Raw genomic sequence first — 243150 nt, 5'->3', positions numbered from 1 at the left:
CCGTCTCTGGTTCCTGTAGTACTGGGTTGGCCAAAAAAAGTTCCTACAGGTTTTTCCATTTGATGGTACAGAAAAACCTGAGTGAACCTTTTGGCCAACCCAGTATCTATTGTCTAGACTATAGTCCAGTCCTGGTTGTTATCTTCTAGAAATTGCTTTGTGTGTTAACAGTGAATTCCCTGAGACTACAGACTACCTCTTGTTGTTTTTTCCTGGCCAGTTTTCAATACAATTTAACCCAGTATGGGCATGAGAAGAGTCTCAACAATAAGTGTTGATGAATTTGTTTCAGGAAATGCAAATTCATTAAAAAAAAAAAAGTGGTTTCACAGAGGAAAATTAGAAAACCTAGTTCTTCTCTTTTTTTTGGATGCCACGGCATGTGGGATCTTAGTTCTCCAACTAGAGATTGAACCCACATCCCCTGCATTGGAAGCATGGAGTCTTAACCACTGGACCCCCAAGTCCTGACCTGTTTTTTTTTTATAGTGGTGGGCGTTGGAGTCCTGTCACTGTTGGTGCCATTGTCAGCGGCAGCCTCCTTTCACAGGTAGGGAGTCAGGACGGTACAGGCAGGACACAAGTTTTTAGTGCTTTCCCAGTTAGGAGAGAAAGATGCTCCCCCTGCCCCCCTAGTGCCTGAGACCCCTTCCTGATCACCCTTTCCCTTCCCAACCATGAAGGTCATACAGTGAGAAGGGGGACGGGCATCAGAGACTGGCTGGCTCAGATCCTTTATTTTGCAGATGAGAAATCTTGGGGCTCAGGAAGAGCAGTTGAGGGTGGTGAAGAGAGGATGTGTAAACTCTGGAGGCAGGCAGAACTGGATTTAAATCCCAGTGCTGTCCCTCTTTAGCTGTGACTGTGAGTGTCTCCTCACATCTTAGAGACTCAATTCCTCATCTTTAAAATGGGGATAACAATGCCCCCCTATGGTGTGAGAATTAAGTGAGATAGTGTACGTAAACACAGTGCTTGGGAATAGAGATGCTCAGGACTTATAGGCACTCTCTTGAATGTCCTGTCCAAAGTCATCAAACAATTCAGTGCTGGCCTCTTCTGATATTCAAGCTAAATATCCTTTTGGTTACATACTAAGACTAGCCTCTTCGCCCCTAGAAAATTAAGATCAATTATTAAAATTTTTAAAAATTACTTTCACTGGAGATTTGGACCTGTTTATTCTGAGCTCATTTATATGCCGACAATACTTTGGTCACCTTACTCACTGGAAAAGATCCTGATGCTGGGAAAAATTGAAGGGAGGAGGAGAAGGGGGCGACAGAGGACGAGATGGTTGGATGTCATCACCGACTTGATGGATAAGAGTTTGAGCAAGCTATGGGAGTTGGTGATGGACAGGGAAGCCTGGCGTGCTGCAGTCCACGGGGTCCCAAAGAGTCGGACATAAATGATAGACTGAACTGAAATGATAAGCCCACAAAGGTCCATATAGTCACAGCTATGGTTTTTCTAGTAGTCACATATGGATGTGAGAGTTGGACCATAAAGAAGGATGAGCATCAAAGAATTAATACTTTCGAACTGTGATGCTGGAGAAGACTCTTGAGAGTCCCTTGGACAGTGGAGAGATCAAACCAGTCCATCCTAAAGGAAATCAGTCTGAATATTCATTTAAAGGACTGATGCTGAAGCTCCAATACTTTGGCCACCTAACGCAAAGAGCCGACTCATTTGAAAAGACCCTGATGCTGGGAAAGATTGAGGGCCTAAGGAGAAGGGGCTGACAGAGGACAAGATGGTTGGATGATATCACCGACTCAATGGATATGAATTTGAGCAAACTCTGGGAGATAGTGAAGGACAGGGAAGTGTGGCATGCTGCAGTCCATGGGGTCACAAAGAGTGGGACAAGACTTAGCAAATGAACAACAACAACATATACATTACAGACAGAAGAACTTAAAAGACAGGAATACTCAATTTCAGAGTGAAATTCAAAGGTATTGAGGTTTTAGCCATTTACAACTATAGTGTTTGAACTCCTGGTGCTCCTAAAATAGGACTGATGGCCTTTTACCCCTTTAAACAAAAAAATTCCAGTCTCTGATATATTTACATGCTTTGCTTTGCAACTTGATATTTTTCACCTGTCTTTCTTAAGCCATAGTCTGCTGTCCATTCATCATCAATTGAAGCTAAAGTGAAAACACTGCTGTTGAAGTTCTTCTAGAGAAATAAAAAAATGTGTCGGAAATGAAATGGATATCACTTATGAAAATTAAAGATTGGGACTTCCCTGGTGGTCCAATGGTTGAGACCTCACCTTCCAATGCAAGTGGTGTGGGTTTGATCCCTGGTCGGGGAGTTAAGATCCCACTTGCCTCATGGCCAAAAAAACCAAGACATAAAACAGAAGCAGTATTGTAGCAAATTCAATAAAGACTTTTAAAAAATGATCCACATTAAAAAAAATTTCCAAAAAATTAAAGATTGAGGATAAACCTTTTTTTCCATGCTGGAGAATATTCCCTGGGATTATTATTTCTTTGAAAATTTTTAGTTAGCTACTATTTATTGTGTTTGCATGAAAATATATCTTTCAGTATGGAGCTGAGTCAGGAGTAGACCAGAAGAAAAATCTTAGTGTGAAATATCTCCTAACTGTGACTATTACAATCTCCAGTTGTGGTTGCCAGCCCATCATTTGATGAATCAATTAGGTCCTGCAAGGCAGAGGGAAAAAGCAGGGGCAAACCTCCCTGAAGTTTCCTTTCTGTAGTCAGCAGCATAATGGCCTCTCAAAGTCGTGTCCTAATGCTCAGAACCTGTGAATATCAGGCCACATGCTGCTGCTGCTGCCAAGTCACTTCAGTCGTGTCCGACTCTGTGCGACCCCGTAGACGGCAGCCCACCAGGCTCTGCCATCCCTGAGATTCTCCAGGCAAGAACATTGGAGTGGGTTGCCATTTCCTTCTCCAATGCATGAAAATGAAAAGTGAAAGTGAAGTCGCTCAGTCGTGTCCGATTCTTAGCGACCCCATGGACTGCAGCCTACCAGGCTCCTCCATCCATGGGATTCTCCAGACAAGAATACTGGAGTGGGATGCCATTGCCTTCTCCTATCAGGCCACATAGCAAGGGAGAATTCCAGTTGCTAATGAGCAGATTTAATAATGCAGGAGTATGCCGGGTTGTCCTGGTGAGCCCAATGTAATCATGAGGCTCCTTAGTAGGGGAAGAGCGGGAAGAGGAGAACCAGGGGAAAAGGCTGGGGATGTGAGAGGAACTCAATCTACTGCTGCTGGTTTTAAAGATGGAAGAAGGGACCAGGAGCCAAGGAACACAGGCACCTCCAGGAGCTGGAAAGGACAAGAAAATGCATTTCCTCTGGAATCTCCAGATGGGAACACAGCCCTGCCGACACCTTGACTTTGGCGTACTGACACCCACTTTAGAATTCCAGCACTATAAGATAATAAAAAGCCTTCCCTCGCAGTTCAGTTGGTAAAGAGTCTGCCTGCAATGCAGGAGACCTGGGTTTGATCCCTGGGTGGGGAAGTCCCCTGGAGAAGGGAATGGCAACCCACTCCAGTTTTCTTATCTGGAGAATCCCATGGACAGAGGAGCCTGGCAGGCTACAGTCCATGGGGTCACAAGAGTCGGACTTCACTGAGAGACTGAGCAAGCAAAGATATTAAATCTGTGTTGTTTTCAGACATTGTTTGTGGTCATTTGTTTACAACAGCAATAGAAAACTAACAGTCTCTCTGAACAAAGGCTAACCGACCATCTTGCCCCAAAGATCCTGCCTTGTGCTCAGTCGCAAAGTCGTGTCTGACTCTTTGTGACCCCGTGGACTGCAGCACTCCAGGCTTCCCCGTCCTCCAGTCTCCCGGAGTTTGCTCAAGTTCATGTCAGATCCTGCCTGGCATTCTGGAATTTCTCACAATCATGGGCAACAAAATTCCAAAGAGACTGAGACAGAGGGAGAGGCCGAAGACGAAGGTCAAGGGGGCAACGGGGTCAGCAGTTGGTAGAGCGTGCTTCTCGTGTTTGGCATCATACAGGAAGAAGATGTATAAATACAACTTATAACCTACAGGAAAGACAGGACTAAGAGCCATACTTGGTATTTCTGTCACATCTTATAATGTGTAAGAGTTTCACTTAATATTTCCATTTAATCCTCCCATCAGTTCTAAGAGGTGGAAATTTTTATTTTCTGTTTTGTAAACAAAGCTGAAGCTTAGAAAACTAAGTTTTTCTTTTTTTGGCCACACCACATGGCTTCTGTAATCTTAGTTCCCCAACCAGGGGTCGAACCCGGGCCCTTGGCAGTGGAAGTATGGAGTCCTAACCACTGTACTGCCAGGGAATTTCCTAGAGTTAATTTTTATACAATCAGATAATAGTTAAGTAGAAGAGTCAAGAGTCACAGATTTGATTCCAAAATCCAGGTGCGTCACTACTTTGACATGTCTTACCTGGAGACCCATTCAACAAGGAAGTCAATTCTTACAGAGATTGCTCATTAGTCAAGGTAATTTCTCTAATAAATGGAGGCCATGGGGAGAGGGGCAGATAATACTTTGCAGTGGGTATCCACTTTTCATAGCTCTACTTCTTATGAATGTAATCTTCCTAGAATGTACCTGTTATCAAAAACATCACTGGGCAGTGATGGCTACTTGCTGAATATTTTTGATTCACAGTCCACCATGAACCTAAATTTCACATGTCTGGATTATATCTTAACTCCACCTCCCCCACCTCAATCCAACCTCCACCCTGACTTTCCTATTTCTTTTAAGAGTTTCATCATTAACCCAGTCATCTAGATTCAACAGCTATAAAAACAATAACAGCTAACCCTTACTGGGAATACATTCCAGTGATTGTGCTAAGCATTTTAGATGTCATCCATTGAATCCTCCCAACAATCCTATGAGGAAGGTACAATTGTTAACCCTATTTTACAGACGAGGAAATTGAAGTTTATATAAATTGCCCAAGGTGACACCTTAACATCATCTTTAATTACTTATCTTCTTCACCCTCCAGAGCTCATGAGTCACCAAGTCCTCTCAATCCTCCCTCTGTTCTATTGTATTTGTTGCTTTCTTTTCATGTCCATTGCCACAGTACCAGCCTTGGCTCTTTTTGACTTATGTCTGACTTGTCACTCTAGCTCAATATGGTCTCTCTTGTTCTATGGTCCCCTTGCTCAAATTTTTCTGATATGCTTTGGTCAAATTGCTCCTACTGCTACTGCTAAGTCACTTCAGTCGTGTCTGACTCTGTGCGACCGCATAGACGGCAGCCCACCAGGCTCCCCCGTCCCTGGGATTCTCCAGGCAAGAACACTGGAGTGGGTTGCCATTTCCTTCTCCAGTGCTTGAAAGTGAAAAGTGAAAGTAAAGTCGCTCAGTCGTGTCCGACTCTTAGCGACCCCATGGACCGCAGCCTACCAGGTTCCTCCATCCATGGGATTTTCCAGGCAAGAGTACTGGAGTGGGGTCAAATTAAGCCACCTAAAATCCAACTTTTATCCTGTCCATTTCTGAGTTTAAACTTTTAAATTGGAGAAGATACATCCAAATGTTCCCAAAGGTTATCCTTGAACAGTGTGATGGTGGCAATATTTTTTTTGAAAAATTAAATAACTTCATTGTATTAAAGTTAAAAGAAAAAATGGCTAAAAATTATAGGTTGAAATCATAGGGCAAGATACATAATAAAGAGAAGCAAACATTGTACCCTGTAAATGTGTAGGTCAGACTTCATTTGTTCCAGCATTGAAGAGTTCTCACTGATCATCTAACCATTCCAAATACACAATTCCAATTTTTACAGGCAAATCTTTGCAATTAAAAAAGTTACTGAAATCTACTTACTGTTTCCATAATTTATAAACTTCATTTCTACTGGCAAAACAACAAATGGATATGGTAAAAGAAAATCTGAACCAAAATACCAACAAAGGATATAACAATAAAAAACTGAGACTAAATGAGTAGAATGAGATGTTTATAAACATTAACTAGTACAATGACTAGGCTGAGCAGGCACTCAGTAAATATTTGTTACCACTCCCTGGTAAAGGGAGCAAATGAGTACTCCTTAACTAGTAGTTTTAAGATGAGTTAACTAGTTCGATAACCAAGGAGCAGTGAAAGGTACTTCAGATTATTACTTATATATGTTTGCAACTCATCTTCTTTATTAAGTGGCAATCTGTGTCATAACTTATAATGCCATTATAAGCTTTGAGGGAAATTTTTCAAGGAATCAGAGACCTTTAATGCTTTGTTTTTTAAAATAAAATTATGACATTTGTACTGTTGTTAATAATGAAAAGTGAGAAATCTAACAACTTGTGTGTGCGTGCATGCTCAGTCATGTCTGACTCTTTGTGACTCCACGGACAGTAGCCTGCCAGCCCCCTCTGTCCATGTGATTTTCCAGGCAAGAATGCTGGAGATCCTCCACCAGCGGATCTTCCCAAGCCAGGAATCGAACTTGACTCATCCATGTCTCCTGCACTGGCAGGCGGATTCTTCACCACTGCTCCACCTGGGAAGCCCAACATAGTTGACCTGAGAATATTTTAGCATTCTATATAATAAAAAGAAAAAAGCTTAGAAAATGCTAAAATTGTATGTCAACATGTTGAGCAGTGTTTTCTCAAGTTCCATACTTGAAGTAAAATCTTAAGGATCAAATTCTCCAAATGGTAAGGCACATAATGTGACCCAACCCACAGCAGTGAATATATTTTTCTATGTCAGTTAAATGGTTCTCAGGTAAATGTCAACCCCCCCACCGAAAAAACAAAAAACCACCACCAACAACAACTTTTGTCTCTCTCCCACGCATAGCCATTGAATAAGGTAACTTACATTTTCTTCTTTACACTTTTCTGTAATTGACAGACTTTTAGCAATGGACATATATTGCTTTACAATAGAAAATAAGGCCAATAAAGCACAATTTTGACTCTTGAGAGTCCCTTGGACAGCAAGGAGGAGATCAAACCAGTTAATCTTAAAGGAAGTCAACCTTGAATATTCATTGGAAGGACTGATGCTGAGGCTGAAGCTCCAATATTTTGGCCACCTGATGTGAACAACCAACTCACTGGAAAAGACCCTGATGCTGGGAAAGATTGAGGGTATGAGGAGTTTGGGGCGACAGGATGAGATGGTTGGATGACATCACTGATTCAATGGACATGAGCTTTGGCAAACTCCAGGAGATGGTGAGGGATGGGAAGCCTGGTGTGCTCTATTCCGTGGGGTGGCAAAGAGTCAGACACGACTTGGCAATCAAACAACGACAATGAAGCATAGTTTTAGAAAAGGAACCAAATTACTGATCATTCCCTGCTACTTATTTTTTTTTTCCATGCTACTTAAAATAGAAAAGCTAATTTTTTTGACCGAGGCCCGGTGTAATCTAGCCCCCAAATGCTTCCCAGGCTTATTATTTATGTACTGTTGAATACAAATGTTCTGCTTCAGTTAAACTATTTTAAACACCTTTTCCCTGCTGTGTCTCCAACTGTGTTTTCTCTTCCTGGAATGGGTTTCCCCTCCCTTTTAATATCCCAATTAACACTACTGTTCAAGATTTAAGTCTGTTCAATGTGCAGCCTTTCCTAAAAAGGAAGGAGTCGGTATGTAGTGAGTATCTACCCTGTGAATTATGCAATATCCTTGGTGCCTTCCTTGGTATTCATTTGAACCTCACAATAGCTCTGGAGAGTTGGTGTGAATAACCGATGGTACCTGAATGAGCGATTTTTAGATGGGTTTTTCCATTTTCCAAGTAAGTCAGCATAGGTTTCAATGTGCTCCCTGGTTTTCTGGACTAAAAAACGACAACGTTCAATTAATAATTCATTTTTATAAACGTAAGCAATACCTTTAGGGACAGCCTTTAGTAATTTAGTAATTGAACCTCTTGTTCAACAGTGGTTAAATAGCAAGATAGAATATTCTGCTTGTGTTGTTATGTCCAACTCTTTTGTGACCCCATGGACTGCAGCCCACCAGACTCCTCTGTCCATGGGACTTCCCAGGCAAGAATACCGGAGTGGGTTCCCATTTCCTCCTCTAGGGGATCTTCCCCACCAGCGGTCGAACCCACATGTCCTGTGTCTCCCGCGTTGGTAGGTAGATTCTTTATCACTGAGCTACCTGGGAAGCCCAAGGATATTCTGATCAAATAGCCAAATACCATTTTGATTAAAAAGTACTTTTAAAAATTTGTGTAAAGCCAGTGTTTGAAGTATTGAAGAAGCCAGTATTGAAGAAAAAGTTCTAGTTCTCTTTAGATCACTGAGTTTTAGGACCATCTCAAATCACGACTATAAAGAAACTAGAAATTAAATGGAATGTGAAAATAAACTAGCATCACCATGTTAATCCAATATGGAAACGACCAGCTCCTTTGTACAAGGTGTATACTGGGTTTTTAACCCTCATAACAACAGTGGAGGAAATGAGGAGGTCAGTAGGACCTTTGTGGGGTTGAAATGTTCTCCATCTGCCTGAAGCTGGATAGGATGCTTTTCACTTCCTTTTAACAGTTTCTATTGCCCAAGAATCCACAGCTAGTTAGGGACGAAACTGGGATTAGAAGTTTCTGAAAGAATAATTTCTATTTCACTGTTTCCACTTCCTCCCTTCCTTCTCATTCCCTGGTGAACTCACTGCCATCTTGCCTTTGCAGATCATCTTTGGTGAAACCACCCTCTTCAGAGTCACTTAGTTGCTAAGTCCAAGGAAGACTTTTTTTTTTAACCTTATCTTCCTTAAGTATTAACTCACTGGAAACACACTCTTTCCTTTCTTGAAATGCTCTCTTCTCAGCTTTCTGTAACAGCCACATCCACTGCTTTTCTTTCTACTTTTCTGTGTCTCCACACTCTTGACTCAATCCTGGGGTTACTAATTTTAAAAATCCTTGCCAAATTGATAAATGAAAAATCATCCAGTGTTTGTAACTTGCTGTGTCTGTTTACATATCTGCTACACAAAGATCAGATATACACTGATAACAGTATTGTTGCTATTTGTCGGTTGGACATCTTAATTTGACATTGAGGTTTTTCATCTCTTTCAGAGCTGGGACTGTATGATTTTGAACTCTTTCACCTCCCTCCTTTCTTCCATTTCCTTATGAATGAGCATGTATTGGGTTGGCCAAACAGTTCACTCAGGTTTTTCTGTAGCCTCTTGTTTAATTTAATTGAGTGAGACTGAACACTTAATTCCCATTAGACTTTTTTAAGTATGATATGTGGCCTAGATTTTTCTGACGAGGAGCACAGAACGTTGTATGGAATGACAGTAAACCTGTTTTTAATCCCAGTTTCGTTCCTAACTAGCTGTGCATTCTTGGGCAAGCCACTTAATCTCTCTGGACCTTCGATTTCTTATATATAAAGTGAGTGGGATGGTATCAGGTAATGACCTAGGTATCTACTAGCTTTCACATCACATAGGTACAATTTTCTTCCCAGAACTTCCTTCAGAGGGAAACTCAGAATTTTCTCTCCTAATTCTGACAGAATAGTGTCTCCTCCAACATAGTATCACCTCTTTGAGGCAGAACCTGCTTCCTTCCAGAACTGTAGTTCGTTTGTGCGGAGCCACAAGCCCTAGGACAATAGCAGTAGCTCCGTAGCTCAGACGACAAAGAATCTGCCTGCAGTGCAGGAGACCCGGGTTTGATCCCTGGGTTGGAAAGATCCTCTGGAGAAGGGAATGGCAATCCACTCCAGTATTCTTGCCTGGAGAATCCCATGGACAGAGGAGCCTGGCAGGCCACAGTCCATGGGGTCGCAAAGAGTCGGACACAACTGAGTGACTAACACACTGTCCAAAAAGACACAGCCAAGATTTAAAGTAGCTCTTATTTGTATGTATACTGATAAAACACTTTGAAAATCTGTTGAAAGTTAGGGACCACAGGAAAACACACATAAGCATATAGTACACAATTTTAGGGGGCTCCTAGACCTTCTGAAGTCCATCCATGTGCTCCGTAAGAATCCATGAACCCTAAGCTAAGAATATTTGATTTGGGACATTAAAGGGATCCCTGGAGATTAACGAAATTATCAAAAATGCTTACTTCCCATTGGAAAAGGGGGCTGTAAAATGAAAAAATACATGCAGAATATTATTGAAACTCTTTTCAAAACTAAACTATTATGTTTACTTGTAAATACCTTCTTCATAAATCAGGTCATGTGCTAACCTGCTTAAATCTCCCACAGCAGAATGCAAATTCCTTTCTGTGCGTTATAAAGGCCTATGTGGTCTGGGTCCTAGTTTTGTACTTTTGAGATCCACTGGCCTTGCTTTTGCTCTGGCAACATTACTGGCTCTGTACAAGTCACACTGCTTTTGCTGAACAGTCTCAGAATGACCTGCTGCGTCTCCTCAGACCATGTCCCTGGCGGCTATCCTTCAGGCTTCAGTTCAAGTGTCCCCTCCTCCTAAATGCCTCTCCCAACCACCTTAACTCCTCTTCAACATGCGCTATCACAACACCCAATTTCTCCTGTAGAACTGATCTTGTTACAGCTCTGGCTGTAATTGTCTTCTTTTCCCACTAGAATGTTAGTTCCTTGCGAGATGGGACCTTGCCTCTCTTATTTATCCCCAGAGCTAGGGACAGATTAAAACCTTCAGGGGGTCTAAGCACTAAAGATTATGGTGCTCCTCTTCCATCTTTAATTCTAGCTAAAATATTTGGTGCACCTCCCTCATATTAAACTCTAACTAGAACCAGTACTAAACTGTACATTTACATGTACTGTAACAAAGACAGCTTCTTCCCAAATGATCTGATTCTAAGACCTCAGAGCCTCTGCCTTGCTGGTGTCCTAAGTACATGAGACCTTTGCCTGCCTTTGGGAAATCTAGCACTTACTCAATCCTTTAAAGATACTGGACGCAGTTTTTACGTTAAGTTGGCTATGCCTACCAAAAAAACCTTGCTGGGATTCTGATAGAAACTGTGTGAAATCTATAAGTCAATTTTGGAAGAACTGACATATTTACTCTATTGGGTCTTCCAAGCCATGAATATAGCAAGTCACTCCAATTATTTAGGTCTTCTTTAATGTCTTTCATCAATATTTTATAATTTTCAGCACACAGACCCTGCACATGGTTTGTTAGATTTAAACCTAAGTAGTTCACATTCTTTGGAGCAATTGTAAATGGTACTATTTAAAATATGTTTGTCGTTGGCATGCATAGAAGCTCTCTTAGTAGAACAAGAAGGCAAATAGCCTTTAGTGAAGTAAACTTGTTCAGTGCTTATTTGCTGGATTAGTAACAAGCTATGTATTGAACCATTCATGTACCTCTTTAATGTGCTTCTACATTTCAAATTTGGCCTAATTCTTAATTGCTACACCCCAATCCCTACTATTATTAGAGGGGTCTACTCATCCCTCACCTGAATGCCCTTTATATGCAATCCATCTCCATGTCTGCTCTGCCATTTCCTATCTATAATAGTCCCTCTGCTGAACCCTCTTACACCAAACTAAATCTTAACTATCCTTCAAGCAAGAAGTCAAAGATCTTCAGAAGATGCTTTCCCTGACAATGCAGCCAACATCACTCCTTTTCTCTTCTGGACTCTACCTTTTTTTTTTTTTTTTTACTTAAAAATTTTTTAAAATTTATTTTGAGGATAATATCTTTACAATATTGTGGTAGTTTTTTGCCATACAATGACATGAAGAGTTCGCTGGACTCTTTAAACCAATATTGTATGCCACTCAATCATTAATTTGGTTTTTAATTGGTTTTAATTTGTGTTGTTTCCCTAATTAGATGATATACAGTGGGAGACTCCCATAATAGCACACAAATGGAAGGTGCTCCAATTTAATTGTGTCAATGAAGAAAGAGGAGAGAGAGAGGTTTCAAGTTGTGTCAGAATAAGGTGACTGGAGCTGCAGCATGTAAAGAGGTCTTTCATCCAGGCAGGATCCATCTTTTCATCCAATAGATCCAGGATCTAGTCTAGGACAAGGATTCTCTCTCTTTTCCTTCCTTCTTCCGAATCTCAACTCCTCCAACTAAGCAGACTGGAGATGCAGATCCTCTCCAACTCTCTCTTCGGTAACTGTTCTGAAGACAGCAGGTCTATAGGCAGTCCGTTTTTAGAGGTTACCTGTTGGAGCGTAGATAGTAATCCCTTTGGAGCTGCAGTAACGTCCCCCGGCCACCAGAGGACAGCGTGCCGCGGAAGAGACCGTCTCGCCCCTGCAGAAGGCTTAACGAGGTCAAAGGCAGAGGCAGAAAGTCGGCTCTGCATCTATGGCCTTCAGCTTCTTTAACTGCCTCAAGGGCTCCCTCGCGCTCCCCTCTTCAGATGGACTCCTTTTCCTCCTAAAAAAGATGGGCCGGAAGTTCCTAGAGGCTTACTCTAATACTGACCTTAAATGATTATAGTAACGAATGGGCTTTAGCTGCAGGATTTAAAGGCAAAAAAGTATAGACAAGTTTCACTTTTCTAACCGCCCGCCCCCCCCACACCGCCAAACATGCTTCTGTTATTTTGGCAATCAAAAAAAAAAAAAAAAAAAAAAAAAAAACACCCACAGAAAACAAGACGACAAAAAAACCTCAGGCAATGTCCAAACGGACATTTCCCAACAAAGATGTCTTCGGGGAACCAACGTCCCAAATCTAATACATTGCAAATGGAATATTTTATTCCTACACACAAATTCTGGCTCATGGAGCAGTGCACTCGGAGTGTGCTTTTCCGTCATTAATCACATCTCTGTTATGTGATATCCACGTGAGTACTTCTCAGTAGAAGCAGCTTCATGCTCAAATGCTCAAAGAACACTAGAATAAAGCTCCGATTGTCCTACTCACTGATTCCAAGTCCTGGTGTGTCACCAGCTCAGGTCTCTATTTCCCAAAGTGTGTAATGCCGTTTCAAAACAAAGCTATTTCAATCCAAATTTTAAAATGCACGAAGTGTGTGAAGGAAACTCAACGGGGGTCTTGCACCTCCCAAAAGGTGGTGAACCTCTGGTCTAATTTACAGACGATTCTGTGCTGCCCGAGCACCGGGCACACCGCTTGAAAAGGACACACTTTTCAAGAGCATGTTAGGCTTCGTGCTCGTTACATTTACAAATGTAAATAGAAATAAGTAAATAGAAGCACAATAAAATCATAAATGTTAGGAACATTCAAGTGGGGGCTTTCTCTGACAAACAGGGAGAGCTGACTGCCTGAGCCACCTGAGCGTGATTTTTCTTAAATTACCTGTAACTTCTCTCTCCTAAGAGCCGGCAGTGCCCTGCATTTTGGATTCCTCACTTTTAAAAGAGCGATTGTAATTCTCTCAAATCATTGTTTGCGTTTCTTCACCCTGGGGAGGCAGCTGGAAACCGCCCAAAGAGGAGGAAAAGGCTCTGCGCCTCGCTGGGGCGGGGAGAGGGGAGAAACCCTGAAATACCTGTTGGGGCGCAGCCCTACGCGGCCGAGACCCGGCCCGAGGGTCGGGGATCGGGGGCCCCGGGGGCAGCCGGCGCGCGGGCGCGGAAGGAGGAGGCCGCGGGGCCGCCTCCCCCGGCCACCCGGCTCCTCCCAGCGGCGCCCGCGGAACCTGCCCCGGAGTCGCCGGGCCCCGGAACGGAACGTGACCCGACCCCTCCCCGAGCGGCCGCGACCAGGCGCCGAGCCGCGCTCCGCGTTCGGGCGGGCGCACGGCCCCGCCCGTCGCCCACCGCCCTGCCCTGCCTGTCTCCTCCTTTCCCCGGGGCTCCGCTGAGTTCATTCACTGGGATTGGTTTCAAGTGACGCCATCTCTTTATTTTTAAACCAATGACCTCATCCGCGCTTGAAGTTTCCTGACCAGCGACTCTTTCTCTTTCCCCCCAACCCCCCACCCCACCCCACCCCCCGCCTTTCCCCCTCTTTCTGGGTATCTCTGTTTGGGGCGGGGGGGCTCTGATCAGTTTTCCAAACGACTATCATCACCTCTCCCGACCCCCTCCGCGTCCCCCCCCCCGCCACCTCCACAGGTTCCTCGCCCCTTTCAACAGTGTTTTTCAAGGCTGATCGGGGGTTGGTGGGGGGGAGAGAAAGAGTGAAGAAAAGTTGCAAACGTCTCCTCGCTTCCTAAGCCTCCCGCCCCCACCCGCCCCTCCGAGCAGGAGAAGATAATATAGTGAAAAGAAGAGGAGGCGGAGGAGAGCGCGACGGGACGGACGCGGGCGGGAGCGCAGCAAGCCCTCCCGGCTCCGCCGCGGCGCCTCGCGGGTCCGGGAGGCGAGGGGGCCCCGCGGGGAGACGCCGTGACAACTTTCGTTTCCCCCCCGCCCCCCCGAGGGAGCCGCGAGGTCGGCGGCCCCGAAAGTAAGTGGGCGCGCGGACGGCGGGGCGGGTGGGCGCGGGGCCGGGCTCCCGCCGCGCCGGCAGCATGGACGCCGGTCCGCGCGCCCCGCCGGCGCTGCCCTCCCGGCGGCCGGGCCCGGGGTCGAGGGCGGGGTGGGGGCGATCGCGGCCCCGAGCGGCGAGCGCGTGGGAAGCAGAGGCGCGAGGGGGGTGTGTGTGGCGGGGGCCCGGCCCGACCCGGCCCGGCCCGCGCGGGGTCGGGGCGGCGGCGGCGGCGGGCGCGCGGGCTCGGGCCGAGCGGGCCGGGCGGCCGGGTGCCGCCGCCAGGAGCCGCCGCCGGACGCGGTCCCTTCGCGGGCCAAGCTGCTCACTTCCAGGCGCGACTGTTACACAACACGCCTGCCAAGAGGGGCCCCGGCCTGACTGTCCCCATTATCCCCAGCTCGCCTTCCGTGTGAGCGGCGGGGCCACCTGAGTGGTGACCGGGCTGCGCTTTTCAACACACTGGCTTTTCCTCCGGGGACCCCCCCTCTCCCCCCGAGGCCGGGTGTTGGGGGGCCCGGTGCGCCAGAGACGATTTCTTTATCTGCACCAACCGTAAAACGTGAGAAAGGAAGAAGCCCCGGGAGACGAGTGAAGGTCTGTGTATATCATGTGCAGTTTCATGGAATGAAACACAGGGGAGGAAAATATTTGTGCAAAACGGAAGTTTTCAGGTGCAGCTGCGTTTATTTCCTTGAAATTACAACAGCAACTACACTGTTACTGTGTTTTCTCACTTGAGAAAAATACAAATAGATATTTAAATGAATGGATCCTGCAAAATCCTAAGGAAATGTATCAAACCTCAACTTCAGCCGTCCTAAATAAAGTCCTAGGAGTCTCAACTCGTTTGGAGAAAGCACACCTCCAATCAGCCCGTGATGAATAAAGTGGAGAGAGGAAAAACCTGTTACATAATCTCATTTGCCGTGGGCTTTGCAGTACCGGCCCCTGAAATCAAGGGGAAGTGAGTTAAGATGCAGGGTTTTTAAACCTCTCTGAAGGTTTTATTTACCCACTCTCCTGGCTGCCCCTTGTGCTTTAAAAGATTATAAGTAAATACTCTACTCTTACAAGGGAACCAAACCTATCAAACCTGTTTAGAAAATGACCAGGTATGTTTCTTTCCTTTCTTTTGTGTGTGTGTGTGTGTTTCTTTTGTGTGTGTGTGTGAAATTTACCATCCATGAAAGACCTTATGACTAGTATTTGGGGAACTTAGACTGTCAGAAAATGCCTCTTTAAGCCACTCATGTTTTGAGCGCACATAGGTGACAACTGTTTTCCTCAGAGGATTTATACTCGTGAACTCCATCAAGAAAAGAGATTTTTGAAGTTAAGGTAAATTTTTAAAAGAAGGAAAGAATTCTTACCAGTTGAATCAGTCACTTGGGAATTATTTTTCCTTGAGAAATGATGTGTACGGTGGACAAACAGCTTGGGAGGCTGTAGTTAATTGAGACTTGTGCTGCAGTCTGGAGAAGGTACATTGAAAAACTGAGAATTTGGGGCTTTGTCTGGGTATATTAGTCAAAGTGTGACTGGGCATCCTAAGTTTGTTTTTATTTTTTAAGTAAAGTTCTGGAACTTAACTGAGTTTGATGACTGTGAAATCTTGTTTAAAAAAGTTTTGGGGATTAACATTTAACATCCTATATAAAAACTTGGCCTAAAAGACACCAGCCCAAAAGTTGGTTTTTAGGTAAAATAATTTGTACTTCCCAAAGTTCTTTTTGAGGGGGAACCGCAAAAATGAGTTTATTCCCAATTCTGCTGGTAATATGGTGATTAACATGAAAAAGAGTAGGTTCAAGTGCTTTGTAAGTGTCCATTTGAATTTAAAATAATTGAATACCTGTAAAGTGAAAACAGTCATGTAAAATTGAGGATTAGGGATCTCTTTGGCCAAGAGCTCAATGACAGAAGCTGAAAAGGGGGCAAAAGAGAAGAACTTGTTAACCTAGTTCTTTTCCTTTTTCTTAAACATTAAAAACTCATTTGTGGAAGTGAGGCAGCAGCAATCAAGTGTGAGATTGTGCAGGGTTTAGGCTGGGGTCAGGAAAAGGGGCCAGGGTTGATGTATTAGTTTGTTTTGATGCTCTTTTCTATAAATGCCTGTATTGAGAATTTAATTTCATAGTTTTTGGCCTATGGGATTATATATTGACAAAGCTGACTTGCATAGCTGTTTAAAGTTAATGTTTTTCTATTTTTCAGCCAATCATAGTAACCCACTAAATATAAATTTGCTAGAATTACCAGTGTCATTTATCCTAGAAACCCAACTTTTCCTGCAGTAGCTTTAAAAAAAAAAAAAAGTCTTCTATCCAGTGTTATTGGGACTGAAAATTTCATTAGACATTTAGTGTTATTAGAATGCTTTTCATTCTCAAGCAAATGGTACTTTAAATTAAAGAAGTAAATTAATATAGGGTAAGCTGATTTGGATCAGAAGCCCAGGAACAGGGAGGAAATAAATCAGGGGAAACAGAAACCAGATTTTATGATAGTTTTCAACAGATTGAAAAAACGAGTTAAAGACTTATAGGAAAAACCTCAGCTGATATTTGATTGGCTTTTTGAAAAAACTGCATCAAAATTTAAAATTGAGACAGATATTTCACTATGGTAAAAGACATTGTTACTAACGGTGATGGCTTAAGCAAAAACTTTAAGAAAGTAAATCTTGCCCAAAGCCACATGGTATATTCCAAAGCCAGATGTCAATTTTTTTCTGATTTTCTTGTGTTGTGGATAATCTGATATTTTTGTACATTTCATTTAGCCCAGATGACCGGGGTTTGGTTGCCTTTGTGAAGGAATGGCCAGATTTAAAGAAGCAGGCTCAAGCTTTAAGAAGAGGCCAGTCTCATTTGAAAAGTTTGAAATCTGATCAAATAAGTGACTAGAGGAAACAGGAGTGGCTCAGAAGGGAGGATCTAAGGCAGATTACCAAGGACAGGTACAAAGCAATAAGAAAAACTTGCCAGGGCTATGATCAGGAAAGGGAAATGGGATCCATCTTGACATGAAAGGAAAAAGGCATAAAAAGAAAAAAATATCCTCCAGTACCTCAGCAACAGGAAGAAAGTAATGAAACTCCAACTTCCTTCTTGATTGGGGTTAGATACTTCATTTGAAGGTATCACCAAAAAAGTCACAAGGTTTTTTTTTTTTTTAAATTATATACAAAAATTAATCTTGGGGGAGGGATGGATAAAGTGAATTATGAGCAGTTACAGTTACATGTATGAGAATGTAAAGCTTGAAGTTGCCAAAAATAAGTTTAAACTAGAGGGGACCCACTGCAATTTCAGTTGAGTTATTGGAAAGGAAGGGTTAGGTTATAAAAAGGTGAAACTATTAACTCATTTGATTTCTGGATTAACTATAGGTATGAGTCAGTCAAGCAGAGCATTTATTAGTGGTAGACTATGTATGGGTCCTTAGGTGGATACTGAAACGAAGGGGCATGGGTCCATGCCCTTAATGAGGATTATGAGAATTTTAAGGGAGCTATATACAAATGCAAAGATAAACAGTTATCAGACAGCAGGCAGGGGTGGCGTTCATGGTATGATTGGAGCAATGGGAGATGTTTTTCATAGAGGTAGTAGAATTTGACCCTGACCTCAAAGGATGGTTAACCAGTGTAAGGAGGAAAGGAAGGGGAGGGGCAGGGGGCAGCCATTCAACCACCCCTTCATTCAGCAGATCTGTTTGGAACCTCTGCTGTGTGCTTGGCACTGTTCTCTGAACCCGGCAAAGAGTGGAAAGTAAGATAAGGTTTTTGCCCTTATGGAATTTACATTCTAGTGGGAGAAGGGCAATAAACAAGTAAACACTTCATGGAAAATCTGATGTCAGAGAGTGATGTCTTGTGAAAATAGGAATGATCAGAAACAAGGAAATTACAGAGTGCTCATTACAGCCCGACTCACTTTGTGAATGACCTGTTTTGCCTGTGATATGCCTGGTGAATAATGTTAATGATTTAACTTTTTAATATTTATTTGCAGCCCAAACCAATTTGAATACACATCTACACAGTCATCGACTCCATCTTTAACCAATTTTTTGAAAGAAACCTACATAATATTTTGTAGATGGAAGCATGCAGGCTTTGAGTTTTCAACTCCTCGTTAACAATTTTTATGCAGTTCTGCTGCTGTTGTCTGCTAAAAACCTCATGTTTTTGCAGTGAGGTTAATGTCATTCTTTCCAGTTTACTTAGAGTTGTGATGTATTGGGCTGTATACTTAGGTATATTCTCCATTAGGAACAGTAATAACAGAGCTATAAAGGGAAGCTAAACTCCAAGGACAGTTTGTTTTGATGATACCTTGTATGAGGGCACACAAAACTGAAGGTGGGCAGAAAGTATAAGTCGGCTCTTCAGCTTAGTTACCAGAAAATGAGGTCAAGGGTGACATTCCCTCCAGGCCTTGTCTCAGGGTACATTTGGGCTGCGTTGTGCTCTGTGAACTTAATCATTCTCCTTACAGGTTGGTAGGGGACTTAGTGGTCTCACTGGAAATATTATCTTAAACTTAGGACTTTTACTGTCTTTCTGCAGATAGTAGACCTGATACAAGAGTGTCAGTTCTGAAGTGGGGAAGTCTGGACTCTGCAGCTGTCTGACTGCCAGCTTTTGTTGTTATTGACAAGATGTCCTTTATAGCGTCAGCTAAAACATTCGTTAGTGACTGTTTCATATTTTGGAACACATTCATGAAGTACTTCTTAAGCATTCTTTAAGAAATGTGTTCTCTCCTTCTCCACTTTTTCTGTAGTTTTAAACTTAAAAAAGACACACACAAACAACAACAAAAAAAACCTGATAAGTAGAATTGAGGTAAAGGATTCCTAAAAGGATTTATGTGCCTTTAGAACCACATCTCTTAAAATTTTCTATATGCATATGACCAGTTTTCATTTACAATTCATTCTGACACACTTGGGATAAGCCTATGGAAAAGAAAACGATTTTCAGAGGAGGTGGGAGATTCTTTAGCCTTTCCTTGATTTCCTTCTCAATACTCCATTTATTTATTTATTTTTTAACTTTTTATTTTATGTTGGAGTATAGCTGACTAACAGTGTTGTGATAGTTTTAAGTGAACCCTGGAAGGACTCAGCCACACATATACATGTATCCATTCTCCCCCAAACTTCCCTCCCATCCAGGTTGCCACATAACATTGAGCAGAGTTCTCTGTGCGCTACACTAGGTCATTGTTGATTATCCATTTTAAATATAGCAGTGTGTACATGTCAATCTTCAACTAAATACTCCATTTAGAAAAGAAATTGTAGATGTAAATGCTCGGAGTCTGTGATGTATATGATAAAAGCTAATGTGATGTGTAATCTTGAAAAGTATTTGGGAAGGACAGTAGAATTCATATGTTTTAATGTCTGGGTGAGGGGTGGGCCAAATTGCAGGTTTTGCACTATAAATTGTCATGTATGTGGCAAGGTATTAATATTAAATTTGTTCTTCCCCTTAAAATTAATGGGGAAAGTAATATGTAGAGAAGTATATGTTGCTTATTGTTTCACTGAATAATTATACACAAAACTACTGTAGCTCATATCCTAAGATGTGCCTAGTAGAATTGACTTTTTTGACAGATGTTTGTTGAATAAATTGAATTGTCACAGGTAGTTTATTTTGATGATATTTGCATTCTATTTCTAGCTTAGAACACTGTTGTTGTTGTTTTGTAACAATTAACTTTTCATATTTAATTAATTTATTTTGGATGTACCATGTGACATGTGGGATCTTAGTTCCCTGACCAGGGATCGAACCTGTGCCCCCAGTGTTGGGAGCACAGAGTCTTAAAACCACTGGACCACCAGGGAAGTCCCAGAGTACTGATTTTTGAGCTCTGGGTTGAAACTGCAGGTGGTTGCCATCCAGCCTTTTGGATAGTGGGCTTGTTTGAGCCGTACTGTCACTCTGGAACCCAGACCCTGACCTTCCCTCCAGCCTGCCTGACCATGGGGCTGGTCCGACCCCATCTTTTCCAAAAGGGCAGGTGGTGGCTTCCTACAGTCCCTGCCCTTCCTGATCAGCTGAGTGTGTCCTCTTCTGGTCATTTCTCAGAGTACTGACGTGTCCCCAGTTTGGCCTTTTTTGTGGTGGGTGTCTCTTGTTATTTTTGTCCGTTGTTTTGTTGGAGAAGAAGCACATTTCCCTGGAGAATAGTTCTTGACTTGATTTTGTAAACCGTACATGTATATAGAGCATGGTGTTATTTCTGCTTCGTTCTTGTCTTTAGCTGAAAATCTTGTATTACTTGTAACTGAATTGTTGAGAACATTTTGATCCTACAGAACAACTGAAAACTAATGAAGACTTTTTTTGGGGAGACAATCAGGAAACTAGAACATAGAGTATGTTTTAGGTTGAAGAGGGGCATGACAACCCTCTCCAGTATTCTTTTTTTGAGTGTTTTATTTATTTATTTTTTTACATTTATTTTTATTAGTTGGAAGCTAATTACTTTACAATATCCTCTCCAGTATTCTTGCCTGGAGAATCCCATGGACAGAGGAGCCTGATGGGCTACCGTCCATGGGGTCGCAAAGAGTCAGACACGACTGAAGTGACTTAGCATTGCATGTTTTAGGTGATATTTAAGAATAAAACTATAGAGTTCATTTCTATGTTAATGGTATTGGGGTTATGTTAAATTCTCATCTGTTAAAAAGATACATATGGGAGTATTTATAGACAAAATGAAATGATGCCTAATCCTTGTTTTTAAAAACATCAGAATAGGCATACACACATTTCCTATGAACTGAAATAATATTGGAAATTTTTTGGTAATTTTTAAGAGTACATGGGAGTTTGTTACAATTTTCTGTACTTCTGTGTGTATTTGGAAATATCTGTAATAATTAGAATATACACATTACCAATTATAACTGTCAAGGGCTAAATTTAATACAGTAAAGTTATGTGGTTGGACATTTGAACTAATTGACTAATCAAAAAATCTCCACTTTGCATTTTCTGTAAGTTCTGCATTTAGCAAAGTAATTTAAGAATAGAGAATTATTTAGAAATATGGTCACAAGGTTAAAACTCTTAACTTTGAGATCTTGTAACAAAAACAGTATACCTGTACTGTATCAACTGTTCTGACATATTTTGTCTTTAATCCTCAGAACAAGACATGAATAATCCATTTCACAGATGAAGAAACTAAGACCTTAGGTTAATTTATCCAAATCCTGAAGCAAGTGGACCTGGAGCCTAGACCTTCTGACTCCTTCTCAGGTGCCTGTTCTCTTATATACACATGCATATAAGCACTCTTTTTTTGTGGTGTTGAAAACCAAAGGCTTTCTAACATTTTGGTGTTGGGACACTTTTGCATTCTTTACAAATTATTAACGCCCCAAAGATCTTTTGTTTATGTGGACTGTATCAATATTTAACATATTAGAAATTAAAAGTCTGAAATGTTTTAAAATACTTATTCACTTAAAAACAACAAACTCATGAAAGGTTAACATGAATAACATATTTTATTGAAAAAATATTCCCAAAACAAAAATACAGTGATAAGTGTGAGATGGTTTTATGTTTTGCCACTCTTTAATGCATTGCTTAATAGAAGACCACTGGTGTTTTTCATAGCTGCTTTTGCATTCAGCCTATTGTGATATGTTGCTTTGTTTGAAATATATGAAGAAACCCCACTTAAACACAGATACATAGTAGAGAAAAGGTGGGGTATTTTAGTGTCTTTTTCATGTAATTGTATATATTTTTTAATATGTCAAGACTCAGCAAATGGTAGATTCTTTTTTTTTCCCCTTTGCCTCTTTTTTTTTTTTTTTTTTAGAAAGATGTTCTTAAGAGTTAGTTGTGATGTTGAATCTGAACATTGTCAATGAATTTTTTGTGCTACTCGGTAACGGAAAAATCTATTGGTCCATCTTGCACTTTGGATGGATCTTTGACCAGCTTGTGATTTTATAACATTGTACACTGGTCATTTTAAAAATAATTGTTGAGTTCTGCAGATCTTTCAAATGTTGACACATTTGTTTACATAGTATTCATCAATACAACCATTAATCTCATCCAAAAAGTCTTTAGAATTGAGGAGCAGTCAAGATTTTGGTATCCAGTTCAAGTTTTCCAAAATTCTAATTTTTTCTTGAAAACTCAAATTTTATCATCAGCAACAGGTATTGTCAGTTCTTTCCTTGAAGTGTCAGGCTCACTGTATCTACTTTAGAGAAAATGTCTGCCAAGTACCTAAGTCTGAATAACTATACATAATAATAACTTCTCTGCCAGCCATTCTTTCAGCAGAAATGGTATTCTATGGAAAAGTGTATAGTTCAGCTCACAACTCAATTGCATAAATGCTTTTCCTTAAGATGGCCATTGTATTAGGTATGTAGAAATGCTTTTTGTACATATTAGATATGATGAAATGCTCCCATTTCATTACACGGATTATTAAAAAGATCAAGTTCTCAAGAGTGAGATTTAATAATTAATAACTTTTACTATTTTATCAAGGACATTGTTAAGTGAAACTGGCTTTTTAAAAATGATTGATAGGAGAAGGAGTAACATGGAAACATATTACCATATATAAAATAAATAGCCAATGGGTATTTGCTATTTGGCTCAGGAAACTCAAATAGGGGCTCTGTATCAACCTAGAGGGGTGGGATGGAGAGGGATGGGAGGGAGGTTCAAAAGGGAGGGGATATATGTATACCTAGGGCTGATCAGGTTGAAGTTTAACAGAAAACAACAAAATTCTTTAAAGCAATCATCCTTCAATAAAAAATAAATTATTTAAAAAAAAAAAAGATTGATAGGGACTTTGCTGGTGGTCCAGTGACTCAGATTCCATGCTTCCAATTCAGGGAGCCCAGGTTTGATCCCTGGTCAGAGAACTAGATCCCATATGCCTTTCCTGCATGCTGCAACTAAGACCCTGGCACAGCCAAATAAATAATATAAAATCAATATTTAAAAAAGTGATTGACAGACTGTGAAGAATGTAATTCCTGCTAGTACAGTTTGGACCCTTGCCACAATTGATGCTACAGTGCCAGCAGTTTTGCCTTTCATTGCTTTTGTGCCATCAGAGGAGATATCAGCATGGTAGTTTCAAGGGTAAATCATGAGAATTTGATATTGCTGATATAAACTGATGCCGTGTTCTAACATATTTTTAGAGTAGTCTAACATAGACAATCTGTACCAAAAAAACAATGTTTCCATCTTAGCTGATTAACTTGTTGGGAAGAAGGAAATGTGCTGTTGTGTGGGATGAGCCATGTGGTCCTGAATCCACAAGGGGAGAAGATTAAGTAACCTCGGAGAGTGGTGGATGAAGGGTAGACACAAAGGAGTCGTCAATAAAAGCGCTTTTGTGTGTGTGTGCGCTCAGTTGTGTCTGACTCTTTGCAGCCTTGTGGACTGTAGCCTGCCAGACTCCTCTGTCCATGGGATTCTCCAGGCGAGAATACTGGAATGTGTTGCCATTTCCTCCTCCAGGAATCTCCTAGCCCAGGGTTCGAACCAGCGTCTCCTGTGTCTCCTGCATTGGCAGGCAGATTCTTTACTTCTGAGCCACCTGGGAAGCCCAAAAGTGCTTTATAGCCTACAAAAAAAAGGAAAAAAGCCTCGGTTCTGTTTTGTTTTTTAAGTTAAGAACGCACTGAGCCCACATACATCATTCATATAAATCTATATATTCATACTCCTTTTTATCTGTGCTCAAAACCAGGGTCCTCAGCCGTTTCATTCCTTGAATGACAGCAGGGAAAAGATGGTAGCATCCTTGAGAGAAGAGATGTTTGTGGCTGTTGTCTGTTCTTTCAACCAGGGAGGCTGTGAGTGGAGTAGATGTTAGTGATCACAGAGCTGGTGTAGGCAGAACTGAACTGGCTGTGGGCAGCGTGGAGATGAGTGTTGGGAGCCAGAGGAATATTGTGGGGTGAACACAGAAAAATGGGACCTAGGAAAGTACAGAGGTGGGTGCAACTGGGGTCATGGAGGTGAACATATATTTGACAGAGTTCCATCAAAATACAGTTAAAGTTACTATTGAAATAGCTGTACTGGGTAGTCTGACTTTTAATGTCTTATCAGTATTCAAATTCTATTATTATAACCTGTAAAGGAGAAAACAGCAATGCCATGAATTTGGTGTAGTACTGGTAAGTCTCCAGGCTTCCATTACAAGCATCCATATGTGAAAATATTGACTCGGCCACTTTGGGGGCTGTAAATTCAAGAATGAAATTTTAATATTTAATCACTTACTAACAGTTATGATTAAGGGCTTTCCGGTGGCTCAGTGGTAAAGAATCTGCCTGTAATGCATGAGACCTGGGTTCCATTGCTGGGGTGGGAAGATTCCCTGGAGGAAGGCATGGCAACCCACACCAGTATTCTTGCCTGGAGAATCCCATGGATAGAGGAGCCTGGCAGGCTACAGTCCATGGGGTCACAAACAGTTGGATACAACTGAAGCAACTGAAGCAGCAATTATGATTAAAGGAGCAGAAGAGTTTAGTTCAAATAAATCTTATTCATCAGTTTGTTATTTATGTGATACTCATTTCCAAAAAGGGTTTGAGATGGCAGAGGGAAGGATCAAAGTCATAATCAAGAAAAAATGATTCAGTCATGTTTCTTTCCCTTACGTCTTGTCTACTGATGACATTTATTTTAATAGGGTCATAGTTGAGATGTTTTGTAACTATAAAGTAATTGAACTGGTCTCTATTAATTATGTGTGGCTTCTCAGGTGGTGCTAGTGGTAAAGAACCCTTTTGCCAATGCAGGAGACAAATGAGACTCGAGTTCGATCCCTGAGTCAGGAAGATCCCCTGGAGAGACCACTGGCAACCCATTCCAGTATTGCCTGGAGAATCCCATGGACAGAAGAGCCTGGGGGTCTGCAGTTCATAGGGCCGCAAGGAGTTGGACATGTCTGAAGTGACTTAGTATGCACGCATGCTGTTAATTATGCAGGAGAAATATAACACTTTTTTTAGTGGCATGTATATGAGCAGAATAAACACTTTTAATGGTAGTGATGTGGCAGGAAGATTACAACAGGGCACACAAGATTTTATCTTTTTTTGGCTGTGCCATGCTGCTTGTTGGATCTTTGTTGCCTGACTGGGGATCGAACCCAGGGCCCCTGGCAGTGAAAGCGCTCATCCTAACCCCTGGAACGTCAGGGAACTGCCCAGAAAAAAAATTTTTTTAAATTCAGTACTGCTTTCAGCAGTAGTTAATAGAAAGCCAAAGAAGAGGCTTAAACCGTAAGCCGTTTATTACTATGTGTTTCAGAAAACTTCAGGGAACTTAAGAAGTAGGTGGTCTCGGGCGATCCACCTGCTCCGCAGAGTCCTCCGCCAGGTTCTCAGCCGCCTTTTGCGTGTTTCCATACTTCCACCAGGCCACAAAATGGCCGCCTCAGTGGTCGCATCATATCTCTTTCGAAGGCACGAAGGAGGAAGTAGGCAAGAGCAAGTAGTTCCTACTCCAGTGCTTGCCTGACGGAAAACAAAATCTCTCCCAGAAGCTTCCATCCCCTTTTTGTCTGACGTCGCGTTTGCTTGAATTGTTGTCTGTGACTGTCCCACAGGAGTGGGTGCCGGGGTTGGTGTAACGCACACCGTGTTTCATTTCCTAGGCTTGGACACTGCTTGCTGTCCGGTAGGAACCGGGACTCTTCGCAAGTTTGAGGGGAGGAGGTGTCTCTTGGGCCATTGGCTGTGTGTCTGCCACAGATAAGCAGAAGAGAAAGCACAGAGGGTAGTCGGCAGCCTGCCCCAGCTACTTTCCTGGAGCCCACAGATTATTCTGTGTGTGTTTCCTTCTTTCTCACAGATTGCCTTTTCTTTCTTATTCTAGTGGAAGGTTACACAGACCTGGATCCCAGTTCGTCGTGAACCTAATTTAGAGATAGTTAGGTCTCAGCTTCCTTAGTTGTGAAATAAGAATATCGTATTCGATAATCTTGGAGGTGCCTTCTGGTTCAGACATTCTTGTCTCCTTGTGTTCCTGTCTTTTGATCATTTCACATTTATATCTTTTTTTTTTTAATCAAAAAAGTGGACAGGATTAGAGGATATAAAAGTGTATGGTGTTTTATAGTCCTCTTGATAGCTGGCCAGTGTCTTTAATAACAATCTTGATGATATAGAAGGTTAAAGCTAAAATTAGGTTTTGGCTTTTTGGCAGTTAAGTAATGTGATAGTACTTATGCCCCAAATTTCCCTGAAGGTGAAGAACTAATTGCATTTTTATTTTAATAGGGGACATAGCCATATATGTACAGAACCTGTACTCACCATAGCCTCAGTACCATGTCCTAAATTTAAGCACTAGTGGTTAAAACCTGGTCGAATACCCCCTTTTGCTTGTTGGGCATTTGTTCTTATTTGTTAATCATGTTTGCACTGCATATTTGCCTTAGATAAAATTAGAGGACAACTAAAGGAGCATGATTCCCTTCATTCATGGTAGCAGCTCGACTTGACTTGAATGAGGCCAAAACTTTTGTCTCATCTTGAGATAGATTCTACTGTGTTTCTGAGAGAATGACAGTCTGGCTCCTCCTATAGAATTCCGTCAAGATTATATGAATTTGGATATACTGTGAGTTGAAAATCACATTCTCAGCTCTAGAAACTTGCAAAGCAATTAAACACTGCTTATAGAATAGGCTCTTGAAATGTTAACCTAAAAATGTATTAATCTTCTGTCCAACAGAAGTCTTATAGAAAGATCGCAATGCAGTTTATTGTGGTTTATCAGTATTGGGAGACCCTGAAGATAAACATTATTAACTCTGGCGTTTAAAGGGGCCAGAAGTCATTTGCAGTTTGGAATGTATTTTTAAGAATAAAATGGGTGTGTGTGTATATGTATTTAACAGCTGCTTTAAACAACTTTAGGGACAGACAGCATCTAATTTCATTACTCTAGAATATACACATATCAGAAACTTTTCCTTCCATTGAAACCCTTTTAACTATGTAATTAAAGTGATTGTTTTCATTTTTCATTTTGTGGATGACTAAGAGCCTCGTTAATGTAAATATTCAGGAAGCTTGATTTTATAGCTTCTTGGCTTTACAACCAACAATAAAAGTCACGTACAGTGGAAAACCCCTTCTTCTTTTGAGTACAATCCCAACTGAAAGACAAACCCAAGCAATTTGTTCTGGCAGTGGAGTGACCTGTGTGGCTGGCTCCTAAATGTTGCCAGTGGCCATCTCATTAGAGGATGTAATTAACAGGATGTTAATTTAAGGCAATACAGTATTTGCTGGTGGGGTGGATTTCTAGTTACCAAGTGTTAATCAGTGTGGTATCCACTACCAGGAGGTAGTAGTTTTATACAAGTTCTTAATAAAAATTATTGTGAAGTCAGTGGAGGTATTTTATTATACAAATGACCTTGGTTCATGTATGGAAATGAGCACTTTGACTTCTGAGTCCAGTAGGCTTTTTTGGTGGACAAAAGATTCATTCTTTTTGCCAGTGGTTGTTGGCATGTCTTTGTCATTGGCATGAACAAGTCTTACTGAGTGTCTTCCAAAAGTGAGGTATTAGAAGAGACGCAAAGAAGTGTATGTGGCCTATGACCTTGGTCATCAAGGAGTTTATAGCAATACTTGTTACCAGCATCTCTTGAAAAGAAAAACAGCCATTTTATTTTTTTCTTTGTTTGTTTTCTTTTGTAAAAAATTGTAGTAAAGGCAATGTAAAATTTATCATCGTAACCATTTTCAGGTGTATAGTTCAATATTGTTTTGTATATACACATTGTGGTGAAACAATTCTTTAGTACTTTTTACATCTTCAAAATGTGAAACTCTGCACAGTGTAGAGTATTTGAAATCTCCTTTCTCCCTCCCTCAGCCTCTGGTGAGCCCCATTCTGTGCTCTGTTTCCATGAATTTGACTACTTTGGATAACTTCATATAAATGGAATCATAAGCATTTTATCTTTTTGTGACATATTTTACTTAGTGTAGTGTCATCAGGGTTCATCCATGTTGTTGTGTGTGACAGGATCCCCTTCCTTTTTAAAGCTGAATCGTATTGTGTTATCATTGTATGCATGATCATGTTTTGTTTACTCATCTGTTGATAGACATTTGGGTTACTCTTGGCTATTGTGAATAAGGCTGCTGGGAACACATGTGTACAAATATCTCCTGGAGACTGTTTCCAGTTCTGTTGGATAAATACCCAGAAGTGGAGTTCCTGGGTCATATGGTAATTCTGTTTTTTAATTATTTGAATAAGTACCATGCTGTTTTATATAACATTTATACCATTTCATGGGCTTGCCTGATGGCTCAGTTGGTAAAGGATCCACCTGCAGTGTGGGAGACCTGGGTTCAGTCCCTGGATTGGGAAGATCCCCTGGAGAAGGGAACGGCTACCCACTCCAGTATTCTGGCCTGGAGAATTCCATGGACTGTATATCCATGGGGTCACGAAGAGTCAGACATGACTGAGCGACTTTCACTATACCATTTCATAATCCCACTAACAGTGCACAAAGGTGGTACTTTCTCTACATCCTTGTCAGCACTTATTTTCTGTTTTTATTTTTTTTAAATAATGTCTGTTCTAAATGTGTGAGGTGATATCTTATTGTGGTTTTGATTTGCATTTCTTAGTTGATTAGTAGTTATGGACATCTTTTCATCTACTTGTTGACCATTTGTGTATTATGTTTGGGGTAATGTCTCAGTCCTTTGCCCATTTTTTGGTCAGTTATTTAATTTTTTATTGTTGACTTGTAAGGTGCCATTTTCTTTTTCAAATATGAATTAGTGGAGTCGAACTACTCATAGATCAGGTGGTAATTAGTGCAGGGTGCAGAAATGCAGTGAGTGGAGTGGGGTAACAGCAGAGAGATTCATCCATCTCTAACCATTATTAGTGCCGTCCGTTCTTTTTTTTTAATATTTAGCTTTTGCTTGGCTGCACCAGTTCTTAGTTGTGGCACATGGAATGTGGCATGTGGGATCTAGTTCCCTGATTAGGGATCGAACCCAGGCTCCCTGCATTGGGAGCAAGGAGTCTTAGCCACTGAACCACCAGGGAAGTCCCAGTGCAGCTTCTTTAATTGAGAACTTTTACTCCCAAAGAGGATTTGAGGCCTCAGATTCATCCTCTTCCTCTCCATCCTCCTCCTCACTACCTGTAAAACCAGTGGATGGACAAGATGATAACTAAGGTGTCTTCCAGCTCTAAAATACTGAGTTTTGCGAGTACCGCCTTTTACCAACTGACCTCTAGGTAGAGATCTGAAATCTCCTTGGAACCTCATTAACATCTGACTTCTAGACTAAGAAATCTTTGATGGCTAGTAAGAAGCTCTCCTCTAAAGGCCCGTTGGATCTTTGCTAACTTTTAATCTTATTCCTTTGGGTCCTTGTAGTGCGGTGTCACCCCTAGATTCTGGGCCTACAGGTCAGTTCGTTACCTGCTGCCGCACATAAGTCCTTCCTTGGCATGTGGCAGGGTGCTCAGACTTGGACTTTGCCCTGAAATATACGGCGTTGTTGTTTTTTAAGCCTATTCACAGGCATGAGGAAATAGAAGCCAAAGTTCATTGGACAGTGTATTTGTTGTTGTTTTGAACACATAGAGCAGGCAGAACTAGTCCAAATCTGGTGAATTCTCATTTTGGTAAAACTAGCAATATTTCTGTGTTAAGTGCTAGGTTTAAAGAAATATTACCCAACCGATATGTTTATTCTTTGTCCGTGGTTTTCACAGTGATACTTTGGTAATAGTTTAAAAAAAAAAAGAGGCAATGTTGATTGTGGTGGTTGAAATTGAAGATTACCGTAGACTCTGATATGACTTGCTTAGGATTACTTTTAGATTTCAAGTGCTTGGTAGTTTAAAAATATTTTGTATCTAATAGATACTGTCTGATAGATATCCAGTCTTCAGGGAGCCGATCTTAGTTATTAGTGTATGGAGTTAGGTTATTGCCACCAGACACTGTGACTTAAAATACTAATGGCAACGGTATCCTATGAGGTAAGAAGGTAAACAGGCAGAGTTCAGTAAACCACACAGGGACGGGTGAGGAACACGCGTGGTGACTCAGGAAGAGTGAGGTGCCGACAGTGCTTGTAGTGGAACCCAAGATATCTAGCCCAGCAGTGTCTTTGTCCTCGAACCCCTGTGGCATCTCCTTTGACTTCTGGCTTGTTGTCAAGGCTTGGTGGAACATTACCAGCCCCTTCTTTTGCCCAAAATACTAAATATAGGTGTGTGAGCTGGGGAGGTAACACAGGGACTGAGTTAGTGTCAGAGAGCTATGTTGCGAGAAGCTACAGAAGTGTTCAGAGCCACCCAGTGTCATTCTTCTTTTTTTTTAATGTTTATTATTTATTTATTTGGCTGCATCGGGCTTTAGTTTTGGCGTGTGTGCTAAGTTGCTTCAGTTGTGTCTGACTCTTCCCGACCCTATGGACTGTAGCCGTAGATTCTCCAGGCAAGAATAAAGAGTGGGTTGTCATGCCTTCCTCCAGGGGATCTTCCCGGCCCATGGATTGAACTCACGTCTCTTATGTCTCCTTCATGGGCAGGCGGGTTCTTTACCGCCAGCGCCATCTGGAAAGCCCTTATTTGTGGCACGTGGCATCTTTAGTTGTGGCATTCAAGCTCTTAGTTGAGACATGTGGAATCCAGTTCCCTGACCAGGGATCAAACCTAGACTCTCTGCATTGGGGGCACAGAGTTTAGCCTCTGGACCACCAGGGAAATATGCTGGTGTGATTCTTAATCCTGATAATACAGTCCGCTCAAGGGTTGAAAATGCATTTTGTAACATTATGATGATTTCATGGCAAAAATTTATTGAGGCCCTGAGGGGCTTGTCATCACCATGCCTCTGATCATGTCATTTAATTATGAAAAAACATAACCACCAGAAAACAGGTAAAGTGAACAGACAAAACTAATGTGGTTTTTAATTAGTAGGCCAGAATCCATTAACATCATTATTATCAAACGGGTGTAAGGCTTTCCCTCCAAATAGTAGCATTTCATGAATTTCATAATATATAAAACATCACATGTTCATACACTTAGTTCTGTTGCATGGGAAATGTAGCTTATTTCTATATACTGTGGTTTCTGGTTTCTTAAAGTATAAAATGTTACTGTTACTACCACATCAATATCATTTATTTAAAAAAAGTTTGATGGTAAATCTGTTTATTTTTTTTATTTGGAGTATAGTTGCTTTACAGTGTTATTAGTTTCTGCCGTGCACTGAAGTGAGTCAGCCTCAGGTGTACATATAACTCCTCTTTTTTGGATTTCCTTCCCATTTAGGCCACCACAGAGCCTTGAGTTCCCTGAGCTAGGCAGTCAGTTCTCATCAATATCTTTTGTAATGAAAGTTCTTTTTCCTTCTAGATGCTTCAGTATCCGTATACTAAACATCAGAGTGATGCATGTGGCTCTAGGACTGTGATTTGGCCTCCATTTCTCTGATCTGCTTTGTATTTGGTGGGGAAAGACTTACTAGGAAGTGTGACCGAAGGGAGCATACAGTTTTGGCTAGATGGTAGCATTTAGACTATCATCAGACTTCATTTAGCCATGTAACTTCTAATCTATTATTAGAGTAACGATTTGATCATTAAGTAAACTTTTCTAATTAAATAGGGAATATATGTATAAAAATGTTTTGATAGCTTTAAATCAGTTAATATAACTCGTCTCATTAACTGTAAAAAGGTAGAAAAATCTTGACTATGTCAGTCAATTCAGGTAAACCATTTGTTAAAACCTATTTCATCATGAAAGAACTCTTAACAAACAAGAATAGGGAATTCCTAAATATGAGCCAAATTCTGTTGAGAATGCAGAATGAATTTTCCTATGTTTCTGGTTGGGGGTACAAAATGGTAGGCTTCTCTGGTGGCTCAGTAGGGTAAAGAGTCTGCCTGAAATGTGGGAAATCTGGGTTCAATCCCTGGGTGGGGAAAATTCCCTGGGAAAAGGAAATGGCTACTCATATCAGTATTTTTGCCTGGAAAATCCCATGGACAGAGGAGCCTGGTGGGCTGTGAGGTTGTAAGAGTCGGACAAGACTTAGTGACTAAACCACCACCACCACAAATGGTCCACTATAGCAGAAAGGAGTTCAGCAATTTCTCATAAAGATAAGCACACACTTACCGTGCGACTCATCAGTTCTTCTCCCAGGTATTTACTTAAGAAAAATGAAAACTTAGGTTCACACAAAAACCTGTACTCAAATGTTTATGCAGCTTTAGGAGTAATCACCCCAAACTAGAAAGCACCCAAATATCCTACAACTAGCAAATGAACATATACTTGGTGGTACATTCCTGCAAACAAACTATTGATAAATGGAACAACAGGCATGAATTTTAAAGGCAGCATGTTGAGTAAGAGAAGCTACCGTTAAAAGGTGATAAGCTATATGATTCAATTTAAGTCATATTCTAGAAAGGAAAGCTTATAGGCATTGGAGAACAGGTTAGTTGTGGCCAGGGTTTAGGGTGGGGAGAGGGTGCTGATTACAAAGGAGTGGCATGAGATTTTCTGGGCAAATGGAAGCATTGTGTCTTGGTTGTGGTGAGGGTTATGTTATATATCTGGTCAAAAACTCATAGAACTATACACCAAAAAAACATGAATTTTGCTTTTTATAAATTAAAAGTAATATTTTTTAAAAAAGTAAGTTTAGATACTAGGTCAATCTATGAAATCTGTATTTCTGTATAACAGTAGTAACCAGAAAATGAAATTTTAAGAAAGATGACATGTATAGTAAGAGCAAAAAAATATCAAAACCTAGGACTAAATCTAATGAAAGATGTCTAAAATTATTATATAAGCTGATTCTAAAATTAATATGGAAACACAAATGGCAGGAATAGTCGAAGTAATAATATTGACGATAAACAAAACTGCCAAATTTATACTGTTGGATATGCAGAGTAGAATAAACAAATGGATCAATGGAATAGAACAGAAACCAGAAGCAGATCCACGTGTGTTTTTGTTTTTTTTTTTTTTTTTTTTTCACATGTATATAAAAGTATGTGTGTGCATTTGTGAAACTGAAAGTGATAGTTGCTCAGTCGTGTCCAACTCTTTGCAACCCAATGGACTGTTAGCCCACCAGGCTCCTCTGTCCATGGAATTCTCTAGGCGAGAATACTGGATTGGGTTGCCTTTTCCTCCTCCAGGGGATGTTCCCAACCCAGGGGTCAAACCCTGGGTCTCCTGCATTGCAGGCAGATTCTTTACCGTCTGAGCCACCAGGGGAGCCGTTGTAAGTAATAACGTGTGTGTGTGTGTGTGTGTGTGTGTGTGTGTGTGTACACATATACATGCACATAGACACAATTTATGATTAAGATGATATTATACAGCAATGTGGAGAGAAAAAATCTTTTCAGTAAATGATCCTAAACTGCTTATCCATATTAAGAACAACTGATTTTAACCCCTACCTCGTATCATACACACAGAAAAACTCCAACTGAATTGTAGATCTAAATACAGGAGGTCAAATAAAAAGGTTCTCAAGGTGCTCAACACGATAGTCACCAAAGAATGCTGAATAAAACTATAGTTACTACTACACAGCGACCAAAATAGCTAAAATTTAAAGACAAATAACCAACACAATATTGTAAGGCAATTATTCTTCAATTAAAAATAAATAAATTAAAAAAAACAAGTATAGCAACAAAAAGCTTGAAAATATCCAGTGTCAGCAAGGATATGGAGCAAGAACTCTGAAACACTGATGGTGGGAATCATGAATTAGTACAACTGTTTTGAAAATTGGTGGTACTGTGTTACAGCTGAAACTTGCACTAGGCCTCTGACCCAACAAGTCCAGTCCTAGTTGTATATCCAACAAACATGTGCTTTTGTTCACCAAAAGCCATGTACAAGAATGTTCATAGCATAATTCATAATTACTCCAAACTGGAAACAACCCAAATAGTCCATCAGTATAAGAATGGAGAAATACATTGTTGTATATTCAATGAAATAACATAAAATAGGAAAAGCTATTGCTATTGACAACACCATGGGCTCAAATACAATGTTGAAGAAAACAGTTCAGACACAAAAGAGTTCAAAAACAAGCAAAACTAATGTATTGATAGGGGTCAGGATAGTGGTTACTTAGGATGGGAGGTTAGTTGATCGGATGGGATATGAGGCCAACTTCTAGAGTTTTCTACTTGATCAGGATGGTAGTTCCATGAGTATGCTATCTTTTTAAAAGTTCTTTGTACATTCATGATTTTTATGCTTTATGGAAATATATTCTATTTGAACTTAAAAAGTTTATGAAAAGAAATATTTTGAGTTAACCATAGGAGTGAATGGCATCTGAGATTATATTAGGTTTTTTTTTGCATTGGTAAAGTTCATATCATCAGTGTTGTAAGATAGAAAATTATGTGGATCTACAGATACAAATAAATAGAGCTCCATAAATAAATACAGAGAACAGGCTTAAATTCTTTCCTAACTAAATCAAGACATTCCTAGGCTTCTTGAGTTTTTTTTGTTGCTTTTGTTGCTAGGGATAAATCCATTCTTCCTGTATCCCTGCTCTTTTTTTCTCTTCACAAAAGAATACACTGTTGGAAACTATTCTATATCAGTAGCTATAGATAGACATTATTCTTTTTCAGAGCCCTGTGGAATATAATATATTTAGCCTATCTGTCACTTATTGAGGTTGTTTCTGACTTTTTATAATCACAAACATGTTTCTGTGAACAATATTTCACATAAAATGTACTCAAGTAAGTATATTTATATAGGATAATTTATTGAAAGGAGTAGTTTTGGGTCTTACAGTATGTATGTGTGCATGCTCAGTTGCTTCAGTCATGTCCGACTCTTTGCAGCCCTGTGGACTGTAGCCCGCCAGGCTCATCTGTCCGTGGGATTCTCCCCACAGGAATACTGGAGTGGGCTGCCATGTCCTCCTCCAGGGGATCTTCCCAACCCAGGGATTGAACCCGAGTCTCTTGTGTCTCCTGCATTGGCAGGTGGGTTTTTCACCACTAGTGCTGCCTAAATTATTTTAAACTTTTTTTGGAAATAATTTTACACTTAAAAGGTCAGCATCTACTGGTAACAGTTTGCTCTCTCTGCTTTATCACTTGCTGTCTCTCTTTACACATATACGTGATACATTTTTCCACTTGCAAATAACTTGCACACTTCTTGGCCCTCTGTCCCCAAGCACTTCCCTGGGTCTCCAAAGAACAAGAACATTCTTCTACACCCAGTAGAGCCGTCAAGCCCAGTAAGCTAGCGTGGACTTCATACCTCTGTTCAGTCCATTTCTGTTCCCGTCGTGTCCATCAATCCAGCAAGATTCTTCATAGCACGGTCTCCCTCTAGTACAGGATGCAGTTGAGCATCAGATGCTGTGTTTACTTGTCACTTATCTTTTTAGTTTCCTTTTATTTGGTATAGTCCCTTGGCCTTTCTTTGTCTTTTTAAAAAAATAACTTTATTGGAATATAATTCACATGCCATAAAATTTATGTTTCCAAAGAACTTGAGATAAAACTCACAACTATAAAATTTATACTTTTAAAGTATACAAATCAGTGTTTTAGTATATTGACAGAACTGTGTGACCGTCACCACTATGTAACCCTAGAATGTTTTTATCATCCTCAAATAATCCCTTCCCATCTTAGCAGTCACTCCCCATCACCTTCCTCCCCACCTTTTATGTCTGGTTCCCTTCTCTTAGCTTAATGTTTTCCAAGTTTACCCATGTTGCAGTTGGTATCAAATCCGTTCCTTTCAATGACCAAGTCATATTCCATCATATGGATATAGACTATATTTTGCATATCCATTCTAGTCCATGGGGTCGCAGGGAGTTAGACGTGATGGAGTGACTAAAACACACACACATTGATCAGCTGAAGCACTTTGGGGCCATTATAAATAATGCTGCCATAAACATTCTTGTACAGGTTTGTGTCTAAATGTTTTCTGTACTCTCATATCCAAATTCTGACCTAGGTTTCTTGTGTCACTGTAGACTCTCTAGATCTTTCTTGGCCATTGTTTCCTCTAGAGTTTGAGATGGATTACGAGTAGTTTCCACATCCAAAACCCACCGATAAGGAGGGCTGACTGTATCTGTTGTACAACGTCATTTTATTTAAGGAACTTGAGCATCCTAGGATTTTGGTATCCACAGGGGCTTCTGGGACCACTCCTTGTGTTTACCGAGGGATACCTATAGTCAGAGAAGCAATTCCTAGGGGGACGTGGACTGGGCAGTTTTGTTTTTTCAAGTGTTCTATAGACTGAAAAGCCTGAGGACCACAGGTCTAGACAGCCAACTTCTCTTGTCTGTGACTATTTAGGTTGCCCAGCTCCTGAGTGCTTAGGGCCTTTCGTCTCCCTTACTGGACCTTCCAGTAAAATGGACGAATTTTAATGAATTCCTCTTTTTTATTCTTCCTGCTTACACTTTGCGGGTGGACAGAATGCTACTGGACAGAAGTCGAGGCAGTGTAATCTTGTCAGATAACTGTCAGAGTTTATAGTGGGTACCTCCCATTCATTCTTCTCTGTTTTGTGTTTGTGTTGGGGAAGGGGACTGTTCCCACCTGGGGTCTGAAGGAAGAGGAACCACCTCTTCCCTCCCCACTTCCCCTCTGCTAGCTCAGTACCACAGTGAGAACCAGCAGCCTGTCTTGCCTCCTGAAGATGAGTTTGTTTGTATATCCTGGCAGGAAGCAGCCAGTCTCAGGGACCGGCTGAAAAGTGGTTGCCTCCAGAATTTGTAGAAGCGTCTTCTGGCTAGTGACGTCCCTGCTCCCCCTAGACTTCCCGGGGCCACAGGTTGTTCATGAATACAGCTTGTGTAGCATCATCAGAACTGGGGTAGGAGAGCGTCCAGAGTAAATATGTCTGGTGGGATCCATCGCCGCCTCCTCGCTGACCCCCAGACATCATCCCTGCAAGTCCTCCCATCTCCTCTTGAAGCATCCCCATCCTGCTGAGCCTGGCAGATATTAATACCTGTGTACAAATTTTCTTTCTTTGGTGTTGCCTTTAATTGTGTCCTCCCAAAGTACCTGAGCAAAGAGGCTCACACAGACTGGCTGTTCAAAAACTTGTTCCATGAATGAGCCCTGGGGCGACCCGCTGTTCAAAGGAGACAGCCTGTGAGCACTTCCTCTCTAGTTTCTTCTATTGTTTGTTAATCAGCTATATCATGAATAAAAACTCTGGACTCTTGGTTGAATGCCACTTTTTTTTTTTTAAAAGAAACTGCTGGCAAACCTTGAGATGGGTGGGGATATCCTTTATTTACTGTAATATGGATGGTTTGGCTGGAGACCCAATTCTTGGTGTCCATCATCAGCTTATTTAATGAAGTTTTGCAGGATTGGACTAGAGGGAGGAGTTACAAAAGACTGTCTCCGCTTGGTGACTTGCCCTTAGTAACGGGAAATTCCCGGGCAGCGGTGTTTAACCTGCACTCACTCGTTCACAGGTGAACACTGAATTTACCTTGTCTCCTCCCAAACTTTAAAAACATGTTTGGGATATATCTACATCTGAAAAAAACAGGGGAAAAGAATGGAAACTGGGTTGCTTCAGCCGTAAGCTGTTTGATTAAGCAAGCGGTAGGATTCTGTGTCTTAGCACATCCTCAGGGCCTTTTGTTGGGAGTCATAGTGAAGTGTGCTCCTTTATTATTACTGGAATTCAAGACTCCGTGGCACTGACAGCTTGATCTATTACTGATAATATATCCAGAACATCAGGCCTCCAGCAGATGTTATAAAACACATACCTGAAGAAATAGGTCAGATGAATGACAGCACTGTGTATATCACCATGTTTCTCCTTTGTTCCCTTTTAAACTCTGCCTTCCAAGTGGCCTGTCTTTTGTGATCCCTGGGAGGAGATCAAGAATCCACCTTTAAGTGTTTGTGTAAAAAATACTGATGCTTACACCCTTCTCCCTAGAGGTTCTGATTTACTGGTCTGAGGTACTTCGGGATAATTAAGAGTTGCCCAGGTGGCTAGGAGAAAAAAGTGGCAGCCCACTCCAGTATTCTTGCCAGAAGAATCCCATGGACAGAGAAGCCTGGTGGGCTGCAGTTCATGGGGTTGCAGAGTACACGACTGACCACGCACACACACACACAGGTGACTTCATGTGCCGCCAAGGTTCAGAACTATTGTATTAACCAAAATACTCCTCCCATGATCCTGTTTTAAGTTATTAGCTTTTTAACGAATGTTCCAGTGTACAAATATGGTTCTTCTGCATACGGTGTTCTCGCAGTGACTCTATGACGCAGACACACTTCTGCTTCCAGGCTTCCTCATTCTTCCCTAGTGTTTTCTGAGGGCTTGCTGCCTCACCGTCTTGTTCTCCACTCTACACGGCTGTTTGTGTGACGGGCTGGCCTTGTGGTGAGACCACTTCTCTTTACAGCCACACATATCAAGCGTTTAAACGGGGCATGTTGTTCTTCATCTTTTGAAATCTGTTGCTCCCTTTCTTCTTTCTTTTGGTTGCACCGTGAGGCACTCAGGATTTTAGTTCCCTGACCAGGGATCAAACCCATGTCCCCCTGCACTGGGAGTGTGGAATCTTAACCACTGGACCACAAGGGAAGTCTCTGAATCTGTTGTTTTCTGTGCCTTTCAGGAGCCCATTAAATTTTGCAAAATGTTTGGTAAGCTCTGTAGTGTTGTGGAAGGCTCTGTCATAGAAATTCAAGTTTCTCTTCTACCATTGATGAATTGTGTGACTTTGGGCAAATACTTCACATTTTGTAAAAGGGATATTATTAATCTACTGGAAGTCCCACATCAGATTAAATGGAGGTCCTGCTTCATCTGTGAGAGTGGAATGGTTTGGCTGACTGCTTGTTCCTCCTTTATCAGCTGCTACTGTTGCCATTATGTACACTTCGAACACAGATTTCACACCTTTATGCCATCCAGGTGAGAGAGACTGAAAATCAATTCAGTTGATTTCACTCTTGTCCAGCTCTTTGTAACCCCATGGATTGCAGGATGCCAGGCTTCCCTGTCGATCACCACCTCCCGGAGCTTGTTCAAACTGATGTCCATCAAGTCAGTAATGCCATCCAACCATCTCATCCTCTGTTGTCCCCTTCTCCTCCTGCCTTCAATCTTCTCCAGCATCAGGGTCTTTTCCAATGAGTCAGTTCTTTGCATCAGATGGCCAAAGTATTGGAGTTTCAGCTTCAGCATCAGTCCTTCCAATGAATATTCAGGACTGATTTCCTTTAGGATGGACTGGTTAGATCTTCTTGCAGTCCAAGGGACTCTCAAGAGTCTTCTCCAACACCACAGTTCAAAACCATCAATTCTTTGGCACTCAGTAAGTCTTAACAACTCATTGAATGTGAACATTGAGAGACACAAATGTGTCTTGAGCTCAATGTTTTTCAAACTTAATAATGTATTTAAAAACAATCCTAAGAATCTTCTGGGGCATTTGTCAAAAAGGCAGATTCCCAGTCTCCACTCCAGGGCTGGGGTCTGAGTGATTATTTTTATCTTTTTTTAAAAAAAATCAAACTCCTAAGTAATTCTTGTGATAAAACAGAAGTGAGCAGTTACTCTCTAGGAAATTGAATATGGTAGGCACTCAGTAAATGAACACATCTATTCCACTAACCCATTTAATTTTTCTTCCTATAGTTTTACAGATTAGTCCTCAATCCTAGAATTTGAAACAAGCACTTTTTGCAGGAGAAAAAAATGAACGTTGCACTGTACTTAGTGCTCTGTGATGCTTACATGTGTTAATAGCAATTGTGATAGGTTTGTTTTAAACTCATTTAGGAATCTGGACAATGGGATAAAACAGTAGAGCTTTATGAGCATTAGCCTTAGGGTATATGCCATGGACTGCATTTTAGAGGAGATGATGAAATTGGATATTTTGGTTTTTAAGTCATTGAACTACTTAATAGAGAATCCTGTGGTCTGCTTTATATTAAAATCACTTGTGGCAAGTCTACTATATTTGTAGTCATTTTGCTTTTAATTTTAGTTCTGAATATGTGGTCTTTGATACTGAAGGTCACTTGGAAAAGGAACATGGCCCCGTACTAAAACATACATACTTAGGTTGCTTTGTCTGCAATACATTTGAATGCTGTTTGCCTTGGAACACAGTTGTCATAGAGATAGGTAATTACATTTTGAAAACCTCTTTCATTTTTTCATACTAATAAGTTGCTGTTGGATATATCTCCTGATTCTGTTAATTATTTTGGTTAATGATGCCTACAAAATAATTTTCACTTAGTTAATATAGAGAATGGCTTCCCTGGTGGCTGAGTGGTAAAGATTCAGGATCCCTGGGTCAGGAAAATCCCCTGGAGAAGGAAATGGCAACCCACTCCAGTATTCTTGCCTGGAGAATCCCATAGACAGAGAAGCCTGGTGAGCTACAGTTCATGGGGTCAGAGAGTCAGACATGACTTAGTAACTGAACAACAACAGTCCAAATCACCAGGGCATTTAAGGGCTTATGAAAATGTAAGATCCCAGAGTAATCATCTCTACTCAAGATGACCACATATGGAACACCACACTGGAAATGATTTACCTCTCTCCTCCAAAATGAAACTAGTTTACAGTAGTAAATAATCAAAAGATTTTAAAGGTTGACCAGACACCTGAGTCCACGGGTGACTACCTCAAAGCACTTACAATTACTCATTATAACAACAACACACAGGGCCTTGGCAGATCATCCCCCCCCAAAAAGGATTAATGATAACGGATAAACCTTAGAAAGGGGTAGAGGCTTTGTTTTAATCAGAAAGGAGAAATGAAGGTGACTATGAAGAAGAGAGGGTGAGAGGGAAACGTCAAGGCTTCTGAGAACATATAAGGGCAAAGACGATGCCGTGAGGTGATGATGTAAGAGTCAAATCATGGGGAAGAGCTGGAAGGAGGAAAGGACAAAGTGGAGAACGGAACTCTGGGATGAGGACAGGCTCAGTCTGATTCCCATCTGGGGAGCATCTGGGCTGCTCTTTGGTCTCCTTCTGGGCTGTGATTCTTCAGCCCAGGTCCTGGCCCTGTCACCTGCTTTGTCCTGGAGACATGAGCTCAATGCGTGGGTCAGGAAGATCCCTTGGAGGAGGAAATGACAACCCACTCCAGTAGTCTTGCTTGGGAAATCCCATGGACAGAGGAGTCTGGCAGGCTACAGTCCATGGGGTCGCAGAGAGCTGGACTTGACTGAGGAACTCAGCACGAGCAGCTTCCTGATACTGTGACTCCCCGGCCTCAGGAGGGGAAGTGAGAAGACAGATTGGGTGACTCAAATTAGCCCAGGAGCCTGGTGGGATGCTGCTGCCCCTTCCTGGCCTCCTTCCTTCTCATTCTTCCTTACCTGGTGGCCTAACGGCCCCAGAGGGGGATCTTGCAAACTCCGGTGCTGGCAGAGAAGCAGCAGTCGTTGTCTCAGAACCAACCTTGGAAATCCCCCACCACAGGGGAAGTTCTCTGCTCGCCATGCTGTTTGTGGAGCCGCTGTCCAGGGGTTACCGGCTGTAACTTCTGTGTTGTGCGGTGTAAAGCAGCTCCTCAGCTTAGTGATCGCATCAGCCCTGACGCTGTGAGCTTGTCAGGCCCGAGATGCACTCATGGTGAGCTCATCATTTTGTTGTTCAGTAGCTCGGTCGTGTCGGACTCTTTGCCACCCAATGAACTATAGCCCGACAGGCTCCTCTATCCATGGGATTTCCCAGGCAAGAATACTGGAGCAGGTTGCCATTCTCTTCAGGGGATCTTCCTGACGCAGGGATTGAACCCACATCTCCTGCTTTGGCAGGCGGATTCTTTACCACTGAGCCATTTGGGAATCCTCAATCTTATCATGTTCTTAGTGAAATAATCCTTCGATGTTACATGATCACAGATGAGGAAACAATAGGCTGGAGGATCTCTCTCTCTTTTTTTTGGAGGATATATCTCTTGTTATGACATTTTTGCATCTATGTAAAGGAGCTGAAGTTAGGAACAAAGTCTCCTGAGTTCTGGTCCACAGGTTTGTTGTTGTTTTTTTTTTAAATAAAAAAAAAATCAGTGCACCCTAAAGCCCACTTGTTTCTGAGCTCCTAGGGTTAGTTTTGGCATCCAGGGGAAAAGAAATCGAGCTGGCCTAGAATGGAGATGGTTGGCATGGAGAGACAGGCAGGAGCCTGTGATGGAGGGTCTTGTGATTGTCCAGCTTTGCAGCTCCGGCTCTCACTGTCGGTGGAGCTGAGCCTGGGGGCCGGCAGCTCCCCCCGGCCTGGCCAGTGTCCCGTTTTTGAGGCCCCACGGTTATTTTTAGCATTGGGGCCTTGGAAGCAGGTGTGGTCCAGGCTTGAAGGCCACGTCTGGAATCTGTTCAAGTCTTGTGCACGTCTGTTTTGGAGCTGAGGACAGTGACGGGGCTGCTCAGAGACTTTGTTAGAAGAATTTGTGCTTTTCCACCAAGAGGAGTAAAAGTCACATTGTGTTTCATTTGTGGTGCTTTAAGTAGGTTTGTTTTGGAAACTTTATAAATTAAAATACAGGTTAAGAGTGTTAGGGAAGATATTAATTTTAAAGAGAAAGCTAGCGAAAGCTAGCTATGAGTCCTTTGTATACAGAAAAAACCTTCTGTATTGAAAGAGTCACACCGCAGCTGACTTCTTTTTTTTTTGTATTGTTGGTCTTTTGAAAAACTCTTTGTATTGGAGTATAGCTGATTATACTCCAATAATATTTATACATTATGTTACAACAATGTTGTGATAGTTTCGAGTGGACAGCAAAGGGATTCAGCCATTGATATGTTGCTTTTGTTCAGTCGTAAATTCATGTCCGACTCTTTGTGACCCCGTGGATTGCAGCATGGAAGGCTCATCTGTCCTTCACTGTCTCTCAGGGTTTGCTCAAATTCATGTCCATTGAGTTGGTGATGCCATCCAGCCATCTCGTCCTCTGTTGCCCCCTTCTCCTCTTGCCCTGTCTTTCCCAGCATCAGGGTCTTTTCCAGTGAGTTGGCTTTTTGCATCAGGTGGCCAAAGTATTGACACTTCAGCATCAGCCCTTCTAATTGAATATGCAGGGTTGATTTCCTTTAGGATTGACTGCTTTGATTTCCTTGCTGTCCAGGGGACTCTCAAGAGTCTTCTCCAGCACCACAGTTCAAAAGCACAGCCATACATCTGTGCGTATCCATTCTCCCCCAGACTTCCCTCCCATCCAGGCTGCCGCATAATGTTGAGCAGAGTACCGTGTGCTCTGCAGTGGGACCTTTTTGGTTATCCATTTTAAATATATCAGCTGACCTCTTTTAAAAGTCCAGTTTTATAGTCACAAGTGTGTAATTTAAAATTTAATTTTATTCACCCCCCACAATTATTATTATTAAATAATCCTTTGTAAGTTCTTTTGTGAAGTAAAGATTCAGCCTTTTACCTTGAGGGTAAACCTCAGTTTTCCTGTATCGTTTATTCATCTTCTGTTTCTCCCAGACTGCCAGTTTTCTTGACAGCGCTATTCAGGAGGACTAGATCCACTGAGGACCCAGGTCTACATGGATGTCTTGCCTTTTTTCTAATTTTTTCATGCATTTTCCAGAAAGAAAGAATGGTAAAGAAAAGAATTATACATATTACATTTATTTCACTCAAGCAAAACTATTATGACGTTTTCAATATATATGTTTGTATGTTTGTATGTATATGGGTGTTTGAGGTTCTGCTTTATGTACTGTTCTGTACTTTGATTTTACTCTCTTTACATGTCATGATCTTCTCTCGTTGTTGGTTGTTTACTTTGATCATAATGGTGGTAGTTTAGTCACTAAGCCATGCCTGACTCTTGCAATCCTATGGACTGTAGTCCACCAGGCTCCTCTGTCCATGAGATTTCCCAGGCAAGAATACTGGAGTGGGTTGCCATTTCCTTCTCCAGGGATTGTCCCAGCCCAGGAATCGAACATGGGTCTCCTGCATCACAGATAGATTCTTTACTGACTGAGCTACGAGGGCACTTTGTCAGGAAAGTACATCTTTTATGTAGTGGAATTTTGTTGTTGAGGGGAGGGTGAGCTAACTGCTGCATGAATAAAGATGATAAGTTTGTATTAGTATCACGAACCCCCTGCCTACAGCAGTCTGGCTTACAAAGGTCTTGTGGTGCATATTTGATACACCTTCTGACAAGGAGAGCTCCTTGAAAATGTTTTTCTTTATTTTAATGTGAAGCTCCTTTAAATGATTTCCTTGTTGTATAGCTGTATTCAAATGCATCTTGTTTAATATGTCTTTGATGTTTCTACTACATTCTGTGCTATAAAGCCAAGATTCTCTTACTAGATACTACACATTTGTGGAGCTGGAGAATTGTATTAAATTAGCATTAAGAGTAATCTTTCTTGTTTAGTTTAGTCACTCAGTTGTGTCCGACTCTTTGTGACCCTGTGGACTGCAGCACGCCAGGCTTCCCTGTCCATCACCAACTCCCGGAGCTTGCTCAGACTCATGTTCATAGAGTCGGTGATGCCATCCAGCCATCTTATCTTCTGTTGTCCCCTTGTCCTGTTGCTTTCAATCTTTCCCAGCATTAGGGTCTTTTCCAATGAGTCAGTTCTTCACATCGCGTGGCCAAAGTATTGGAGTTTCAGCTTCAGCATCAGTCCTTCCAGTGACTGTTCAGGGTTGATTTCCTTTAGGATGGACTGGTTGGATCTCCCTGCAGTCCAAGGGCCTCTCAAGAGTCTTCTCCAACACCACAGTTGGAAGCATCAATTCTTTAGTGCTCAGCTTTTTTTTTTTTTTTTTTTTTTTTCAGCTTTCTTTATAGTCCAACTCTCACATCCATACATGACTACTAGAAAAACCATAGCTTTGACTAGATGGATGTACGACAAAGTAATGTCTCTGCTTTTTAACATGCTGTCTAGGTTGGTCATAGCTTTTCTTCCAAGGAGCAAGTGTCTTTTAATTTCATGGTTGCAGTCACCATCTGCAATGATTTTGGAGCCCAAGAAAATAAAATCTGTCACTGTTTCCATTGTTTCCCCATCTGTTTGCCATGAAGTGATGGGACTGGGTGCCATGATCTTTCTTATTACAGTGTTTCTTTCATTTCTTTGCCATATAATGCACTAATATAGGAACCACAGCTTCTTCCTTTGTAGTTTTAAAGAAGGAACTATACTAAACTTTTTGTGTAGAAACTTTATATATATATGTCTTATATACATATATATTTTATATATGTGTGTCTTATATATCTGTGTATATATATCTTCTTGTGTGTATATCTTTTTTTTTTAATGCTTAAGTTAGAAGTTCAAGTGGCTAAAAATGCTTCATTTCTAAAAGATATAACATAGTTCTGAATAAAGACTGAACACCTGCCACATCTTTTCCTGGCATTTGCCCCATTCAGCATTACCCTGATCAACATATTCATTGGCCTCAAGCCCTGACATAGAGAACTAGTCTCCCAGGCATCCATGTAGCCATCACTCACCCCCTCACGGTCTTTACTCAACCATCGGAGCAAGGCCTTCTCTGACTACTCTGTTTAAACTTTAACTGCACCCCCCACTCTCCTTCCTTCCCTACTTGATTTTTTCTCCATAGCATTGATCACCATCTTTCATATGATGTTTTGTTGTTGTTGTTGTTTATGCATTTCTCATAATTAAATTAGAAGCTCCAGGAGGATAAGAGTTTTTGCCTCATTCATTTTTCCTGCATTTCCACACCAGTGCCTGGCACCTATTAGTTGCCCGGTAACCATTTGTGAATTGACTGAATGAGTTGCAGTAGGCCTGACACATGCTCAGGAAAACCAGGATGTACTCATTATTCCTTATCTGATGTTCTGAGTCTCCTTTCCTGGCTGCAGCCCACCTTTATTGCAAATATCCTTCCAAAATGAGTTCTCCATAGCTCTCAGATTAAATCAGCCTCTGGGGGCTTCCCTGGTGGCTCAGTGGTAAAGCATCTGCCTGCTAGTGCTAGGGCCATGGGTTCTATCCCTGGTCCGGGAGGATCCCACATGCCTCAGGGCAGCTAAGCCCCTGGGCCACAACTATTGAGCCTGTGCTCTAGAGCCCAGGAGCTGCAACTGCTGAGTCCTGCAACTCTAGAGCTTGTGCTCTGCAAAAGCAGAAGCCACCACAATGAGAGGCCAGCACACCGCAACTGGAGAGTAGCCTCCACTCACTGCAACTAGAGAGAAGCCCGAGAGCAGCAATGAAGACCCAGCACAGCCAAAAATAAATAAACAATAAAGCAGCCTCTGGCCACATTTCTCTTGCCCAGCCAGGCCATCCCGGCATCCTTCATTCTCACTCCCTCAGGACCATCACTTTCAGTGGAGGAGAGTCCTCGTTTTCAGGCAGGGCCCCGGCAGGAAGCATTAAATGCAGAGGGTGAATGAGGGAGCCCTGTGGCAGGAGTGTGTCTGGGACGGATACCTGGCATGGCCGCAGGAGAGAGGAGGGGAGCTCAGGTGGGTCAGGGAGTGGGGAGGCTGGTGGAACAGGTGATCGTCAACAGGAGGCTTCCGTTGAGCCAGTGCCAAGAGCACAGTGGTCTTGATCAGTAGGACCACTCTCACAGATCTGGAGTCTGCCTGGGGGTGGCCTGCATCTGAAGCACAGGCCTTGGATTTAGTCTTGGCAGGATGGCTATTCTTCCAGCCTTTATCTGTGGATCCTTGTTGTTCAGTTGCTCAGTCATGTTCAGCTTTCTGCGACCTCATGGACTGCAGCACACCAGGCTTCTCTGTCGTCCCCTGTCTCCTGGGGTTTGCTCAAACTCATGTCCATTGAGTCGGTGATGCCTGTAAATGTCCTTGAGATGCGGGTAGACAGCCTGAGCCTCTCCAAGCATGGGTTCTTCCTTCTGCGCCGGGAATTGCTGCAAGGTGGTTGGATTTTACAGTGCTGACAAGTGTGGTCTCCATGCCTAGTTCTGTCTAGACAGTGATTCAGGCGACCTCTAACCCGTTACAGCCACCGCTAGTCAGGTTGCGACCTCTGCCTTGGGGTAAGAAAATATGGTCAAGGCAGGAATAGGTGACTGAAAGACACATTAAGCTCATACTGCCTTCTTGGCTTTGCTGAGCACAGTTTTTTGGTTTGTTTTTGTTTCCCTGTTGAATATATTTTACTAAATACTGGACCTCAGAATTTCTGTCAGGGTTAATCCACAGCACATGAGGCAGAGTAGCTTTAACCAATGTAGAACTAAGGTGGTTGGAGTCCAAGATGGTTTTGCTTCCAGACACCATGGGCTGCTCCCCTTTTGAGTTTTTTCACTTTTTTCTTTTTTTTTAATGAGGGATGGGATGGCATGGGAGGTAGGAGGGAGGCTCCAGAGGGAGGGGACATATGTATGCCTATGGCTGATTCATGTTGATGTTTGGAGAAGCCAACAATATTGTAAAGCAATTATCTTCCTATTAAAAATAAACAAATTTTAAAGAAAGGTCTGTGTGAGGACTTTCCTGGCAGTTTGTTGGCTAAGACTCCGAGCTTCCAATGTGGGGGGCCGGAGTTCAATCCCTGGTTAGGGAACTAGATCCTCCATGCTGCAAGAACCCACATACCACAACGAAGACCCAGTGCAGCCAAATGAATAAATATGTAAAAATATTTTTTTTTTTAAAAGAGGAAGGTGAAATTCTTTTAAAAAGATTCTATTTGTAGACCGCTGCTGAAAGCCTATTTGGTATATCTTGTTGCCAATTTCTTTAGTTTTATTGGAGGGGAAAAAAAATTAAGACCAGTTTGTAGTTTAATAACAGTAAACTTCTGACCTGATTTTATCCTTTCCATAAATTCTCTGAGAATCTGAACTTGAGCACAAGTCCACTGGGCAAGGCTCAGTCTGGGGTTTGCTATACACACTTGGACCCCTGTGTTCCATTTGAAAAGTTTTATTCCTGTTGACTTCTTGAAGAGATTTAGGATAAGATGAGCTTTTTGGTGTTGCAACAATCAAATACTGTCTTATCATCTTTTATTTTATTCATTTTTTAAAGAGGTTTTCCTTCTTAGTGATGTATTTTCCTTTTTAAAAATATTATTTGACTGCATCCGGTCTTAGTTGGGCACATGGGATCTTTGATCTTCACGCGGGATCTTTCAGCTGTGGCATGTGGGATCCAGTTCCCTGACCAGGGATCAAACTCGAGCCCCCTGCATTGGGAGCACAGAGTCTTAGCCACTGGACCACCAGAGAAGTCCCATGTGGCATCTTTTAAATCCTCAGTCGCTTAGTGCTTAGTTGCTCAGTCTTGTCCAACTCTTTGCAGCCCTTTGGACTGTAGCCCGCCAGGCTCCTCCGTCCATAGTATTTCCCAGGCAAGAATACTGGAGTGGGTTGCCATTTCCTTCTCCAGGGGATCTTCCCGACCCAGGGATCTAATTAGTGTCTCCAGAGTCTCTTCATTGCAGGTGGATTCTTTACCTGCTGAACCATCAGGGAAGCCCTTTTAAATCCTACTTGATGGCAAAGATTTTGAGAGCAAACCTGTCGCAGATACGTTCCTGATCTCAGAGTGTTGACATTCTTCAGAAAGAGCGGCAAACGCAATACTGTTGGTTTCTGCCAGACCTCAACATGAATTAGCCTTAGGTATACATATGTCCCCTCCCTCCTGAATGTCCCTCCCATCTCCCACCCCTCATAAAATTTTGCTTAGAGCTGTAGCACAGGGTGAAGACTTGCCCAGGATCCTCTAGCTGCGAGTAAACGAGGTTGTCAGCTATTGTTACCCCTCCCTCCACACCCCCTTGGCAGCCTCAGCCTCTCCTTAGTCACCTGGGATCACAGGAAATCAGACGTGCCCGTAAAGGTGCCGTCAGAGAGCTCCAACTGGCTGCGGTACAACATAAAAGGTGTATTTTATCCTCAGTTCACCTCCGTTATTTGTTTCAGTTACATCCTCGTGTCAGGGCCACTTTGACCAGACCTCTTCCTGGTAAGGAAAAGGGTCTTTTTCTATCTGGGACTACAGACTTTAGTCATTGTATCTGGAATGACTGTTTTCTTCCTGGTGGACCAGTTGGCTGCAGGCTGCCTTCAGCTTCAGTGATTTGGGCTTTTGGCTGCTGCCGCTTCTGCTGCTAAGTCACTTAAGTCGTGTCCGACTCTGTGCGACCCCATAGACGGCAGCCCACCAGGCTCCTCTGTCCCTGGGATTCTCCAGGCAAGGACACTGGAGTGGATTGCCATTTCCTTCTCCAGGGGTTTGCTGGAGGGAAGCAAAGATAAGAGATTTCTAACTCAGCTTTCGCATGTTTGCCATCTTCTCCCACCCTCGTGCCTGGATCTGCTAACCCAGATACTGCTTTGTCCCCAGAGGACATTGTACCATTGAGAGAAGCCAGTGCAGCTCCAAGGCTCGGCCCATTGTCAGCGTCCGTTTGCTCCCTTTCTCGGGTTTCCAGCTTCTGTGCTGCCCGGGCTCCCGCATGGACCAGACGCGTCACTGTCTCAGTGCAGCTTCGTTGCGGGAATGGATTCTTAGAAAATAGGGTGACCCAGGAGTAGGAGCCCTGGGGAGGGCGGGAGTCGGGCTGTCTCAGCAGAGGACCTGGCATGGCTGTGAACTGTGTCCCCTGCCAGTCAGGACGTGATTCAGAAACTCCCTGAGTAGGTGCTTTGCAAACAGACGTTAGTTGATCAACGAGGACAAATGCTCTGCTCTGATTTCTTCAGTTGTAGTAGAGATGACTTTTGTGCTTGACTGCCATTTAGGCTGGACTAAAAGCAATACTTTGCTGTAATGAAGATGAGAAACGGAGAAACCGCGTTTTACATGGAGCTGATTTGTAAGATGTGAGGGTGGACAAGGTGGTTCCTCAGGTGCCTTCTAACTCCTTGTGTCTCTGGCTCTTAAAAGAAGGGGCACAGCCTGGCTGAAGCTGGACGAAAGGAGGATGGAGTTTCTGTCTTTATCTGCTGAGGGATGTCTTTCAGATTCCAGCTGCAAGGCAGCTTTGTTCACCATGGGCATCTTTGCAGCATTCTCCCTCCTTCCTCCTATGTGATGATGGGTTGCTTTCTGACTTACTCACTTGAGATAACTGAGATAATTTCATCCTCAAAACAAACTCCGTGGGGTGACAGAGCCCATGTTATATATCAATATTTTGTATATGAGGAGAATGTGATTGAGAGGTTAGTATGATTTGTCCAAAGTTAAGGGCAAGGCCACTCCTCTCTCTATCCCACCTCTTCCTGTTTCTCCAGGCTTCAGTTCCTATTGGGTTGGCCAAAAAGTTTGTCAATCTTTTTAAGAAAAACCCAATCTTTTATGGAAAAACCCGAACGAACCTTCTGGCCAACCCAATAATTTGTAAGTCTGAGATTGGGAAGCAGGACTCAGTGATGATTGAGGAGTGATCAGTGCTCTTGGGACCCTTCATCATGTCCTACTCTTTGCAACCGTGTGGACTGTAGCCTGCCAGGCTCCTTGTCCATGGAATTCTCCAGGCAAGAATACTGGAGTGGGTTACCATTTCTTCTTCCAGGGGATCTTTGCAACCTAGGGATTGAACCCATGTCTGTTAAGTCTCCAGCATTGGCAGGTGGATTCCTTACCATTAGCCCCACCTGGGAAGCTGAGGGGTTCTATTATCAGTTAATCAAATATGAATTATTCAGTATCTTAAGTCATTTTCGGAACAGAATTTTACTTACTTGTAACAGTGCTAATTGAATACCTTATGTGCACAGCACTGTGGAGGTGAGAAATAGAATACAAAACATCTGCTCTCAGATAGTTTATCCTCCAGCAGTTGAATGCCAACAGTGGATATCTCATTTAAAGTAGCAGAGCATTTCCTATAAGCAGAGATGGACTGGGGAGATAGGAACATGAGAATAGTGAAGGTCAGGGTGAGATCTAAGCGGTGGGCACAAAACTCCAATTAGTGTTAATAGGAAAAGGTCTGTCTTAGGAATTTAGGAAGGGTAGGAAGATAGTGAAGGTCAGGGAAGCCTGGCATACTGCAGTCCATGGGCTCACAGAGTCGGACACGACTGAGTCACTGAGCAATGCCTAAAGGATGGGAAGTGTCAAGGCCACTATTTAGAGCCCTGTCTGCCTGGGTTGTTAGGTTTAGAGTCCACAGTGAAGGTGTGAAGTTTCCTGAGACTGGGAGTCCATGAAACTCTTAAAAACGAGGTACAAGAAAAGTGGGAGGGCACCGGGCCAGGGTCTTAGCTGTGGGTCTGCCGGGAGAGGAGTGAGAACATCACAGACCCCCAGCAACAAGTTCGGCACTTGGTGTGACAAGCATGTCGGTCATTCTGTCCCCCGTCTTCCTTAAAAGGTGCCTGAGATTTACAGAACCTCCCGGGTTACTGCCTCTTCTCCCAGAGGGCAGTTTAAAGGAATCTTCACAGCACACACACACACCCATTATCAGAAAAGACTTTTTGTCCTGATAGCCTGATCCCTGGCTGCTCTTCTTTGTGCTGTTTTCAAGAAATAAGCAAATAAAATGAAGGAAACCCATCTGGAATAAAGATACCCGAAGTGGCTTTTTATAGCTCTTTTTAATTTCGTACCATAAGTCCATCAGTTCTGGGCCCCCAGGTGGTTATAATTCATGACTATGTCTTCTTTTGTCATCTCTTGAGTTTTTATATTTTGAGGTGAAAGTGAATGTTTGTTGGTATGTTTTCTGAAGCCATACCTACTTGTCCTTTGTTTGTGTGTTCACATGAAACAGTGCATCAAGTATGGAATTAGATTAATGGAGTAAATATTATGAATCATACAGTCCCTCTAATCCGCTGCTCTTTCTTTCTCTGACCTCCGTGTTTTGTTTTCCGTCTGTCATTCTCTCTCGGTATAGGCTTTTCAGCCCCGTGGCAAGCTGTTGGAGCGAGAGAACAGAGGTAAAGAATGATGTAATGCACTGGCCGCCCCAAAGCATCTTTTGTTGGAATGGTTATTCCAGTCATCTCTTTATGAATCAAATGTGAGGGGCTGCTCTGTGGACGCAGGCCTTTGCGAGAACACATCAACGGGAAAGAGAAAGACACATTCACTTGGAGGGCTCTCGCCGAAAATGGGTTTAACTCTGCTCTTGCCAGTCACCACCAGCCTGACCTCATACACTTCAGTACAATGGAGTGGCTGAGCCTTTGAGCACACCACCATTACATCATCGTGGCAAATTAAAGGAAGAGGTGGGAAAAGAGGACTTATTGTTGTCATGGCCCATGAGATGATTGGAACTCAAATTGTTACTGAGAGGCTGGTGGCTCTGCTGGAAAGTGGAACGGAAAAAGTGCTGCTAATTGATAGCCGGCCATTTGTGGAATACAATACGTCCCACATTTTGGAAGCCATTAATATCAACTGCTCCAAGCTTATGAAGCGCAGGTTGCAGCAGGACAAAGTGTTAATTACGGAGCTCATCCAGCACTCGGCCAAACATAAGGTACATGCTTGCTGGTTTTTTTTTTTCCTCTTGAAAATAAATGGACATATTGAATGGGGAACTATTTTAAATGAAGCCCCCTTTTTAAGGGGAGAAAGTAATTTGGGGAAGTTTTGGTTGCTTTTTTTAAACTTTGGTACCTTATGATATCTTGAAATAATTCACTAATTCTAAATAGTGTCCCTGCTCAGAATTTTTCTGAACTGTACACAAAGGTATAACCTGTTTTAATTTGATCACGTGCTATGTTTTCCTGTTAATGCTAAAAAATTATTTTATTAATTCAGTCATCAATAAGTTATGTTTAATACAATATTTTATTAATACTCAATTAGTAATTATGTATAAATATAATATTACACATGTGTTATTAATAATTAATACCTGAGCAATTTAGCACACACAGCACATTGTTTTTTGTTGTTTACAAACATAATGAAAGGGAGTCATTGTTTTCAAGTGCCCTGGGAAAAGAAGTGGAAACTAATTATTTTAGAAGTACTTTTCTTTTGTGGGAAGGTAATGATCAAAAGTTAAGGATCTTCAAGGCAAGTTTTCCTTAGGATACCAAAATTTCATGTTTGTGGTTGGTAAGGTAATTTCTTTTGTTCAGGAATAAAAATGAGTTCATGCTTTAGTTTTACTAAACACTGGTATGTTACTATGTAGAAATCACTTTTAAGTGTTTTTTCAGCTCAAAAATCACTATGTTTATGTTGCATACTATTGTGTTGTGCATGCTTTTCATACCCTTTTTATAGTGTTATGGATTTAAAACTAAGGAGTTGTGAGTACAGTTACACAGAAACAGCATCAAGTTTGCCATATAAAAGTTGATTTTCACAAGCATTTAAACCATTTGTATGCCTGATTTATCCAGTACATTGACCAGGTCTCATTTTTATTCAAATATTTTTTAATGTATTTAAAAAACTTTTTTTAATTGGAGGATAATTGCTTTACAATGTTGTGTTTCTGCCATACACCAACATGAATCAGCTATAGTATACCTATATCCCCTCCCTCTGATATTCAGATTATGAATAAAAACAGGAAGTAGTTCACTTGCCCCAGCAGCAGCGGTTTGGAGACTGAGTTCCTCGCCTTCCTTCCTCACAGCCTCACGTTTACGTTGTAGGTCGACCTTGACTGCAGTCAGAAGGTTGTGGTTTACGATCAGAGCTCCCAGGATGTGGCCTCTCTGGCTTCAGACTGTTTTCTCACTGTCCTCCTGGGGAAACTGGAGAAGAGCTTCAGCTCTGTGCACCTGCTCGCAGGTGAGTCTGGGGTAGGAGTGGGCGGACTCAGGAGCTCATGAATCCTGCAAGCGGGCAGGATTCCACCGCGAACTCAAAGCACTGCCCTTGATGGGTGAAGCTTTAAGGTCATATTAAATGATTTATTTGTAGCTTTTGACTGATGAGACTGTTCTACCTAACTTGAATACGACTGTTCTTCCCTATTGACCAGTGTATTTTTTATTTCACTCAAATGCCTCTTCATTTGGTATTTATTAGCCAGAAAGCCACATAGATCTGTATGCCCGTACAGATGGCTCAAACCCAGCTATTTCTATCTGGGACTTTTCCTTTCACCTGCAATCTGTGAACACAGCGTAATCTGCATCTCAGCTCTCACCCCAAGGCAAGAACCCGGCCAGTGCTCAATGTGAACCCTGGTTAAACTGGACTCTTGGTGATAAGATCGCCTGTCCTGGACATTTTGTACAACAAGATAGGAAGAGAATGTGCGTAGAATATTTCTTCTAATAATTAGGGGGAATATTTTTAAACTAACTTACGTATTTTTGCATGGTTTGTTTTCACAACTAAGTCTCAACTTGCAAATGCTAGGCAACCAGATGACTTTATAAAGTGCATGGTAAATGCTGTTTTATATCTACCCTCAAGGAGGGTGGTGTGGGAGTTCTGTCTCATTGAATTCCAAAGCCGACTGTTCATCCTTGGCTTCCCCTGGTTGGCAGATGGTCCCAAAGCCCTTCCACTCACATGGCCTCCCAGAGCGGGCAATACAGTTTGACAGTGCATGGTAACCTCTGCCACAAAGCTGCTATGTGTCCAGCGGGTTCTTCCACAATGATCGGCAAGCGTACCTTCAAAAATCTGACCCAAGGAAAACAAAATATTGACGGAAATGATCACTTTCACACCTTTTGTCTTTTGTTGCAAGGAGGTTCTGTTGACCTTGATGCTGTTGGCAATTATGTGTTATACGTACAGGTATTTCAGTTGTCAGAGGAATCATCAGTTACTGGTGTGTCATCACTTTTAAACTCTCTGAAGTCTTAAATAAGATTTCCGTGTCTCCAGTTCTCTCACCAGCTTTTGCTGCTGTTCTTAAGAACAAGCGTAGTTTACCTGTCACTTTCAGGTCATCTGTTGCCACGTGTTTCCTCTATGCTGTGATTCTTTCCTTAAGTGAAGCCAGTTTGTCTCAGGATGTAGCTCTCAGAACTCTGTAATGGAGAATTCATAGCACTATGAATGGTAGGCGTGCTCTTTTACTGGGAGTCTAACTGTTAAATCTGACAACTGTTACTTGTCGTTCAGTCACTAAGTCATGTCCAACTCTGCAACCCCCAGGAACTGCAGCACACCAGGCTTCCGGGTCCTTCATTATCTCCCAGAGTTTTCACAAACTCATATCCATTGAGTCAGTGATGCCATGCAACCATCTCATCCTCTGTCATCCCCTTCTCCTCCTGCCTTCAATCTTTCCCAGCATCAGGGTCTTTGCCAGTGAGTCGGCTCTTCACATCAAGTGGCCAAATTATTGGAGCTTCAGCTTCAGCATCAGTCCTTCCAGTGACTATTCAGGGTTGATTTCCTTTAGGATTGACTGGTTTGATCGCCTTGCTGTCCAAGGGCCTCTCAAGAGTGTTCTCTAGCACTATAGTTGGAAAGCATCAGTTCTTCAGCGCTCAGCCTATGTACTGTTACTAGAGTTCCACTGACCTCAGTTGCTGAGTTTAAGACTGCAGTTCATGCTTCTTGGGGCCACAGTGTGGGACTTTACCTCAGAATCATATCATCAGTACCAAGGTTTTTCTTAAACAGGGCACACATGGAAAGTGATTACCCCACCTGGCTCTTGTTTCAGATGTTCTTCCCTGCGGGCCTCTGACCTGACAACTTGGCTGGGAGATGCTCCTGGAGGAATGAGCTCATGTCGAGTTTTAGTTACTCAAGTAACTTCCTCCCCTTTCTCCAGGAACATGCCCTTATTACCTGGAAGGTTCTTATGAACCACGTTCTTACCAGCTTTGGGAGGGGCATTCGTTGGAAAGCAAAGAAGTAAAAGGACTCATTCTGATCATCTAGATCAGCCCTAGGGGCCTGTGGGCTGGTGCTGGGTCAGAACCCTCAGCGTCTCCACTTTGCACAGGAGATGTGTCCTAGGCCTAAATGGAGGCTCACTGAGGCAGCTCCAGGAACCACACATGGGTAGCTCTGTCTCACCATCCACATCCTAGAATCCGGTATTTCTCTTAGCTTCAGAGGTGGCTTCAAGGCCTAAATGGCCTTGTCTGGAAGTTTCTGAGCAGCCAGATTTCTTAGGACACCTCAGAGAGGCTTCTGGATGATTAAAGGCCTCCCCAGCCATCCACAAGCCTCTGGCCAATTGGACACTTGGAGTAGACAGAAGAATGTAGTTAGTGGAAGAGTGCTGGGGAAGGCCGGACTCTCAGTTCTTGGCTCATTTTTTTTTTTTTTTTTTTTTGCCAAGGTCCAGATGGTCAGAGGGACATCCCAGGGATACGGGGTAGAAGGACACATCGACACGTGCTTCTTAAATAATTTTGTTTGGAGGGGAGATAACTGACAAGCACACTAGCACCCCACAGGTGCTGCGGGAAATGACAGGGTCACTGGAGACAGTTTTCACTACAAACTGCCCCTTGATGCTTTCAGCAGTTAGATATGCTTGTTGGCTCCATGGCGACTTGATCATGGAAAGACCAAGTGGCTTCTTGTAGTAATCTCTCCATCACGTTAGAGCTTTTAGCTATTCTGAGATTGTTGAGGAAGAAAGTTTCAGACACGTGAGATGGCTTTTTATAGTCATTATATATGAGGAGAGGAGTTGTGGCCATTCACAATTGCTCCATCCTCCTTTTTGGGGCCACCTTACCCAGAGAGTCATGGCTCTGGAGAAAGGGAACAAGAGGACCTCTCCAAGGAGCTGGTAGAAGTAGTATCTTAACAAGCTCTTTCCCTCAAGCAAGAGGAGACCCAGACTTACCTATGGGACCTAGTTACGTGGACATTAACAGTGAGGGCTTCCTGACAGTGGAAGCTGTATTGCAGCTCTGGGCTTAATTTTTCCGTATGGAACAGAGGTCTGGCCCTGGGATGGGCTAGCTGGGTAAACTTTAGCTTCTCTGCCAGGGAAAGGGGTTCTGTTAAGCCACTTTGACAGCTGATTAGCAGTAAGACTTTCCAGTCTGAAACTTTGACCTGATTCTGCAATGAACTCAGCCTGTGTTGACTACATCTGTGGGCCTGCTTGGCCAGGGACCTTGACCCTGGCCTGATCAACTTTCCCTCTTTTTAAGCCCAGCCAGTGTTCTAAACCAAGTGATTAATATTTGATAGACATCCACCACATGCACATCTTTGATTATTACCTTAAAACCTTATTTAAACCTATGTTGTCACATATCTTTTTCATTTGTTGGCCTAACTCCCCTACTGGATTCTCTTTTTCAAGCTAAGGACATTGTCCTTATTAATCTTGTGTTCCCTACAGGCCAAGCACTTTTTCAGTTTTCAATAAATATCTGATATATAAATTAGCTCACAGCTTACAGGTAGGTTTAGACTGTATTTCATATGACTTATTTTTTTAGTTTAGAATAAGTGATTATGTTAAACAATGATGAAACTAATCAGAAAGTGTAGCAAGAGCTTGAAGTATTTTGAAATAAATGATGTGCAAGTTGTCTTTGTTCAGGTAAAGCAAAAACATAGTTTCCCTGGTGGCCCAGTAGTTAAGGATCCACCTGCCAACACAGGGAACACAGGTCTGATCCCTTATCCGGGAAGATCCCACTTGCCACGGGGCAGCTAAGCCCACACGCCGCAGCTATTGAGCCTGTGCTCTAGAGTCCACGTGCATCAGCTGCTGGAGTCTCTGCACCCTGGAACCGTGCTCCACGACGGAAGAAGCCACAGCAATGAGAAGCCCGCACACCACACCTGGAGAGTAGCCCCCACTCTCTGCAATTAGAGAAAGCCCGCGTGCGGCAACAGAGACTCAGTGCAGCCAAATAATAATTAATAAATAAGTCTTTTAAAATATACAGCTGTTATGGGAAAAGTATCTTAATACAAAAATGTTTCCATCTATTGAAGTAGATTTCAGCATGATTTTAAGATCTAATAAAAACCCTGGTACAATTAAGCAGTGCTTAAATACTGAACTTTGGTAAGGAACTGACAGCTCTAGAAAACCTAACGCCACTCATAGGAAGAGACACGGCCTTGAATCCATATGAACTGAGACTGGTTGAAGTAAATTTTTATATTAAGTAAATTCATTATTTAGCCACTAGTAAGTTTCCCAATGGGCTTCTCTAGTGGCTTAGTGGTAGAGAATCCACCTGCCAATGCAGGAGACATGGGTTCAATCCCTGGGTCGGGAAGATCCCCTGGAGAAGGAATAGCAACCCACTCCAGTGCTCTTGCCTGGGAAATCCATGGACAGAGGAGCCTGGCTGGCTACAGCCCATGAGGTCGAAAAAGAGTCGGACACAACTTAGCGACTAAACAACAACAAAGTCTTCCAGTAACGAAGCCGGATTAAACTATAGCATTGTTTCACTCCTCAGAGGATTAAAGCATTTTACTGTGAATTGTAGCCTCATCCTAGCCAAAAAGAATGAACTTGGATCCCTTTGGAAAGTTCTCCCTCATCAATGATGGATATAAACAGTTGCCAATATTGACTTATTGATCAACATTTTTGGTCTTGTTAACTTCCAAGAAACTCTCTAAAAGCTAATCTTGTTTCTTGGCCTTTAATTATTCATCATATTACTTAATTCTACTTGCCTTTGTCTATTATATTTCTAAGAGTGCCAGATTGAAAATAAATATATTAGGGAAAAAAAGAAAAGCCTCTGAATTTGAACTTTTTTGTGTATGCTAACATAATGGAGAATAAATGGGTTAATTTACTAGAAATAAAGGTCAAGCTACAGATAAAAATGCTCTTCTGTTATTTTCTTCTCTTTCTTCACTGTTGTAACTCTGGGTAAAAGCAAAAGGGACCCACGGCAGTTGGTTAATTCTCTAGCACTCATTTCTTTTTTTCCCCCCAAACTTTAAACTTTTAATTTTTGAATTGGGGTATAACTGATTAACAATGTTGTGGTAGTCTCAGGTGAACAGTGAAGGGACTCAGCTATACATATGCATGTATCCATTCTTCCCCAATGGAGACGGGCTTGGCAACCCACTCCAGTACTCTTGCATGGAGAACTCCATGGACAGAGGAGCCTGTACAGTCCATGGGGTCGCAAAGAGTCAGACACGACTGAGCGACACACACACACCCATCTCCCCTAAACCCCCTCCCATCGATGCTGCCACATGACGTTGAGCAGAGGTCCATGCAGCCCTCATTTCTGTCCTGCGATGAGGCACAGCATTAGTCCTGAAGCAAAAAACCCTGAATCACTGACCTCAGCCCTTTCATTTATAAATGAGGAATGACTCTCCCTGGGCTTCTCAGGTGGTGCTAGAAGTAAAGAATCTGCCTGCCAGTGCAGGAGATGCGAGTTCGATCCCTAAGTCAGGAAGACCCCCTGGAGAAGGGAATGGCAACCCACTCCAGTATTCTTGCCTAGAGAACCCCATGGACAGAGGAGCCTGGTGGGCTGCAGTCCACTGGTTTGCAAAAGAGCCGGACACAACTGCGCGACTGGCACCACTACTGACTCTCTGCAGCTCTCCGCAGGCGCGGTGTGCCCAGCTTTCTGGGATTCCTTGAGAAGGCCTGGCTGAGAGTCAGGGGTGCCCACTTCAGGTCAGGTCTGTGCCTGCTTTTCATGGTACCCTCTCCCAGCCTCTTTGTGGACTTCAGAGTCAAATTCTCACTTCACATTGTATGGAAGAAGCAACATATAAAAATATACTGGATATAACATTTTTAAGCATTAATTTTTTTCAGTCGGGAGGAAATCATCAAATAAAAGTCTGTTCTGTTCTGAGCTGAATTACGACTCTGTGTAATGACAAGATACTCACCGTTGGGGTCGGTGTCAGGTGCAGTGCTAAGAGTTCTTAGAAACATTTCGTCTCTGAACGCAGCTGAGGTCTTAGATGAATGTCTGCTAAAGGCCAAGTATGTATTTCTTTGTTCTGATTCAGAGTTGCTAGTGTAGTTAGAGTTGGGAGTGAATAAAAATGTGCTTGACTCTTCACTCACTTCCAGTTTAACAGGGACCTCGACTCCGTCAGCAGTTCTGTGTACAAAACGTGCAGCTTTCTACTGCCATACCACTCCGAACGTGCCCGATCTCATCTGATTCGGGAAGCTAAGCAGGGTCAAGCCTGGTTAGGACTTTGATGGGAGAAATGTGCAGCTTTGGTTTAGTGGAACCCATTACCATCCTTCCACTGTAGGACCCTCCCACTTAGACATTAGCTGTGTGTGCTGTTGTCACCAACTGTTGTCTTATCCCGTGTGGCGTTTCTTCTGTCCCCGTGTCTAGAGAGGGGAAGTCGTCAATCATTGCATTTTAGATCCTGCAGTAGCTGGTGAAACAGATTGGTGTTAATGGGTTCTAGTCAAAGTAGCGCAGTTAGTCAGGAATTGGCTCTTCTCATGTTTAAGAAGCTGTGGTGACCAAGAGCCACTGAAAACAGACTAAAACCCGGTGCCATTTTGCCCTGGTCGCCGTGTATTTGCTGGCTCCACTTCTCAATTTGCATGCGATTATCCAGACGGGACCCCCGTTTCTCCCGTTGCTACCTGCCAGTATGGAAACAAGACAGCTATGTCACTCCCTAAGTGACCAGTACCTCAGACGTCATGCCCGGGGCTGCTTCTGTTCAACAGCTGGACTGCAGACCATGCTAGAGATGGTTCTTGACCGTGACACCTTGCACAAGCTACCCAGAGGCCCTGTGGGCGACAGCGGTGACATCAGTCTTCCTCCGACCCAATCATGTCACTTGTGTCCTATCCACTCAGCCAATCTCTCAGTGTCTGAGGGCTTCCTTGGGCGGCCCTGGGCTGCGCCTGGGGGACGGGTTACTGGGAAAGCATGCAGCTCGCCCCTGCACCTGAGAGCGCGCAGCTAATTTGGAGTCCCACATTCGAAGTGGATGAAACAGGTGCGGTTGACACTGTGCCAGGTGGTGAAGGGCGTGACTGGGTGTCGCCTGCCGGGGTTGGGGAAGATTTGCTGACGGGGGTGGAATTTTGATCAGACCTTGAAAGATGAGTAAGATTTGGAGGGGGAGGGTCCTCAGTGGACTAACTGAAAGGAAGGGAAACGTGATTACAGATACTATGAGTGAACATTGATTTTAGGAGTAGTGAGGAGACAGAATAGACTTTTTGTGACGGGGAGGAAGGGGAATTGAGTGGAAATACAGTCAGGCTGGGGTGGCCTGGGATGCCTTGGAGACTCGGTGACACCTGTGACCTCTCGGCCACCAGAGCTTGCTTCTGGCCTCTCTGCTCTGTACTTCCGCTACCAACTCCAGCCAACACCAGCCCCCCAGACTTGCTGCTCACACACCCTGTCCACATTCTCCTCCCACCCCATTACTCACACTCTTCACCAGCGTTACGTCTCTATTTTATATTTTTAACGTAACCCTGATTTTACCACCCCCTGGTTTAATACGCGTCAGCACTTTGGGGGTAGATTCAGTAATCTTTCCCTGACTCCGAGGCCCTGCAGTGGCAGCTTCTGCCCGCCTCCACACCTTCATCTCAGGCCCTAGTCTGTCCTCGGGTTGCTCTGTCTGTGTATTTTAGCTCTTTCGGTCTGAGGTACCCTAGCCCTGCAACCCTGAGGCGCCTCCTCTGCCCTGAGGTGTCCCCCTCTCCCCCATATCTGGCTATCTCCCACTTGATTCACGGCACCCCTCCAACCTCCCCTGGTCCCCAGATAGAGGTGCGTGTCCTCTGTCACACACATTCCTCTGGCCACACACTGTAGTCAGCTAATTGCTCATCTAATTGTTTGGCTGAAGTTTGTCCCGCTAAAGTGTCCATTCCAGAGACGGCCCCTGTCATGGTCACCAGGGTCCCATCACCCAGCCCCGAGTCCAGCCCCCAGCACGTGTTCAGGGCGCGTCTCTGAACCACGTGCAGATGCCAGTGGCCTCTGGTGCTGTCTGGCTGACAGTCGGGGGCCTCTTCCTTCCCCGATGCTCCACCACATCCTTGGGGAGGCAGCACACTTGGCCCTGGAGGAGGACAGCTGCCAGAGTGGACACATCGAATGGGTACACGGGAGGGCTGTCGGGGTGGGCTGCTCAGGATTAGAAGCCTGAGCTTCATGGGAGAAAGCCCATTTGGGCTCCGAGGAGCCTGGAGACCAGACTCCTGCTCCCCTTTCCCTGTGACTCAGAGCATTGTCTCCTAGTGGGGGTGAGGGGTCTCAGGAGGCCCTGCCCACAGATGGTCACCCTGGGCGCAGACAGCAGCTGCTTCGTCCTCAGCCGGGGTCAGTCTGTCGTTGGTCCAGCTTGTCTCCTGAGAGCTGCTGCCCCTGGTCCCCTGAGCCCTGGAGGTCAGCCTGGAGTCTGAAGGCCTGAGCCTGTCTCTTGAAGGAAGTTCCCTAGACATGACAGAAGCACCTGAGGACGCACTGGGGATTCTGGATGATGCAGGTAGCATTTACCAGATCTCCATTTTTTTTTTTTTTTGACATCAGAGAAATGTCCTGCTTGCTCTCAGCTGCCTCACTCACCCTGAGGATCCTCTGGGGTCTCAGAGGAGGAGTAGGAAGAGGTTCTGGCTCCCACCCAGGCCCACAGAGCTCTCGGCGCTGAGTGGAATCAGGAAATCCTTTTGAACACCAAGCATACACAAGATTTATGTCCATCAACAGCTATTCATTGTAACAAGAAAGGATTCAGTAAACATTTAGTTATATGCTAAGCACTGTGCTAAATGCAGAGATGATTGCAAACAAGTGTGAGACACAGTTCTTACACACAGACAGTTCACAGTGTGTTACACCTGGATAGATAGGAGGTCAGCACAAACATGGAATGAGAATTTGCAGTGACCAGGTCCGTGGAAAATACTGCCATGGGATGGCTGTATATACATTCATATATATATGTATGTCTGTGCTTCCTAGTAGTAAAGAATCTGCCTGCCAAGCAGAAGAGCGAGTTCAATCCTTAGGTCAGGAATCCCCTGGAGGAGGGCATGGCAACACACTCCAGTATTTTTGCCTGGAGAATCCCATGGACAGAGGAGCCTGGTGGGCTACAGTCCATTGGGTCACAAAAGAGTCGGATATGACTGAGCAGCTAAACAACAACAAACAATGTATGTATGTATTTTTTATCACACTGTACGGCTTGCGGGATCTTAGATCCCCGATCAGGGATGGAACCCGTGCTCCCCGAGGTGGAAGCATGGGGCTGTAAGCACCAGCTTGTCAGGGTAGTACTGTGGCTAAGTTCTAAGTTGGCAAGACCATATTTAGATACACTAGTCAGGGAAGATTGTTCTTTGTTTTTTTAATACAGCAGAATTTTAAGAGTTCATCACAGTATTAGAATTGAAACTAGAGAGCAGCTCCATAGTAAGAGAGGATTGTCTCATGAAACTTGTTTTGGTGGTGAGTGAATGTGGGTGATGAGAAGGTAAAATGTGTATCTGTTGGTCATAGTAAGAAAACCGTGGCGTATGCATCTGGAGAAGAGCTGTGAGTCACGTTTGCCTCTGGTTCATGAGGACTGAATGGTCAGAGGCTGCCAGTGAGACCACAGAGGTGTGTTGGGAAAACAGGAGGATGATGGGTGGACCTGTGATGTGGTGGGCGGAGTAGGGACAGTGAAGGTGGACAGTGGAGTGGGGTCAGATGATGAAGGAGCTGGCATGTCAGGAATTTGGGGTTGTATTCTATGGGCATTTGGGAGCATAGGATACATCAAAACTATTAGGAGCTTAATCTGGCAACAGAGTGGAAGCCAGTTGGGGAAAGGACAGGCAGATCAAAGAGAGCTGTTCCTGAATTTATCCAATGGTGCAGTTCGGACCTCATGAGCAGGGGTGTGGGGGGAGAGTCGGGAGGCAGGGACAGACAGGCAGATGTTGCAAAGGCAAATCCGAGTGTTGCCATGCCAGGAGGATGCTGCTAAGGCGACTGGGAGAACGGGGCCGACAGGTACAGGGATAGAGTGAAAGAGAACAAGATATTGGCTTGGAATTTATTTTTAAAATGTCAATAAGTCTTTCGAGTGCAAATGCTCCAAAGAGGGTTGAAAATGTTAGATTGGAATTTGGGACCTCAAGTTCCCAAATGCAACCTTGGAAGTGTTTAACTTCCAGGTGAACTAAAGCGTGGCCCATTCGGTAAGGAATCTGTCTGCAATGATGGAGATCCGGATTTGATCCCTGGGTCAAGAAAAGCCCCTGAAGAAGGAAATAGCAACCCACTCCAGTATTCTTGCCTGGAGAATCCCAGGGACAGAGGAGCCTGGCGGGCTACAGTCCATGGGTTCGCAAAGAGTCAGACCCAACTGAGTGACTAAACCACCACCACCAGAGCAGAAGTGATCTCCTGAACCATCTCAGAGGCCTTTTACATCCTGCCTCCTCAGGAGCCCCCGGCTGCTGTTTGCTTGGCTGTGTCTTCAGGTCACCGGAGGATCCAAGGGGTGGCCTCTTTGACCCTCTCTCCTGCTTACAGTGCTCACTGCCTTCACTCAGCCAAGGGTGGGTTCTGGCCATGATTCCTTTTGATTGGTTGTTCTGGCTGTACTCTTCAGAACAATCTTTGTGTGAAGGGATTTATTAAGAGGACTGCCTAGCTCTGTGTGTATGTGTTTTAAGAGAAAGAGTCTCTGGGCATCATTAAGTATTACCAATTTGAAAGCTCAGAGACTTCCCTGGTGGTCCAGTGATTAAGACTTTGTGCTTCCAATACAGAGGGTGCAGGTTCAAGCCCTGGTTTGGGAACTAAGATGCCACATGCTGCTCTGCATGGCCGAAACATAAAGAAATAAGAAATTTTAAAACATCAGTAAAAGAGTTAAAAAAAAGTCATTCGACATCTTCTGAGAACTCTTTTACTAAACAACACTTCTGGATTTTGCCAGTTGAATCGATCTAGATAACACCATCTTGAGGAATGTAAAATTTAGAAATTATGAATCATAAGAACTCTGATAAGTTACATTCTTTTAGTATTTAGTGATTTTTTTTTTATGCTAGTATTTTGAAAATTTTAAATTTGTTTATTGTGTTGGGTAACGATGTTAATCCAAAACTTAGCTGGAACGGCCCATCCCCGCTGTGCCGGGTGATTGGTGGCTTCATACAGAGGGAGCTTGTTGGAAGTGTCATTTATGGAGCAGGTTTCATGAGATGGAGGCTTCTTCTCAGGCTTCCTGGAGGGAGGGTCTTCACAGAAATGCACGTCTGCCCCCTTCCTCTCGAGGGAAGTGGAGGGTTGGAATAAGAGTTTAAAATGAATGCACCACGTCATTTGGGATTTTTTTTTCTCTTCTGTGCTGCTCAGCAGACAGTTGACTGGGTAGAACATAGTTGCTGCTGATGCTGCTAAGAAAAGTGTACCAGGCTTTCTGTCCGATGTGTCTGGGCTTCCCTACACCAACCTTTGTACACTGGAAAAGTAAACAGTTACTTTTTTTCCCCCTTCGCCCACGCAGCTTAGTTCCCTGACCAGGGATCAAACCCATGCCCCCTCCAATGGAAGCCTGGAGTCCTAACTCCTGGACTACCAGGGTATTCCCACAGTTACATGTTTTTGCTTGCTTTCTTTGCAGGTATAAAATTACATTGCGCTTCTTTTTCTTTTTCTTTTATGTAACTAGTTTCAACTCTCCATATATACAGTCTGCAGACCTCAGGAGAAATGTGACCCTGCGTGAATATTTTTAAATGGTTAGAGAATAAACTTGGCTGAATCAGACACTTCAGACTAAAAGTGCAAAGTAATTACTCTTGAGAGCAGTTAACATGCTGGGTCGGCCAAAAACGTCATTTGGGTTTTTCCATGACAGTATACAGAAAAGCCCGAACAAACTTTTTGGCCAACCTAGTACTTCCAAAATACACATTTCAACATTTCAGTGTTTGATATTAGGGTTGTCTCCTTTGTGCAGTAGCAAAGTCCAGATTTTACTTTCTGTATGGAAAGAGCTGTTCTATACAGACAAAGGAATACTCCATTTCAGTCCTTCACATACTTTCTAGAATAAGTAGATGAATGGGTCATATTTATGTCACAGAAAAGGGGACTTCGGATTTTACAAAAGGATTGAACTCCATGAAAACTATATTGAAAAACTATGAGACTATGTAAACTGTGAAAATGATTTAATGAGTGGAAGTTAAATTTGCATGTGACTTTTTAGAAGAATGTGTTTCATGAAGTGGAGTTTTGTGTAAAACGATTTCTGTACATAACCATGGACTCCATCCCCAGTGTGGGAAGGGGTTGCCTTGAATCCGGCTTCGCAGTTTGGGCAGCTGTCAGAGGGTTAAGAATCTGCATGCAGTGCTGGAGCTGCAGGAGATAACGGGTTCGATCCCTGGGTCAGGAAGATCCCTTGCAGGAGGACATGGCAACCCACTCCAGTATTCTTGCTGGAGAAACCCATGGACAGAGGAGTCTGGTGGGCTATAGTCCATGGGGTTGCAAGGAGTCGGACATGACTGAAGTGACTTAGTGCACACACAGCTGATAAAGCTCTTAGACCTGCTGCCTGTTTGAACTGAAGCATAAGTGAACAGCCCTCTATTTCTGCCTGCAGGGAAATGTCTTCAGAATCATGGAGTTGATGTTTATCTCTGGTTTGACTTCAAGGATAGGGATACATTTTTAGAACTTGAAACTTAAAATTAACATCACTCATCTATAGTACAGTGCTACTTTTGTTGATTATGGAAATATACTTTTAAGAAACACCGCTATGATTTATAACTGCCAGGGTCAGAAGGAAGAGAAAGATGACCAATTAGAATTGTTTAGTGGTGTTTCTTTATGTATATTTTCTTTTACTTGGCAGTTTTTCTCCTTATGAAAATGGGATGGTGGTTAACATTGGCTGTTACAGAAAATTATGTTTATGGTTGGAATTATGAAGGAGGTGTTCTTAAGAAGTGTTTTCTTGCTTGAGCGAGAAGAAAGCAACATACAAATCATGAATGCCTTTAAGCTATACCAAATGTTTTCTCTCTCCAAAGTAATATGTATGTTTTTATTTATAAACATGCATTCTCCTGGTGAATTTGTGGACAACAGACAGAATATGGATTTTTAACATTGCAGTCTGTTTGGCTGTCTATCCAGAGCTGTAGAGACCAGTGATGTCTGTCTGTCTGCTGGTCTCCCTACCCCCATTTCTCTACAGGCCAGGGTGTCTGCATATGGGTTTTCCTTCCTCTTAAAAACAAGCATTCCTAGCACAAGAAGCCTTAGTGGGTGCAACGTTCTGAGACTCAGGTCTGTCTTAGGGAAGAACGTATGGGTTGTCCGACTTTCTTTTTTCTCCGTTCCTAGACAATAAGCAGCATAAAATCCAGGGATGGGGGAAATTTGGCCAGATTGGATGGTTGAGTCAAATCCTTGACAACTTTAAGAATTATTTTAAAACTGTTTTCAAGAAGCATGACAGTTTTCCAGTGCCGCTCTCACAGTAAACAAAGGGGGATCCTGAGCCGACATCGTGTCTTCTTGTCGTGATAGACTCTAACTTGGGATCCAGGGACCACAGAGCCAGAAGCGAGAGCCGAGACGTCTCTCTATTCTGTGTCTGTCATCCCCTTGTCACAGAAAGTTCACGTAGATGAGTTGTACTGTTCTTCTTGTGTGGGTCTAGTTAATAGAGGAAAAGGGATATTTTAGACATATTTCAAAACTGAGTTGCTGATGAGGCCACAGATAGTTTCTTGAGGGTTTGGGTAGATAGGCGGTGTCTCATCTGTGATTAATTAATGAAATGAAACCAGGGTCACTGGAGTCCAGCGATGAATGAAAGGTCAGCGAATGGAAAAAACTGTCAATAGAAGCGGATGTCAGCAGAGTGGAACATTGTCAGAGATAAAGATCAGGGGAAATGCACTTTTTGGCCAAGATAGACTCCTGTGGAAGTGACCAGGAGTCCTGGTTTGGGACATTTCAAGCCAGACTAAGCACTGATTTCAGTGAAATTTGTTAAATATTTTAAGGCTGTTTGGGTTTGTGCTGCTAGAGATTAGTTGGAAAAATTTGTTTAAAAAAAGGGGGGGGTGTTTCTGTTTGCTTTATAATGTGTTTTACTACGTGTTACTGCTGTTTTGTTTGGTTCTGGGGGGTTGTTTTGATGCTGAATAGTGGTTTGTTTTCTTTCTGTTTTCTGTATTAGAATCTTCTAGTGCCGCACTCACATTTTACTTTTTTAGACCCACTAAAGTTAGAAGTGATTTAGGATAGCATGAATGATAGAGCTGGACTTGGAACAGCCCAGGCTGGCCAGCTCTCACTTTACGTTGTTGGAGACCCTGTCACCTCTGAACCTGGTTTGTTGACGGGAACAGTCTGAAAGTCACCAAGACGCAGTGACAGCCTCACCACCAGTTCACAGACTGTGATCATGAGCCAGCGGTGAGCCCCTGGTCCAGCCTCAGTTTTGTTACTGGACTCATGCGACTCGAGCATGTGTCTCTGCTCAGGTCTCCTTCTCTTTTCTCTGCCTCATCAAAGCTTCTGAACCATGTGGCTTAGGGGGAAGCAAGGCTCTTTTGTCTGTTTGGGAGAGGCCATAGCCATTTCCAGCCTAGTGAAATGAGGCTAAAATGAGGGCAGGACCCCAGAGATGTCAGCAGGCTGTCCCCACATTCTAGGCAACATGGCAGTTAATTCCATGGCACTTTCGAGATGTGGTGTGGTCTAATGCAACCATTGAGAGTACAGTCTGAAGCTGGGCTGCCAGGACTCACATCCCAGCCCTGTTGGTTATCATTCTGTGTCTTTCTGAACCTCAGTTTCCTTATCTGTGAAATGGGAATAACCCAGGTACCTCCTTCAGGGGGTTGTAATGATCAAACAAAACTTGTGAAGTGCTTAGAGCAATGCTTGTCACATAGTACATGTTCAGTAACTCTAGGATGACTTATTTGTAAATACGATGACTTATAAGTTTAAAATGGAATTCCTTGGATGGTCTGGTTTCTCTGTTTTCTGAGAATATTTCCTAGACTCCCGTTTTATTGGATTTAAATGAGAGAGACCATCCCCTGAATTGTTTTGGAGCCAGAATAGGAAAAAAAAATATGACAGCAGTTTCTTAGAGAAACACCAGAACCACAAAAGTTACTGGAAGTTAAAATTTAAACCCATTCAATTAAATTGTAATCAGAATTGTGGCTGTCAGTTACTGTGTTGGGTAAGCAAGCGTAAGATAGGCCAAGAATGTTCAGATTCTTTAATGTTTGTTTTTATAAGAATTACTTGAGGGAAAAATAACTCACCTTAAATGATTGTATTATGCCATTAAGAGACTGAAAAGGATAAAATATTAATAGAAGCCAAATTATAAATCCTAAATCATGACAGGCATATACATATGCCTGTATTAAAGGGAAAAAAGTGAACTTGTTAGTTGCTCAAGTTGTGTCCAACTCTTTGCGACCCTAAGGACTGTAGCCCACCAGGCTCCTCTGTCCATGAGATTGTCCAGGCAGGAATACTGGAGTGGATAGTCATTCTCTCCTCCAGGAGATCTTCTGGACCTGGAGGTGGAACCTGGGTCTCCAGCATTGCAAGCAGATTCCTTACCATCTTAGCCACCAGGAAATGCCTGTATTAACTGATCCTTTTTTGAGATAGCTGGTGGGTTATACTTTAAGTGTGGAAATTCCAATTTACTCTATTTCAGTGGTTGCAATGGCCTTATCTTGATGTTTCCTTAAGTGTGAGTTCCTCCAGCTATTAAAAGATATTAGGGGGAAAATGGGAGGGGAAATTCCTTGGTCAAGTAAGTTTGGGAACCTTGAATTAAATGAAAGTAAACCAGTTTCCTTAGAGGGTTTTGGCTCCTCAGAGAGCTTTTACTGTGTGAGCTGTAAGTCTCCTAGGGAGAAATGACATGTAGTGTTTCATGTTCCATTTGCCGGCTTCCGGCAGGAGGTCAGTGCCCCAGAGCCGACTCTGGGAGATGCAGACTTCGAAGCACTGCCGCTTTCGCTGTGTTTCAGGTGAATCCTGCAGAGCTGTAGCTGCAGACTAGCCATGGAGGAAGGCCACAGACGAGGCTGGGAACTGGATGTCCGATGCCTGTGCCGTGGGGGGCTTCCTCTGAAGGCACTAGCTCTCAGGCATCATGACTGACCCCATCCTTTCTGTCCTCTGGCAGCTCTGGGAGGGGATCTGATCACTGCTCCCAGTTTAGGAACAGGAAAACCAACAGCCAGAGGGCGTCATTCACTTGTGCAAACCTGACAACTAGAACGTGGTGAAGCCAGGATGTGAACTCAGTACAGGGGCCTGTGTTCTTCTTCCCTCGGATGTTTGGTCATGTGTGTATGTGGTTTGTACGCTGTGTGTGTGTGTGTGTGTGTGTGTGTGGTTTGTATGCTCTGTGTGTGTGTGTGGTTTGTATGCTCTGTGTGTGTGTGGTTTGTATGTCGTGTGTGTGTATGTGGTTTGTATGCTGTGTGTGTGTGTGTTTGTATGGCGTGTGTGTGTGTGTGTGGTTTGTATGCTGTGTGTGTGTGTGTGTGGTTCGTATGCCCTGTGTATGTGGCTTGTATGCCCTGTGTGTGTGGTTTGTATGCTGTGTGTGTGTGTGTGTGTGTGTGGTTTGTATGTCGTGTGTGTGTGTGTGGTTTGTATGCTGTGTGTGTGTGGTTTGTATGTCGTGTGTGTGTATGTGGTTTGTATGCTGTGTGTGTGTGGGTGGTTTGTATGCCCTTGGTGTGTGTGTGTGTGTGGTTTGTATGCCCTGTGTGTGTGTGTGGTTTGTATGCTGTGTGTGTGTGTGGTTTGTATGCCCTGTGTGTGTGGTTTGTATGCTGTGTGTGTGTGTGTTTGTATGCCGTGTGTGTGTGTGTGTGTGTGGTTTGTATGCTGTGTGTGTGTGTGTGGTTTGTATGCTGTGTGTGTGTGTGGTTTGTAGACCCTGTGTGTGTGAGTGTGTGTGTGTGTGTGATTTGTATTCCCTGTGTGTGTGGTTTGTATGCTGTGTGTGTGTGTGGTTTGTATGCTGTGTGTGTGTGTGGTTTGTATGCCTTGTGTGTGTGTGGTTTGTATGCTGTGTGTGTGTGTGGTTTGTATGCCCTGTGTGTGTGGTTTGTATGCTGTGTGTGTGTGTGGTTTGTATGCTGTGTGTGTGTGTGTGGTTTGTATGCCGTGTGTGTGTGTGTGGTTTGTATGCCGTGTGTGTGTGTGTGGTTTGTATGCTGTGTGTGTGTGTGGTTTGTAGACCCTGTGTGTGTGAGTGTGTGTGTGTGTGGTTCGTATGCCCTGTGTGTGTGGTTTGTATGCTGTGTGTGTGTGTGTGGTTTGTATGCCATGTATGTGTGCATGTGTGTGGTTTGTAGGCCCTGTGTGTGTGAGAGTGTGTGTGTGTGTGTGTGTGTGTGTGTGGTTTGTATGCCCTGTGTGTGTGGTTTGTATGCTGTGTGTGTGTGTGGTTTGTATGCCATGTATGTGTGCATGTGTGTGGTTTGTAGGCCCTGTGTGTGTGAGTGTGTGTGTGTGTGTGTGTCTGATTTGTATGCCCTGTGTGTGTACATGCCCAGGATAGGCTGGTGATAGTGAGAGAGCAGCATGTACAGTTGACCGTGAGTTTTGTGTGGCTGGAAGGATGTTTGGAAAGGGCGAGACATGAAATCCGCACTCTGAGTAGGTGCAGACCCTGAGGATCCCGTCGATTCCACAGAGGAAGTGGGATTCCTGTAATGGAACCTTCTACTCTGTCTCCCATGTTCCCGTAAGAACTTTACAAGCAACCTGCTTATGGGTAAAAACAGTCCAGACCCCTGGGTTGGAGGCTAGTGACGGACACTTACGTTTTGCAAGTGGACTGGTTATTGTCACTAACTTGCTGCAGTGTGCATGCCACCCAAACACAGTTGATGCACACAGGTGTCCGGAGGGTCCTGCTGACACGTGCCCTGAACAACACAGGGGATAAAAAAGGGCGATACTTCTCCTGCAGGTGCAGGTGCAGCTCCCTGCACTTGTGCAGCTGATGAGGGTGTGTTTCGTATGTATCCAGAAGGGAGGGAAAGGTGTGTAGAATGTAGCTCAAGGAGATGGAGCTAAATATTTAATGAGCTTCTAGGGTCCCTTTTAAGGCTTAAAGAGGTACGAGTGGGACTGCTCTATCTTCTCAACAAGTGAATTGTTTTTTAATTTAATAGTATTAAAAATGTACACAGTGCTATAGTTAAAATAAATCACCAACAAGGACCTACTGTATAGCACAGGGAACGCTGCTCAATGTCATGTGGCAGCCTGGATGGGAGGGGAGTTTGGGGGAGAATATATACGTGTGTACATATGGCTGAGTGCCTTTGCTGGCTACCTAAAACTATCACAACATTGTTAATCTGCTATACTCCTATACAAAATAGAAAATTTTAAAACATACACACACAGACATTTACATATTCTGAGTCTCTCTGGTTCCTGAGTTTGTACCTAGTAAGTGAGGGCTGGATAGGGAGGGATTTATCTGAAAATGTATCAAAATATGTTCAGTTCCTGGGTTTGGATTTGCATCACAAGGAGTATTTAGGTTGGAAAAACCAGTGAAGACCTTATTCATCTTTTCTTTTCCCAGAGAAGGTGAGTGTCTCCTTAGCCAATGGGCTTCTCATCATTAACAGTAGCAAGATTGTGACCTAATAAAGGTCATGAAGTGGGTCATTATAAGGACAGGACTAGAAAAAAGTGAATTCCTCTGAGTCCAGCAGTCTTGCCGCAAGGCCTCCTATGTACCCTGAGCAGTTACAGTCTGTCGGCCCTTGCTTATAGTAAGTGCTCAGCAAAGGAGCAAGAGACCCCGGAATCACGAGTTATTATGAAACCCTCAATACCGAGAATAAGAGTAGAGGGTGTATGTGGGTATCTTTGAAATTAAAAATTTATATAGTAGGAAGATTTAAAAAGTTCATTCTGAAAGAAACTTAAGTTGATCGACTGTGTTTTGAAGAAATAACACCTGGCCTCAGTTGAGGATTTGTTTTATCCCCATTTAACTTCTGCTTGGTTATTTGCCGCTTACTTTCCGTTCTCTTTAAGTTACACAGAAAAGGACGGGGGCCTTTCAGGGCCTGGGACCCCTTTCGAGGCCCTGTAAGCCAGGGCTGTTGCTGGCCTGTACCCCAGAGCAAGCAGCTGTGGCCAGGGTTCCGTGTATGGCAGGATCCACTTGCGTTTGTGGGATTTGCTTTTTCTTTTCAGACAGCTTTATTTGACTGGTTACCAGAAGGCTGATTTTCATCTCTGTGCACGGCGTAACTTTACCATGTCTATCCTTAGGTGGGTTTGCCGAGTTCTCCCGCTGTTTCCCTGGCCTCTGTGAAGGAAAGTCCACCCTAGTCCCCACCTGCATCTCTCAGCCTTGCTTACCTGTTGCCAACATCGGGCCAACCCGAATTCTGCCCAATCTCTATCTTGGCTGCCAGCGAGATGTCCTCAACAAGGTGGGTGCTTTGAAAATATCCTTCATTGCAGGATTTCTTGACAGCAGCCGGAGAGGCACCAGTGGGCCATCCTTTCAGATACAAATGTCCTCAAAGCAACTCCCCAGCCAGCAGCCTTACCTTCTCCCCCATGCTGTCAGCTATGATGTTCTGTTCGCTGTCAGAGACCTAAGCCATTGTCAGATGTGCTGTTCTTACAGGTCCAAGAGACCTGTGACAGGACAGGGATTTTCAGAAGTTTCACCCCCTTTTCTTAGATGTTCTGTTACAGTAACTGGGCACACTCAGGAAGGCTAATACCATCTAGACTAGCTCACACTTAGAAATGTGTGCATTTGCTGCATCAACTAGGAAAGAACTCAGAGTGGCTTGGATTGAGGAAGATTTCATGATGACTTCCCCCTTCCAGAGGGGTGGGGGAGGGGGGTCAAAAGATGGTGAGGACCAGCGCTAAGAGGATGCAGTGCAGATGCCCTGCCTGAGGTTTCTTGAAGCAGTCTGGTGGAGATAGGAGAGGGAAGAACACGAATCCTGGATGTAAAGGATGTGAGCCATCCTGAGCCAGGTGTGTCCGACAGAGGAGCCATGTTGAACTAAGGTCTGTCTGTCTCCACAACTTTTATGCTCTTAACCAGTGTTACTAGAACACACCTCTAACTGCCTGCAAAGTGATGTCTCCAAACCTCTTATTTGGTGGTGCTTTAGTCGCTAAGTCATGTTCGACTCTTGTGATCCTATGGACTGTAGCCCGCCAGGCTCCTCTGTCCATGGGATTTTTCGAGGCAAGGATGCTGGAGTGGGTTGCCATTTCCTTCTCCAGGGGATCTTCCCAACCCAGGGATTGAACCCTGGTCTCCTACATTGCAAGGAGATTCTTTACCGACTGAGCTACCAGGGAGGCCCTAAATGTATTATTTACATCACCTCTAATTAAAAAAGCAATCAGAGATCTTAATTCAGCTGCTGGTGATTTACAAGTGCTGCTTTCTCATGTGAAAAGGACTGCCTGAATATTTCTCCTTGAGTAGCTGAAAGAATTGGACTGGCTATAAAAATAAACTTCCAAACGGGCTTGCTTTAGCACATGGAAAGCAAAAACACCCTATCATTGGGCAGCAAGGAGGCATTCTTTTTACTACTTCTTTTATTCTTTTTTTGCTCTTAAAACCCCTGCATCTTCAAAATTTTGCCTGGACATTGTTAGTATGTCTGCTGTTACCGTGAGGCATTTGAAATTTGATAGTGCATGCTTGCACTGAGACTTTCTGGTGGGGTCATGATGTCTTTGAGCACGTGATTCTTATTAGTCCTCTGAGAAATAAGCAAACTGTGTCACAGCGTGCGTGCTAAGTCACTTCAGTTGTGTCCTACTCTTTGCGGCCCCATGGACTGTAGCCAGCCAGGCTTCTCTGTTCATGGGCTTCTCCAGGCAAGAAGACTGGAGTGGGTTGCCATTTCCTACTCCAGGGGATCTTCCCAACCCTGCATCTCTTATGTCTTCTGCATTGGCAGGTTCTTTACCACTAGCGCCCCCTGGGAAGCCCTTTGTCACAGCAAGCAAAGTTAATTTCCTACAGTCAGACACATCCCTAGGGCAAAGCTGGAGATGCTTTATGTAATCCTCAAATCAGAAAATAAAATAAAATGAAGTAAAATTCCTGGTTGTGGATCCTGTCCAGGATTGCCCCCCGTAAAACTTCACCAGTCAGCTGGCAAGCAGATGATTTTTACCAATAATTGCATTACAGGTCATTTTTGTTACTTTTGATATTCAATGAAACGGTACCATGATTATGTTTTGTACCTTCTCCAGGTTTAACAGATGCATCAGTTAACAGCTAAGTGAGCACCCACAGGGTGAGAGCAGTGAAACTGGAACTTGAAGTTGAGGTGGGAGGGGGAGATAGTTTTCTATTTTTAATTGGCTTCTAAATGTCTGTATGGGAAACAGGATACACCCATCTATGCCTTGAGAGGAAATGGAGACTGGGCTTATAGAAGCTGTGGGAAACAGCTTGAGCAGGGTCGTTCTGCAAGACCCTGAGAAAGTGGCCTTAGAACCTACGTACATGCAGATGTGTGAGACGTAAGGGTGTTTTCAACTGGTGAATGGAAATGCCTATGTACGTAACCTCTGGATTCATAGTTGAGAAAACTCTTAGTTCTGGAGGCAGTCTTACAGACCACTTAGCCTCCTTCATTCAATAGCGAGGAAACTGCTATTCCAGAAATGTTACACGAATTCCACACCATCACCGTCATTGAGTTTTGGAACCACACTTGCTTCTCTTTCTCAGGCAGCATAAACTCACCTTCCTGCTCCACTGTGTGGTTTAAACTTTCCAGGAGAAATAGTGTGCTAATTTCCAGAGCTCTCCAAAGATGGAGATTTTATCATCTTCGCTAACAGTGTATTCCTTTTTAGTCAAACTTAGAAGATGAAGTTTTTGAGAACAAACACCACAAAACCTCTAATTTTATTAGTCGTATTATTTATTTATTTTTAACAGAGTACCACCGAAGTATCTTAAAAGCATGTCATAGAAATTTTCTTAAGAGGATAATAGTGTTTAACATTTAAAATGCTAGGCTCAAAAAAAAAGAAAATAAAGTGCTGCACTCTTTATGTTACTGCATTTAACCCTCATAATAGGATTTAGAGGCAGGTTGGCCCTGAGTTGTATGACTTGCTTACCCACAATTTTGGACTAAAACGCCATTGACTTCAGAGTTAGTCAGTGGGAGAGATCATTCTCAAACCTAGTCTACTCTGGCTCTGAGTCCTGTGTTTATAGAACACCAGAAATCCTCATTTCCTGGAAAATGGAAATCTCCATAAGAGGCTGTTAACAAAGGAATGAGATTCTAATGGTCTATGGAATCTAATTGAAATTGTTTCCCTGCTTTTTCTACAGCGTAGTCTATACCAGAACCATCCCATAGAAATAGAATGCAAGCCACACATATAATCCAAAATGTTCCAATAGCCTTGTTTTTTTAAAGAAGTTAAAAAAAAAAGTGCTAATTTTTAAAATATATTTATCTATTTTTTATTTTATGACTGCACCACTTGACATGCAGGATCTCAGTTCCTCCAGCCAGGGATTGAACCCATGCCCCCTGCATTGGAAGCGCAGAGTCTTAACCACTCGACCACCAGGGAAGTCCCGTGAAATCAATTTTAATAACATTTATCACCCCATATCAAGAGTATTATTTCAACTGGCAATCAATGTAAAACTTACTGGCACTTTACATATTTCGGTACTAGGTCTTGGAAACCTCGTGTGTGTGTGTGTGTGTGTGTGTGTGTGTGTGTGTGTTGTGGTCACTGCTCCTCTGGCTGTGGATGAGCCACATGCGCCGGCTTCCACCTCAGACCTTGCAGCTCATGTGATTGTTTTTACGTCTGTCTCAGAGACGTGACTGTTCTGTAGGAGACTGTAGGAAGGCATCGGTAGTGAAAAGAACACCCTTCCCCTCACATGTTCGTTTCGTTCCTACACTCTGTCCTCCTCTGGTCTTTGTACTGGAGTCCGAACAGGAATAGCAGTTGTACTAAAGCAGTTTGCAGGTGCCGGTTCACATCTGACTGCGCTTGGAACCAGAGCCTTGTGGTTAAAATGTTCAAGACAAAAGTTCTTGATGTTTTCTCCTCTCTTATCAGTTAAAATTCCAAGTGGACTTTGGTTTCACCCTTACACACAGGATGTGTGATGGAATTACCTACCGCGCATCATTCTTGAGCCTGAACCTGTTCAGCTTCTTCACCCAACTCAACTCTACCCCTCTCTCCCCATTTTAAACAGGCTGCTGTCAGCCTTCTTTGGGTAGCCTCTTTTTTGTTAGTATTTATTTGTTTATTTGGCTGCACCAGGCGTTAGTTGCAGCATGCAGGATCTAGTTCCCTGACCAGGGATCGAACCCAGGGCCCCTCACTTGGAGTCTTAGCCACTGGACCACCAGGGAAATCCCTGGGTAGCTTCTTTTTTCAGTCTTCCAATGTGCAAAGTTGGCTTTCCTGTGCTGCCTTGCTGTTCTGCCCATCACCAGGACTACTGCCACTTTCTCTGGTATTTTCATTTGAGAGTTAGGCAGGAGCCTAGATACCGTATAGCCAAATACTGCTTTCAGTTTTCTCTGTGATCTAGGAAGACAAAGGGTCATGTTGTCAAAATGGTAAAAATATTTACTCAGTGTCCACTGTGTGTAGAACACCACATAGAGTGCAGGTTGGTTAGACAAGACCTGTTCATGAGACAGGTGACTTAGGGCTTGAGTGACGGTTGGCTTTGCATGGGGTGGATTTGCATCCCAGCTGGCTGGCCTCCCCAGGCAGAGCACCTGAGCCAGGTGACGGAATCCGCTTCTTCACCTGCAAACTGAAATGACTCCTGCCTCCTAGTGTTCACTTGAGGCTCCAGTGACAAGGCATTATGCCAGGCACTGAGCACATTTCATGGTTTATAGGGGACTCTGTTATTGTCACCATGGGTGGAGTATACCAAGGTCTAGGATGAGTGGTAGATACAGTGGGTGTGGCTGGTTAAGAAGGGCTAGCTGGAGGAGGTAGGTCAATTCTGAAGGCAAAAGGAGTGGCGAATACAAACTTATTCAGTTGACTTCAGAAAGAAAGATTACAATCCCTTTAGAGTCCCTTTAGAGTTGGAGTGCCTGTGTGATTTAATGAGACCTCTGTCCTCAGCCTAAGTGAACATAGGAAACTGGACCAAATAGAGCAGTTTAATTAAGGCTATATATTAAATCTACATTCCATATGTTACTCTACTCAGAAGACCACAGAGCCCACATTTAGAAATTAGTCCCACTATTGCGGAAAGTTTATTTCACGGTTTAAGAGAAACAAACTTAAATGGGAAGAGACTAGTGACTGCAAACCATAGTAGTAAAATGAAGATTTATTTTTGGATTCACAAAAATTATTTTTTAACATTTTCTTAATTGTGTTTTGAAACTAGAATCTTTTTATTTTATTTTTTCTTTCTTTCTTTTTTTAGAATCTTAAAAAAAAATTATTAGGGGGTCATCTTTTCTGCTTTACAACTGAACCCTTTTTTTATACCCAACCTGCTATATTCAATGCAGTTTCCCTTTGTTATTGTTTAGTCACTACGTCATGTCCAACGGTTTTTGTGACCCTATGGACTGTAGCCGGCCAGGCTCCTTTGTCCTTGGGACTTCCCAGGCAAGAATACTGGAGTGGGCTGCTATTTCCTTCTCTAGGGGATCTCCCCCACACAGGGATCAAACCCACGTCTCCTACATTGGCAGGTGGGTTCTTTACTACTGAGAAAACAGGTAAGCCCATAATTTCCCTAGTTAAGGCCAATTAGGAGGAGGGGCAGTTTGAATTACTGAAAAATATACATTACAAGCTTTGGGGGTTGAGGGGTAGGCAACAACTTTATTGAGATATAGTTCATACACCATATGATTTACAGGCTATTTTTTATTGAGATATAACTGACATATAACATTATATTAGTTTCAACTATACAGCATAATGATTAAATTCTTGTATATACTGCTAAATGATCACAGTAAATCTAGCTAACATATACCACCATACATAGTTACACATTTCTTCACTCTCTTAACCACTTTCAAATATATAATACAGTATTATTATCTATATCAGTGTGCTGTACATTACTTCTCCATCACTTATTTATTTTATAACTGGAAGTTTGTACCTTTTGACCACCTTTCACCCTCCCCTCCACTGCCTCTGGTGTCCACCAATTTCTTGTCTGTATCTATGAATTTGATATTTGTTTGTTTTTTAGATTCTGCATGTAATGAGAACATATGGTGTATTCGTGTTTCTCTGACTGACTTTCTTCCCTTAGCATAATGCCCTCAAGGTTCATCTGTGCTGCCGCAAATAGCAAGATTTCCTTCTGTTTTAAGGCTGAATAATATTCCATTGTATAATAATACCATGTCTTCTTTATCCCTTCATCTGTCAGTGGCCACTTGAGTTGTTTCCATGTCTTGACTTTTGTGAATTGTGCTGCAGTGAATACACGGTTGCATATGTCTTTTGGAGTTAGTATTTTTGTTTCCTTTGGGTAAAGACCCAGAAGTGGAATTGCTGGATCATATGGTAGTTCTAGACTTCCCTGGTGCTCAGATGGTAAAAAATCAACCTGCAATGCAGAAAACCCAGATTTGATCTCTATGTCAGGAAAATCCCCTGAAGAAGGGAGGAATATCTACCTACCCACTCCAGTGTTCTTGTCTGGAGAACCCCACAGACAGAGGAGCCTGGTGGGCTACAGTCCATAGGGTTGAAAAGAATCAGACATGACTGAGTGACTAAGCATGTGGTAGTTCTATTTTTAATTTTTTAAGGAACCTCCATACCATGTTCCATAGTAGCTACACAAGTTTACATTCCCACTAACTGTTTTAGAAATAAGATTAGGTGGGACTTCCTAGTGGTCCAGTGGTTAAGACACCATACTTCCACTGCAGGGGGCCCAGGTTTGATCCCTGGTTGGGGAACCAAGATCCTGCATGTCATGTGGTACAGCCAAAAAGAAAATTTTTCTAAATTAAAAAAATAAGAGAAAGTAAGGGAACTAACATTTAATGAGACTTGTATATTGTGCATAAGGCACTTCATCCTCATAATAGCTTTACAAAATAGTCTTCATCAGCTCTATTTTACAGGTAAGGAAACTAAAGCTGAGGGAGGTTAGTGAGATTATTCGGGTAATGAGCAGTCCCGCGCTGAGCCGTGCTCTCAGTTTCCTGGGACTGGTACCTGTGTGCTGACAGAAGGGATGGTGGTAGAGGAAATTTATTAAAGTTTGTTTCTGGTGGTTTCTATCTTCTCAGAGTAGTAGGAAGCAAGATCATCCATGAGCAGAGAGAGAGGGTGAGGGAGGGCATGTGGAGAGTTGGAAGAGAAAGGGGAAGGGGTGGAATGGCATCCAGAGAGGCCAGGAGAAGACTGAGGGAATACGGTGCCTGCCGATGCGTGGGACCTGAAGGGGCCCCTTGGCAGCGTGGTGGTGTGTTTCTCTCGGGCCCATCCAGCTGCCTAGTGCAGATGCAGGCTCAGGGGCGAGCCAGATTTATCCAGAGTTATTGTGATCTTACCAAGCGAGTGCAAAGAAGTGACAGAGGGACACAGGAATTGAGGATGAGGGACTTCCCTGGCAGCCCAGCAGTTAAGACTCTGTGCTTCCACTGCAGGGGGCACGGGTGCCATCCCTGATCAGAGAACTTAAGATCCTGCACTTGGTGGGGCTAAAAAAATATATATTAAAAAGTTCAGGTTAAAAGTGAGGGAGGGATTCTAACTGTCCCTTGAGCAGTGCAGGGGTTAGTCCTCTTATTGTTTATGGCCAGCCTTCCCCATCTGCAGGGTCTCTGCATCCTCCAGTTCAGCACCGGTGGATTCTGTAATTCTGCAGTGCCTGTGTGCATGCTAAGTCACTTCAGTCATGTCTGACTCTTTGCACCCCCATGGACTGTAGCCTGCCAGGCTTCTCTGTCCATGGGATTCTCCAGGCAAGAATACAGGAGTGGGTTACCATGCCCTTCTCCAGGGTATCTTCCCCACCCAGGGATCGAACCCATGTCTCTTAGGTCTCCTGCATTGGCAGGTGGGTTCTTTACCACTGAGCCACCTGGGGAGCCCAGTACTGTAGCAGTTACTGTTGAGAAATGCCCATGCATTTCTGCCCATTCATTGAACTGCGCAGTTCAAGCCTGAGTTGTTCAAGGGTCAACTGTGTCATGACTGACCACAGAATTTAAGTTGGGCCCAGAAGGAACGATAGACATTGTAAGGAGGAAGGACAGAGGAGAGATGGTAGGAGCAACAGATTGTAGGTCCTGAGGGGACTGAGGGACTCTAGCCATGGTGGTGGTGGAGAGTAAGCTGGCGGGAAGGAGGCACAGTCCTGCAGTGGGTTGTGTGTGGTTGTGGTTACTGGTAACAGCAGAGACCAGACCAGGCCCCGGGAAGGGAGTGGTCAAGGTGAGGTGCTCAGAGAACTCAGAGGCCAGGGTGTCAGAAGGGCATCTGAAAGGCCAGAGAAGACAGATTACGTTATCCATAGGAAACATGTATTAGCTAACTGAGCGCAAAGTTGAGCTAAATATTAAACAGAGTAAGATGACTGCTCTCTGGAAGCCTGTGTTTAATTAGGGGACAAAGGACTGTTGAGTTGTGTATGCTTGCCACAACACACGGAAACAAAACTGAGTGAATGACATAAATTCCTCATCAGTTCAGTTCAGTTTAGTCACTCAGTTGTGTCTGATTCTTTGCAACTCATGGACTGCAGCATGCCAGGCTTCCCTGTCCTTCACCAACTCCTGGAGCTTGATCAAACTCATGTCCATCGAGTTGATGATGCCATCCAACCATCCTCTATTGTCCCCTTAGGAAGTCAAATTTATCCGTGAGTAAAAATAATCATTAGTCTGTAATACACATGCACTCTTCACACTTGTGGTTCCATCCCTGTTCTGCTATCAGGCACTGTGACATTAGACACACTCTTGGGCACTTACACACCTGGCCATAAATAAAATCAGGAGAGAAGGGAACAGAACAGTCATGTGACACCTCAGCTGACAGCAGCTGCTGACCCTTTGCTTGGCTGCCCAGGTGGAGACAGGTGGAAGTCCCCCTCTTGGCCACCGTGGGCCCTGGGCAGCAGTGGGCCCTGGGCTGTCGCTGGGCTAGTTGCCCCGTTTGAATAGTCTGCTCACCAGGAGGCAATTGTGTTTGTTCTCAGACTATTTAGGCCAGTGTACTTGTTATTATAGTGATGTACATTCATGAAAATATCACATATATGAATGAAATATGAATGGGGGGAAAGGGTTGTTTTTCTATGCTCTCAGCTAAATGTTTTCAAAAGATTCAGGAAAGACAAATTGCTCTATGTTTTTTTTTCTGTCTTAAGAGGTGGGGAAAGGCACCTGTAAATCTAGAACATTCTGTCCTGATTTATTAGTTTACTAGTTCTTGCTCTTTAAAGAATGGAAACTATAAATGGTAGATGCATTTGGTTGTAATTTTCTAAAGAACTCCAGTCAGCTAAGCTGTTGAAAAAACAACAAAAAAACCCTAAACACGAAGGTCCTACATCAGAAATTAGTTAATTAATGTATATTTATTTGAATTAAAATGTTTTACGTATATATGTAACATCTTTAGTGATTTCCTCCTTTAACTCAGTCTTACTGATGCAGTAACTGCCACTTTTTTTTTCTCATTTCATTTTGTGTTTAAGTTGTTATCACTCCATTTCAACACAATAATGTCCCCTTCCCCCTTAGAAAGTGTTAGTCACTCAGTCGTGTCTGACTCTCTGTGACCCATGGATTGTAGCCCCTTCTCCAGGGGATCTTCCTGACCCAGGAATTGAACTTGGGTCTCCTGCATTGCAGGCGGTTTCTTTACTGTCTGAGCCACCATGGAAACGTGTCTCCCTTATATCAGTTATAAATAAAACCACTACTTATACGCCTCTTTTATGGCATGCTGTCTTCTACGTGGAGAATATTGTTGAGATATAAACTATTGTGGCCTTGGATGACTCTTTCTTACATGAGGTCAGAACTGCCCCCTTTTCATGTTTCAGCCACGGCCATTGGGCGCCCGGCAGCAGCCTGCTTGAGGCCAGGAAACATGCATGCTGGCAGCAGGGCCAGCATGTGATGCCAGCTGTGATGCCTGTGTCTGCAACCGAGGCGACAATTGGGAAAAAAGAGGCAAAGTACAACTGATGAGTGTCCTGAGGTACTCCGAGAGTCTGTTCAGAGAGAACCATGCCCAGAGGGGTGTTCCTGTACTTTATAACTGGTTACAGTTTAAAAGGGTGAAAAGGGATGAAGCTATATTACTTCATTTGGTTAAACAATAAAAATCTGTGTGTAGGCTAGTTACTTTACTTTATTGCTCCATCTTTGTTGTTTAGTCACTCAGTCGTGTCTGACTCTTTGTGACCCCATGGACTGCAGCATGCCAGGCTTTCCTGTCCTTCACCATCTCCTGTAGCTTGCCCATTGAATCAGTGATGCGATCCAACTATCTCATCCTCTGTCAACCCCTTCTCCTCCTGCCTTCAGTCTTTCCCAGCATCAGGGTCTTTTCTAATGAGTCAGCTCTTCACATCAGCTGGCCAAAGTATTGAAGCTTCAGCCTCAGCATCAGTCCATCTAATTTGTTTTAAAAAGAACTTCAGTGGAGTGCAGCAATAAAGAAGACATATTCTAGGGATGAATATATTTGGATTTGACTTTTGACACTGGACCACTTGGTAGCTGTGTAACTTTGGAAACGTAAGCTTGCTAAGTCTTAGTGTCCTCATTTTTAAAATGAGGATAATAATAGTACCAGTGTCAAAGAGTGGTTGTGAGGATTCAGTGAGACAGTCCATTTAAAAGTTTAGCACAGGGGCTTCCCTGGTGGTCTAATGGTTAGGAATCTGCCTGCCAATTCAGGGAACCCAGATTCGATCCCTGGTCCGGGAATATCCTACATATCAGCTGCGGAGCAGCTGAGCCCGTGCATCACAACTACTGAGCCAGTGCTCTGGAGCCCGCGAGCTGCAACTGCTGACGCCCATGTCTGAGCCAGTGCTCTGGAGCCCGCGAGCCGCAACTGCGGACGCCCAGGTGCCTAGAGCCTGTGCTTTGCAACAAGAGAAGCCACCGCAGGGAGAAGCCCGCACGCTGCAAGGAAGAGTAGCCTCTGCTCACCACCACTGGAGAAAGCCTGTGCAGCAACAAAGTCCCAGGGCAGCCGAAAATAAGTAAATCAAAAAAACAAAAAAGTTTAGCACAGTACCAGGTACATAGTAGGCATTCAACATGTTGGATGTTGTTGTATATGTACCATGCACCATAATAGTATATTGTTAATAGGCCTATAGCAAAGGTGCCCTACAGATTTTTTTTTTTTTTAATTTAGGTTAAGTGATCATTTCTATAGAGTGTGAAAGTCGCTCAGTCGTTGTCTGATGCGTTGTGACCCCATGGACTAGACTATACAGTCCATGAAATTCTCCAGGCCAGAATACTGGAGTGGGTAGCCTTTCCCTTCTCCAGAGGATCTTCCCAACCCAGGGATTGAATCCACATTGCAGGTGGATTCGTTAACAGCTGAGCCACAAGGAAGTCCTGTGGCTGCTTGTCAGAAGGGTACATGGTTCCCGTCTTTCTGTGGGGAAATTGTACATGACGCTGACTATGACTCGTTTCACCTCAGTCTTGTCCTCAGTGAGCTGTGATCTTGTGATTGTATAGAACGGGTGACATTGCCTGCATCAGCCTCTCTCCTCAGAAACGCCTGTGTCTTTACTGTTGGACCACTTTTCATTTAATAAAGCTTTGTAGTACTGTTGGCAGAAAGGAGAAGGATATGTAAAAAGGTTCCTTTCTTTAAGGAGCATTGGTGAGAAAGGCCCAAAAGGCTTTTATCTCCAGCTCCTTGGTCAGGAACACTGTGGCGATCAGGTGGTGGTAGAAAACCTTCGCTCATGTACAGATGTTGCTATAGTAAGCACCAAGATCTTCACAGCCTGACTGTTAGCCTCGCGGGAGCCCCTGAGACCTTCAGAAGATGAGGGTCGATCACTTTGAGCTCACTTAGCTCCAAGAACTACTTCTTGACATTGTTATCTCCCAGTTGAGAGGGCTTCATATGGATTTGCTCAGTCTACCTTTTATGTAAAGCAGAATATATTCATTGTGCCAAATATATTCATTGTGCCAATTCATTGTGTAAATGAAGGGATTACGGAGTTGGCGGGAGGCTAAAATAGGAAGAAAATTAACAAATTCAAGACCATGGTTGAAAATGATCTAACAAAAAGATTTGTAGAGGAGGCAGCATTCCTAGAAAAGAAGTGACCATGGTTGCTGAGAGAGAATGATTTCAGGCTGAAGACATTTCCTGAGAGGCAGCAGTGGATGACTAAATGAAGCGGGTCATGTAGGTTTGACTGGAAAATGGCAGACAGGATGTTAGTTGAACAAACACATACCGACCACAACTACATACCTGGTGCTAAAGGTAAAAAAACAAGCAAGATTTAGTCCAAGATCTCAGTACTTAATAGGAGAGACAAGAATTATCTGCTAGTGATAACACAGTATGCTCTGTGTTTTCTAATAGCATGTCCAAAGTCCTCTGGACAAGCAGAGAACGGAATGGTTAATTATGCACCAGTGGAAGGGGTTCATAGGAAGGTTAAAGTAGAAAAGTGGTAGAGTCATCATGGAAGCATAGGGCCTGCTCAGAAATGGTGTGAACAGCATTGAGGAAGGCGGGATGCACATGTGATGTTGGGTATTCAAAGGTCGTGTGGGACAGGAGAGGGCAGTGAGACATGATGAAGTGTGCATAAACCCATAGCCCCTGTTTAATTACAAGAAAGGATACTGTAGTTGTTGTTCAGTTCAGGTTTGGAGAGAACACTGCAAATTTAAGAGGGCTTTTCTGCCCTCATGGTGTGGGCTGCTGGCTGGGCAGCAGCTGAGAACAGAGAGAAGGGGTGCTGGGAGGCGTTGATGCTGCAAGGGTTTGACGGCATTTGGAGGGGAGTGTTGAGGAAGAGAAACGGGACGAAAGGATCCCATTTTTTAGCTCAAGTGTCTGGGTGGATATTATTACCAAAACCCAATTTTGGATTACAGAGAGGAAGCAAGAATTTGAAGCAGAGAAGGGAGAAAGAGAATGTGCTGTTTCTGAGTTTGAAAGTTTTGAGGAACATCCGAATAGAGATATCTAGGAAGCAGCTGGAAATATGGATCAAAATTGAAGTGTGTGTGTGTGTGTGTGTGTGTGTGTGTGTGTGTGTGTATTTATTTAAGAGTCATCAGCATGTAGAGCCATGGAAATAGTCAGCCTTCAGAGAGTATTTAGAGCCAGGAGATGGCCCAGGACTGTTTCTTAGAGAACAGCTACCATGTTCAGTTCGGGAAGAAAATGTTCTTGTTGTGTGCGCGTATGTTCTGAAGTCACAGTACAAAATAAACAAAAGTATTCTAGTATACTCCCAAATCTTGTAAACCAATGCAGTTATTCATGCATTTTGGGGATTACATCTAACATGGTCATAATAAATCTACATAGTTGCCAAGGAGGGGGAAGTCATAGTAAACTGTTGGTGGTTTCACTTTGTATTTTTTGTTCCACTTCTCTCTCTAGTAATGAAGATAATAGAGAGTTGACCATATTAGTGATGTGTGATTTTTTTAAACAGCCTTTTATGCCCTTAAAAAGTTCTGCTTTAAAGCCTCGATTTAAAAAAAAAAGCCTTGATAAATGTAAAGAAACTTAAATCATATCAAACATCTTTAATGACCACAGTGCTATAAGGCTAGAAATCAACTACAAGAAAAAGCTATAAAATCAAACATCTGGAGGCTAAACAATATGCTGCTAAACAACCAATGCATCATTGAAGAAGTCAGAGAAAAGTAAAAAGAACCCAGAGATAAGTGAAAATGAAAACACAGCGATCCAAAACCTATGGAATACAACAAAAGCAGCTCTAAGAGAGAAGTGTATAGTGATGCAAGCTTACCTCAGGAAACAAAAAAGTCTCAGATAGCAACCTTATGCCTAGAGAAAGTAGAACAAACAAAACCCAAAGTTAGGAGGAGGAAATAAATCATAAGGATCAGAGAGGAAATAAATGAAAGTGAAAGTCGATCAGTCGTGTCCGACTCTTTGTGACCTCATGGGCTATACAGTCCATGGAATTTTCTAGGCCAGAATACTGGAGTGGATAGCCTTTCCCTTCTCCAGGGGATCTTCCTAACCCAGGCATCGAACCCAGGTCTCCCACATTGCAGGCGGATTCTTTGCCAGCTGAGCCACACTGGAAGCCCAATGAATGAAATAGAGGCTAAAAAAACAATAGAAAAGATGAATGAAAGCTGGTTCTTTGAAAAGATAAACAAAATTGATAAACTTTTAGCTAGACTCACCAAGAAAAAAAGGAAGCGAGTTCAAACCAATAAAATCAGAGGTGACAAAGGAGAAGTTACAACTGATGCCACAGAAGTAAGATCATGAGAGACTAGTGTGAGCAAGTGTATGCCAACGAAGTGGGCAACCTGGAAGAAATGGACCAATTCTTAGAAAGGTACAATCTCCCAAGACTGAACCAGAAAGAAATAGAAAATATAAACAAATCAATGACCAGTACTAAAATTGAATCAGTAAAAACTCCCAACAAGCAAAAGTCTAGGACCAGGTAACTTCATAGGTGAATTCTAACAAACATTTAGAGAAGAGTTAACACCTATTCTGAAACTGTTTCAGAAACTGCAGAGGAAGGAACACTTCTGAACTCATTCTATGAGCCCACCACCATCACCCTGATACCAAAACCAGAAAAGATATCACACACAAAAACTTACAGTTTTTGTGTAAATTATCACTGATGAACATGGATGCAAAAATCCTCAACAAAATACTAGCAAACCAACTCCAGCAATATATTAAAAGGTTCAGACACCATGATCAAGTGGGGTTTTTCACAAGGATGCAAAGATTTTTCAGTATCTGCAGATATCATATCTATCACATTCACAAACTGAAGAATAAAAATCATATGAGTGTCTCATATACAGAAAAAGCTTTTGATAAAATTCAGCATCCATTTATGGTTAAAAAAACTCTTCTGAAAGTAGCCATACAAAAAAATTGAAAAATGAAATGAATTCCCTAGCAGTCTAGTGGTTAGGACTCTGCAATTCCATTTCAGGGGGCACAGGTTTGATCCCTGGTCAAGAAATGTGGGATCCACTCCCCACATGCCACAGCACAACCCAAAAAAAGGTGGGGGGGTTGAAAGTGGGCATAGAGGGACAATATCTCAATAAAGGCCATATATGACAACCCCCCCTGACCTAACATTATAGTCAACAGTGAAAGGCTGAAAGCATGTCCTCCAAGATCAGGAATAAGACAAGAATGCCCAGTCTTGCCATTTTTATTCAACATAGTTTTGGAAGTCCTAGCCACAGAAATCAAAGAAGAAAAATAAAAGGAATTCAAATAGGAAAATAAGTAAAACTGTCATTGTTTGTAGATGACATGATGCTATAGTTAGAAAATCCTAAAGATGCTACTAGTGAACTACTAGAGCTCATCAATGAATTCAGTAAAGTTTCTGGATACAAAGTTAATATACAGACAGGTTGCATTTCTATACTCTAACAACAGAATATCAGAAAGAGAAATTAAGGAAACAGTACCACTAACCATTGCATTAAAAAGAATAAAAGACCCAGGAATAAATCTACCTAAGGAGGGAAAAGACCTGTATTCTGAAAACTGTAAAATCCTTATGAAAAAAATCACACAGCAAAAATAAAAAGATACACCATGTTCTTGGATTGGAAGAATCAGTATCGTTAAAATGAACATACTACCCAAGGCAATCTATAGACGCAGTGCAATTTCTGTCAAATTACCAATGGCATTTTTCTCAGAACTCGGACAAAAAGCATTAAATTTGTATAGAGACACAGAAGACCCAGAATAACCAAGACAATCTTGTGAAAGAAGAATGAAGCTGGAGGAATCATACACCCTTACTTCAGACTATACTACAAATTAACAGTAATCAGAACAGTAGGGCACAAAAACAGATATGTACATCAATGGAATGGGGTAGAAAGCCCAGAAATAAACCCACACACTTATGGTCAATTAATCTATGACCAAGGAGACAAGAATATACAATGGAGAAAAGATAGTCTCTTCAACAAATGGTGCTGGGAAAACTAGACAGCTTCACGTACAAGAATGAAATCAATATTTTCTAACACCATATACAAAAATAACTCAAAATGGGTTAAAGAACTAAAACTGAAAACCATAAAACTCCTAGAGGAAAACATAGGCAGAACACAGACATAAATTGCAGCAGTGCTTTTTTGGAAACATCTTCTAGAGTAATGGAAAATAAAACCAAAAACCAACAAATGGGACCTAATTAAACTTTTAAAAGCTTCTGCACAGCAAAGGAAACCATAAACAAAATGAAAAGACAGCCTACATACTGGAGAAAATATTTGCAAATGATGCTACAGACAGGGGATTAATTTCTAAAATATACAAACAGCTCATATAGCTTAATATCAAAAAAGCAACCCAATAAAAAAATGGGTGTAAGACCTAAATAGACATTTCTCTAAAGAAGACCTACAGATGGCCAACAAGTATATGGAAATATGTTCATATTGCTAATCATTGTGAAAGTGAAGTTGCTCAGTTGTGTCTGACTCTTTGCGACCCCATGGACTGTAGCCTACCAGGCTTCTCCGAGTCCATGGTATTTTCCAGGCAAGTATACTGGAGTGGGTTGCCATTGCCTTCTCCAGGGGATCTTCCCATCCCAGGGATCGAACCCAGGTCTCCCGCATTGTAGGCAGACACTTTACCCTCTGAGCCAGCAGGGAAGCCCATTCCTGCTAATCATTAGAGAAACACAAATCAAAACGAGGTATCACCTCACAGCAGTCAGGATGGACATCATTAAGGAGTCTACAAATAATACCTGCTGGAGAGGGTGTGGAGAAAAGAGAACTCTCTTAACACTGTTGCTGAGAAGGTAAATTGTTACAGCCAGTATGGAGAACAGTATTGCAGTTCCTTAAAAAAACTAACCATATGATCCTGCAGTCCCACTTCTGGGGATATATCTGGAGAAAACTATAAATAGAAAAGATAGATTCACACTAATGTTCACTGTAGCACTATTGACAATAGCCAAAACATGGAAGCACCTAACTGCCCGTCAACAGATGAGTGGATAAAGAAGATGTGATATATATATATATATAGTGCTTGTGTATGTATACACATATACATACACACAACCATACTACTCAACCATAAAAAAGAATGAAATAATGCCATTTGTAGCAATATGGATGGACCTAGTCATTATCATACTAAGTGAAGTCAGAGAAAGACATATCATCTGATATCACTTATATGTAGAATCTAAGAAAAATGATAGAGATGAACCTATATGCAAAACAGAAACAGACTCACAGATGAAGAAAAACAAACTTTTGGTTACCAGAGGCGAAAGCTGGGAGGGAGAGGATAAATTAGGAATTTGGGTTTAACATGTAAATATGTAAAATAGATAAACAACAAGGGCTTGCTGTATAGCACAGGGAACTAAATTCAGTATTCTGTAAATATATAACTATATATTTAACTACATAAAAAATATATAAATGTATTTTAAAAAGAATATGTAATATGTATAACTGAGTCCCTTTGCTGTACACTTGAAATTAACAGAACATTATAAATTAACTATACTTCAGTTTTTAAAAATTCTGCTTTAAACTTGTCTTCACACGTCATTGTGCTAGGTTTTTGGCTTTTACCGACTGAATGAAATGTGATCGCTTCAAGGAAACTAGTCATTTTAGTCATCATGTTACGTTTTTCTCTTCAAAAATGATCGTGCTATTACGTTATGTCACTTTAATTGTTCTTTCCTTCCCTAGGAGCTGATGCAACAGAATGGGATTGGTTATGTTTTAAATGCCAGCAATACCTGCCCCAAGCCTGACTTTATCCCCGAATCTCATTTCCTGCGAGTGCCTGTGAATGATAGCTTTTGTGAGAAAATTTTGCCGTGGTTGGACAAATCAGTGGATTTTATTGGTAAGTAGCTCAAGTGATATTGCAAATCCTTTGGGTTATAGTCTCGTGTATGAGTATACCCCGCCCTCCCCTTTTCTCTCAGTAGAGAAAGGGAACCTACTTCCCAGATTTCACAAGTCTGCAAACAAACATGAGCCGCTCGTCTCATTCCGTGGCCAGGTGACGTGTGTGCCGCATGGGCCATGATGTCCCTGCGGGACTGGCCTTGTGACATCTTAGCTCACTCCAACATTCCCAGGGTTAAGCCTGATGGGACCTGCGATTACAGATTTGCTAGTGTTTGAAAGTGGGTTAAACTTTCTGGGATTAAACTTGCCAGCCACTTCATCAGATCCTCTAAAAGACTTCTGGAAACTCTGGTGGCATTCCTTAACCTCTTTCTGCCTTGCTGCTGTGCTTTCCCCAGAGAACAGCCAAGTCCTGTGGAAACTAATCCCATTACATTTAAAGTTTTTATGTCACAAGATTCCTAAGCCTCCATTTGTGTGCCAGCAATTTCAAGTATTAGTAGTATTGGGTCTAATGAAATTCCAACACACACACTCACATTCGTGTGGTCATTCCTTGGCGATGACTGTGACAGGGTCTGGTCTGGATGGCACTTTGTTCTGCTCACTGGGCCCGTCAGCCCTGGAGCCGCCCCAGCCCCAGCTCCCAGCTTCTGGCACTGCTGTGACATTTTTGGTGCCTTGAAATCAGGTCTGCTGGTAGGAAATCAATGACATTTACTTGAAATGTGGTTTTGGTGGAAAATGGTTAAACCAACAACATGGGTTCATTGCTCCTGGGCAGCATGACTAGGTGTGACTCTTGATGTCCATGTGAGTTTTCGTTGGTTTTCCCCCAGTCATGAGCTGGAGGACCCTCATCCATAATTAAATACTCTCGAATTGATTACTGAAAGTGTTTTTTTTAAAAAGAACTGATTCCTTTTAAACAATGTAACTATGTAAATTAAGCCCCTCACTCTATCCTTTCATCTGTGAGAGGAATTTTCTAGACAGTGCTTTTGGAACTTTGGGTAATTTTGAAACAGATCCCCCTTTTCTCAAGATTTCAGATTGCGAAGACCTCTCTTTAATAGGCATGCATCCTGTGAAACACCAGAAGATAAATGGCTTAGATAATTCTCATGAAAATCATCACAAACTAAACTCCCGTAATTAATTTTTCCCGCCATTCTACTTCTAGGAAGTATTCAGCATATCATTCAGTGTTTGCCTGTTTGAAAGACGACGGTTATAGTTAATGTTCCCATTAAATGTCACATTGATCCAGAGGTAATTGGCTCTGATTTCAGCTAAAAGTACGGTTTCAGAGTCTAAATTCAGAAGAAAACCTGATTTTGTTGAGTCATGACAGTGTCTAAGCTTTAGGAGGGTTGGTAGGAAAGAGGGAACTTTGCCTCCAGCTAACTTTTCTTCGATTTCATGGGAGCTATTGGCTGCTTTTAATTCATACAAAAGAAACTTTACCATGTTCCAAGTTGGTGAGATACATACCCAAATATATATTATAATTGTATATCTGAAGATATTTTTACTCACCAGTAGTTGACTTGCTTGGCCCTGTTTGCTGTTAGGGCCACCACCCTTTTCCCACCCAGACCATCCAGATGCAATACCTCCAGCCCACTGTGGAATTCAGCCTGTGTTCACTAGAGGTGCTGGTCTTCTCCAGGCCATTTAAAGCCTTGGTTAGGTAAATCCATGGCTAATTCATATCAATGTATAACAAAAACTACTGTAATGATGTAAAGTAATTAGCCTCCAACTAATAAAAATTAAAAAAAAAAAAAAACATGGTAGATATTAATCTAAAAAAAAAAAATAAATAAATAAAGCCTTGGTTAGTCATGGCGGAGAACACAAAGATGTACCCTCGTACCAGGACTTACTGACTTACAGGCTTGTACTTTTTATCATTCAGGTTAAATTTCAGTAAGTTCCTGGGTTTGTTGGAAAGGCTCAGGTTTGAGTGTTGCCTTTGCTTTTAGGAGAGGGAGGCAGAGGTGAGCACAATTGCCTGTCTGTGCTTGGGACCCTGACCAGGCCCCCAGCCCAGCTGACTGTACAGGCTCCTGCCCCACCTCCCCCACAGCAAACTCAGGGCTTTTGTAGGCAACACAGGGAGGTAATGAAGAGGATATACTTTGAAGCCAAACTGTATTTGAGTCCTGCCTCCCTTGGTTATCAGTTAAGTGATTCTGGGTGAGTTACTAAAAATTCTCTATTCCTTAGTCTACTGATCTGATGACTGAAGATAATGTATTTATCTTATATACTTATATACTTATATATATATTATATATAATATATATATATACTTATATACTTATACTGTATACCTGTATATACCTTATAAGGATATTGTATGGATTAAAATAGATAATACATATAAACATTTGCACGGTGCTCGACTTGTAACTGGCTCTTAATAAATAGTAGCTGAATTAAAAAATTATCTGAGAAGCCTTTTTCTTAGAGGTGTACTCTGCCACTTCAGTTATTACTTCCTCCATTTTCACCTTTGTAACTTCTCCCCTTCATCCATTTCATTTGTTATCTTCTTTTTTTTTAATTAATTCATTTTTCAGTTGAAGGGTAATTCCTTTACTGAATTGCATAGGTTTCTGCCAGATATCAACATGAATCAGCCATAGGTATATACATATGTCCCCTCCCTCTTAAACTTCCCCCCACCTCTTTTTTAACCTAGAATTGATAAAAGAAAAATATAGGCAAAAATGAAAAATATATATATCCTTTTCTTATCCTTGGATTGTTGTAGTAGCAACCTGCTTTTGTTTTAATTTCCAGTTTTCCCCATCCATGCCTTCCTGTTGCCCCTATTCAGCACCTGCAGAGGCTACTTAAGTGTCTCGGGTCCTTTGCCCGAGTTTCCCAGACTCTCCAGCAGCCGCTCCCCACCTCTGAACCTCCTGTTCAGTCCCTTCCCACCCAGCACGCACCAGGCAAGCCTCTTTTCTGAGCAGTGGTCCAGCCCCACTATGGGTCTTTGTTGAATGTTTCCCTTCTCTCCTCCAGGTCTATGGGCATTCCTTCCTTTGCCTTAAGAGACTCAGTTTAGCACACAGTTCTGACACGAAATGTATTCTAATGAGCTCCACTTCCATATAATCACTTTTTAATTAGATTTTTAAAATATATCATCCAAACAGTTGTAAAAGCAGTATAAGTACCACACAGAAAATTTGAAAAACAGAGAAAAGGAAACCTATACCCTCAACATCCTAACACATCTGTTATCATCATAGCTTTATTTCCTTCCAGCCTTTTTCAATTTTTTTTATAAAGATTACCTTTTAAAATATGTATCGGCCAGCTGGCCTGTGTATACAGGGTTTATACTGTGTGCTCAGTGTTCAATACTTTGGGAGAGCGTTAGAAGCAAAACCCTTCTCGGCCCTTCGAGTCTAGTTCTGAGATAATTACTAAAAATGAGAGGATACTGTCAACATTAAAAAAATATTTCAAGCCAGCCTATTTCCAGTAAGAATTTGAAGCAGCTTACAGGAAGAGGTTGGGATCAGAAGGTAATACACATTCATCCATATTACCATTAAAATGGGATAGAAGATCAAGAACCAAGTAGTATGTGGCTAGCAAAGGTACAGTGAAATCCGAATCACAGTTCCCTGTTGAAACTGAGTGAAAACCTCGGCTTTGAGCTTCTCAGTAGCCAAGGTTAAAAGGAAGTACTAAGAGCAGTCCAGGCTAAATACTGACTAGTAAAGGGGGAAGAGAGCTGCGGAGGCCCAGGAAGTCATGGGCTTTGTGGACATGAGTTTATGTACTATTATGTTGTATAGTGTGTCCTTATTTCTTTGTTTCAATGTTGTCTTGTATTCCTTTGTTATTGTTTTATTGTGTTTGATTTCCCTATTTAAAGGGAAACTGCTTGATTGTTCATGTACTACCTCAAAGCCCTTCAGTGCTCTGTATATAACAAATAATACATCACGTACATTAGATGTTTGTAATATGTAAACAGAGGTGGCGAGACTGGAGCCTTGTATTATTCAGCTGCCAGAGCAGAGTCCCTGGGATAGCTGTTATTTACAAGAATATTAACATAAGGCTTGGTAAACTTTTGATAGTTAATCAGTGAAAACAAGAACGAAAAGGGAAGTTGATGGCAGCAGGTCAGCACACAGGTTAACTGTTTAGAATTGAGGCAGTCATAGTACCGACTGAAGTGGTGGTTGCTTCCAGGCTCTGGGGTAACTTCATCCTTACTCACGAGAAAGCTTTTAAAGCTCATCTACAGTGAGAGGTGGCAGGACTGTGATTGAATTTCCCTGGTTCTTGGTTCTAGCAGAGTCCTGCCATGTTATGGGCAGTGAGCATGATGCAGTGTGATAGTATGATCTCAGGGAAGAGGTCAGAGTTCCCTTGGTCCTCATTCAAGGACCTACTAAACCTGATTCATGGTGCACACATGGTTTCTCCTTGAGTTCAGCAAATAAAGTTCAGTGAGCCATTTTATGTCATAGCAGAAAGTCTCCTGGAGAAAAATGGGGAAACTATTTTTCTATGAGGAAGAAGGGTTCTGTGAGTTGACATTTAGGATTCTTGATTTGGCATCTTTTTATGTTGTAATGTAGTGTCATTGTGACTAGGTCCCCCCTCCCCACCTCCCTGCTGTTTACACAGTAATGTGTCACATATGTTTAAAAGGAAAAAGTGCTTTTAAAATTTAATCTCACATATTTAAATCATTATGTCATACACCTAAAATATGTTATATGTAAGTTGTTTCTTAAAACTGGAAAAAGGTCTCTTATGTAATTAGCAAAAAGCTGAAGTGTCAGACAACGTGGGTAAACAAAATATTAGCTAAAATCTTAGGATTTTGGATGTTATTTTCTTGTATACTATTCTGTATTTTTGAAGTTTTCTATGCCAAGCAAGTAGAATCATGTGATCACAATCTATGATTTATACTCAGGGAGAGTAATAAAAATAATACATAATGTAAAAAATGCAGTGAAATGTATTGAATGAGAGGCAACCTGGATTAGGGACAAGTTGCTTATTAACACATGTGGGGACCTTCACTGTTCTCTATGAAAATGGTGGGGAAATCGTGTTCCCTACCTCCTTAAAAGAGTATTGAAAGGAAAAATAGATAAGTATCAAGAGAGGGACATTACTTTGCGTCGGCAGGTGAAGGACACTGTGTGAGTATATGGAAACATGACTTTACTGCTGAACAAAGTTGTTAATGATCTTTTCTGAATTTGACTCCTACAGAGAAAGCAAAAGCCTCCAATGGATGTGTCCTTGTGCACTGCTTGGCAGGGATCTCCCGCTCCGCCACCATCGCCATCGCCTACATCATGAAGAGGATGGATATGTCCTTGGATGAAGCTTACAGGTGAGGACAGGAACATGCCCTGTGTGAGTGGCTTCTCCTTTGACCTGAATCATGAGGAGATATGAGAGTGGGTGACCACGATTATTTTAGTTAACACTCTTTACAGGTGACAAATGTTTCAAGGTTGGAGAAAAATGTATTTTTATAATTTAGCACTAATTCTACCCTCCCATGAATCAAGTTCATCCTCAGCTGCTTTATTAAGTTTGAAAAAAGTGAAAGTATTAGACACAGTCATGTCCAACTCTTTGCGACCCCATGGACTGTAGCCTGCCAGGATCCTCTGCCCATGGGGTTCTCCATGCAAGAATACTGGAGTGGGTTGCCATTCCCTTCTCCAGAGGATCTTCATGACCCAGGGATCGAACCTGGGTCTCCTGCACTGCAGGCAGATTCTTTACCATCTGAGCCACCAGGGAAGTCCTGAGTTTTTTTAAGTTTAAGAAACAGCAAAGCTAGAGATCTTTCCCTAATTGGAGAAATATCATTTGTTCTAATTTACACATGAGAAAAAATGCTCCAGGAGAATACTCATTATAGAATTCGTACTGTACTTCAGACTCTCTCTCGCTTTCACTGAGGATAAAGTCCAGTATATGTAAGTATAAAACCAAATAATTGTCAAACTCCATTCACAATCTAGACTTGCCCAGTTTTTTTTTTTTTTAATATTTATTGAAGCATAATTGATTTACAATGTTGGCAATTTCTGCTGTGTGGCAAAGTGATTCAGCTATACAGACACATATTCTTTTTTATATTCTTTTCCATTATGGTTTGTCACAGGATATTGAATATAGTAGGACCTTGTTATTTATCCAGCCTATATATAATAGTTGGCACCGGCTAATCCCAAGCGCCCAATCTCCCCCCCACCCCCGCTTTCCTCCACCTTAGCAATCACAGGTTTGTTCTTATGTCTGTTTCTGTTTCGTAGATATGTTCATTTGTGTTGTGTTTTAGATCCCACATAGAAGTGACAGCATATGGTATTTCTCTTTCTGACTGCACTTAGTATGATAATCTCTAGGACCACCCATGTTGTTGCTACTGGCATTATTTCATTCTTCTTCATGTCTGAGTAATATTCATGTGTGTGTGTGTACACACACATCTTCTTTATCCATTCATCTGTTGGTGAACGTTGGTGTTAATGTATTTTTTGAAATTATACTTTTGTCTGAGTTTATGCCCAAGAGTGGGATTGCTGGATCATATGGCAACTCTATTTTGTTTTTTGAGGAACTTCTGTACTGTTTTCCATAGTGGCTGCACTAATTTACCTTCCCAGCAATGGTGTAAGAAGGTTCCCTTTTTCCCATAACCTCTCCAACATGTATTATTTGTAGACTTTTCAGTGATGGCCATTCTGATTGTGGGAGGTGATATCTCACTGTAGTTTTGATTTGCATGTCTCTAATTAGCAATGACAAACATCTTTTTCATGTCCCCATTGGCCATCTGTATGTCTTCTTTGGTGAAATATCTATTTAGGTCTTCTGCCCATTTTTTTATTGGATTGTTTGTATATTTTAGAAATTAAGCCCTTGTCAGTCACATCATTTGCAAATATTTTCTCTCATTCCTTGGTTGTCTTTTTGTTTTATGGTTTCCTTTGCTGTACAAAAAGCTCCTAAGATTGATTGGGTCCCATTTGTTTATTTTGGTTTTTATTTCTATTACCTTGGGAGACGGTCTTAAGAAAACATCAGTACAATTTATGTCAGAGAATGTTTTGCCTGTGTTTTAGGAGTTTTATGGTGTCATGTCTTATATTTAAGTCTTTAAGCCATTTTGAGTTTATTTTTTATGTATGGTGTGAGGGTGTGTTCTAACCTCATTGATTTGCATGTGGCCGTCCATAGACTTGCCCAGATTTTGCAGTGTATAATTTTGACTGGTTGCCCCCAATCTCATTCTCCAGACAGAAGGCAGCCAGTGACGGCAGCACCAAGGACTGGGGTTGTGTTGAGGGACATATGAAGCAGAGCCCTCTATGTATCTTGTTGGATAGAGGTGCTTAGTCTCCATGGGATAACGGATCAATAAATATATGCACACAGAACCAGACCTGTTGTAACAATAGGATTTTTTTTCTCAAATTGGAAAATTTGGAACAAAGAAATGAGCTACTCGAACAGTCTCTCACTGGAGGAAGGAAGTGGGAAGGCAGGTCCTCCTGAACCCCACACAAACCAGCAGGAAAGGCACCCTCATATCCTCACAGGGGATCTTAGCATGAAGACCCTGTATTTACACTTGTCACAGTGAACCAGTTATTTCTGGCTTTGTTAATTTTTGCTTTAGGTTACGTATTTCTAAGGAGTTTATTTTTGAGTTTTCTCTTTCCTTCCTTATTCAAATTCTTAGGGTAGTTTCACTCCTTCATCTTCTGAGGCGTGTCCGTGAGAGTCAGCGGCCACTAAAGAACATATCTACTATTTCTGAATCTTTGTTTCTGCAATAAAATGGAAAAGCTGTTTACTACTAGTTTTGACTAGTTGGTGACTCTTTTAACAAGGTGGTTACAGGAATGAATCCAGATGTTAGACCTGGTTTTGAATCCCAGCCCCATCCTTTAATAACTGTGTGACTGGGGCAAGTCACATAAGGACTGTGTGTACCTCCGTGATGGAGGGTAGTTTTGAGGGCTGAATGAGCTAATACTCTTGTTAGTGCATTAACATCATGCTTAGCAGACAGTCCACTGTGTGACTGGTTATTCTGTCCCATTAAATACAAAGAGCAGGGAACTGAGAAGTGTGTGCTTTGAAGCTCTGGCCATCTGATACCCTCTCTCTTTTGGTCATTAATTATAGATGTGAAATTTCTCGAAGTCACTGTGGGGACTCTCACATTGGAAAGTTGAAGGTGGTGTGCCTGTTAAGCTATACTTCTGATGGGAACACCAGTGCAGGGGCGGGGGTGGGGGTGTCCCAGGTGGTGAGGAAAGAATCATCTCTTACCAGCTGCACGGGAAACATTGTGCACATGCTGAAGTCGCTCAGTCATGTCTGACTCTTTGCGACCCCATGGACTGGAGCCCACCAGGCGCCTCTGTCCATGGGGATCCTCCAGGCAAGAATACTGGAGTGGGTTGCCATGCCCTCCTCCAGGGGATTGTACGCAGGTCTCCTGCCTTGCAGGCGGATTCTTTACCATCTAAGCCACCAGGGAAGCCCAAGAATACTGTAGGGGTTAGCCTATCCCTTCTCCAAGAAAACTTGCCAGCCCAGGAATCGAACTGGGGTCTCCTGCATTGAGGTGGATTCTTAACCAACTGAACTAACCAGGGAAACCCACTGGAAGGCTTAAGTCCTTGAAAATAAGGAGGATGAACCTAGAACTTTGGGGGCTGGGCTCCCTGCTTTCTAGCATTCTCAGGGTCCTCCTGTAAGGCAGAGACCCGTACCTCCTCCTCCACCCGCTCCCTGAACTTTTAATCCAGCCGTCTTCCAAAGGTCTTGGGAAGACCTCTCTGATAATTCAGCCTCACCTCTTCACTTACTGTACCTGAATATCTTTAACAGGTCAGCTGTCCGATTCAAACCTTTTTGGTTTTTCCCACTCCTCACAGATTTGTGAAAGAAAAAAGACCTACTATATCTCCCAACTTCAATTTCCTGGGCCAGCTCCTGGACTACGAGAAGAGGATAAAGAGCCAGACCGGGGCCGCTGGGCCCAAGAGCAAACTGAAGCTGCTGCCCCTGGAGAAGCCAAGCGAGTCGGTTGCCGGGCCTGGCCCCGTGGAGGGCGCACAGGGGAGCCAGCTGCCCCCAGGGCCGCCCCGCGCCCGCCCGGCTCCCGCTCCCTCCGAGGGGGCAGGGCCAAGGCCTGCGACCCCCAGCACGGCCGCCGACGACGGCCCCCTGATCCAGGCGCTCAACGGGCTCCACCTGCCCTCGGACAGGCTGGAGGACAGTGGCCGCCTCAAGCGCTCCTTCTCACTGGACATCAAGTCAGTGTCCCCGACTCCCGGCGGGCTCTCATCGCCCGAGGCCGCCCTGGAGCTCTACAAGCCCGCCACCTCCGGCCTGGAAGGCGCAGGCAAGCCCTGCCAGCCCTGCCAGTTCTCTCCGGTGCAGGAGGTGTCAGAGCAGACGCCGGAGGCCAGCCCGGACCGCGAGGAGGCCCCGCCGCCCCGGCCCTCCGACGGCAGCGGCCAGGGTGCACGGCCCCGGCCGGGGCGGCCCCTGTGGTCACCCCTGCACCGCAGCGGGAGCGTGGAGGACCGCGGGCAGCCCCGCTTCCTCTTCGGCCTCTCGGCCAGCCAGCAGCACCTGGCCACGTCGGCCACGGGGCTGGGCCTGGAGGGCTGGCACTCGGACCTCCTGGCCCCCCAGACCTCCGCCCCGGCCCTGACCAAGAGCTGGTATTTCACACCAGAGCCCCCGCACTTCTACTCAGCCTCGGCCGTCTATGGGGGCCGCGCGGGCCACCCTGCCTTCAGCTGCAGCCAGCTGCCCACGTGCGGCGGGGACCCCGGGCACTCGGTGCGCCGGCGCCACAAGCCCGGCGACAGGGCCGACTCCCGGCGCAGCTGGCACGAGGAGAGCCCCTTCGAGAAGCAGTTCAAGCGTCGAAGCTGCCAGATGGAGTTCGGTGAGAGCATCAGGTCCGAGAACCGGTCGCGGGAGGAACTGGGCAAGGTGGGCAGCCAGTCAAGCTTTTCAGGCAGCATGGAAATCATCGAGGTCTCCTGAGCAGGAGGACACTTGTGACTCCCGTGGACAGGACTTGTCTTGTTCACGAAAACTAATTCCCTGTAAATCTGAAATATGTATATGTACATATATATTTTTGGAAAATGGAGCTATGGTGTAAAAACAACACATGGATCCACACCGTTCTTTTTTAACATCTGCAGTTGAGAGAGCAGCTAATACTTCTCTCAACACAAATGGAAGGGTCCAGGCCAGCTTTCCCCCAGACACGTGACACAGTTCTATGCAATGGATTGCACATCCTCACATTCTTACTAGACTGAGTTCTGCTTGGAGTTAGAGGACGGAAGCCCCCACCGTTCTCTTGTTGTGCTACAAAGAGATCTCAGATCCTAGTCCTGTCTGGTCCCTTCCGTAGTGCACCTTAGCGCTGAGACTGAGCCAGCCTGTGGGTCGGGCGGGGAGACCCCGTTAGGAACAAAACCTAATGGTAAATCCACAAAGAACCATCATGTCCAAAGCCGATGCACAGATCCAAGCGCACCCGCCAGCCGCTGCGCTGGCTGCCAGCGTCATTCTGCTGACCGACCATTAGGGGGCCTTGCTAAGACCTACTTTAGAGCAACCCCAGTACCTCAGACAGAAAGTCGGGGCTTTCACCACTACCAGGTCTGGTGGCCCGGTTTCTAGGCATTGTGAACAGGTAGGTAGCTAGTCACACCTTGCGACCAATTTAGACGATCTCTGCAGGCATTTCCAGTTAGGCCTGGATGGAAGTGGTCTGGCTCCTCTTCTTCTCGGCTTTGTGAAGAAGGAAGGTGAAGCTATCCGAGATCAACTGAACAGCCAGGAATCTGGCAGCATCATGATTTAAGCTAATGTTGGGAGGCTAAATGAGTCTACCTCCCTCTTTCTAAATCAAAAGAACTGTTCAAGATGGGCTTGTTAATCTTGGGAAGTAAAGGTTAACCTGGTTTCAAGCCAGATGTGAATTTATTTGGTAGCAGAGCAGCACCCCCTTCAAAGTCTCAGCCAAACTAGGTATTTTCTATTTTGGTTTCACTGCACAGAGGTATTTTGTGAAAATGGAACAATAAGGTGGAATTTTATTGGAAACTACCAAGAGGCAGAAAACTGTGGAAGGATAAGAGAAGATAAAATTACTGAGGAGCAGCAGGGGGCTGTTATTTTCTCAGTGGGTTTTTTTTTCCCCCTTAGCATGTGACGAAGGTGGTATTTTCTGTGATTTCCTTAGGCTTTCATACTGTTAGGGCTGAGAGGCTTTCGTAAGCCTGGAGTGCTCAGAACTAAAGGGTATAGAAAGGTGAGGAGGAGGCGGACAAATTTTGTTTCATCACAAACAAGAGTGGAAAGACACACCCACGCTATTCTCAAACTACCCCCAGCATTTTTTAGTAGAAGGGACACCAAAATGGAGAGGGACCAAGTGGTCTCAGTCCGTACCTACAATCACTGTATGGAATCAACCCTGGCAGCTGAAACTAGGTGATTAGAACAAGTAAACAAGTGATAGTACTTACCTGCTTTTAAACTTCCTGGCTTGAGTTTTGTCAGCTACAGTCTGGTCCTGTTTTGAAGCCTTAATTCACGTCAGCAGCTTTTTTTTTTTTTTTTAAGGGTGGTGGGTGGGTGTTTGTGTTGTTCTTTACTGTAAGTGTAGCTAGTTGCTGACTCATATCTCAGGTTTTTCTACGTGTGAGAAATGGACAGTCCTTTGAGTCGGATGTGACTTCATGTTTCTTATGGTGACTGCTAAAACCAGCATAGAGTGAAATGATTCAAAACTGACTTGATTGTGACAATTCTGAGCTTCGTAGAACATAACTGGTTATGCACAAACAATGGGCTGTGATATGGGTGTAAAATGAGAGTAAACTGTGTAGGGAGTGCATTGTTACCATACTGGAAAGGTTCTGTTAAGTGATTTAGCTTTTCTCTATACATGCAAATTCTGGGTGTAATCAGACCCAATTATCAAGGTTTCACATATTGATTTTTGATGTGTTACATACACACGCACCAACTGTGTAACAGCTCCCAGCTTCCAGAGTCTGGTCACAACTGTGGAACATTTTTGAGAAGTGAAAGCAATGGCTCCAATGCTGTATGTTTCAGGAAGGTTGTGGGATTTGGTTTTAATGAGGTATTAGGGCTGAACTGGCCTTCCAACCTTCGGAATTTCTCTTGGCCATGGTCCCCTTCCTTCCTGTGACCGATGTGGTCCTATGTTACAGCTTTTAGTTCTTGATCGCTAATGTCAAATAATCAGCCCTCGGAATGGAGACTTCCCAGCTGAGGGGCCAGCCTCTCGGGCCAGCCCTGGAGCCACATGGGTGGCCATGGGCCCCAGGTGGCTGGTTCTCTGCACCGTGAATCAGAGGGGGAGTGCTGGAGCCTACCAGATGATACAGAATGGTAATATTAAACAGCAGAACTAGACTTCGATGTGAGAAATGCTGGAAAATGGTTTAGGACATTTGTAAAGTTGGGTGGGAAGACTGTATAAATGTGTAATATGAATATAGTGTTCTTTTGGAGTAAGGCAAGCTGTTGAATGGTTACAATTGTGCATTTCTCATTCTGATGTGTCATGAATGTTAATATGATGAAATAAAATCAAAACTGGTACCTGTTTATACATAAATATGAGAAGGGACCTCTCTCTGCAGCACGTCCAAGGGGTTAGGGAGGCCGTGGTGGGGCCTGGCCTGCTGGCCTCCCATCAGAGGGTTCAGCTCAAGGTGAAACGCTGAGTCCTCAGCCTGTGTCACAGGCTCCATCTTGCACACACGTGGGAGCTAAGTCTACTGCCGTCATCGTCATCCTTTCACGGGTACATCAGATGCACACTATGGCATAGAAACCTCAAAGGTAAACATTTGCTGATTGGCTGAATCCAGAATGGTTCAGGGTAGGAAGAAAAAAGACAAACATTCATGGTGCATTTTGTAAAGTTTTAGAATTCTTGTAGGAAAAACTGAGGGAGAGTAGTTATTTCAAGATCTGTTCTCCATCCTTGTCATCCACGTCCTGATGACCTCTGCTTCTAAGTGATGACAGTGGGCACGACGACTCATGAGACTAGAAGCTCAACCTCATCAGGTTGTTAGTGAAAAAAAAAGATGATGCATTAAAGGAATAAAGCATTTACCTTCAGTGCAAGCAGACAGGATACTGATGACACTGATAGTCACAGGTGACATCATTTCAGTTGGTTGTGAAAGGCTTCTGAGCTGAAGTTAGATTTAAGGAAATTTAAAAGAAGGAAGAATTGGACAGAGTGAGTGAAGACCAGAAAGAGCTGTCTTGGCTAGGACCTTGCCAAAAAGTGGACATGGGTATGGGACAGAGGAACAGAAAGACAAAATGTTAGTTGCTCAGTTGTGTCTCTCTGTGACCCCATGGACTGTAGCCTGCCAGGCTCCTCTGTCCATGGGAGTCTCCAGGCAAAAATACTGGAGTGGTTGCCATGCCTTCCCTACCCCAGGATCAAACCCAGGTCTCCTACATAGATTCTTTACTGCCTGAGCCACCAGGGAAGGCGTAGGAATAAATCTGCCTCAAGATGTAAAGTGGCAGGAGGGAGCACGTGCCTCGGTGAGGCTTTGGATGAGAACTTGTAGGTGTTGGAAGGCCCGGAGGTCAAGCCAGTTGTGACTTAGACAGACTTAAGGGCCTCTAGGGGATCACCAGCTGTAGCAGGCTGGCATCGAAGGGCTAGTTTGGGTGTGACATGACCAGACCAGGGCTCAGGCTAAAGGGAAGCAGGGTAGGTGCAGATGTGAAGGGTCAGGCATACACAATGGGACACGTGGACACGAACTTCATCATCAGGATGAAGTTCACCATCATTTTATCTTAGATACTCCTGTCTGGTGGTTTTCCTTTTCTGACACTAAGCAGAAATGTTTTTGGTCTAGTAAACAAAATTTAGGTCTAGGGGCTTTTTCTCTATAAATATTAGTCTTCTGCTTCTATCAGTGAAAGAGGAATGTGAGTTATTTCTTGCATTGTGTGTGGCTCATTCATCCTTGTACAGCAAAATTATACTTGGTTATTATCTTTGAAACATTGCAAAAATCAACCATGAGAATTACCACAGCACCAACTTGGAAGAAGTTGCAAGTCAATCATACTGTTGCAGTTTACGTACACAGATACCAAGCTGGTTATCTATATCAAAGGAATAAAAACAAGTTTCATTCCTTTGCTTCTGGCTAACACACTGGAGTTGGTTCAAAATGCTTTCTTGTAGGACATGCAGAATATGACTTTGGAGGACGGTGTCACAAGCAAACAGGATAACTGGAAGAGGGTTATTAGCTCAGCGGTGGCCTAGCTTCTCTGGTCAGGGGAAGTATGACAGTTTCAAAGACTGTATTAAAAGTTTTTAGCATAAATCTTGCTTCACTATATAATAAAAGGTAGCAACAAGAATTTGCCTTGATTGGTGAAGAAAATTAATCGAATCATCAATAAGTTCCATCCTGTCTTTATGTTGACACTGATGACCCTGAACAAACTCCTTAGAGTAATAGACACACACACACAGACAGCCCACCACATCAGTACTGCTTATACTAATAAGCAACTAGATTTAGTTGCCAAAAAAGTTCTAACATTATGGTTTGAAGCATGGGAATAATTAGGTTTTCTGGTTACCCTTTCCTTCTGTAGTCCCAAAATCTGCATGGGAGGTACATGCCTCGTGTGAGTGCAAGAAATTAAGTGTTACCGACCACAAACCAGAAAACAAGGATGACATCTCTTAGGCACTGTGTAGCTCTTAACAAAGGAATGAAAGTCAGGGTGAAGGGAAAGCAAAATTACTTCTCTCACAATTAAAAAACCTACACCTAAAAATTCCACAAGAAGATATTTCCCTTCTCTCTATTCTGCCCTTCAGTTTTTAGCATCAACATTTCAAATTTCGAACTGAGTACTACATATCTGGGTTTAGCTGAGGGGTAAACAAAATAGGAAGATAAAATTTTTAATTACTCTAGGAAACAGCAAACCCATCACATTCACAAAATCTGTTCAAAAAAGTAAAGTATTGAGGAGAAAAAAGTAAAATGTTACCAGTCAGGGTTCAATCCCTGAAGAACCATTAGGAATGATATAGAATAAGGAGGTTGTTCAAGAGACTTACCTTACACAATTAATTAGAGGAGCTGGTCAGAGTCCTGGTTTGGCTATTTCTTCTCCACCGGAAGTTGCTAGGCAGGTGGTCAGGAAAGCAGCTGGATGGGCGGTGGGGGATGGATGGATGGATGGGGTGATGGGGATGGATGGGCGATGGAGGATGGAGGGATAGGCGGTAGAGGACAGAGGGATAGGCGGTGAGGACAGATGGATGGATGGGCGGTGGAGGATGGATGGATGGGCAGTGGGGGACAGTGGGATGGAGGGGCAATGGGGGATGGAGGGACAGGCGGTGGACACCTGAAGCCTGCAACAAGCTAGAACCAGCATCTGTCTCCACCAGAACCCATGCTGGCCTCGTCTGTTTTCTAAGCCCTCATCCTCTGTGCTGCCGAAGACCTAAGGAGATGCTGGTGCTCATTCATACCTAACCCAAGATGCTGAAAAGCTGAAGGCAGAGTTCTGGGGAGCTGGCCTAGCTTCTGCCCACACCATAGGTGCAACAGATCCCTGAAAATGTGCAAGAGATGCAACAGGGCCTGACTGACAGGGACTTTCATCAAACATGCATATATGTTGCTTTACTTCCACTAACAAATCTCATGCAAATTTCTCTTGTGGCCAACCCTAATTGAAAAGGGACAGGGAAGGGGATTCCAGGAAATGTAATCCAATTTGGCCAAAGTTGACAACACTGCAAAACCACCACATACCAGAGATATTAAATTAACTAGAATTATTTCAAAACACATCAGATCTGCCTATTGTTCTTATTGCCCTGCCTCTTCCCAGTATAAGTAGCCTGTGGACCCAAATCTAAGTTAATACCATGTTTTGTCTAACATCTTTATAAGAAGGAAAAGAACTGGATGGAGAGCTGGCTGGCAGAGTTGTTTTGCACGCTGTGCTAGGTTGCCTTTCTGCACGTACAAACCAGAGGAAAGCTCTGTCCTCATAGGCTTAGTCGTGTGTCACTGTGTTATGTGCTTTTATTTATAAATTGCATTAACTGCAGTGAGGATAATGCGACCTGACCCCTGAGCTGTTCCTACAGCTCGGTGGACAACCAGCCCTTCCTTCTTTGAAGGCTATAAGCTACTTGGTGTTCAGAACCAGGTTCTGATATCACAGGAACTCAAAAGACAATGATGGTGAGGGCTGAAAAATGCCACATTCTGTCAGTCTAGCGGAAGGGAAGATGCGAACGCCTCGTATTATTTTTTTCAGCTTTTCTGCCAGTTTGAAGTTAAAAAAAAAAGTGAAGTTAGGGAAAAGGGGGTGTTTATGTAGCCACAGCAGATATTAAAATGTATTATGAAATTTTAATATTAAAAGTGTGAAAAAAAAAGAAAAACAGCATGAAACAGTATGAAGACAAAGATCAATGGATTCAAATAAAGTCCAACACCAGATTCTCAATTACATGAAAATTTAATACACAAGAGGAACACTGCAATGTGGCAGTGGGTGGGGGGCATTATTTAACAAACATTGTGGCCTTCCCATCCGTGACATTTCCTAGAGTAACCTTAGCTACTCAACAGGTTTCTAAAATTACAGAACATCTTTCCTGATGTGAACTCTGATGAATTGCTCCAGAAATGGTTCAAAGCCCCACTGAAATCCCGACCATCAAAGGCATTTATAAAGACAAGCTTCTCAGGACACCCAGAGATGGTGCTCTGGGACAACCTAGAGGGACAGGGTGAGGAGGGAGGTGGGAAGGGGGTTCAGGAGGCGGGGAGACCACAAGTATAGTTGTGGCTGATTCACATTAACGTATGGCAAAAACCACCACAATACTGTGAAGTAATTACCCTCCAATTAAAATAAATAATTTAAAAAAAAAACAGGAGGGAATACAACTTGGAAAAAAAAAGAAAAGAAGAGCTTCTTTCACCAGAATGGCCCCCAAACCTCTGAAAGTCTAGCTCCCCACTCCCAGTGCAGAGCTTCCAACCCCTCCCTGGCTCCCTCAGGCCACTTCACCTTCCTGGACTGGGTGTCTACCCACTTTCCTCATGGTGCAAAGAAGCGGTTCCCAGAAGGGTGCCCTCTGAGGAAGGCAGACACCATCTTGGCCTCTGCATTTGGCTCTGGGTTCCAACCTGTCTTTCCGGCTCCGAGAGAGTGACATCTTGATATGTCTTGGTCCCTAGAGAATTCTAGAAGCTGTTGATTTTTATACCATGTCTAAATTTTAGAAAATTATATTTTCCATTGAGCTTCGAATGTTTATACTTGAGCCATCATGCAGTTGTTTTATGCTCTACATTTTACTCTGGGTTCTAAGAACCTTACAGGATAGTGTTCGATCAAATTTGATCAAAATCTGATTAGAAGAATCAGATGACGTTTACCTGAGAGATGCTACATTAAGTGGGATCAATTTTAACCTTATAAATATACCGAAGGCTGTTTGGACACGTAAAAAGTCACCCTCTGAGGTCTGGAGAAACCTCGGGAGCCCCGTGGGCCCCAGTGACCTCCGTCTATCCCCAGCTCCTGGTCTCCGTCTTCCGGCCTGGGTCAGTCCTGCATTCCATTTCTTGGCTTCTGCAGTCTTCTAGTCCGCTAGAACCTTTATGACGTGCAAAGTACTGTGCTAAGAACTTCTGTGGTTCCTCAAATTGCTTCATTTCCTAAACTCCCAGAGAAATTCAGCAGTGCTTGGAGAAAGTGCTTTCTTCAGAAAAGAAGGGCAGGGACTACACACCCCTTTCTGCATGCAGACACAGTGTCTGGCCCAGGCAGTGGGCCCCGTGGATGCCTCTGGGTGTGCACTTTTCCTCTCCGCTCCACGCATCTGTGAAACTGCTAAAGCGATGCTGGCTAAAACCTGCTTCAGAAACTGGAGTCCTGCCAACGCTGATGTAACAAGAGGAAACCTAAACTATGTCTGCATCAAGGAAACCCATTATCAGTGGGAGACGGACCCAACCAGGCTGTGGAAAGGGAGGCTTCAGTTTCCAATGATGACACGGCAGGGACACCCTAAGCTGTCACAGGAGCAATGCCAGCTCCCTGCCAGGCCAGATCGAGACTGGCTGCAATGGAAACATGACACGCACACCTGGATTAAGTTAGTTCTTTATCTTTACAACCCGGACAGCCTATGGAGAAAAATGTCACAAAGGCATCAGGGACACAGGGCTTCCTCAAATCCTCTTCCCCCTTCTCTTCATAGTTTCAGTCTGCAAGCTAGATTAGATAATATACATTGTCAATTTTAAAAAAAGCAAACTAAATTAAAAAATAATAATTCCCAAGGCAGGGTTCTGTAGAGAATTCCTAAGAGTTCAAATATTCCCACTTCAGAGACCAGGGAGGGCAGGTTGGTTGGCTTTGCAGGGGAAAGTGCGTCAAGGGGAGAGCTGGGGCATCACAGGTCTCCAGGGCAACGGACTGCCTCCCGTGCCCTCAGGGAGCACCACACTCCCCTGACCTAGGTCACCTCCTGTGTCTCTGATTCCCAAGGCCCGGAGCCCTGGCGGTGCTGGGGGACGTGGCTACAGCCTGAGCTCGCGGTCGGGCTTCACGCTGAAGGGCTCCAGGCGCTCGGCCTCGGGCAGCAGGCTGTTGAGCCGCTCCAGCAGTGGTACCGTTTGGTCTATGCCCATCTGGATGCGACGCAGGATGGCTGACATCTCGTTGACCTTTTGGATCTGCTCGGCGTATTTGGCGTACCTTTTCTGGCGCTCCTGCATGAAGCTAAAGAGGGTTTCTACAGACAGATCCATCTGCAGGGGCGAGAAAAGTGAGACACGTTCAATCCAGTGGAAACAAGTCGGTGAGAGGATGGGGCCGGGCTCCGTGAGCAACAGGTGTGGAGCACGGGCCACGTGGGGGAGGACTAGCATTCCTGGAAGTGGACTCATGGGGGACGAAAACCTTCCTGAATGTGGCTGGAACCCTCCGCAGGGGGAGTGAGGTGAAGGCCTCCAGCTCCAGTTCTGGGTGTGTGAGCCACTTAGTCCTGGGTGAGGCCCAGGGAGTTTCTAGCTTTTTTCCTCTAAAGAAAGAATCCTGGGCTGGGAAATCAGGCAGATGGGGTTTGACTCTGGTTCCACCCTTGTATAGATGGAGAAGCTCTATAAATCAGCAAAAACAAGACTGGAAGCTGACTGTGGCTCAGATCATGGACTCCTTATTGCAAAATTCAGACTTAAATTGAAGAAAGTAGGGAAAAGCACTAGGCTGTTCAGGTATGACCTAAACCAAATCCCTTACGATTATACACTGGAAGTGAGAAATAGATTCAAGGGATTAGATCTGATAGAGTGCCTGAAGAACTATGGACAGAGGTTTGTGACACTGTACAGGAGGCGGTGATCAAAACCATCCTCAAGAAAAAGAAATGCAAAAAGGCAAAATGGTTGTCTGAAGAGGCCTTACAAATAGTTGAGAAGAGAAGTGAAAGGCAAAGGAGAAAAGATATATCCATCTGAATGCAGAGTCCCAAAGAAAAGCAAAGAGAAGTAAGAAAACCTTCCTAAGTGAACAATGCAAGGTAACAGAGGAAAACAACAGAATGGGAAAGATTATAGAGATCTCTTCAAGAAAATTAGAGATACCAAGAGAACATTTCATGCACAGATGGGCACAAAAAGGACACAAACAGTATGGACCTAAGAGAAGCAGAAGATATTAAGAAGAGGTGGCAAGAATACACAGAAGAACTATACAAAAAAGATCTTAATGACCCAGATAACCACGATGGTGTTATCACTCACCTAGAGCCAGACATCTAGGAGTGTGAAGTCAAGTGGGCCTTAGGAAGCATCACTACGAACAAAGCTAGTGAAGGTGATGGAATTCCATCTGAGCTACTTCAAATCCTAAAAGATGATGCTGTGAAAAGTGCTGCACTCAATATTCCAGCTAATATGGAAAACTCAGCAGTGGCCAGAGGACAAGAAAAGATCAGTTTTCCTTCCATCCCAAAGAAGGGCAATGCCGAATAATGTTCAAACTACCACACAAATGCACTCATTTCACATGCTAGCAAAGTAATGCTCAAAATTCTCCAAGCCAGGCTTCAACAGTATGTGAACCAACAAGCTGGATTTAGAAAAGAGAGAGGAAGCAGAGATCAAATTGCCAACATCCACTGGATCATAGAAAAAGCAAGAGAATTCCAGAAAAACATCTGCTTCATTGACTATGCTAAAGCCTTTGACTATGTGGATCACAATAAACTGTGAAAAATCATTCAAGAGATGGGAATACCAGACCACCTTACCTGCCTCCTGTGAAACCTGTATGCAGGTCAAGAAGCAACAGTCAGAACCACACATGGAACAATGGACTGGTTCAAAATTGGGAAAGGAGTATGTCAAGGCTGTATACTGTCACCCTGCTTATTTAACTTTTATGCAGAGTACATCATGTGAAATGCTGGGCTGGAGGAAGCACAAGCTAGAATCAAGACTGCCAGGAAAAATATCGATAACCTCAGATATCCAGATGATACCACCCTTATGGCAGAAAGTGAAGAGGAAGTAAAGAGCCTCTTAATGAGGGTGAAAGACGACAGCTAAAAAGTTGGCTTAAAACTCAACATTCAAAAAACAAAGATCATGGCATCCGGTCCCATCACTTTATGGCAAATAGATGGGAAAACAATGAAAATGTGACAGATTTTATTTTCTTGGGCTCCAAAATCACTGCAGATGGTGACTGCAGCTATGAAATTAAAAGATGCTTGCTCCTTGAAAGAAAAGCTATGACATACCTAGATAGTGTATTAAAAAAGACATTAGTTTGCCAATAAAGGTCCTCTAGTCAAAGCTATGGTTTTTCCAGTAGTCATGTATGGATGTGAGAGTCGGACCATAAAGAAGGCTGAGCACCTCAGAATTGATGCTTTTGAACTGTGGTGTTGGAAAAGACTCTTGAGAGTCCTTGGACTGCAAGGAGATCCAACCAGTCCATCCTAAAGCAGATCAGTCCTGGGTGTTCACTGGAAGGACTGATGCTGAAGCTGAAGCTCCAATATTTTGGCCACTTGATGCAAAGAGCTGACTCATTAGAAAAGACCCTGATGCTGGGAAAGACTGAAAGCATGATGAGAAGGGGACGACAGAGGACAAGATGGTTGGATGGCATCACTGACTCAATGGACATGAGTTTGAGCAAGCTCCGGGAGATGGTGAAGGACAGAAAAGTCTGGCGTGCTGCAGTCTGTGGGGTAGCAAAGAGTGAGACATGACTGAGCGACTCAACAACTGCCACTTGAGTTGCTAATACTCATCCTTCCTGTCTCAGGTTTCTCATCTGCAAAAATCCAGGGACTGATGGCAGATTTGTAGGGTTGTTGGGAGGACAAAATGAGATGAGGTGTGCTAACACACCATCTCCAATACTTTGGCCACCTGCTGTGAAGAGCTGACACATTGGAAAGGACCCTGATGCTGGGAAAGATTGAAGGCAAAAGGAGAAGGGGGTGGCAGAGGATAAGATGATTAGATAGCATCACCGACTCAATGGATATGAATTTGAACAAACTCTGGGAGATAGTGGGGGCTTCCCAGGTGGCGTAGTGGTAAAGAACTTGCCTGCTAATGCAGAAGACGTAAGAAACATGGGTTTGATCCCTGGGTCGGGAAGATTCCCTGGAGGGTTACAGTCCACAGGATTGCAGGGAGTCAGACATGACTGAAGCAACTTAGCAGACACACACGCATGCATGGGAGATAGTGGCAGATAGGGGAACCTGGCGGGCTGCAGTCCATGGGGTCACAAGGATTCAGACATAACTTAGGGTCTGAACAACACCACCGCCCCAGCTCAGGACTCGGCCTGGCACCGAGGAGTTTTAAAACTCGCTTGGTCCTCCATCCTTGCTGCGGAGCACAATCTACATGAGCTGCCTGGAGGGAGTGGCACTCTGTGCCAGAACCACAAATGTCAACCAAGTCAAGTCAGCACCACAAGAGGTAAATACAGGACTGTTTCATGCACCCTCCCTCCAGTCAAACAAACTTGGGGGTCTGGGCTCCCCTTCTGGGATGTCTTTTCCTCCCCTGATGGGGCTCTTTGGAACCGATCACCTGGATAAGAGCAGGGAGAAGACACCACCAGAGTGTCAGATGCCCGTACCCTTCCTCTGCGTGGACCCACATCCACTCCCTCTCTGCCTGCTGCTGTTCCCTGACCAGGGAGAAAACAATCACACCACCAAGACTCAAGTTTCTGTCTCAAAGTTCAGATGCTCCCTCAGTCCTTCCTTCTTGTGGCTCCCAGAAGCACAGTCCTTCCTAGCCCCGGCATCAGGCAAAGTGCTGGCAGGCGCTCAACACCTGTTTCTGCGAAGCCCGTGAGCATGATGTGATAAAGACAAACACAAAACCCTCTAACCTCTGAGAGAGCCTGCCCTTCATTCTCTTACCACTGCTCCTGACCACTGAGCCCTAATCCCTACTGTAGTATGTACCCATGAGCCCCAGGCACAGACTCACTCCAGCGTATCTGACACAACTTTAGGCACTGTCAGTATCTAATACAGTTCGGAACCTTTTACCATTTTTTAAAACCTTTTTATTCTGTATTGGAGTAGAGCAATGTAGACAATGTTGTGATGGTTTCAGGCGCACAGCAAAGAGACCCTGCCCTGAATCTTACCATTTGGACAAACTGGAACATGTTTACCTTTCCCATTTTTATTCTGGCACCGGGATTCCAACAAGGAAGCATAAATACAATATACAGAGACAGCAGACATTTACTGCCATGCATCATGTGGGGTCCCAGCGATACGGATATTGAGAATGAGCTGTTTACACCCACACGGCAGACTGTGAACTAACATGACTTTCTCTTCCACTCTCTTTGTTAACATGACTTTACTATTCTAGGAAACTCAGGCCTGGAAGGAGAATGTTGCAAATAACCCTGTTTCAGGAACTTCCAACAAAACCATTTAAGTTCAAGAAAAAAACTATTAGATTTTTCCAATAGAGAATGACCAGTCCCCATGACTCTTGCCTCAAAACCCTGGCCTTGGTGTGACCACGTGACTAAGGACCAGTCAACGGCACGTACAGGAGGAAGTCTCTCATGGAGCTTCCAGGCGTCTTCTTTAAAAGTTAGCAGGCCTGTTCCTCCTCTTCTCCTTCATCCCTTCCCTCCCTCTGCTGATGCTCAAAGGCAGATGCAGTCCTCATGGGTCACAAGAATAATGAAGGTCACAATCCTTGGGTTGGCACAGCGGCGAACCACATGAAGTCTGGGCCTATGAGGACTTTTGCCCAATGCAACTTGTACCAGGAGTGGGAGAGAACAACAAATTTCCATTCTGTATGAGCCACCGTAATTTCAGGTCTTGGTAAACCAGTGGGATTTAATCTTACACTGATAGAATGAATGTGATAGAGTCCCTACCCTTACCAACTTGCTGTTTACTCCTAAATTCATACTTTAAACCTTGCCCCACATATTCACACATTGTCACTGGTGGCAGTATATTTCAAAGGGCAGGTGAAAAAGGAGATAAGATTATTTGTACAAGTACAAGCTTTACTAAGGCATGAGACATCTGCAGAAGGGGCTCAGACTCGTTCCAAATACCTGATGTGGATTTGCCCATCTGGCTGGTCCACTGCCCAGCAATGGGTCCAAAAGATAAGCAAATCAAAGCAGCAATATGCAAAAAGGATTACCAAGTGGGTTTATCTAAAGGATGTAAGCTTTCTCAGCATTTGAAAATGAAAGTTTGTCATTTTGATATAATAAAGATTAAAAATCACAATCATTTAAAATCAATGCAGAAAAAGCACTTGACAAATTCAATTATAAAACATTTCAGCAAATTAGGGACAGAAGGAAACTCCCTCAGTCTGATAAAGGTGTCTATGAAAAACCAATACTTAACATCATAGTTAGTGGCAGACAACACTTTTCTCCCTAAGAGCAGGAATAAGGCAAGGATTCTTGATTCTTGCCCACTCTCACCACTTCTCTTCAACATTGTACTAGGGATCCTAGTCAGTGCAGTAAGACAACCAAAGGAAATAAAAGGCACAGGAACTGGAAAGGAATAAATAAAATGGTCTTAATCTACAGATGGCATGATAGTGTGCCTAGAAAATCCTACGGAAACTTAGACCCCAAACCTAATAAAACCAACAAGTGAATTTAGCAGGGTTGCAAGATACACAGTCAATATACAAAAATCAATTGCATTTCTACATATTTGCAGTGAACAACCCAACAATGGAATGAAAAAAATATATATAAAACCTAACAACTGCATGAACATCAACTTAGAGAAAATGTCAAAAAAATATGTATAAGACCTGAACACTGATATTACAAAACCCTGCTAGGAAAAATTAAAGATCTCAAAAAATGGAGAGGTATATACTATGTTCACGGAAGATTAAATATCAAGATGTCAATTTTTACCAAATCGATTTATAAATTCATTTGCAATCTAAATAAAAATTCTAGATGGCTTTTGGTGAGGGGGGGGTAGGGATTTGATTGGCTGACGGTCACTAAATAGAATGGTCAAAGGAACTATGAAAAAGAACCAAGTTTGGGAAGCTCCCTGATGTACCGTGGTTAGGATTCCAGGCTTTCACTGCAGTGGCTCGTGGGGGACTGAGATTCCACAAGCTGTGCAAGGTGTGCCCAGGAAAAAAAAGCACAAAAGAACAAAGTTTGAAAGACTTATAGTACTTGTTTCAAGACCTAATATAAACCTATAGTAATCAGAATAGTGTGGTAGTGGCATAGAGACAGACATATAAAGACCAGTGTAACTGAACAGAGTACAGACACAGATCTAAACATATGTGGTCAATTGACTTTTTTTAACCAAAATTTCCAAGGTAATATATTAAAGAAAATTTTTCAACAACTTGCAGAACTAAATATCTATACAGAAAAAAAACCAAAACCCTGAACCCCCTGAACCCCCACATCTCACTCCCTTCACAAAGATTAGCATGAAACAAATCACAGACCTAAACACAGAATCTAAAACTATAAAACTTTTAGAAGAAAACACAGGAGAAAAACCTTTGCTACCCTGTAGAAAGCAAAGATTTCTTAGGTCCGTAAAACATTAACCATAAAACAAAAAATGGTTTAACTGATCATCGAAATTTAAAACTTCTCTTTGAAAGATATCATTAAGAAAATGATAAGGCAAGACACAGACTAAGGTATTTTATATATATGTATATATATACACACACATATATTCAGAATATATAAAGACCTCTTACAACTCAATGTTAAGGAAAAAAATTCAAGTTTTTTGTTTTTTTTTTTTTTCCCCCAGGAGAACTGACCTGGGCCTCTGTCTCATTAAAACATTCACTGAATTTCTAAAGAAAATCTGTTTTTAAGATCTTTATGCATGCAGGCTTAATAACCTAGTTGTATCCGACTCTGAGACCCTTTGGACTGTAGCCTGCCAGGCTCCTCTGTCCATGGGATTGTTCAAGCAAGAATACTGGAGTGGGTGGCCATTTCCTCCTCCAGGGGATTTTCCCAACCCAAAGATCAAACTCACATCTCCTGCGTCTCCTACATTGCAGGCAGATCCTTTAGACCCGCTAAGCCATCAGGGAAGCCCTGAAAAGGAGAATCAAGATCCCTTCCAGGAAAGTGAGCCTCCAGCTCATCAGCTGAATGTCAACTGAATTTATTATGAAGGAAAGGAGGGGAGCCACTGGAAATGGTCTGGGAGCCCAGGGAAAAGTTCTGCTGGAGGTGAAATTGAAGTCGAATCTGGATCTCTTGGGTAAAAAAGTAAAACTTGCCTGAAGACTGAACCCATGGGCACTGCTAAGTAAGCTGGACTACAGATCAGGAAAAAGAGTAGCTAGATATTAACCAGACAGCATTTTCCACAGAACTCCCAGGGGGATGCCCCGACACGGTGTGGAAAGGAAGACATCATGGTCAACGGCCATATCACTGTGAGGACACTGGAGGCTTTTCGTCCATGATCAAGATGACCACGGATGCCATCCCAGTCTCTAGATAGCTACTGCTCCCAGATGAGAAGGGGCTATTCCTGACACCTGCGCCCACGGGGCTGAGCACGTCACCGGGGAGGGACCCGTTTCACAGATGCTCCCGTCTTTGCTGAGCTGGGGTGGCAGAAAAGCACTCAGTGGTTTTCAGATCCACGGGCTTAAACTCTCAATAGCTTACCTCCTAAGGTTTTGCCAGAGCTTCCACCTAAGGTGTGAACTGACCATCCAGACCCTGCAAAATGACCTGCTCAAACATCTGAGGCATTTCTGAGCTTGAGCTGAGTGACTCATGAGTTGCTCTCAGAGCGGTGGGCTGCTCTCAGAAGTGGGGCAGGGGCTTCAGTAGAAGCAACAAAATAAACAAAGGATTACTGTGAGCATGTCACCATTCTAGATTTACGGCTGACTGTATATAGCTTGCACCTGAAGACAGTGCTATCAGACAAAACTGGGTTAAAATCTCGGTTGTGCATATGATTGATCATCTTTGTGACCTTGAACCAATTACTTAACCTCTTTGAGCTTCAGTTTCTTCACCGTTAAACTAGGCATAATGGTAGGACTTACCTCATGTGATTAATGTGAGGAATAATGAGATAACATGCACAAAACACAAAGAAGAGCCCCAGATAAACACATTACCAGATACATGTGAACTGAAAGAGAAACTATGTCTAGAAACCTCTTTTACATGAGAAATGGAAAAACAAGATGAAGTAAATATGGGCAGAAAAAATTATGACCTTTGAAGATATCCACATAGGCACATGTATCTTGTTTTATAAAGGCCCTGGTGGTGCAGTGGCTAAGACTCAGGAGGCCTGAGTTTGATCCCTCGTCAGGGAACTGATCCCACATGTTGCAACTAAGAGTTCTCATGCTGCAGCTAAGACCCAGTACAGCCAAATACATAAAGAAATAAAAACATTTAAAAAAGGAATTTTAAAGGCGGGTGAGCAATTTTTACGGCTCATCACTATTACACTATCTTCAAGGTTTACACAATCACTCAGAGGACAATCTACTATTGTGTGTTTTGCTGGTAAGTTTTATTTTTGTTCTGAACTTCTGCTGCTGAAAATCTTACAACACAGTCACATTACTTACCCCCAAGTTCCCTTACAGAAACATTTCACGCTATGTAATAACTGAAATCATTACTTACCTACAAATCCTTCCATATGTTTTTGATTTATGTGTTCAGCCATGAGAATGAGTTACTATTACCACTGTTTGGTGCTACCAACATGGTAAAATAAAAATACAAACATATACTTGCATGTATATATACATTTTTCAAAAGATATTTTGAAAGCAAGCAGAAGAGCTTCAATAAACGATATCCTCTCTAGCAAGAGTACACAGTTTCAAAAATTATTTTTTAAAATTTCCTGATAGAATAAGCTTTGATGCTGGTTTGGGAAAGGTAGGTCATCCTATGGAGGATGTCTAAATGCTTTATGGAACTTCCCTTTCAAAGTAAAGGTAACCCTGTCAAAGTAGTGATACATACTTCAAGAGTAAATAGCTCTAAGTTAGAAAAAAGATGCATGACAACAGTAAGAGCTTCAGAAAGAAGAGTGTACATCTTCTAAATTCTAAAACCCCAAGCTGTAGATAGGTTCAAGATGGTGAAAAGCAAATTTAACTTTTTCACAGATCAAAAGAAAATGAGTAGACAAGCTGTGTTTCACAGTTAACAAAATTCAACTCTATACAATCAACAGATTATTGCTCTTCCTCCTCTTCTTAAGTTACTTAAGTCTTTTTTAAAAAAACTTAAAAAAAAAAAAGACTGCTTAAGGTCTTGGGACTCACCTGGTGGTCCTGTGGTTAGGAATCCACCTTGCAATGCAGGGGCCACAGGTTCAATCCCTGGTCGGGAAACTAAGATCCCACATGCCTCGGAGCAAGTAAGCCCACACATGGCAACTAGTGAGTCTGTGCACCCCCAACACAAGATCACACATGATGCAACTAAGACCCAATGCAGCCTTAATAAATTTTTTTTTTAAAAGATTGCTCAAGAACTTGAGACTCTATTTTAAAAAGTCACTCATTTTTTCCATCCTTTAAAAGTAATGTTCAGCTTTTAATGTGATGTCTCAGTTAACTTAAGCTTCAAGGTCAATTTTTATTTGGTCTCAACTAGTCCACTTTTTCTGCATTCATTCTGCCTTTAAATTCTGGTTTCCCAAGTTGGTCAATTTAGGAATATGGGGGTTGGGAGCTGGAGGCCACGATGGGCTGAGGCCAACGAACCAAGGGCTTTCTGCCCTTTCCTCACATTTCAAATCCAGCCCCAGCTTTGTTCCTTTGTATAGATATCCTTCAGTGCCCCCAAGTGTAATGAATACACAGGGGTACACAACTCTCTTTTATTATGATTTTTTTTATTATAATTTTTTTTCTAGCTAGAGGGATTAAATGGAAAACTGAGAATTCATTCTAGTTTACATATATCCAAATAATGAATTCTCAGGTCTATAAAAAAAAAAATCTATAGGGATGTGGCCAAGCCTTGAACGTCTTTTTGGAGATGGGTATATCACTGATTTTCAGCAATGCAGGCTCAACCCCCAATCCTTGACTTGGCTAATAATTCACTGCCATAGAAAGATAGAAATCAAAAGGCTTGAATTTAAATCCTACTATTTGTGTGAGCCTGAGTTTCTCCTTCTTAAAAATGGGAATGATAATACCCATCCATCATCCACCTATTATTTTACAGTAGTGTTATAAAGATTACAAATGAGATGATATATTGAAAATGACCTAAAAAGAGACCAGAGCTATAAAAATGTAAAGTTATATTATTACAAGAAATATCATCGGATGGCCAAATCTGTTTGGAGATCTGTTTTTCTTAAGTACTAACGTAAAACTAAGAAATTCCCCAATTATATGATCACATTCAAAAGAAACTGCTTCAGTGCTTTATAAAAAGCTTCACTCTTTCTCCCATTCTGAATCTCAGAACTACCAATTGTGATTAGAGAGCAGTTGACATAACTAAGTAAAGTAGTACTGTCCCAAGGGCAAAATCTGGGGCTGCAAATACAGCTTGAAATTCTGTCCAGTGGGCACACGGAAAGGCGCTCAACATCTTCAGTCATTAGGAAAATGAAAATCAAAACCACAAACAGCTACAACTTGACACTCACTAGGATGGCTGAAATAAAAAGCCAGGCAGTAAGTGTTGGTGAGGACGTGGAGAAACTGGAATCCTCATGCACAGCTGGTGGGAATGGTACGGCACACTTTAGTTTCTCCAAGAATTAAATACAGGGTGACCATTAAATACCACATGACCCAGAACTTTTACTCTTCAATATATATACTCAAGAGAATTGAAATGGCTATTCACAGAAAAACCTGTAAACACATGTTCATGACAACATTATTTTGTCAGGCGAGCATATGCTCCTCGGTTTTTGTCTCATCACAACAAAGATCTGGAGTGACGGACATTAAAGCCCCCCTCGGCATGTCATAGCTCTCGGGTCTTGGACACACCGTGTTATAGCTCTCAGGTGTCCAACGGACCGTGTTATAGCTCTTAGATAAATCAGTGTCACAGCTCTATTTTATTTCGATAATAGCAGGAAAATCCATCTTCAAGGCGCAAGGGCATGTAGACCCAAAGACGTGAAGAGAAAAGCGCCGCAGCGCGCGGGAGAGAGGGGGAGCTAGCTTTGGCTCCTCTTTTTATACATTTCTCTCTCCCTGGGCCTGTCCTATGTAAACTGGGCCAGCCAGGAGTGCTGTTTGTTTTACCTGAGGTTCTCACTCTGGTCCTCGGACCTTCCTTTGTTCTATTTTCACGGGCTTTTCCCTTCCAGGTCTTTTAGCAAACGCCATTCTGGACTCCTTTTCCCTATTTAACTACCTAACAATTTCATAATAGTCACAATGTAGTAACAACGCAAATGCCCATCAACTGGGAAATGGATAAACCAAATTGTGATATATTCATACAACAGAATAGTGCTCAGCCATAAAAAGGGAAGCGATACTGATAAAAGCCACACCATGGATGAACTCTGAAAACACTATGCTAAGTGAAAAAGCCAGACACAACAGGCCACATCTTATGATTCCAAGTATGTGAAATGCCCAGAACAGGCAACTCACAGAGACAGGAGATTAGTGGTTGTCAGGGTTGGGAGAATGGGGCGTGAGGAGTGACGGCTAATTTATACAGGGCTTATTTTGGGGGATGATAAAATGTTCTGGAATTAGATAGTGATATTGGCTGCACAAGTTTGTGAATACACCAAAAACCACTGAAATGTATCCTATAAAACAATGAGAGGTACCTCAAACTCAAGTTCTTAATCATTGCCTGCAAACTTCCTTCAGTTCAGTTCAGTCACTCAGTAGTGTCTTACTCTGCGACCCCATGAACTGCAGCACGCCAGGCTTCCCTGTCCATCACCAACTCCTGGAGATTGCTCAAACTCATGTCCATTGGGTCGGTGACGTCATCTAACCATCTCATCCTCTGCCGTCCCCTTCTACTCCCGCCTTCAATCTTTCCCAGCATCAGGGTCTTTTCCAGTGAGTCAGCTCTTCACATCAGGTGGCCAAAGTATTGGAGTTTCAGCTTCAACATCAGTCCTTTCAATGAACACTCAGGACTGATTTCCTTTAGGATTTGTTCTTTAAAAAAATTTTTTTGTTTTATTTATTTTTTAGCCATGCCACATGGCATGCAGGATGTCAGTTCCGCAACCAGGGGTGGGACCCACATCCCCCGAAGTGTCAGTGCTGAGTCTCTAACTACCAAGCCACCAGGGAAGTCGCATTCCTGAGTTGTTCCTGCATTGACCCTGTAATGGCCACCTTCCTAAAGTCACTCTGACTGGAAGCATCTTCCGGAGGTCTTTCTTCAGCTCTAAGAACCTGACGCTGTGGCTTCGTTGCTCGAGCTTTAACACATCTGCTACCTCCTGATTTTGCCTGTGACCTGTATGATCAGCTGTCTCCGCTTCAGACAGTGGACTGCCCCTTGCTGTCAACCAAAGTCTGGCCCGTTGTAGCCCACCACCATCCATCCATTCTCATGGGGATTCACACAGATTATAAAGGTGAGGGTTTCCTAGGTTGCAACAAAAACTCTTCCAAGTCAACTCTGTGGTTTCTGGCTTTCTGCCCCTTCTCCAGACGACCATCCCCGAAGAGGACCAGGAACTCTCTGTGGGAATCTTCTCCGGGGTGCCGCCCTCTTGCACAACGGACAGATGACAAGCAGGTGTTTTCATCAATTACACCACAGGCTCGATGACATCAATTACTACACACTGGATGTTTTGAAGTGACTGTTTTCAAAAGCAATCATTTATGGTGACAGCTTATAAGAGTAAATTCTTGCCACTTATTCTCATATCACACCTTTGATCTGTAAGTCAGACAAGCAGGGAAATCCTTCCCTGGGAAATCTCAGTCTACAAGGTCTACCGAAAACAGAAACTGAAATCCATGCTAGTTGGACTGTCTCTATTAGTAATCTTATACATCATATTAGGATAACTAGGAAAGCAGAACACAATATATAATTTAGTAATTCCCTAGATATTTTAATGAATGTAATAAGATCATGTAAGAACAGGGACTTCCCTGGTTCCAGTGTTGCAGCAACCACCTTGCAGTCAAGGGAACATGGGTTCGATCCCTGGTTGGGGAACTAAGGTTCCACATGCCGCAGAGCAGCTAAGCCCACACTCCACAACGATGGAGTCTGAGCACCACAATTAGAGAATCCACGCGCCGCAAGGAAAGATCCTACATGATGCAACTAAGACCTGATGCCACCAAATAAATAAAAGTATTTTCTAAAATAATGTTTAACAGTTACAACTACTATCCACTGTGCATGCATGCTCCGTCCGACTCTTTGCGACCCCATGGTCTGTAGCCCCCTAGGCTCCTCTGTCCATGGGATTCTCCAGGCAAGAATACTGGAGTGGGCTGCCATGCCCTCCTCCAGGGGATCTTCCAGACACAGGGATTTAACTCACATCTCTTAAGTCTCCTGAAGTGGCAGGTGGGTTCTTTACCACTAGCGCCACCTGGGTGAGTATCAATTAACTGTCAGGCACTGTACTATGTACCACAGATACAGTATCTTTATTTCTCACAAGGGGCCTATAGGGAAAATACTCTTCTACTAGAGCTGCAGAATCAGGGGTCAGAGATCATAAAATGTGTCCAGGGTCAGACAGCTCATACTAGCAGTGAAGTCAGAATTCAAACCTATGCTTTCTAGTCTAATCTCCCCCTATCTTTTCTTCAGAGCCCATTAATTCAAGTATCGATTTACTTTATACCATGTTGGGCCATGTGTTCGGGACCTTTTTGATATCCTTGACAGATGCATTAATATGGCAATTTTCACAGTCTTCCAGTAGAGTGAAAGGACACTTTTGTTTCTAATTTAAGCACCACCATTTCTTTTTTTAAAAACAAGGAGAACAAGCTGCCAGACATAACACGAACATTCACAAAACAAAAACCAAGAGGAGACCAAGGGGAATACACTATTTATTAGCAGATAAACTTGAGTGACATTTTCTCTGGCAAAGTCTGTTTGTACATTTTGTACTCTGACATTTCACTTATACAAGCATTTCACAATCTTGACTTCACCGAGGGGGCTCAGAACATGGCGTTTTAGCACAGCAAGGGGCCTCAGAGATCATTTCATCCCACCCCTCCTCACTTTACAGGAGGAGGCCACCCTGGAGAGGGTCAGTCCACACGGCAGGGACCGCCGGCGCCAGGGCTGGGCTCCAGATCTGATCGAAGGGCTGATCCACTACACTACCACCAGCTTTTCAACAGCGAGCTCTACCTGGTCAAACCGACTGTCAGTGTGTGTCACAACCGTGACCTAAAACAAAAGTTTTCTAGACTCACAGACACAGAGGACAGACTTCGGTGGCCAGGAAGGCGAGGGATGGATTGGGAGTTTGGGGTTAGCATATGCAAACTAGTACATACAGGATGGATAAGCACATGGTGCTACTGTATAGCACTGCGGGCTCTATTTAATATCCTGGCATAAACCATGATGGAAAAGAATACAGAAAGAGAGAGTATGTGTAGAACTGAATCACTCTGCTGCAGAGATTAACACAAGACTGCAAACTAACTATGATGATGCGCGTGCTTGGTCTATACTTCAATCATAAAGAAATACATATATGAATAAACAAAAGTTTCTCAAGACACTATTTCTGGCCAAAAGGAAAATAAAAGCCTATCATGAATTGATGTTAAAATCAAAGGACAGGGTCCATCAGTCAAGCGTCTCCATGCCGTTAGGAACAGGAACCTGGTCAGGTGGCCTCGACCTGCAGCTAGGAGGCTATCATTCACAGTGGTGCGCAGTTTCTGCATCCTTCTGGAATTACATAAGCCTCCTCCAGCTCCTGGGTAGTGGGCCATTTCCTGTTGCGCAAGGGACAAACAATGGGCAGACTGTCGCCAGTGTTCTCATTAATTAAACCACAGGCTGAATGGCATCGATTACCACATAATGGACATTTCACAGTGACCCTGCTTCCTTTGTTCAAACAATGTATCTAAATGTCTCAGCAAAAGAACCCATTCTATTTGGGTCTTTAAGAGAATGAAAAGACACCAGGATCTCAGGAATAATTGCATCACTTTGCCTCAGTAATGATTTTATGACTTGTCCAACTTCCCTTGTGCCTCCTTACCTTTGGAGGCCTTAGGTCCAGGCAGGATGGGAGGGAAGAAATCTCAAAACCTTTAAGTGAGTCTCAAAGCTCAATACATCAATGTCAGGCGGATCACCCCCACCCCGATGCCCTGCCCTGGAAATGGGCTAGAGAGTGACACTGAAAGGCAGCCAAAAAGGAAGAGAAACACATCAGGGGCAAAATCAAAGCTCAAGGGCAGAAATTCCATTCCTCCTTCCCCCCGGGAGACTCTTCCTGGACTCTGCAAAAGATACTAGTTCAGGGCCCATAAACATCCTAGAACAGGGGTCCCCAACCCCTGGGCCCCAGAACGGTATTGGTCCATGGCCTGTTAGGGACAGGGCCTCACAGCAGGAGATGAGCAGTGGGCAGGCGGGCGAGCCAGCAAAGCTTCATATGTATTAACAGCTGCTCCCCATCACTCACATTACTGCCTGAGCTCCACCTCCTATCAGATCAGCGGTGGCATAATAAACATAATGAACTTGAATCATCCTGAAACCATCTCGCTCTCCCCTGCACCCCTGGTCCACGGAAAAACTGTCTTCCACAAAAGCAGTCCCTGATGCCAAAAAGGTTGGGAACCATAGTCCCAGAGGATCTTCTGCCTCCCTGTGAAGTCCCTGTTCTGCTTTCTCTTTCATTAAAGCCCCACTTTCTGCAGCCTTCCTGAGTGGGAGAGGGGACAGCACGAAACCACTGTCTGGCGTCCCTCTGTCCACCTTCATTTCTGCCACAGTCCTCTGAGATACTGGCAAAAGCCCCTTTCCCAAAAAAAGTGGCTGATCAGGAGCATGGAAAAGTTAGCCTTAAATCGACAGAGCTGGCATCTTCGAGATGGATACGTGGGGTCTTCAGGGTTATTTTCTTAAGTGTGGCTGCATCCCATAAGGACTGCGTTTGAAATTTTAAAAAGTGTGCTGTGAAACCACGGAGGGAATACTAGAAAGAAATATGGGATCGGGGAAAGAGAGCATTAAGTGTGATCAAGGAGAGGAGTTGGGGAGTAAAAAGCCTTTGGATAAAGAAGTAAAGAGAGGGACTTCCCTGGCGGCCCAGTAGTTAAGCCTTCATTTTCCAACGCAGGGGGTGTGGGTTCAATCTCTGGTCGGGGAGCTAAGATTCCACTTGCCTAGCGGTAAAAAAATCACAATAGTGTAACAAATAAAGACTTTAAAATGGTCCATATAAAAAAAAATTCTTAAAAAAAAAAAAAAAAGACAGTAGAAAAAGGGTTCTGGAGTCTTCCATGTGGGTTTCAGATTTGGACTTGAATGTCCGGCTCCACCGTTTAACAACCACATGCCCTTGAATGGTTTGCCTTTCAGGTCTCTGAACCCTGGTTTGTATCTGTCAGAAGTCTATGACAAGGTACATCAAATGTCTGCTCTAGACCTGGCACGTGGTAAACACGTAAAAGAAATTACAGTGGTCGTATTATTACTATTCTCACTCCACACTAGGGGAAGAGCTGAAGGGGCCGTGGTGATAGATGGAAGGGGGCGGGTGTGCAGAAAATCTGGCAGGCACACAGTAACCTGGACTCCCCTTCCCTATGTCCAGGGTTACAGGGAAACAAAAGTAAGTTTGTATGACCTAAGCGACACATTCACGATTTTAAAACCTGAGCCAATGTAAAACTGGGTTAATAATGTGCTCTATAATCCCCTCACTTATGCAATTTGGACATGAATATAACCCTTTCTCTGACTGAGAGAACAGACTTTGGAGGTAGTGTGCAGGTACATATTTTACACCTAACATCCTCTATGCTGTGCATGAGGAAAGAACCAGAGATACCCAAGATGGGACTGTGACGATGCTGATGATAAAGTTTATACTAACATAATCGTCTGGTAGACCTCAAATGACACCGGAGTCAGTGCTCTTAAACACTGTGCCAGGTGACCCCCCCTGACATGCGAGCAGCGCCTGGCATAGAGTCCGGAGGCCCATGTCATTGACACCTCGACTCCCCTCGACACAGCCTCATGCACTGAACACCTCCCTCGGCACGAAGGGAGAAATGAGGCAGAGACCCCTTGACCGGGCAGAGCAGGAGTGCTTTCAGACAGGCTGCTGGCATATCCGGAGGGGGATGGCAATGCACCGGGCAGAAACGGGGGCAGAGCCCAGCAGAAGGGGGCACACGGGGGCACACGGGGGCATGGGGTGAGAATGGAGGCCAGAGGAACACCCGAGGCGAGTGGGTCCTGTGGCCACAACTGTGACAGCTACAGGACGCAGAGGCAGGTATGCGGTGACAGGGGGTCTTGGTCTCAGCAAGGGTGAGAGAGAAAATGGCTGATAAAAGACGGAAATAATGCCATTTGCAGGACCTAGAGGTTATCAAACTAAGTGAAGTCAGTCAAAGATTAAATATACACACTACAGTATATAAAATAGATATATCTACTGTATAGCACTGGGGACTATACTCAATATTTTGTAATAACCTATTAGGGAAAAGAATCGGAAAAAGAATATATATATGTATGTATAACTGAATCACTTTGCTGTACACTTGAAATTACAACATTGTTATCAACTATATTTTGATAAAAAAAGTAAGAAAAAAAAAAAAAGAAAACCACTGAGGTGTGCTAGGAAACTTCCCTGATAGCTCAGTTGGTAAAGAATCCGCCTGCAATGCAGGAGACCTGGGTTTGTTCCCTAGGTTGGGAAGATCCCCTGGAGAAGGGGAAGGCTACCTAATCCAGTATTCTGGCCTAGAGAATTCCACAGACTGTATAGTCCATGGGGTTGCAAAGAGTCAGACACGACTCAACAACTTTCACTTTCACTTTGACTTTGTGCTAGGATGCGGGAAGAAATCCCTACTAAACGCTATTTTAATTGTGCCACTAACGCTCCTTCTTCTACAGTAATATACTGGTGGGTGGTCTTGCTGCATTTTAAAGAAATAACTTTTACTCACTAAAAGAATCCTTTCATTTACACAGCTCCTTAGAGTCCTGGCAGAGAGCTTGCATCTTCACTGTCCCATTTGCTCTGGAATGCAAGTTGGCTGTCGCCTTAATTTTCTGCAAGAGCAGCTCTCGCAATGGTTGGATACATCCCTGGACAAGTTTCAAGCTCTTTCCTCATGTGCAGAATGAACCCTGGAGAGTGAGGCCAGGACGGCATCTAAAATCTCATGATACCAGGATTACCCTGGTGTGCCAGTGGTTAAGACTCGGCACTCCTACTACAGGGGATGTGGGTTCGATCCCTGGTCGGGGAACTAAGATCCCACGTGCCACATGGTGAGGCCAAAAGAAAATAAAATGATGGAGCATTTTAAAAAATAAATTAAAAAATATAAAAATCTCACAATACCAAAATACAGTCTATCAACAAAGGCAGAAAAAAGTTAACTGTTGTCTCAAGCTCTAGGGATACTTCCTCAAGAAAACCTTCAGGAATCCTTGAGAAGAATCCTTGAAAGAATGAGAGATGTTTTTAAAAGGAGTTTGGCTCTGGAAGTGTCCTTCCAAGAAACAACAGAGACAGCAAATGAGCCTCTGGTTCAAGACATCCCAACAAGTGTGATAAAGAACAGACTGTTAATAGTGGATAGGCAGGTACTGTGATTGTCACTGGTCGAAACATTTTTGATAACTTCTACGTGTAGAAGTTGTGAGGAACAGCCCTCCTGGCTTGCTCTGTACTAGCCAAGAGGTCACTGTATCTTTTCTAATAAGACCTTCTGGGCCTACTCTACCTAAAATTTACACCCCACTGACACTTCAAATCCTTTTTCTTGCTTTCTATTTTGATTCTTGGCATTTTTCTTACATGTGGTATGTAAAACTACTTTTTTCATCTTGTTTATTACCTGTTTCCTCAATAGAACGTTAAGGTCTATGAGGAAGGGAGTCCGTCTCTTTTGTTCAGTGATACATCCTTACCACCTGGAGCAGAGCCTGGCCCAGAGCTGAATGAGTTCAGGAATGAAGCAAACATGAAGACGTACAAGCACAGAACATTCTGAAAAGCGTATTCTTATCTCAGAGAGTCAAAAAGCAGCAGCCAAGGAGACAGAACCCTAATAAGGCTCATATAAATGAGAAAAAGAGAACAGAATTATTCCAAGTTGGGGAAAAAAATGCACATTCAAGATAGAGATTCATTAAAAAGGAAAACAGAACAAACCAGGCTAAAAGCAAATACTGATCATCTCATCACTAAAGTTAGCAACCATGACTAACTGTCATATTTCCTTCTAATCTTTAAAAAAGAGATTTAACATATCTAAAATCCTATTAACTATATAATATGTATTAATTTTTTCCACTTAATATTAATGATTTAACTGTTTGCTTAATGTCACTTGATTTTCACTGACAGGAGGACCTAAATCAAGTGAAATTCACTTGGGACCTCGGGGCCTTGCACCAACCCCTGTGAATCTCAAAGTCAGAATGAAGATGCATTTTAGAACTGTAAGTTCAAAGACAGCACACAGGGGCTTCCCTGGTAGCTCAGTGGTAAAGAATCCACCTGCCAATGCAGGAGACACGGGTTCAATCCCTGGTCTGGAAAGATCCCACATGCCACAGAGCAACTAAGCCCGTGCACCACAACTATTAAGCCTGTGCTGCAGAGCCCAGGAGCTGCAGCCACTCAAGCCCGAGCACTCTAGAGCCCGCCCTCTGGAAGAAGGGAAGCCACTGCATTGAGAAGCCCGCACACTGCAAAGAAGAGTAGCCCCCGCTCACTGCAACCAGAGAAAAGCCCACACAGCAACAAAGACCTAGCACAGTCAAAAATAAAGTGACCAACAACAACAAAAAAAGACTAGAAGGAAATTAAAAAAAAAACAAACGATAATGAGATGTTCAAAATGTAGCCCCAAACCACCCTGGGCACACGACAGACTACATTTCCCAGCCTCCTCTGGAGTTAGCTATGGCCATGTGACCGAGTTCCAGCCAAAGTGACCGGCACCATTTATAGGTCTGATCCAGGAGAATCTCACATCTGTGCTACTCCACTGTTTTCCCCTCCTGCCAACTGGAATGCTATCAGCAATGTGGCCGCTGGATATGGCAGGGCCATAAAATGGGAGGAGCCCTGAATTCCTAACTCAATGGAGGAGTCACCTGCTAATCAGAAACATCCACCCTGAACATGAGCAAGAAGTAAACTTCAGTGGCATTTGAGCCGTTACACATTCTTGAGTCTATTTATAGGTGCAGTCTAGCCTACATTTACCTAATGTGTATGCCGTGTGCTTAATCACTCAGTCCTGACCGCCTCGTTGTGACCCTTTGGACTGCAGCCTTCCAGGCTCATCTCTCCATGGGATTTTCCAGGCAAGAATACTGGAGTAGGCTGCCACTCCCTCCTCCGGGGGATCTTCCTGACCCAGGGATCGAATTCACATCTCCCATGTCTCCGGCACTGGCAGGCAGATTCTTTACCCCACTGAGCTATCAGGACATTTACCTAACAGAACACTCATAACTTTTATTTTCTGTAATAGAATAAGAAAGCTTATCAGTCACTATGCCAAAGACATTGACACATGTGAAGAATATATTAACTTGTTCATTTAACAAGCATTTATCAAATGTCTACTATGTGCCAGGTATGTGCTGAGCATCACAGCAACATTCAAATGTATTAACACATTATTGATTAGGAGATTTTTGCAGAAGCTAATGCCTGTGGTGGGCAATTTATTTTGCAATTGAAGACTGAAAGTCTCCAGTCAGTAATGTCTGGGTAACAAAAGACCTATTTATACATCTCTGGCCAATAATGTGTTACACTTCCTTATTTTTCTTCATGAAAGAGACACAGGACAGGAACTGTCTTTCCCCGGTCCTACTTCCAGTTCTGTTACCATGTGCCCGGAATACTGCTCACCTGCTGGCTTACAGACTGCAGTTCCTCTGGCTTTCCTCACAAGAGAGGTGGCTGAGGGGCCTCCAACATCACCCATCCTCGCAGGCTGGAAAACGAGCTGGGGGAGAGAGTGGAGTGGGGCTCCAGCGCCTGGCCCGTGGGGCCTGTACTAGGAAAGCTGGCCGAGCTGGCTGTCCAGGGGCACGACTAGGGCAGGTGACCTGGAGGCAAACGGGGCTGCTGCTCACACATGCTTCACATCAGTATCCAGAGCCTGCATGGAGGGGGATCTCAAAGCAGTCGCATAACTGGGTTTTGCTCGGGCCTCGCCAAAACACACAGGCCCACATTTCCAACAGGCGAGTAATAAACTTGATTGGGCCTTTGTCCAGGATTTCTGCCTTTTGGCAGGCCAGCGCTAGTGCAGAGGAAGTGAGGGGCCAGGTCTGAGGAAGTGCTGGACGGCGTCCCTTACAGCCAGATACACCAGAATGTGCCCAGTCCCTTAGCTGGATTTCCTGCCATGCAGGGGACCAGCTGTGTTTCTTACTGGAGAGAAGGGCTGCCCAAAGGACAAGAAGGGGGCACAACTCTGTCCCAAAGACTCAACCTGAAATTTACACCAGGGGAGCTTGTCAGACAGAAAGGAAATCTGGAACGTTCCAGAAATGCCTCACCCTCAGCCTTTCAGCAAAAAGAAACCCAACATTTCAATGCTCTTGTCAAAATTTATAGCTTTAACCAGTGCTGCCAAACCCATTTTATAATGTGAAGTCGAGCAAGCAGTGGCCAATGCCAGGATATATTTAAAAGCAGCATCAGGAATCTAACAGTGTTATCATTTGGAGGACATTTGGTTCAAGGTGGCATGCAAAGGGTAACAGCCTCACCTGGCCAGCGGCTCACACAAAGCAGGCTTCTCGCTGAAGGGGCTCAGAGTGAATACTAACGCCAATTCAGACACGGATTCTCTGTGCAAACTGTGAGAAACTCACTTAACCTTGGTCAGCCTCTCCCCCAGCCCCATGGGAGGAAACATGGTACAGGAAGTCAGGTCAAATCCTTGGAAAATGGCTCCAGCTGGGTCCCAAACATTACACTATTGTCAACTGAAAGAAATCCCTGCCCGAGAATGGGAGCTCACTCCTTCCAACACTAGTTGAGAGCCTACAGCACGAAAAAGGAATAAAAACCCGATGATAAGGTTCTGTGGAAGTGGAATGTAAGTAGTAAGGTATAGCAAAAAAAAAAGAGGACGGGAAATCAGAAAGATTCATCCTCTACTGACTTAGTTATTAACTAGGAGAAAAAGCCTGGACAAATCCCCAGTAAACTCAAGGACCCTTGGTTTTCAATGTGCCGTGAAATGGCTGAATTAGAGAAATTTGAGGGTGTCTTCATAATCCCACATAATCATGTGGCTCTCTAAGGGTTTTGACTCTTAACGTGTCCATCTGAAAATGCTTCATTTGGATTAACGTTAAGAGAGCGTGCTTTCAACACAGGTAACAATGAAACACACAGACGCTACCAGAATCACTCATGAATTTAGTTTTAAGGCCTTTAAGCAAGCACACAGAAACTGTAACGAAGTTAACCTAGTGGCTTCAGCTCAGCTAAGAAGGTACTCGAATCCATGAACACATTCCCCCACTGACAGCAGCAAGAGTGGGGCAGAAACGAGATCCAGGTTAGTGACTGTGAGCCACGCAGCTGTCTCAACCATGTCTTCCTTGGGCCTCCTTCCAGGTCTCTGCCACTAACCTTCCTCCCCACATCCTCTGCCCCTGTGGAAGCCCTTACGTTAGGAGGATGCATGCTCCTTTCTTCCTTACCTTTCAGTAACCCCAATTTCAATGGAAGATGTGACCTAAAACTGAAAGTGTCTGCCTGCCAACCTGAATCCTTAACTAGAAACGACGAGATACCAACAGAAATCACTGCAACAATCAGAGGCGAGACATTCACAGCTTAAAGGCCGAGGACCACTCACGTGCCATGTCCACCATCACATTCCTCATGGTCCACGCACCCCAGGCACCAGTTTGCTTTTCACAGAGCAGAATAAACAGTTAAATTAACTACAAAAACTCCAGACCGCACATAGGTGTGGCATGAAGGAAATCAGGCAGGGCTTGCAGACTGGGTTAAAAATGATCAGTCGTGCCTCTGTGTAGTTCTTTGAGATACTCAGATTGTTGATAGTACTTAAGATGAGTCAATATTTAGGCTGCTGCTGGTATCAGGAAAGTTCACACAGGCCAATTCAGAGCAGTAAGGATAGGCTTTTCTCTCTCAGTCATTATTTTCTGTTGTTATTTTTTTTCTATTAGTCATTATTTTTATTCAAAACAATAACAAGAGCTAATACCACAGTGTTTATTATATGGCAGACATGGTCCCGTATTTTACACAGAATAACTCATTTAACCCTCACCAGAACCTTTCTGAGGCGAACTACTATTTTTTATCCTCATGTAACAGAAGAGGAAACAGGCTTAGAAGAATCAAGTCGCGGGACTTCCCTGGCGGTCCAGTGGCCAAGATTCTGCACTCGCAATGCAAGGGGAAAACCATCCCTGGTCGGGGAACTAGATCTCACGCACGTGTCACAACTGAGGGCTTGCATGTCACAACTAAAGATATCACAAGTCTCAACTAAGAGACATGTCTCAACTGGGCACAGCCAGATTTAAAAATAAGAAGAATCAAGTAACTCGCTCGAGGTCACACAGCTCATTAAAGGCAGTGGCAGGGTTTGAACTCGGGAATGAGGCTCTGGAGTTCACACTTAGAACCACCACACAGAACAGCTCACAAAATCAAGGCCCGAGTTCTTTCCACCTCCGCTGAGCCCTCAAAACTCCTGGACTCACAAGTTTGCTACTATCCAACAGTCACTCTCAACAAAGCCTCTCCTTCAGAGAGAATTCACAGGCTCCTCAGGTGTGGCTGGTCTGTGCCAGGCACCCTCTTTTTAAAAACCTGCTTAGTTCCCCCCTGTTCTTTCAAAATAAATGCCCCCAGGGCTCTTGCTACCTCAGGGGCCTCACTCTCAGAATTCACCTTGTCTCTTTTATCCACCACCTCTTCTCTTCTCTCTCTTCACCCTCAACCCATTAGCCTGTTCTAATATACTACCCGCAAAAAAAAAAAAAAGACCCAAATCTCATTTGATCTTCATCCACTTTCAATTCCATAGTTTCAATTTCTGCATCTGTGTAACGAGGACCTTGGACCAGAAGCTCTCTCGGGTCCTTCCAGTTCTGACATCTGCTTCTTACCGGAGAGATTTCCTGGAACAAGTTTAGTTTCTCCACTGTCCCCTGAAGCCCCGAGGTTAATTTTCTTCTGAGACTCAGCTGATCCCACAGCCAGCAATACTCTCCTCTCCGTTGATTTCCCAAATCCCAGTTTTCCTAGAAGACACGACTCTAGCCTCACCCAACCCAGAATATTCGAGCTTGAACTCTCCCGGCCTTCGGTTGTGAACCACAGCTGAGTGGTCCACACTGATGGCACCAATCTTTCATCTTACTCTTCCGTGTATCTTCGCTCCCTCGCCTAGATGAAGCTCTCAGCGATCAGGGACCACATCACGCTTCTCTATAACCCTTAAAGACCCTCACTCTAGGTCAGTCGACAATAGCTGCTCAGCCATGCTGGCTGGCTGGCTGAGGGTCATCCTGAAGCTACTAGGGAAACTAGTGGTCAATGGACAAGACTCTCTGGTGTGAAGGAAGACACCCCTAGCGTCCACTCCTCTCTGATAAAACAAATTCCCATCAATTTGTTATTCAAGAGCATCATCCACATTTAGCAATAGGAAAGCCCAGCTAACTTCTTGGTTTTCTTCTGTCTGAATCAGCAATGGTTACAGCCACATTTCCCTCTCAGCCAAACGGAAGTGATCCCAAGCGCTGCAGCTTTCAGGGCTTCTGGCTGATCCGGGTTCTACTTCCACTAACACACATTCTCCATGGTTATTAAGTTCCTTGACGTTTCCACACATATAGCATTATGTTACTTCCTTACACTTGCAACCCAACTTCCAGGAAACATCTGGAATAATATAAGCGAGCTGGTGTTTGATCAAAACGACATCCTCTGCTTTATTCCTTTGGAAGTGACTAATTTCAACCCTGGGGTTTGAAGTGAGCGCACACAGACACGTGTGTTTCAGGAGTTTGCACCAAGACAGATGACACGTCTCCAATGAAAACCTGCAACTATGCTGACCTCCTTGGCCGTAAGAAAGCTAACGAGGCACGGCTCAGACCGGGCCTGCTGTCTCTGCTTGGCAACAATCCTGGCCAGTACTGACAGCTCAAAGCGAATTCCAAGGCTCCTCAAACACAGAATTTTAAACTCAGTTTAACTGTCTTTAATGAATGCTCCACAGCACTGGTGCTCAACCCTGGTCACTCATGAGAATTATCCCGAGTGTGCTCACGAACACCTTTGGCCCGGCTTCCTTCACCCGCCACCCACCTCCCTTCAAAAATTTCCATCTAACTGGTTTGCAGTGAAATCAACACATCACTTAAAAGCATCTCAGCTATACTGCATGAATGAAGGCGATATTTTAAGTATGATAATGGCACTCTGGCTGTGTTTTCAAAAAGGAGTCTTTGTCAATGGAAAAACTGGTTTTAAAAAAAAAAAAGATCTCCATTTAGTGAATGGTATTGTACCAATGTGAATTTCCTGGTTTTGTCATTGTGCTAAGGCTCTGTAAGATGCTCACTTTAGAAAAAGTAATGAGAGGCATATAAGGAATTCTCTAAATTGTGCTTTGAACTGTTCTCTAAGTCTGAAAGTAATTCAAATTAAAAAGTTTTTAAAGGGGTCTTCTATTTTTAAAGATACATATGCTTAAATATTCATGAATGAAATAATATGTCTGATATTTCCTGCAAAAGAGACCAGTTGGGGAGGTGGCAGGGAGTGAGTGGGGGGTGTGGATGAAACAGGGGTCTTCAAGTTGATGTTTGCAGTAGCCAGACCGGACAGTAGCAGTGAGGACAGGAAAGGTCTCAGTATTTGCCTACTTCAGTGTGTGTGTAAAGTTTTCCACCATCTATACTGGAGTAAAAATTCCCAGGTGATTCTAACACTTACTCAGGCCCAAGAAACCACTCTGGAGTTGAAAGTGTGGTATAATGAATTCTGTCTGTCTGGCACTATCAACTACAAAATACTTTACCCAGATCTTTGACAGTGAGCTAGTCACTTAATCTTTCTTTACCACAATTTCCTAAACTGTGAAGTGACAGGTATGGAGTAGAAGACCCTATCAAAAAGAAGAGAGAAAACAATAAAATGTTGATTTATTCTAAAATCTGAAAATTAATGACACAGTTAATGTCTAACACAGTCAAATATGGTAAGGTCTTACGTCTACAGAAGCATTTCCCAAAGAAAGCTCTAAAAAAATACCACTCCTGGGACTTCCCTGGTGGTCCAGTGGTTAGGAATCTGCCTTCCAATAGAGACTCAGGTTCAATCCTTGGTCAAGGTACTAAAATCCCATATTATGCAGGGCAATTGGGCCCACATGCTGCAGTGAGGAGCCTGCATGCCGGAATAAAGATCCTGCATGATGCAACTAAGACCCAACGCAACAAAATAAATACTGTTGTTTTTAGAGAGAGAGAGAGAGGTCAGAGGGTATGTGTACTGTGAAGATGCTAAAGATCAACTTTTAAAAAAGACTATTTATATAAGATGTTAACAGATGTTACCCAAGATAAGGGTTCCAAAATCAAATAAGTTTGAAAAGTGCTTATGTTCTTTATTGTAACATTGCTAAGAACTTTTAATAAGATAATATGCATTGGGACTTTCTGAGGATGGTAATAAAATATGCAAAAAGTCTGGCCTTCTTTGCATGGAACCAGTTTTACAGAGCTTATCTTGGAAAATAATGCTCTAGATCAGTGGTTCCTAAATCCCACGTAATGGAGAATCGCATTTGTATCATTCAATAAGTTCATTAAAATAATGATTCACACCACATGCTAGGCCTACCGGAGAGGAGAGAAGAATTCAACACTAAAACTAACAAAAAAACACAAGTGATTCTAATGCATAATCATGTTTGGAACTTCAAGTTCTGCAGACCATAATGTAGCAAAATAAGTCTAATATCGAAAAGGCCACATGCATGCTGACCAACAAAAAAGGTCATATTTAATACTTTTCCATATAAGAGTAGTTAGTCCATAAGAAAAGCATATATGCACACAACATCCTAGGGAGAGTAAATAGTAAAATAATGGAGGTGTTGGCACATTTACATCTATCAGTAGAGCTAACGACTACTTTGTCATCTCAAGGATGTAGTACTTCTATTACTCACTGATCATTAATTTGCAGTGATTCTCCACTTTTCCCCTGTGTGTTTCCTCATGTCCATCTTCTCTTGCCAGAGTCAATGACCAGGACTAATTTGTTAAACTTCAGGAAATGCCATTCACATAGGTAGTTTCTCCAAGTTACAGCTCCTGACCTTTTCTTTATATGACATCACTTCAAGGTATCAGAAGAGAAATTCCTTCTTGACTGAAAATTTTCGACAACATACTTACTTATACCTTGGTGCTCCCAGAGCTGTGCGATGCGCTGGCCCAGTCAATGATATATTTAAATGCTTAAAAGAAGTACCCACTTATTGTTATTCATAATTATTTAACAAGTGTACCATACACTCTTTCATTTACTAAGTACTTTCATGTGAATTATCTTGTGTCTTCACAAAAACCCTGTGGGTTACGTAGGCACAAATTGTTTTTATCTAACCAATAAGAATCTGAGCTCTTCCTGCTAACACAGTGAAAAATATAATTGAGGAAGATGTCAGATGTTTTGCTCTCAGAGAAGTGATACTCGATTGGAAAACAAAATATAAGTTACACACAGGAAAGAGCTGAAGTATCAGTCAAAGCAAATTAGTATGGCAGGACTTCACACATACCAACAACAGTTAACATTTACTGAGCAATTTAATCTTCACTCAACCCTTCGGAAAGGTTACTACTGTTAGACCCATTTTTCATATGAGGAAACTGAGATCAAGAGAAGGGAGGTAACCTTCCCAAGCAAATAAACGGGGAACCAGGATTCAAACTCCAGATTAGCCCACTCCACAGACCACTCTTCTCCATCACCACATTTTACTGCTGGGAAAGACGATGTTCCCAAAGTCATGGGGACAAATGTCAAGACATTGAAACAGAAAATGACTACTTCCCAGAAAAGTGGGGTCAGTGGTGCTAAACCCCAGGAGAAGAGGACTCAGGAGACATAGACAATCACAAGACTGAGTCAGCCATGCTACTTTCTCGCGATCCATTACCTCTTTGATTCGTTTCACCAAAGCGTTCTGATCAAAAGCAACGGCCTCGGCGCACTGATGGAGGTGGTCCTGATAGCGGAGACAGAGCTGCAGCACTTGCTGAGAATCCAGTTTCTCCAGTTTGGTGTTTGTTGGGGAAGTCTGGCCACTCAACAGCCCTTCAAAGCAGAAAAAAAGAAAAAAAAAAAAAAAAAAAAAAAACCCAAATGAAATGAAAAATTACTAGTAAACTTGTGAATAAAGTAGTTTAATAACAAGTTTACTGAAGACAGAGTAAGAGAATTAAATTTAACTTTGCATCTTTTGTCGTGTGCTAGTGACAAACTATCATTTATGGAGCGTCTAGTATGTACCAAGCACTTGGCAAAGAGCCTCTGGGCATTGTTTTTCAGACTTATAATTGCCCAGGAAAGTAAATGATCATTAGCTGCATTTTACAAGTAAGGAACCCAAGATGCAGAGAGGTTAAGTAACTTTCCTAAAGTCACACAGTAAGTGGTTTCTACAAGACACAGCACCTGACCTTATGGCACTACTTTAAGATATTAAGAATACAAATCCCTTCTTGACTAAAAGAACTGTAAAATGGTTGTCTGAGAAACAGAAGAAAAAATATATACAAGGAAACTGTTAGGAGGAAATACAAACGTGAAGACTTTTTTTTTTTTCATGAAGACGTTTAAAGGCTGAGCAGGATGTCCACTAACATGCCATGAGCCTCATCCTTTACGTTTTCTTCCAATATCAGTTTACCTGGATAACTATTAAATTCCCTTAAATTTGAACGGGACATTTTTTTTTTTTTTGGACATAATTTTTCAAAGCCTTTCACAAAGAATTACCTTACCTTTCTTTAAGATGTGTAGACCAGGATAATTATTAGCAGTTACAAAAGATGAAATACCAGTTAAAGAGCTTAAATGACATGCTAAGGGTCACACAACAAAGTCCTGACCAGAACTAAAGTCCCCTGATTTCTGATCAAGGGCTTCCTTCCAACTCAAAGGTTCACAAACTTTTTTGTGTCAGACACTTTGATCCTCCCAGAAATTATTGAGGACCCCCAAGCACTTGTGTATGTAGTTTAAAGCAATATTCAAAGCTGTTAAAAAATTAAAACTGAGCAGGGGGAGGAGAAGGTGAGACGAATTCAGAGTAGCACTGAAACAGGTGCATTACCATATGCAAAACAGATAGCCAGTTAGAAGTTGCTGGTGTAACTCAGGGAGCTCAATCTGGTGCTCTGTGATAACCCAGAGGGGTGGGATGGGGTGGAAGAGAGGGAGGGGACATGTGTATACCTATGGCTGCTTCATGTTGATGAACAGCAGAAACCAACACAACACTGTCCTCCAATTAAAAATGAAAAAAAAAATTCTTGAACATTTATCATTTTTAAAAATATTACTCAGCTATTAAAAAGAACACGTTTGAATCAGTTCTAATGAGGTGGATGAAACTGGAGCCTATTATACAGAGTGAAGTAAGTCAGAAAGAAAAACACCAATACAGTATATTAACACATATATATGGAATTTAGAAAGACGGTAATGATGACCCTATATGTAAGACAGCAAAAGAGACACAGATGTAAAGAACAGACTTTTGGACTCTGTGGGAGAAGGTGAGGGTGGGATGATTTGAGAGAATAGCATTGAAACATGTATATTACACCATATGTGAAACAGATCACCAGTCCAAGTTTGATGCATGAAACAGGGCACTCAAAGCGGTGTACTGGGACAACCCAGAGGGATGGGCAGGCAGGTGGAAGGGGGCATCAGGATGAGGACACATGTACACCCATGGCTCATTCACATCAATGTATGGCAAAAACCACTACAATATTGTAAAGTAATTAGCCTCCAATTAAAATTAATTAATAATAATAACCCCATTATGTGCTAATGTAAATAACATATTTTAAAGGATATCACTATTTTCCCAAACAAAGGAGTGAGAAGAGTGGCATTCATTTCCGTTTTTGTAAGTCTTTTCACTGTCTTGGCTTCATAGCAAACAGCTAGAGTCTCAGACCGGCTTCTGCATTTAATATGTTGCTATTTTACATCATGAAGCCTCTGAAAAACTCCACTGTACACTTTTGTTAAGAGGATGAGAATAATTAACAATCGTCTAAGTATTACTGTGAAGATAGTTTTGACCTCTGAGAATCCCTACTGGGAGCCTGGGGATCTCGGGGACCCCCTTCCACACCCAGAGCAGTACACTCACACCAGAGCCAATGGCACAGCGCGGGTCTGAAATAAACACGACGATGGCACATGCACTGGGCACCATCAGGATGGACTCACACGCATCCGAGCTTGTCTTGGGAAGCCTTCCCCACTCCTGCCTCCCAACCGCCAATGTCAAACCTCCACTGGTTCTGAGGAACTGGGGCGTAAGCCAAGTGCTTCATCCCCTCAAGAAGTTGGAGGCTGACTGACCCGATAGAGCTGTTCCAGAGAATTCTCTCAGCTCCTCCTCTGGCCTGACAGCAGGGTTCAGGCTGCACCCCGCAGGGCCCTGCTCCCCCACCTCCACTGCCGACCCTGGCACGGGACAGCCTGGAGCTCCTCGAAGTCTGCCTCCCCACAGGAGCTTTTGACAGGGTTGACTTTGACAGAAATAAGGATTTATTTTTCAGATCTGACATTTTTATTGAGATCCTGTGTATACGATCTTGTGTATTCCTTTACCTAGCTTCTCCCAAAGGCAACATCTTGTAAACCTATAATACAATATCACAGTCAGGACACTGGCATGGATACAACCCACTGATCTGCTCAGATATCCCCACTGTACTTGGATGTGTGTGTTGAGCTCTGTGCAGTTTTTTCACATGCGCAGGTCTGTGTATTACTACCACAGTCAGATAGTGAGCCATTCCAACCACAAGAAGTTCTTCTGTTGCTTTTTATAACCACAACTACCCCTCATCCATCCTCAGCCCTAACCACCACTAATCTGTTCACCATTTCTAAAATTTTGCCATTTTCAAAAATGTTCAAAAAGGGAAAAATCCAAAATGCAACCTTTTGGGACTGGCTTTTTTCACTCAACATAATCCCTCAGATTCATTTACTTGTTGCATGTATCAGTAGTTTGTTCATCTTTCTTTCTGAGTAGTACTCCATGGTATGCATCACCCAGAGTCTGGTTAACTATTCACCTGTTGAAGGACATTTGGGTTTTTTCCAGTTTGGGGCAATGACAAACAAAGCTGCTAGGGACAGTTGCCACGCTGGCTTTTCTGTAAACACAGATTTTCATTTCTCTGGGATGAATGCCCAAGAGTACAACTGCAAGACAAAACCAAGAGCACAGTCAGCAAAGACAAGACCGGGAGCTGACTGTGGCCCAGATCATGAGCTCCTTATTGCCAAATTCAGACATAAACTGAAGAAAGGAGGGAAAACCACTAGACCATTCAGGTATGACCTAAATCAAATCCCTTACGATTATATAGTAGAAGTGAGAAACAGATTCAAGGGATTAGATCTAATAGACAGAGTGCCTGAAGAACTATAGATGGAGGTTCATAACACTGTATAAGAGGTGGTGAGCAAAACCATCTGCAAGAAGAAGAAATGCAAAAAGGCTAAACGGTTGTCTGAAGAGGCCTTACAAATAGCTGAGAAAAGAAGAGAAGCAAAATGAAAAGGAGAAAAGAAAAGATATACCCATGTGAATGCAGCATCCCAAAGAATAGCAAGGAGACATAAGAAAGCCTGCCTAAGTGAACAATGTAAAGAAATAGAGGAAAACAATAGAATGGGAAAGACTAGAGATCTCTTCAAGAAAATCAGAGATACCAAGGGAACATTTCATCCAAAGATGGGCACAATAAAGGACAGAAATGGTGTGGACCTAACAGAAGCAGAAGATGTTAAGAAGAGGTGGCAAGAATACACAGAGGAACTATACCAGAAAAATGTTAACGACCCAGATAACCACGATGGTGTGGTCACTCACCTAGCTTAGTCATTCCAGAGTGAGAAGTCAAGTGGGCCTTAGGAAGCATCACTACAAACAAAGCTAGTGGAGGTGATGGAATTCCAACTGAGCTGTTTCAAATCCTACAAGATGATGCTGTGAAAGTGCTGCACTCAATATGCCAGCAAATATGGAAAACTTAGCAGTGGCCACAGGACTGGAAAAGATGTTTTCATTTCAACCCCAAAGAAAGGCAATGCCAAAGAATGTTCAAACTACCGCACAATTGCACTCACTTCACATGCTAGCAAAATTCTCCAAGTCAGGCTTTAACAGTTTGTGAACCAAGAACTCCCAGGTGTTCAAGGTACATTTAGAAAAAGCAGTGGAACCAGAGGTCAAATTGCCAACAACCGCTGGATCGTCGAAAAAGCAAGAGAATTCCAGAAAAACATCTATGTCTGCTTCACTTATTACGCTAATGCCTTTGACTGTGTGGATCACAAACTGTGGAAAACTCTTTAAAGAGATGGGAATACCAGATCACTTTACCTGCCTCCTGCAAAACCTGTACGCAGGTCAAGAAGCAACAGACAGAACTAGACATGGAAGAAAAAAAAAAAGAGTCTTATCCAGGACCACAGTTCAGAAGCATCAATTCCTTTGCACTCAGCCTTCTTTATGGTCCAATTTTTATATGTGTACATGACTACTGGAAAAACCATAGCTTTGATAATATGGACCTTTGTTAGCAAACTGATGTCTGCTTTTTAATATGCTGTCTAGGTTTGTCATAGCTTTTCTTGCAAATTCTCAACACTGAATCACCAGGGAAGTCCAGATATGTGTATACATTTAGCTGATTCACTTTTCTGTATGGCAGAAACTAACAATATTTTAAAGCAACTATACTGTAATAAAAATTTTTAGAAAAAAAGAAAGAACTGGACATGGAACAATGGACTTGTTCAAAATTGGGAAAGGAGTATGTCAAGGCTGTATACTGTCACCCTGATTATTTAACTTCTATGCAGAGTACATCACGTGAAATGCCAGGCTGGATGAAGCACAAAATGGAATCAAGATTCCCAGGAGATATATCAATAACCTCTGATATGCAAATTATCCACCCTTATGGCAGAAAGTGAAGAGGAACTAAAGAGCCTCTTGATGAAAATGAAAGAGCAGAATGAAAAAGCTGGCTTAAAACTCAACATTCAAAATACAAAGATCATGGCATCCAGTCCCATCACTTCATGGCAAATAGATGGGAAAACAGTGGAAACAGTGACAGACTTTATTTTCTGGGGCTCCAAATTCACAGCAGATGCCACTACAGCCATGACATTAAAAGACACTTACTCCTTGGAAGAAAAGCCATGACAAAACCAGACAGTGTATTTAAAAGCAGAGACATTACTTTACCAACAAAGGTCCGTTTAGTCAAAGCTATGGTTTTTCTAGTAGTCATGTATGGATGTGAGATTTGGACCATAATGAAGGCCGAGCACTGCAGAATTGATGCTTTTGAACTGTGGTGTTGGAGAAGACTCTTGAGAGGCCCTTGGACTGCGAGGAGATCCAACCAGTCAATCCTAAAGTAAATCAGTCCTGAATATTCATGGGAAGGACTGATGCTGAAGCTGAAGCTCCAATACTTTGGCCATCTGATGCAAAGAGCCAACTCATTAGAAAAGACCCTGATGCTGGGAAAGGCAGGAGGAGAAGGGGACGACAGAGGATGAGAAAGTTGGATGGCATCACCGACTCAATGGACATGAGTTTGAGCAAGCTCCTAGACATGGTGAAGGACAGGGATGCCTGGCGAACTACAGTCCATGGGGTCCCAAAGAGTCAGACACGACTAAGCGACTGGACAACAACAATTGCTGGGTTGCATGACAACTGCATGTTCAGTATTATAAGTAACTGCAAAACATTTTTCTAGAGTGTCCATACTGAGAAAATGTGGGGTTTTTCAGACCACTAAAATCTCCTAACAAAGTTATCAACAGTCACGCTACTACTGACAAAGAATATAGTTCCAGGAATGTAGACTTGGGAAGAAAGGCACCTAGAGTATTTTGTTGTCAATCCAGGACTGAAGTAGTAAAAGACTGAAGAAGAACTGTGAGAAAAGGAATTAAACAATTTTGTGCCATCAAAAGTGGGCCAGGATTAAAAAAAAAAAAAAAAGTGGGCCAGGATAACACAGAGACCATAAAGGAAACATTGATATATCCAAGAAGATAAAAATCAAGACTCTCATGGCAAAAAGCACTGTAAGCTAAAACAAAATAAAAAATCTGCAAGAAATATTTGCTACATGTATCATAAAGGGTAAGCTTCCTATTAGATAAAGAGCTCCTAGAAAGTGGCAGGCAAAAAATCAGCAAAAGCAAGACGGACAAAGGATATGAATGGCATTTCACAGAAAAGTAAACACCAATGCCACAACCTAAGATGCAGAAGTTCACTCATAATAAGAAAAATAGAAAAGAAGACTTCACTGGAAGTGCATTCTTCTCTCAAATTGGTAAAAGTCCAAAAGTGTGATAAAAACTCTGCAGGTAGAACTATGAGGAAACAGGTATTGCTGATTTGTATGTAAGCTGCTAATGATGTCATAGAGGGTGATTTGGAAAAGATATCAATTTATGCAGTTACAAATGCATACAGCCACTAATGCAGCAATTTCTCTACTAGGAATTCACATGTTAGCACACACGCTAAATGACGTATCATTATTTAAATGATTATTCATTGTAGCAGTGCTATAATAATAAAAGGAGAGCCAACACCTCAATGTCCATCAAGGGAGATTGCTCTCAATATCAATCAAGGTACATCCATAAATGGTATTCCATGACCACGGAAAAGAATGAAGACGGTCTGTATATGTATGTGTGTGTGTGTGTGTGTGTGTGTGTGTGTGTGTGTTAGTCACTCAGTCATGTCCAACTCTTTGCCACCTCAGGGACTATAGTCCACCAGGCTCCTCTGTCCACGGAATTCTCCAGGCAAGAATTTTGGAGTGGGTAGCCTCTCCTTCTCCAGGGGATCTTCCCAACCCAGGCATCAAAACCAGATCTCCTGCATTGCAGGCAGATTCTGTACCATCTGAGTCACTAGGGAAACCCAAGGTTTGTACATGCTCACATGGAAAAATCTCCCAAGGATATGAAATAATAAAAGAAAGGTATATGTAAAATGAAGAAAATACATTGCCTTGGTGAATTTATCATGTTCAAATTATCTTATTAATAAAGTTTTTCTAGCGTATCTTGGCTTTTTCAGGTGCTATCTTTAAAAAGACTTTTTTAATTTATGTATAATGTCTATAGTACTTATTTTATACCCTTATTGTATTTATAAGCTTCTCTTAGACAGTTAAATGTAAGTGGTAATTGCCAGAATCTCAGTCAAGTTCTTGAATTTAAATGTAAGGATTTAAGTATTTTGCTGTTTATTGTGTAATTGCTATTGGTAGTTATTAAATAGTCTTTACCATATTTAAATAGTTTATTTTAATTATCAAGAATGGGGAACTTCCCTGGTGGCCCAGTGGTTATGATTCCAGGCTTACAGCTCAAGGAGCCTGGGTTCAATCCCTGGTCAGGGATACCTAGATCCCACATGCTGCAACTAAGATCCGGTGCAGCCAAATTAATTAATTAAAAAAAAAAAGAGCACGAGCTGAGGAAATCTTCAGGAGGAGAAAGGCTTCTCAGGGTCCCTGCTCTGCCTTCCCATATATACTTAAGAGTGAGGCCTGCTCTCAGCCTGCACCTGCTCCTCCAAGGTGAGTCAGGAAGATTCCAGAGCCTGCCCTGAAGAGTGGCGGGGAGGAGAGCTCCAGGGCTGGCCTATGGCACCAGAGGCTGAAGCAGAGGGCCTCCAAACCAGCGACAGATCTTCAATCAAAACCCTGACCCTTCTTCCCACAAAAATGGGGGAGGTGGGGGGAAAGTTTGCTAGGTCTATTAGGCACCCTAAGGTGTTCAAATGAAGCCGCTCAGCAACTCCAAGGTCAGAGAAATTACACTTGAAGGGACTTCCTGGGGGTCCAGGGGTTTAGACTCCATTCTAAAGCAGGGGGCATGGCCTCTCTCCCTGGTTGGGGTACTAAGATCCCACATGCTGTGTAGCCAAAATAAATAAATAAAATTAAATTTAAAAAAGAAAAAGAAATCACCCTTATAAACTGCAATTGTACCCTCCCCTAAACACCTATAAACAAAGCCCAGGTACACAGGTCTATTATCAGAATGTGCTTCTTAGACTCACAGGAATCTGAAAATCGGCCCACAAATCCAGCTCCAGGACACAAGAAGGAGCAAGACAGAAAGAGGAAAAAAAAAAGATGGGCCACTTTTTCTACTCCTAAAGTTAAGAGCTCCAACAATCAGGCTGGTCCTGCAGGCAAAGAGAACAAAGTTTCCCAGGTTCTCAAGTGTCAGGAACTCGGCTCCCCCATTCTGATGCCTGAAGCACCCCTATATCACCCCTATACCTTCTGGTGAAAGGGGGAGAGCAGACAGAAAAGCTGGGTACATTCAGAGATGGTAAGTTTTTTCATTTGCAGGAGACCATATACTGCCGCCCTCCAAAAGGCTTTTATTTGGAATACACGTTCATCTTTAAAAAACTGTTGATGCTTTAACTGTGTGCTCTTCTGCTCTGTCAGCCTCTACCTGAACACAGCCAGCCAGCATCCCTCATTCACATTACCTGCATGGCCTCTGCGGGCCTCTAGGCTTATACCTCTATTTTGAGTCTTACTTACCAACTCTAGTGATAACCTAAACCTTTAGCTTAGGTAACAGACAATGAACCCTACATACCCTTGAAATGATCTTTTGTATAGTTTTATAAGTGCGCTTTATGACTAAGTCTTTTTTCCCTTTTTTACATTTTATTACATAAATTTTCAAATTTACAGAAAAGAAAAACTATATACCCAAATACCATCTAGAATCAGCCACTGACATTTTATCACATCTATTAATACTTCATGCTTTTGTTGTCTTTTCCTAAGCCATTAAAAAATCAGCAGTCATGACACTTCATCCCTGATAGTCTATTCTTCTATGGATTTATGGTTAGTTTTTCATGTTAAACCAAAGTTTCTAAATTATGTCTTCTTTACTGTGTTAGGGAAGAGGGCCATTACCCTCAGCTTTCTAACTCTTCTTTAGCTTAACACAGTGATATATACAAAGTAGATGTTTATTGAGTTAAAGACATGATTTAATAGATTCCATATTTGCAAATGGTAAATACTGAGACATATCCTAAGATCCTGCTGAAACCACTGTTTACACAGGAATGAAGAGTGGGCTCTGGGGAATGGGTGAGAACCACGCCTGAATATTACACAGACACAGCAACTTGCCATTTGCACCTACCTCTCTGTGTAAAGTGTTGAGTGGAAAAACCATCAGGGTTAGAAATTTGGAAAAGATTTTTGCTGAGAAATCTTTTTCTTTCTGAAATGTCAGGTAGGAAAAAAAAGTTTTTCTTAAGTATAGTACAGAGCCATATGGCTATTAACCTATGCTATTACCAAGCTGAATTCCTTAACTTTTAAAAACTTAGTTACTTCCAGGAGTAGAAATCAGTATTATGAGTAATGGCACTCAAATTTGGTAAATAGTATAACAAGCGTCATTTTCTTCTGCAGAATCCAGAAAGCACAAGCTATGTATGTAACTTTGACAACAGCTATTGTGAAGGTACAACTAAGCAACAGATTATAAAAAAAAGAAATCACCTCCCCACAAAATCAAGGATTTTTAACTCTATTGGTCACAGAATATTTCAAAGTCAAAAGTACATTAACCATGTGTATTATTTACCTAAACTATAGATCCCAAAGGCACTCAGGTCTACAAACACCTGCCCATTTAAACAGGACCTTACGATGTATGTTAGTGATCGATTCTTTTGCGGTATTCAGAGAAGGGTGCCCTCTATGACTGGTTCCCTGAGGAACTTTTATGTCCACCTCAGAGGCACACCAATCTCACTCAGGAGAAGCAATCACCCAGAATAGCTACCATTATTGTTCTGGTTAATCCATGTGGCAGAAGAGACTGCAAGTGTAGACAGCCCCAGTGTAACAGCCAATCGATCACAGTGTGGAGAGAATGCTCCCTCCTAATAATTTCTACCAGAGGTTCTAACTACCAGAGGGCCAAGAAAGAACTTCCTCATTGAGGTAGTGCTACGTACACACTAAATGTCTGTATCTCCCCAAAATACATGTGCTGAAACCTAATGTGAGAGTATGAGGAGGGGGGCCTTTGGGGTGATTAGGTCATGAGGGTGGAGCCATCACGAATGCGATTAGTGCCCTCATAAAAGAAACCCCAGAGGGTGAAATTGATTCATTCACCATGTAGGACTCAGTAAAAAGACTGCCGTTTGTGAATCAGGAAGTGGTCCCTCACCAACACTGAATCTGCCAGCACTTTGATTGCGGACTTCTCGGCCCCCAGAACTGGGAGAGATAATTTTCTGCTGATTGAAGCCATCCAGTCCATGATATTTTGTTATAGAAGCCCAAATGGACCAAGACAGGGAACATGGGGAAAGCTGATTTGAGTCCCGTTATGAACTGTATAAACTTGGACAATTTACCTTACACGTCTGAGTCTCAGTTTTCTCATGTTAAAACTGGGATAATAATCACTTCCCTTTCGGGATTTACTTAGCATACAGTAGGATCCTGGTAAATATCTGTCCCCTTTCATCTTCCCTGCCTTAAGACTCGGGCAGTAAAGGGGTACTCAGGCTTGGGGGGAGTCAGCGGTAGGGCAGAGAAAGCATTTCACCCCTCCAGGTTCAGGCACCCATTTGTCCATGGTCAATGCCCTGGTTTATGGTTCTAAAGAAACAAGAACAGAGGATGTCAACAACCCAAAGCAGATACAGCTTTTCCAAGCATGATCAGTTCCCACAAATGAGATACCTCACTATCTTCAAGGAATCCTATCCACTAGTATGAACTTAACTTAGCTTTTTACAATCTCCTCCACTTTTTCCTCCTAAAGAGTTAAGTAAAGGTTCAACTCACTGTCCTTCTTCAATAGTCTCCAGGTTCAAAGCCTTGTGCTCTTGTTGAACTTACAGGGCAAGGAAGGGAGGCAGCTTGACATAATGAAGAAAGTATAAGTTTTAGAATCAGGCTGGGAATTTGAGTCCAGGAATTGCTGTTTACCACCTGTGTCATGGGAGGGTGGATGCTTAACTTCCCTCAACTCAAACCCTTCATCTGCAAATTAAATACTGTCTGCATTAAAGGAGTGCTGAGAGAATTATACCAAGGTATGCCTGCCATAATTCATGTTAATTTTGTCAATGTCCTCAATGTCCCCAAATCACCAACTACCAACTGTTGCTGTAATCAAATAAGCAGGGCCAACCCTACCGTATACGAATATCTGCTAGCACCGCCTTCTATGTATATTATACAATCAGCACTGTGGAAAATAACAAAAAAGTGATCCACCTCCTCAGGCAGATTACCAGAAGCAGCAGGGGTTAAATACAAAGAACACGGAGGTGAACAGGGACTCAAATTAAAAGTAACAACAAAAGCCAGTTCAAAAATGGGCAAAGGACTTAAGTAGACATTTCGCCAAAGATACAAGGATGTCACTAAGCACATTAAAGATGCTCAATATCACTACTCATTAGGGAAATGCAAAAAAACAAAAAACAAAAAAACCCACAGTGAGATCCACTTTTAACTGACATAGTAGCTATTATCCAAATAATAGAAAATAATAAGTTCTGATGAGGATACAAAATGTTTCAAAAACAACGTTTCAAAACATTGCTGAAACTGAAACCCTTAGGCATTGCTGGTAAGAATATACAATGGTGCATCCATTGTGGAAGACAATATGGTAATTCCTTTAAAAATCAAACAGAGAGGATTCTGGGAAGATGGTAGAATGGGTCACACCAGGAATCCGTCTCTCCACCTAGACAACAATTACTGGCAGAATCTGTCTGATATAACTGTTTTGGAACCCTGGAGTCTACTGAAGGCTTCAACTTCCAGGGGAGGGTCTGGAAGGTAAACTGTGCTTGATTGCAGTCACTTTCAGCCTTTCAGCACAGCAGCATCTTACCATCCCCCAAACCCTGTGGCACGCAGCAGTGAACAACTTACACAGCTTGTAGGAGCCAGGGTGGGCAGTAAGGAGCCTGTCCCTCCAAACACCAGGGGTCCCTGTCCTGATCACAGGGGCAGACAAGGAGCAGTGGCCACTGTTGCAAGGCCTCTCACCCTCCAGCTGAAGTGACTTCCGGGGACTTAAAGTATTGGCACCTTTTTTCTTCCCTTTCAGTTTTCTGTTTTTTCCCCTTTTGGAGCTAGACACTGAACATGAGAACATCTGGTGCTAGACACTGGCCATGAGAACAATCAAAAGCAACCACATATATGGGGGAAATCAGAAATTCACTGTGTATGCCCAGGAAAGGTACAGGCTTAGGAAAGGTCTGGGAAGCCCTGATCCTCGGCAGAGAAACAGCATGGTAGCAGGATACAAAGTTAACACACAAAAATCAGTTGCGTTTCTATATACGAACAATGAACAATCCAAAAGGGAAATTAAGAAAACAATTGCATTTACTGAAGCATGCAAAAAGTATACTTAGGAATTAACCAAGGAGACAAAGGATCTGTATGATGAACACTGCAAAAACACTGCTGAAAGAAGTTGAAAAAGACATAAATAAGTAGAAAGACAACTCATCTTTCATGATCTAAAAGACAAGATTATTAAGATATCAATACTACTTAAAGAGATCTACAGAGTCAATGCAATGTCTACTGAAGTTCCAACAGTTTTTGCAGAAATAGACAAGCACATGCTAAAAGTTATACGGAATCTCAAAGAAACCTCAATAAGCAAAACAATCCTAAATAAGAAGAGCAAAGCTGGAAGACTCATACTCAAAACTTACTACAAAGCTAAAATAATCAAAACAATGTGCTACTGGCATAAACAAGACATATAAATCCATGGAATAGAATAAGAGTGAAAGTGCTAGTCAGTCACTCAGTCGTGTCTGACTCTGTGACCCCATGGACTGTAGCCCACCAGGCCTTCTGTCCATGGAATTCTCCAGGCAAGAATACTGAAATGGGTTGCCAGTTCCTTCTCCAGGGGATCTTCCTGACCCAGGGATTAAACCTGAGTCTCCCGCATTGCAGGCAGACTCTTCACCAACTAAGCCACCAAGGAAGACCTATGGAATAGAATAGAGAGCCCAGAAACAAACCCTCATGTATATGGTCAAATGATTTCCTATAATGGTGTCAAGACCATTGATGGGGAAAAGAACAGTCTTTTCAGGAAACGGTGCTGAGAAAACTGGATATTCACGTGCAAAAGAATGAAGCTGAACTCTTATCTAACACCACATACAAAAATTAATTCAAAATGGGTCAGACTTAACTACAAAACTCTGAGGAAATGGCAGAAGCTTCACAACATTGGATTTGGCAATGATTTCTTGGCTATGACATGAAAGATACAGACAACAAAAGAGAAAAGAGACAAGTTGGATTTCATGGAAATTTAAAAATTTTATGCAACAAAAGGCACTAACAACAGAGTAAAAAGGCAGCCCACAGAATGGGAGACAATATACGCTAACCATATATCTGATAAGGGGTTAAAATTTAGAATACATTAAAAAAAGACTCCTAAAACTCACATTAAAAACCAAACATCTTGGTTCAAAAATGGTCAAAGGACTTGAATAGATATTTCTCCAAAGAAGATATATATAAATAGCCAATAAACACATGAAAAGATGGTCAAAATCACTAATCATATGGGAAATGCAAATCAAAACTACAATAAGATACTACCTCCCAGTCATTAGTAAGGCTACTATCAAAAAAGCAGAAAACAGTAAGAACTGGTGAGAATGTGGAGGAATTGGGACCCTCCAAAGTGTTTTTTGCATTGCTGATGGGAACATAAAATGTGTAGTACAGCCACTGTGGAAAATAGCATGGTAGTTCTTAAAAAAAATAAAAATTACTGTATGTAAATTTACTGTGTGTAAAAATTACTATATGTAAAAGTACTGTATTTAAATTTTACTGTATGTATTAAAAATTACTGTATCAGCAATTCCATTTCTGGGTATATACCTCAAATTGAAAGCCAGGACTGAAAGTGCTATTTGTACACTCATGTTCATAGCAGCATTATTCATCAGAGTTAAGAAGTGGAAGGAACTCAAGCATCCATCAATAGGCTAATAGATATGTAGAAAGTGGTATATACATACAATGTTATATTATTCAGCCTAAAAAGGAAGGAAATTCTGATGTATGCTACAACATGGATGAACCCTGAGAACATTATGCTAAGTGAAATAAGCCAGACACAAAAGGGCCAATATTGTATGATTCTACTTACATGAGGTACAAAGAACAGTCAAATTCATAGAGACACAAAGAAGAATGGTTGTCAGGGGCTGAGAGGAGAAAATAGGAAGTTACTCTTTAAAGGGTACAGAATTTCAATTCTGGATGATGGAGAAGTTCTAGAGATGGATGGTAGTGATGCTGCACAATAATATGAATGTACTGACTGCCACTGAAATGCACATCCAAAAAAGGTTAAGATGGTAAATTTTGTTCCTGTATACTCTACACAACAAAAGAAGTCAAGTAGGTTGATTTTCATTTTTGCTCAACAAAAATATTTCACAATACCTAATAAAGTGGCCAAAAATGTGTGGCCAATAGGGGAATAAAAGGAAAACTATAAAAGGATAAACCAAGGGAAAACATCTAAGTCTCATTTCCTTCTCTGAAATTTGAGTGAGTTGAACCATGTTTGCTTCCAAGTCTAAACTTCAAAAATTCCAAATTTCTCTGCAGAGAGAGACTAAGTATTATTCTAGATGGCCATACCATGTTTTTTTTTTTTTAAAACAAAGTCAAGACTAATTTAGAATTATCTGCAGAAAGGAACATATTTAAATTCAGAAGACTCTTGACTCTGAGTATGAAAATAAAAGATATGAAGGAAGAGAATGGACACATGTGTATATGTGGCTGAGTCCCATTGCTGTCCACTTGAAACTATCACAACACTGCTGATCGATTATACTCCAATATAAAATTAAAAGTTAAAAAAATAATCAGAGAAATGCAGTCTACTACGAACATACCTAGTTCGGAAGCCACAGGTTTTCAGTATCTCTCACTGAATGAACGCGGAAAGCCCATTCTGTCTCCCTCCTCTCAAGAATGGATGCCAGCCTGTGAACTGGGTACCTGGGTCCTCCGTGCAACTTGGCAGCAAGCATCCACCACACCCAGGTGTTCTCACTTACTGAAATATCAATACCCTCAAAAATGTAGCTTTCCAGACAAAGTAAGGATGGTTTTCGTGGAGCACCAAAGGCTTCTCCCCTTTCTAAAAGAGTCTGCTTTAAGGAACAAAGTGTTCTTTTAAACACTAGCATCTAACACTCGATTCCACTGACATTTAGTTTGAGGTGTGTGCACACAGCTCCTTACAACACAGACTCTGCAAGGGTCTTTACAGAGTCAACAGCAAGCACATTGGGGACCTGATTTTTTTTTTTTTAAGGTTTTCAGAAACATGAATCACAGATTTGCCTTATACAAAAACAAATGAAGTACTAAGAAAAGGATGCAACGAAAAAGATATCGGAAATATTAATGTCAGGACTTCTTTATTCAGAGGAGTCACCCTTCTTGTTGGTGTTAACTCATGGCTTCCTTGAAGGATTACATACTCTGTCCCATGGATTAGGGGACACATTGAATAAATTGTTTACACTGAACAAAACACCCTGAACGGACAGAATGTTCTCACACTCACTAGTAGCTTAAAATGCTCAGGCAATACTGTTATAAATTAACAGCTAATATCTAAGAACAAGATGGATTTTAGAGAAAAACTGATTTTTTCCCACACATGAGGCCTACTAATAAGGAAAACAATCTTGATTTCTACTCAGCTTATATACAATTAACAGGAAATAAAAGAGTATTTTTTTTCTCAACACAGAGAGTTCGGACCCAAGGAGCTGGCAATAAGGCAGTTTCACACGTGAAAGCCTAGTCACCTATTACACCCAAATTGAAGAGCCAAAAAGCCTTTTTTTCCCACCTGCCCTGCAGCCAGAACACAAGCTCAATGGCTGAAGTTCCATCCATCTATCCACCCGCCTCAGCTTCTAAATAGGGAGCAAATGTTGTAAAATAGCGGCCTTCCAAGAGGTACATTCTCCGGTTTCTGGACAGCCAGTGTTTCTGAGGAAGCAACAGAAGCAGAAAGAGTGGTAAAGTCCAGTCTCCGTGGCCAGCCGGCACTGTTTGTGGTACAAGGCGTGTCAAGGGCTTGGTCATGACAGCCAGTGACCTCACCGGGTCAGTTCTGTGGCCTGCTTTTGGCCATTTGCTTGAGTAGGTTGTCCAAAACCTCATTCTAGACTTCTTCAGGAGATTCTGTAAACCAGTCACTGCCCTTTTGGCGAATTCTTTCTCAGCTTAAATCAGAGGGAAAATCTGACTGATACACTTCACTTCAATTTCTCTATCAGTAGAAGAGGGGTAAAACTATGTACCTTGAAGGCAGCTGAGAGGATTAAACGAGATATGTGAAAGCCCTTTATAACCACGCAGTATCAAAATTTACTAAAACTTAAACTATATGACAGGCACTGTATAAAGCATTAAATTTCAAGAAAAACAACAGTTAACATTAATGATGTCACTCTCTTAGCCAAGCACTGTGCTAAACATATTATATGTTTTATTTTAATTGTCAGGCGACCTTAGAAGACAGATTTTAGTACCTTCTCTACTAAGAAAGTAAATAAACAGTAATAATAATCATGACAACAAACCACAGCAATGGGATTAACAAAGAAGAAATACTGTAAATTAATTATTTTTGGTGACAGAAATACTCCTGTAATTTAAGGGAGATAATACCCAAACCATGAGAGCTGTAGAGCTGCCAATTCTTGAAATTCTAGTGTCCTAAATTTGGCAACTCACTTGAGGAATTAATTTAAAATACCATTTTCCTTCTGATTTATGCTTATGGCAGTTTTGCTTATTTGAAACTTGGTTATACTTTGGAGTCAAAATGTTTTCAGCTGCAACATAGCTCATTTATAACTAAATCTTACTCTTCAAGGGGCTGGAGCTCTGGAAAACACCTGGTTGAAGATTCCCTTTTTGGCAGTTATCACAGCATCCTTTTTGTATATTTTATTGACCTCCTTGCTTTCTTTCCAGTTACTGGGTAAGGTCCTTGAAGAAGGAATCATGTACTTTTGTCTCTGAAATTCAGACCCAAGGCACGTAAGTAGCTCACAGATATATACAAAGTAGTACTCCATAGATGTCTGCTGTTTCATATACCTAGGAATGCTCACTTTTGTATGAATTCTGCAAACACACAACTGGTACCCCCCTGGGCCTTGGTTGAAGCTCCCAAATTCTAGAGGCTTGAGGGCTCGGTCACTTCATTCCATTTCCTCAAAGCAAAGTTCTGATTTGAATTTATTTTTCCCAGGAGGGGTGGGATGGGAGGGGGGAGGGAAGCTCAAGAGGGAGAGGATGTATATATATATATATATATATATATAGTTATGACTGATTTATGTTGTACAGCAGAAACCCACAGAACACTGTAAAGCAATTATCCTCCAATTAAAAATAAATAAAATTTTAAAACCAATACACTATTCAGTTAAAAAAAAACTTTCAAGTGTGCTTGCCAAAAAAAAAAAAAAAAATTATTTCTCATGAGAGCAAGAGACGCACATTCTGTTCATATCTCTCCAAAGAAATGAACTCATTCCTGCCTCTAAAATAAACTTACGTCACCCGTATTGAAAGATATAGGCTCCTCTTATGCAAGCAGTACATGAGACCTTAATCTGTAAATCACTTGACTGCAGTCTTTTGAAAATTCGGCAAAGGCAGGTCTATGGAACTACAGATAAAAGTGATACCAAAGGTCAACAAAACCGCAGATTAAACTCTGTTCTCCTCCCCTGACAACTACTGAAACACACACACACCCTCCGTCCTGTCTCCACTCAGTCAAAGCGTGATTGATCTAGTGTAATTAAACCATATACTCAACAAGTCCCCTCCATGGTCTCCCGACCCTTGGTCTCAAGTTCACCAAGGTGACATACCTGGATCCCAATGTGACCACAAATGCAAGGTCACTATGACAGGGCTGAGAGTATGGGTTCCCACATTCCAAGTTCATCAAACCATGTGCGTCACTCCCTTTGTGGTAGAAGACACCCAAGTTATAAAAATTCAGACTTTCCCCACTAACCCTAAAGCACACAGCTGTGAAAACATCCTTCTTTATGGAACATATCAGCTGACAGCTTTCAGAAAAGAAAAAAAAAAATGTAATTATTTGTGACTTTTTCTCACCCTGTGCTTCAGTTTCCCCAGAGACAGGAAGGAGCCCTGTAGGGCACTAGGGAGAGATGGGCTATCATAGGAAGGAAATCCTTGGTGTGTCCAAACCACGGATCGAGGAGCTGGGGTTATCAAATGGGAAGCAAGCAGAAGCAACACACCTCTGATAATCATGCCACCCTAGCAATACGATATCCCAACTGAGTAAGCCAAGGATGCGAACATCTCTGAACAGAAATACATCTGATTTTATGATGAAACTAATGAAATATGATGGCAAAATTAATAGAAATAAGTTACTGAGACAGACTTATAAACTGGTTTAAATATACAGGTTTGGGAATTAGACCCAAGTTTAAAACTGGCACTACCTTTAATAGCTATGTGACAGAAAAAGTCTTTAAACCTCTCTGAGCCTCAGCATTCTCATTTGTCAAATAAGGAAAATGCCCACTAGAAGAGGTTAGACAGGTTTTAAAGGAAGTAATACATGTAACACCTTTATGGGAAAGAAAGAGAGGGAAAAATAAAAGTTGCTATTATTATTAGTGGAAAAGTGAGACTATATAAACCAAAACCTCTGCTCATATGCAACTTAGAAATAATAAAACAAATAGTCCCGATAGACACTTGAACTTTTCTATGAAGTAAAAAATATGTGGAAGGTTTTTCTAGCCTACCTGTGTTCACATATGTAATTTTCACTACAAAGTCAAGATAAAGCTAAATTATATCTTGGAAAGAAACAAGACGAAAAGTAGGTCAAACATACGTTTGTTTCATATTAGTTATAGTAGAAGCTAACAAATATATAAAGGTGAAGAATTTCCAGCAATACTTTTAGGGAGCCTTTCATTAAAAAAACAAATGAAATGGTAAGTGAAAGTTATAGAAAATCAAGCTTGGGCTTAAGTGACAGAACCACATTTAACTAACTAATCAAAGTTGAGCAATAAGGGGACAGATCCCGTGTGTTGCAACAATCTGCTTGGAATCAGATGTTTAGCGAGTCAAACCTGTAAGTCTACTTCAATGAGATAGTCTACAAAATACACTCAATTTAAGGACTCTGCAAGTAGAAGATTGGGCAATAAAATTTTAAAAGTCCCTCCCAATTCTAAAATTCTATAAACCTTGACACTACAATACACAAGAAACTCTCTGGTGTCCATGGTCAGGTAGAGTTCACCTCTAAAAGTGAAAGTCATTCAGTCTTGTCTGACTCTTTGTGACCCCATGGACTGTAGCCCACCAGGCCTTCTGTCCATGGAATTCTCCAGGCAAGAATGGATTGCCATTTCCTTCTCCAGGGAGTTCACCTCTAAAATCATCCCTATTAAGAGAAAGATTCAGATTCAATTAAAGATTTGCCACTCAATTCAAGGGGCTTCTCTGGTGGCTCAGTGGTGAAGAATCCACCTGCCAATGGAGACAGAGTTCGATCCCTAGGTCAGGAAGATCCCCTGGAGAAGGAAATGGCAACCCACTCCAGTGTTCTTGGGGTTGCAAAGAGTCACACACAGTGACTTAACTCAATTCTAATATAAGAGAAGCTAAATTAATAGATCTCATGACCCCCCTCTGTTTCCTCTCTCATCTGATTTTTTTCTTCTGTATGGATGCTTTTATTTATAAAATCTTTCTTCAATCTAACTCCACACACATGTACTGACCTTTTCTAGAAGTCTATCCCAAAGAAACAACCTGAAATGCATAAGATTTATATACCAAGACTGTTTACTGCTGTATTATTTTAACATCAAAGATGTCCTCTAAGGGTAGAATGCTTAATTTATAACATTAATACAAAGAAACATTATGCAGCTGCTAAAATAGTGTTTTAAAATAACAGTCAATGACAGGAAATGCCACAATATAATCTTAAGTGAAACTATGGTATAAAATAAATTTAGCATGATTCCAATTGTAGAGTAAATGTATATCACATATATGTTTACAATACAAGGAAATACATAATAAAATGTTAACAATGGCTATGTCTAGGTGGTGGAATTTTTCATCTTATTTTTTGTAACTTCTGTTTTCTGAACTATCCAAAATAACTATGTATTCACTTTGTGATCATAAAAAGAAACATTAATTGTTAAAAATAAATGTGAGCAAAGTAACCTGTTATAGTTACCTTGATTCTATAACTCTGAGAGTGAAAACAATTCCTTTAAAAGGAGGAAGGCTGATATAAAAAAATAAGTTTGCATCTGTTGACCCATGTTTGAGCTGGTTGCTAAGCACAAAGCTGTCTTTAAATGAATCTGTAAACAAGGAACAGCTGGGACAATATCTAGTGTGACTGAGGATGCAGAAAAACAGGAACTCTCATACACAGTAAGGCTATAGATCAGCACCATCTTTGAAGAGTTGACTATATCTAGTAAAGTTGAAAAATACCTGTGCCCTTCAGTTCAGCCCAGTCACTAAGCTGTGTCTGACTCTTTGTAACTCCATGGACTGCAGCACGCCAGGCTTCCCTGTCCATCACCAACTCCCGGAACTTACTCAAACTCATGTTCATCGAGTCAGTGATGCCATCCAACCATCTCATCCTCTGTCTTCCCCTTCTCCTGACTTCAATCTTTCCTAGCATCAGGGTCTTTTCAAATGAGCCAGTTCTTCCCATCAGGTGGCCAAAGTATTGGAGCTTCAACTTCAGCATCAGTCTTTCCAATGAACACCCAGGACTGATCTCCTTTAGGATAGACTGGTTGGATCTCCTTGCAGTCCAAGGGACTCTCAAGAGTCTTCTCCAACACCACAGTTCAAAAACATCAATTCTTTGGCACTCAGCTTTCTTTATAGTCCAACTCTCACATCCACACTTGACTACTGGAAAAACCATAGCCTTGATTAGATGGACCTTTGTTGGCAAAATAATGTCTCTGCTTTTAATATGCTGCCTAGGTTGGTCAGAACTTTTTTTCCAAAGAGTAAGTGTTATTTTAACTTCATGACTGCAGTCACCACCTGCAGTGATTCTGGAGCTCCCAAAAATGAAGTCTGCCACTGTTTCCACTGTTTCCCCATTTATTTGCCATGAAGTGATGGGGCCAGAAGCCATGATCTTAGTTTTCTGAATGTTGAGCTTTAAGCCAACTTTTTCACTCTCCTCTTTCACTTTCATCAAGAGGATCTTTAGTTCATCTTCACTTTCTGCCATAAGGGTGGTGTCATCTGCATATCTGAAGTTATTGATATTTCTCCCGGCAATCTTGATTTCAGCTTGTGCTTCATCCAGCCCGGCATTTCACATGATGTACTCTGCAGATAAGTTAAATAAGCAGGGTGACAATATACAGCCTTGACGTACTCCTTTCCTGATTTGGAACCAGTCTGTTGTTCCATGTCCAGTTCTAACTGCTGCTTCCTGACCTACACACAGATTTCTAAGGAGACAGGTAAGGTAGTCTGGTATTCCCATCTCTTTCAGAACTTTCCACAGTTTGTTGTGATCCACACAGTCAAAGGCTTTGGCATAGTCAATAAAGCAGAAATAGATGTTTTTCTGGAACTCTCTTGCTTTTTCGATGATCCAATCAATGTTGACAATTTGATCCCTGGTTCCTCTGCCTTTTTTAAATCCAGCTTGAACAACTGGAAGTTCACGGTTCATGTACTGTTGAAGCCTGGCTTGGAGGATTTTGAGCATTACTTTGCTAGCGTGTGAGATGAGTGCAACTGTGCAGTAGTTTGAGCATTCTTTGGCATTGCCTTTCTTTGGGATTGGAATGAAAACTGACCTTTTCCAGTCCTGTGGCCACTGCTGAGTTTTCCAAATTGAGTGCAGCACTTTCACATTATCATCTTTTAGGATTTGAAATAGCTCAACTGGAATTCCATCACTTCCATTAACTTTGTTTGTAGTGATGCTTCCTAAGGCCCACTTGACTTTGCATTCCAGGATGTCTGGCTCTAGGTGAGTGATCACACCATCGTGATTATCTGGGTCATGAAGATCTTTTTTGTACAGTTCTTCTGTGTCTTCTTGCCACGTCTTCTTAATATCTTCTGCTTCTGTTAGGTCCATACCATTTCTGTCCTTTATTGTGCCCATCTTTGCATGAAATGTTCCCTTGGTATCTCTAATTTTCTTAAAGAGATCTCTAGTCTTCCCATTCAATCATGTTCCTCTATTTCTTTGCATTAATCTCTGAGGAAGGCTTTTTTCTCTCTCCTTGCTATTATCTGGAACTCTGCATTCAAACAAGCATATCTTTCCTTTTCTCCTTTATTTTTCACTTCTCTTCTTGTCACAGCTATTTGTAAAGCCTCCTCAGACAACCATTTTGCCTTTTTGCATTTCTTTTCCTTGGGGATGGTCTTGATCTCTGCCTCCTGTACAATGTCACAAACCTCCCTCCACAGTGCTTTAGGCACTCTGTCTATCAGATCTAATCCCTTGAATCTGTTTGTCACTTCCACTGTATAGTCATAAGGGATTTGATTTAGGTCATACCTGAATGGTCTAGTGGTCTTCCCTACTTTCTTCAATTTAAGTCTGAATTTAGCAATAAGGAGTTCATGATCTACTAGACAGCAATTTATTCCTAGCTACATACCCGAGAGAAAACTCTTGGACTTTCCTGGTGGTCCAGGTGATTAAGAATCTGCCTGCCAAAGCAGGGGTAGAGGTTCAATCCCTGATCCAAGGAAGATTCCACATACCTCAGGGTAACTAAGCCCATGTACCCCAACTACTAGGACCAAGCTCTAGAGCCCACAAGCCGCAATTACTGAGCCTGCATGCCACAACTATGGAAGCCTGAGCACCCTCGAGCCCACGCTCTGCAACGAGAAGCTGCCACGGTGAGAGGCCTGAGCACCGCAACTAGAAAGCAGTGCCCTGCCCACTTGCTGCAGCTAGAGAAAGCCCCTGCACAGCAATGAAGACCCAGTGCAGCCAAAAATAAGATAAATTTTTTTAAAAAAGAAGACTCTCACACATGTGCACAAAGAGACATACAAGGTGTCCTCAGAAAAATAGTTAAAAAAAAGTCTGAAACTCCAACATTAACAGGACAATGGATAAACTGTGAAATATTGGAATACTATGCAGTAGTGTAAAAAATAAGGTATATCGACAAATATCAAAAATATAAACCAAAAAAAGTTATAAAAGTATATGAAAACACATGATACAATGCACTTCATATAGACATAACACATTAAAGAATAAATTAGATACTGTCTAGAGACACACAATATTTGGTAAAAAGTAAAGCAATGAAAAAAATGCATGGGTATGATAAACACCAGTCAGATCAATGATTCCTTGCAAAGAGAGAATATTAAGGAAGGTTACAAGTGACAGTGAGGGAGGCTTTAACTTCATTTGAAATATTTTTCTCCTGGGGGCAAAAAAAAAAGAGATCTGAAGCAAATACATTAAAATATTAAAGTCTGACAAAATTGGTAAATAAAGACTCGGGTGTTTGCTATTTTTCCTACATGCTAAGATATTTCAAATGAAAAAAAATTTTTTTAGGTAGCAGCTGGCAATCTCTGTTGAGGGCAAGGCCTCTATCCACATCCTTAAACTCTTTTGGGTGTGAAAAATAATAAAGGGAAACCTCACTAATGAGTTGCGAGGGGGAATTCTCATGTGGTACCCACTTGACATCAATCACCGAAAGAACTGTCAATTTCAGATCTCAACTGAAGAATCACCAACAGGAAAGTATCACCGATAGGAAAGAATCATCCATTATAGGACCAGACAGGAAAAGAGGTATATTGCACCTCCTACAAGAAATTAACTACCCCAGCAATTCAACCAGTGAGAAATCATCATCACCCTGAACTCTCATTTTTCTCCAATGGACTTTCATTCAAAATAATCCCTTCCAACTTCCTTCTTTTTCCCTCTACAAAGTAACATTCTTCCCTCACCTTTATTTATTAGACCTGCTTATGGTTTTTGCAGTGACTTGCTTGTCCTGAATTCCAATTCCCTACTATTCCTGAATAAACCCATTTTGGGGGTTAAATAACTGACTTTTATTTTTAAAGTCAACATTACTTGGTGTCAGAAGTGGGATCCAGAAATGAACCCCCAAAACCTCTCCGGCTGGTAAGTGAACACAGCCAACTGGACCCACTAGTTTCTTACCAACCTTGGAGTTTCAGGGCCAAATTCAGTTTAAGGTTTAAGGTTCAAATTCAAGTTCTCTTGGATTTTGCTGTCTTTGTATTTTCAGTTCTCCAGGCTTAGTTGGAAACTTTATAGGCCTTGTCCTTTCTGAGACTACTACTGGGCTTTTGGCCCAATTCCTTTAGGAACTGGGCTGTTTCTATTGGAACTATGCTGGCTTTTGATCCAATTCCTCTTGGAATTAGGCTTTTCTTCCTGAAACTGGTGTTTGGGAATTGTTCTTTTTGCTCTAGAGAAAAACATCTAAGAAATCAGATCCCAGTCATCAAAATGCTTTGGAGGTGCTCCTCTGTGGCAACCTTAATCAGCTTTATGTTTTAAAACTACAGTCCTGCCTCATGCACATTTCTAATTCAATGGAACAACTTAATCTGAAAGTATTAATAACTGAGAACAAAAATGGCCACTACAGAGAACTTCCAAACTCCCCATTCTTTTCTTAAAACAGAATTGGACAGCCATGACTCTAAAACAGTTAAAACTGAATGAGATGCCTGTTTTGATTGGTAGTTTGAGGCTTTCAAATGCTGTCAAGAGCCTAAAACTACCTCTCTGCAAAATGCAAATTATAAATTAACTGAGGCAAACAAACAATTAAAGAAGGAAAAAAGGTTTCTGAGGTCTCTCTTTCACCCCTCTACTTTCTTTGACCCCACCTCCAGAGCCCTCATCCCCCTTTCATTCTGCACCACCCCCACCTACTCCACACACTGTTTCCACATTCTAATTCTTTTGCCACACTTCCCCTTGAGCCTCTCTCCATTTCCTCCCCTTCTGAGCCTATCAGTTAAATGTGCCCCTTTAACTTTTCTGAGGATCCAAATAAATTCCAAATATCTTATGTTCCCTGGGCGAAGACCAAACTGCAAGCCACAGTCAAAGCGTTTCCTAAAGTAACCAAGAGGCTGAGACCTTTTAGAATAGTTTCATGCTGAAATTACTTTCTCCCAAAAGGGGAAAGTAATTCTAGAATTTGACAGTAACAATCAATATAGCCAACCAAATGAACTAAATGATCCTTTGACATCTTTTATTTGCTCCATTTCTGATGACACTACAGTGGAATCTGGGGACACTAATCAATTGCCCCAATGGATCAGCTGCTATCCTCCTTATGGGCAAAATCATCAACGAATATTGGCAGAATTCACAGTTCATCTCCTATCAAGATTCAAAGAGATCCCTCAAAACCTCTCCCAGAATTAATCAACATCTTGAAAAAAAAAAAAACCAAGACATTTAATACATCAAGCCCATAATAGAGAATTATAAGGCCCAGGGCCACAATAGTATCAATACCAATCCCTGCAATACCCCATTTCACCTGTGAGAAAACCCAATGGCCAAGGATGGAGGTTTGTCCAGAATTTAAGAGCAAGAAACAACATGGTTATCCCCTGACAGCCTGAACATATGACTGACTTTCATTCTACTGAAAGCTTATTTTCCATTCTAATTGATTTATGCAGTGCGTTCTTTAGTATTCCAGCTGATAAGGCTAACCAATACCTTTTTGCTTTCCCTTGAGAAGAAAGGTAGTACACCTGGTTATGCCCCAAGGTTTTACAAAGTCCCTCTTATTTTTCACAAATCTTGAAAGCTGATTTAGATGATATATTTTGCAGACTCAACTTTGTTACAGTCCATAGATTATTTGCTTCTCTGCTCCCCTTCTCAAACCTCTTCACAAGACAGCATCCACCTGTTAAAACTTTTGGCCTTGGTGGTCCAGTGGTTAAGAACCCACCTGCCAATGCAGGGGACACAGGTTCCATCTCTGGCCTGGGAAGATTCCACACGCCATGCAGCAACTAAGCCAATGCACCACAACTATTGAAACCCACGCTCCTCAACAAGAGAAGCCACTGCAATGAGAAACCCACATCACAACTAGAGAACAGCCCCCCAAGCAGCAACGAAGACCCAGCATAGCCAAAAATAAATTTAAAAAATTTTATTTAAAAACTTTTGCTTCCTACACCTGTGACTCAATTTCTGTTTTGTAAATAAGTTCATTTGTACCATGTTTTAAGATTCCACATATAAATGATATCATATGAAATCTGTCTTTCTCTGACTTAGTTTTCTACCAGCTTTAAAATTTCATGACAGTACCTATTACTGCCTGTGATTATGCTTAGTGCAAACTTATGGTTAATATGGGGGAAGAGGGAGAGGGATAAACTGAGAGATTGCAAATGCAAAGTGAAGTCACTCAGTTGTGTCCAATTCTTTGCGACCCTATGGACTGTAGCCCAACAGGCTCCTCTGTCCATGGGATTTTCCAGGCAAGAATACTGGAGTGGGTTGCATTTCCTTCTCCAGGGGATCTTCCAGACCCTGGGATCGAACCCAGGTCTCCCACATTGCAGGCAAACTCTTTACCATCTGAGCCCCCAGGGAAACCCAAATGAGAGATCGGGGCTGGCGTATACACACTACTGTATATAAAACAGATCACTAATATGGACCTACTGTACAGAGCAGGGAATTCAACTCTATAATGACCTACATCGGAAAAAATAATCTAAAAAAGAATGGATATATGTATAACAGATACACTTTGTTATACACTTGAAACTAACAATGTTGTAAATCAATTACACTCCAATGAAAATTATTTAAAAACAACAACAACAACTTTTGACTTTGAGGGGGCTTAAAGTCTCCAAAGAAAAATAACAGTTTGCTCAAACTCAGTTTCAATATTTAAGGCACCAGATCTCAGAACAAGGACTACATTTGGATCCATGGTTAGTCAAATCCACTGACTGCACTAGTAAGACTCAACAGTTCCTGAATTGAAAAAATACATATAGAAATTAATATTACAACGTTCTTGTCATGTGAAGAGACAAAGAAAAGATATAGGACAAAAATATTTAACAGATGTGTCAGCTTTTTAAGAAAAATATGTTGAATTTCTGGATTTTGTGATTTTTTTCTTAGTATTCTAAATTTGTAGTTTGTTGTAATTTTTCTCATTTTAAATAAATATTTACATGTCTACCTAAAAAAAAAAAAAGACTCAACCGGCAAAATCTGTGAGGACTCTTCAAATACTTTGGCCAAAAACATTACCACTGGACCTTCTAAACTTCAGATTCACAGCTTTTAGAACTAAAAAGCTCTCACGTTTTGATACAATCATGGGACATACAATGCATCTAGCCCCTGCCCCTTTTGATATGCAGCTGATAAAAGGAGATATACTTCAATACTATAAAGGTTTAATTGCTTCTATTAAAAATAACCATCTTTGGGGCACTTCCCTGGTGGTCCAGCGACTAAGACTCCATGCTCCCAATGCAGGGGACCGGGTTCGAGCCCTGGTTAGCGAAGTAGATCTCACATGCCACAGCTAGCAGTTCACACGACATAGCAAAGACTGAAGGACCCACGTGCTGCAACTAAGACCCAGTGCACCCAAATGAATCATTTTTTTTTTTAAATAACCATCTTTGGTAGAGCAATATTTTCATAGCATGCTCTCAGGAGATGAAGATCTTAAACATCACACCTCATAACCTGGGAATTTTGAATACTGAAAAAGACACCTTTAGAAAGATTTTCTTCAACCTTGCTGGAAAGGTAAGGTTCATCAGGGTTTGGTACTTTCTTCAAAATGTGTCACGTGAATTCAAGACGACACAAGGGTTGGTTAGCAGTACCTGAGAGAGGCTTTTAAATGAAAGTGTGAAAGTATTAGTCACTTAGTCGTGTCCGACTCTTTGTGACCCCATGGACTGTACCCCACCAGGCTCCTCTGTCCGTGGAATTCTCCAGGTAAGAATACTAGAGTGAGTAGCCATTCCCTTCTTCATGGAATAGGGGCTTTTAGGAAGATGTGAAATTGGTCATCAGGTTGCCCCCATTCCCAAGGCTGCACAGAATTTTGGGAAGGTGGAGGCAGGCGGGGGTCACATACCCCACACAGTCTGCAGTGTTACCTCCAGGTGCCTGCAAATCCTAACAAAAAGGATGTTTTGCGTTTGCTATTAGTGGGTTGCAGGGACGGCTTCACTCATACTTGCCGCAGCCCTCTATGGAGCCAAAACAGCTACAGGGGCCATTCTACCCTGAAAATGAGTCAAGGCGATTACACAACCCCCTCCCCAGGGATCCATGCACAACAGGCTCGCAGGGAATGTGGGAAGAACCCCAGGGAGCTCGCTCTCCTTCAGCAGTTCAAGTTCCAACTCAGATGCCTTCTGACAAAACAAACATGGCTTTTCCATCATAGTAATGTTTCTGGAACAAGTAACTCATTCTCCCACTCCTTCTCCAGCTTATTTTTCCCCCTCATTCTTTACCCTTTGCCCGAAATCCCTCCTCCCCACCATGCTGTACTATTTGTTTGGAAAAAAAATTTTTTTTTCAGAGCTGCTTCTTGCCAAGTGTGACATCAACTCATTCTTATTTAGTGATGTCCAGCGAGAACTCACTCTTCCTAAACGTTTACTCATTCTGAAGCAAGATTACCAACTGCATTTTGTTTTCCCTGTCGCTGTTTCTGATGCATTGGCTATCTTCTGAAGCAAATGACATAACACCTCGTTTCTATGACCTGAGGTACTGTATCTGTATACAGAGATTTTTTTCTAACAGCTTCAGGAAGACAAAATATAGCCTCTGTTACTAAGAAGGTAAAAGAGAACTTGATAAGGTAACATGATCACTTTAACCTCCCTGAAAACAATACCACTGCTTTCAGTAACAAGAAAGAACTATCAATATTAAAGAAAATGAGAGCCCCAAAAGTCCATTCCAGGTAAAGAATTTTTGTTACTTCGGGGGAAAAAGAGCAAAACTGGATATTCTTTACAACAGTAAGATATGCAGACACAGAGAACAGACCTGTGGATGCAGAGGGGGAAGGAAAGGATGAGACGAATTGAGATAGCAGCATTGAAACATATACATTATCATATGTAAAACAGCTAATGGGAAGCTGCTCTATAACTCAGGGAGCTCAACTTGGTGCTTCGTGACAACCTGAGGGGGGGGGGGGGGGGGAGGAGGGAGAATCAAGAGAGAGGGGATATAGGTATTGTTCAGTCACTCGTGTCTGACTCTCTGCAGTCCCCATGGACTGCAGCACACCAGGCTTCCCTGTCCTTCACAATCTCCTGGAGTTTGCTCAGACTCATGTCCATTGAGTTGATGATGCCAGACAACCATCTCATCCTCTGTCGTCCCCTTCTCCTCCTGGCCTCAGTCTTCTCCAGCATCAGGGTCTTTTCCAATGAGTCAGCTTTGCGCATCAGGTGGCCAAAGTATTGGAGCTTCAGCATCAGGATATAGATATACTTAAGGCTGATCCATGTTCTTGTATGACAGAAACCAACACACTATTTAAAGCAATTGTCTTCCAATTAAAAATAAGTAAAAAGAAAAATAGTAAGACAGATATATTATACTACTCCCTGCTCAACATCACTCTGGCAAGGCACTACTTAACGCACAATTTTGAAAAGTCAACAATTTTATTTGTTGTAATTATTATATTCTACACGTAAAATAGGGCTTCCCAGGTGGCACTAGTGGTAAAGAACCCACCTGCCAATGCAGAAGACTTAAGAGATGTGGGTTCAATCTCTAAGTCGGGAAGATCCCCTGGAGAAGGGAATGGCAACTGACTCCAGTATTCCTGCCTGGAGAATCCCACAGACAGAGGAGCCTGGCAGCCTACGGTCCACAGGGTTGCAGAGTCGAACATGACTGAAGTGACTTAGCACATACATAACACACACATAAAATAAGCTACAATTCAGAATTATTTTCAGTTAGTTTGCTGGAAAAGTTGGGGCTGGTATTCCTAACATGTGTTCAACTGTGATGGAATCACTGAGCTATGGAAGGTACTAATTGTCCCTCATGAGATCTTTCTTAAAACCCTCCCCATTCCATCCATCGGTTAATTAAAAGACATGATTGGAAACATTATTAATTCCCTTGCTCTCCTTACTTTGGGGAGTACGAGCAGCTAACCTCACTTAATTATCAGAACACAGAAGTGAACTCCCAGTGTGGGTTGGCCCCGGGCACGCCTGCCAATTCTGTCACATTCCAGGACTTGCTGACTAGGATGGTGCTGAGGAACCTAATCCACACACAAAATGTGTGATGATGCTCACATTTTCCTGGTGCATTGTCTAGGGTATCAAGGCATTTGTTCCAAGGCACTCAGACGTACTTTCAGAGGGGTCCCTCATAGCTCGGAAGTCTAGATAGACAGCTAGATCTGTCTGGGGGTTTCCAGCCCTCAGAGATGCCAGGTTTCAAATAAAAAAAAACAGGAGAGGAACAAGGAAGTGTATATCTTCCCAGGGAACTGCAACTATTTAACAAAAATAAGTGCAAAAGGTTTATAAAGAAAATCATAGCTTTGCAAATGTGTGTGTATGTGTGTGCGAACGCGTGTGTATGTGTGCGTGTGTGTGAAATCAGCCAGAAAAACACAAAGGAAAAGGCCTTGAAAGTTGTAATTATAGAAAATTGCTTAGGTGACTTCATCCCACCCACATGCTTTTGATTTTCCAAAACTATGACGAGTGCTTTTTAAGTTAGTGCTCCGGAAAGGCTGCAGCTGTTCGGCGCGGATTTCAATGCTCAGTGAAGAACAATGTTTTATCAACATAAAGGTTAATGGCTTCTAAATAAGGGTGGCAATTTCCAATCTGAGCACTGTAAATTCTCACTCTGTTTGAAGACACAGACCCAGAAGAGTGACTTGGTCCTTGGCCTGAACAGTAAAATAATAAGCTCAACAGTCATAATCCCCCCAAATTCTACCCAAGATTTTTAGCTTCCCTTTTACAAAACATCATGTCTGTGTTTACGCACATCAGCATGGAGGCATTCGCCTTGACTGAACTCAATGGACCCACAGCCAATCAAGTCAGGAAAACAGAACAGATTTTGTTTTTGTTTTGGCTGTGCCATGCGGCATGTGGGATCTTTAGTTTCACAATCAGGGATCAAACCTGCGCTCCCTGCAGTAGAAGCACAGAGTCATAACCACTGGACCACCAGGAAGTCCAAAGAGAGCAAACTTCGAAAGACACCTGCCCCTCCACTCCCTCCTGCACTCCCTACCCTACCACCTCCTTCAAAAGTGTCTTCTCCAGGACCAGATGGGGTGCTAGAATGGTGCTCAGCCAGGGAACGTTCTGTGTGCAGCACCGAAATGCCTCCTCCTGGCTGTGGTTTTGCAGGGCCAATTTAAAAGAGGAATTTCCCTTCCCAATTCTGTCATTTTCACTCTCTCCCGGTCAAGCGACCCTACAGGTGTTTTCTCTTTCCTTTATTTCCTGCACCTAATCTGTCAGGTCCTGTCACTGCTTCCTTGAAAATGTCTCTCAAATTCATTCTTCCTTCCACTGTCCCCATCCCAGTCTGGACTTTCATCAGCTTCTCAAAACTAGAATACTACAGCAGTCTCGTAACTGGTGTGTCCATCTCTGGTTACTGTCATACTTAGCATCCAAAACACACAGCTCTCAACCTGTCAACACCCTGTTCTCTACTGCAACGAATATAAAACACCAACTGCTTCTTACCACATCACCTCCAAACTCCTTTCTCAAATGCCTTTCAAGAGCACCCGTGATCTGGCCATGGTTTCGCTTTCAGACCTTACTTCTTACTCCTTAGGATGTGTGCACCTTTCTCTTTGCTCAAGCATTTCTTTCACTGTCTCCACTCCAGCTCCCTAAAAGCAGCAGGCTCAGGCCCACTTTGCTCACACCACCCACCCACCCTGGAATTCCTCCCACCCCACTCCCCCGCCCAACACAAGCCAACACATCCCACCAAAATCCTGCCTGTTCTCATAGGTGCAGCTCAATTAATAACTCCTCTGCATGGCTGTTTCCTATGACCATGGCCTACCGCGTCCAGAAGTGTGATTAAAAGAACTGGGTCTTTGGAATATGACAGACCTAAGTTTCGATCTCTGTGGAAAATTGATCAAGTTGTCTAATTTCTCTTTCTCGTAGCTCAACTTTCTTACCTACAAAATGAGGATGACATTAATGCTTCTTTCATAAGACTGTTTCGCAGATTTAAAAAAACCCCAAAACATTCTGCATGGAGAGCAACTAGTGTAGCTGAGTATATAATACAGGCACTCCACAAATGGTAGGTATTATAACACCACACTGTATTATATGAGCAACTGTGCTTCTATGATTCTAGGCTTTAAGTCAATAATTGTGCTTTGATTTTTCTACTACATTGTTACAAACTATCCAGGAGCAAAACTGTCACATCCAATTGCATCTCACTTGTTTAGTAATTTCAAGTCCCTAGAAAGCCAAGAAAACAAGGAAAAACAAATAAAATGGCTTACAGGTTGGCCAGTTATTATAAATCCCTCACATTAATGCCTATGTTTTTTATTAACAGGAAGCCCTTCAGATGGCCCCTGAGGGCCTATTGATTTTTATTTTGGTTTCCAAGCTGACAGTTGCAATTAGGAGGTGGCTGCTATTTATCAGCAAAGGAGATAACAGAAAAAGTATAAAAAGTAAACATACACACCTGATCTGCACAAAACGGTAAACAAAATCAAGTCTAGCAACCAAAGCTTCTGTTGTAATTTGGTATTCAGCATGTACTGTCTCAGAGATAAAGTATTTCAGAGTTAAACTTCTCTGTTAAAAAATACAGAAACATACAAAATTAAAATGATGGTTGTCTAAGTCTAATGATCACAAGTGTTAAAAAGTTAAAAGAATGTTTTGCATTACTAAAGCAATTATTTGTCAAGTCCCTGATATGTACCAAGTAAATAAAACACATAAGCCATGCTGCTTACATAGATTAATCCTCCTACTAGCCCCCAGACACTGATATTAAATGGGGCTCAGAGAGGTTAAGTGCCTTTCCCAAGAGCACATGGCATGTGTGACATTTTTCATCCCTGAGCTAACTCCAAAGTCGACATTCTTTTTCCATCATGCCACATTGCCCCCTCCATGCCCTTGTGAATTTTAAGAAGTGATCCTAAATTATGCGAAAGGATCCTTTCAGTTCCGCTTAAACAAATCTAGAAATGGAGAGATCATAGATCATGACTCTGTGAGACAGCTTAGCGGTTATGAGCACAGGGTTTTGAGACCAGCCAAATCTAGGTTATGAACAGCTGTTTCACTACTTTTCAGCTGCACAATACTGAACAAACCAGTTTTACTGAATAGGTTTCTTTATCTATAAAATGGAACTAAAATGTACTCATATGACAAGGTTGCTGTGAGGATTAAACGTGAGAGGATGCACGAAAAGTGCTTAGTTCACGGCCTGATGTACTGCAACTGTTCAATAAAGAAAGTCCTTTACATCAAACCAAACTCCACCTCCCAATCACTTCTCCCCTTTGACCTGAGTTCTGATCACTGGGACTTCACAAAAGATCTATTAAAGTAATTAGCCTCCAACTAATAAAAATAAATGAAGAAGAAAAAAATAAAATAAACTCATAGATATTTGTTTTCTTAAAATAAAAAAAAAAAGATCTAATCACACATCTGCTCAGCAGCCATTTAGTATTAGAAGAGAGAGTAGGGATTTCCCTGGCAGTTCTGTGCCTGCTCCTAACACAGGGGGCACAGGTTTGACCCCTGGTCAGGGAACTAAGATCCAACAAGCCGCACTGTGGGGCCTAAAAAGAGACTATAGCAACTATACTTCAATTAAAAAATGTTTTTTAAGTCATTTAAAAAAATTAATTTAAAAAAAATATTAGAAGAGATGTACTCCCCTAATTCATCTCTTTTCCAACTTAAAAACTCGTATCTGCTTCAAGACTTCTTTACATGACAAGGTTTCCAAACAACAGCCTTCTGGGTGTTTACTCAGGATATACCTTAGCTTGTAAATAAACAACTTAAATGCAACACCCAGAACACTCTCGCAGGTACAGTACTCACCCGGAGACTAACACTTCCACGTCCAGATCTTGCTCTCGCTAGAAACCCCTACTGAACTGCCGTTGAGCCAGTTTTCCCACATCCTGTCCTTATGCAACTGACTGTTTTTCATTTAAATGCAGGACTTGACATTTATTGCTTTTAAATGTCATTGTGGTTTCAGTCCATCTTTCAAGTCTGCTGAGATCATTTTGAACCCTGGATCCCTGGATCTGTCCTCCATCATGTTAGATATTCCTTCTAACATTTTATCATCTGTAAGTGTGATTAATATGCTTCTACCTCTTTATTTAAGGTCAGTCAACAAATCTTTACTGAGTTATACAGTATCCCCCGAGTCCTTTGAGAGGAGCTAAATAACTGATACAATGTTGAATAAGAAAGAAAGTCAGAACCTTGTGGCATCTTATTTGCAATCTTCTTACGCACTTACCTTGAAAACGTTTAGTTTGCAAAAGACAAGGCTGATAAAGGCACAACAGTCCATATTTTCAAAGGCAGTGAGCTCTGCAGGTACAAAGAGTTTGAATCGGACAGAATCTTACAGTGACCCACATTTTGGATTTATCACCCCTCTTTCGATTGCCCCATCTTCCTTCATCCCTCCCCTTTTTAGTGAAAATACTTTTTTCTATGTCTAAGCTTCCAGCACCTCTTCTGTTGTAAAGAATTACAGATGAGGCTACAGTCCACAGGGTTGCAAAGAGTTGGACACGACTGAAGCAGCTTAGCACGCACACACTCGTTAGAAAAGACCCTGATGAAAAAAAAAAAGACCCCGATGCTGGGAAAGACTGAGAGCAGGAGGAGAAGAGGGCAACATAGAATGAGGTGGTTGGATGGCATCACCGACCCAATGGACATGACTTTGAGCAAACTCCAGCAGACAGTGAAGGACAGAGAAGCCTAGTATCCTGCAGTCCATGGGGTCACAAAGAGTAGGACACGACTTAGCAACTGAACAACAAAACCTCTTAGAATCTTCACGTCGAGCCCAGGAGTTCAGATCTGAATCTGGCCGTCAGTATGGAGCAACCCAATCCTTTAAGCACGAATCACATAACTTGAGCTAGGTTTAAAAAAGATTCTTGCATGAGGTGTGTATAATTAATTAGAATTTAAAATGCTCATTTAAAATGGATTTGTTTGAATGGGCCTAGGGGAAAATATCTGGCTAGCGATAGTTAGTTAGTAGCGCAGATGGTAAACAGTATGCCTGCAATACAGGAGACACAGCTTCGATCCCTGGGTCAGGACGATCCCCTGGAGAAGGGAATGGCAACCCACTCCAGTATTCTTGCCTGGAGAATCCCATGGACGGAGAAGCCTGGTGCACTACTGTCCACGGGGTGCCAAAAAGTTGGACATGACTGACTGACTAACACAACAACAACAAAAACATACTTCCTCTGTTGTTTTTAATTTTTTTAATTAATTAATTTGGCTGCGCCAAGTCTTAGTTGCAGTACACAGGATCTCTGTCTTCATTGTGGCATCCAGACTTCAGTGTCACCTGCCGCAACTAAAAGATCGCAGATGCTGCAGCTAAGATGTCACATGCTGCAACTAACATAACTTCTCTTTGAACCCCGTAACATGCGTCTCAGCAACCTGTGTCCCGTCCCCGTGTTGAAAAGGGTAAGTCACTGAGTGTTTTCAAAACAAAAGGAGGGATCAAACAAAGCCAAAATAAAGAGGGCCCAGATCTGCAGCTTCTTGCCAGGATTTGCTACAAGTCGGAGGAGGGCTGGCTTCAACTTGCTAGAAGAATGGCTTAGTTGTCTAACCAAAGGGAGTTAGGCTCATATCTGGGAACTTTTTTTTTCTTCTTCATTTCAATCTCACACTTCTAATGTGTGGGACTGCCTTGATATTGTGTTTCCATCTTTTCCAGTACATTAACAGGAAATGGAAAGAACAGCAGAAAGATAAAGCCCATCTGGCCACAATGTTAATATTAGTCTTCCTCTCTGGTCCTTGGACCAGACTTTCAAATGATGCATACCTTTTCTTATATGTGCCACTCATGACTCCGGTTTCCCTTCCATAATTACTCACACCTTGCCTATTTTTCCTTATTGCATTACTGTGGAACAGTAGTCACAGTGGTTTTACTAATACGCTTATCTACTACTGCTCTACAACCACATCCAAAGAAAACAGTGGATGTCATGATGAAACATTTTAACTTCTTTAGTGACAGATATATTTCTTTTGCTTTTGAATATTAACTAACCCTGGCTAGCAGTTACTCTTTGTTGATTTCATGTAAGCTAAATTAGCGGCAGCCATTGACACTATTTGCCTGTTCAGGTTTGGGGGGAGTCTTAAAATAGGATTTTTTTTCTCCCTTCAATGGTACATACAATTCTTATCTCTCTGGTGACTCTCACTATGTGTTTGGAAAGCATGGTCCTCAATGTGGTTTAAAGTATCAGGAAAAACACCTCAACAATTTAAATAAGTACTGTAATAATATACATAGGGTTACACATATGATATCATAATAAATACTGCATCAATGACATATATAATAAAACACAGTGCTAAGAAAAAGATACCAAAATGAGACTCAATAAATTTTATAATATTGAACATTACCTCTCACTAATTACATGTAAGGTGGCAAGCTCTTTATCCCAAAGAAAATTAGAAAATAAAAATATATATATATATATCCTTAACAGATGGCAAGAGTTCTGTGTCTGTTGACTGTAATATGGCTTGAGCTCTTCTCTGGCTCTCTGATGTGGGTCCCATCCTGTTAAGATTTTTCAATGACTTGAATGAGCTCCTGCAAAGTATGTTAATCACGGGGATCCAAAAATAGCCTCAAGTTAGAGACACAGCTACATCTGCCACTGAACTATGGACGCTTGTAAAGTCTTTCACTGAAGGCTCAAACGACTATCTGGAGAAATACAGAAAGAGGGAGGTTACGGCTTCATATTAGCACATGTGAAAAAGGCCTTAGGTTTTAGATGTGACTCCACTGCATGAGGCTGCCACAAGAGCAACTTCAAACTTGGTCTTAAAAGAAATGCAGCATGCAGAGCAGGCAGTAGGCCGGCCCTCACCATTCTATTCAGTGCTGGGGGTCACACTCTAAAAGGGAAAATGGAGGGTGTTTGAGTTTCAGTTCAGAGGGCTGCAAGAGGCAGTGCCATTTTATACAAGGAACTGAAACTGTTTTGTCTAGAGAAGAGCCTGGTCTATAATTTTTAAATGAGCACATACGACTTTTATGGTCAGATTAAAAGACATTTCCATTTTGGGTTAAAAAGTATGTAAATAATGCCCTGTGTTAAAGAGGATATTATGAAACTAACACATCCAGGCCCTGCTGGTTTTACTATAAACTGGCTTATTAAATCTTTGGAAAACAATCCAAATACGCTGTGACAAATGTGAAACTGCTGTTATAGTGGCTTCATAGACTAGCCATGGTAGATTCATAGGATGGAATATTGATCAGCAACAAAAAAGAAACAAACTACTGAAATAACCACATGAATGAATCTCAGAAACATTATCATTAAGTGAAAGAAGCCTGACTCAGGGATTTTCTTGGTGGTCCAATGGCTAAGACTCCATGCTCCCAATGCCAGGGGCCTGGGTTTGATCCCTGGTCAGGGAACTAGATTCTATATCCTGCATCTAAGAGTTGGCATGCCGCTACTAAACATCCCACATGCCACAACTAACACTTGGTGGTGGTGGTTTAGTCGCTAATCTATCCAAATCTTGCTACTCTATTGCCTGCAGACGACCAGGTTCCTCTGTCCATGGGATTCTTCAGGCAAGAAAACTGGAGTAGGTTGCCATTTCCTTCTTCAGGGGATTTTCCTGACCCAGAGATCAAACCTATGTCCCCTGTATTGCAGGCAGATTCTTTACCCACTGAGCCACCAGGGAAGCCCTTAAGACTTGGGGCAGCCAATTTAAAAAACAAAAAAAGCAGCAGCAGCCAGACTCAAAAGGCTGCATACCGTATAATTCCATTTAAACAATGTTCTGGAAAAGGCAAAACTACAGGGGTAGAACTACTACGGTAGTCAGGTGAAGAGTGAAACTGACTGCAAAGCAATACGGGAGGAGTTTGGGAGAATGATAAAGCTATTTCATATCTTGATTGTTTGGGTGGCTATACAACTGTATAGATACACCAACACTCACAGAACTGTATTTTAACGTCAGTAAATTTTACCGAATTTAAATTATATCTTAATTGAAAGAAAAAGGTGGGGTAAAAAAGAGAAAATCTTGAAAGCAGCCAGAAAAAAGAAATACACTACAGAGAAAAGAACAATAAGAATTGTCTTTTAAAAATTAAGAAACAAGACTTGTTCAGACCAACAAAAACCAAAAGAACACATTTCCAACAGATCCATACTACGAGAAACACCAAGGGGAAGTTCTTCAGGCAAAAGTAACGTGATATCAAACAGAAACTTAGATCAATACAAAGAAATAAAGATCTCCAAAAATGGCTGAAATGAAGCTAATATGAACTACCTTTTCTCTTATTTTTAATAGCTCTCAATAATGATCATCTAAAGCAGGGGGTCAATAAGCTATGGTGTAAGGGCCAAATCGCACCCACTTCCTGTTTTTGTAAGTAAAGTTATATTGGAACACAGTAACACCCATTCCTTTATGTATTGTCTATGGCTGCTTTCATGACAGAGTTGAGAAGTTGAGACAAAGACCAGATGGCCTACAATGCCTAAAATACTTACTATCAGGCCCTTTACAGAAAAAAGTTTGCCACCCCTGGTCTCAAACAAAAATAGCAATGTATTATGGGTTTACAGCATATGTAAAAGAAAAATGTATAACAACAATAGCACAAAATGTGAAGAGGAAACTTAAATATAAATACCTTCCTGCGATAAAAAACTCTACACTTTGTGTGAAGCAGTGATTAATTAAAGACATGCATTATAAACCCAAAGGCAAGGACACAAAAAGCTTTTAAGATTTTAATGATATGCCAACAGTGGAGATAAAAACTGGGTCATAACAAGATGTGATTAATGCTAAAGTAGAGAGAAAAAGAGGGGGAAAGGATTAAAGAATAAGTTGAGTAAATAGAAAACAGAAAGGTGAAGAGTTTAATCCAACCATGCTGAGACTGTATCAAATATAAGGAGGCTAAAGATATTATTTAAAAGACAGAGATTTTTCAACATGAATAAGAAAGCAAGACTCTTTTCAACATGAATAAGAAAGCAATAAGAAATTTAAGAACAGAGTTAGATTAAAAGCAAATGAATGGGCCAGGCATGATTTCTTACTATAGTTAAGTGAGGTGATCAACAAGTCCTCTCCATAAAAAGCAACTACAAAGCTGAACAAATTTTAAAAAACAATCACTTTGAAGCTTGAGAAATCAACCAAAGGCATACAATAATCTGAGAAGCATTTATGCCTAAAAACAGAAGAACTTAGGACAAGAACAGTGGGAATCTGTGGCATTCTAACCTGGAGCTTCTCCTATCCTTCCTGCCTCAGTTGAAATAGATGATGTGCCAGAATGGGGCAGGTTGAGAATAAGCAGCTTTTCTGTTGCAGGAGAAAGGTTCACTTGATTTGGAGCAGTGGGTAACACCACGCCCAGTGATGGTGTCAGCAGAATTCACGATCTCAGAGATGGGCAGGTGGGAAGGGCTAAAAGCTCTACCAGCCCAAGGCGATGGTCATGATGGCACATGTGCTCGGTTGCTCAGCTGTGTCTTAGTCTTTGAGACTCCACGGACTGTAGCCCGCCAGGCTCCTCTATCCATGGGATTTCCCAGGCAAGAATACTGGAGTGGGTTGCCGTTTCCTTCTCCAGGGCATCTTCTTATCCCAGGGATCAAGCCCACATCTCTTGCATCTCCTGCACTGGCAGAAGGATTCTTTACCACTGAGACACCTGGGAAGCCCTGTGGTCATGACTAGGGCAAGTTTATTCCTGGCTAAGGCTGCATGCATTTATAGCAAAGATCCAAGAGGGTCTAACCAGTCACAAACTCTTGGCTGAAAGTGAGGCTGTGTGTATGCCAAGAGGAAAGGTGAAAGGACCCAAAAGGATGCAAAAGATGGGAGAGTCCTGAAAATGACTTGAACTTTAAATGAGCTACTTACCCACACACAAATCCATTAATAGATGACAGAAACCCTACTGGATCAAGGTGGCTGAATATAATCTGTCTAATCACTGGCTGACTAGCAAGCCATGGAAACGTAAGGACAACCCCTGGGAAAGCAGAGTTAAAAACAAGTCTAAAAAGCAGCAGAGACAGCAGTGGCTACAAATCACAGGGAAGAGAGATTTTACAGGTTTAGCAAACACATTAAGAAACAAAGAAACACTGAACAAACAAAAAGTAATAATAGGATATGTTAATTCGCTTAAATGTGGTGATTACTTCATAGTGAATATGTATACCTAATCAAATTATATACTTCAAATATACACAATATTTGTTAGATATTCCTCAATTTAAAAAACAAAACAAAAATCTTGAGATCAGAATCCAGAGCTGCTTTAATATCTTGTCAAAAATGTCTAGTTCTCACACAAAAAAATTATAAGACACAAGAAACAGTGAAGTGTGACTCACACTCAAGAAAAGGAGAAGCTGATAGGAACTGAGTATCACAGACACTGGATATACCAGACAAATATTTCAAAGAAGTTACTATATATAAGTTCACAGAATGAAAGGAAATTAAGGGGGAAAGGTAGGGTAACAGTGAATATACAAACAGAGATCACCCATAAGGAAATAGAAATCCTGGAGTTGAAAAGTACAATAGCTGAAATCAAAAAATTTTCAAGAGCGATTCAACAGTAGTTTTGAGATGGCAGGAGAAAGCCTCAGTGAAACTGAAAGCAGAATTTATCCAATCTTAGTAACAAAGAAAGGAGATTAAAGAAAGATGAACAGAGCTTCAGAGACCTGTGCAAAAACATCAAGCATACCAACATATACACAAATCCTGAAGGAGATCCCTGAAGGAGAAGAGAAAGAAACTTATGAAATTTGATGTAACCATTAATCCACACAATCAAGAAGCTTAATAAACTCAAAGTAGGACCAACACAAAGAGACAAACACTGAGTTACATAACACACTGTTGTAAGCCAGAGTCAGAGAAAAACCATGAAGAGCAAGAGAACAGCAACATATCTGAAATAACACAGGCTAGAAGGGGGCTGAACGACATACACACAATGCTGAAAACATCTGTCAACCAAGAATTTCATATCCAGCAAATATCTTTCAAAAATGAAAATATATTTTGAAATAAGCAAAAACAGAAAATTCATTGATAATAGACCTATATTACAAGAAATACCCAAGGAAGTCTCTTCAGTTCAGTTGAGTTCACTTGCTCAGTCGTGTCCGACTCTTTGTGACCCCATGGACCGCAGCACACCAGGCTTCCCTGTCCATCACCAATTCCTGAAGCTTACTCAAACTCACGTCCATTGAGTCAGTGACGCCATCCAACCATCTCATCCTCTGTCGCCCCCTTCTCCTCCTGCCTTCAATCTTTCCCAGCATCAGGGTCCTTTCCAATTGAGTCCATTCTTCACATCAGGTGGCCAAAGCATTGGAGTTTCAGTTTCAGCATCAGTCCTTGCAATGAGTATTCAGGACTGACTTCCTTTAGGATGGACTGGTTGGATCTCCTTGCAGCCCAAGGACTCTCAAGAGTCTTCTCCAACACCACAGTTCAAAAGCATCAATTCTTTAGTGCTCAGCTTTCTTTATAGCCCAACTCTCACATCCATACATGACTACTGGAAAAACCATAGCCTCGACCAGATGGACCTTTGTTGGCAAAGTAATGTCTCTGCTTTTTAATATGCTGCCTAGGTTGGTCATAACTTTTCTTCCAAGGAGTAAGCGTATTTTAACTTCATGACTGCAGTCACCATCTGCAGTGATTCTGGAGCTCCCAAAAATAAACTTTGCCACTGTTTCCACTGTTTCCCCATTTATTTGCCATGAAGTGATGGGACCAGAAGCCATGATCTTAGTTTTCTGAATGTTGAGCTTTAAGCCAACTTTTTCACTCTCCTCTTTCACTTTCTTCAAGAGGATCTTTAGTTCATCTTCACTTTCTGCCATAAGGGTGGTGTCACCTGCATATCTGAGGTTATTGATATTTCTCCCAGCAATCCTGATTCCACTTTGTTCTTCATCCAGCCCAGCATTTCTCATAATGTATTCTGCATGTAAGTTAAATAAGCAGGGTGACAATATATAGCCTTGATGTACTCCTTTCCTAATTTTGAACAAGTCCATTGTTCCATGTCTGCTTCTAACTGTTGCTTATTGACCTGCATACAGGTTTTGCAGGAGGCAGGTAAGGTGGTCTGGTAGTCCCATCTGAAGAATTTTCCACAGTTTGTTGTGATCCACACAGTCAAAGGCTTTGGCACAGTCAATAAAGCAGAAACAGATGTTTTTCTGGAACTCTCTTGCTTTTTTGATGATCCAACAGATGTTGGCAATTTGATCTCTGGTTCCTCTGCCTTTTCTAAATCCAGCTTGAACATCTGGAAGTTCATGGTTCACATACTGTTGAAGCCTGACTTAGAGAATTTTCAGCATTACTTTGCTAGTGTGTGAGATGAGTGCAACTGTGTGGTAGTCTGAGCATTCTTTGACACTGCCTTTCTTTGGGATTAGAATGAAAACGGACCTTTTCCAGTCCTGTGGCCACTGCTGAGTTTTCCAAATTTGCTGGCACATTGAGTGCAGCACTTGCACAGCATCATCTTTTAGGATTTGACATAGCTTACCTGGAATTCCATCATCTTCACTAGTTTTGTTCATAGTGATACTTCCTAAGGCCCACTTGACTTTGCATTCCAGTATGTCTGCCTCTAGGTGAGGGATCACACCATCGTGATTATCTGGGTCGTGAAGATCTTTTTTGTATAGTCGTCTCTGTATTCTTGCCACCTCTTCTTAATATTTTCTGTTTCTGTTAGATCCATTCCATTTCTGTCCTTTATTGTACCCATCTTTGCATGAAATGTATCTCTCATTTTCTTGAAGAAATCTCTAGTCTTGCCCATCCTATTGTTTTCCTCTATTTCTTTGCATTGATCCCTGAGGAAGGCTTTCTTGTCTCTCCTTGCTATTCTTTGGAACTCTGTATTCAAATGGGTATATCTTTCCTTTTCTCGTTTTCTGCTTCTCTTCTTTTCACAGCCATTTGTAAGGCCTCCTCAAACAGCCATTTTGCTTTTTGCATTTCTTTTTCTTGGGGATGGTCTTGATCTCTGTCTCCTGTACAATGTCACAAACCTCCATCCATAGTTCTTTAGGCACTCTGTCTATCAGATCTAATCCCTTGAATCTATTTCTCACTTCCACTGTATAATCGTAAGGGATCTGATTTAGATCATACCTGAATGGTCTAGTGGTTTTCCCTACTTTCTTCAATTTAAGTCTGAATTTGGCAATAAGGAGTTCATGATCTGAGACAGTCAGCTCCTGGTCTTGTTTTTGCTGACTATATCAAGCTTCTCCATCTTTGGCTGCAAAGAATTAATCAATCAGATTTCGGTATTGACCACCTGGTGATGTTCATGCGTACAGTCTTCTCTTGTGTTGTTGGAAAAGGGTGTTTGTTATGACCAGTGAGTTCTCTTGGCAAAACTCTATTAGCCTCTGCCCTGTTTCACGCTGTACTCCAAAGCCAAATTTGTCTGTCACTCCAGGTGTTTCTTGATTTCCTACTTTTGCATTCCAGGGTAGAAATTCTCTTCAGGGTTTAAAAAAAAAGTGACAACAATTGGTGACTTGAAGTCACCAGAAGAAATGAGGAACACCAAAAATAGTAAATGTGTGTGTTAATATAAAAGATTCTATATATATGTTTTTACTCATTTATTCTCCTACTTCCTTGAAAGATGTAAATATTTTAAAAGTAATAAATTTGACAGTGCATTTTGGTGTGATATATATTAAAATATATTTATGTTTTTAACATATTATATCATAGATAGATATTATATATAATAGCACAAAGGAGAATTAAGAATGGAGCTATACTGGAGCAAAGCTTATATATTTTACTAGAATTAATTTAGTATTAACCTGAAGCAGAGTCTGATAAATTAAAATGTACCACTAAGGAAACAACTCCAAGAAATATACAGTTCAAAAAACATTAACAGGAAAGTTAAAATAGTACACTAAAAAAAAATACATATTTTACAGGAAAGGAGGCAATCAAGGAGGAAATAAAGGGACAAAATAGACAAGAAGAGAATGTATGGAAAAGAAATGCAAAAAGGCAAATGAGAGTCTAAAAGGCAGTGTGTGTCAGACTGGATAAAACGGCAAGATCCAACTACATGCTTTCTATAAGAGACACACCCTAGATTAAAAGACACAAGCTGGAAGTAAAAGGATGAAAAAAAGATATACCTGTACAGAGGACTATAATGGAGAATGCCTATATTAAAACCAGATAAAACAGACTTTAAGGCAAAAAGTATTAATAGAGAAAAAGAACATTTCATAATGATAGAGTGACTACATTAGTAAGATATAATTACAAATGTATTTCACCCCTAAAAATGCATCAATAAAACAGAAAACAGGAAAACAATAGAGAACATTAGTAATATATGACCTACTTCACCTTATAGATCAACAAAACTGATAACACTGTAGCCAGAATGACCAAGGAAAAAGGAGAAACAACTCAAATTATCAAAATCAGCAATGTAAGAGGAACATCACTACTGACTTTATAGAAATTTAGAGAATTAAAAGGGATTATGAAAAAATTTATGCCAATAAATTAGATAAGTGACATAAATTTCTAGAAAGGCAAAAAGTACTAAAACTGACGCAAGAAGAAATAGAAATCTGAATAGATCTATACCAAGTAAAGAAAATCTCAGGCCCAGGGGCTTCACTGTGAATTACATCAAATATTTAAAGATAAAATAAAATAAAATAAATAAATAAATAAAAATAAAGATAAAATAAAACCAATCCTTCATAAATCTTACAGAGAAGGCACGAGGAAGTACTTCCCAACTGATTTCATGAATCCAGTGTCCCCTCATACCAAAGGAATCACAAGAGGAAGAAAAAAACTAGAAACTAATCCCTTATTTATGCTAGGTTCCTAAACTCTGATATCCAGATATATCCACGTAGATTTTCCTCTTATCTTAAACATCTAAAGCACAGAAGCATACACATTTGAAAGTGTGCTTTACTGATAATTTAACATTTTTTTCCAAGGTTATAAGTATAGAGGTGGCCAAAAAGTTTGATTGGACTTTTCCCCAACATCTTATGGAAAAACCAGAACAAACTTAATGGCAAACCCAATAATATGTAAGATTCTTACACTGATTTAATTATACCCAACAGCTCTACAAACACGAGATGTTCCTCCGCTGTTGCTCTGGGCCCACAGGGAGCCTGAGTAAAGATGATGAAAACACATAACAAAGGCTTATAGGCAGAATGCTATAAGAAATCATTTTTTATTGAAAAGCAACAAAGAGACTGATGGCAAAGCCCTGGTAAGTCTCATTAGATTACTGTGAACATTCTGCAAAAGGGCACTGAGGGTATTAAACTGCAGTCTGAAGAGCCAAAATTCAAGTGACCTTAAAGGCCAAGACATTGGACAATTTTATGTATTAGCTACAATACGTCTACAGGGGTTCAAATGGACTCAGCGTCTTCAAAAGCTCTACTTCCCTGTCTTCAAGAGAACTCACTCTTGACTTAAGCCATCCTAGTAGAAGTTCATCCTAAAAATTCTACAAGGTAGGAGACTGTAAAACTTCCAATATCTGAACTCTCAGTAGAACACCTAGTTCAAACAGGGAATTGCAATCTTTTCTAAGCCATCATTATATTTTTAAACTTTAAATATTTAAAATACCTTTAAGAAAAGTTGTATAAAGTATAGGATTCCTATCTGCCCTTCAGAGCTTCCTCTAATATTAACATAGTACATAATCATACTACAATGATCAAAACCAGGAAATTAACTTGGTACAATGCAATCAACTAAGCTACACACCTTACTCACATTTCCTTTTTCTTTTTTTTTTGCTAATGTCCTTTTTTGTTCTGGGATCCAGTTCAGGACCCCACATTACTAGGTCTCCTTAGTTTCCTCCAGTTCAGTTCAGTTGCTCAGTTGTGTCCGACTCTTTGCGACCCCATGGACTGCAGCAGGCTAGGCCTCCCTGTCCATCCCATCTCCCAGAGATTACTCAAACTCATGTCCCTTGAGTTGGTGATGCTATCCAACCATCTCATCCTCTGTCGTCCCCTTCTCCTCCTGCCCTCAATCTTTCCCAGAATCAGGGTCTTTTCAAATGAGTCAACTTTTCGCATCAGGTGGCCAAAGTACTGGAGTTTCAGTTTCAACATCAGTCCTTCCTATGAACACTCAGGACTGATCTCCTTTAGGATGGACTGGTTGGATCTCCTTGCAGTCCAAGGGACTCTCAAGAGTCTTCTTCAACACCATAGTTCAAAGCATTAATTCTTCAGTGCTCAGCTTTCTTTATTAGTTTCCTCCAATCTATGACAATTCTTCAGTCACTCCTGTCCTTCATGACTTTTGACTTTTATGAAGAACAGTAGTCAGTTACTTTATAGAATGTCCCTAACATTTTTTTCTTGTTTAATAATACTATTAACAAGAAACATTTATTGAGAGTTTACTAAATATCAGGCACAATGCTGAGCCCTCTGTCATCTTTTTAAATAAGTGTTTTTTAACAGACTTTAGAGCAGAAGCATTTTAAAAATCAAAGAGTTATCACCTTTAACTCACCCTTTCTTCAAGCACTAGTGTTTTGTAAATTACAAAGCATAACCAAACAGATAATTATTCCACTATTGCAATATCCTTTCATATTCCCTACCCCCCTAGAAAATATTAAGTCCAAGTATAAGCCTCAAATTCAGAGCCCTTGAGTTGTTAATCTGTCTCAATCTTTATAGCTCACATTTTCCTACCCATGAATCCTGGTTTATAGCTTTTTTCATGTATACCTGCCCTCCTTTTTCATCTCAAACACCTTTTTTTGAAGACACTTTTAATCACTGCCCCTAGCTCCCAAGAACTACTGATCTACTGAAATCCCACAGAATTTAATGACTGCATTAGTCATTTGCTACATATATACCACCCTGAGCTGTAGGCATATGTTTTTGCAGACTGTCTCCCAAATCAGGCTTTTGGAGAGCAGGACGTGTGGCTTCCTTTCCCTCTGACATCTCCTATATATACTACCTTAGGGGCTTCCCAAGTGGCACTAGTGGTAAAGAACCCGCCTGTCAATGCAGGAGACGTAAGAGACACGGGTTTGACCCTGAGTCAGGAGGACCCCCTGGAGGTGGGCACAGCAGCCCATTCCAGTATTCTTGCCTGGAGAATCCCATGATGGAGGAGCCTGGTGGGCTATGGTTCATACGACTGCAGAGAGTCAGACATGACTGAAGAGACTTAGCACACACTACCTCAACGGTTAACATAATTTACTGAATACCTACCAATTGCCAAGCTTTTGGTGGTGGTTTGGTGGCTAAGTCATGTCCGACTCTTGTGACCCCAGGGACTGTAGCCTGCCAGGCTCCTCCATCCATAGGATTTTCCAGGTAAGAATACTGGAGTGGATTGCCATTTCCTTCTCCAGGGGATCTTCCCAATCCAGGAATCGAACCCAGGTCTCCTGCATTGCAGGCAGATTCTTTACTGACTGAGCTATGAGGGAAGCCCAAAGCTTTTGGGAGCCACTGAGAAATTAGAGATGATTAAGACACAATCCTACTTCTTCATAAATTTTTGATGTAATAAATATTTCTTTGAGTATAGTGACAGACTGAACGTGAAATTTCTCTCCAGAAACAAGGTCACTGAAAGTTTCCTGCAACAGTAATTTTTTCCTTTTCTGTCCTGATAGGCAGTAAAATAATAGATTACTGATGTGTCACAGAACATGTATATTTTCCAACCAGCTTGTGCTCGAAGCAAGCCGTGACCTGGTTCTATGAGAAATCCAGAGGAGGTACAGAGTAAACTTAATTAACCAAAGGCTTTTGCAAATATTGCCACAGGTTGTAGCAAGTTTTAACCAGCTTGCCAACTGTTTTAGTCTAGTGACATCTAGTGGCAAAAGTGTCAAAAACAACACTGCTATAAATTAAACTACATTAAAGGGAAGCCATCTTATGAAAACAAGTGGCAAAATATGAGAAAGAACTATGATATTTACCAGCATCAAAAAATGCTTTAATGTCTCTTATGCCTATTTGATTATTAACCCCTCTCATTGGAATTTATCATTTCTTCCTTCTCTTGAAGTTATGCAGGGGTGCTCAGTCACTCAGTTGGACCTCATGGACTGCAGCCTGCCGGGCTCCTCTGTCCATGGATTTTTCCAGGCAAAAAAACTAGACAGGGTGGGTTACCATTCCTCCTGCAGGCGATCCTCCTGACCCAAGGATCAAGCCCATGTCTCCTGCACTGCAGGCAGATTCTGTATCACCGAGCCACCTGGAAAGCCCACTCTTGTAGCTGCTTAAATATTAATTTTGATACAAAATTTTCTGAAATAAATGATACTAATATTTTAATTATAAGTTAGAGAAAAGCCCTCAATTTAAAAGACTGAATGAAGAACACAGAAATCCCCAATGGTTGTATGTCTGTTCCAAAAATCTGGAAAATCAAAACTGCATTTTTATTTCTACACATTTGTCTATTGACAATTTCATATGTAAGTAAACATGTTTAGAGACTTTTGTTATTGATTTTCATCTGCCTATATAAGGCAAATAATTATCCAAGCTCATTTTTAAAATATTACTTTGCATTTCATTGAATTTCTATGAAACTGAATTTTGGTGGAGATAAAAACACTTAAACATTATCAAAAATCTGTGACTTTTAACAGATTCTTCTACAAACAATAAATTACCAATGAATTTAAAATTTAATGCACAAGTATTAAATGTGAGTCAGTTTTAATAATTGAATTCATCAAAAAATAGTAAAAAACCTAGTAACACTTTCCAAAATATCTTTTTGATAACCACATTAAAAAAAAAGATGTCTAAATCATTTAGTTGAATGATCTATTAGTTTTTGTGATTTCAAGTAGGACTCAAGGTCATAAACTTTGGCTCCTTGACTATAAGCAAGGTGAAAAGACAGCCCTCAGAATGGGAGAAAATAATAGCAACGAAGCAACAGACAAAGGATTAATCTCAAAAATATACAAGCAACTCCTGCAGCTCAATTCCAGAAAAATAAATGACCCAATCAAAAAATGGGCCAAAGAACTAAACAGCCATTTCTCCAAGGAAGACATACAGATGGCTAACAAACCCATGAAAAGATGCTCAACATCACTCATTATCAGAGAAATGCAAATCAAAACCACAATGAGGTACCATTACACGCCAGTCAGGATGGCTGCTATCCAAAAGTCTACAAGCAATAAATGCTGGAGAGGGTGTGGAGAATAGGGAACCCTCTTACACTGTTGATGGGAATGCAAACTAGTACAGCCGCTATGGAGAACAGTGTGGAGATTTCTTAAAAAACTGGAAATAGAACTGCCATATGACCCAGCAATCCCACTCCTGGGCATACACACCGAGGAAACCAGATCTGAAAGAGACACATGCACCCCAATGTTCATCGCAGCACTGTTTATAATTGCCAGGACATGGAAGCAACCTAGATGCCCATCAGCAGATGAGTGGATAAGGAAGCTGTGGTACATATACACCATGGAATATTACTCAGCCATTAAAAAGAATTCATTTGAATCAGTTCTAATGAGATGGATGAAACTGGAGCCCATTTTACAGAGTGAAGTAAGACAGAAAGATAAAGACCATTACAGTATACTAACACATATATATGGACTTTAGAAAGATGGTAACGATAACCCTATATGCAAAACAGAAAAAGAGACACAGATGTACAGAACAGACTTTTGGACTCTGTGGGAGAAGGCGAGGGTGGGATGTTTTGAGAGAACAGCATCGAAACATGTATATTATCAAGGGTGAAACAGATCACCAGCCCAGGTTGGATGCATGAGACAAGTGCTCGGGCCTGGTGCACTGGGAAGACCCAGAGGGATGGGGTGGGGAGGGAGGTGGGAGGGGGGATCAGGATGGGGAATACACGTAAATCCATGGCTGATTCATGTCAATGTATGGCAAAACCCACTACAATATTGTAAAGTAATTAGCATCCAACTAATAAAAATAAATGGAAAAAAAAAAAACCCTTTGGCTCCTTGTTTTCCAAAGTGGTGTTTATGAACCCATTTCAGAATCCCTAGCTCAACACACAGATGGTTGTCTTACATCTGAACCTCTTGAGTTTGGGGGCCCTACAATCAGCAATTTTTAAGAAGTTTCTCCAGGTGGTTTTATTATGCATAATAAAGTTTTGGAAATCATTACTATCAAGACCACAAATATAAATTCCTCTAAGGTGCTCTGATTCTAGTCAACCTTTTTTGCCTCTTTCAGACACACATCCTTAGGTTCTCTGATGGTTCCACCCTTTAGGTTCACTTTATTTACACCACTTACCATGTGGGTCACAATTGTCTGTTAACAATATATTGGGTTGATCCAAAAGTGCGTTCGTGATTTTCTGTAAGATGTAATGGCCCCAGCGAACTTTTTTGACCAATCCAATAGTTTCCCTCTATTGAGATTGATATACATACACTATTGATACTATGTATAAAATAGATAACTCATGGGAACCTACTGTATATCACAGGGAACTCTCCTCAGTGACCTGGTGACCTAAGTGGGAAGGAAATCCAAAAAAGTGAGGATATATGTATACGTATAGCTGATTCACTTTGCTGTGCAGTAGAAACAACATTGAAAAGCAACTATACTACAATATTTTTTAAGAGGACAATACATATATGTATCTTTAAAAAACTATACATATATGTAAATATATATTTCCCTCACTAAACCTGTGAGCTCTTCATGAGAAGGAGTTAATGTTTTTTGTTTTTGTGTCTCTAGCCCAACAATATCTGATGAATACCAAGAGCTTAATGAATTTGGTTAAATGAATAAGCAAACATATGAAGTATCACAGTTCTGAAAAAAAGCATGTGGCTTCCACTTGTGCTCAGAGTAAGGAAACTTAAGGAGTACCAATTCCAAATATGATTAATAATATCTAATAATATCTAAGTAATATCTAATAATCAGTTAAAATTTGGGGGCTGAGAGAAATCGAATTTTTTTGAAAATTCTGCCAATACCTTTTAAACTTTTACTTTCCTGAAAAATCATTTCAGTCTTAAATGCTGGAGTGTTTTAAAATAGAAGAATTTTTATACGTGATTTTTGGAAAAAATTGAAAATGACTAACAAAATTTTGTACTATTCAGCCTTAGACTTTTTCTAGGCTGTCACTTAGCAGAAACTACTGACAAAACTACAACCTTAAAAGGAAATATATACTGTACACCCATCTTCAGTGCCATATTCCAGGGGTAAAAGGCTGACTCAGGCAGGAACAGTTATTGCTTAGAAAGATACATCCTTCAATGTTGTTCAGTCGCTAAGTCGTGTCCGACTCTTTGTGCCCCCATGGACTGCAGCCTGCCAGGCCTCCCTGTCCTTCATCATCTCCCGAAGCCAAAGGATATATCCTTGGGTTCTAGCCATAGTAAAACAAACCATGTATATTTTGCTTCAAATCACAATATAACACAAATTAAAAGCTTAAAGAAACAGAACCGAATGAATAGTCAGTACATAAACTATCTAATAATTACTCCAGTAAATTAATTTACTTAAAATTAAAATCAGAATTTAACCCACAAACATTTGGGTAATCTGCATACATCGGCTAAGAACAGAAAATTCAAGCAGTATTTTTTTTTTTTTCAAGCAGTATGTTTGAGATGTAATTTTAGTCAAGAACTCTTCAGGCATCTTTTACTCCTCTTCAGTAAGTTAGCCAAAAAAGTTCATTCAGGAAAAATCTGCATGAACCTTCTGGCCAACCAATATTTACTTGAAAGATTTTAAATCCCCTTGTTGACCCTGTCTTCTCAAGGTGGCTACCTTCCATTCATTTCTGGAGGCCCAGCTAAAGTGTTACTTCCTCTGTGAAGCCTGCCCTAAATTCCCAGGTCAAATTAATGAGTCTCTCCTCCGTGCCTGCCTAGTCTGTTGGGTCCTGGCCAGTATTACACATACTATAACACTACGAGTTATTCACCTGTTGAAATAACTAACAAAACGACACGCTCTCAAAGGGCAGCAGCTGTGTCTTACACTCTTGGTACCTCCACTCTCTGGAGGACTACCAGAACCTGGACAGGAGTTTACCAGGATTTTCCAGAAATGAATGCCCAGTGTAGTCATCAAAAGCTGTGGGCAAGAAGGGCTTAAGTAAACTGAAGAAGTGGCAAGTGACAGAAAAACACAGATTAAAAAGCATCTTTGGGGGGGTGATTTCTGCTTCTGCCCGTAAAGGATTATCTGCTATTATGCCTTCCATAGACAGCTAGAAAACCAGAGAAAATACGCAAAACACTCTGCAGATACTGTGTAACAGGCGGTGCACTCCTGTGAGCCCTGCGAGAAGGGAGACAAGGGAGCTCTATCACTTCCCCAGCTTCCTGATGAAAGGCAGCTCGCAGGATGCAAACCAGGGAGCAGCAGCAGCCTCGGTGAGCTGAAGAGGGACAGGGCTTGCCAGGATGAAGGCGTCTAGCACTTACACAACAGAAGATGGGAGCGGAGGGCATTCCATAAGCACACTCTGGAAGAGTGCACAGTGCACCCCCAAACACTTGGCACTCGCCCATGAATTTATGGGCTGAAATTTCACAAAGATGGAGAAAGGCCCTGGACAGCAGTAAGCCAAACAATTTCTGAAACTCACATAGGGCTCAGAGTAGTTCATGTTCCCAGCAGCCAGAGTGGAAAGACGTCATAATACATGGGGCAGTGGGCAGCATGATCAGAAGGGTACTGCCTTAGGAGGGAGGCTCAATAAACCAGGCTAGGCTGCTCTAGATGAGCCTTTAGTTCAGTTCAGTTCAGTTGCGTCCGACTCTTTGTGACCCCATGAATCACAGCATGCCAGGCCTCCCTGTCCATCACCAACTCCTGGAGTTTACTCAAACTCATGTCGATCGAGTCGGTGATGCCATCAAGCCATCTCAGCCTCTGTCGTCCCCTTCTCCTCCTGCCCCTAATCCCTCCCAGCATCAGGGTCTTTTCCAATGAGATGAGCCTTAACCAAACTCAAAAGCAAGCCTAGAAAGAACCAAACTGATGACAACTTATGCCAAAACCAAGTCCAACAACCTTTAAAGGAATCAAACAAAATCGAGCACCTAAAAACAAGATTTATAATGTTTGGCATACAGTAAAAAATTTCTAGTCATGAAAAAAGTAGGAAAATGGGAAAATGTGACATGGAAAAGCTCATTCGTTTAGGAAAAAAGAAAGATCCAGAAATGATAGACTGACAAGAGTTAATACAAAAATATCTGATATGTTCAAAAAAGAGACAAATGAACATAAGCACGATAAAGAAATGGAAGACTTTTTTTAATAGGGAGAAGTAACATCGAAAGCTGAAAAACACAATTATCTGAAATAAAAAATACATTTCCCCTCATAGCTCAGTCGGTAAAGAATCTGCCTGCAATTATGCATGCGACCCAGGTTCGATTCCTGGGTAGGAATATCCCCTGGAGAAGGAAATGGCAATCCACTCCAGTATTCTTGCCTGGAGAATCCCCTGGGCAGAGGACCCTGGCAGGCTACAGTCTATGGGGTCGCAACAGTCAGACATGACTTAGCGACTAAACCACCACCACCACCACAGAAAATACATTGGATGGGATTAAGGGCAGCACAGACACAATAGGAAAAAAAAGACCACTGAACCTGGAAACATAGCAATAAAAACTATCCAAAGCAGGACAGAAAGAAAAACTAAAAAACCAAAAAAGTGCATCAGTGACCTGTGAGAAAACACCAAAACTAGTCAAACATAGAAACTGGGAGAGGCAAGAGCAGGAAAAATATTGAAGAAATAATGGCCAAAGTATTTGCTAAAAAGCTATAAACCTACAGAGACCATGTGGAGCCCGTAAGTATGAACTCATCCTTTTCAATAAATATCAGCTCAGTTCAGTCATTCAGTCGTGTCTGGCTCTGTGACCCCATGGACTGCAGCACACCAGGCTTCCCTGTCTATCACCAACTCCTGGAGCTTGCTCAAACTCATGTCCATCGAGTTGGTGATGCCATCCAACCATCTCATCCTCTGACGCCCCCTTCTCCTCTTGACTTCAATCTTCCCCAGCATCAGGGTCTTTTCATATGAGTCAACTCTTCGCATGAGGTGGCCAAAGTATTGGAAGTTTCAGCTTCAGCATCAGTGCTTCCAATGAACACCCAGGACTGATCTCCTTTAGGATGGACTGGTTTGATCTCCCTGCAGTCCAAGGGACTCTCAAGAGTCTTCTCCAACACCACAGTTCAAAAGCATCAATTTTTTGGCACTCAGCTTTCTCTATAATCCAACTCTCACATCCATACATGACTACTAGAAAAACGATAGCTTTGACTAGACAGACCTTTGTTGGCAAAGTAATGTCTCTGCTTTTTAATATGCTGTCTAGGTTTGTCATAGCTTTTCTTCCAAGGAGCAAGTGTCTTTTAATTTCATGGCTGCAGTCACCATCTGCAGTGATTTTGGAGCCCAAGAAAATACAGTCTGTCACTGTTTCCATTGTTTCCCCATTTATTTGCCATGAAGTGATGGGACCAGATGCCCTGATCTTAATTTTTTGAATGTTGAGTTTAAGCCAACTTTTTCATTCTCCTCTTTCAATATATATAAGTAAATATAAAAAGAAATACTGATGTTAATGTGTGAGTGTGTATATATACACGTGTGTATATTTCCTTGCTTAAACACTGAGAGGGTATGGAAGTGGTTTCTAAACACCCCTCTCCACTGAAAGAACAGCACTCCTAAAGAAACACTCAATTCTAGTGCTGGGGCCAGGGAAGAACAAAGTAACTCAGGAACATTATATTGTGCCAGAAATTAAAAATATGCTCAAAGAATACTGAAAGCACATGAAAAGGACACAGGAAGCTAAACTGACAGTATTTCAACTGGCCAAATTTGGAGCATTTTGAGATTGAAAATAAATAGTCATCCCTTGGTGTCCACGGAAGCACTGATTTCAGGACTCCCACAGTTACCAAGTCCCTGGATGCTCAAGTCGTTTATATAAAATGGTGTAATATTTGTACATAACCTACGCAACGCTCCTGTATACTTTAAAACATCTCTAGATTACTTATATTATCTAATACAATGCAAATACTATGGAAATTGATGCAAATGCTATGTAAGTAGTTGCTGGTGCTCAGAAAGATTCAAGTTTTGTTTTTTGGACCTTTCTGGAAATTTTTCCTGAATATTTTCAATCTGCCCTTGGGTGAATCTGTGGGTGCAAAACCCACAGATATGGAAGGCTGAATGTAATGACTGTAACAGATCATAACCCACTGAATATAATAGGAATTCACTGTTCCACACTGACTTAAATAAATGAATAAATACTGGGGAGAAGAGAAGGGTCTTCCTTACAGTAAAATGCAAACCAATGAATGTAGAAGGAATGATAAAGTCAGAAAACCACTATTTGGAAACCATCACTGTATAATTAATTCAAGCAAGAAATATCGATGGATATTATAACTGGTGAAAGAAATGGTCTTGAAAAACAAGATTACACAGTCTCACAACATCTCAAAAACACAGTCATAATAAAGAAAAAAAAGAAAAAACCTTATAACAACAATGGGCAAAACTGACATTCTTATATAAATAAAAACAGAAAGAATTTGCTTCCAGCTGACCTGCACTATAATAAATGCTACAAGAAGTTCTTCACAATAAGAACAAATTTCATCAATGGAAGCTTCTATCTATAGGAAGGAATTAAGAATTCCTGAAATGATAAGCACACGAGTAAATATTCTATATATAAATTTGCTTCTCTTAATTTCTTTAAAAGATATTATTTAAGGGTCTTTAATAAAAGGCACAGACACACCTTCTTAGAGACTTCACGGAAAGAAACAAGAACACATACAGGCACAGATTTACTGGAGTGAGGAACAAACAGAGGCTGCTCTCACAGATCTTCTCCATGGTTTAGAGTGACCGTTCTCCGGGTATGTCCCACTCTTCTGAGTAAGACTCACACTTCTCTGGTTAACGGCCACAGCCATGTTTAAAAGGTTAACTGAAGAGCTATCACACATACAATGTAACAGGTAATAAAGGAATGAATTATCAACATTTCAAAGATAGTACCTGGGGGGAAACTATCCTCTTAGGATCAACCATGGGTCTGGAGGTCACCGTTAAGCCATTCAGAGAAGACTGGCTCTGGGTAAGACTCACCCCTGGTTCTCCTCTTTGTCACTCCACTTTCCAAAGTGGAGGTAAGGCCTGGCAGGTGGCAGTGGCAGGCCTCTGATGAATGCCAGGGCCAACTTCCTTTATTATTTTATTTGTCTGGCCAACAGGTGGGTGAGTGAGAAACACATGAATAAACTGGCCATTTGACATCCAGCTCCCTCGTGTTCTTCACATCAACCTTTTTCAACGATTCAGGCTTCTCCCACCCACCGTCCTCCACTTAAACTTCAAGCACTCTCTCTCAACATTGCACACAATTTCAGAACCTTCACTGCTGTTTTGCAAGATTTTGCTCCACCAAGGAAAGCCTCAGGCTCTTTTTAATTGTCAAAACCTCCTTTGTGTATATCATCTTCTTAACAACCAAGCACAGAACTCCCAACAGATCAGCTTAGTACCACTGAAGCTTTTACACTATTTATGTTGGTAATAAGACAGTCCCCTTCCTAGGCAACAAGACAATATTATGTTTGTATCCAAGGTCAGTTGTAAACAACATCAAATGTGTACACACCACTATGTCCTCACTCTCATGCGCATTTATTTATCACCAGGAGTGAATAGTCTTATAACTTATAACAAAACATCAATATTGCATTTCTCTTGTATTTCATTTCTGTAGAATGACATAAAAAACAGTGAGATTCATTAAAAAATATAAGTGGTTGAATTTTAAGTAAGAAATCTTCTGGGAATCTAATTTGCATCAAATCTACATTTTGCTTTTGTGCTGTCACAGTCATTTGTTACTACTCTCTAATTTTTTAATTTCTCCTTTTCTCTTACGTGTGTTACATTTCAAGATTAGTTGCTACTTCAGAGACTTCCAGGAAAGAAAGGAAATTCTTTTAGGCTTAAAAGAGGAACCTTGCTAATGTAATGTTACTTGGCATTCATGTGGAACATAAATTATACCCTGCGATGTTTACCCAAAAGGGTTAAGACCAAAGAAAGAATCTGCCTGCTTATAAGAAAAAAAAAAAAAAACAAACAAGAAAAAAACGCACACATTTCCTCAGTCAGAGAATCGCCCCAAACTCGCCCAGGCACAGCCTCCGCAGATCACCCACCATCATCAGCAGCATATCAGATGACATTATGGAACAATAGTGAACTCTGCAGGGCTTGAATATATTGTTTTGAAAGAATACACTGTCATTAACTTGAATAAAGCTTTCTGAAATCAAACCTGTGGGTACAGCCCTCACTGTGTGGCCCTTTTACTACTTTGAGAAACAGCCTCATCCCAAAAGCAGCAGAGGAGGAAAAAAAGAGATTAGGAATAAAGGCAACAGTGATGAGTCACCCCTGCCCAGTCCTGCAGGCAGATGCAGGGCTTTACACCAGGCGGAACAGCATCAGAGCAGAAGGCTCAGGACTTCCCTCCCTGGCGGTCCAGTGTTTAGGAAACCACCTCCCAATGCACGGGACGTGGGTTCCATCCCCGGTCGGGGAACTAAGATCCCACATGCCATGGGCCAACTAAGCCTGCACACCGCAACTAAGACTCGACACAGCCAGAAATAATAAGTAAATAATTAAAACAAAAAAAAGGCAGGAGGTTCTGTAAGGAACAAGGCACCTGAAAATCCAAACCAGCTGACGGCCATCACCCTATTTCCCTTTACAGTCTCGTGATTTTTACCACGGGTTTCCCAAGAGTTGGAAACTGAGTTTTGTATTTTTTTTTAAGAAGTATAACTAACTTCTAATACTATATTTGTTTCAGGTGTACAACAATGATTTGATATTTTTATACCTTACAAAAAGATGACCATGATTAAAAAAAAAAAGATGAGCATGATAAATCTAGGTACCATCTATCAACAGAGTTATTACAGTATTACCAATTATATTCCTGACGCTGTACTTTACACCCTGGGACCTGTCTATTTTATAATTGCAAGTCTGTACCTCTCAACCTCCCCCACAACTCCCCTCCCCTCTGGCAACCACCAATGCATTCTCTGCATCTCTGAGTCTGAAACTGAGTCTTATTCCATGCACAAAATAGTTAAAACTCGATATCCAGATGCCAACTTGGGATGGCAGTTCTCTAGGCCATGAACTGAAGCTCTCTAAATGCCAATGTTTAATCTAGAACGTGGAGAGAACAAAGGACATCCCTGGCGGTCAGGTGGTTAGGATGCTGCACCCCCAGTGCAGGGGGCCCAGGGTTCAGTTTCCGGTCAGGGAACTAGATCCCACATATCGCCGAGGAAAATTCTGGATGCTGCAACTAAGACCCATTGCAGCAAAAGAAAGGAAGGAAGGAAAGATAGAAAAGAAGGGGAGGAGGGGAAGGGGGAAGTGAGGAAGGAAAGAAGGGAGGAAGTGGGGAACACAAAACAGGCCACACACAGTGTGGGAGGTAAGGATTAGCTACAACTACTGTTAATACCATGACTATGCTTACTATTTCCACCCAACTGTCCCCCTGGCCTACCTTTCTAATCACCTTCCAAGACGTTTCTTCTTCACGAGTGAAGCGCGAGCGGTAACGTAAGTGTTCACTGGCTTTTTTCGTTTCCCTGCAGTCTGGCCACTGCCTCTTGTTGCTGTTTGTTTTCACATCACACTCAGCAATCTCATAAAGTGACTTTTCTACCTTCAGTAGCCAAACCCCAAGATTCCTCTTAACTACAAGCTACTTATGGCGAGCTTTCCTCTCTCCGGCACCTGTTCTCAATGATCTAAATAACCACGGTTCAAAGAGGTGAAGAACAAAGCCAGGGCAACATAGCCAGTTGGTAGCCAAGTCCCGATTAAAATCCAGGTTATGGAAGCCTTGTGAACTGTTGGTGAGAATATAATTTGGTGCAGCCACTATGGGAAAACAGTACGGAGGTTCCTTAAAAAACTAAAAATAGTGCTACCATACGATCCAGCAATCCCACTCCTGTGCATGTATTCATAAAAAACAATAACATTAAGTTGAAAATATACATGCACCCAATGTTCACAGCAGCATGATTTACAAGTAACAAGACATAGAAACAACCAAGTGCTCATCAACAGATTACTGGATTAAGATGTGGTGATGTATCTACAGTGGAATATTAGCCTTAGAAAACAATGAAATGCTGCCATTTGCAGCAACGTGGATGGACCTGGAGAATATTATGCTTCATGACAGAAGTCAGACAGAGAAAAGACAAATACTATACGATATTATGCATATGCAGAATCTAAAAAAGAATAAAAATAAATGTCTATGCAAAACACAAGCAGACTTACAGATGTAGAAAAAAAACAACTTGTAGTTACTAAAGAGGAGACAAAGGGGGGAGGGACAAATTAGAGGTATGAAATTAACACGTGCAAACTATTATACATAAAATAGATAAGCCACATGGATACACGGTATAGCACAGGAAATTATGCCCATTATATTGAAATAACCTATAATGGAACATAATCTACAAAATACTGAATGATTATGCAGTACACCTGAAACTAACAGACTACTGCAAATCAACTACACTTGGATCAAAAATAATAAAATCCAGGGCGCAATGCAACCACGTCCAGCTGTTCTGCATTAACTGCAGTGCACTAACTATTCACTCCCAGGGTTCCCAGAGACGATTTTAAATCTGAGGTTAACTTGCCTTGACACCAAACCTTCTTGTAGATGCTTCTCCTACTAGTCAACTTATCATAAAGTATGAGTTAGTTCAAATGCTCAAAGAAGAAACAGTAATTCCAGAAAAATATTAAATATATCTCAAAGTTGGGGGGGCGGTTTTAAGTTTTTTGTTTGCTTTCAGAATTTCCTTAAAGGGGGACGGGGGCTTTCCTTGTGGCTCAGACATTAAAAGAATCTGCCTGCAATGCAGGAGACCCAGGTTCGATCCCTGGGTTTGGAAGATCCCCCTGGAGAAGGGAATGGCTCCCCACTTCAGTATTCTTGCCTGGAGAATCCCATGGACAGAGGAGCCTGGTGGGCTACAGTGCAATGAGTCACAGAGAATCAGATGCAACTGCGTGAGGAACACTTTCACTTCTTAAAGTGGGGACAAAAATAGATCACACCGGCCTCAACCAGTTCTATAAACGTAAGATGTTTTCTATATTATACTACACCAGGTTAAGTAAACCAGGGTAGGTCAACTAAATCATTTATAGTTCCTCATTTTTTGTGAGGAGAGGAAGACAGAAAGACTTTGGGAGGAGAAACGGCATAGTTAACAGGAAGAAGAGGCATGATCAGGGTGACTGTGAGCAGCACTACTTGCAACTCCAGAAGCGATCAAGGACAGAACACAAGCGTCCACCTCTAAGTTTCTAAAGATAAAGGTGTATCTTTTAAATCTGATTGCACAAGGATATATGAAGATGGAAAATTCATTAATGCTGGCTTCTTTGGAGAATCACATACTCCTTAAAACAACAGAAACTAATGAGAAGATGGGTAACAGGATACAACGTGCTGTTTTGTGTAAGAACCAGACGAGTTTACTGAAGTCTAACAATGCGGCCTGTGGGGAAAGACTGAAAGCTTGTATTTCCTCATCTGTAAAGCAGATGAAGCACTGGGAAGAATGAGATGGTACATGGATCATTTATAAAGCACCATTTGGGTTTATTTTTGTTTTTAAAGAATAGCGTGAAATAGTGTAACTAGTAGATTTGACATCAGTGATACAGGTTGAAGTTGAACCTCTATCTGCTAGTTGTCTCATCAGGCACAAATCATTCAAACATGTGTAATGATGTAAGAACTAAAGAGTTAATATATATGTTGTGTAGGGGAAGGAAACTTTTAATATAAATAGTTCTATAAATGTAAGATGTTTTCTATTATATTGGACCAGGTTAAGGAAATCAGGGAAGGTTGACTGGATCATTTAGAGTTCCTCATTTTTTGTGTGGAGAGGAAGACAGAAAGAGTGATTCTTACAGCAAAAACCCCATTCAGTTAAGAGAAAATCACTGGTCTTTGGGACACCCACATATACTTTGTAAGTGTGCTAGTTGCTCAGTCGTATCTGACTCTTTGTGACCCATGGACTCTAGTCAACCAGGCTCCTCTGTCCGTGGAATTCTCCAGGCAAGAATTCTGGAGTGGGTTGCCATGCCCTTCTCCAAGGGGTCTTCCCAGTCCAGGGATTGAACTCAAGTCTCCCACACTGCAGGCAGATTCTTTACCATCTGAGCCACCATGTAAGCCCAGAGTGACCTACAGATATCAATGAAGTATAATTGTTCTATTGTGTCAGTTAGGATCTCTGTTACCTTACTGACTTTCTGTCTGGAAGGTCTGTCCCCTGATGTCAGTGGGGGACTTACTATATTCAATATCCTGTAATAACCTATAATGGAAAAGAATCTGAAAAAGAATATACTCACACACAAACACAACTGGATCACTTTGCAGTATACATGAAATCTTGTAAATCAACTATATCAAACACAATCAAACAAATCAATCAATCAAACACAATCTTGTAAATCAACTATAAGTCAGTAATTTTTCTTTAATGCAAACCCTTACCTTTCAAGAGTGGCTGGAAGGTTGGAATCTCTTGCAACTTGATGACATCAGGATCGTTGCTGACGTTCCTTGAGGCCTGGGAGCCTTGAGCTACAACCACAATATCGTCCATCTTGGCTCTATGCTTAGCTGGAGAAGGGGTCACTGAAAATAAAGTTACATCACTCAGGAGTTGCATGTTATTTAGCCACCTCTGTCTCAACAAGGCTGTTTTCACTGTAGTCATTAAAAAGGACATTCTTACACACACAAAAATGCTAACCATACTTAACCTGTGGTGGGAGCTGCGATAGCAGAGATGAATTACAGAGGACCTCTGTTTTCTATGGTATTAAAAAATCCTCAAACTTTACAGGGACATATGCCATCTATTGGAGAAGGAAATGGCAACCCAGTCCAGTATTCTTGCCTGGAGAATTCTATGGACCAAAGAGCCTAGTGGGCTACAGGTCCATGGGGTCACAAGGAGCCGGACATGAATAAGCAACTAACACACACGTGCCAACTATAAAAGTGCTTTTGTAACTAAAAGTTTATTCAACACACAAGCAGGTTGTTTTTAATTTTTGTTTCTTTGATCCTCCTTATGTTTGTCCCTATTTCCCAATGAGAAAATAAGGGTACAAAATTTAGCTGTGACTTACTCAAGGTCAACAGTGCTAGAGACAGAGTTAAGAAGGGAATGGGAGGTAAATGGATTACTAGTATACATAGCCCCCATCCCTGCCATGCTGGGGTTGCAAAGCTGTAGCCACCCTACCACAGTAAGCCTGATATGTTGAATAGATCCTAGTTACAGCAAAAAAACAAACCCTGATTCTCAACCCTGGATGACCACACCAGTTCCCTCACCCCTTAAAGTCACAGGGCAGAAAGAACCAGTGGGACAACAGTAGGCTGAGCCAAAATTAAGAAATTTGAAGGACTGCTAAAGAGGCAGATCAATTTCAGGTTTCTAGGCAAATGTAATCCATTTAGAAGGAAGTGATTTAAGGACACCCCAGACCAAGACATCCTGCGTTCCCAAACATCTTCTGGTTGGGGTAAGAATGAATCTTTATTGTTTTACACTCTAGAAAGTAGTATTTGCAGGCTTACCATAATCATGACTCAAAGGTTGATCCAAACATGCCATAGAACCATCCTGCCTCCTGCAGGATAAAGTCTGTGGAGGCTTGGCCTTCACTCTTAGAATCTCAGCTGCTTTCACTGCTCTTCAAGAAATCTCTCTTAGCCTCTTTTGGTAATTTACCTAATGTTTTTACAAACCTCAAGTCAGAAATCTTTCCTGGGACAAAGTGATTCCTCCATCCCCAGACTCCAGAGGAAAACAGACTTCACTCGATTCTAGGTAGCCTCTACTACTTGTCTGTAAAATGTGGCTACTAAGAGGATTAAACATGAACACATGTGACACACTTAGCCTATACTATTCGGCAGTATTAGATAGTATGAGCTGGTACTGGTCAGAGCCCATGCTGCTGGTTAGAAGGCGAACAAGCCTATTAAAAAGATGACACACTTCTTGCAAAATATGATTCTGGCCTGACACAGAATCATAAAGGGTAACAATTATTACCGTATTTGTTATACTGCATTCTGGATCTTCCAAAGATATAAAAATGTAGCCGTAGATACTGCTCACAGTTAAAAGCTATCTCAATCTAGCTCCCAGAATGGTCTGAACTAGCCTTGAAGGTCACATTTCAGTGTGGAATACCTCTAGCTCTGTTAACTTCTATATTTCTGAATTACAAGTCCTACCAAGGTCAGAGCAGGCCCCAGATATAAGCCAGTTTCGATTAACCACTCCAGAGCTTATTATCCAGGGCAGCCCCAGTGGTCCTAGGGTTTGGTGTGTAACAAATAAAAAATAAAGGCGAAAACGATCCTCAATTAAGCATCAGCTCTCTTATTAATTGAGCGCTCACTACATTACAGGAACGAAATCCCTCCCATTTCTACACTGAACTCGAAGAGAAATCTAAAAAAATATGGACGGGGAAAGAGTAGGGCAAAACATCAGAACTTGCCTTCATGACCAACTTCTATATGAGAAAGGGAGCCGAGACACCATTCGATGGGAAGATGCAGTTTCTCGACATGTTCGTACGCAAGGGTTCAAAGCGACGTACACCTGTCACACGCCCCTTCTGAAAAGGAATTTCTAAGACCCACTTTTAAGGAGGAATCTGTTCTTTGAGATTGTATGACCTGTCCACTGTACGACCGCAATCTCACCTCGACAGTCATGAATACTAAAGCCAAATATTAATTAGATCGTCTTTCAAGGAGTAAGCTGCAGCTGAGACAAATAGCTGTTTTGAACATCAAAAATGGGCTTGGGCGCCCACGTTGACTTAGCTTGCAATCACAGCACTGGGTTCCATCAGAGAAATTAAGGCTAGGACAGATAATGGCTCTTTTTTTTTTTTTTTTTTTTGCTTTTTTAAGAAAAAAAGTACCGCGAGAGCTTTCTGTGCGTTCCCGTCCGCCGGTCCCGGTTCCCAGCACGCTGGGAAGGCAGCACGCTGGGAAGGCAGCCCGCCCGGCAAGCAGGCAGGGCTAGCTGGAGGAGGGTGGAAGTAGTTAGGTCACCGACCTGAGGAGTTCAGATCGTTGGGTCGGCTCTCGGCCTCGGAGCTCTGCTCACTGCCCATGGTGCCGGCAGCGGTGGCAGCGGAGGAACGATGGAACGGGCGGCGACCGCTCAGGCGGAGGGGCGACAGAGCAGGGACCGGGGGACCAAGATGCGGAGGCTACACCGGCTGCGATGTGGGGATAGCGCGCCCAGCCCACGCGTGGGCGCGGACGGTGGGGACGGAGAGGCCCTATTTGGGGAAAGGCTTGCCGGGAGGAGCCGCGGGAATGCACGCCGCTCGCCCGCCCGCCTTCTTTGGGGAAACCAAAGGCAAGGAGGCGGGTGAACGCCTGGAACCAGCCACGCCTGCAACCAGCGGGCGGCGCCGCAATCACTCACTCGCTCCAGGGGCCGCAGGTTCGTTCCTTCCGCGACGCGGATTGGCAGCGACGGCTGCGATCGGCGGTCAGTTCCGGGTTAGAGTGCCCCACCCCCTGCCCGAGGGGGCAGGACAGCGGGCGCAGCCTTAAAGGGCCAGATCGCCTCAAAAGCAGAGCCGCTCCTAAGATTGAGTCGGTTCCTATGGTAGTGATGCGATTCACCTTTAGGCATCATCTACACGCTAGGCACGTTACCTCTATAGTTAGAAATTTACTAATAGGTTTTTGAGGGGTTTGTTTTTGCCTGTGTTTGGGTTTGCTTTTTTTTAAAAAAATGTATTCTCTTTTTCATTTTTAAAAATGAGATTTGTTTATGTTTATTTTTGGTTGTACTGGATCTTCCTTGCTGCGGAGGGCTTTCTCCAGTTGCGTGGTACAGCTGCTACTCTTTACTTAGGTGCCTGAGCTTCTCATTGCGGTGGCTTCTCTTGTTGTACAGCTGAAGCCCTAAATCACTGGTTCAGTAGTTGTGGTGCATGGGCTCAGTTGTCCTACAACATGCAGGATCTTCCCAGACCAGGGATTGAACCCCTGTCCCCTCTCATTGACTGGCAGATTCTTTACCACTAAACCACTGTGCTATGCTTAGTTACTCAGTCCTGGTCGACTCTTTGCGACCCCATGGACTGTAACACACCAGGCTTCTCTTTCCATGGGGAATCTCCAAGCAAGAATACTGGAATGGGTTGCCATGCCCTCCTCCAGGGGATCTTCCCAACCCATTGATCCAGCCTAGGTTTCCTGCATTGCAGGCGGATTCTTTACCATCAAAAGGGAAGCCCTTTTGATATTTTAAAAAATTGAGATGTAATTGGCATATAACATTATATTAGTTTCAGATGTACAACAGTATGACTTGATATTTGCATATGTATGCTGCAAAATTTTAAATCCTCTTTTACAGATGGAAAAAGGGAGGTGCTGGATAGACTTAGGTTTGAAATCCACAACATCAAACACAAAGTTCTTATTGTAGTTCCAAAAGCTGGGAGTTTGGCCAGTGGCAACCATACAAAAAAACCATACTAGATGGTGTAGGAAGGAGCTGGAAATGAGAGAAGAATGAATAGAAAATGCTGATTCTTGTGTTAGGGTGTTTGTGCATCTTCAAAAGAAAGTGGATGCCCCAAGTCTACTTTCTGGGAACCTTGACAGTTACCCACAGGCATTCTGAAAGTAGAAAAGGCAAGAGGGAAGTAGAGATAATGTGTAACAGAGACAGGTCAAGGATGTCAAGGTAGTAATGCTTTCCCATTCAGGAGTTGGGTGGCTATGGCATTTTCAGAACTTTAGAGCTCATGTTGTTTCACAAAATTTTCAGCTAATGCCCTGAGTTTTCAAATAAACTATGATTTCATAATATATATATATAATATATATATATATATTTACAAATTGAGTCAAAATGTTATTTTTTTAATTTTTAAAAAGTTTTTATTTTATATTGGTGTATAAGCCAATTGGGCTTCCCAGGTGGCGCAAATGGTAAAGAAGCCGCCTGCCAATGCAGAAGACATAAAAACTGCGGGTTTGATCCCTGGGTTGGGAAGATCCCCTGAAGGAGGGGCATGGCAACCCACTCCAGTATTCTTGCCTGGAGAATCCCATGGACAGAGATGCCTGGTGGGCCATAGTTCATAGGGTTGCAAAGACTCGGACACAAGTGAAATGACTTAGCATTCATAAGCTGATTAACAATGTTTGTAATAGTTTCAGATGGGGAAAAGGGGAAGGCGTGTATAGGCTAAACACAGGATTTGGGGGGCAGTGAAAATACTCTGTATGAAAACTGTAATGGTGGATACATATCATTATGTATTTGTCCAAGCCTACAGAATGTACAACACTAGGAATGAACCTAGGTCAACTAGAGACTTGGAAGGATTTTGGTGGGTGAGTATAGTTTCATTGTATGCACATGTGTGAGCTCCATTGCACGGTTGTGTCTGACTCTTTGCAGCCCCATGGACCATAGTTCGCCAGGCTTCTCTGTCTATGGGATTTTTCAGGCAAGAATACTGGAGTGGGTTGCCATTTCCTACTCCAGGGGATCTTCTCAACCCAGGGATCGAACCTGTGTCTCTTGCATCTCCTGCATTGGCAAGTGGATTCTTTACAGAGCCACCCGGGAAACCTGTGTAACAAATATACCTCTCTTCTGCAGGATGTTGGTAATAGAGCAGGCTATGCACAGATCGGGGCGGGGCCCATGGGAAATCTCTGTACCTTCTTCTCAATTTTGCTGTGAACCTGAAGGTGCTCTCTTCATACTGTTCACAGTGTTCTTATTTTCTTGGGCTCCAAAATCACTGCAGATGGTGACTGCAGCCATGAAATTAAAAGATGCTTGCTGCTTGTAAGAAAAGCTATGACAAACTTCTACAGCATATTAAAAAGCAGAGACATTACTTTGCTGACAAATGTCCATATAGTCAAAGCTATGGTTTTCCAGTAGTCATATATGGATATGAGAGTTGGAACATAAAGAAGGCTGAGCACCAAAGAACTGATTCTTTTGAACTGTGGTGTTGGAGAAGACTCTTGAGAGTCCCTTGGACTGCAAGGAGATCAAACCAGTCAATCCTAAAGGAAATTAATCCTGAATATTCATTGGAAGGACTGATGCTGAAGCTGAAGCTCTAATACTTTGGCCACCTGATGCAGAGAGCCGACTCATTGGAATAGACTCTGATGCTGGAAAAGATTGAGGGCAGAAGGAGAAGAGAAGAGAAGAAGGACAGAGGTGGTTGGATGGCATCACTGACTCAATGGACATGAGTTTGAGCAAGCTCCAGGAGATGGTGAAGGACAGGGAAGCCTGGCATGCTGCAGTCCATGGGGTCACAAAGAGTCCAACATGAGTAAGCAACCAAACAACAAGGGTGCTCTTAAAAAACAAAGTCAACAATTTTTGAACTTATGCACCTCCTCCCAGAAATACAGATTAGACGTCCCCCTCATGAGCTTCCTTAGCTAGCTTTTTCTAATATATCATGTAGTCTTTACACAATCACTAATTTACCTGTGTTTCTCCCCACTGAACTATAACTGAACTATAAGGATGTATTTCTCCCCACTAAACTATGACTGAAATACAAGGATCTTGAAGGCAGGTGTGTAGCCCAGCAGGACCCACTGGGGCTTTCCCAGGACAGGCCCCTCCTCGACATCCTCTGTGGTAGTTCAGGCATATTTCATGAGGTTTTCAGATGCTAAAAACCACCGCCAACTTCTTCCAAATGGAAGAAATTAACTACTTGATGATAGTAAGCAAATAGCTCTTAATCCTTTTGGCCTTAAGTATTGATAATGTTACCTCACCATCAACCAATCAGAGAAATATGCCCAAATGATCACACACCCTGGGACCCTCCGTCACCTGGCCTTTAAAAATGCTTTGCTGAAATCCTTTGGGGAATTAGGGAATTTGGGGGGGTGGGGCACAAGCCACCTGTTTTCCTAGCATGGCCCTGCCGTACACCTTTCTCTGCTCCACACTCCAAACTCTGACATTTTGTTTTGTTTGATCTCACTGTGCGTTGGGCACATGAACGTGTGTTTGTTAACAGTGTCTTATTGGTCTTTAATTTCCCAGTGCAGGTGCTTAATGTATATTTTCTGACTAAAGTACCTTAAAAAAAATCTGCCTCTACATAAATGGAGAGGTACTGTATTGGCAGAAGAGGATTAAGACTCTCTTCATATACAGTGGCATATTGTATATGTGCGTCAGTCGCTCAGTCGTGTCCAGCTCTTTGTGACCCCATGGACTCTCGCCAGGCTTCTCTGTCGATGGAATTCTCCAGACCAGAATACTGGAGAGGGTTGCCATTCTCTTCTCTGGGGGATCTTCCGAATCCAAGGATCGAACCTGGGTCTCCTGCATTGCAGGCAGATTCTTTACCATATGAGCCACCAGGAAGCCATTACTCAGCCATAAAAAGGAACAAAACTGTTCCTTATAGAGACCTAGATGGCCCTAGAGACTGTCATACAGAGTGAAGTAAGTCAGAAAGAGAAAAACATCATATGTTATTGCATATATATGAAATCTAGGAAAATAGTATGGTGGTTTAGTTGCTAAGTTGTGTCCAACCCTTGCGAAGCCATGGACTGTAGCCCGTCAGGCTTCTCTGTCCATGGGATTCTCCAGGCAAAAATACTGGAGTGGCCATTTCCTTCTCCAGGGGCTTCCTGACCCGGGAATCAAACTCAGTTCTCCTGATCTCATTTACAGGGCAGGAATAGACACAGACATGGAGAACAAATGTATGGACACCAAGGCTGGAGGAAAGGGTGGGATAAACTGGGAGATGGGGGTTGACACATTTAAACTATTGTGTGTGTGTCTGTTGCTCAGTCATGTCTGACTCTTTGTGACCCCATGGACTGTAGCTCTCCAGGCTCCTCTGTCCATGGATTTCTCTAGGCAAGAATTCTGAAGTGGGTTGCCATTCCCTTGTCCACACTGTTGATGCTATGTATTAAATAGATAACTAACGAGAACCTACTATATAGCTCAGGGAACACTACTCATGCTCTGTGATGAGTGAATGGGAAGGAAATCCAAATCCAAGGGGATATATGTGTACACATAACGGACTCACTTTGCTATGCAGTAGAAACTAACACAGCATTGTAAATCAACCGTACTCTAATAAAAATTATTTTCAAAACAAGAATCTTTTCAGCAATGAGGTGGCATTTCTAATTTTAAACTCCTGGTCTGTATCAATAGAAAATTTGTCTTTAATCATTGTTTTCATCAATATCTTCTGTTCACTGTCATAACTGAAAAATCACTTAACAATAACCATTCATAGTATCCAAGCCTTGAATCTGAAGTTTCTTTCTTTCTTTCTTTCTTTTCTTTTTTTTTACAAAAGTTTATTCTTAAATGTACAATAGGTTCCAAAGGCAACACGTCATTCTAGCTATAGGTGGCAACAGATATTATGGCAGGGGATCCAGGTGATTCAACAGGAATGGAACTAAAGGTCATCATTGCCTCGGGCATAAGGAACAGCTTACTTTTTGCCAGATTTCTTAATTCCACTGGTGGCCAGGGGGCCTTTCCCCTTGGCCTTTGCTTTTAACTTCTAAAGTTACTTCTGCTCCTCCTTCTGCTTCTGCTTGAATGCCTTATCTTCCTCATCCATCTCCTTGGTTTGCTTCTTGGGCTGCTTCAGGGACTTCTTGCCACCTTCGTGGCCCAACATGGTGCCTGCCGCCCCTTCCCCGAATCTGAAGTTTCTAAGTGGGGAAAGATCTACTTAGCTCCTAGAGTGAAAGGAGAGTCCAAGAGTGTGACCTCGCTATGTACCGGACCCACATGTATATCATCTATGGAGATAAAACTTCCTAAGCGCATCAGTCACTGATTGCAATAGGAAAATTGCTCCAATGGTAATTCACTCTGGAGTTTCCTTTGGTAACCTTTCAAAACAAATATTTGCAATGTTATTGAAATTCAAGAGCAGGTCATCCTTTGGATACAACCAGTTCAGTTTGTTTCACACAACGGGCCATTGTTCACAGGCATCTCTAGCACCACATGCCTCCAGTAGCTATTGGTTAAAACTAGAGCTGTGGTTCTTAGGCCTAGAATAACAATCTACAGCTGCATGGTGCCTTAGGATTGAAAGCTCTTTCATATTGACCAAAGTAGAGATACTGTGAAAGGTTAGAACCTCAGCAAGTTAAGTGTCAAAGGTTTAGTAACTTTGCACTTGTTCTCCTGTATATGGGGGTGGGTGGAGCAAGCATTGCTTTATAAACACACTTATAAAACCTATAACCTAGTCTTTCTTTTCCACTCATGCAATCAACAAATATATTTTCATTAAATATTTATTATTATGTGTACGTGCAGGCTCAGTCATTCAGTCATGTTTGGCTCTTTGCAAAACCCATGGACTATAGCCCTGTAGCCAGGCTCCTCTGTCCATGGGATTCTCCAGGCAAGAATACTGGAGTGGGTTGCCGTTTCCTTCTCCAGAGGATCTTTCCCGCCAAGGGATCGAACTAGAGTCTCTTGTGCCTCCTGCATTGGCAGGCAGATTCTTTACCACTGTACCACCTGGGACACCCTCATTATGTACCAGGTACTATGCTAAATATTAGGGGTGACATTTTAATAATAGACACCATTGTTTTCAATAATAGATACTGTGTGGATCACAACTAACTGGAAAACTCTTAAAGAGATGGGAATACCAGACCACCTTACCTATCTCCTGAGAAACCTGAATGCGGGTCAAGCAGCAATAGTTAGACCCTTACAAGGAACAACTGACTGGTTCAAAATTGGGAAAGGAGTATGACAAGGCTGTATATTGCCACTCTGTTTATTTAACTTATATGTAGAGTACATTATGCAAAATGTGGATGAATCAAACTGGAATCAAGATTGCTGTGAGAAATATCAACAGCCTCAGATATGCAGATGATACCACTCTAATGGCAAAAAGGGAGGAAGAACTAAAAAACCTCTTGATGAGGGTGAAAGAGAAGAGTGAAAAGCTGGCCAAAAACTAAGATCTTGGCATCTGGTCCTATCACTTCATGGCAAATAGAAGGAGAAAATGTAGAAGTAATGACGGATTTTGTTTTCTTGGGCTCCAAAATCACTGCAGATGGTGACTGTAGCCATGAAATTAAAAGACACTTGCTCCTTGGAAGGAAAGCTATGACAAACCTAGACAGCATATTAAAAAGCAAAGACATCACTTTGCCAACAAAGGTCCGTATAGTCAAAACTATGTTTTTTTCAGTAGTCATGAGTTGGAGTATAAGAAAGGCTGAGCACTGAAGAATTGATGCTTTCAAATTGTAGTGCTGGAGAAGATTCTTGAGAGTCCCTTGGACTGCAAGGATATCAAGCAGGTCAATCCTACAGGAAATTAGTCCTGAAGATTCATTGGAAGGACAGATGCTGAAGCTGAAGCTCCAATGCTTTGGCCACCTGATTCGAAAAGCTGACTCGTTGGAATAGAACCTGATGCTGGGAAAGATTGAAGGCAGGAGGAGAAGAGGGCGGGTGACAGAGGACTAGATGGTTGGATGACATCACTGACTCAATGGACATGAGTTTGAGCAAACCTGGGGAGATAGTGAAGGACAATAAACCCTGGTGTGCTGCAGTTCATGGGGTCACAAAGAGTCAGATATGACTTAGCAAGTGAAAAACAACCGTTGTTTTCATCATTATTATTCATACCTATAAACAATAAATCCTGCTGAATCCCAATGCCTTCCTGGAGTCTTGATTTGCACATTAGCTCAAGTATTGCCAACCTAATGAAGAACTCTCCACGCTTTGAACGATTGAATAGGATTCTCTTAACTATGCCTCATATAGAAGGCACTGCAGACTCTTGAATGTGAAGAACGTTTGATCAGAGGTTGCCTCTGGGGAGGAGAACTAGATTGGGACACAGGGTGAGAGGCAGGGTGTTCACTCTACAGGTGTATCTGAGTTCAGCCCAGTTCAGTATCAGATCACCAAACTAGGCCGATATCTCAATAAAGTCACACAATGGTTTTTTTTTTTTGGTTTCCCAGTGCCTATAAAAGTTATGTTTGGGGAAGCCCAGGTGGCTCAGCGGTAAAGAATCTGCCTGCCAATGCATGTGATGAGAGTTCGTCTCTGCGTGGGGGAAGATTCCTTGGAGAAGGAAATGGCAACCCACTCCAGTATTCTTGCCTGGAGAATCGCAGGGACAGAGGAGCCTGGTGGGCTACAGTCCACGGGATCGCAAAGAGTTTGACACAACTTAGCAACCAAATAGCAGAAGCAGCAACATAAACATTATGTTTACACTGTATTGTAGTTTATTAAGTGCTAATGGCATTACATCTAAAAATATACATCCATTAATATTAAAATGTTACTTTAGAAAATGCTAGCTATCATCATAACCTTTGGGCTTCCCTAGTGACTGAGTGGTAAAGAATCCATCTGCCAATGCAGGAGATGTGGGTTCCATCCCAGGGTCAGGAAGATCCTCTGAAGAAGGAAACGGCAGTCCACTCCAGCATTCTTGCCTGGAGAATCCCATGGACAGAGAAGCCTGGTGGGCTACAGTCACAGGGTTGCAAGAGTTAGACAGGATTTATCGACTAAACAATAACAATCATCATAACATTTAGCAAGTTACAGCAGCAACGTCAAAGATCACTGCTGACAAATCATAATACTAATAAACATAATAATAATGAATAAGTTTTAACTGTTGGGAGAATCACCAAAAGGTGATGCAGAGATACAGATACTGTTGGAAACATGGCACCAATAGACTCACTCCAGGCAGGATTGCCACAAACCTTCAGTTTTGTTGTTTTTTTTTAATGCAAAATCTAACTGCAGTCAAAGGAGGTACGTCTGATGATGTACATTTTGTACTGCTTGACTTCCATCATGGGTTATTTGCCCGGTTCTCAGGGAATCCGAAGATGCAGACCCTCAAGCATACACCAGGGTTGAGCCCCTCGTCCTGGCTGCACGCACAGCCCGGGCATCGATGGGTGAGTGGGGAGGTGAGGGAGGGGTTCCCGGCTCTCCGCGGTGCCCAGGGGACCTTTCCAGGTTGCTGGGAAGCAGCTCCGGGTTGCAGGGCGGGAACGTGCCCTTCCCCCTCCGGCAAACTTTCGGCCGCCGCAACGGAAGCAGGAACTCGTGAACCACAAACCCGAGGCTAAGGGCGAGCTGCGGAGCCTCGGAGCCACTAGCAGACCCGCCGCTGCTTCCCGGAACGTGCGGGGCTGCCTGGACCTCGGCCTCCCGTTGCCAGGTAAAGGCTCTTCATCGTTCCCCCGCCCCCAGCCCCTGCGGACAGCATCACCACCTGACCGCCTTTCCCGGGGCGAGGTTCCCCCGCCCGTCTGGGAGCTCGGACCACCGGGCTGGAGCGGGGAGGGTCTGAGCGGATGCTGCTGACCTCTGTATCTCCGAGCGGGGTACCCGGGCAAGCCGGCTGCTGCGGCAAAAGAATCATTTCGTGAGCCCCGTGTACTTCCTCAAGGAAAGGGCAAATTTCCCTTGTTCTCTTGTATTCTTTGTCTCCTGTATTCATCCAACTTGCTAATTGTGTGTGTGTGTGTGTGTGTGTGTGTGTGTGTGTGTGTGTGCAGTTATAAACACTGATAAATTAAGTTAGATTATGCTATGAGAAAAAATGATTTACAATATTGACCGAGTGATTGCTGGTAAGAGCCCATGACTACTCAGCAGGTGTGAAAGCTCAGGTGCGTCTTCTTCCCACCTGTATCCCTTTCCCACTAGCTTTCAACAGAATTCCACTTCACTTTGAACCTTTTTTTGTTGAATTGTATGCTTGTTTTGATCTTTTTGTTGTGGTAAAATATACATAAGAAGGGCTTCCCTTCTCTGTAAAGAACCGCTGGCAATGCGGGAGACCTGGGTTGGACCCCTGGGTCAGGAAGATCCCCTGGAGGAGGTCATGGCAACCCACTTCAGTGTTCTTGCCTGGAGAATCCCTTGGACAGAGGAGCCTGGCAGGCTACAGTCCATGGGGCGGCAAAGAGTTGGACAGGACTGCGACTTTCACTCACTCCCTCACACATAACAAAATGTATCATTTGGATCATTTTTAAGGGTAGAGTTTAGTGGCTTTAAGTACATTCCCATTATTAGGGAACCGTCACTACTGCGGTGACCCAAAGACCAGAGAGCAGGAAAAAAACAAGGAGGGTCTTGGAATACGGGAACAGAAAAAGCAGACCCTTATCGTCCTCCCTGAGGAGGATTTCCGGTCCTCCTGAACAGAATAACCTGGCCCTCCTACCCCATAGGGAGAAGGTATTTGCCTTACTCTCCCCTCTACCCAGTATCAGCAAATGACCCACAAGACCCCCATCCCACTCCTTGTACGCTGGGTATAAAAGTGGCCTAAGGACCCCTGTTCAACTCGGATTCTCCCTTGAGCTGGCCCGCTGTTCTAACAGCGTCTCCCAATCTAATAAACTTTATTTCCCTCTCATTCTGTCTCATGCCTGGAAATGCTTTTCCAACCCAAGCCCGGATCACAACAATTATCCATTTTCAGGGTACCTGGGGCACCCCAAACAGAAACTCTGCACCTGTTAAACAATAGCTCCCCCTCTGTCCTCCACCAACCTCTGGTAACTTCAATTCTACCTTTTTATCTCTATGGCTTTGCCTTTTCTAGATACTTGGTGCATTAATGTTAGTAGTCCCTCAATTATGTCCAATTCTTTGCCACCCCTGGACTATAGCCCACCAGGCTCTCTGTCCATGGTGGGAATACGGGAGTGGGTTGCCATTCCCTTCTCCAGGGGATCTTCCCAATGCAAGGATTGAACCTACCCAGCGTTGCAGGTGGATTCTTTAACATCTGAGCCACTGTGGAAACCAGATACTTCGTATTAAGTGCACGCATTCAGCATTGTCCTTTTGTATCCATTTTATTTCAGTTAGCATAATGTTCTCAGGAGGTAGCATGTATTAGAATTTCATTCCTTTTTGTAGTTGAATAATATTCTATTGCATGTGAATGCCACATTTAAAAATCTGTTCCTCTGGGTCTTCCCAGTGCAATCGGGTGGAGAGGGAGGTGGGAGGGGGGACCAGGATGGGGAATACATGTAAATCCATGGCTAATTCATTTCAATGTATGACAAAAACCACTGCAATGTTGTAAAGTAATTAGCCTCCAACTAATAAAAATAAATGGAAAAAAAAATAAAAATAAAAATCTGTTCCTCTTTGGACCTTCAAGACCTAAATAATAAATGGATTGGAAGAATTAATTTACCTAGTAATGGTTGGGTATCGTTAATGAGATAAGCTCTTCATTCCTGCTTGCAGACACAGAAAAGATGCTGGTACTAAAAACACAGCTTTCCTCCTGTATCCCACATCACAGTTTGTTTCATTGCAGCAGCTTCAGGAGAGACTCTTAGAATCCATTCAAAGCCAAGTGTTGGTCTGGTTTTTGTTATTTTTGTTTCTGTTTTTTTTTTTTTTCTTCTTCTTCTAGTGACTGGAAGAGATTTGCAAAGTGTGGTAGCCTACGAAGTAACTTGTGCCAGGATTCTTACCCTGGGTTTTTTTTGGGGGGGGGGGCAGTCCATGGACAGCATTCAGAAAATCTGTGAACTTGGGTGGAAAAGTTTATTTTGCTAACCTCTAAATGCAGTGTTGTATTTCCTTTAAGAGGCGTGTAGGCAAAAGCCACAGTGGGATTAGTGGCAGGGTAGCTCTGATTTGCCTCTGGCAGAAGTGGTACTTATTTCTGTATCGCATTCCTGACTGAATATGTCTCAAAATCATTACATTAGACGCTACTTCAAAATTATGGCAGTGATAAAATGGAACGAAATTGGGTCATTTGTATCGATGTGGATGGACCTGGGTAGAGTCTGTCGTAGAGAATGAAGTAAGTCAGAAAGAGACAAATATCGTATATAAATTTATACACATGTATGGAATCTAAAAAGATGGTACAGACAAGCCTGTCTGCAAGGCAGGAATAGAGATGCAGGTGTAGAGAACCGACATGTGGACGCAGTGGGGGAAAGGGAGCATGAGATGAATTGGGAGAATAGATTGACATATACAGACTACCCTGTGTAAAATAGACAGCTAGTGGGAAGCTGTTCTACAGCCCAGGGAGCTCAGCTCGGGGCTCTGTGATCATCTAGGGGTGGGGTGGGAAGGAGGCTCGAGAGGGAGGGGACATGTGTATGCTTATAGCTGATTCGCTTCATGTTCAGCAGAAACTACAACAACATCGTAAAACAACTATACTCCTGTAAAAATTAAATTAAAAACGGGTCATTCAAAAAATTATGCCATTGATTAGATGTACCACTTGTCATTTATCACAGTTATTTTCTTTTTTAACTGAAAGTGGAGCTGATGGGATTTAGCTTCTAGAATTCATGTAAGGATTAAATGACATAATGTACATGATGTGCTTACATAGAGAAGCAGTGTTATTTTCATTTTGCTGTTTTGGGAAGTTAGACATAACAGATTGTGCTTTGTTACCATATAATTTTTTTTTAAATCTATGTTGATTTTTTTACTAACCAAAGTCTACCTGTTTATATTAGGGTACCCTCTTGTATTTTACAGCTCTGTAGGTTTTGACAAATGTAATGATATGCTTTCATCATTACAGAGTCATATAAAATAGTTTCACTGCCTTCAAAATCCTTTGTACTCCACCCTTTCCTCCAGACAACGACTGATCTTTTACTCTCAATGTTGTTTTGCCTTTTCCAGAATGTCATAGAGTTGGAATCAGATACTAGCTTCTTTCAGTTAAAGTGAAATTGTTAGTCGCTCAGTCCTGTCTGACTCTTTGTGACCCCACGGATTGTAGCCCACCAGCTCCTCTATCCATGGAATTTTCCAGGCAGGAATACTGGAGTGGGTTGCCATTTCCTTCTTTCACCAAATGATATACAATTAAGGTTCCTCTTTTTGTGGCTTGATAACTCATTTCCTGCTGAATAATATTCTACTATAGGGATATACCACAATTTGATCATCCCTTGACTTAGTAAGGGACATCTTGGCTATTTCTAGTTTTTTTTGGCAATTATAAAAAAAAAAACTATTATAAATATTTGTATGTGGGTTTTTGTCAGGATTTAGTATTAACGTTTTTTTTGAATTTTAGCCATTCTTGTAAATGTGTCGTGACATCTCATTATTTTTTAAAAGTAATTTTATTTATTTTTTTATTTTGGTTGTGCTGGGTCTTCGTTGCTGTGTGAGGTTTTCTCTAGTTACTGCGAATGAGGGCTACTCGCCAGATGTGGTGTGCGGGCTTCTCACTGACGGGGCTTCTCTGTGGAGCTCAGGCTCTAGAGTGCATGGGCTTCAGTAGCTGCGGCTCCTGGCCTTGGTAGTTGTAGCTCATGGGTCTAGAAAACAAGCTCAATAGTTGTGGTGCATGGTCTTATTTGCTCCACAACATGTGAAATCTTCCCAGAACAGAGATTGAACCCTTGTCTCTTGCATTGGCAGGTGGATTCTTTACCACTGAGCCACTAGGAAAGCCTGCATCTTGTTCTTTTAATTTGCAATTCCCTAATGACAGTGAGATTGAGCACCTTTTTATATGCTTCTCTGGGGAGGTGTCCAGATTTTTGCCCACTTTTAATTGGGCGGTTTGTTTTCTTTTTGTTAAGTTTTCAGAGTTCTTTGTGTATTTTAGCTACCAGTTATTTATCAAATACGTGTTTTGAAAATACTTTTCTCCTAGCCTGTGGCTTAGCTTTTCATTTTCTTAACAGTATCTTACACAGAGCAGAAGTTTTTAATTTTAATGAAATCCAACCTACCAATTTTTTCTTTCACAGATTGTGCTTTTGGTGTCGTATCTAGAAACTCATCATCCAGTCTAAGGTCACAGAGACTTTATTCTATGTTACATGGCGTTTTATAGCTTTGCATTTTATAGTTAGGTCTATGATCCATTTTGAGTTAATTTTTGTGAAAGACGTAAGGTCAGTGTCTAGATTTTTTTTTTCTTTTTTGTCCAATTGTCCAGCACCATTTTTGAGAAGACTATCCTTTGTCTGTTGAATTGCCTTTTTTCCTTTGTCAAAGATCAGTCGACTATATTTGTTCGGGTCTATTTCTGGGCTCGCTATTGTGTCCCATTCATTTGTTTGTTCTTTTGCCAATAGCACCTTGTCTTGATTACTGGTGGTTTATGATTAAGTGTTGAAGTCAGGTAGTGTCAGTCTTCCAGCTTTGTTCTTCTTCAGTGTTGTGTTGACTGTTCTGGGCCTTTCTGCATTTCCATGTAAACTTTAAGATTGACTTGTTGAGGGAATTCCCTGGTGGTTCATTAGTGAGGACTCTGCGCTCTCACAGCCAAGGGCTAGGATTCCATCCCTGGTTGGGAAACTAAATCTCAAAAGCCACACAGTGCAGCCAAAAAATAAAATAAAAATTTTCAAATTGGTTTGTTGAGATCTATAAAATAATGTACTGGGATTTTGATTGAAATTACGTTGAATCTGTAGACTGAGTTGGGAAGAACTGACATCTTAACAATATTGAGTAGTGCTGTTGATTAACATGAAATATCTCTCGATTTCTTTAGATCATTCTTGGTATCTTTCATCAGATTTGTAGATTTAAAAAAAAACTCTTCAATGATTACATTTCAATAGGACTATCTTCCTTTATTATCCTATATATTTCATTTTATACATTTAAAAACATGTCTTTTATACATTTTAAAACATGTCAGAAGAGAACCTAAGCATCACCAGAGTACCAAAGGGTTCATGACCAAAAGGTTACGAAAAGCTTCATGACCTAAAAAGAAAACTTAATTGGTAATTCTGATCTAGGCTATCGTTAATGAACAATTTGTATTCTAGAACTGAGGATAGTTTCTGGTATAGCATTGCCAGTTTAACTTGTTCTTTTTTCCTGGAAGAACTAGCTCACCAATAGAGTTGGAATTAATACGTATTAGGACTTTTGTGTTTTTCAGTTCAGTTCAGTCACTCAGTCGTGTACGACTCTTTGTGACCCCATGAATCACAGCACGCCAGGCCTCCCTGTCCATCACCAACTCCCAGAGTTTACTCAAACTCATGCCCATCGAGTCGGTGATGCCATCCAACCATCTCATCCTCTGTCGTCCCCTTCTCCTCCTGCCCCCAATCCCTCCCAACATCAGGGTCTTTTCCAATGAGTCAACTCTTCGCATGAGGTGGCCAAAGTATTGGAGTTTCAGCTTCAGCATCAGTCCTTCCGATGAACACCCAGGACTGATCTCCTTTAGGATGGACTGGTTGGATCTCCTTTTGTGTTTTTAGGGATGTCAAAAAGAACTCTTGCCCTTACACTTTCCTTCAACTAAGCTAGACTATTCCCCCTGTTGATGGGCTAATTCCTAGAATTAGATTATTGGCATTAACCTGCCTCTGGTGTGATACTTAAAAAGAGACAGCAATAAAAAAAGGCAGCCTCAGTTTCCTCATCTGTAAAATGAGAAAAATAATAGCTTTTTTGCAGAGCTGGTATAAGAATTAACTAGGATAGTATATGTACCTTTCAGCACATTGCCTTCCCCTCAGTAGGTGATTTAAAATGTTAATTGTTATTACTGAGAGAGAAAATATGTCCAAACCAATGATCAGTGATCATTTACTGCTTCATCAATGACTGCAGATTTTGTCTTTTCCCACTCTTGTTAGGAGAGGCAGGAAGAGGAAGGATTCTAAAACTGAAAGGCAGACTACTATGGTATTTTACTCCTCTTTCTTAGACATTTGTCAGATTTTAATAATTAATTGGATAGCATTGGGTTGGCCAGGTAGTTCATTAGGGTTTTCCTGTACGATCCTATAGAAAAACCCCAATGCACTTTTTGGCCAACCCAATATATGTGTGTGTGCTTATTAGCTTTTTGCCAAGTTTTCAGTGAAAGGTTGTCTCAAATCTATTAAAAGTGAAATGAATAAAAATTACTTGTTTATTTCTGGCCTTCTATGAATTGTGAGTCATTTACATTGATTTGAAGGAAATGAAATGTAGCTTCTCTAGGTTCATTCAAAAAAAGAAAACTCATTGATGATTTCCTGTTTTTGTCCTAGAGAGAGATTCCATCATCTGTACCATCTTCTTGAAGCAGACTCAAGCAGAAGGGAGAGTTTATCTGACCTTTGATGACTAAGACTAAGCTGAAATTTAGCATGTTCTTCCGGGGAGGATGGAGCTTAACTTACACTTTTGTAATAATTTGTTTCCTGACACTAAGACTGTCCACCAGTCAAAACTGCCTCACTGAGAGCCTTGACGATGTGGTCATTGACATCCAGCTGTCTCTTTCCAAGGGAATCAGAGGCAATGAGCCCATACATACATTAACTCAACAGGACTGCATTAATTCTTGCTGCTTGACAAAAAACATATCAGGTAAGTAACAATGCCTTGATGACTGTTTATTCCATGTGTTTTGTGATGTGAGTACCTGGTTGATGAGGCTGAGTAGTTTGTACTAGGGATTCTCAGTGGGGTAGAAAAATGGGTGGCAAAATCACTCGGGAATGTTCCACGATGCACTCTCCTCTCCCCTAAGCTGACTCAGTTACCTATGAGTGTATATGTATCACTGAGGTATCTGGGCAGAAAAAGGTTGAAAACCACTGGTGTTATGTTCTAACAGGCATCTAAGAGAGTAAAACCAAAAATCCTATTTAAATGCTTGGCTATCATTATCATGGAGTATTGGAAATACAGTGTGACTTCAGTTTTATTTGTTTATTTATTGACTGTGCTGGGTCTTCCCTGCTGCTCGGGCTTTTCTCTAGTGGTGAGCAGGGGCTACTTGCTAGTTTTGGTGTGTGGGCTTCTCTTTGTGGTGGCTTCTCTTGTTGTTGGGCGTGGGCTCTAGGGCCCACAGGCTTCAGTAGTTGGGGCACGTAGGCTTGGCAGTTGTGGTTTCCAGGCTCTAGAGCATAGATCACAGGCTCAATAGATGTGGCACACGAACTTAGTTGCTTCATGGTATGTGGGATCTTCCTGGACCAGGGATCAAACCCATGTCTTCTGCAGCGGCAGATCTTTTACTGCTAAAGCCCTGGAGAAACCCCAGTGTGACTTTAGAAAGAATGTTTAGGGACTTTCCTGATGATCCAGTGGTTGAGAATCAGCCTGCCAATGCAGGCGACATGGGTTCGATCCCTGGTCTGGGAAGATCCCACGTGCCATGGAGCAACGAAACCCATGCTCTAGGGCCCACAGGCTGCAATCACTGAGCCTGTGCACTGCAACTCCTGAAGCCCACACGCTCTAGAGCCTGTGCTCCACGACAGGAGAGGCCACCGCAAAGAGCAACCCGTGAGATCTTAACCAGAGAGCAGCTCCCGCTCACTGCAGCTAGAGAAAACCTGGCAGCAGCGGCCAAGACAGCGCAGCCAATAAATAGATAAAATTAAAGTCACACTGTATTCCAAGATAATAATAATAAAAATAACAAGTGAAATAATTTTTTAAAAAGAAAGAACATTTAAACAGAAAGGGAATTGAGACAAAAAATAAAAATTTTAAGTCATCCCATAGGAAAATCAGCATTTGCATTTTAAGTAGAAGCACAAAATTTCCATTTCCCCTCCCTTCCTGGAGCTGGTGGCGTAGGTGAGTAAGGAAGCCACTGACCGCTCATTGCAGCTTCTAGGACTCTAAGAGGCACGGGGAGGGGCTTGGAATGACCCATGTGCAATACACAAAAGAAAACTGAGGCCCACAGGCTTGAACCATGACCTTGGACATTTCAGATTCCAAACGTATGACCTGAAAACAGAAGTATGTATCTAAGTGAAAACAATGATCATTTTTCAGTTCCTTATGATCCTGTCCTTAAAAGTCATGAAGTTAAGGGCTTCCCTAGTGGCCCATTGGAGAAGGAAATGGCAACTCACTCCAGTATTCTTGCCTGGAGAATCCCATGGACGGAGGAGCCTGGTGGGCTGCAGTCCACGGGGTCGTGAAGAGTTGGACATGACTGAGTGACTTCACTTTATGATCCTGTCCTAATTCCCTAAATGGGGAAAAAAAAAAAAAACACCTAAATTTATTGAGCATCTAATGCCTTGCTAGGTGCTGGAGATAAACAATTAATAAGATGGAAAAGGCCCATTGTCAAGGACCCTAGGAGAGCTAGTGAACACTGGACTCGTGATCCTTACTTGATTTATCAGCCAACAAAATCATATGCTTTCTCTTAGATCTTTATTTCCTTTTCATTCTATAATGATTATGGTATGATGAATATATATGGACATGAAATTGAAGGACACAAATTTCCATATTTATTTCTAGTCTTTGTCCCTGATTCCTGGCACAGAGCTCCTAAAACCCTGGCAATTCCCTAAGCAAAGGAGCTTCTTCTGTTATTCATAATGAGCCCCATTCCACCATACCTGAGTTTATGCTAATAAGGTGCCTCTTAGTGGGGTCCTAGATAGATGGGGTTCCTAGGTGGTTCTAGTGGTAAAGAACCCACCTACCAGGAGACGTAATAGATGCAAATTCGATCCCTGGGTTGAGAAGGTCCCCTGGAGAAGGGAATGCCAACCCACTCCAGTATTCTTGCCCGGAGAATCCCATGGACAGAGGAGCCTGGCAGGCTAGAGTCCGTGGGGTCACAAAGAGTCGGACACGACTGAAGTGACTAAGCCCAGAACAGATAGCTTTGGGAGGGTTGCTAGTCACCAGAAAGACCAAACTTTGCTTAGAAACTTGAAACTTTCAGTCTCCCCACCCACCTCCAGGTAGGGGAAGTGGGGTGGAGACTGAATTCAGTCACAATGGCCAATGACTTAATCACTTTGCCTACATAATAAAACTGCATGAAAACCCCTAAATGGTGGGTTTGGGGAGCTTCCAAGTTGTTGAATACATCCATGTGCTGGGAGGCACCCCATCCCCACCAGGGACGGAGGCTGCTGCCCTCGGGACCCTCCCAAACCTCACCCTGTGTACCTCTTCATCTGGCTGTTCATTTGTATCCTTTGTAATAAAGTGTAACAGTAAGTACGGCATTTTCCTCAGTTCTGTGAGTAGTCCTAGCAAATTATGGAGCCTGGGATGGGAGGTGGTAGCCTAAGCCAATGGCAGCCCACTCCAGTACTCTTGCCTGGAAAATCCCGTGGATGGAGGAGCCTGGTGGGCTGCAGTCCATGGGGTCGCTTAGAGTCGGACACGACTAAGTGACTTCACTTTCACTTTTCACTTTCATGCATTGGAGAAGGCAATGGCAGCCCACTCCAGTGTTCTTGCCTGGAGAATCCCAGGGACAGGGGAACCTGGTGGGCTGACGTCTATGGGGTTGCACAGAGTCGGACACGACTGAAGTGACTTAGCAGCAGCCTAATTGGACGTATGTGTGGGTGACCTGGGTGTCTTGTGACTGTGATTTGTGACTGGCATCTGAGTGGGAACAGTCTTTTGGGACTGAGCCTTGGACCTGTGGGGTCTGATACTCCAGGCAATTAGTATCAGAAATGAGTTGAATTGTAAGACACCCCATTGGTGTTAGAGAACTAGAGAATTCACGTAGACACCATATATTTGCTATCATGCATGCCTGTTCAGTTGCTTAGTTGTACCCGACTGTTTTGCAACCCCGTGGACTGTAGCCCACCAGGCTCCTCCATCCATGGGATTTCCCAGGCAAGAATACTGGAGTCGGTTGCCAGTTCCTCTTCCAGGGGATCTTCCCCACCCAGGGATCAAACCTGCATCTCATATGTCTCCTGCATGGGCAGGTGGGTTCTTTACTACTGCGCCACCTGGGAAGCACCTATATTTGCTGTCAGGAGGAAAACAAATCCTTCAGTGATCTCAAATTGATGAGCATGCTTTTGGACAGTCTTTATAGAGAAGTAATTGATAGAACTCTCATTTAAACTTCTACTTTTTCTCTAAATGTTGACACCAACATTTATGTGAAATAGAAACATAGCCTGCAAATAGGACTGAATGCCATGTGGGCGTTTTCTGGCCACACAGGACACCTGGCCTTTCTCTTCAATTCCTTGGGGGGTGTTTAGTAAGAAATGAGGGTTTACGGCTTTGTTCTACAAGCAAAAACATAAGCAAAAAGTTGCTGCTTTCCTGTGCATGCGTGCATGCTCAGTTGCTCAGCCGTATCCAACTCTTTGTGACCCCATGGACTGTAGCCCCCACCCCCCCAAGTTCCTCAGTCCATGGGTTTCTCCAGGTAAGAATACTGGAGTAGGTTGCCATGCCATGCTCTAAGCAGAGGTAACTGTGGGTCTCAGTTAATGGATCCCAGACTTCTCCTTCTTTTACCAAGCATTGGTTTTTAACTGTTTGGGGCTCAAAAAAACTTTGATAATTTGCCCATAGCCACAGACTCTAGAAAAATGCCCACAGATAGAAAGGACACGAAATTCTGTGTACAAAGTGGACTCCATGGACCTCCCCTTTACCTAAGTGTCAGCTAAAATGGTACTGCAGAATCATCACATTTCTGGGAGAAGACAAGTCAGAGAAACTGGAGTGCCTTTCTTGTTATCTGGGTAGTGGAGAGACGACAGGATAAAAACCCCTGCAGAAGCGAACTCAGTCTTCTTTCCCATTGAGGGAATCAAGGGTGATCTCTGACCTCTGCCTGATTGGGAGACAAACAAAAATGATAACGTAGAGCCGAAATTTGAAGACCCAAAAGAAGAATGGTCTGAAAAGTAAACCTATGCAGATTCATTCACTGGAAGGAGGCATGATATATATATAAGGCTAAATTTACTGATTTCTACCCCCTTCAAGAAAACCAGAACTGATGGCTTCATAGGCATCTAAGATGCCTTCAGGATGCAAGAAATTTGTAAAATCATTAGGGTTAAATCCATTTCCTAAAGTCCAAGTCTGTACTGAATTGCAGAGTCAGTATTTCTGTGTATATTTTGATAAATATTTTAGCAAATGGAAGGCTTCTTTCTAAAGAATTAAATGTACTTTTAAAAATGGGTTTTGCCAGCATCTTTTACTATTGTGATGATCTCATTTGGTAAATATCATATTATACTTGAAAATATGTCTTATTTTCAAATGTCTTTTGATATTGATTTCTAACATCATTCCACAGTGACAAGAGAACAGATTCGGTGTGATTTCAATACCTTTAGATCATGAAGTTTTTTCACCTTGTTTTATGTCCCTGGATATGTTCCAGTGTCTCCTGGTTTATAGTCTATGGAAACTTGAATAGGACTTTGTATCCTGCTATTGTGTGAAAACTGTATAAATCTTTATTAGGTTGAATTGGTTTTTTTTCATGTCTGTTGTATCCTTCTACTGTTCTATTTCTTCTATTAATTTTTGAGAGCCTGATACTGAAACTCCAACTAAACATCTTTATCTACTTAGAAACATAATTGTAATTTGTAGTAGAACTATATGTAACTGTGTCCTGTATTTTCCAAGTCTCCTGTAAATGTGTTATTGTACGTTCATAATTTTTTAAAAAATGTATTTTGCCAGGACTTCCCTGGTGGCCAAGTGATTGACTCAGCTTCAAATGTAGGAGGCAGGGATTCAGTCTCTGGTTGGGAAACTAAGATCTCACATGCTGCACAACCAAAAAAATTTTTAAATTAAAAAAAAATGTAATATGCTTTGCCAAAGTTACCTTCATTCAGAGTTTTAAACCCAAGGTCTTTAAAAATTGCCTTCCGTGAGTAAACTAAGGAAAAGGAAATGAGTCAGCAGCCAGCAGACAAAAAGGTTTTTGTGTCGGCTACCAGAATAAATGAAGTTTTCCTGCCCGCCATGCTTTATGGAAAATCCTATTTCAAAATAGTTACTTGTGAAACCTTTCCTTACAGGGGACAAAGCATGTAACTTGATGATCTTCGACACTCAAAAAAAAATTAAACTGCCCAACTGCTACCTGTTCTTCTGTCCCAGCAAGGAAGCCTGTCCCCTGAAACCAGCAAAAGGACTTATGAGTTACAGGATAATTCGAGGTAATAAGAACCTTGTTCTTTGTCTCTTGTGATTAGAATTATTTAAGGATATGGTTCACTTAGAAAGGTTTTCTACCAAAGAGTCTAAGAAAAACTACCAAAGGTTATCACAAATACAGAGGCACATCAGAAAAATCTCATGATTTAAAATTCAGCTGATGCAACCAAACGTCTTTTCTTTTCCCCAGTGAAAGGCTGATGAATGATAGCATTTTGTTTTGTTTTTGTTTCTGTTTTTCTTCTTGAGATAAAAGACACACAGATCTTTCTTTAAAACATTTTAAAACACCTCTGTAAACTATGTCAGCAACATTGGAATAAGTATACAGGTCTCCAGGGTGACTATTTTGAAAGAGGTAAGACCTGTGTAAATACAGTATATAAAATTCCATTTGATATTAGGTTGCAACTATTTTATTATCACATTCGCTGAAATCAAACTCAGTGGATTTTGTCATCCAGACCTGAAAAGAAGCGCATTTAAGAAGTTCTTGAAAAAAAAAAAAAAAAGAAGTTCTTGAGAATCTGCCATGTGCCAAATTCTGTGAAAGGCATTGGAGATACAGTCTCTATACTTGGAAATTATGTATTTGTTCAGAATACAGAAAATAACCAAGTAGAAATAATATAATTACTTGGATCTGTCTGGGTGAGACTTTGGCTTGTTAATTTCTCAGGGTGCAATGCTTTCAAGTTTCCTTTAGGTTTTAGAAAGTTTTTATCCTTATACCCTTACTGCTGCTAAGTTGCTTGAGTCGTGTCTGACTCTATGCGACCCCATAGACGGCAGCCCATGAGGCTGCTCTGTCCCTGGGATTCTCTAGGCAAGAATACTGAAGTGGGTTGCCGTTTCCTTCTCCAATGCATGCATGCATGCATGCCAAGTCACTTCAAATTATGTCCAACTGTGTGCAACCCCATGGACAGCAGCCCACCAGGCTCCTCTGTCCACAGGATTCTCCAGGCAAGAATACTGGAGTGAGTTGCCATTTCCTTCTCCATTATACCCTTAGGTAGAAACAATATTATCTTTTTTCATTTATTCAATAAGCAACACATTTTACTTAGCATCTCTAATGTGCCAAGCATTTTTAATACCCTCAGGATACAAAGATATGACATTAAACATGAAAAGAAAGGTTCTCACTTCTGGCACTGATGTTTTAGGAGAGAGAGACAGTAACCTTAATAAATAAATAATTTAAAAAAATAGAATCACCATGGATATAGAGAACAGACTTGAGGTTGCCAGGGAGTATGGGTTTGGGGGAGGGATGGAGTAGGAGGTTTGGGTTAGCACATGTAAGCTATCGTATCGTATATAGAATGGATACACAGCAAGGTCCTACATACAATGCACTACTTTAACCCTTTTAAGAGCAAAGTCCTGCTGCATAACACAGAGAACTATATTCAGTATCCTATGAAAAATCATAATGGTAAAGAATATAAAAAAGAATGTAGTGTAAAAGAATATAAAAATGTATAAACAATTATTTTATATAAAAATGTATAAAGAATATGAAATGTATATATAAATGAATATAAAAATGTATCCTAAAAGAATATAAAAAAGAATGTATTATATTCAAAATTTAATCGCTTTGCTGTACAGAAGAAATTGACATAGTAAATCAACTATACTTCAATAAGAAATTTTAAATAAAAAAATAGTACTAGTGAAATAGATAGCTAGTGGGAGCTCAGCCTGGTGCTCTGTGATGACCTAGAAGGGTAGGACTGGGGTGGGGTGGGAGGGAGGCTCAATCAGGAAGGAATATATCAATATATACTTGCAGCTGTTGCACAGAAGAAGCTAACACAGCATTGTAAAGCAGTTATCCTCCATTTAAAAAAAAACAGTGATCATGAAAAAATGAAACATGGCCTTTATTTAAGAATATATTTTCTATGCAGAGAAACTGAAAACATGAAATTACCATTAAAAAAAAATAGAGTCACAAGAGCAGGTAATTAAGCTAGGATTAATATAATTAAGCTAATAGATTATCACTGAGTGGGCCGTCTCGATTAGGTGATCAGGGGACACACCTGTGAAGTCCTAACCCCTAAGCTGAGATCTGAGCACTGAGGAGCCAGATGTGAGAAAATCGTGGGAAGACTTCCAGGCAGAGGAAATAGCCGGATCCAATATCTTAAGGCAGAATGGCTTGGGAGTGTTTGTTCAAACACTGCCATCTCAGTGGCTGACTCATAGTGAAGCAGGTAAAGGGTGATAGGCAAGAAGGAAGGAAAGTGGGGCGAGCCCATCAACCTTGTAGAGGGGAGGGAGTTTTTATTTAGATGCGTGATGAGACGCCATTGGGAGGTTTTCAGCAGGCGTGTAACGTGCTGGCGTCTTGTTTTGTTTTGATTAATTTTTATTGGAGTGTAGTTCCCTTGGCTTCCCTGGTGGCTCAGTGGTCAAGAATCGCCTGCCAGTGCCAGAGACACAGGTTCAGCCCCTGAGTTGAGAAGATCCCTTGGAGAAGGAAAGGGCCATCGTCTCCAGTAGTCTTGCTTGTAGAATTCCATGGACAGAGGAGTCTGGTGGGCTACAGTCCATGGGGTTGCAAAGAGCTGGACGTGGCTTAGCGACAAAACAAAAATGTAGTTGCTTTGCAATGCTGTGTTCGTTTCTGCTGCACCGCAAGGTGAATCAGCTATAGGCGTACACGTGTCCCTTCCATTTTGGATTTCCTCCCCATTTAGGTCGCCACAGAGCTGTGAGTAGAGTTCCCTGTGCTACACAGTAGGTTCTCATTAGTTATCTATTTAATACACAGTATCAATAGTATGTATGTTAATCCCAGTCTCCCAGCTCACCCCCCCTCCACAACATGCTGTTTTAAAGGTGATGTCTCAAAATCACCCTGACTGCTCTATTCGGAACGGACAAGCACGAATCAGCAAGAGGGCAGGTGGGAAGGCTGGGCTGGAGGCGGGATGACGATCACAGTGGAAGGCCATGGCCTTGGGGACCAGGGAGGCGGTGGAGGAGATGGAGGGAAGTAAGCTACGGGCCATTTCAGAGGTAGTGTTGGCAGGGCTTGCTGGTTGGCATGGATGTGGGGAATGAGGAAAAGAGTGAAGCTGAAGCCTAGTTCTTTTTCTCTTTTAATTTATTTATTTCTGGCTGTGCTGGGTCTTCGTTGCTGCGCGTGGGCTTTCTCTCATGCGGAAAGTGGGGGCTGCTCTCTAGTTGCGATGCATGGGTTTCTAATCACACTGGCTTCTCTTGTTGTGAAGCACAGGCCCTAGGGCATATGCTCTCAGTAGTTGTGGCCCCCGAGCTCTAGAGCGCAGGCTCAGTAGTTATGGGGCATGGGCTTAGTTGCTCCTTGGCATGTGGGATCTTCCTGGACCAGGGATCAAACCCATGTCCCCTGCACTGGCAGGCGAATTCTTTACCACGGGACCACCAGGGAAGCCCTGAGTTGTAGTTCTTGACTTGAGCATCTAGATGGACAGGAGTGCTGTCTGCTGAACTAGGGGAGATTTGAAGAGAAGCGGTTTGGGGGTTGGAGGGAGAGTGCAGTGAAGATTTTCCAGGGCATGGTGCTGCCCAGGGTGCCTGGACACTGACCCTGCTTTGTCCCCTGGATGAGGCTCTGTCTGAGTTTTGTTTGTGAACTGGGAAAGCTTGATGTATCCAACATTCCTTTAAATAGGAGCATAAAGCACAGAATGCTTGTGTAAATTCTTCCTAAATAGTGATAGAAGCCCAAGTCCTGAAAGATTGGCAGATAAGGTACAAAGTTTCAGTTTTGCTCTGGAGGTGGATAAGGGTGATGGTTGTATGATCATGTGAATATACTCAATGCCATGGAACTGTTCTCCTAAAAAGGATTTAAGTAGTGTGTTGTATGAAGTGTATTTTACGACTGTTGTGAAAAATAAAAACAGAACAAATTAGGTTTCTCAGAACATCCAGGATCATACCTTGCAAGGAAAGAGTCTTGTCACCTCCTGCACTTTCTGGGCTTCACACTGGCCAGGGCGGCTGCCCCTAACTGTTTGGCTTCTTCATGTCTGTATATAATCCTGAATGAAGACATCGGGACCAGCAGTAATGTGTGGATATAGCTGGTCCTCTTTTCTCATCACCTGGAACACTGAAGAGCCTGTTGAACACCTGGGGATGGTGTCTAGCAGGATCTGAACACCTTGGTCTGAGTTTCCAAAGGTGGCAGGGCTCAAGACACTAATTGGAATGTTTGTTTCTCCCTTTTAAGAGCTCCCATCAGTTGGAAGCTGGGCCATCACATCCTTCTCTCTGATCCATTCTCGCTGCCTCTTCCTCATTGTGTCCCTTCTTCTGCTGTCAATGTGTGTCTTTTCTCTCATCTATTTCGTGATTAAAGCAGAATATTAAAGAAATGATGGAATATTATGGAAATTGTAATGTAGTAATTCTGTACTTCCATAATATCTATCAATTTAGTTCAGTTCAGCTCAGTCGTTCAGTCATTCCCGACTCTTTGCAACCCCATGGACTGCAGAACGCCAGCCTCCCTTGTCTATTACCAACTCCCGGAGGTTGCTCAAACTCATGTCCATCAAGTCGGTGATGCCCCATGCAACCATCTAATCCTCTGTCGTCTCCTTTTCCTCCCACCTTCAATCTTTCCCAGCATTCAGATCTTTTCAAATGAGTCAGTTCTTCATATCAGGTGGCCAAAGTATTGGAGTTTCAGTTTCAGCATCAGTCCTTCCTATGGATATTCAGGATTGATTTCCTTTAGGATGGACTGGTTGGATCTCCTTGCAGTCCAAGGGACTTTCAAGACTCTTCTCCAACACCACAGTTCAAAAGGATCAATTCTTTGGCACTCAGCTTTCTTCATAGTCTAACTCTCTATGTTCATGACTACTGGAAAAACCATAGCTTTGACTAGACGGACCTTTGTTGGCAAAGTAATGTCTCTGCTTTTTAATATGCTATCTAGGTTGATCATAGCTTTTCTTCCAAGGAGTAAGCATCTTTTAATTTCGTGGCTGCAGTCACCATCTGCAGTGATTTTGGAGTCCCAAAACATAATGTCTGTCACTGTTTCCATTGTTTCTCCATCTGTTTGCCATGAAATGATGGGACCAGATGCCCTGATCTTAGTTTTCTGAATGTTAAGCTTTAAGCCAACTTTTTCACTCTCCTCTTTCACTTTCATCAAGAGGCTCTTTAGTTCTTCTTCACTTTCTGCCATAAGAGTGGTGTCATCTGCATACCTGAGGTTATTGATATTTCTCCCGGCAATCTTGATTTCATCTTGTGCTTCATCCAGTCCAGCATTTCTCATGATGTACTCTGCATATAAGTTAAATAAGCAGGGTGACAATATACAGCCTTGACGTACTCCTTTTCCTATTTGGAACCAGTCTGTTGTTCCATGTCCATGTTCCATGTCTGTTGCTTCTTGACCTGCATACAGATTTCTCAGGAGGCAGGTAAGGTGGTCTGGTATTTCTATCTCTTGGAGAATTTTCCACAGTTTGTGGTGATCCACACAATCAAAGGCTTTGGCATAGTCAGTAAAGCAGAAGTAGATTTTTTTTGGAACTCTCTTGCTTTTTTGATGATCCAACAGATGTTAGCAATTTGATCTCTGGTTCCTCTACCTTTTCTAAATCCAGCTTGAACATCTGGAAGTTCATAGTTCATGTACTATTGAAGCCTGGCTTGGGGAATTTTCAGTATTACTTTGCTAGTGTGTGAGATGAGTGCAATTGTGCAGTAGTTTGAACTTCCTTTGGCATTGCCTTTCTTTGGGATTGGAATGAAAATTGACCTTTTCCAGTCCTGTGGCCACTGCTGAGTTTTCCAAATTTGCTGGCATATTGAATGCAGCACTTTCATAGCATCATCTTTTAGGATCTGAAATAGCTCAACTGGAATTCCATCACCTCCACTAGCTTTGTTTTTAGTGATGCTTCCTAAGGCCCACTTGACTTCACATTCCAGGATGTCTGGCTCTAGCTGAGTGATCACACCATCGTGATTATCTGGGCCGTGAAGGTCTTTTTTGTACAGTTCTTCTGTATATTCTTGCCACCTATTCTTAATATCTTCTGCTTCTGTTAGGTCCATACCATTTCTGTCCTTTATTGTGCCCATCTTTGCATGAAATATTCCCTTGGTATCTCTAATTTTCTTGAAGAGATCTCTAGTCTTTCCCATTCTATTGTTTTCCTCTATTTCTTTGTATTGATCATTGATCCATAAAATCTATGTCAAATAAAAAGAGATTGGTATAAAACTTCTTACTGTGTAATTAGTTTTAAAAGTGAAGGCAGCACTTTGGGAGTGACTGTTAAAGGAAATTAGTTTAAAAGTTTCTACAGCTTAGATGTCCAAATGCTAGGGAATGGTAGGGTGTAAAACATGATGTATCCACTTGAGGGAATACGATGCAAATATTAACAAATAAGTTTGAGATGTAGAACAAAAGGTCACCTAAATTTCAGGTGAACAACACCCAATTGTTTTTAAGTTACATGGAAAACGTTTTAGTTTTAAGGTATACATAAATATTAGTAGTTGCTGGGACATCATGATGGAAATAATAGTCGAATTTATTTTATAACTTTCATAACACTTCTGTCATTTTGTTGCTTTGATAATACATATGTTAGAGACAGCAGTGGTAAAGATTTTCTCCACTGGAAGTGGGAGGATAAGCTTGGCTCTTGCAGAAACCATTTTTTTAAGGGCCAGTGTGAAGGTGGTGGTGGTGCTTTAGTCGCTAAGTCATGTCTGACTCTTGCGATGCCATGGACTGTTGCCTGCCAGGCTCCTCTGTTCATGGGATTTTCTAAGCAATACTGGAGTGGGTTCAGTGTGAAAGTGAAAGTGAAGTCGCTCAGTCGTGTCCGACTCTTTGCCACCCTGTGGACTGTGTCCAAGGATTTTCCAGGCAAGAGTACTGGAGTGGGTTGCTATTTCCTTCTCCAGGGGATCTTCGCGACCCAGGGATCGAACCCCAGTCTCCCGCATTGTAGGCGAACACTTTACTGCCTGAGCCACCAGTGTGAAGATAGTGAAGTGAAATTAGAATCCAACAGTTCCTGTGGCAGCCACGAGGGGGCACCAGCAGCCCAGAGCAGGTTGATACCTAGGGGCAAACTCACCTACGACAGACTTGGTGTCCTGTCTATATTCACAGATGTTTACTAATTGTGTTTGTAATACTGTTTCTGAATCTGCCCATGTTGCTGAGATTACCCCATAAAAATGAGTTATCTGCCTCCTGCTTAGAGTGAAATCCAGTAGATATTTTTGGTGGTTTGTTTAGAGGTGAACTCAGTTTCCTGTGATTGACTAATATTTACAGACCAAAAGTTCGAAAGATGATAGTGCACTCTGTTCATTCTGTAAGACCATTGCAGCTGGACATTATTTCATGTCAGTTTGTTTGTTTTTGCAGCTTGGTGGTCTGTGATGCCACCAAGGACCAGAATAGACTAGAATAGGGGAATTCAGAAATAGAATAAATCGAGAGTCTGTTGGCTCAGCTGGTCTCCAAGTTTTAATAGTCAATACTTAAACTGTTTTATCTCGTGAAGTCGCTTGCATGTGAAACTCCAAAGGGGGGCTGAGTACACAGGGTTGTTTCCCAGCGCCTCTGTAGCTCATGTCTATGTGACTGAGAGAAAATACCACAGCCCAGTGGCAAGCATCAGAGGGTGAGGTCAATGGAACAGGTGTGGAGGATCCCAGTGTGGTTCTAGGATCTTGGCCAATAGATGAATCTTATCAAGAAAGGGGACTAGCCCCCTTTGTTTTATTTATAACCTTGCATTCTTGAGAAAGAAAACAGCTGTTTTGGTCATTCTTGTCAATGGGCTTAACTTCTGAGTTCACATACATCACAGAGCATTTACTTAGTCTTTTTTTTTTTTAATTTTAAAATGAAATATGATGAGTCCTGCTCTTTTTAAAAATATCTGACACAGCCTAAAAATACAGATGCTGTTTATCTCACGGTGACACTATGCCTGCCAATGTCATATTACCTGCAGCAGAAACTCTTTTCTTCAGCTTTGTTGGAAGTTCCGGCATCAGCATTCTATTTGAGAGTGTTCTAGAGCAGGCGCCCACAAACTTTTTTCTGTCAGGGGCCAAATAATAAGTGTTTTAGGCTTTTCAGGCAAGTCTTTTAGCCTTAGTGGGCCATATGCAATCTGTCAGACATCCTCACTTCTGTCCTTGCAGTAAGAGACAGCCATAGACAATATATGAACAAATGAGTATGCTTGTGTGCCAATAAAACTTTATTTATGGAAACTGAAATGTAAATTTCATATAATTTTCATGTGTTACAAAATACCCTTTTTTATTTTTTTTCCAATCATTTTAGAATGTAGAAGCCATTCTTAGCTTGCAGGCCTTATAAAGAGAGGTGGCAGGGACTTCCCTAGTGGCCCAGTGGCTAAGACTGAAATCCCAATGCAGGGGGCCTGGGTTTGATCCCTGTCAGGGAACTAGATCCAACACGCTGCAACTAAGAGTTCGAGTGATGCAACTAAAGACCCCATATTGTTACAACTAAGACCCAGCACAGGCAAATCAATAAAAAAAAATATTAGAGAGAGAGATGGCAGGCTAGATTTGGCCCTCAGGCCATAATTTGCTGACCCCTGTCCTAGATGGATTAATAAGTGACCGTTCTAAAGGACCTCAAGTGGTGTGAAGTTTAGAGAGTAGTCAAAGATGTCATAAATGTGAATGTGCCTCTGGATCTATTTGTTAGGAGAGAGGAGAGTGAGGGCTGGTTTAGAACTGGTGTTGAGGGCAGTTGAAATAGAAGAGGGGAAAGAGAACAGAGGAGAATGAACCAGTGCATGCTGGAAAATTCCTTTGCTTCCTTCCTTGTGTTGCTGCAGTTCTAACTGAAGTGTAATGATTCGCCCAGTAGCAGAGTGAGCGCATGCTAAGTTGCCTCTGTTGTGTGCATGTCTTTGCAACCCTATGGACTGTAGCCTGCCAGGCTTTTCTATCCATGGAATTCTCTAGGCAAGAATACTGGAGTGGGTTGCCATGCCTTCCTCCAGGGGATCTTCCCAACCCAGGAACCCAAGTCTCTTATGTCTCCTCCAGTGGCAGGCGAGTTCTTTATCACTAGTGCCACCTGGGAAGTCCTAAGTAGCAGAATAATATGGTGCAATTCAACTGGCCTTTCCCTGCCCCAGATTGCTTTAACTGGCCTTTTCAGTTAGAGTTGTCATAAATAGCATGTGTGACAAAGAGCAAAATTCTAACCTTTCTCAAGCAGGAGGGGCATCTGAGGCTGGTTCCTCCTCCGCCGAAGTTGGGACTGTGATTGCCTGCTTTTTATGTCAGCCACATGGCCAGCATGACTTCAAATACTGGTCCATGGTCTTCAGAACCTGAGATACTGGCTATAGAATTTTAATCTTCAAGAGTCAAAAGGAGGGGACTTCCCTGGTGGTCCAGTGATCAAGACTCCACACTTAGGGGCATGGGTTCCATCCCTGGTTGGAGAACTAAGATCCAAGCAAGAATACTGGAGTGGGTTGCCATTTCCTCCTCCAGGGGATCTTCCCGACCCAGAGATTGAACCCACGTCTCCTGCATTGCAGGCAGATTCTTTACCACTGTGCCACCTGGGAAGCCCTTGCTGCCCCCACTGAACTCCTCTTAGCATCTTTGCTGACCCCTCCCAGCTCCTCCTTCCTCTAGAAGGAAGGTGCCATCACTCTAGAAATAAACCAGAGCTTCTGCAAGAGAGGCCAAGTCCTTACATCATGAAATATTGGGCTTCCCTGACGGCTCAGTGGTAAAGAATCCACCTGCAATGCAGGAGCCTCAGGTTTGATCCCTGGATCTGAAAGATCCCCGGAGTAGGGCATGGCAACCCACTCCAGTATTTTTGCCTGGAGAATCCCATGGACAGAGGAGCCTGACGGGCTACAGTCCATAGGGTCACAAAGAGTTGGACACGACTGAAGTGACTTAGCCCCCACGCACGTACCATGAAATATCAAGTAGCAACAGTCTGAGGTCTTATTGAATAAGCTAATAACGTTTGTCTCTTCTGTCCTCCCTTCATATGGAAATGTAGAAGTCTTCCTATTATTTTCTCTCCATTTTCAGATTTCCCATCTTTGGCCAGAACTGATTTGCCAAGCCCAAGGGTAGCCCAGGAAAACCCCCTCTTCCCTGGCGCATCTTCCCATGCCATCACCCCCACTCCCCAGCCTCCAACCCGCGACTCAGAGCCCACGGTCTTATGGAGAGATTCAGTTTCTCAGACGTCTGGATCCTCGGATCACTTGGAGAAACTCCTCAAGTTTGATCCGGAGATTCCACCATCATCTGATTATAAAGAAGAAGGCCACTCTCAGACGTCACAGTCTTCCTCAGGACCAGCAATAGCTAATCTATTGCCTGAGAATGTGACAGCGTTCCCCTTTGCGATGGCGGTGTCTTCTCTGCACACCATCCTGGCCACTCCGAAGTCTCTCTCTGCATCCCTCCCCGCCACCAACACGGCAGTGATGCCATCTCTGACCTGGCAGCCTCAGAGAGCCACCTCCGCTCCACCCGCAGCCATGATCACTAGCCCGACCACACCTGCGGTTTTGACTTCCATCTCTAGGGCACCCATGGACTCACAAGGCCCACCGGTCACGGTGCCCTTTCGAGACATCACCAGTCTGACTTGGAGCGCAGAGGATGCTGGGGCCTCTGTTACATTTCCTTTGTCAAATGTGGAGTATCCCGCTACAAATATGACAGCTTCCCAGGAGAATGCGAAGGCCCGTGCAGATGAGCCTGCCCTGAGCAATGCTCCAGGAAGCCAGCAAGGCCTTGCCTTTGAGCAGTGGCTCCTGATTGGGACTGTGCTCTTCGGGGTCCTCTTTCTTGCCATAGGCCTGGCCCTCTTGGGCAGAATGCTCCTAGAATCCCTCCGCAGAAAACGTTACTCAAGGCTTGACTATTTGATCAATGGCATCTACGTGGACATCTAAGGGGAACACTGGGTGTCTCTTAATTTGTGTAGTTACTGCTAGCCTCACTGCAGCGAGTTTCTGCTGACCTCATCTTCGCAGGATTTTTCAAGTGTTTTGAAGATAGGCAGATGCCTCTTACTGCATTCTTTTTGCTTGTTCTTTGAAGAGAAAGGGGGCAAAGAAATAAATGGGGTGGCATGAGTGATCTGTCTCTAAACCATTAGATGAAAACAAAACTCTACCTAAAGCAATAAAGAATAATTGCCACATAAATTGGAAAGCGACTGGCTTTTTTACAGAGAAAAAGGGTTAGGATTCCTAGGCTCCATTTCACTAATGTTTCTGGTTCCAGATAAAGCTGACTGTTTATGATATTAATTCTAATGGATTTACTTTCCTTTTTATAAGAATTCCAATAAAACTTATTCCAGATGTAGCTCCTTCCAATTAAATATTTGAATAAATCTTTTGGTACTCAGTAATGTTCCTGTAAGTGACACATCCAGTTGGATAACTTTAAATTTATTCCCACCAGCAAAATGATTAAATGATGAAAATATGTGTTCTAAGTTAAAATGACAACCCCCCCTTTTCCCATCAGTGAGCAAAAGGGAGTCCTTAGGGAGAATTCTAGCAGAATATTAGCCTGCAAGGAGACAATGATAAGTGAGTTCTGATACATGGCCAAATCTACTTTGGGTCTGTTCTAGCTAACTATTTTTTTTTTAAAATAAAATACAACAGGCGTTTTCTAAACTTAAGTAAGTTTAAAATGTAACAGTATGATTTATAATACCTTATCTAAACTTGACCAATAGTCAATTTTGGCTCTACTTGGAATAACAATGGAAATAACAGATAACTAAAATGACAGGCTTACACCATTTTATTGTTCTTCACTTTATCATGCTTTGCAGATACTGCATTTTTTACAAATTGAAGATTTATGACAACTCGGCTTCAAGCAAGTTTGTTGGCATCATTTTTCAACAGCCTTTGTTCAATTCATGTCTCTGTGTCACATTTTTGTTAATTCTCACGGTATTTCAAGCTTTTTCATAATTATTGTATTGGCTCTCGGGATCTGTAATCAATGATCTTTGATGTTACTGCTATGAATTGCTGAAGGCTCAGATGATGGTTAGCATTCTTTTTAGCAATATTTTAATATTAAGGTATGTACTTTTTTTTTTTAGACAGTGCTGTTACACTTACTATTCAGTATGGTATAAATGTAACTCTGTAGGCTTTGGGAAACAAAAAAATTTGTGTGACTCACTTTCTTGCCGTAGTCACTTTACTGCAGTGATCTGGAACCGAACCCACAGCTTCTCTGAGGTCTGCCTGTGTTGTTGAATGATTTTGCTGTTCAGCCGCTAAGTCACGTCCGACTCTTTTGTGAACCTGTGGACTGTAGCACACCAGGCCTCTGTGTCCTCCACTCTCTCCTGGAGTTTGCTCAAATTCACATCCATTGAGTCAGTGGTGCTATCTAACCATCTCATCTTCCCCTTCTCCTTTGGCCTTCAGTCTATCTTTCCCAACATCAGGGTCTTTTCCAATGAGTCAGCTCTTCAATTCAGGTGGCCAGAGTATTGGTGCCTTAGCTTCAGCAACAGTCCTTCCAATGAATATTCAGGGTTGATTTCCTTTAGTATCAACTGGTTTGATCTCCTTGCAGTCCAAGGGACTCTCAAGAGTCTTCTCCAGTACCACAGTCTGAAAGCATGAATTCTTTGGCATTCACTCTTCTTTATGGTCCAGCTCTCACATCCGTACATGATTACTGGAAAAATTATAGCTTTGACTATACGGACCTTTGATTAGTATGCTGTAATTTTGATTAGTTATGACAGCGTCTGAAGTGAAACTGGGGTAACTTGGAATCCAGGAGGCTGCCTGGGTCACATTGACACCTCACCTCTCTGGACTTAATTTACTTATTTGCAAAGCAAGAGATTTGGTCCTTTCCTGGTGTCATCAGGGTTTTTAAAGACAAAAGTGGGATTCATGTGAGAATTTATACAGTGACCACTAGAGGGCAGTAGCTGGTTAATAAGTAGAGACCAGGAAGGCAAATGCAGACAAAGACAGAAACAGGCTTGCCTTTTCTCATCCCTCCTTCCCATCCCCTTGCCTGGTACCCCCTCCCACTCCTCCCTGGTTTACACTAAGCTCATAAAGCTCATTAAGAGGAAAGCTGACCTATTGAAAATACTACTTTTCATATATTTTCCAACTTAACAGCTTGACACAAATCTCCAAGGGGTTTACATAAGCTTTAAGTAGGTTGAATAAATAAAACCTTGACTCAATTTAATTTAACAAGTATTTATTGAATATCCACATGTAGACCAGAATCAGATTAGTAACTAAGTGCCTTGGAATTTGAACATTTCTCCTCTTTTTGTTAACAGAATTGGATAGTGGAAATAAGGCTTTCAGTGGCTTTTATAAAGGCCTTATCCTGGATCTTCTGTAGTTCTCCACCCAGCTTGTAGTCTTTCTTGTGATGGAGAACCTGAATTGGGAACCTGGACAAGAGATGCTATGGGCCGCACCTCTGGCTGTGACTGTGAGGGTTTGGACTGTAGGGGAACCGCTGAGCAGAGACGTCCTTTCCTGGGAGAAAGAGTAGCTCTTCTGACATCATTCTCTGCTTATTAACCCATCACTGTGGGTGAGATGCTGCACGGGGCAGTCAAAGGGGGAGAAGCCTGCATCTGTTTCCTTTGAAATAACTTTCAGAGTGGCTTATCCAAGCTTCTTGACCAAGTGAACTAAATTTATGTACCTCTTCCTTTGGTTCAAGGGAAGGAAAGTGACAGCCTAGAACAGATGAGGAGACGAGGAAGGTCCCCCAGCTCAAAGATGCCCTCTCTCCATATTTCATCAAGTTACTCACCTAGGTCAAAAAGCAAACTCTTACAAAAGCTAACGACCAGGGCTTCTCTGGTGGCTCAGTGGTAAAGAATCCACCTGCCAACGCAGGAGACATGGGTTCCATCCCTAGTCTGGAAAGATCCCGCATGCCGTGGAGTAACTAATCCGGTGCACCGTGACTGCCCAGCCTGTGCTCTGGAGCCAAACTGCTGAAGCCTGGGCGTCCTAGACCTCCTGCTCCACAACCAGAGAAACCACTGCAGTGAGAACCCGCTCACCACAACTAGAGAAAAGTCCACGCAGCAATGAAGACCCAGCACAGCCGTAAGTAGATAAATAAACAACAATTACTTTAAAAAAGAAAGCTTAAGGAGAAAGGAATAAAGGGTAAACCTGAAGGATAAAGCCTATGAAGCTTATTCCCTCTGGATGGACACTGCTACACTCTTGTTTCTCAAGTCCCGCTCACCTGAGTGAGGCAGCCTTGAAATCTTTGGCTTCCAGACTGGGGGCGGGGGGCGGGCACTGTGGATTTTCCTTGCAGCAGCAGGCAGCCCAGCTCCACTTTTGCCTCATTTGTTTATTGGTTGGAAGTGCCAGATTCTTTCCTAGCCGCTCTTGCAGTTAGGGATAGGCCTATGACCTTTCTAGCTGAAAGGAAACCTACTGGGGGCTTCTAGGAAAGGTTATCCTCCTTTACCTACACAAGGTAAAAAGCCCCTATTTCCTGCTAGGAATGATGCTCATGTGAGGACTTACTACTTGGAGCTACTGCTGCCTTTCTGCCACCATGAGGATGCAATCACTAACAAACTGACAGTGAAGAGTGGAATGTGGAAAGAGTCTGGTCCTTGATAAGTTGGTGAAGCAACAGCACCAACATGTAACTGCCCACCTCCAATCTTATTCTGTGAAAATGAATCTCTAATATGATTGGGGGCAGGAGGAGAAGGGGACGACAGAGGATGAGATGGTTGGATGGCATCACCAACTCAATGGACGTGAGTTTGGTAAGCTCCGGGAGTTGGTGATGGACAGGGAGGCTACTGAGCGACTGAACTGAACTGAACTGATGTGTATTACTTCCAGTCAAATATTCCATTACTTATTAGTAAGGATAGCAAACACTCACAAGATACTTACACTGTATGTCAGGTGCCCTTGTATGTATATTAACTCACTTTGTTCCTGTAACAACCTCATGAGGAATTTTTATCCTCATTTTGCAGATGAGGAAACTGAGGCACAGAAAGGCTTAACTGATTTGCCTGAGCTTACTTGCTGGGTGAGGTCTTCCCTGGTGTCTCAGATGGTAAAGAATCTGCCTGCAATACAGGAGATGTGGGTTTGATCCCTGGGTTGGGAAGATCCCCTGGAGAAGGGAATGGCAACCCATTTCAGTATTCTTGCCTGGAAAATTTCATGGACAGAGGAACCTGGCAGGCTACAGTCCATGGGTTCACAAAGAGTCGGGCACAACTGATCGACTAAGACAACAACAACTTGCTGGGTGATCTGGCTCCAGAGTTCCCACTCTTACAGTCTTATAACTGGAAAGATAAGCAATGTAACAATAATAACAAAAGAAGTTTGCAGTAGATCAGATATATTCTAGATAATAGCTTTCAAACAGTGTTGAACCAAATGATAGATGCCATGAGTCAGAGCATGGAAATTAAGAGATCAGAGGTCTCATTCTGGAGCAGGCTTCTCAGCTGCTGTTGTCCTATTTTCCTGATCAGTCACTGGCCACCTGTGCCAAAGTTAGTGGTCACTCTTTAGTGGGGGCCACACTCTTGAGTAGAGAATCCATCGTGTCCATGTTCTTGCATCTGAGTTAATATTATCACCAGCCACCCAGTCTTCCCTGTACTGAGCAGCTTCAGAGTCACACTTCACTTCTCCCTGTCCCTCAACGTCAAGAGCTCTTATCTATTCTCTTTCAAAAATGCTTCTCAAAGTTGACCCTTCCCACTGCCACCTCCTGTTTGGTCTCCCTAAATTGTTTCTCCTTCTTCTGCTCCCAAATTACTTACTCCCTCCATTCAACCTCCAGTTCCCTTAAAAGCACGACACACGCAGTATATCATGCATTACACCTCTGTGCCCCATTACCTGTTGGGGTGATCACCCACTGAATGTAGCCTAACAAGGCTCCCATGTTCTAGCCCCAACCTAACTGTCCTCCAGCTGCCTTCCTCCCATAAAACCTGGGCTGCAGCTACACACGCCTTCTCACTATTTCACAAAAATGCCAGGCACTTCATGAGATGTCCTATTCCCTCTGCTTGTAAATAGCCCCCCTTCACCTGGCAAATTTCCACTCTTCTTTCAAGACTCAACTCAAACATCACCTCCACCGCAGTCTTCCCAGCATCCCCCAGGAGAGGTATTTTTCCTCCTGGATTTCTGGCACGGCTCTTGATTTATGCCATCAGCAGAACATTTCCATGGTCTCTTTGTGTATATCAGTTTATATATAATATTATGTGTTTGAGAGCAATACTCCTCTGATTCTTTCATATTCATTGTGTGCCTGGAACTCACTTCACCCAATAAACGATCACAAGTGAATTTTAAAACCTGTTCGTTGAAGTTCATGCCTTCTTTCAGCAGCCGGCAGTAATGTAATCGACTGGATGTGTAACAGCTTCTATATCATGAAGAGAAACTCCAGCAAGACCGCACTTCTATGCATAGTATTTAGGAGAATGGAATACAATCCAGGTGCATAGTGATGAAATGTGTACTCTTATTTTAATGAAGACCATGTGCTGAGGAATCAGTAGATAAGCATTTTGGTTTTGTTTATTTCTCTTCTTAGAGTTAAAGTAGTACCGTTTACTTAGCCTTCAGAGAAGGTGAGCTGCCAGAATGGGTTTTTGTGGGCACTTTTATATTTTTGGTTAATTTTTTAAAGTTTATTTTATTTAAGAACAGTTGATTTACAGTGTTGTGGCAACTGCTAACCTGTTCTCCATGTCTGTGAGTCTGTTTCTGTCTCATAGATAAATTCATCTGTGTCATATTTTAGATTTCACATGTAAGTGATGTAATATTTGTCTTTCTGACTTACTTTACTTAGTATGATCATCTCTAGGTCCATCCATGTTGCTGCAAATAGCATTACTGCCTTGTTTTTGGCTGAGTAATATTCCTTTGTGTGTGTATATATGTATGTATATATATGTATGTATACATTATTTTTAGCTCTCTGAAGAACCTCCATGCTCTTTTCCACAGTGCCTACATTTTTGTTTAATTTTAAGGCAACTTTTAAAGCACATTAATTGCCAAAATAAAGCCAGAATCTAAGTTATCTGTCCCCAGATTATGATGTTGGTTAACAAAAGAGTCAAAACTAAAACCTTCTGATTCATATTCTTTCCACCAAGCTGTCCTACTGTGAGCAGGACTGTGTCTCTATTGAAATAGCACATCTTGTAATACACATACCCAGACGTTGGGGAAGGAGGTGTTTAATTTTGAGTTTGAATCT

The 243150-nt window shown here is 42.3% G+C and overlaps 3 protein-coding genes and 1 pseudogene across 11 annotated transcripts; 2 read left to right on the top strand and 2 right to left on the bottom strand.

Annotated features, from left to right (window-relative positions):
• The first annotated feature begins 13929 nt into the window (after positions 1-13929).
• On the top strand, positions 13930-104291 carry DUSP16 (dual specificity phosphatase 16). Of its 5 annotated transcripts, none has more exons than XM_070453636.1 (8): positions 13930-14375; positions 21579-21690; positions 52388-52978; positions 54117-54255; positions 73698-73861; positions 91403-91562; positions 96839-96962; positions 100540-104291. In XM_070453636.1, the coding sequence occupies exons 3-8, from the start codon at positions 52751-52753 to the stop codon at positions 101663-101665; spliced, it is 1941 nt and encodes a 646-aa protein (XP_070309737.1). In that variant the 5' UTR covers positions 13930-14375; positions 21579-21690; positions 52388-52750; the 3' UTR covers positions 101666-104291. The 5 variants fall into 5 exon arrangements, with proteins under 5 accessions (XP_070309737.1, XP_070309739.1, XP_070309738.1 ...); XM_070453638.1 differs by lacking the exon at positions 13930-14375 and adding an exon at positions 14711-14993; XM_070453637.1 differs by lacking the exon at positions 13930-14375 and adding an exon at positions 15051-15511.
• A 3913-nt stretch (positions 104292-108204) lies between these two features.
• BORCS5 (BLOC-1 related complex subunit 5) lies at positions 108205-204334 on the bottom strand. Of its 4 annotated transcripts, none has more exons than XM_020882712.2 (4): positions 204244-204334; positions 201264-201407; positions 138721-138878; positions 108205-110532 (listed from the first exon to the last, which is right to left on the bottom strand). In XM_020882712.2, coding segments are annotated over exons 1-4 (534 nt in total). In that variant the 5' UTR covers positions 204245-204334; the 3' UTR covers positions 108205-110301. The 4 variants fall into 4 exon arrangements, with proteins under 4 accessions (XP_020738371.1, XP_020738370.1, XP_020738372.1 ...); XM_020882711.2 differs by lacking the exon at positions 204244-204334 and adding an exon at positions 203866-204237; XM_020882713.2 differs by lacking the exon at positions 204244-204334 and adding an exon at positions 203297-203859.
• A 4977-nt stretch (positions 204335-209311) lies between these two features.
• LOC110130597 (translation machinery-associated protein 7-like) lies at positions 209312-209503 on the bottom strand (annotated as a pseudogene).
• A 3355-nt stretch (positions 209504-212858) lies between these two features.
• On the top strand, positions 212859-237041 carry MANSC1 (MANSC domain containing 1). Of its 2 annotated transcripts, XM_020882715.2 has the most exons (4): positions 212859-213076; positions 219900-220221; positions 225657-225797; positions 235909-237041. In XM_020882715.2, exons 2-4 carry the CDS (start codon positions 219972-219974, stop codon positions 236784-236786), a joined length of 1269 nt encoding a protein of 422 aa, XP_020738374.2. In that variant the 5' UTR covers positions 212859-213076; positions 219900-219971; the 3' UTR covers positions 236787-237041. The 2 variants fall into 2 exon arrangements, with proteins under 2 accessions (XP_020738374.2, XP_020738375.2); XM_020882716.2 differs by lacking the exons at positions 212859-213076; positions 219900-220221 and adding an exon at positions 222656-222836.
• Positions 237042-243150: the final 6109 nt, after the last annotated feature.

This window comes from Odocoileus virginianus, chromosome 23 (assembly GCF_023699985.2).
Source record: "Odocoileus virginianus isolate 20LAN1187 ecotype Illinois chromosome 23, Ovbor_1.2, whole genome shotgun sequence".
NCBI classification, from domain to species: Eukaryota; Metazoa; Chordata; class Mammalia; order Artiodactyla; family Cervidae; genus Odocoileus; species Odocoileus virginianus.
The sequence above is the reverse complement of the archived record's forward strand: the minus strand, read 5'-3'. Positions and strand labels throughout refer to the sequence as shown.

Excerpts from the sequence above, each read along its gene's own strand:
- DUSP16 (XM_070453636.1), top strand. The coding sequence starts at position 52,751 with ATGGCCCATGAGATGATTGGAACTCAAATTGTTACTGAGAGGCTGGTG. Across the intron at positions 54,256-73,697 it reads CTCTGTGCACCTGCTCGCAG|GTGGGTTTGCCGAGTTCTCC; the intron begins GTGAGTCTGGGG and ends GTCTATCCTTAG. Across the intron at positions 73,862-91,402 it reads AGCGAGATGTCCTCAACAAG|GAGCTGATGCAACAGAATGG; the intron begins GTGGGTGCTTTG and ends TTCCTTCCCTAG.
- BORCS5 (XM_020882711.2), bottom strand. The coding sequence starts at position 203,923 with ATGGGCAGTGAGCAGAGCTCCGAGGCCGAGAGCCGACCCAACGATCTG. Across the intron at positions 201,408-203,865 it reads CAACGATCTGAACTCCTCAG|TGACCCCTTCTCCAGCTAAG; the intron begins GTCGGTGACCTA and ends CTTTATTTTCAG. Across the intron at positions 138,879-201,263 it reads CTTCCAGCCACTCTTGAAAG|GGCTGTTGAGTGGCCAGACT; the intron begins GTAAGGGTTTGC and ends TCTGCTTTGAAG.
- MANSC1 (XM_020882715.2), top strand. The coding sequence starts at position 219,972 with ATGACTAAGACTAAGCTGAAATTTAGCATGTTCTTCCGGGGAGGATGG. Across the intron at positions 220,222-225,656 it reads CTTGACAAAAAACATATCAG|GGGACAAAGCATGTAACTTG; the intron begins GTAAGTAACAAT and ends CTTTCCTTACAG. Across the intron at positions 225,798-235,908 it reads GAGTTACAGGATAATTCGAG|ATTTCCCATCTTTGGCCAGA; the intron begins GTAATAAGAACC and ends CTCCATTTTCAG.